Below are 280,766 nucleotides of genomic sequence, written 5' to 3'. Positions count from 1 at the left end.
CAGGGGTAACCTTTGCAATCAGAGGGCCACTGTCTGTGGATGGTGAAGCAGATGGACAAATACAGCACTAAGGAAAAAATAAAGGAGATGGGCAGGATTGGCAAACTAAGCTTTGATTCACCCTTGTGTTCTGTTACATGCTATAAAATTGGTATGAGCATGAAAATAACCCTAGAAATTATGTTGTCTTTTTTGCTTTTACAATTCACCAGAATCTGGCAATACTCTCTACTAACGATATTTCAGGTACAATTCTTCTGAGGCTAAGAACACACATTTAAGGAGTGGATTTTGGGTGTGTTGATGCTGTGGCTCCATCTAACAGCATGTATTAGAAGAATATTTGCCATAAATATCTCATGTTTTTTACTCATTTGGAGATCAAACTGAAGGGCAGGATTTCACCTCTGGTTTCTGTCATGGCATCTACTGAAGTATGTGCTCCGATCTTTAGGTTTCTTCTCACTATGAGGATATAAATGTTTACATTTGTATGTATTTTTAACTTAAAATCAAACATGTAGCACCTTATTTTCTCCCAGTGTTTTCATCTTGAGCTGTGACAAGGGGGTAGTTCCACCAGCAAAGTTTCCTGTAATATTTTATCAGTAAGGGAAGTTTTAGGGCCATAAACAGTTGGGTAGTCATTCAATACAATAATGTTTTTTTAAAGGATTAAATAGAAAGAAGTTGTTAAGCCCTATTTAATCTTTGGTCAGAAATTATAAAAACTTTATCAGTTCAGTTTTTGGGTTTTGTTTGGTTAGGTTTTGGTTGGTTTTTGGGGTTTTTTTTTTGGTTTTTTTTTTTTTTAAGTGACAGTAGTATTCCCAATTCTAAAAGATATATTCAGAATAAGCAAGAGTCCAAAGAGGCTCCAGAATCTCTGCTGACTCCCCCTTGGATGCTATTTTCTGATGCTCATTAAGATACAGACATTAAGATACAGAATGACTAGGTTGGAAGAGACCTTCAAGATCATCAAGTCCAACCAATGCCCTAAACACCTCAACTAAACCATGTCACCCAAGTGCCATATCCAGTCTTTTTTTAAACACATCCAGGGATGGTGACTGCACTACCATTCAGTACTTTATTTTTTTCCTAATACCCAACCTGTATTTCCCTTGGTGCAGCTTAAGACTGTGTCCTCTAGTTCTGTCAGCTGCTGCCTGGTGAAAGAGACCAACCCCCAGCTGACTACAGCCACCTTTCAGGGCGTTGTAGCCTAAGTGTTTCATGCCAAGGAAGCAAACTATATTCCTCTAAAACGAGCTGGTTGATAACATATAGTCCTTCAGAAAGGAGTTTCTGCAGGTGATTCTGAACAACTGCAAATTACCTGATCTTTGCCACCCTGAGCTTTTCCTGCAGTAAATGTCCTCTTTCTGTTGGTACCTCTTGTTCCCTCCAGTAGCAGCAATAATTGCAGTGTACTTATGGCTTTCAGCACTGGCTTTCGTGCTTTGGTACCAAGATCTATGGCAACTGAAAGCCCATCTCCTTTAAAGCTCAGCCCACTTCTCCCACTATAAATACCAGCTGGGTATTATTTCCTTTTCAGATTTTTCCACATGTATTTTTGTACTTTGTTTTGTTGGTTTTTATCTTTCAGTAATTATCCAAATACCTTTCTATGTCCAAAATCTATTACACCTTTTTTTTCATAACAGTTTATAAAAGGAAATATGATTTTTAGATCAGTTTTCTGCATACTGATCTGCATTGGAAGAGACATCAGGCAAAAAGTTGTTTATAAAGTAACTGCTATTTTATGACATAGATGCCATCAAAGATTAGTTCCATAAGAGAAAATGCAATTTATTGACTAATGAAATAATTTGTATCTCTTGAAAGAATTTTCTTAGTAATATTGTATTTTATCTAAAACAGATACTGTTTTTTATGCACTCCTTTCAAAAACAACCTTAACCTTTTTTCTCTTTAACTCTTGTTTTATTAGACTGCAGTATCTTCACTGAATTCTAGAAAGTTAAGCTTTTTGGTGTCTAGAGAGACATTTATGGCAGTTTTTCTTCATAAAATGTGAGCTAGAAATATCTAGTCTAGTATAAATGCTGTAAGTAGTCTGGTTGTAGCAGTAGATGGTATAGACCTCTACACAGGCCTATAAATGATAGTGAAAAGATTGTTTTGGGTTTTGTTTTTGTTTTTTTTTTTTTTAAGATAAAGCCTTTTAAAGCAGGCTATGGTATAAATTTTTCCAAGGAAAAATTTTTCCTTTTGCTGATAGCTCTTGATTCTCCTAATAATGTTTCAAATTTATGCTAATTGTATAAACTTGTCTTTGTATTTAACTGCTGACATTCAGGTATCGTGGTTCACTACATATTTTTTCAAACCTGTTTCCTCTATCTCTTCATTTTATCATGAAAATTTTGTTTTAAGTATTTTAAGTCATTTTTATTTAATATAAATGTTTGACTTATTGAACAAAAATCTGGAATACCTTTCCTGTCTTTTTGGCAAAATGAGATTTTTAGTAATGAAATGTTTGTTCCTTTTGAAAAACATCTGATGTCTAGTTTTTTCTTTCACTTTGTTTCAAGAAGAAAATAATTAAATTTTAAGATTATAACTTAATGCAGGTTTTGTATGTTGTCTCTCCTGATACTAAGTTCTGTTTGTCTCTGCTCTTCAGAGAGGAAGGAAAGAGAAAACTGACTGAAGGTGTTCTTAAACAGGTAAATGTCACATTCAGTTTATACTGTTTAATTGAGCATCCTTCCAAGTCTAAGTGAATGTGATTTTGGCACTCCTGACATATATTATAGGTCTTTTATTTGATAAAACAGGAGCATGTGAGTATATGTTTTAGTTGTTCAAGTACTGCTGCTATTTGCCAAATTGTCTAAACATTTCCTTTTTAAGGCTTTTTGTTCCCATTTGCATTTTCTCCTCAAAGGAAAAATAGCTCATTGTCATAAACTGTTATATTCACAAGAAGTAAAACAGGGTTGGAATGCCTTCATATTCAGTAACAGAGCAATGTTTATGGTATTCCCAGTACTGACATTGTCTAGACAGTAAAAAAAGTTCCCTTATTCTTGGAAATCTTCCTTTCAAGCTCAAGTCTGCGTGTCTCATTGTTTCAGAATCAAGTTGCCTAAAACATCTTTCCAGCAAGAATGGAAGGAAGCAGTCATACATGTCACTGCATGGGATGCAGCTCTGTGCAACCAGGGCTTGTTAGGGCTTTCTTTCCTGCATGGCCTCTGATCCATGCAGCAAAAGCCTCCTGCAGTGGGCCACAAGGCCACCTGTTCCAGGGACATGAGCTGCATCAGTGGCCTTTGAGGGGCTTTTAGTTTGATACCAACTGCATGAACTCTAAGATGACCAGGGTTTAGGAATTTCCAATGTGATAATCCCAGGTTATGTGCTGTGCTGATGGCTCGGGTTAAAAGAAAACCTGATTTAGAACAAGGAAATAAACTAAAGTTTAATGAATGCTAATTATTCTTCTATGGTTTGTTGTCGTCTGTATGTCCAATCTCCACCTCTGTTATATAGGATGAGTTATGTGACTGCTCAGTTTCGTAAACACGGTGAGGGTGTAGCTGGATTCTTGAAAGAGGCCAGCAGATCTGACAAACATGGCAAGAATTTAGCAGCCATCTGTGAAGGCATTTTATTCATAATGACTTTTGTATATGCACGCAAGATGCATCACATCAGGGCAAAATCTTTTGAGCTCCACTGATAAAACAAAACCATCTCTGTATTCCTTGCTTAGATCTCCTTCATTAAGATGCTGTGGCAAATGCTGTTGGCAACTTCAGCCATCTACAGTCTGACAGGAATAAACTATTTTAGTCCTGTGTTGCAGCTGCTCCAGTATGTTATGAAGTGTACTGTTGTTGCCCTTAGCCTTAAAGGGGCTACGGGAAAGAAGGGGAGGAACTCTTTGTCAGGGAGTGTAGTGAGAGGACAAGGGGTAGTCTGGGAGAACCCGATGTAGCAGAAGGTGTCCCTGACCATGGCAAGAGGTTAAAACTGGATGATCTTTAAGATTCCATCCCATCTAAACCATTTTGTGATTAAAGCTTTTAAATTTATGCTGCAAGCCCTAGTACAGCTTGAAAGAAAATGGTCTTTGTCAGAGCGTAGCCTGGCATGGACTAAGAGACCAAAAGAAACTCAAGCCATGTATGTGTTGGGAAAGATGCTCAATTTGGTGCCTGTTCATGAAGACAGGAAGACACTGATCTAGAAAAAACATAGTTGTAAACATGAATGCAAAATCATGGCTGTGAGAAACTTGCAGTGCTTTAAATATGGGAATACCCAGAATATATCTGTTGTCACGCACAAGAGAACTAAACACATTGCTAGTCATGGATGGTCTGAGGAACAAATGAATCCAAACAGCCAAATCTCCCCTCAGTGGGGTTGGTGTTTGAAAAGATGTCTAGGAAACCATAGTTCTTATTTCCCTTTGAAAACTTTAACATTCTTCTTTAAAAAATAGTTTTCAGCATTGCACTGTATTTCCTGCTTTAGGATCTTTCTTGTGGTTTATCACTTCATCTCTTTAGGAGCGCAAGACACTCTATATCTTTGTGCTCCATGATACTGATGAGCCAGCTCACGAGGTTCCCTCCCCAGCCCAGAAAGCTTTTTTTGAGATCATGACACAGAAATACATGGCTGTTCTTGTGCATTTCATTGGTGAAAAGAAGTTGGTTTCCTGAGTTTGGCTCCCAGAGGTGGGCTGTTATTATCATTTCCCTTGCAGTGTGTACTACAGTGGTGGAAAGAACAGTGTAATGATAGGGAAGTCTAGATATTTCTCTGGGTGGAGAAAACAGAGAGTTGAGGAGTTGCTGATTTTGATATTGTGGTCCAGCTGAAAAGAAAACAAAAACAGTTAAAATTATTGCATGATTCAACTTGCAAGGAGTGATAATTTGTTTCACAGATTAATCAGTTGATTCATATTTGGACTTTCTTTCTAAAAATTTTTTAAACTAGTGATTTAAATTTTGTTGAAGGTCAAGAGTAAAACTGCAGGTTGGGAGTTTTCTCCATACTACAGATGAAAATAGTTTTTCCTCCTATTCTCTACTAATTATTTGCTTCCTTTTCACTTCTGCCTTTCTCCCTTTGCATGCAAAATAAAAGCATATATAACAGAAAGGCACTTAGTATGACTAAATAATTCAAGTTCTCTTTTATTTTTTCCCTTAAAGGATATCTTATGAATAAAAATATACATATTTATATGTGGTTTTGTTGCTAATGCTGGGATCTGGGGAGGCAGATTTGCACTTTAAATCTTATCAAGAACATTCACAACTGTATTTTTATAATATTTTCCTCTTATTATCAAAAGTAAAAAAGAAAGTGCAGCTTTCTAAAGTAAAATGATAATGTTCTTGATTGTCTAAATTTTACTACATTGCAAAATAAAAAAAAAAAACAACCAAAACCAAACAATAAATACAAGGCAAAATGGCAAACCGGTATGTAAGTGAAATACAAACCACACAGCTAGAACGCCCCCTTTTCCTGCCTGTGTAATTTAAGAAAAGCCATTCAGTCAAACAATACAGCATTTTCCATTTGAACTCATAAAATTTGAGTTCATAAAACAAGCTAGCATAACTCTTCCTGCCTTGGGAACACTAGCTGTGAATAACTTCTCCACAGAATGTAGGAAATGTGGAAAGCAAGCGTCACTTGAGAAAAATAGCTCATGCATTTGTCATTCCCACATCCATTTTTGTGACTCATTTATTTTAATGCTGCTGTTTTCCTAAGTGCCTGGAGTGCTATCAGAAAGCTTAAACAAATGACAGCAAATCATCTTGCCTTTTTTTTTCAGGAGTGGAGTGGGGAATTGGAGTGACGTCTTATTTGTCCTTATAGAGCGGGATTTTCACTTATGGGGCTTGTTATTGCCAGGTTTAAAAATCTCAGTTATTATTCTTTGCTATTCTTATCATTGCTTTGCCTTATTTTCCCCAGATGCTGTTTCATTTTGTTGCCTTGTCTCCTTCTTCTGCATCTGGGTAATAGGAAAAGTCAATTAAACTTGCCCTTACTGTCAGCAGAAAGCACTAGACAGGAGCCAGCAAAGGAATTCACCACAGCTTTAATGTTAAGCATCCCCAGCCATGTCTGGTGCTATGAAGTCAGAAAGGAGAACATGTTGAGAGAGAGAGATTAACTGCAGACCCTTCCCCTGCAGCCTTCTAATGTAAAATCTGCTTGCCAAGATTTAAAAGAAGCTAAAACTACATAGTGATATCAGATGTTGAGTAGGGATCAAAAGCACAAATGTGTATTGATGAGTTCTTGCATTGCTACTGACTACGTTGCATCTCATTTGTTGCCAAACCCTAATGACTGGGATGCTTTGTTATGCTTCAGCCTGCTCTCTGTTAAGTGCAGTGACAGACTTCAGTACTTCAAAACCAGATAAGAAAGTGGAACACATCAGTTGATTATATCTTATATCTCAGAAGGGCAGTAATGTTTATAGATCTGCAAAGGGCATTTCTACCTTAATTCTATATTTTATTAAAGGTGGTCCCCAGTTCTAGTTAGCATTTGCTGATATCTGTACTAGGGAGAATCTTTTTAAAGGTAAAAAATACTACAGAAGTCTGTAATTACTTTCTTCCTGCTTATTAGTAAGAACTAATTGTGTGTTCACATCTGTGCTTTGTGTGCCAGATATATATATATATTACCCTTCCCTCCATATGCATCCTGTTAGCATGGGTTCCTATAGGAGACTACCATGTAATGGCACACTGGGGACAGCTGTAGCCTGTGGTTTAGATGAACATTGCAGAAAGGTGCCCTTAGCCTCTTTCTGTGAATATTCTGTGATGCAATGTGATTATGGGGAATTAATTTTCTTTTTATAATTAAAGTAGCCCAATCCTACAGACTTCCACTGATATATTAGGGTACAGAATGTACAAAGTTATTTTTGGTTTGTATAAAGGTTCAAAGAGGACTTTCCATATTTTGAGCAAAGGCAGTAATTGTTTAATGATGCAAATAGGGAGGTTACAAACTGAGATTTCTATTCCTGATTTGTGATCTTGAAACACCAGAATCTCCGCTTCTAATTTCTTTTCATATCTCTACATGTGGACTGATACCCTTAAAACTTCCAAAATTTAGCTCAGATTTTTTTAACAAGATAAAATGTGCCTGGTGCTGTCCTTGGATACAGCTAATGCAGATTCATTGGATGACTTGAACAAACCACAGGTAGCGTAAACATAGTTTATGTCTTCCTAGATACAGAACCAGGAAGGATATGTTTCAGGCTGCACAGCTGAAATTAGCACAACTGAAAAACTGACCAAAGCTTTATTGCAACATTTTTGCAGAGGCTGTGTGAGAAGGAGCATGCAGCACACTGAGCCTCAGCTGTGTTACGTTCTGGTTCTGGGAGGACTTGGCATCACAAAACCGATACCGCCAGAAAAAGCAGATGTTTACAGTCTTTGATATAGCAGCAACAACCCATTGATTTCCAGAGGCTTAACTTAGTACAAAGGTCTCCTCCCTGCTCTGCCAGCCATTTTCTACATTACCTTCCCAGCCCACTTTCTGAAGACAGCACTGAGACAGAGGTAGAAGAATCTCTTCTTTACTGTCTTATGCACAGCTGAGAATATTTTGAAACACCTTCAGGTTTCACAGCATTTTTCTCTGCTGCATTACCTCTACTCATTGGCCTTAGTGTTCACATCTTAAGACTGGCTAATGAGAAGGAAAATCAGGATTTGCTTGTTTGTCTTAGAGTAGTGAATTTTCTGCTTCAAAAGTAATGCTGGGCAGGAGAGGATGCATTAAGAGGGTGAAGCAATGGACAAACATGCATCTGACCCTACAAATTCTGTTCTCACCCAGCCCTTTTGCAGTGAACTTTTTAAACTCAACACAATGGGATTTCAGAAAAACATCAGCTCAGCACATCGGTTTTGGCAACAGTTGAATGTCAAGTTTATGCTGTTCTTGCACATGCCTGTTAGCCTTTATTTACAAATAATAATTTATACAACTTTAAATTTTTATACTACTCTTTAAGTTTTCTGTGAATTTACAAGTATGTTTAATTACCAGTGTAATTTACAGTATAATATATATTGTCTTCTGCTCTGTGCTCAGTATGTCTTCAGTGAAGCATTTGTACAGTGATATAAAGGATTTTAAAGCATAAAAGATGAGGTTGATACATGCAACTAATTTGCTATATAAACAAAATATAATATTGTTTAACTAGATTAAGTTTACATCGCTTAAGTTTTTACATCCTCTTTCAAGTGTTCTAGTCTACCATATGGGAAGGTGAAAATCAACACTTGATCACTTGATCAAGTTCTCAGGCATCTGGCTTGCAGACCCTTCATTATTTCAACAATATTAATTTTGTGTGGAGCTATTTTAGAGCTCAGAAACATTCCTTAGTAGAGAATGGAAGAGTGGAAGAAAATAATTAACTATACATCCTCAGAAGTATGCTCTTTCAGAAGCTTAAGTTGGACTTTTTTCTTTTTGCTGAGATGAGGATGCAGTTTTATGTTGCCATGAGTGCTTTACTGATTGTGTTTTTGAGCTTGTTTTCAAGAAGAAAATATCATTCATTTATGCTGCCATCCTCAAACACTGTTTGGGGAATGTTTGAGAAATGCCCACTCTTGCTGGAAAAGTTAAGAGGAGTAGCCATGAACTGATATCTGATCTCCTCCAAACTGTGCGGGAAAGGTTGCTGTTCTTTTTCCATGGAAAGGTGCTTTCTCCAAACAAAAACCCACCATAACTTATTTCCCAAACACAATCACTGTATTGGTGATCCAACAAGGCAACATTGATGTTCGATGCTAGATTGAGTTACTTTCTTTGTTAGATGCAATTGCCTACACCTTTTGTTAAAATAACCAAACCAAAGCAACCAATGACCTTCTCAGTTATTTCCATTTCTTACCAAGTGTGGGCAAAGAGGAACTGGGAGTTCCAGCAGGCACAATGGATGAGCAATAGGAGCTATAGGAAGCACAACTCCATAGTTCACATTAAGGGATTTCCTGCCTGAGAGTTTTCGGCTAATTTCAGCTGCAGAAGTATGTGGTAAAGGAAGGTGGTGGTTTGGGTAGGGCACATGCACTCTGCCAGAGAGAACTTACACGCAATTTGAAATTTTATACAAAGCACATTCTCCACCCTCAGATAGAGGAAGCAGTCAGCAAAGCATACAGAACAAAGATGCTTATGACTCATGAAACAGATGAATGGGGTTTTACTGGCATGCCTAGTTTGAGTTGAATATGAAGGATAAAAAAATGCCTCAGACCATCCCTGATGAATTAAGCAAATACTGGATTCAGCTGTGATTATGCTTGCTGCTCATATTTGGAAGTTGATTTCTGTTGGAATTTGTCATATCTGTTGTTTTTCTTCATAAAATCTTCTTTTGTGTAGTCAGTAACAGTGGGTCAAAAAGAAGGCATGCACACACACAAAAGCTGTGGGTTGTATTTTAATAGGGATCCCTACTGCTTATCATTGCTGGTTTATGTAATTGTCTGGAAAAGGTCAGCATAGTTTGTGCTGTGAGCAACTGAAGCTGAAAATCTCTGTGCTTCTTTTTTTTTTTTTTTTTTTCCTGCACTGGACTTGTAATATTTTGACTAAATGCAGTATGAAAAAGGAACTGCAGGGGAAAATTACTGAATTTGAGCCTCAGGGTATTGCACCTTTTTTCTTAAATTGTTGTGAATCTTACTAGCAAAGCTGGTCCCAAATAACAGTTGGTCACAAAATATTTAGTTTAAAGACCAAATATTTTCAGATCTTTAGCTCAAAGGCAACTCCCACAGTGCTTGGCTAGATTATTTCTGTATCTCTCTTATAAATTCTGCGCTAGAATATCTATAATTTTGATTTTGTTTTCTCTGGTGCATACTCAAACAGTCATATTCATTGTGATTTTTTATATTTGTTATCCTTTACTAATTATTTCTATAAGCTTTGCATATAATTTAAAATATTTTCTTTGCTTTTAACATTGTGTTGCTCAAAGCAGCTGACTGGTTGCTCGAATACATTTCAGATGAGGATAGGGCTGAGTGAGTGTTTCTGCTCTTGGCTGAATGAAGGTAGCCTCTGCTGTCTAGGGGAAAATCAGGATGAAGAATTCAACCTCCGCTTTTACTTGGATTTCAGACCTCTACAAGAAGGCTCAGAGAGATTTGGGCTTGGTGCTTGGTCCTCAAGGTTCTGGGAAAGGAAACAGAACCTTGTGTTGTATTGAGAAGAAAAGCTGTCATGTCACCTGCAAAGCCAAGACCTTTTGTTCTTCTTCAGAAATGGGGAACCTGAAGAGATCACTGGCAGTGGTGCTGTGTTATGGAGCTGCAATCTGAGAAAACTTAGAGCAAAGACAACAGGATGAAAAGGAAAATAGTCCAGGGAAGACACTGGCAGAGAAAATTAGGGTTCTTCAGCATTTTTTTTCCCTTACTATTAAATATGTAATGGATGGAGTCCAAAAGGTTTTATTCCAGTGTTCCTAAAAAAGCAGTACTAATTTCTTCAAACTACAAGGCTATATGTTGTTATTCTTGCTGTCTGTCTTTGGGAAAGCAGGCAGATAGAGAGATATGCACAACAGAAAGATAGCTAAATTGTCTTGGAAACATGCACTTTCTTTTCAAATGGATGGGAAAATTCCATCAACAGTTGCACAAGCTGCATTTCTACCAGGGGAACCTGGGAGTGATTCCCACCCTTTGGCTTCAGATGTACCTCTCTGCACCCTTTCTGTATTGAGTAAGGTGAAGACCTGGATATACATATCTCCTGAAAAGTTAAGCATGGGATATAGTTGCAGGATTTTTCAGGAGATCCCATAATCAGGGTGACTGGGAAGCACAATATGTTATGGTCCTGCTGTGGAGTATGTCTGTCCTTTGAGGTAAATATAGTACAGATGCTCAGAAATAAACAGGCATGTTTATTACATAAGGAGTTCATCTACCCAAATAAAGAGAAAATAGTATCTAGGAGACTTGCTTTGTAATTGCAGAAGCAGTCATAAGGAGTGCCTTTTGACACACCTGATGTCACTTTCATAAAATATTTACAGAAACATGTGAGTAATGAGCTGTAACCAAAATAAGTTTTACTTCTGAAAGCAGTAGTCTGTGAGTGAAGAAATCTGCCAGATTTACTCAGAGCAACAGAAGCTGCAAGACAGCTGTCTCATCAGAATTAAAATAGAAGTGAAGTCTTTTTTCAGTAAGGTCTATGTGCTTGTTTGTCTTTTGTTTCCTCTTTGTAGCCTTGTTTTGCCCCAAATTGGACACAATAAAGTAAGTTAATTATTCATATTTGAATTTTGTTTCATAATGAGTATGGTTTCTGGGAATAGAACACCTGTGTGTGCATTAATTTCATTTAGAGAATAAATAAACCTAAAATAGGGCAGGCAATCATACTTTCCCTTTACCTCATCTTAGATTTTTCTTACCAGTATTAGGCATTTGCATGTATGAGGCTACAGAGGTGCAAAGGCCAGATAAAATTATGTAACAACTCCTGCTACACTTGTGAAGAGGAATATTCTTCAGCAGATGTTAGTCAGGAGTGCTGTAGTTGACAGAACTGCAGAGACACTCACACACCTGACATAGGTGTCGCTTCTCCTACCAAAGTCAGGAAACACAGAAAGTTAAAATCTCAATGTGAGCAGGAGAGTGCAACCTAGAGTTTGATCTAGCAGGACACTTTTCTTGGGAAAGGGTAAGAAAAAAAAGGCATTGACCTAGAGTGCAGTTATAGGAAGAAGGTTGGCTCCTGTAGTCCCACAGTGCCAGGGACAGTCATGCACTGAAATGCAAAGGAGTCCTGCAGGGTGGGTAGCCAGTGCTGTTGGTGATGTCTTTCTATTGCCTCATGAGCTTGTCTGAATAAGTTTGTGTCCCAGCGGAGAAGCCAGAAGGAGATGTAGGCATAGAATTTAATTTTCTGTGCGTGAGGGAACAAGGCTGGAATCTGCATAAGAAACAGGGAGGATCTGAAATTAGTCATGACACAAAAAGGCTTTTATGTGATATAACCAGCTCCTCTGTGACTGCTTAGACAGCAGTTCAGCTGTCCAAAAACTGCCTGCTGGGGACCAAATGCTGACTTTTGTCAAAAGATCAAATGCTAAATAACAAAAATTAATGTCAGATACGTTACCCTCTGGAAGTGACTGAGAATATGGCAAGACAAAATATCAGAAAAGGGCAGTCTTGTCTAAGTCAAGCTGGAAGTAATGCAAGGGTGTGAGTGGCAAGTATTAGTCATCGGTATTTTCTGAGCTCCTACACTGGCAGATCCCAGCTGCCTGCTTAGGCCAGATACAGCTGTGCAGGGCAGGGTACAGCCCCAGCTGCATCTGTGGAGGGGTCTAAACTTTCTGCCTGAACAAAGATTGAACTTTCTTCCCTTCCTCCAGAGAGCTTCACTCAGCAGTAGAGCAACTGTGGAGTATATGTTCTGCTGACAAGGTGGAGGATCTGACTTCTCACAGGAGTTCCGCATACTCTGGATTTGGTAAAATACAGAGCAAACCCTCAAAACCTCAGTCAAGACTGACTGTTTTCTGAGTCCTAGCTGGTACTGACTAAATGTCTGCTGAATGGCACTATACCAAGCATAACAGTTTATCTTATCATCCCCTCAGAAGGAGATTTGCTCCATTGTGAAACAAAGAGACTTTAAATTTCTATCAGTTAAGTCTTTGAGAGCCTTTTAATCAGCAGAGACCTGGAGTACTACGCTGGTTGACTGGATTCTGACTTATCAACAGTGAGAAAACACTGCTAATCTTTTCATAGTTTGTGGTTTATTTATTCATAGAGGCTAAAAAAAGAGATAACAGGAATTCATGGGCTGTCCATTTAAGACTGCATACTCAACAAACTCCAAATAAATAAGCCTACACCAGAAAGTTTGCCAAGGTGCAGGTACTGTTTCTTTCTCTTCTGCAGTATTTATGTAGAACTGCTCTAACTGCTACAGCACATGTGGTTTGTGAAGAATCTTTACTATTTAAATCTCTAGCCCTGCTGCCATAGATGGTCTCTGAAGAGAGCTGAAGATCAGCACAGCTGCAGTCCAGAGGCTTCCTATTTTCATTGTTCCCAAACATCATCCAGATAACAAAATGAATTTATTACCACCAGATAGCATGGAAAAATCATAGGTAGTTTGGCTTTGTTGTTTGTTTGGGTTTTTTTTCATCTTAGGTATTGGGTTTAGAAGAAAATTAAAATGTATGGGTCTAGGTGTGGACTTGCAAAAAAGAGGAAGGGGATCTGTTGCCCAGTGGACTTTTTATTGCATGTTCCAGCCTTTGTTCCCTTAAACTGGAGCTAAGCTAGTTTTGTGTTTCTGGGAGGAGCATGCAGCACCCTGAGCAAAATACAAAAATACTGCTCTTAGATAATAGGATATTAGGTAACAGCCTAGGTTCTTGGAAGCATTTGCAAGCCAAAAACTTGGTGCTTGGGGCTGGGCTATGCAGTAGCAACCCATTTCCACTGCAGTTGAACTGGTCAGATCCTTTCAGCTCATGGAAAATCATAACATTTAAATCTTATTCCTGGGCCTCCAGCTCTTCTATGCATGCATGGCTTTCTGGTGTGTTGATACTGTTGAGGCTAGTGAAACACATTACTAAAAATATATCTTAAAGCTACAGTGACAGACAGGGGTTTTAGCAGATTTTTAGTACAAACAGCACTGAGTCCAAGCTTTTCTAGTCCTCTTTTTAATGTAATGTTTTGTAAATGTAAATCATAGAAATGGAGTACTAAACATGGGCCTATTTAAATCTCTGGCTTTATCTGGTCCTAGCCTCTGGAATCCTGAAATATTTGTCTGTTATAGTTGTACAAATCAGGCAAAGCCAAGTCAAACATCCTAGAACCTGTTATTCTTTTCACCTCATGTAAATGTAATTAAGGAAAAAGCTAAAAGAATAGTTACACTGAATTATAAAAAAGTTCTGCTGAGTAAGCATGCCCATCTGTCTTCTGTTTGCATGCTATGCCTCACAGATGACTGGAAATCATCCCGCTTCCTGCCTGCCCTGAAAAAGAAGTTTTTACAATTAGAGTGTAACTACCTTCTTTTAGAGTTAATTTTGATTTCTGTGCAGAAAATTTATTCTAGAGAAAATAAAATGGATGTAATTTGCTAACTAGCTAAAGAAGGAAGCAAAGTCAAAAAGTATACTTACTTTCTTATCTTTTATCTTTTTCTGTACGTCGCCTCTGTGATGCTTTCAAAATCATTCTGGAGTAGTAAGACATGATATATCTGCTGTTCCTCATTGTCTGTGTGGTCACCACCAGGATACAGGTGAGGGAGCTGGTGAAAGAGCTCACGGAGCCACTTTCCATCATTTACCAGCAGTGCTGACACACTAGGGAGGTCCCAGTTGACTGGACCTTAGCCAGTGTGGCCCCCATCTACATAAGAAGGGTCAGAAGGATAATTCAGGAAGCTACAGACCTATCAGCCAGACCTTGATGCTGGGAAAGATCATGGAGCAGATCATTTTGAGTGCCATTGTGAGCACACAGGACAACCAGGGATCAGGCCCAGCCAGAATGGCTTTAGGAAAGGCATGTCCTGTTTGACCAACCTGATCCCCTTCTATGACAGAGTGACTCCTTTAGTGGATGAAGGAAACGCTGTAGATGTTGTCTGTCTGGAATTTAGCAAAACTTTTCACATAATTTCCCACATGATTCTCCTGGAGAAACTAGTAGTCCATGGCTTGGACATGTGCATTGTTCACTCCATAAAAACTGGCTGGAAGGCTGGGCCCAGACAGTGGTGGTGACTGGAGTTACATCCAGCAGGCAGATGGTCACCAGTGGTGCTCCCCAGGGCTCAGTGTTGGGGCCAGTCTTGTTTCATGTCTTTATCAGTGATCTGAATGAGGGGATCGAGTGTGCCCTCAGCCAGTTTGCAGATGACACCAAGCTGGGCTGGAGTGTTGAATCTGCAGGAGTGTATGAAGGCTCTGCAGAGGCATCTGGGTTGATGGGTGGTGTGAAGTTCAACAAGGCAGCACTGGGTGCTTCACCTGGGTCACAACCAGCACAGGCAGAGCTACAGGCTGGGGGCAGAGTGGCTGGAAAGCTGTCCAGCAGAAAAGGAGCTGTGTGTTTGTGTTGACCACTGGCTGGACATGAGCCAGCAGTGTGCCTAGATGACTAAGAAGACCAGTGACATCCTTTCTGGCTTCTATCAGCAATTAAAATGTGTTCCCAAAATACAAAAGAAAGCATTTTGTAAATATTTACTACAAGTGCATTGTTAGCACTTGATTAATATGACAGAACAAGAGACAAACGTTCTGTTTAATGTTTTGGTCCTTGTTTGCCTTTGTTTTCTGAAGGCAAAAGGACACACAAAAAGAGTTTAAGCACTTTAGAGAACAAGGTTATCCTTGCAGCTAGAATAACTGCGCTGTTTTTCAGTAAAATGATAATGCATGAACATTCCCACTAGATGAGTGGAAAATAAGGAAGATGTCATTGTGCAAAACTTTCCATACAGATAGATTGAATGTGTCAAGAAAAACAACCTACTGTTTGATAGACAATGGTTTTCAAAGAGATCATTGCATTCACCTTGCTGGATTTGTATTGAAAGAGCCAGATGAAGTTGATGCTGTTCCACATGCCGAATATGAAAATTTTATTGGAAGGCTCAGAGAAGTAGCATTTCCAGCCACAGACTTGCTACTGAGGTACAGCTAAGTCAGTTTTGTATACTCTCCATGTTGAAGCTCAGCAATGCACAGGGTAATACATGAAGGAAATGTTAGTCTTGATGTCCCAGATCTACATTCATTTGCAAACAGTCCATAAGCTAAGGGCAGTTTTGTTTAGCCATAGATACAAGGTTTTTGTGGCCCACTTCAATAAGCATTTAAACTAACACAGCAAGGACATAAGTAATTATTAGTGTAAGCAGTTGTGTGAAACAGTTTGGGCAGCTTTTCAGATAAAGAGAACTGCTAGTGAGAATGCTGATAGATACTGACATTTGTTCTCAGCTTGTGACCTTTCCTTCTGTGATGTTATTTAGTTGAGCTTGAGAATTATAACATCCTTCATTTTGAATGAGAGAAGGGGTAAAATACATCCATTAAAGATGATCAGCAAGTGCAAAATAATCGTCACAGCTTTGTGAATACTGCTTCCCCCTCCCTGCAAGCCATCCATTCCTGAGGTTTGTGGTTCTGATGCTTTTAATAAATACCTACTTTATTCCTTTAACTGTGTCTAGTCTCTGTTCCAGATCAGCCTCTCTTGGCATCAGTTCTGGCAGAGTGATGATTCATTGGTGTGCCCTTGACACTCAGTTGTTTTACAAATAGGACTAGTTTTGTAATAGCCTAGGATTTCCATAAAAAAGAGGGTGGAAGCAACTTCAATTAATGTATTCTATTCTCTCACAGTATTGTGTAGAAACTTGAGTTTTGGTATGATACCTATGGATCCTGAACTCCAAGTCTTTGGGAATTGGATTTATTGTTCTCTCTCCTGCAGGATTTCTTTGCTGTGCAGTCAGTATATTGAACACATTGTAACAGCTTTTAATGAAGAAAAACATAAAAAAAACAAAAGTCTATTAATAATATTTCTTTCCACTGTCCTCCAAAAGTACATTATAGTCTCAAGTGTCCTTCGTAGAGGGGTTTGCATTCAAAACAATTCTCCGTGCTTTTATCTTAAAAAAAATATTTTGAGTCTTCTTGGTTAAATACATGAAATCTGACTAATAAAAGGCGAGTAGACTACTCTCCTTAGTCCTTGTCATGGTTTGACACTGGCACAATGCCAGTGCCCCCATGAAGATACCCTCTCCCTGGTTTCTGCTGTGAGGTGTGACCAGGAATAAGCAAAGCAGGCTCCCTCTTAGAAAGAAAAGAAAACAAAACTTTATTAACTACACTACAACTATAGATAAAAAGGAACACACACAGAGAAAATGAAAACCTTACAAATACATTTCCTCCTCCCCGCACCAAATTTCCAATACAATACATCTATTCCCCAAATCACCAACTCTCGGTCCAGCACCACCCTTCAGACAATCAATCCCCAGTTCATCAAGAGGAGAGGAGTCCTTCTTGTACCATGGGCTTCCCCTGGAAACACAGCTGAAGCCTCGTGTGTTTCCGTGTCACTCGTGGCACTGCCCGGAGTACATCTGCCGTCGTGACCTCTTCCTTTTCATGTCCAGTGCTCCCACCACTGAACACGGACCAGAACTGCTTCTAGGGTTGTCTTTTAAGGATGCTCTGTCCCGATCCAAAAAGGGCACAGTCTCTCCTTTGGGACACCTGTCCCCACAATCTCTCCTTTGGGACACCTGTCCCCCCCATATTTTTTCACCCCCTGGGGCCGAGGGGCACCAACACTGAACCCTCTTGGTCCTGAGGCATTGCCTCCCCCTGGATGCAGTCTCTGTGTCACAAGGAACAGGGTTCTGTCCATGGCTGTACAAAAAGAGTCCAGCAAAAGCCACTCCATCATCTCTTCCCACTAGGATTCTTCTCTGTTCTTCCACTATTTCTCACTTGCCCAGACCTCTCTCACACTTGCCCATTTCCTTCCTCATCTTCCACTCTATCTCTCTTCTAGGAAAGGTCGATGTTCTGTAAAGTTTTCATTGTCCAAAAAGGGTTAAAAACTCAGACTCTGCCTTCGCAGGAACTCCCACAGCAGCCGGACACCTTCTCGCTGCATCCTCCCTCCCCCCCCACCCCCACCCCCCTTCGCTTCTCCTTCTCAGCCGTGCTGCCGGCCCGTGTTATCAAGTTCCAAGGTAGCACAGTCCCAGGCACAGGCTGTACTCTCTCTCTCTCCTGGGGGGGGGGGGGGCTGCCCGATGCCTCCTGGTGCTTCTCCCACCCTTCCATCCTCGGGGGCCTCTTCACCTCCCCTCTCGGTCCAGGCCTTGGCCTACCTCACCCGGCCGCATGGCTCCCCTGCCCCGCCCAGCAGCAGCTGCTGGACAGGGGAGAGACCCGAACTCTCTCCTCACCGGAACCCCAGAGAGCCTCCCAGGGGAGAGCTCTGCTTTTAGCCCCATGTTCTCAGAGGCGGGTCCATGTCCTAATGGCCAGGTTAGATGCCAATATTAAAGTCTGAACATCCATTGGCCTGACCACAGCATCCCAGAAAACACATTTCCTGTCAAACCACCACAATCCTGCGTGCTCAGAGCAGAAAGTAAATGCTGGAAAGAGCTGCTCTAAAATTAGTGGTACATGTTGGACTATTGTTTACAGTTTCACTATAGCTCTGGAAGCCACTGGCTTCAGCAACTTAAGAGACCTTGAAAGATATCTTTTGAAAAAAATGGCAAAGTGTGATTGCTTGTCTCAATGCAAGTAATAGTCTATGATTTTTCTTTTCCATAGAATGAAAGTGCAATTGATTCTACTGATCTCTTACTGTGTTTCAGGTTTACAATGCTCAGGCTCTGTAGGTGATAAGGCATGTTGACACATGGCTGCTTAGGAATGGTTCCAGCATCCTAAGAGTCCTCTGAAATACCACGACTCTCACACATCCACACACTGGCATGGTCACAGTGGGAGATGGTGGGCTGCATATGAAGGCTTATTTCTCAGATCTCCCTACCTCCTTGGTGGAGATGTGACATATCAGATGTGCACTCTTTAGAGAGAATTATGAGATGGGTACCTTCATACTTTTCACCTTTGTCCCTGACTTAAAACAATTAATGAAATATCATCTTCATATTGGATCAAATTATCATTCTGACACAGGTATTTAAAAGAAATTCCATTCTACTTTTTATCATACCCTAGTCATTATTCATACAGAGTAGATAAGAGCAAGGACTGTCAGTTTTTGTGTTTGTATGTGAGGGTATTGTATTCATACACTCACTATTACAGGGAGAAACATTTGGGAAATGACTGGCACAAAGCAATAGAAAACAATAGGACTTTTTTGCTATTTATAAGATGAACCCTTTTACAATCATAATGAAGAGTCTGACATTGCAAACACAGAATCACAGAATCATTGAAGTCAGAAGGCATCTCTTGAAATCATCTAGTCAACACCCCATCTGAAGCAAGGTCAGCCAGAGCAAGCTGCTCAGGACAAACCTCATACTGATCATCAAATGATGATGGATTGTTAAAAAACTACAGTAGTTTATTAAAATCATGTACTTTGTCTTACCAGATTCTGTACTTAGCATTCATGGTTCCTGTTTGTAACTATTCCTCTGAAATCATGACAGTGAAGAGTTGTAATTGAGAAAACAAAAAGGTCTGTTCTTAATCACATTATTCCAAGAGCTGAAATTTTAGGACAATAAAAATAACAGAGATTTTTTAATTATGCAGACAGCATGTCACCACTATTCTAGACTTTACACAAAGCTGTATAGAATCTAGATCTAACATCCAGCCCTTGAGCAGAGCAGTGGATATGAATTAAGTCCCTGTACTGTGAAAATAATGTATTTTATAATCAAGAACTTCCTCAGGCTTTGCTCATCTCAGGGGTGAAAACTAGAAACTTTTTCAGCAAACCACAGCTGATCTCAGCTTCCATCATGACTTTTTAACGAAATGGGCCACTCCACTTGTTCTGGCAAGGACTGATTGCTTCAAAAACAGAAGAGGAGAGGGAAATGTTGACAAATTACTTTGAAATCTGCAAATAGTTATAAGCATTCTTTGCTTTCTTCTTCTGGAAGCTTCAAATTCTTTCTTATGTCATTTGCATTTCCATCACATGACTTTCAGTGATTCATCCCCATCTCCTGTTTGTCATAACTCTCACCCTCTTTGTTTACATCTACCCCACACTGAGGTTGTTAGTTTGTTTTTAAAATAACATGTGTTTTTACTCATTTAAGTACTCCATAAAGGTCCTGGAGACAGGAGATTTTTTCCTACTCATGTGAGTAATGTCACAAGCATGATGTATCAAGGATTTTCAAAGGATCCAAACAGGTTGGTTTATTAAAATTAATGAACAGGTAGAGCCAGAAGATTCTTTGGCTGGTTGGTGGTTGGTTTTTTTCAAAGATCCTCTGATGGTCTTGGTTTGGCTGCAGGGGTCAGTAGGGGTAATTTATTTTTTTTGCTCCTCTAACTTTTCTACAAGCATACTATGTCATTTCTGAGAAAGCTGACACTGTTTTAAAACTTCCCATGGGTACTATGAATTCCTTCATCTCACATCATATTGCCAGCTACCAGTAGGCATCAATCAAGGGTTCTATTCAACAAGATGCCATTGACCTTGAAAATGGCTTTTTATGTCTTATTGAAGTAAACCTGATCTGACTTTACAAGATGACCAAGAGGAGTTTTTTTACCAAAAATGGGTCTACTTCTGGTAGGTTATTTTCTATTCCTTTATTTCAGATATGGGGCATCTTATCTCGGGCTTTGTTTAGGGAAATGTATCTTCTAAAAGCTGCTTCTTTTAAAATCTGATTTTCTGTGTTTTTTCTTCTGATTTCAGTTTTTTCGAATGGAACCCCTGCAGATGAACACTGCTCTAATGCATAACTCCCCGGTACTGAAAGGAAAGAGTTGTGAGTGATCTGCTAATATTCTTATTTTCTCTATAGCTCTGTTACAGAACTACTGCACTGCTGAGTGTTGTCTTTGCAGTGGTACTGCAACCCTCCCATCCATAACTGAACTGTAGAGCTACTTAACTTCAAGAGGCTTCTAGGCTGAGCAAAAGCACAAGGGGCAGGGGGGCAGAGTCCAGATGAAAATAAGAATAATGGCCACCAAGTAATTAATGGTGATCAGGATTGCTGAGGTTAATTTGGATTTTGTTTTGGAGTGTTTAGTTTTGTATTAAAAATATTTGTTGAAATGTTTGCATTCTTTTTTTTTTCCCTTGAAAATAGCCATTTAGAAGCCAATCGATAAAATCTGAACTTTGCAAGTAGAAGTTGATTAGCTACCAGAAAGTGGATATTGACCAAAACACACAGCTGTGTCAGAGTTGAATGAACAGGAGAAAATTAGAAATTATAATCAATAAACACTTACTAAAAAAATAAAGAAATCATCAATTTTAATAGACAAATTTTATAATAAATTTTGTGATCTGCCAACTGAAATTAAAAGACAACCTCTCAGTATTTCTGAAGGAGTCATGATACTTCAAATCACAAGAGTGGACATCCTGGGTTTGGCTGGGACACAATTAATTTAAATTACAGTGCTGTGTTTTGGATTTTTGTTGCTCAGTAGTGCTTAGACTAAGTGAAGGACTTTTCAGGCTCCCATCCTCTCTGCCAGTGTGCAGGTACAGAAGCAGCAAAAAGGGAGCATGACAAGAACAACTGATCCAAACTGGCCAAAGGGACATTCCATACCATAGAATATCAATATATAAACTGGGGGAGTTGGTCAAGAGGGGCTGATCACTTCTTGGGGATGGGCTGGGCATCAGTCAGAAAGTGCTGACAATTGTATTGTGTATAATTTGTCTTTCTTTGGTTTTATTCCTCCCTCTCTCTCTCTCTCTCTCTCTTCTCTGCATTACAACTACGGTGATGATTATTATTAATTATATTTTAATGAAATTATTAAACTGTTCTTATTTAAACTGATGGGTTTCATCTTTTTCTGATCCTTCTCCCCATCCCACTGGGGGTGGAGACAGAGCCAGTGGCTGTGTGGTACTTTGTTAGTGACTGTGGTTACACCATGACTGCAGTGCAGTAGAAAATACAGACTGGGCTTCCTGGCTTTAAGGAAGAAAACACATCTATGTGTTGACTGATAGTTTCACTCAGATCCTTTTCCATTATTTATTGCCAGGAAGCTGGAATGTATGACCTAATTCCTGGAGTAGGTCCTTCAATTTTCCTGTTAAGAATAGCTTGTCCAATAGATGTGAATCTTGAGGAAGGTTCTTTAAACCTCTCAGAAAAGAAAAAGAAAGCTAAGCAAAGTTCCTTTACTTCATCTCCCTGTTTTAGGGGTGCTTCCATCTTTTTTCCTCTGGGCAGTGCTCCTGCACTGCTTCTCTTTTCAATACCACTTGAGTCTTCCAAAATTTCATCTTGTTTCCATCTGACTGGAAGGAATATAATGGATGTTAGAAGCCTGAGAGAAGGATTAGTGAGCCGCTTGTGTCCTTTTCTCTCATCAGACAGCTTGCAGTTGGATATAGTTGGTGGATTGAACCCATCTTGTCCTTTCCAAACCTGAAAACTGTGACAGATCTTTGATATTTGAAAACAGAAAAATCCATGCTTGCAAATTGCAGCTGTTCAGGAGCTGACCCACCAGCACTCCAGGTCTCTGCTGTAGCAATGGGAATCACTTGGCTATGGCACAACACCCTGTCCCAAGCAAAGTAACCTTCACGTGAGAGCCAGCTGCATACAAACCACTCACTGATCTCCCTTTTAAATGAATACACACCTCCTGGGCCTCAGGGGAGGAAGGAAGGGGCCTCTGGTCACTGTAGAGGCTGGCAGTTGTGCAGCCATGAGATGTGTCTGAGCTAGAGGTGTAGATGCAGATGGTGATTTTTGACATGGTGGTGGGACATGGCAAGCCACTGGCAGGAGGGATGGCTTCAGTTTCCTTCCCAGCACACCATTTCTCAGACAGCAGGCAGTGGAGGGGCAGAGTAGGAGACTGCTTCTCACTCTTTCTCTTCTACATCTCCTCAAGGGATGTCTTGAAGAGCCCCTACCTTTGTGGTCACACTATCTGAACTATGGCTACCTCAGAACTATAACTAGAAGAGATCACTACTAGCATATTTTAAAAAATAGTATATTAATTTATATTAATACATATGTGTATATATATTAATAAAAGGTGCTGCCAAAAGAAGTACAGACATGAATTTTATTAGTAAGCTGTGGACATGTAAAACGTGCATGTGACCTGTTCAGTGACCCCAGAGCATGCTGAGGTTATCAGGAAGATACAGCTGGCAATGTTAGATATCTAATCAGAAAACACTCTTAAGAATGTTGAAGATAACAATCTGTCCGGGAAAAAAGCAAGCAGCCATGGTACAGAGGTCACATAGCCCAACCATTCACAGAGCAGTTTGTAACAACCTGGACAGGCAGAGACTGAGTATTTAGAATCCTGATGAAAACCACTAGTTCTGCACACACTTTTGCTTCAGCACTGGGTATGCAGAAATGTTCACTTGTTACTTTGTATTACTTATGTATAAGTGTTAGAACATCATGAGGGGGAGCAAATAACCTATGTTTATATGCTTCCCAAGGCTCTGTTGTACTTCAGCTACAATTGCCTGTCTTATGTATAAAATGAAAAATCCCTCTATTTCCAGCCAGGTAATTTTTCCTAGAGATAAAGAGGTAAATGGGCCTCAAAATTAGGTGATGACTTTGTTGTCTTTGCATTTGTCATCACTGGTGATTGTAGGGCCTACATGATAAACACTGATGGCTCATATGATGAGTGAGGATGCATTGAAAAATAATCATGATTAATTTCCTTTTCTCTTACAGAAAGTTATTTCACACAACAGCCACGAGGGGAAAGTCACAGGAAGGGAACAGCTGTTAACAAGCCTTTAACAAATCACTTTAATGGCCTTTTAGGTGAGACTTAAGAAGAGTGATGGAGGGAGGAAACTAGTCAGATTTTTAACAGCAAAATCTTATTACGAGAGAACTCCAGGACAAGATAATTTGTTCTTTCTTTTATAAATAGAAAAATTATGACTTTACTAGCATGCATCGCAAGGCCAGTGCTTAATAAGACATGCAGTCTCATCTCAGATGCAGAGCAGAACCTGTAATAAAGAACTAGCTGCTGAGCTAGCTGGGATGTCATGTTAACACTAATCCCAGCTCCTTGGAGAGCAAGTAAAGAGCAAAAGGGCACACAGTCAGAGTACTATGCAACCACTGTAATGAATGCATATTCCCAAGGAAATAATTGCTGGATTTTTTATAGGATCTTCTTTTTTTTTTTTTTTTTTTTTTATTATGCAGTGGTAGAAGAGATGTAGCAAGACTGAGCTTAGGAGAGGTGAATGCCTATGTTGGTTGAAGAAACATAAGATCTACTCTAGTAACATTTGTTTTGGATGAGCTCAACTTACAATTATACAAATTCTTCTGTATTCAGCCTTTGAATCTGGCATTTTCATCTAATTGGCTTTATAAGCAAAACTTGGCTCTAGGTAGCAGTTGATAGTCAACAACTTCACTAATTTTTTTTGATAACTAGACTGTAAGAAAATCACAGAAGCAACTGATGTTGCTAACAGGAAGGACTGATAAAAATATATCTTTGGAGAAGTGAAGTTAAAAGGAATAGATTATAAAGAATGAAGAATAGCAAATATCTTCTGCTCATAACATTTCCCTTTCTCCTTTTTCCCCTACCCCAGTTTTTCAAGCAGTAGTAGCATTAGCTTCTAGTTATCATGCTGTTGAATCTTCCTCTTCATTAATTCCTGGCTCATCTTCTTCCAAATCATGCCAGAATTTAACCCAGTGTGAAATTTTATGATGAGGTTGCAAAGTAGAAACTTAGCAGGGGAAGCTGATGTCAACATCCAAAGGAGTATATACAGTTCTGTTTATCTTTTAAGGAAGATTTTTGACTGGTAGCTGCTCTGATCCAGCTCTATGCATTGGAGATTAAATTAAAAACAAACAAATAAAAACAAACAAAAAAAGCCCCAAACACCAGCCAAAACCAGCAGAAAAACCACTTCTTCCATAATTCAGCCTCTGCTTTCCAAACTGTAACTGGCTTCTGTTACAAAGAGTCAGAGCTGTTTCTTCCAGAATTAATTTTTCCAGTGTCATAAACTCCACCTGCTTCCAATAGGAATACTGGTGAATTTTGAAGAATTATTTTAGTTACAGCAGAAAGAAGAAACTATACCTAAGCCAGTGCAAACAATATAACTTAATACTCTAAGTGTCATATCAGCAGTGCTTTCTTTCTCCATCCCTTCTTTGTCATTGTTAAGAATACACTATGATGCCTCTCTCCCTGGCCTCACAGTTTATATTGCATGTAAATAAAATCTCCCTTTTCCTGAGTATGCCTTTGGGCTACCAATAAGTTGTACAAACTGACAAGTTTTTTTTAATAATGATTTAAAATAAATTTTCCAGAAATACAACCCTGCCAGCTCTCCACACTTCCTGTATCCTCACTTTTCAGCTAATGATATCTCAAGACAGTGTTTACATGGAGAAGCTGAGGCATGATAAATCTGCAGATGTTTGATGAAATCAGACACAGATCCAGCAACTGAAGTAGAAGAGCTGTTCTGTCCTTTCAGCCTATGCCAGGAAAGCAGAGAAAGTATGGGCCAAACAAAAAGGAAAAGGAAAAAAAAAAACAACGCTTTCTACCAGAAATAGAGCATTTGTCATATGCTGAAAACCTAAAAAACACAAAAAACCCCACTAGCTATTAGTTCCTTCTCTAACTTTACATATGAGTGAGTCTAAAGAAGACCAAAGGAAGCTGAACCAACATTTAAAACCTGCATTGCAAAACTCTCATCAGTATGCAGGAGGCTATCCTTCCATAGTAACCCTCTCATTGCCATATTTTAAATGTTGGTGTGGTTTTTACCTCATATGAAATGATTAAAGTTCCTTGTCTTCAGAAAAGAGAGCATGCCTCCTACAGGTGCAGTGTGCAGCCTTCTGCATTACTCTACCTCTGATTCTTCACTTTATCCAGTGAAATTTTAAATAAACTTTAGCAAAAGAGCTTTAGAGAACCTTACAGGAGCATATCTCACAGGCCATGAGGTACTCCTGGGACATGAGTGCTGTGAGGAGAACATTTGGACTTGGGCTGTCTCTATATCAAGTGATTGATACAGAAGACATGAAGAAGAGGGGTCACCTTATAGTCACCCTTCTTTGAAAAACGACTAAGGCCTTTCTAGCTAAAGCAAAAAAATATCTGAAGATTCCACACAGACTTAGGAAGTTGCCTGCATCTCCCTGTAGACAAAGCTCATTTTGTGTTTGTACTTGGAACACTGGCATCTGTGGCACCACAAAGTGCCTTATTCTCTCTGAAGCTTGTTGGGACTTGTTGGGAGAGCAGCACAGGCAGCACTGAGCATTATGCTAAGTTCTCCATGGGAATGTTTCCCTCCCTACTGTTCAATAGAGCCATTTGTAAGAATATCAAAGCAGAATACTTCTTTGCATACTATTAGTCAGCAAAAGCAATAAGGAAATTATGTGCTTCTGAGTCCTTTGTCAATGAAAATGTGATGAAGGTGTTCAGGATCTCTAATGTCAGAATTACCAGGACAGAGCTGTATATAACACACATCTCCTGTTGCAGTGACACCCAGAGTTTAGGTTGTTTTATCCTTTGTGAAATGTAATTCCCATTGGTCCTTGCTACAAGACAGAAAAGGGACCCTTAGTTACTCACTGTGGGAAGCACATGATAAAGGTCGGGAGCTGGTTAAATAAATTTTCAAAGTGTTTGTCAAATTTTCCTACAGAAGTAGTCCAAGTCTTCATAACCTTATATTAATACTGATAGAGCAGCTCATAGTGCTCAGCTTTTCCAGCGCAAAGCAGTGAGCATCTTTCCAACAGGGGAAAATGCACAGTTTTGGACTTGCAGGGTAAGCACAGCTGAGAAGTTCATTTTAGTCAGGGTGATCTTTGTAGAAGACTCCAGCTTTTACTCTTTCAAGGCTGTGTGAACAGAGGTGTTCAGAGACATTAATCAAATTTTTAATGGTACTTTGGCAAAATTACAAAGTCAGTCTCCAAAGTTAAGATATACCGGGGGGTAACACATTTTGCAGCTGCTAAATGCTGTATTGCACCATTTGGGAATCTTTAGTGTGATGTAAGTCTTAAAAAGATTGGGGTTTTTCCCACTGGTCCTGGTATATCGCTCTGTGCCCAGGGGGGAGGGAATCATTTCCTGAGCAGCTATTTCCTTTGTCAGCATGCTGTTCTGTGGGAAGTCTCTTGCCTTGTTCACTGGTCATTATTTCAGCCCAGCTTGTGTGGTGCATCTGTTTTCCATGACTCTTTCTATGTTCCACGATATCGGTGCTTCAAGAAACTGAATGAATTCACCATCACATTGTTCCCGTGGGAGAGGGAGATTGTACCCTTCACATTTAAGCAAGAAGCAACTGAGATGCAGGGCAACCCAGGGAAAATCTTGAAAATCTTCCCACTGTTTTGGAAAGTCCCGCCTCAATTCTCTGCAGCCTGTTTTTTTGAGAGCACCTTGTATTAGCACATGGTTTTAAGCTGCAGTTTGCAAGAAGAAGGGTGCTAATACTCACTTACAAATTTTGATGATAACATAATTAGTGACATACACAATTTAAGATTCTGTGAGAATATTTCTTTAAAAAAGCACTGTAACAGTGTGCTGATACTTCAGTGACTCAGTTGGCTCCACTAGAGCATAAAACAGGTATTATATGAAGAACAAATTGCACCCTTTCTACCACATATTTATAGAAATTTGTTCTTATGCTAGCACAGATAAAACAAGATTCCAAACTAGCAATCAGACTGCCATCATGAGGCTCATGACTCCTACATGCCACTCTATCACTCTGATGATAGCTATTTATCTTAGATCACAGCTCTTCTAGACACAGTCTAAATGATTTGCCTCTCAAGAGACAGCAGTCAGGCTTTCTGCAAGTGATAAAGAGGAAAAATGTGCTGATCAAGTGCAACGCACAAGCTGCTTTTAAACACATCACTGCACTAGGCTTTGTTTTCAGTGGCTTGATGCTGAGAGCCTGTTTACTGACTCAAACAGCTGAGGGCAAACCTTTCTATCTGGGAGGGATTATAGAATGACAGCATTATCCATGTTGGGTTGGTTTTTTTTTTCATTTCTTTGACTTCAAGGGCCTTGCTTGTGTAACTATGTGTCCCTCAAACCCTATTGTCTTTTGTTGTATTCCTTCCTCATTTTGGCAAAAGCTTTTGATGATTCCTAGTGATTCTAAGTGTCAGGAGCTGCAAGTGGAAAAGTTTTTAAAAGATATTCAGTAATTCCTTGAGAAATTAGAAAGACTTGCCCTTTTTGTATACAAACAACTATGAAAAATCCATTCCAGAATAGCCCAGGATAGCTAACAGTCCCCTGGACAATGAAAAGTTCTGGTCAGAGGACCAGGAGTCAGCCATCATGAACCCAGTCTCAGACATGTGTCAGCTTCTGGACTCCTAGAGATTCTGCTCAGGCCTTGAGGCAGCAATTTTTTTTCTTGTTTTGGTGAAATTGTTGACAGTGACTTAAAAATTCAAACTGTATTACACCATTCATTCTTTCATAATGGGATTCTCCTTCTAGCACCTTTATTTTCAAGATTATAGAAAATAATTGTTGCTGATACAAACTCACATTTTTACCAAGAGTGCAGCCAGCAGGACTAAGAAAGGGATCATCTCCCTATTCTAGCACTGGTGAAGCCACACCTGAAATACAGCATTCAGTTCTGGGCCCCTCACTGTAAAAAAGGACGTTGAGGTGACGGAGCGTGTCTAGCAAAGAGCAACAAGGCTCACGACAGGACGAGAGAATGTGTCTGCTCTACTGAGCCTGCAGTGAGAGGAGCAGGGGAAATGGCACTGGCCTGAGACAGGCAATGGGCTGCCCAGGCACGTGGTGCAGTCACCATGCCTGGACGTGTTTAAGAGGTGCCTGGGGCTGGTTTAGTGGTTTAGGGGCTGCAGTGCTAGGGCCAGGTTGATAGTTAGGCTTGATGATCCTAAAGGTCTCTTCCAGCACTGATGATTTTGTGACTGTATATTGTTTCTTTCTCTTCTGTTGTGTTTCTTTCTAGTACACAGCATGTCATTGGGTGAAAGTTATTTGCAAATTAGGATTTGTTTAGATTTTTCCCAGAAATGGTAGCTCTGTTTCCTTCCTTATCTCATCGATTGGTGTGTTGTATTTTGAATAAAAGACAAAGCAGCCACAGGGCATAACCATTCAATTCTGTTTTCACAGAACATGCTAATGAAAGTAAACCTAGAAATTTATGTGCTGTGTGGCTACAAACCTTTAATCATAAGCAAGCTGTATTTTATAAGCTATTAAAGGATTTTGAAGACTACACTTTATGAGCAAGGGTTTTGAGGGCAGCACTTCATCCTGCAGCCCACCTGTCACCCAATAGCCAGCATATTCAGGGCACATACTCAGGCACCAAGAGGTACAGCCAAGTGGACATCCAAGAGGATGCATCTGTAGTCCCACACATATTCCTCTAGGTTATGTGTCACCATGATATTTTATGAAAAATCCCTTTGCCAGGATTTTTCTCCTGAGAAGCTGAGGAGCCTCAGAAAAGACATGTAAACAAAGATTATCTGATTGCTTGGAATGTGGTCTAGAGATTGTTTACCAACAGGTGCATCTTTGATTGGTTCCATGGAAATTGTTTTTACTTAATGACCAGTCCGAGTCCAGCTGTGTCAGACTCTCTGCTCAGTTTTTATTATCTCTCATGGGTTTTTATTACCATTCCTTTCTAGCCTTCTGTCTATAACCTTTCTCTTTCTTTAGTTTTAGTTTTAGTATATAATTTTCTTTTAATACAATATAATATTATAATATAATAAATCAGCCTTCTGAGAACTTGGAGTCAATTCTATCTCTCACCTTGTCCTGGGGACCCTCACATCAACACCACAACAGGTTATGCTCAAAATTCAGGCTGAAGACAAAAATCCACTTTCTCTTTTAATCCCTTCGGCTGGAAGTATGCTGCTCTGGCATGCCACTTGCAAGCTAGGCACTCAGAGGATGGTAGAAAAATGAAGAAGAGGGGATTTTTAGAAATCTAGCACCTTCACCATGATGAAAAAATCCCTCCTGGAGCTGGTGAAGTGTCAGAAACAAGAAATCAAGCATCCTTCTCTGTTAATATTATCATTCCACACGAAGACACATGAAAGTGGCTTCAAGTGGCATGAAATTTCTGTTAGTGAGTTGTTTTTTTTCCAGCTTGTGAGCTGCAAAAAACCAGAGTCATACACGTTGTAGGTACGCCACTGGCAAGATATTATATAGAAGGGATCACCTGTAAATAAACAAAGATAAAAAAAACCATAAAAGAATAATGAGTGATTATGTGATTATGATCTTAGAAGCAGAACTTTCCAACCCCATTTGCTGTGCAAAGCACTGTGAATATTACTTTTCCCCCGTTGGCTTTATCTCTTATTGCTTCTGAAGATGGAAATTGAATTTTCACCCTCACTTTACAATGACTTTGGAGTAATTGGTTAACAAAATACATAAAGCTGAGGTGGAGAAAGATTTACTGCAGCAGTTTTAGTTGTATCCATACAGAGTGCCATCTAGGGGAGCTCAGTAAAACCTCATCCAAGATTGATAACCTCATATGTCCTTAAAAATCGAACTGGAAAATTCTTCATCTGTAGGATAATGCTCCATGCTACAGCTACTGAGCACACTGCTTAAAGTACATTGGGTGACACTAAAATTATAGGAAAATAAATTGGCAAGAGATTATGGCAGGATTCAAACTAACTAGGTCCATAAAATCAACAATTGCTTGTTCATCTTGTGAGAAAAATTATGAGCTTTAAAATCCTAACATGTAAATGCAGTGATTAAATCAATGAAGAAAATTAATTTTCTTTTTTTCTCTGATAGGACAGAAAAGAAATCTTTAACTGTTACAAACATGTAAGGAAATTAGCAAATTTTTGTTTAATTTTGTTGACCTGGTTTGATTTCCTGTTCTAACTTTATATATTTTTAATCAATATATATTTGGAGTAATATGATCAGGTCCATAATTGCACTTCTGCCTAACATTTCCTTTACTTAGGATTGCTTGAGTCAGCCTAGAGAAGTCTGTTTTTTCTCCTATCTTTCTGGAAATTGTGATAGGCATCAAATAAATCCTGAAGGTCTCAAGGCAGCTAATTATGCTGAGCTGCTTTGATGACGCTTGAATTTCTACCATTATTTAATTTCCCAAGATAAACTTGCTAAAGAAAATGTGCTTTATTTTTATTCTTTTAGAAAGACTCCTAAAATTCTTTTAAGAAGCACTCAGAATGGCCTGTGCATTTCAGAACAGCTCTTCAGTCTTCAGGCATGGTGCCATATGCAGACTAGGTTCCTTTCTCAGCATCTGTTCCTTACACCATCCCTATCTTCTCAGACTTGCATGTTCCTTTGTCATCTCTTTTTGGCCTCACATGGTCAAAAAACTGTATTTTACACATACCAGTCTCACAAGGCATTGCTTAAAAAGTCTATTTGAGTCCAACAGCCTTGCTGTATCTCCTCTGCCATATACATTTCCTAAACTCTTTGGGTTAGGAACAATCTTCAAACTCTATTCAGCTCCTAAGTCACAGTTCAGTCTATGGCCTGGCTCCTCAGTGCTGTTAAAGATACATACCTGGAAGACTTCATTCTGTTTACATCTCTTATGCATCATGATATGACATTCTCTTCCTGGGAAGAGCTGCCATAGACTGGTTCTATGTTAAATTAGACAATGATAGAAGTTGCTCTCATTTTTCCTTGAGCAGCAGTGGTTTTTCTCTACAATATTAACTTAACAATTTATACATATTTGCTATTTACAAGTACCAATGGAAGTAAAAACTGAGTTTGCAAACATATCAATGTCATTCTGTCATATCGTTGTCCCTTTCACGAATTCCTAGCACCCATTTTAGCAGCAATCTCCACTCACATAACTTCAAAATGAAGATAACAGTTAAGTTACTTTATTTTTTGTGAGCATGATTTACAGAAGGGGTGATGAAAATAAATTATAATTATGGCTAACACACTAAAAAAATCTACTTGAGCTGTCATAGTAGGAAGCAAATTAATGGTAGAAATTGTATAAATGGTTAATAGGTATGTAATCTGTTCCTGCTCTAACATTTTTTACATTACTAACCTGGAAAACTCAAAGAGTTGATGGTACCAGTGGGCAAAATTCCTCCCACTTTCATCCACTTCCAAGTCAGTGTCAGTATGCATTGATTTCTGTAGGTCTCAGTGGGACATAACACATACCTGAGTGCACCTAATACTTAAGTAGGTATGCATATTTCTGAAGCCAGGGGATGATGAAGGATCTTACTTTTATTTCACACTGAGTAACAGTGGGTGAAGTTGTGCTGTGATTTTTTTTCCCCCTTAGAAGTCAGCCCTCAAATGCAAGCTCTCCTTCCTCCCATTTCCTGCTTTTATGAGAGAGGTGCTGTTATTTAGCACGTGGCTTTGTCTGCTCTACTTCATGATAAAATGACAAATGTAGAAGAATAGTGAAAAAAGCAAAAAAATTGCAATGATAACACAGTCATTTTTTCCTTTTTAGAGGACAATGTATGAATAAATCATCCATAAGAGCATATGATTATCTTTTACAGTATCTACATTACAAGAAGCATAAAAGCACAATAAGCTTCAGAAAGGTAAAAATGAGTTTTGCAGTGCTTTTTATTTTGTTGTTCAAGGTATACTACACTATATGGAATGGAATTAATACCTAATAAATGTATAAAATAAAGAAGGGAAGCTTAATTCTCCATACTGGATATAACTGATAACATTGTTTAATTTTGTTGACCAACAAGTTTTTGCTTTGTGTTTTGCTTTTCTTAGAAGTATTCAAGCTTTGACATGCCTATATACAATTGCAGGACAATTCTCATTCACCTGGCACTAAATTGCAGTAAATCAGAGTTTTAAATGGAATAATCTGTCACAGGAGAATACGACATGTGGTTAAGCCCTTGTCCCTTTGAAGTGTTCTATGTTAAAATGCCAAGATGGGAATTGTATTAGCCAAACACCTCTCTGTCTGCCAGTAGCTGCTTTGAGTGGAAATCAAGTGATATGAAGAACCTGAACTGGGGCAAATCCCTTCCTGAGTGAGGGACTGGTACACAGACATCCCTGTCCCTTTCTAATTAGCTCCAGCAGTCACTGTGCCCATGATTCAATTAGCACTTTGTAATTGTAATTTCATTCTAACCCTATTTCTGATTTTATATAATGCCTCAAGCAGGCTAAAGTTCTTTTCCTTCTGTCAGGAGGGAGTTACTAGCAGGGAGCTGGAACGGCCCTGACAGACCTCCCCTGGCAGACACTGTGCCTGCTATGTGAAAATGTACATTTCACCCTTCAGCTAGATCTAATTTAGAAATCTTTGAGCTCTTAATGATTTCCTATAGTTTGGCCTAATTGAATCTAAGTGCTTTTGCATTAAAACTAGAATGCCCAGCTGGGCTGAAGCTGAAAATCTGTGACCCTGAAACACAGTCCCAGGAACACAGAAACCCTCCTCTGTGTTGGCAATTGCCATCCACAGCAGCAAAGCCACAGCCATCTTCCATTTAGACCCAGTGCATAGATTGCAAAAATAGTTTGGTTAAGACCAGAGTCTTCTGCAGAACTGGATTACCACCAACAGATGCAGCAGCTGCTCTATGCAGTGATGCTGGGGCAGCCAGAGGGGCTCTACTGCAGGGGCTGCTCTGACCAAAGTGTCCCCTGGGACAGAAAGGGGCCCTGTTTCTGCTGGGAAATGTGCCACCCAGGTCAGCATCACAGTGGGGAGCTGCACTCTGGAGCTCCACCTTCTCTGTCTGACTTGAGATGCTCTTCATGATTGACCAGCACCTCAAAAGTTCTACCTCCAGCAGGTGATGGGAGCAGGGGGACACATGATGGCAGACTCAGATGGAGCTGCCTGGGCTCCCCTCTCTGTGTCTTTCACCAGGGTTTGCTGGTGGCTTTTCTCTAAAGCTATTAAAGCCACTACAGAAATCTCACAAGTTTCTCTATGAAATTCTCTTATTGAAGGCTTTCACAGTAGAGGACCACATACCATGCAGGGTTGATCCATTATCAGTGTTTTGTTGGGTTTTTTTTCCCCAAATTCTGCTGTTCACTTTAATGTTCAGGCAGGAACAGTAAATTATTTGTACCATGTCTAATCTGAAGCCTCTTCTAAGAACACCACACCACAAGTGCATAGTACAGAATTTCTTATTGGTCTATTAATAAACAGAAAATAGTAACAAATAACTTTCAAGCACAAATACAGAATATGAACTCATAATCTTATCCTCAAGCTAAGAATGATTCAAATGATGGTATGAATAGTATCTAATAATTGTCTTGCTACTCAAATAGTATCCCTACAAATCTAGACAGACTTGTTTTTTTTTAATTTAAAGACTAAGTTTAAGTAAAAGCACTGCTGGTGTGTCCAGGGGGTTGGAAGAACTTAGCCAATTGCTGTAATATATCCAAACTAAATCACTGTTAGGCTCTAATATTTACATTTCACAATTTCTGGCCTACTAAATTATACTTCCAAAGTAAATATCATTGCAGTATAGCTAATTATTTACAAAAGATGAGCTAAGGAAAGCAACTGCATCATTTCTGTTTTCATTGAGGTGAAAAATGCAATCATTTTACTTAATCCTATGCTCCATTAGCAGGAAATTTTCCATTGAAGTCAGCACAGATCTTGGTTTCAGAGGAAAATTTTGTATTCTGTAGCAACAGCCCACTTGCTATCAGTAAAGTCAGTGGAAGACATGCTTCTGAAGGTGATGGCAGTAAAGTGGGATCTTCAGTGGTGCTTCCTAATGTGCTACACTGGCAGGAAAAGAAACATTGATTTCATGGAATCATAGAGGTTTATCTCGAAGAACAGATTTGCTTCTGGTTAAGAGCTACATGGGAGTGGGTCTGAAATTTAAGAAACTTCAAAGCAACCTGCAATGCAGCATAGAAAGAATGTTAGGCCTTATGAATTTTAATAATCCCCACAATGAAAAATTAACTCATTCATTCAATGACTTTTGTGCTCCAGGTAATGTCAAGTTGCATGCAATATAGCACCTTAAATTGATGATTTTGAAGTTTACTTCTGGTTTTAATCAAAACCCCTTTGTTTCTCCCAGAAATGTCACAGAAACAAATGAAACATTTTCTTCTAAATGAAAGATGTTTCATTTGACCAGACAAAAGTATTTTTTTTCAACTTTTAATTTGGCAGGAAGCAGGAGAATCCTCAGTTTTATCCATATTTATTTGGTTTTGACTGTGGTTTGTTTACATTTTCCTTCTTTGAGCTCTTTCACAGATGACCTTCTGAAATGCATTGTAAGTCCAATTTGAGAGTTAGAGACAGCATATAGCTCCAAAATCACTTATTCAGTCCTCATGGGACAGTATGTAGCACTATCCTCTCCCTGTTTTCACATGAAAAAACCTTTGGACCTCTCCATAGAGATGTTCACAGTGTGCAGTTAAAGAGGGGTGGTGCATAGATCTTGCCAATTTGCCTGCATATTTCAAACAGAACAATATTGTCTCTGGATTTTAGCCAGGGAAATAATTTAACTTCTCACAGCAGACAATTTTTGTCTTTGGCACAGTTGATACTCCCTAAAGAAATAAAAAGATCAGCCTATGAGCTATTGACTTAGAAAAAAGAAATTATCTTAACAAAGTGTTTTGCAGTAGTGTTACTTTTAATGAGTTTAATCACAAAATTTTTCCAGTTCTAAGTTTATGCAAAAAATACTCATCAGGGCAGATTTATAATACCAAATATAGTTCCATATTTATGGAATACATATTTCCATAAATAATTAGCAGAACAATCTACCAATTGTTCATAGTTTGTTGCAGATATTCCCATATCTTTATAAATTTTATTACTTTAATAGATTTTTAAGATTAAAGATTTTATAAAATTGATCACTACAAAATAAATGTTCACAATTTGTTCTTCAGTTCGAGGTGTCACTTGTTTATAAAGTTTCAACCTTCATAAATTTTGAATTCATGATAACTAATGAGCTGAATACCTAGATTAAAATAGTAGTAATAACAGTCACTTTCAGGATTCAGCATAATTTATACACAGTTTTATTTTCCCTGTGACTGCTTATTAAAGGGGTGGACCAGCACCCCTTTACCACCTGACCCTGCAGTACAGCACTCGGGTGACAGTCACACTAGGTTGGACATTGAGGCCATGTGCAGGCTGTTCACACCAAACACACCTTGGAAATGTGTTGTTAAACTTAAAAAATGTTTCAGGTCATGGTTTTAGCCTGACCAGATGCCCAGGGAATTTTCAGGCATGGCTCAGGGGTCAGCATGGGCCATTGACAGTTCCAAACACACTGTGTGCAAGTAACCATGCTGCTGTCCGTGTCTGCAAGCTCAAAAGGTGCAGGTTTCTGGGGTCAGCTGGCCCCTGCCAGAGAACAATCCTCTGCATATTTAACTTACTAGCATAGCTGAAGCTTTAGAGGCAGCTCAACTAATTTTCATGTCCATCAACAGTGGAGGAACAATTTTCACAAAGATGAAAGAATGAGCCTGATCTTTACAACTCAGCTGACTTTACACTTGTATTAATTTCCTCTTTCTTAAGTAATGGTTGCAGCATTTACTGATTTTAGATCCTTAGCAGAATAAAAGCAGGTAAAAAGATCAGTACATCTTCTACAATTTTTTTGTTTGAGATCCATAAAACTGTATCTTTGCCCTGCTGCTGATTCTCATTTTTCAGATACAGTCTCTCTATTGCAGCACTACCCCAAAAGACACAGCCACCCCATAAATGATGCATAGGCCAGGTAGTGATACAGTACAGTGAAGAAAAGCAGATGAAGCAAGGAGGAGTTGGGGCAGGGAAAAGGAAGGAAGCAGGAAATGCATGAAAAGCATGGCACACAACATAGCAGAAATCAGCTACTTTGAAGTATTAGCTATGACAGGAATCACATTAAATGAGTTCTGCATCATCTGCCAATTTTAACATATGTCCTATGGGACTTCAGCTGGAGCACTGAATCAGCATCATTCATACTGCAGTAAAACTCTTTCCCACAAAGACTTCCCTCCACATTTCACTTGAGGGGAAACCCCAGAGAGATGACAGGATAAAAGCTTCACAGCATCTTGGGGAACTTGTAGGCCAGAGCAAAAGGAGCAGCCTGACTCTGGTGCCTCATGGAGCAGCTGTTGTTGACAGTAGAAGTCATGGGATTGGGGGGTGGAACAACTGAGAAGTAAATCTCAGCAAATTTTATTCACCATCCCTTCTTTCCAGACTTGTCACTGTTTTTTTCCTCCTAAGCAGAGGCTGCTTTAACCCATGGCTTCTCAGTAATACCCAGCTGAAAGTCAGGCACCTGGAACAGGCATGCTGTTCTTCCAAATGTATATGGCAGTCTATTGTAGGCATCAGGAGCATGATTCATCAGACCAAGGCTGGACACATATATCTGAATTAGCTATCTAGACTCTATTTATCATATAATATTTCTGTTTCTACAAAGTGACACGCCTTGTGCTAAACTTGCTTTCTGAAGTGAATGGTACACTAGAAAGTGCTTGCTTCCCTCCATTGATAGCAAAGGGAGTTCAGATGTGCTTCAGATGGTCACAAGACTGTAGACACATAAAGTTAATAAGGTGAAGCTCAGGGGTTTTTTTTGCTATGTACAAAGAATAAAATAATCCAGAAATTAGACTATCACAGTCCAAGATGCCTTGTAGCTGAATTAATAAAATCAAAGTTTCATTTAAAAAAAATTCCATTTTTCACAGCATGTTTCAGTTTCTATTTAATATAGAAAACACTGTTGAATGAAATATTATTATTTGTAGTATTGCTCTTGAGTGTCCACTCGACAAATCAGGATGTACCACAACCAGAACATAAGACGTTATGGAGACTTTAGGCACAGGATTACTTCAAATTTGTCTGTTGCTAGAAGTAGGTTGCTCGTTTCTAGGAATCAGCTACTCCTCCTTGCCAAGAAGAAAGCTTATAGTACCTGTAGCCTTTTGCTTCCTCACAGCTTTTTGGGAGCAGCCTTTCCTAGCTCCAGCCTGAGGCGAGAAGCAGTCATGAGCAGTGGTGTTCTGGGAGACTCACACCATCATGTTTTTTCTTCACCATGTTAAAAGTGTAAGCATGGCCATATGTGTAACTTCTGAGTTTCCCAGAGCAGAACAAATTTACAGTGACATGTAAGGAAGGCCTTCAGAACAAAGCCTTATTTCTGCACTTATCCACAGGTACAAACCACAAGATTTGAGAGGGATGTAGAAATACCCATCTGGATCACCCCAGTGGTCTCTGGAACCATTATTCTGACTTCAGCAGTGGCAGCATGATATATTCTGTGGGGCAAGTATCTGAATACTTGCACACAAAAGGGGGGTTCCCTTGAACCATTTATATTTGTTTGGTCTGTGGGTGCCCCAGGAAATCTGAGACCCTCGTGCCTACCCAGTGTGCCAATGTCCTCTTACAGGGACTCCACTGATCAGTGTGCTGTCTTGGAGGGCAGTTTGGCTGACTTGCTCAGGGACTTGTGCTGACAATCTGTCAGAGCTGAATACTTAACAAAAGTTTAGGAATAGGAACCTCCTCCTGGATCTCCCCACTGTTATCAAGTATGACTGCTAGCACCCTTGAAGGATACACACTAAATAGTTTATGGAATAACACACTATCAATAAGCAGTCTGATAATAGAAAATTGTGGAAAGCTAAGTTTAGAAGATTCCAGTAGATAGCAAAAAACAAATTTAAAGCAATAAACAGACAAGCTAATCACCAATGAAATCTATTTTGAGATAATGGTCCAGCACACATAGAGTAAGTTTCTTCTCATCCAATAGGCATTCCTGTGGAGGAGAAGACAGGCTCAGCCTTGTCAGCTGATCTCAAAAGTTATGATGGAGTCTTCCATAACTTCTTCCCATTCTTAACTCTCACACTATTTCTTTAAATTTTGGGTGGACCTTAAGTGACTCCAGTCATTCATACTTTTGTTACTGATAGCTGTAAAATTCTCATGCTTTGCTCTTAAATCCCAGAACTACAGAATATTCTGAGTTGGAAGTTACCCAGACAAATCATCAAGGCCAGCTCTTACACACACAGAGCTCAAACCCACAGCCTTGGTGTTATTAGCACTATGCTCTATGGTCAGGAAAATATTCAGCACGTGCCCATGAGGGGTGGCTGTACCTTGGAGGCAGGCACACCTGGGAGGTGTGTGTTAATATTACAATTAGGTTATAATGAACCAAGTTCACCCAAGGGGAGGGATTTTGCCACAGTGGCTGGTTCAGCAGCAGCACATCTGCTCCCATCTCCCCTGGCTGGCAGGCTGTGCACTTCATTGGCTACATGATACCATCGAGTTCCCCTCCCTGCAAGGATTTCAACAGAGCCTGGCTGAGATGTCTCCACCATGCTCTACCCTCCATTTCATCCCTCTCAACGTGTGCTTAAGGTTGCAGGTTGAATATGTGGGGAGTCACTGTGGAATAGGTTTCATGCATGCCAAACCACATTCCATCCAGGAAGCAGCAATTGCATTTCACCCTATAACTTCAGGACTGTTACAACCTTCATTAGAATTCAAATACAACTTCCCAGTTTTCTCTAATTTCAGCCCAGTCCTCTTCCTACAGTGAGTTTACCATTTCCCACACTCTATTCCCTCTGTACATCCTCAGAATCCAGTAATTTCATTCATAAGTTGAAATTTGCAATAGTGTGACCTCCTTACCTTTTCCACCAACTCACGCAGGGATTTTATTTGAGTTCTTTCCTTTTTGAATTGAGGCAGTTTACCATGGCTTATAATACAATATTTGTAACAATATCAACACAATAATAACACTACTGTATGAGTCCTGGCATACTGATATGGTACTTAAAGCATCACAATTGTCTGGATATATTTCCCTTTACCTGACCTCCAGCCATTCATTGCAACCTTGAATACAGAGCATCTGACTCAGCTGCTCTCTTTCTACCCCAGTAGAAACTGCCTGTCTGCTGATGGCCTTTTCTCTCTATTTCCTTAGACACCTGTCAGCACCTACAGCCCTCTTCCTAATGTAGCATCCATTGGTTTATAATTAGACTTTGAAGAGTAAAATGGTTTTAGTCTGACAGGTACCAGGAAACAAACAGCATCCTTATTGCATTTTCAAGGATTCATATTGCTTTGCTTTTCTTGCTGGCCTGGTTACATCTTCTGTTGGGTTTAACACTCTGTGCTGAAGCAAAATAACACCTTGTCAGTAATAAGGTTAAGCTATTAAAATATTACACACAATTGTCTTGGTTTTTATAGGCTGCAGGTTTAATGATGTTCTACATCATGTCCCTCATGTCTTGGATACTAAAGGATCTTGCTTACTATGAGGATCTCAAATTTCACTGCAGAAAGGGGAAATATCTACCCCTCCCTATTGCAAAGAAAACCTTGAAAACTTTATTGCTGCAATGATAAAAAAATTAAAAATCTGGAATAAATGCAATATAAAAGGTAGGTTCATGATTTTTATACATGACTGTGGTGAGGGCAGAGGGAAGGGACAGTCATTCATTATTTCTGAATGCTTGCAGGGGTAATACTGATAGTGGAAATTTCATCTTTGCCACCAAAGACTTTAGAGCAGTAACAATAGCATTGTCTCCTGAGTTTGTGTAAATAAGAGTAGTCCTATGGTCTCATTTATTCTCTCTGCAGATTGGGACCTTGATCTTGAAAGCTACCCCTGGAAAGTGCTGCAGTGATATGCAGTAGTGGTGTGCACAGGTAAGAGGCCCTGACTGTGCAAGATGAGAGATCTTGCAGCTAAGAAAAATGAGTGCAAAAATTCAGACATTTAGTTTATCTATATCAAATTTGCCTTTACAGAAACTGCAGTAAGTTCAAATCCTGCGCTACTAAAAAAGGAGATTTCATAATACAAAATTCCTGTTCTCTAATTGTCCTTTACTCCAGAAGTCAAAAGATGCACCTCCTCCCACACTCCACCCTGGCGACACGCAAACACCAGCATGAGTTAAAGAGAAGGATTTTAGCGGAAAATCTGAAAGGTTGATACCTTCCTTTTGAATCCATTAGGTGGAGCTCTCAGACAAGAAGAAATGAACGAAAAAAAACAACACAGCAGAGGCACCCTTAGGAATTATTAGTACTTGTACTATGCGGGTATTTTTCCCGGCTGAGAGCTCTCTTTTCTTGATAGAATTAATTTTTATCCAACTAGAACTCTTATTACATCCTTTCAAAACTGCTATTATTTAGCAACCTGCCTCTACAACTAGGTTTTAATTAGCTCAAGATATTACTGAGATCAAGTTGCAAACTTTGATCTGTAGCTGCAGGTCTCAAATAAACAGACTGACAAAGAAATATCTATGGAACAGGGAAAAAGAGAAGATACATAAATTAAGAGCAATTTATAAAAATCAGAACATTCTAGCAAGTTATTGACCATTAATACAAGTTCACTGACATTAATGGTGCAGGATTCAGCTGAAAATGTTGCCATGCAAATGCAAGGGCATAAATCAACTAAAAATGGCAAAGTGTTTGCTACATTATTTTCTGCTACTTTCCCATTCTAGTCTCTACTTTTGTTTTGATCTCATACTTAACATATACATTTTTGAAAAGTTTTGGAAAAGTTCTACTAATTCCTACACAAGGGGAAGAATGAAAATAATCCTGTTTAAAGCACTGCATGAGCAAGGACAGAATGCTGGATGCATATTTTCAATACCACTGTCTCTTATACTACTTGCTTGTTATGTGAGGTAAGTTAGAAATGTCAATACTTTTGCCAAATAAATTCCTGCTTTTGACAAAATTAGAAAAAAGTAAACATTATTATAAAGAATATTATCTGAATTAACAGAAATTAGCAGAGATTGTCCAGAGATATACGGAAGGAAACTGTTTCCTATTAGATTCTACACCTTAGTTAAGAGAAATGATTAACTTAATTTAATCAATTTAGCTGTAATCTAATCTTGCTAGTTTTATCTTTTATGGAGGCAAACAGGACACATTTGTAACCAACAATTTCAGTAAAGCTTAGCCTATCTCCTAAATTAATCCTTGTTACAAAAATACAATCTTTTATTGACTTCTGAGGTATGATGCTGGAAGGTGGTTTGTATTTTGTGTTTGAATATCATGTCTGGTTCCAGATTTTGCAGCAAAATATTTTGGACACTTGAACAGTCTGCAAGTCTAGTTCATTTTCAGACTTTTTAAAACCTGTACTCTATTGTACCAAAACCACCTTTTAGCACATTGTGCTAAAATAAAAAATATACAATGCCCATGAGACATGAGAATTTGCAATTTCGTTTCTGTGTTGAAATCAGTTGGCCTCAATATTTGGCAGGCTTTACTTTTGCACATTACTCTAGATTTTTTTCACTCACATAAAAAGAAATCTTTTAGTATTACTGTCTGCTGCAATATAGGAAGGGTGTCTTTCCCCAGCACTGAAGCTTTATCCCTCACTTCCATATTCTGCTCTGCACAATTCCTCAGAGGAATGTTTTTTAACAAGGAGTATCTTTTAAGCTGTTTTAAGCTGTTAATTTTTCCCATGGGCACCTGCCACTGACATTAGAAAGGGGTCACAGGTCAGATCTGACCTTTCCCTCTTGGCACAGACGACATGGAGCAGGATTGTTCTGGTCATACTGGGCAAAGAACACTGCTTCTGGTGCCTTGTAGCTTCCACAACTTGTTTCAAATGCAGGAGGCACAAAAAGCCAAAGCATCAGGAGCACATCTAATTTTGCCCTTGCCTGCCTTCAGGATGGCTTTAATGACTACAGCATGGGTAGGCAGTTTTCAAGCTCTTCTGTCTGAATCTGTTCCCCTTTCTGATGACAATACATATCTGTGCTTTGATATGCTCCATTTTTGGTCATATATGGCTACTCATAGCCTCTACCGTACTTATCCTGAGACCCTTACCTCTAATGGAAGGAATTATTATTATCCCTATTTTATGCCTTCAGGCTACTTGATTTCTTTAGCATTTTCTGTGGAGCCCAGGGCAGAGTAGGAAACTGAACCCAATTCTGATGCATTCCAGCTCTGCCCATTGAACTACACTGCCAGATAAGGTGATGTTGCACAAAGAGGTGAGTGTAGGTCTGATTTTAAGTGAGGGAATGTAGGTTATGTCAGTCTTATCCCACTTGCCTAGATTCCAGAGAGAAGTAAGCAGGAGAAGGGCCAAAATGGTGCAGAACTGAACTGTTTTGGTGCCTCACAGTGAGCCTCTGATAAAGTCCTGTAGGCAGAGAGCATAGATGGTAAGATTTATCAGGCTAGGAATGGCAGAACCAACATGCCCATTTTCCCCATGTAAACCAAAATGCTCTTTCCAAATCTGAAATTTTTCAGCCAAGTGCCTGTTTTTAGGAGATGAATATTTTTCCTTGGAAATTTTTCCAGCAGAAAATTCTCAACAATCCACTATATACCCTCTTAATTCTCCTCCTGCTTTACAGTGTCCATGTCCTTGAAGGGGAGAGAATGTTTGCTTTTCCATGATTCAGTATTTCCCTAAAGTACAGCATGCCTGTTAAAAGGTTAAAAGACAGACAGGCAAACTTAACTGCCAGGATTTCCATAAAGCTCAATTAAAAGTGCCAAGCTATTGTGACTAGCTTTGTCAAAATCTGGGTGATAAGTTCTGCTGTGCAGGAAATCATGCTTCTTTCACAAAACACTGGTGAGGAATAGCAGGTTGTTACATCACAGGAGGCTGCAGGCACACGAACCTTGTGGATGGATCTCCTCAGCTTGCATCTGACCCATGCACCCAAAGCTGAGCTGCCCCTTTGAAAAGGAGAGTCTGAGAAGACAGCCAGTGCACGTGCTCTGGGCTCAGAAGGGAGACAGTGTGATCCTGATAGGAAAATAACATTTACACAGCCAAAATCCTCATCTGTTACTGATCATGCTGCACTGTTCTTTCTTTTCTTCACCTGATAATCAGGCATGATGCTTTGAAGCGAGCATAAATCCACTTTTCATGACTTCTTTGCCTATCTTTTTGGAAAAGTGTTCAGTGCTTGTACTGTGTATTCCAATATGGTTTCTTTTTGAATATCTGTTTCAGAAAACACACCCTTACTGCAGCACAGTGCAGCCTATAGCAATGAAGGGAAAAATAATAAAATTCTTAAAGACAAATGTGGCATTCTGAGTGCTATACTTGGGTCAAACTTGAATCTGAAAGGCTTCTTTGGACCACCCAAAAATATTTTCTCCCAGTATCACAATAGGTTATTGGAATTTTAGAAATTTCTGCTAGTGTGAATAAGTTGAATTAGCTGAACTCATTATATTTCTTAAACCAAGTTTTTATTTGCTCTGAATAAATTCAGTCTCCTATTTAGTAGCAGTCTCCTCCTCCTAAACTTCATTAGAGCCTCATCCTGTCAGTGGTTGGGCATCTGCTAGTAAACACAGGTGCTTTGAGAGGCTCCTGAGATCCGTGATAAACAAAGCTTCCCAGCTGAGTTACATGTTTCACTAAGGACTGATCTGTTCAAAACCTGGTAATCCTGCATATTTGTTTAAACAAGTGGTTTTGTCATGACCAGCCCTGACCTACTTTTCCCAATGCCTTATTTGCTGCACACACATTTCGCCTTTCCACTGACTATACTCCAAAAACAGGCTGCCTTTTGCTATCCCTTAGAAAAATTGCTCAAGGCAAAGTGGGCCCTGATGAGGAGACACCAACCCCACTCTGCTACACAGAGAAGAAAGTACAACATATTGCCAGCACCCATCAAGCTAGGGGTATTAACCTGCTCCTCAAGCAAGCTTGGGATTCATTTCTCTCAGCTGGCCAGTTTGACTTATGGCACGGAAACAGAGGAGCAAGTTGAACAATAACATGCGACTCCTGCAAAAGAAAAATCTATAGAAGAAAATACAAATGCCATTAAAGGATAACAGCATTTAACAGTGACCATGTCTAACCTCTCTTTACTACTATCAAGAGACAGATAGAAGACAAAACCAGTTCACTCCCTGCAGAGCACATTGTTCCTCATCTTTCAAACAGACCCAGGATGGAGCCTTTTGTTAGTTATATCGATCTCTTTCACACTGCACATGGGCTATCATTTTTTTTCAGGACATCTTTCTGCTCTTTAAATGACAGCTTGATTGTTGGAGCCAATCTCCATCACAGCAAAACTGTGTATCTAGTGGTTGGGTGAATGGAACTATTAGTCCCAAAGTACAGTTCTGTGGTCACTGGCTAGAGAAAATGATTTAAAGTTGAAAGGATTCTGTTTTGATGTCCAATATCCAAATCTTTATTTCATTTAACTCATTAGGGATTCTCTAAAGGGGCATGCAAAAACAAATGAAAGCTTCTCCATCAGCTCTTCTTCCACTGAACTCAATATGATGTCAGGCAATTCCTAGATGTTTTCTAAATTGTTCACCTTGGGCTTGGTTTTCAGTAGATATTTTTCATTCCAAATGTATGATATTAAAGGACAGATTTTATTTAAGAGCAAATAAATCTATAACCTAAGGTATTTGTAAAATGTTTGTGTAGGAGTGTGCAGGATGAGCTAAGGGGAAGGGAAGGGAAGGGAAGGGAAGGGAAGGGAAGGGAAGGGAAGGGTCTAATTAATTTATATACTTCCCTCTCCCTGCACTAACTTAAAAAAAGACTAGATTAGCATATTTAAAGAGTGAAACAAAACAAAAAAAAAAATAGACTTCTCCACCATTGTACCAGGTAGGAAGGAGAAGGCATTAAAATTTCATCAGATTTCTCTTTTGAAATTTGCTGGAAACACAGCTGAGCCATATTAGCAATCTGTTAGCATGAACATGTGCCTAACATAAGCTCTCTTCTGCCCTCTAATCCAAAAGACATGTATCAAAAGTGTTCATAGACAATTAGGTCAGAGATAACTCCTTTGAACCTCCTTTTTCTTAACTTGCTTGCTGAGTTTATTCCAGGTTTTCAAATTCCTGTTGATAAAATTGAAGAACAAAAGTGCATCTGGGGTTTTTGCAAGTGGCAATTTTAGGAGTACCTTCATTCTCTAAACAGCTTGACTCTTCTTGTCAGGGAAGTGTATCTGTCAAATCACATGTTCCTCTCCCTAAGACCCAGTAACAGTTGGCTGATATCTGAAAAAGGATGATATTCAAGAACGTGCAGTATTTCACAGTTACATTCAAAGCAATACAGCAATGCAATCACATCCACTTTCTACTCCTCCTGGACAGGAGAATTAAGTAAAACACCCAAACCTGGTTAGTGAAGCATTGCCACAGGCAGGAGTATGACTGAGCTTTCCCAAGTCTCAACTCCACTGTAAAACCAAGGGACATATAACTTGCTCTTGTGGTATCTTAGGAACCCCAAGTCACTCTAGCAGACAATGATATCAAGAATAAATCCAACTGGCATCAAACACAGCCTCAGCTAGGTACAGGATGAAATTCAACCTGGGGAATACAGTGAATATGGTCCCTATGGCCAGGCCATACCAGTTCCTGCATTATTACACAAACCATCTTCCCTCTTTTTCTTGGATGAAGTGTCAGGTTTGGATCAGGAGCAGCACAAGGACAGGCCCAGCAGTGTGTGAGGCAATAGCACAAAGACTACCCCAAATGTAATTGCCTGTGCCATAAGCCAGATGAGTAGAGAGAGGCTGAGAGGGCCTCTAAGTAAGCCCAAAGGCAAACAGATCTGTCCATCCTCTGCTGTAATCTCCCCTGAAAACATAGGAGGGCTTATATCTGTAGCATCAGGGGAGTCTGGGAAAGTAGACATACCTGATTTTCTGCCCCAATTTGAAGCTTTGATTTGATAAAGATTCAATTCTTACAGCCTTGAGTAATTTTAGTTACTTTTTCTTGCCTTTCTTTTCCCAAACACTCTAACCTGTAAGTGGAACTCCAGTACCCTAGGAGGGTATTACTGATGTGATGCAGCCTGACAATATGTAACTCCTGTCTCCATCCTGCATTTCTACTCTCAAGTATTCTATAAAGAACATTTTTTTCCAAGCTGCATTGTGCCTAAAACTCAGTTAATCTGTTCTTTGCTCTGGCCAATAGGAGCTTTTTCTTCTCCCCTTAAATGACCATTATGTTATACCTCTTCTTGCTGTGAATTTCACCAAAATGTAAACTCTTACACCCTCTTACATTAAACTGCATCTTCTGAATATTGCATATGGATTATGAACTCCTATGGTTTTTCTCATTACTTTGGTTCATCCAAATAGCTTCCCAAAGGGAGGTCCACCAAATAGCGTATCTGATAACTCAGATCTTGTTTTCTGGCTCACTCTGTTGAGAGGGAGATATGTTCTGTTTGTTTGATTGCTCTTCATGCTGCGTGTTCATGTCTACCCAGGCTTTTATGTTGTGTCCATCATCATGAAATGTGAGATGGTTGATAATTCTCTTCTGATTTACAGAACAAATACTGTCTCAGCAACAGTGCATTTTGGCCCAAAAAGCGGTACCTGAAGCCTGACAAATCTGTGGATTTGTCCAATCTAATTACTGCCACTTCCCATCAGTGTTTTTGTGATATAGACATGCATAGACTCAGAAAAATCACTAAAACTACAGAGGTAGCTGCCAGGCAGTCATTCCATCACTTCTGGCTTGGAAATTATTTGAAAGATGCTGGAGAGTTGGAGGGCTCTGATAAGCAACATCAGTCCCTTAAAAAAATGTGTTTTCCATTGTTTCTGCTCACATCAAGTATTATTTTAGTAGATTAGACTCAACTTTTCACTAATTAACTGTACTTTCTTGTAATTAAGTAAAATACTGGTTTTGTTGAAGTCAGTGAGTAATAAAACTTCTACAGCAAAAAACTACTAACTGTATCAATTTTTAAGATAATAGACTGAGAGTTGGGGTAAATTAACATGCATTGTTAATTTACTGTGCAGCAATCCCAGACAAACTGCTGCACTCGAGCTTGTTTGTTCACGATTGCCTTTAGTGTTTCTAACATGTGTGACCCTCTTCAATGCAGATACATTCCAGGAACAGGTGGCCATGTGCACTCACTGGGCATCTAAGACATGTTTCTGACACTCATTCTCCAAGGAGTTGTTCTGTAAATCTGAAAATCATTCTAATAAACCAGAAAATGTCTTCTTGTATTTTTCTTGGATTTAAAACTCCCATGAAGCCATTAGAAACTGGGCATGCAATGAGAGAACATATTTAGAAATGATCAGTCTGTGTTTGACTATCTGCACCAGAATTGCCTCTAGCTAACACCAGTGTAAACCACAAGCCTTTCACTGACACCCCTGAAATTATATGCAAAAGCAACTGGCCTATAAAAATAAAGGTATTAGGCTGGTTAGATGTTTTCATTGATAAAGGAATTAAAAAATGTGATTTATTTCAACCTCAACTGATCAGTGTCCTGCCCAGTTTGCTGCTGTCCTTACTGAAAGAGGGAAACACATTGGTTTTGCATTGCTGCCAATTTTGGGGTTATGGTGAGAGAATATGAACAGTTAAACTTCTCTGAGCAGCAATCTCTGTCTGTACAAGCCTTATCCACCAGCACACACCACTGGCTGTTTCCTTGTCAAACCCAGCAGCCAAGTCCCAGGGATCCAATGGTTTCGGATCTCCTCCCAAGCCAGGGACGCACCATGAGTCCTCAGGATTTGCTCCCATTAGTGGAATCCAGGATGACATAGACTGTCCAAGCCTGGGGAATTTAAAACTGACCCTGTCTTTCCAATAGATTTGAGCAGGTCTGAATAAACATCCTGGCAGGAGGACTGGAAAGCCAACTGGAGCAAGGATAACTTCATTTTGGCTAAGATTGCTGGTGAAATTAGCGAGAAACAGCCTGGGCTCCTTGCACCATCTATGTCGCACAAACATCCCTCACATTAGCATGGGATTTAATTTGGGCATTTAAAGCTGCCTGCATTATCTTGTGACTCTGGGTCTTTTTACCCGTCTTTTCTGCATGCTCCTCCTTGCAAATGTATATTAGATGCAGCACATTTTCAAAGGGAATCAAGAAAGAGAAAACTAAAAGCTACATGTATTAGTATTCCTGTTTAATTTAATATCAGCTTACTAGGTGGAAATTAAAATGATTTTTCTGTCACTGTTATCTCTCTTCACTTGGCAAAGATTGATTTCCTTCTTCCCTGCTGCTTACTAATAAGACATCTGAAAACTAAGATGGTTTTTATGTTTACTTCCTTGTTTAAATCAGCTTTCTTAACTAAGGACAGCTTTGGCAATATATCTGTTGCTTAACTTGTGATTTTTGTGTTGGCGCAGGCTCCACCAGTGACAGAACATCAAACTCAGACTATATATTTTTAATTACTCAGGAATGCCCTCATGCATAAGTACATGCAAATTAAACAAACGGATTTCAAAACCGGTTCAGAACAGATTGTACATTACACAATCACATTTTAGTCTCAGAAATGATGGTGCATTATTTTGCTTCTCCTGCTGACAATACGGTGGTTATCAGCCATGCCTTGCCATTCCCACTGCTGTGCCTGGCACTGCCAGGTTTGGTACCACTTTATCGAGAGCAGCCAAACCAAGGAAGGCTGATGGCAATGCACAAGCCATTGAGTGTGAGCTGAACAACTATTCTATGTGGAATGACACCTTCCTCCAAAGGAAATACTAATGTCCAGCAAGTGGATTAGAAAACATTTGTCTCAAAGAACAGGACATGAGCACCCAGCCATCTGCCTCCAGAACCTAGCACTTCTTTGAATTAGAAATTATAAACTAATGAGCAGAGTTGCTGTTTGGAGTCCAAACTGCGTTGTATGAACGTGGTACTTGCACCCCGGCAGCAAGACAGCTCTAAACAAGATGCAATCATTTCAAAGGACAAGAAAGGTTCAGTGAAAATTTTGCAGGGCAAGGTGGTCATACCAAAGGAAAAAGGTGGAAAAATGGCCATCTGCATACTGCAGATGAGGAACTAAAGCACTAGAGACAGGGGTGGTGTGCTGCTAACCATCCCTTCTGCACAAAAAAAGCTGAGCTTTTTTGAAAAGCTGTGTAATGTGTCCTGCAACACATTCTCTTGAGATATTATCTCTTACCCTTTAGACATTTCACTGCATTGGAGGCCTTCTTATTTAAGGGCCTAATATTTGTCTTTCCTAATATTTCCTAATATTTTTCTTTCCACTCCATCTTAAACTCCCATGCTTGGCATTAATAACAAGAGTATTTTCCCTCCAGAGTATTTTGCCTGGAATACTTATATAGCAGTATCTTACCTTCTTCCCCTCAAATTTGATTATCCTTCATTTATCCACTTTTTGTATATTGAAGTTTAAGTCTTTCTTTCTCCCTGTTGATAAAGTTGTTCTTGTCCTTATTGGGGATGATGTCTTAAGGTTTCTTTCAGCCCTTTCTTACACGGTTCAATGCTGTTCTTCTGCATTTCGGTATTTTTGATACAACTGCATTCAGAACTGAAATCCAGCAAGAATCTTCTGTGAAGATGCACCTGGTCAGTGCCCACTGGAGATCAAAGGTGGCAACTCCTTGCATAGTACCAGAAGCAGCTCACACCACAGGAGCAGCCTGTGTCCCACCCAGGGTGCCCTCAGCAACCCCCTGCTTGGGTGACCTGAGGGAAGGGTGCCTGCATCTCTGGTTGCCTCACAGTGCAGGGCTGGTCTTGGGGCACCTGGCTCCTCACAGGGAAGCCTGGTCCTGATCAGCTGTGCTGGGCAGGCAGGCAGGTGTCTGGACACACTTCAGGTGTTGAGTGCCAAGGTTGGTGTGCACGTGATGTGCCACTACATGGGCACTTTTGGCGCTGCAGAATTCGGGGGTGAGTTGAAAGCTAAACCAGACCTGCTGCTGGGGGTGAATATGCAAGCAATGCTCTTTTGTACAATTTCCATCTTCCTGTCCTATTTTCATGCTATCTGTCCTGGTGCACCTTTGGTGCATATGCCAAAGGCCACAGAACCGCAGAGGGAAGCTTGGCAGGCTGTGACCCATGCCGACCTGCATGAATTAAAAAAAAAACAACCTTTATTTTTTTCGGAGTGACCTTTCTGCTTAGAAAACGGAGACAAGCCTCAGCCGTCCTCCCCGCCGCCGGCCCCCGCTCCAGGTCGGTCTCTGATGGGGAATGAAGGTGCCAAATGCAGGCGGAGGGGATGGACAGGGAAGGAAATCCCGTTTCCTCGCACCCCGTTACAGTTGGAACCACAGCACAGACCCGGCCGGCGGGGCTCCCCCGCGACGCGGCAGCGGCGGGAGGCGGGGGGACCGCAGGAGGCGGCGGAGGAGGAGAAGGAGGAGGAGGAGGGAGGAGGGGGCGAGCGGCGGGGAGGGGAGGGAACACCTCGGCTGGGCGGAACACGCCGGCCGGCGCGGTCCCAGGCTGCCGCGGCCGGGCTGCCCGCGCTGCCCGCGGCTCCCTCTGCCCCCTCACGCTCCCTCTGGGGCCGGGGGCGGCGGCGCCCGCCGCGTCCCGCCCGCAACTTTCCCTCCCCCGTGGATGGCTTTCGTCGGAGACCTGCAGGGCAACCGGGCGCTTGACACCTGTCCCCCATGGGCCGCCCCCGCGCCTAAGTTTGCCGGCGCCCGGCCGCACTCCGCCGCCGCCGCCGCAGGGCGGGCTTGAAGCCGCGGCGGGGCCGCGGTGCCCATGGCCGGGCGCCCCGCCGCGCCGAGCTGTCCGTGCGCGCCGCCCCGTCCCGCCCGCCCGGGAGCCGCCGCGCCCGCCCGAGCGCCGCAGCGGGGGCGCTGAGCGAGGCAGCCCCCGGCACTCCGCCACCGGCTCGGCGCCAGCCGCCGGTGCCCGCCGGGTCGCTGGCGGCGGCGGCGGCGGGGGCGGCGGCGGGGCCGCGGGATCCGTCCGCGCTCGCTGCCCCCGTGTAGTTCTCGAGTCGTCTGTCCTCGGCGGCGGTCCGCGGGTGACATGCAGTCCCTCATCTCTCCGGTGACCAAGGCTATCCTGGTGGCTTTGTTCATCTTCGCCATCCTGCTGATCCTCTACGTGATTCTGTGGTACATCTGCCGCGATGTGGATTGCGACCATGGGATCTGAGCGGCGCCGCGGGGCCAGGGCTTAGGAGCCGGGATTCACCCCGCGGGGCCGGGAGCGGCAGCGGGAGCCCCTCCGGGCGGCAGCCGCCGCCACCGCGGCCGAGCAGGGGAAGAGAAGGGGAAGGAGAGAAAAGAAGAAAAAAAGAAAAAAAAAAAAAGAGAAAGAAAGCGAGCGAAGGACCGAGCCGAAAGAGCCCGGAGGACAACTGCGATCAAGAAACCAACCTGAGCTTGACCTTCAGAGACCAGGGTGACCCGGTGAGTCTCCGCTCTCCGCGGTGCGGGGGATGCGCGGGTGCCGCGGGGCTGCCTCCCTCTCTCCCTCCCGCTCCGCTCCCGCTCTGCTCCCCTCCCCTCACACACACAGACACACTGGCACACGCACGCACATGGATGTGGCACAGGCGCCCCATACACACGCCGCTTACACACACACCCGTGGATGTGCGTGCCTGAGCGCCTGCTGCACTCAGGCATGCGTGTCCCTTGGGGACAAGCAGGACCCGTCCTGCTGGCCGGGATAAATTGTGCCTGCCCCAGTGTCCGTGTCCCCCCGCTTTAAATTTTTCGTGGTGCCAACGCGCCAAAGGCAGCGCGCCCAAGGGAGCGGCGGGGCGCGGGTGCGGGTGCCGGAGGGCGGCCGCCGCGCTGCCTTTGCGGCCCCACATTGGTATGCAGGCGGTGGCTGCGCCGCCAGGCAGACCTAAAAGGTGAGCCCAGGGGATGGGGGAAAGTCAATGCTTCATCAGTCCAGGGACAAATCGGGAAGTTACAGAAAATGAAGGGAAGATGTCAGGTACCCGGCAGTGCCAGCAGGCAGACTTCGGGGAGGCAATGTGAAGCAGGATGAGTTTCTCCTTTCTAGGGCCAGGTTGATGGAAAGAAGTGGGGGAGATGACAGAAAAATGTGCATGGGAAGTTCTGGATGTAGCGCTCCGTGTCTGGTGTCACTGACACTGCATTTCCTACGTGCTACTCTGTAAAAGGGTTAACACTCAACGGCTTACCACAAGCTGGGCAATTTCAGAAAATGTTGATCAAAAGTACACAATTGGTGAACATGTACATGCTGACTTGTTGGGACACAAGAGGGGATGTATCCTGCCCAGCCGTTTTCCCACCTGAGAGAATTTGTTGTTGGCGATTTCTGCTCTTACTGTTTGGTTGTATTGAATACCCTGTGCTGAAGCAGATAGACAGCAACACATTGTGTTTGAAGTGGAAAAGACCTGCTGAAAGAAAAATGGTCCCAAACACTTGGGCTGTAAGTGCTTCTGTCCTTGACAGACAAGCTGTCAGGAATAGGAGCAAACTCCAGCTGCGTGCGTTATCCCTGGCGGGATGTGTTCGGGTGCCGCAGGGTGTGGGTGCGTGTACACCGTGGGGAACAGGAGAAACATCAAATTCACGTTTCAAGCGGGGGAACAGGAACCAGCCAACTGTAAAGTGTAATCGTGCGATTCGGGGTGATTTGACATTGAGTATTGGTGACTGAAAGCTCACCTTTGCAACAGGGGTCTGTACACAGGGGAAACTGTTCGGAAGGCGATTCTCTTGCCATTTTGGTTTGTGCTTCTGTTCAGACTATATTTTGAAGGGCTTTTGACCTGACTAGTTGATCAAACATGACATTACCATTAACACACGCTACTAATTTGATTATAACAGCAGTGACATCAATGTTTCCTTGCCCTGCAACTACAGTAGCGATGCATTTGTTTACTTCCCCCATGCACGCTCTGAAATGTCTGTTACTCAACAGCTCTGAACAGCAAGGGAAGAGGGAGGAGGAGGGGAAACTTACAGACATTTAAAAATGGCTATAGCTCTGTTTCCCTTATCCATGTAATGATGTGGAAATAAAACAACCTCCAAGTCCTCTTCATCTTTTTTTTTTTTCCTTCCTCTAGTCAGTACACTTTTTTTTTACCAAAGTGGCAAAAATCTCTTCACACTCTGACATGTCAGGTTGTGTCATATGTTCCCTTCCGAATTAACAGCAGTGCACACCTTCTGCCCCTCTCCCAGCTGGCAGGAGCTAGTGGGTGAGACAGTTATAAAGGCTTTGCCATTTAGTGTTAATTATTTCACAGTAAACCAAACTGTTATTTATAGAACTGGATGAAGTGTGGCAAATTAATGTGGTTTTCAGAAATCTTTAAATATCAAGAGATATGTGTGCGGATGATTAAATATCTGAAGTACATATTTTGTACTACCCATCATAACTGACATTAATCAACTTAATAATTGTAGAAACCATGAAACAGTCCCTTCAGTTATTGTCTGATCATTAGCATTCCCAGCTGGCTCATTATTCTTTTAAGCATATTGTTTTTAGGAGACAAGATGTAGAATTTTTTTTAATGCCTGATTTTATTCTAAATAAGGTGAATATATATGCATTTATATATAAATATGCGTATAAGGTTTGCATACAATCAAATGGGTATTTTTCAGCCTGACATAACTGAAAAATAAGCAGAGCAATGATTAGCAGTATTGAATTTGATTTGTAGTTGTAGTCACAGATGTGTTGGCTTTAGTTCAATACTCTGTGTGTTCATTATTGTGTACTAGCAAATGTAAAACCCTAAAGATCTGAAACACACCTTTTCCTACTGCTGCAATGCCTCATAGAAGGGAATGATATCCTGGCCTTGCTCAGCTGTGTGTGGAATTTTGCAGTTGGTTTTGACAGAGTCAGAAATATATTGTCAGATTAGCATGTGAATTTGTAACAGCATGATGTTACTAAAGTTGAGAGAGATATTAAAACAGTAAAAAGGGTAGAATTGATTACCGTGGAATATGTAGAGACCTTATTTTTGTAATTATTTACTTGTTTGCTCAGAAGTTTGGTGATGATTTTATTTCTCTTTCGGGTTTGTGCTCGTGCCTCAACTCAACAATTTTCACCATCTTGCTCTCATTTAATGTATCAGAGTGTTCCAAAGATGAACACTGAAATCCCTGTGACTGAGAAGCAGTGCATCAGGTAGATATAGATCACCTTTAATTGTTTTTTGCAGTAAGATAGGTTGTAACATCATGAGTAGCACTTTTGTTTAAAGCAAAGACAACTTGTTATTGTGTTTCTACTTAAGCCAAGAGAAATTTTTTACCCTGTTACAAAAATTAGTAATTTCATGGTCTGAAAGTATGTTTTTAGTCCTTTTAATAGGCTGTTCAAAAACTGTGTTAAATGATATTTCAAATCTTTGCCTTTTTTTTTTTTTGTGTGGAAAAAGACTGTGAAGCTACCACTGCTTCATCAGCAGAAGTGTAATGAATTTTATGGATTAATTCCTTCTGCAAGGTAGCATGCTATGTCATGGTCCTAGGAGTCTTGTCACATCAGACTTAAACACGCAGTATGTTTCTGGGTAAGTCATTCTTTACTCAATTCCTAGTCAGGCAAATTCCCTGCAGATTTATTAAATATTTTCTGTACGTGGCATTTAAGAAGAGTAACCAGGCAATAAAAATCACAGATCTGCTTATTTTCTATTTTCTTCCCTATAAGATGGGTTAATAAGAACCAGTGTCTTCATGGTGTGCCCTCTGTGCATCTTACACCATTTCCCTAAAACAGGCTTAAAATGAGCATTGAAGATGATTCCAGCACAGGAGGGTCTCTGCAGAGATGAAAGGTTAGCTGAGGTCCAGGGATGGACTGTGCTGCATCCTCGAGATGTCCTTGTGTCAAACGAGTGCTCAGCTGTATTTTTTCCCCTCCAGGTGAGTGTAAAGCAGAGAGCCTTCAAGCTGCTGTAAGGCAGAACATGTAGATCTGCCCTATGCAGCTCCAGCCCTATTTGTTGGAGGGCCCAGCCTAGGACAGATTTTCTACTGTCTGTTCTATGCAAGGTGATGATTTTGTAGTTGTTCCTCGCAGTCTTAAAATCTGTGAGCCTTAGATTATTGGTAATGTGACAAGAACTTGGCCCAGTTTGTTTATAAACAGCTCGGAGGTGGGATGGTTGGGATTAATTGTACAATTGATGCCATGATTCTAACACTTGAAACTGGCAGGGCCCTTTAAATGACAAATTTAGGGGCAGTATTAGGGAATACAGTGTCACTGTAACAAGTGTATTAAACCTGCAGCGTGAGCAGGCCATATCTTGCTTCTTGCTTGGCTAGAATAACAGTCTTGCATTGGTGATGTTCATACAAACTCTTTGTGTAAGGAGTTATGGAAAAGGTGGTCTAAAGGAGTCATGAAAAGCAGGCATGTTTGCTCCTCACCTAAAGATCCATCTCTGCTCTGGGTACGATGAGCCTGGCTGCTCCCTCCCTGCTGCATGGCACGTCAGGGCTGCAATTGGGCATTCAGACACACGAGAAAGTTCCACTGCTGTTTCTCAATGGATGACTTTTCCCCCAGTTTTTCTTTGAGGCATGAGTGTTTTCTCCTTTCCCTTCTAAGCATTAATCCTCAGAGCTGTGACTTTGTGCGTAATGCGGTTTGTAGACAAACTGCACGGATTGATTTTCCTGAAGTGGGCTGACCAAATGATGAGTGTATTGGAAAGCAGCACACACTTGCTTATTTGTTGTTCTACATTAAGCTAGTTTTTTTGTTGAAATCTCCTAATATCCATTAAAATAGCTTTTAAAAATATTACTGTTTACTTTTAATATGCATTGCTGGTATGGTACATGTAGTTGCATAGCAGCATCTGCTCTTCTTAGAGGCATTCTGATAACTTTTAAAATTTTACCCAAGTGAAAAAATGTGAGCTTTAGCTTGGAGAGGCTCATAACACTCTCTGCTGTTGAGAATTGCATTCTTATTTTGAATGTTTTGATATATTACTTTGGAATAATAAAGATATTTACTGGTATTTTCACAAGTCATTAAATCATACCTAAAGGATACCAATAAGGTGACATTCATACATTCTGTGTTTCACTGTAGAAATTGTAGAATTGTAGAATTTAGGATTACAGTTGCAAAAAAGATGTGGAAAAAATTGCTTGTTACTGATGAAGAAAGACAAAGGTTTGGGAAAAGAAAGAAGAGTGTTATATCAACACAGTAGAAGAGAGACTCCAGTGTGTTTAAATTTTAAGAAATGGTGCTAATGGAAAGGAAAATGAGAAGCTTAGAGCACAAAAATTGCCACTTTCCTGTACAGAAACTGTATGTACATATAAATATACATGCATACATATGCCTGTATATATGTATATACATTTGCACAATCTGTGTGATGAATTTAGAAATTTGCAACTCTAGAGCAAGCTGAGAATCTTCACATGAATTTTTTTTTCCTTTTTCCTTGAAACTTGGCTCTATTAATGCCCAGTTGGAATTTACTTGAAAACCAGATAGTGTTGCAGATGCTTTCTTGAGGACTCAATGATCAAAGATGAGTGATGTTGAATATTGGGGTTATAAATGAATCATTTTATAAAGAAAATGCTACTGCTCTATTCACTTTGGAAAAAAAATCACGGTTATGTGGGCTGGAAGAAATACATTAATAACAAATAGATTTTATGTTTTGTGTTTTCCATTGACCTCAAAGAGACAAAGTCGCTACTTAACAGGGAAAAATCCTATTAGGTAATTAACCTATTATGACCAAGAAATGTATGTAAGAAAAGAACATCTCAGAGAAAAGATAGCATAACTCTAATATTTTGGCTCAAACCAGTAATAGCCAATATCTTCTTGCAAAAGTACAAATGTACAACTCTTTGATGTAATAAAACTTCTGTATTTAAGTGCAAACAATGAAAGAATCCTCCTGAAGTTATGAGTGTTAAAACTTATTCACAGTGAAACCTGATGCAGGATTATGATGCTTTTTTGGGTATTATGATATTTCATGTAACACCCGAGTAAGAAAATGTTTTGGTTTGCATGAAATGCAGCAATGTATTACCAAGGGCTAGGGGAAAAAAAGTGCTTTTTGTATGAATAGCTTCTTCTGTATTTATTGTGTATTGGGGTAAAGCTGAACTCATGGAGAAAATTTTATTTGCTATTCAGTATCCATTTCAGTGGTGAGTTGTGACTGCTTGAACCCTATTAAATGGATACTCAGCAAAGTCATCGTGCTACCTACAGCAAAAATCAACAAGGTCTCTTCATTAAGTTGTGCTCTTCATGGACACTATATGTGACATAGTTAGGTAACCTGCAGTGCAGGTTTCTTATATAGGTCTTATGATTAATGCACTCCTGAACATACTATCATCACCTCCCTTGTGAGATATGTGTATATAAATGGGCTTAAAAATGAGTTTGCCACTAATCTCCATTCTAAAGACTTGTTTTTATTTTCTACTGCAACACCATTCTGGCATGGTTAAGAGGTACGATAACTGAGTGGGAGTTTAATGAAGCCTTGGTATCAGTGAAGATAAAAGGGAGACACTGAGCACACAGAAGGACATCAGTGTGTGTTTCTAGTGACTGATACAGCATAATTCAGCTTGGCTGCAGGGACCATGAAACAGTGAAGTTTAAGATCCTTAGGTCAGTGAGGAGGGAGCATGGCAAGCTCTCTACCCTACTTGTCAGGACACCTGACCTTGGCCTCCTCAGGGATCTGCTGCGTAGAGTCCTGTGGGATAAAGCCCTGGGGGGAAGAGGAGCCCAATACAACTGGTTGATACTCAAGGATTGCCTCTTCCAAGGCCAAGAACAATGTATCCCAAAGAAGTCAGGCAAAAATGCTACGTGGCCTATGTGGATGAACAAGGAGCCCCTGGACAAACTCAGACACAAAAAGGAAGCCTACAGAGGATGGAAGCAAGGATAGATATCTTGAGAGGAATAGAGTGAGATTGCCCAAGCAGCTGGGGATAGGGTTAGGTAAGGTAAAATCCTGCCAGAATTAAATCTGGATGGGGACAGCAAGGGCAACAAAAAACCCTTCTATAGGTACATACCTACATACCTGAGTTATAAAAGGAAGACTAAGGAAAGTATGGTTCCTCTCCAGAAGAGTTTCCCAGGACATGGGAAAACTGAGGAACACTGTAACTTTTTGTTAGGTACATGAGTTGGCAATGTGCTCATGTCCTTGCTTCCTCTGGGGGCTCCCTTTTTGTTTTTGAGTTTGTTCAGAAGCTCCTTCCACTAGACCAGATTACACAAAACCCCATCCAGTCTTGCCTTGAATACTTCAAGGAATGGGGTATCCACAGTTTCTCTGGGTAAGCAGTTGCAGTCTTTTCACCATCTTCACAGTAAATAATTTATTCCTAAAATCTAATCTAAACCTTTCTAAACCTAAACCTCTTTCAGTTTGAAGCCATCTCCCCTTTTCCTATCCCTGCATGCCCTTGTAAAAAGTCCCTCTCCAGCTTTCTTGTAGCCCCCTTTAGGTACTGGAAAACTGCTATAAACTTTTCCCGGAACCTTCTCTTCTCCAGGCTGAAAAGCCCATCTCTCAGTCTTATAGCAGAGGTGCTATGTTCCCCATTCCCCTGGTCATTCCTGTGTCCCCTCCTCTGGACCTGCTCCACCAGGTCCATGTCTTTTCTGCATTGAAGTCTCCAGAGCTGGAGTTCAGTAGTGTTCGTCCTTGGGGGTTTTTAAGACCTCTTGAGCAACATGGTCTGACCTCAAAGCTGGCACTACTTTCTGAGACCTTCTGAGGTACCTTCTAACTTGAACTATCCTAGGATTATATGATCCTATCAAGCATGTATTCTTGAGAGTCTTCTGTGGGAATGAGCACTGGCTGGCTTGTTGTTATGCACTCTTTCCTTAACTCTTAATATGTGCTAGACAGGACAACCAAAAGGATTGAGACACAGAAATGGGACTGGAACTGAGTGTGAATCTGTACCCAGTAATCCTAATCATCCTTACATTTTACATCTACAATTCCTATCCTGTACAATACTCGTGGATATGGTGAGGTGTGGAGCTGAAGTGGAACCTGGCAGTGCACCACTGTGCTCATATGTGGAGGATGAAGCCTTCAGATATCACAGTGGCCTGAAGGTTGAAGACAAAAATTGCAGTATACTTATAGCCTGCTTAATTCTCACACCTCTGTGGGGACTCCAGCACATTTCTAGGAGCTAGAAATTAATTCAGTTATATCGCTCTGACTATAGTATAATCATGCTGGTCATACCCTTGTGTAGTGTAATTTTTTTCTGTAATCTGGTCCAGTTTTCATCTTTATATTTATCTTCAGCTGTACAAAACCTGTCACATTAGCTGTCATGGCTATACAGGTAGTTGTATCTGTAGGATTTTCAGATACTGCCTGGCTAAAATGTAAACTGTGGCTTTGAAGAAAAAAGCAATCTCATGGGAATGGCATGCTTCAACACCAAACCTGTCATCTCATACCTAGGCTACTCACAGCTTATCTTTAGGTGGAAAGCAGATTGCTAACTAGAGAAAAAGACACTTAATGCAAAAGGCCATTGTACCTTTTCTTCCCAGGTAGAAAAAGCCTTTTCCTCAGTGCTTGGAGCTGTGCTGCAGTAACTGCCTGCCTGTCTGGATGGTGGACAGACTCAGGGAAGCTGCACAAGGTGATAGTGGGTCCTCTTTATTCTGACATTTCATCATACACCTAAGTGTACTCCAAATTTACAAGATGGAGCTATCAAGAGTAATTCTTTTCAGTGCAAATCCAAGATAAATGAGAGCTGCAGTGCATCTGTTGTCAGGGATTTAAACAGTGATTCTCCTGTTAGTGTACAGGCTCACTGCTATCCCCCACCTTATTAAACACATGAAAAGCCACATTTCTATACCTCAGTTGTTATTTTTTTGCTTGGAGATGTATCAAAAAATGATGAAAACATTTTGAGCCTAGGAAAAAAACTTACATATTTGAATGCATAAACTGCTATTTTTGAGAATTCTGAAGTGACGTTAATTTTTTCTCTCATGTGGGCTTACAAGCCTGGAGAGATTTTAAATTGAAAGTGGAAGAGAAAACTTGCTTTTTACTTGAGTTCACGAAAGCTCTCTTAGTTCTAAAACGAAATTATGTATGAAGCAGTAAGGTTCTGTATTGTATATTAAATTCACATGACAATTCCCTTTTTAAAATTTTATACAGTATTCAGGTGAATAGATAGTATATGTAATCTATTTATTCCAGACTTCTATGAACCTGCTGCTGACTTTAGTAATTAAATGTTTTGACTGTTCCTGTCCCAGGAACAAGATATTGACACCAAATTCCTTTAGTTTGAGTCTGCATGTTGGAAGTGCTGTGAATTCCAAGGATAAACATGTAATGGTATTATGGAATAGTATTATCTTTATTATCAGCCAAGGGTTTCTTCTCTTACTTTTGGCCACACAAACAAGGTCAGCTGGAAGGAGGGTAAAGCACAACAGAAGTGGGGACTGGCTTGGAAGACACTGCAGCCACTATTGTGAGTCATTCTTTTTTAATCACCAAGGCAAAATCCTATGGGCATGTGGGATGATACATAAAGGAAAGCAGAATTTTGCTTGCTGTGGAGGAGCTGTTCATTTGTTACAAACATTCAGCTGACTTCAGTGGAGTGGTGCCAATTTCTGTTAGCACAGGCGTTGGTTCTGAGGATACATATAGGCATTAATAAACAATTGGAGTCCTTCTTCAGGCTGCAGAAAGTAGCAACCAAGTAAGGGATGCAGCTAGGATGACATACAGCCACCTTTGTCACTCTTCAGCCTGTGTAGCCAGGTACCTTTTTTGAGCTGATTTGGCAATGATTGATATAATACACAGGACTTAAAACTAGTAACATCTATTAATGTGTAATGTGTCTTCTATACAAAATGCTGCTAAATTAAAAGGCAAACTGTTATCTCATGAAATATAAATGTTTGTGATGATTGGTTGGAAAATATAGCTATGTAATGTGTGCCTTTGGTTCAGCAGATTTCATTGAAGAAAGTGAAAGAATCAGCACTCCTGAGAACCTCTGTATGAACCAAAATGGAGTCACTCTTGGATAAGCTTTTGGATATTCTGCTACTATTTTATGAATGTCAGCTGGGCAATCTAGACTTCTTATACACACTGTGGTCATCTGGATGACTAGAGAAATTAAATGTTATCTTTTACAGTTATCTTGTGATAACTGTAAAAAATAACTTAAAGCCTCCTGAAATTCAGCATGGAGAGGGTTCACTGAAAGGCAGCATCCTGGATGGGATGTACCAGTGGTAGCTGTGCTGTGTCAAGTGGGAAAAGTTCTGCAAAATACCTTGCTGGAAGAAAAGATTAATATAGTTGAAAAAGATTAATATAAATGGATGGATGGAAGATGGATGGATGGATGGATGGATGGATGGATGGATGGATGGATGGATGGATGGATGGATGGATGGATGGATGTCAGGCAAATCCTCTGGGGAGTAGCATTTCCCAGGTGCATTTCTTGTATGGAGAGGCACTTTGAAGACAGAAGAGTTGACCCTGACAGAGGCTCTCCAGCATCTGGCGAGGAGTGGGGCTGCAGAGCTGTGACTTCGGGACAGGCAGTATTGTGGCAGTCACTCTTTGCTGCAGTCTGGAAAACAAGCTCAGATACACAATACAACGTTTAGAGTGATGTGCCTTATTAAACAACATGGTGTTGTGACCCAGCATGGGCATGTAGCTATCTGTTTATTGGATATTCAATTAAATAACATTTTGGTCTGTGTAGTAAAATGCATTTCTTTATTTGCCATTTTTAAGATAGCTGTTGTTTGAATTAAGCTTGTGAGTAACCTTTCTTTTATCGTCCTGTGATTTCTGCACTAGAACTGTAACTTCATTTCTTTTTGACCTACATTTGTATGAGTAGAGCAATTGCTTAGACTGTGAAACACATTTATTTTTCTCTTACCATTTCAGTTAGTAGGTAGTTGCAAAGCACTTTTGTTGTAAGAGTGTAATGTTGCTTTCATAACTGGCTGGATGGTGTCTACTGCTTGATTTCAGTTCCAACACAATTTCCTCATGCTTTTTTATCCTAACATGCAGCCCTATTGCCACCTTTCAGCCTCATCCTCCTCCCACCAGAGCTGTTCTGCTAGAAACCTGTGCTGGATTTCCTTGCTCCTGTGTAGGCAGCAGGTTTTGTGCCCTGATAGGGGACAGACTGAAAAATGCAAAATTATCATCACCTCTGAGTGTCACAAGAGAGGAGAATAAGCACTTTCAAAGCAGAAAGTGACTACATTTTTCTTTCCCTTGCTGTAATAGGAGCAGATGGTACTTGTGGACCAGAATAATTTGTCCTTTGAATAATGGTCCTTGCTAAGGAAAGCTTAATTTTGTTTTTTCTGATGCGTAAAAAATCAATTTTTTAAAAATTTAAACCCACACGTAAATCCTTCTACTTACCTGCATTTTGCTGGTTTCTTTTTTACCAATTATAATGGTTCTGGTGTTCAAAGCATTCTGTGGAATATCTGTTACATTAAGGTTTGCACCAAGAGGATTTATTATCAGGAATTAAAAGAGATGTCATACAAACCCACATATGTGCACACATTTATTAGCAGTGATGCTTGAATTGCAAGTGGTCACTTCATTTGCCTGTTGCCACCAAACTCATTTTGATTTCCCCGTTTTGCTTAACTTTAGGTCACAGTTTATTACAATTTGTTATGCAGTTTATGAGCTGGGTCAGTGCCCCAGAAATGAAGGGTGAAACCACTTGGTTTGGCTTGCAAAAGCAGCTCCTGGAACTCCTGACAGTGTGAGGTTTCTCTGGCCTTGCATTACACTTATACCAACAGGAGTGAGAATGGAAATAAACCCCTTTGCAAATTAAAGGCACTTCTGAATTAACTTTCTGGGTGGGCTTTATCTCTGGTCAAGATGGTGGTCCACCAAGGCCTGTCTCCTTTTCTACTCAGCTCCTTGGGTAAAGGATTCTCTCTTTCAACGGATTCCTCAGCTTTCATGTGTCACTTGATTTCATCTGACTTGAACTTGTTCAGCTCTTAGTTTTTTGAATATGTGTATATCTATCTACAATCTATCTATCTATCTATCTATCTATCTACCTACCTACCTACCTATCATTTATCTATCTTTATATAAATTTTATAATTTGATATAAAATGCAAATGATAAAATCTTAATCTATAGTTTTTATATTAAAAAGAAATCTAAGGACACCTGTGTACAGAAACCTATATCAGGAAATCGGGAGTAATTAAGGAGAGGAGAAAAGAAGAGTTAGTTTTAAATTGTTTGTTTGGTACATCTCTGAAATACAATATTACTTTATTTCTTAGTTAAGGACAAAATGAATAAATAAAATAAAGACTCAACAATATTTCTTTCTTTAAGAAAGGTTTTCTGCTCAGGGAGTTAACCAAAGCATAAAAGTATTTCTGTAAACATCTCACAAAAAATATTTTATTTTTTCACAGTTAGCACTATTGCAAGTTTTTTGCTGTTTATATTTGAGGGTGGTTTCTGCCTTTTTAACTGTGCAAGACCTACTGGAAAAAGCCTAGTCAGTCGTAGAGAAAATTATTGATTTTTCTGTACGTTTAAGTGCACTGGTGTGGAAAGGATGGTCTCACACTTCTGAAATATTTTTCAAATGTAAACAGCAGTCGACTTTGACCAGCCTGCATTTGAGTTTGCTCAAGACCCAGCACCCTGGAGGCAGAAAACTGTAGCAGTAGGAATAATACAATATCCCTGTAAAAATAGAACAAAAACTGTAATAACAGAAATAATATATGGCCTCTATACTGTAAATACAAAAACTGCATACACCATGATGTCCAAACACTTTACAGAAAAGATGGGTGTTGGTCCCCCTGCTAAAGGAGAGGAAACTGAGGCTGAGGAGGGTGGGGGCACTTCCTTGAATTTGCTACTTGGACCAGTAGCAAATCCCAGTCCAGTGAGCTGCCCTTGAAACTGCTCTGAAACAAGATAATGATGTTGGTGATTACTGTGTTTTGATCTGAGAATGTAGTGGTAATGGATTGCATATCATACACTATAATTTTATGTAATTTTCCAAATATTTATAAATAATTCAAACTTCAGGTTGGATGTGGCGCATCCAAGTTTATCTTGCCATATCCCCTTTTTGCATCAAAGGAACATTGGAGACAGTGCTGACATGTTATAGACATTAAATAAAAAGTGAGATTTTGTTATGAATGACATTTGAGTACCATAATTTGGCTTATAATGGTAAGAGCTTTGCTAATAAATCTGGTTAGAACACTGCCATCCCAAGGAGTATATTGACACTGTAAACCTTTGTCATTTTAAAGGAAGACTAAAGGCTGTTTTTGACAAGATGAAAGAGGGTTGTTTGGTAGAGAGGGCAGGGTTCTTTACTCTGACCATTCCCTTAAATAATATGTCATTATTTTTAACAACATATAGTATATGTCAACTTACACTGAAGTGGGAACTTCCACTTTCAACAAAAGGAAGCATCATCCTAGACTCCAACAGAAGAACCAAAGCAACCCCAAACTGCAGATTTGGTTATATTACAGTGTAAAACTAGAAATGTTTGAAGATACCTTTGACCTTCAAGTTCTTTTGTTAAATATGGCAACAGCAAATGATGTTGCTAAATGTTTAAAGTTGCATGAACAATCACATTTTGAAGTGGATTGCTAAATGTTTAAAGTTGCATGAACAAACACATTTTGAAATGGATGTGGTACACACAAAGTCTAGAAACATTTAGGAAGGATTCAGAAGGTAGAACTGCCTAATAAATGAAGAAAGAACCCAGCATAAGCAATGACTGTCCATGGTACATTGGCTAAAACCAACATGGTGTCTTGTTAGGGACACGGAAATAGAAACCAAACCCATTTCATGAGATGACACTTAAACTACTGTTGGCTGTTTTAAACTTGGAGAGATGTGTTACAGGCAAACTTCCCTGGAGAATATGTGAAAGAGATAATGCAAAAGAAACCAACCTGGAGAATCCTGTTAGTGGGTGAAAATGCAATACCTCCTGTGACTGGAGATTTGGAAGTAATGAAATTTCAGTCAATCGATTATAAGGCTCGCTGGGAGGGAAATGCCATTTTCAGTGAAAGCAAAAGAGATGCTCTGTTTAAACTGTCTGGATGTTATTAATACAACATGATTGCTTTTCTAGGTATTGTAATAATTTTTGCAGCAAAGAAATGTAGAGAAAATACCTGCAGGGATCATTAGTTTAATGTGTTGAAATGTACAGTGCTCCACTGCCCTCTTTTGCCATGCACCTGGAAGAGCAGCAGCAGCTGCAGTAACAGGTGCCACCACCTGCTACTGGAGCAATGGGTGCCTTTTTCTTCTGGGGCATGTGCCTTTTGAAAGGGCTTGCAGACCAGTGAAAGCACACAAGTGATCTTTTGGGAATCTTCTCTTTCTTTTTACAAAAGGAAAAACACTTTGAACATGACCTCTTCATTTCCATGCGTAAGGACCAAATATTCATTCTTCAGTCCTGTAGGCTTTCCAGTGAAGTCTTAATTGATGCTTAGAGTTTGATCCCAAGCAAATTTCTTCAGAAGGTACTGCTATACAGAACATGTAACAGGGATGCTGAAGAAATGGAGTTAAAAACTGCCATCAGGTCTTACCCTCCACGTGCATTCTCCTGAGAACCAAATCAATCTGCTTAATATCTCTTTTGTAAAAGTATTTTGCAAAGGAAGAAACCACCATAATCATTTATTCTCTATCTGTCTTGCTTAGCACGTTTTAAAAATTCTCTGCTAGCCCTTCAAAATCTCCCTGTTAGTTCAGAGGGTGCACTTGAATAATTATGTTTATAGTTGTCTTTCTGTTTTTCACAGTTGACAGTACCCTCTAGCAGCTTGAAAATTATTTTGGTTTTCCTACCATTTTCACACTGAAATCTGTGTAGAAAAGGAATAGCCTTGGGCTATTGGTGCCTTGCTGTAATGACAATACATATTTTTTTTTTTTATTTTGCACAAGCATCGCTGACAGTGAAAATACAGATCTTGGACCAGTTTTTATCTGTCAGGCTTTCTGCAAAGCTTGTAAAGAATAATAATGAACAAATTTATCCATCCTAAACTAGAGTTATCTCCTGGATAAGCTTGTTTGTCTGCATTTTTACAGCAAGCACTTTAATTTTTGTATTTTGTGGGGAAATGAGCCTCTTATGCATTCATTATTTGTATAGAAATATAGGTGGAAACATATAGAAGCATATGACATAGAAAGTCTTCATGCTTGTATGTTGTGTGTACATTCTCTAACAGCAGTTTTTTGGAGATTAATGACTCTGAATTGCAAAATCTGGCTTATAGCATCTAACCAAGGTTTGCTTTTCATGTGAAGAGGTAATAAATATTCTGAGGATTTTTAACCTTTATTTCTGTACTTTTCAATGACAACTCATTTGTTGCTGTTGAAAATAACCACTCAAATATTTTTAATTGATATTTCCACCAGTGAAAAAGTGATGCAGTAGGGTACTCACTGCTGTATTGAAGTCTGGGAGCAGGGGAGATGCATGGAAGAAACGGAGAAGACTGTTGGGAAGCAAAAGAACATTGCACAGAGAGAGCTGCTTCAAGGAAGCAGCAAATCTAGAGATTCAGAGCGCACCTTAAGAGCATGCAGGAGTGCTAGGATACAGTGGATATTTTTGCCCCTGATGAAGGAGGAATGATGAGGAGGACTCCATCTTATCAGAAGGTTAATTAATTACTTTGTTATACTATATTATTCTATACATCTAAAACTGAATCTGCCAAGCACTCAACTGCACTCCACTGCACAGCATCTCGTGACTGTCAGCTGACCCTCCCAACACACACACACAGCTGGCCCTGATAGGCCAAAGAAACAAAACACCATCGCTTTGGGTAAACAGTCTCCATATTGCATTCTACTTTTGCACAAACACAGGCACAGCAAATGAGATAAGAATTGTTTTGATCATTCTCTGAGGTTCAGAGAATGTGAATCCCAGAAATATTCTTGGGAAGATTGCTTTGTTTTTCTCTGTGAGGAGAAATGGGGCAACAATGGGACATAAGGAAATGGACACTCCTGAGCCCCTTTCTCTTCCTGATCAGATCTACATTTGGCCCCAGTGAATTAGGAGATTATATGGCTTTATCAACATGCCTGCCTTCCTCCTCTAAGGAGACTGAAGTAGGAGCTCTGGCTGCAGCCCAGCTGAGTCCTGGACACGAGCAGGCAGGGCTTGTAACACAGCTGCTTGACAGATCTGTGAAAGTTATCTTGCACTTGGCAGCTTTGTGATACCAAACATGTTGAGATAACAAACCTCACAGAATTCACAACAATCTATTATATGCTTTCTCTGGCCTTGCCTTGCCTTGCTTTGCCTTCCATTTCTTGGCTTGGCTTAGCTTGGCTTGGCTGGTTTTGGCTTCCTTTCTCTTGCCTTCCCCTTCTCTGTTCATCTACAGGTGGCAATTCCTTACTGACACAGTCTTTCTCAAGGTCTTTTAAATGCTTGAGTTCAGTTGCAAAGGTTCCTGCTTTGCTTATTTTAGGAAAAACCTTCTTTCAAACCAAAAGCCCAGAAAGCTAAATTGTGCTTTCAAGGTACTCACCTGACCCACTGTGAAGCAGCATTTTTTCTAAGTCTTAATTTTATTTTATTTACTGAAGATAAAATGTGTCAAGAGCCAGCACCATGACACAGCAACAGCATTGCAAACTTGTCATGGAAGGACTTAACTACCAGTGCATGGGATTAATGGAAAGCATCTACATTAGTGTTTTGATTTGGATCAAGAGCATGTGTTTAAAATAAGACTGCTGGTTATTGCCATTTTGCAGACCTTGGATCATATCACACACAGATCTCCCAGTGAGTGTGAGAGGTCTTTGAGCAGCACAGAGTGCAGTCTAGAAGCTCTCCTGATGTGCTCCAGCTGTTGTTTAGTAGTGATACTGGTCACACACAGCTGCCAGAAAAATATGAATGTCTTTTGAAAGCTGCAGAACTTTCCAGAAGCTCCAAATTTAAGTGCTTCAGCCTCTGTCTACCTCTGAGCTTACTCCACAATGTTGGTTAGGACTGAATCCACAAAAGTTATTTTTCCCATGTTTTGTAGGATTTTCACCTGTATGAAGCAATCAGTGGTGGAGTCCAGAAACTGCACCTGTAAACTCAGTCTCATGACATTTGGGCAGCTTGTGTACCAGCAACTGAAGCTCTCCATCGTGGGTATTTTGTATTTGATGATTCTTCTTTATCTAGCAACATCCAGATAATATTTTTTAGAAACAACTTGATAATATTTTTAAGTTCTAGAAGTGTATAGCAATAGCTGTAAAATCTAATTTAATTATGGCTAGTATCAGGAAAATACTAAACCATTCAAATTTAGTGGTTTTATAATTTGAGAATTTGTGTCATTTTAGATATAGATAATTCTACAGTTCTCTTCTTTATGAGTTCATAACTCTGATCATTACGCAATTAATTATACGCTTGGCCCTCTGGGTTGCTGTGTGATTATTTTTATATTATAAAATAATATAAAAAGAAAGGTGATTATATTATAAATGCACAGTATTTTGTGGGTGCAACTGTGAAAAGATGCAAAAGACAGTAGGTGTTTATATCCTGTTGAGCTTCAAAGGAAGCTGATTCCAAAAAATGTCAGGATTTTTAGGCATTCCAATAAAATGGACAGTAAAAGGATAGCAACATACACCAAATTATTGAGAATTCAAATGGGATGTTTACAGAGGCTGTCAAAAAGAAGTGGGATAATCGTGTACCAACAGAACTGCATACAAATTCTATCAATTATTAAAAATATATGTAAAAAGACCGACACATGATCCTTGGGTCAGAATAATGGTCTGATCCTCTGTAAAGAATTTTGGATATTTGTAACCAGTTGAGAAACAGCTGAAGAAAAACGTCTGTGTAGCTAGCTAAAGAGACAATAAATCTGTAAATAGACAATAAATGTGTAGGGGACGAAGGATGCAATTCTTTAATATATTGAAGCAAGGAATCCCACCATTGCCATTCATTAAGTTGCCTGTTTAGCTATGGTTAATTACTGATACAAATGGTAGAAAAGGATATCTTTGAATTTCTGAAGTGTGAGCAAATGAGGAGCAGCGCACATGAATTTAAAAGTATAAAATCAAAGCAGATAATGCCACATCTCTCTGAGGAGAGAAAAAAATTACTAGACACTGTAAAATGTCTAGAGAGCAATAAAACATTCTAGATTGTGTCTCTCAAAGCACTGTGTTGAAAAAGAGAAGACTGATTTTGGTACAGTAAACACTTGTACTAACATTGACAAACAGCTTACTGGAGGACTGCGTTAAAGGTGGCAGGTGTTAGGAGTTAGGACCATTTGCAGTGAGATATGTGAAAAAAAATTGCAAGGCGTAGTTTATTTCACATCTCATGAATGGTCTGCCTTCACTACAGATTCCTTTGGCCAGAAGCACCCTTGGTCCTGTGTTTCCCTGATAGACTTCCCTCGGGTTGCAGGGTGGTAAAAATAATTGATTAAAAAATCAAGGATGTGCTCTGCAAATTTCACTTTCTCCATTTGCAAGACAAATTTTGCTGTGCAGGATTTAGTTCAGGTTCATTTCCTATAATGTATAGGGGTCTATTCCACTGGACCTATTTTGTGGGATTCATAAATAATTATTTTTAGGATGGCCACTCTTCCTTGGATTTTCTATCTTGAGTGGCAGCAAGAGAAGTCTCCATCATCTAATTTAATTACCTTGGATCACCATCTCTGCAAAGGTCTGTCATTCTCCATCAGCTGAACACCATGAATTAAAACTTATTTTTTTTTACTCTCCCTTCTCCCTAGAGGAACACCAATGAACGCCAACTTTTCTTCTTAGATCCATAAAGATCCACTGCCTTAGTGAGGTCTTAATATCTACCCTTTGATGAGAGAATTTGATCTTAAGATGTGTCCAATTACAGAAGTATCCAAATAAAGATTCACTTCATAAAGGAGCTTTTCTGGGAGTTACTGGTGAGCCACTGTGCTTTTTTTTATCCAATCACTACTTCATTACTTCTGAAGCCCAGTGGTTTTGCTGAATGTGTGACATTCATTAGAAAGCAATGTGCTAATCAGAGCACTCCTGTTTTATGTTAGATGTTCCTTTTTTATTACAGCGCTACCTGACATTTTGCTTGACATTTTAGAAGCTGGATAGAAATTTTTCATTTTCAGTCTTTATCATGCTGAATGTATGTGAGGGTTCTGTCTTTTCCATCAAAAAAAAAAAATCAGGCAGCATGTTGCTGTCCCTCTGATGAGGGAGATCCTGGGGCTCTGTAGAGGTTTACTAGAGTCACTGGATCTCTCTGAAAACTCTGGTTCCATATTTTCAATTTTCCTAGGATCATCTTTGAGTTTTTGAAGGTTGTGATAATCTAAATGTAGCTTCAGAACAGTATGAGAAACCTCAGTATGTATGGATCCCATCAAAGATCCAATAAACAAGAAATCCAAACAAGTAAAAAATGAGACAGCAATACAAAAATATAATTAAAATGACTTGAATGACTAACCTCTGTGTTGGTGAAAACACATGGATAATTTAACAGAAAAATTGTGGTAAATACCATGACAGTGATGACAACTGTCATGTTTGTGTTTGATTAGATTCTGTTCTTAGAATCATCAACTTTGACTTTCTAATTTCATCTGATCCCATTAGCCTCCCCATACTTTTAGGAAAAGCGTGTGTCTAATGATCAGGATTGGAGAAAAAAGTAGCATTTTACCATCCTGAAAGGTTCCCAGACTCAATAACAGATTAGAAAAACAATTCCTGAAATGCTGATTTTACAGAATGCTCTTTTAGTCTGAAGATACTATTTTGAGCCAGACATCTGTTAAAATGCACCAAGAGAAGTCGGGTTCACCCAGGCCTCACATTCAGGTGGTGCTTTGGGTTGGGCTCTCCTGCCCAGCTGGGGCTGCTGATGGGAGCAGGATCTGGGGAGAGCCTCCAGAGGGAGATGCTGCCCAGCAAACCTGCCACCAGGGCATAGAGAGAGCCTGCTCCATGCCTCTGCCTTGGCTTCCCTGGGCTCCTGGGGCTTGGGTGCAAGCCAAGCACTGCTTGAACTCACAGCCCTGAGCACTTGGGTCTGGAAGTCCTGGTTTGCCAGCATAGGTCGCCAGAGAATTTCATCTCCCATGCTTGTTCTTGCTACTCCGAGTGCTGCTTGCAAGGAAGTTGACAATTTAATGAGATACTTGGCATTAAAAAGGTCTCTGTGCTGTATCCAAGTGCTTACTTTTGTGAAAACCCATGTTTAGCTGGCACTTTGAAGTCTCTGAGTGTCTGGATCGAACTGTAAGGGCCATGCTAGGGCCTCCCAGAGGAAGGGCACCTCTGGAGCACCTGAGCAGAGCAGGAGCAGGAGATGCCCCAGCACCAGTGGAGGCTCACTGAGGAGCACCTTACACTTTTGGGGGTTGTGTGGTTAGGCACTTTTGCAATTTGTCCTATACCTGTTACTTTTCAGGGCTTGCTCAGGCACAGGCTGAGTGCTGAACTTTGTCTGGAAGTCGGCAATATCATTGTACTACTCAGCAGTTTGGCAACACACTGAAAATCCCACCATTAGCTTTCCAGTGTGAGCATGTCCCTGCTCACTACATGGGCTCAGATAAGCTTGTTAAGTGATGGAGACTGACATTGGCTCCTGGAGAGAGAGGCCTTTATTTGGAAAAGTTATCAGATATTAGAATGATTCATCTGCTACTTGAGGCTAACTGTTTAGCTTTCCTTCAAGTCAAATTAAACAGTTGCTGTTGGCATGAAAAACAGGGAAGGCAGGCAGAGTAAGAGAAAGGACAACTTATAATTAAAATCAGGCTTGATCTTATACCACACTTCATTATACCACTGAAGAAAATGGCTGGTTTTACTTCCAAATATTTAGACACTCCAAGCAATATTCATCCATAGCAACGCAGCTTTAGACTAAGCAAGAGCTAGTATTACAGTAGGAAGATTAGCTAAGTACTTTTAAATGCTCTTAAATGGCAACATAATCTTTGAAAAAAATATAGTGTGGGCCTTAAAAAAATTGACATTGGCATAGTTATTAAGTGATAGCTGACCTGCAAGTGTGGTGTTGCTTAGCAATACTTCACCATCAGGGAAATTGGGAAAGTGGGCTAGAATGATTTACACCAGGGAAGAGATAAATGCTAATTTTCTCTAGAAGATTCAGGCTACTTTGCTTATTAGGAAAGATATTAGATCATAAACACCTCTCCAGCTCTTCTTCATTTTTGTTTTTTAAGGTGTTGAAAAGTACTTCTATGAAGACAGGATGAGAATGTTTGGGTTGTTCAGCCTGTAGAAGAGAAAGTTCTGGGGAAACCTTATAGCACCTTCCAATACCTAAAGAAGGCCTACAAAAGAGCTGGGAAGGGACTTTCTACAAGGGCTTGTAGTGATAGGACAAGGAGGGGTGGCTTTACTCTGAAAGAGGGCTGGTTTAGATTAGATATCCAGAATAAATTCTTTGCTATAAGGATAGCAAGGCACTGAAACAGGTTGCCTAGTGGAGTTGTGAATATCTCATCCCTGGAAGTGTCCAAGGCCACATAGGATGGTGGCCCCGAACAACCTGGTACAGTGGAAGGTCTCCCTGGCCACTTCCACCCCCCAGGAGGGTTGGAACTAGATGATCTTTAAGGTCCTTCCAATTCAAACCATTCTAAGATTGTGACTCTATGATTTTTAGAAAGATCATCAATTAAAAACACCAGTCTGTGAGAATTTAAATGCATTTGCTTCCAGAACAGTAATTTCAGAAATGGTTGATACTAACAATACATTTGGAGGGAAAGAATAATTAATAATACAAATATAATTTTATTTTAACGCTTCTGTAAACATTTTCTTAGCCATTTAGATTTCTGGATCAGTTGCCAGGGTCCTGACCCTGCCAGAGTCCCTGCAGGTGGGATCTGAACCTGCCTGAACTTCAGCTGCTGCCAGAGGCTGTGCCAACCCAGCTGAGCTCACTGCAGGACCCAGAGATGAGTTAGCTGGTGGTTAGATGAGGCAGAAAAAAAAGTATTTTGAATTTGGAAACTTGGTGGCAAAGTTTGAGAGTTTAATAAAGATAAGAAGCTTCATTATCTCTCGTCATGTTTTCATGTGCAATCCATGTTTCATGCATCCATAGCAGTAGGTAAGGAAAGGGAAAGCATTTTGCTTCACTTTGGTTGCCTAGTCCAGACAGATCTCTTATTTGGTATGAGAGTAAAGTGAAAGCTTTGTCTGTTAGACTTTCTTCTTATACCCTAGCAGACACAGGATGCAGTGATGCCTTCTAGTGTACTGTGTGTGGCTGACAGGACAGCTTTGCACAATATGTGACAGAGGTGCTCTTCTTTCTCTTGTTTTACCTAGAAATTTTTCCTGTGTCTTAAAAACCATAAGAAAGATAGCTGAGGTTCCATCTACACCCACCCATCCCCCTCTTAAATCTGCTGGCTTTACTGCTGGTGGCAGACAGGCAGTTTAATTTCACTTCCAGACCATAGGAGCTATAGGTGTGCCCAATCTGTTTGTATAAAACACATAGATTCTCTTTATACCCTCCCACTATGATCTGCACAAAGCTTAAACCTAGACTGAGCTCTCACTTCCAAAGTTTTCTGTATGAAATTGATGTTGCCCTCTAATTGAGCTTGTAGCACCCCAGAAATACACCCACCCAACTGAGAGGTGCAGCATGTTTGCACCATGTCACATGTGAGCTGCTCCGTACAAAGATCTCAAAAAAATGAAGCATAGTATAGGTTAGACTAGATGGTATATTCTGAACTGTAATATGTATTTTGTGATGGATTTCCATGAAAAGTATTACCACAGTATTATGTGGTAGCTGCCCATAGAAAATAAACACAATAGCTTTTCATTTGCTGGCTCCTTTAGTATGTGGTCAAAGAGAGAAAAGGATTTCATACAGCTATTGCTTAAGCTGGAACTCTGACATTTCTATAGCAGATGAAAAATTATTTTCTAGGCACATTTCTGAGTTCATCTAAACTGAGAGAGGTAGCTCTTATCTTTCTGTAATATCAGAATGTTTGTTTGAGAAATAGTTATTCCTCTCCTTAAAGTATGTGAGAGCAGGATGCAGAGGGTCAAATACAGACTCTTTTGTGCAATAAATAACTCCCAAGTCATAATTCATCTCTTTATATAAGTATCCAGAAAGTTTTCAGCACATTTTTGTCTTGACCTTTTAGTATAAAAAATAGCACTTCTGCTTGCTAGGCAACTGATTTTTGCCCATCACTTGAGAGGTTCAAATGAAATAGCAGTGATTTTTTACCACTGTTTCAGAGGACTGCAGAAAGAAGAGGTATTTAATGGAATGGATAGCTTCAGGGAATTATTAACTGCAACTATAAAAATAACAGAAAATATTTCAGAATCCCCAACCATGACAAATGTTTTTTTGCCAGTCTACCATTTTAATGATAATTTCAAGAGGAGACAATCAGAACTGCAATCCAGAGAGCAGTTTCAGGCAAGAAGCAGTGGGAGAGTTTCACAGTTCCTTTCAGATAAGAAATGTAACCAACATACACATGTGGAAAATAAATTAAAATGCACCATTAGAACTCCTCTCCTAAATAAGGTAGTGAAGAAAATCCTCCCCAAAATGTATCTAAAACTTGCTGTGGATGTGTATTTTCCTACTGTCATCACTGCAGCTTCCTGTGACTATGACAATACAAACGAGAACCAGACACTATTAATGATTTTAGTAACACTGAGTGAGGTGACTGTGTATGTTTTATGAATATTTACATTTTTTCTTTATTAATACAGGTTTTGCTAAGCTGACAAAGGACTGATTTCAGTAGGGAACGTAGGCTTCTGTTTGACCCCCAAATAATTGAGAGAAAATTAACCTCCTTACAGATCAGTAATAATAAAACGCTTTAATTCAAAGTTAATACAAACTCTAGTCATATTCCCATCTTCATACAGACTTTGCTTTTGCAGGGTACTGTGCAACTTCACTTTCTTGGATGAGCTGTGCAAAACAACATCAGTGTGTCTGCCTAACAAATGCTCCTGAAGAACGTGAAGAACCCGAACGTGTTTGCAAGGGCGCCCCGTTAGCTTGCACACACCATCTGTGCTCTCAGTGCCCAATTCATGGCCATAACCTCCTGCTCCCTCCTGCTCTCAGCTTGAGCACTGGGCAGGCTGGGTGAGGCTGCAGAAGCGGCTGTCCCACTCTGGGGGTCTGTGCCACAGTGTCCCTTCGTCAAGACATCGGCCACCACTCACGAGCGGTAACTGCTTGCCCTTCTCCAGCCTGGAAGAGGCGCCTGTGGAGCAAGACTGAACTTGAACTGAAGTGAGAAGATGGACGACAAAGTGTAATGTTCCTGAGTTTGCCAAAAATATTTTACTTGCCAAACAACACAGCTTTCATGGGCTGAGAGACCTTTAGCAGAGAGGAACTGTGCAGCAGGAAATCTGGGCTCATTTCGCTGTGCATATCAGGCTGTGGCCAAAACCAAAGTAGCTGTGCTAACATGTGAAAAGTCATCTGATGAAAGGCCACTGCCAAACAGGCCCAACTCAGAGGAGGAATAGCCTTAATACATTTTTTTTCTTGGTTTTGGTTCCAGAAGATGTCTGTGTCTCATGACTGTAATAATACTCAATCATCATGCTATAATGAAGGGCTTTTCATGTAATCATCTGTAGAACTGATTACTTTGGTCTATACCCTTATCATGCTGAGCTTCCTGGCAAAATTCCCACTGACATCAGTAAGAGAAGGATTGGAACTTTCCTCAGCAGTTTACCGCTTCTGTTTGACAATACCATGCTTTTCAGACACTTCACAGTGGAGATTAAGCATTTAGACTCTTAATTCCTGAAATATTAAAAAGGCACTGTAGAGATAACACACTTATTCTCAGAAGTCTAAGTTTGTTCTGGTCATTATTGCTTCTAAGAGTACAGAACCAAAGCAAGGCATGAACAGGTATGGAAAAGCTTTTATCCAAGATGCTGAAAATGGTAGACTCTCAAGGTGTCATGTCAAAAATAGGAAGGAAGATAGATGATTTTATATTGTGGATGATATAGAAATATTTGCTTGTTTTTTCTTACCATAAAAAACCCCAATTAATCAATCCAAACCACTAAAGGTTCAAAAGATAATGCACCCACAGATTTACTCATTATTTTTAAAAAATACACTTCTTCCTTTTCAGCCAAGTTTTGCCATTAACTCTGAAGGGACTAGGATGCCCAGGAGATTAGTAGGATCCGAAAAAAGGTTTGGACATTTATAGGGATAGCCAGAGCACACATGATATGAACTCTATAAGCTCGTTTGTAGAGGTTAAGAGCTTGTTTTTCAAAATATTGAATGTATGAAATTCATTTTGTCTTGAGTGGGAGTTCAGGGCATGCAGCAATGCCAGAGAAGAGACCTTAATTTCCTGTCACAAGGGACAAGTGTCTCTATATTTGGATATTCTTGCTTTTCATAATTTGCACTGCAGCAGCAATTAAGGGTTAACATTACAGGCAACGATCCCATTGTACTAGAAATAACAGTTGTTCATTACTCCAGAGGCCTTCAGCTCTAAAGCCAAGGCAATTATCAGAGACAGTTTATTGAGAAGAAAAGTGAAGAGCAAATCCCTGCAGTGCCCATTTTTAGGCACCACGTGCAGGTGCCTGGGTGTGGAGGCTGCTCTGTGCAAACCCTTTGCTTGTCCCACACCCAGGCAGGCCACTTGAAGCAGTGGCAGAGGTGTCCCAGAGCTGCACAAGGAGGCACTGTAGCATTCCCTCTGGGGACCGTGCAGGTCAGGCTGGGGAGCCCAGCCCGGGCAGGGTAGGGCAGGAACAGGATGAGCTGGGCTGTGGAACTGGAACTGCTGTGGGGTGAGACACACGTCATTGCCAAGCATTATTTTCCCCTACTTCCAGCAAAGCTTTTGATGCAGTTGCCTGTCAGAGGGAGAGCAGCAGGTTATTGTGGGCTGCAGCTTGGGTTTTCAATGAACTAGGCATTTGTGAGTGTGGTCAGGAGAGCTGGTCCCCTCCCAGTGCAGCTGACACATCTACTGTGAGAGTGTCACAGGAGCCATCCTGCCTGATCACCCGGTTTCCAGACATGGAGAAGCAGACTAAGGGGCTGCAGACAGAGGTCAGGGAGTGCAGGAGAATTTCTCCACCTTCCAGTAAGCATCACCTTCATGTGTAGGCAACACAGGTGCCCCTGTGCTGTGGTTTGCTGTAAGACCTATATGTTTCCATAGCATCTTTACCACGTTTCTTAAGGATCATGCTTCACAAATACTTTCAAAAGGTCCAATCACAACTAAGGAGTTGCAGGAATATTCTAAATTTGGTGGATGGTATGTGGAATTTTATGGCTACATCTGCACTAGCTCAGCAGAAGCAGACTGGAGGAAAAGGGATCTGATGCTCCAGGGGTTTTTACTTTGGATCAAGTCCATGGCATGGCCTGAACACCTGCACACCCAGGAGTGTCTCATGAAGGGCCCCTCCTTCTGTAGCCCAGATGCCTTCAGGCTGCAAGCCAGGCAGGCTGCTGGGAGAGGCAGGAGCTGCCTCAAGAAGAGCGTGCCTTGATCTGAACTAACAGACTCCTGCAGGTGTACCTGCACTCCCACGGGCATCAATTTTGTGGTCAGAAATAGACATAAAAGTTGAGGTTATGCACAGCACTTTAGCTGGCCAATCTCTTCTGTGAAAGGATGCACTGAGCTGTTTTTCCAGAAGCATGACATTCTGAAGCCCAGTCTGAAAGCCAGGGCTATGCTGCTTCTAATCCTAGCTCTCCTCTGAAATGCACATCTCTCTTTGTCCATCATTTTATCTGCTTATTTTCCTTGCCTGGGCTTTCTGAGGATTCAATTTTGCACATTAGTCCTAAGATGTGCAGGCTTCCATATAGGCATTGAAAGAAAAATAAATTGAAAAAAAATTCACATATACTGCTAAAATTGCTTTATCATTATCATATTTATTGTTTTATCACCATATAAAGAAAAAAAAAAGGAAAGAAAGGAAAGAAACAAGAAGGAAAGACAGACTTCATAATCAGGATATTGTCAAAGAGAAGTGGAGCTGGAAGGTGACCAAACTTAGCTAGTATGCAGACATTTCCACAGTGCTTAGAATCTCCTCCACAACATCCTTGTTCAACATCAAATACTCTGTTTTGTGAGTTGAAAGAGTTAAATGTTCCTATTCCTTTCATGTTGACTTTGTAAATGTATTGGAATAATGGATTAAATGCTATGTTTCTACTAAATGCTGCAGATATTACATAGGGCAGTGTTTTGACATTATCTATATGGAATACCTAAACCCCATAATTTTTAAGAATTTTCCTCTGAGAAGAATTTGATTTTTTTTTAAGATTTTTTTTTCTGATTCAGCATGTTGAAATGTTGAAATATTAATGTTTCCCCTAGCGTGGAAATTCTTACTGGTTGTAATTAAAATTATCCTAAATACTTTTGTTTCTTAAGCCAAATAGAGCAATAGCAGCTAGAATATGCTGGCCTACATGTTGTAATCTATTGAAATTCACGTCTTAGGCTTTTTATTTGAGCAATTGTCCTTAATTTTTATTTTCTTACTGTGTATGCAACTTATGCAAGACACATTTATTCTAAAATAGCTGTTACTCATTTAAATCTTTTGCTCTATTGTTTCTAACATCAGACACTTCAGCAATGGCCTATTAGCAAAGCATAAAATGTCTTTGACTTTTTATGACAACATTTGTTTGATCTGTTCCCTTCTTGCTTACGTTATGAAATTAGAGAAGAATAGCTATTGATAACCAAAGAAAAATATGTATGGAAAGTTTAAGATTTTTCCAGCAAACCACTCAAGTATGAGCTCAATTTTTTATTTATTTATTTTTTATACTAGACTTCTTTTCTTAGGTATTGCCTCCTTTTTATGACTATGTCTAGAGATACTCATATCCCCAGGTGAGATCTGAGAGGATTTAAGGGGAAGAACACACCATCTGGAACATTTTTCACTTTATATATTTACAACATGATTTAGCTGTACCCATCAGCTCTGCAGCTTGGCTTGGTCTGTGCAAGTTGACTGGTGTTTTTCTAACTGCTGTCCCATAGGATTTATGGTTCTGCAGTCCAAATCCACCTTTCAGATCCCTGCAATCTCACTGACAATTCATGATGTTGTATGAGGTTAGTTGAGGATATCATTTGCAGTTATGTGGAATCATGATGCCTTTATTTCCCTTTTTTTTTTTTTTTTTTTTTTTTAACCTAGGGTCACCTTCTGGAGCAAAATCATGGCTTAATTACAGGGGCCTTATGATCAGTAAATAAAATTGAGACTCAAAGGCAGTGTTGCAGTGACTAGTGATAAAGCAGAAGAGTCACAGTTTGGATAATAGATTTTCTACAGCATTTACATTTCAGTTATCACTGTTTTTTTTCCACTCTTGGGAAACCAACCCAAAAGCAGACTGGCCACTTTTAAGGCTGAAAAAGCCTCCATGGATTTAGAAGATGAAGGATTGGTTCTTGGCTTGCTCAAAGAGACTACTGGAGGCCTACTACAAGGCCTTTCTGTTAGGATTGATGGAGGGAAACATTTTGTGTTGGAAGGTCGTTCTGGCTGCTGCTTTATTTTCTGTTTGTCATCTGTTTTTACAGACCTGAAAAAGGGCTGGGTATTTCCAGCCAGCCCTCCCTCCCTATCCTCCTTTCTACAGTATTCTTGAATATTCTCTGCAGCTCTGCCCTTTCATTTTGCAGCTGGGTGTCCTGTCCAAAGAGAATCAAAGCCTACTGAGATCCAATCCATGGACTTGCTGGGGTTTGATTCTTGCCCTTCATGCATTATCAGAGAAAATTCTCAGGCTAAGGAATTTATATAACTGTTGAAAAGATACAAACAGCTGCAAATTGGCTTTGCCTGGCCATAGAAACATAGAATCACATTGAACAATTCCAAGGATCACAATTAGTACTAGTCCTGGAGATAGCTGGCAATATGAACCATAAAACCAGGCAGCCTCTCTCTCCTTCCTTGAGCTGGATTGTATCCACTGGGATTTTGTCATTCTGTGCCAGAGAAAGTGACAGGTGAAGTTGAAACTTTATTTTAAACCTTTAACTTCCCATGTCACTTGACTATACCCTTGAAGGAAAGTGATTTATGATACTGGCTTTGCCTTCCTTGCTCTACTAGGAGATGAAGTGATGCCTGACAGGGATATCCATCTTCATTGCTGATATTTTGATTGGAATTGGTGGGTGCTAAAGATGCAAGAGACAGTGACTGTGCCTTTCAAAATATTAGGAGGTGAAGAAATATGCTTGAGGAGCTGGCAGATTATCAGAGGGGGAAAAAAATCCAAAAAAAGAAATCTCTGTTAGAAAACCAGTGTTAGTTTGCCGACTCTACTAATTAGTCCATAGGGGTTTTGTCATGTAATTGTTACTGATCTTAACAGATATATTTCTTTCTAGACACACATCAGGTCTTATTTCTCAGTTTGAATATTTTCAATTGGTTTATTCCATAATTAAATATAAAAGGACACTGAAAAATAGGCAAAGCCTAAGATTTTGAAAATCCACTAAGTATCACAAAATACAGGAGGATTTCTTCTGCTTCCAGGACTGCTGGAGCTGGGTGGCAATTGGGAGTGCTTGGTATTCTGGTAGTGACCCTCCTCCTTCAACAGCCAGATCCTCAGAAGAGTCACAGCATTGAGACATGAGAGTGTGGGTTTGGGTTTCTCTGTAGAAAGGTCAGAGGCAGCAGCCTCAAGCTGCAAGTGCAGGTACAAGGCAACAAAGAAAAATAAACAGAAGCTTTGCAGAGAATGGACTGAAGCAAGAAAACAATACAATAAATAAATGTAACATACTTTTTTCTCATTTCCAAACTCTGCCTAGGAGGACTGGTAAATAAAACTGGTCAATCTGTGGAGTGATTCCTAGACAAGAAAATGAGTTACTGTGCAGCAGAGTGTAGAGCTGGTGGGCACCATCTCTACCTGCTCATTTGTTTTCCCCTGACACAAATATTTCCAATCATCACCAATGATAATTTCTGGAGACACTGCACAGAGGTGATAAAATCACTCCACACTTCAGATGCGTGTGGTTTTTAGTCACCAATAACTTATGTTCGTTTTTACTGGTGGCTACAAGTTATCAAGAAATGTATCTTCTGGGTAGTGAAACCTACTCTCCTCTCCTAAATGCAGAACAAACCTGAGAGAGAACAAACCTGAGTAGTGTGCCACTGATGCATAGTAAATGCAACTGAAGGTAATATGATTTCTATTTGCAGGCACAATGCTAATACTGAAAGAAGAGCAAAGTTCTCCTTTGTGCAGGGCACCAAAAATCACCTCCTGAGCACTCAAAATTATGTACTTCTTGTCTTTCTCTAAAGGTGTGAATGAATTTCAGTCCAAGGACACAAAGCAACTACATAAAACCACATTCAGTCATTTTTATTTTCTACTGGAATCATTGCAGTTTGTATAAATGTAAACTGGTTACTCTGGGAGCAGAAAACACCCAACCAACAACCAAGCTTAATTAAGTATGTCTACTAAGTGGGCCCATCATCCAGTGCAATGATCAGAAAAATGGCTTGAAGTTATTAAGGAAAATCTTTGAAGCTATCAGTCTAGTGCATAGTAAAAAGCCCAAAGATAGTAGATTGCAGTAGATTGGTCTGTGTAAGCAAGAAAATAGCAGGGAACACATCAGATTCTTGATATATGGAAAATCACTTTTTTTTTTTTTCTGGGAAAAAACCTGAAGCATACATACATACACTCAACAAGTGTGTTTATTTTCACGTATTATATAGTTAGCATCTTGTGTATCAATGTGTACATCAAGTGCTTGCTTTTAGAAAATTATATTGATTGGGGTTTTTTGTCTTTTTAGAAAACCCATTGCAATACATACTGTGAACATAGGGAATGACACAGCAAAAACAAGAGAGAAGCAATCAGCATGGTTTCCCCCCCCCCAGCAGGAATAAATCATTATAACTATAAATCACACAAGTTATTACAGGGCTCAAACAGCCCTGAAAATTCCAAGTAGCAGAAGCAGATAATTAAAGAGGAAAAGTTGAGACCAAGCCTTCAATTTAAACTGTTTCAAGAACTCATTGCAAATCCCTTTCTTTTCTTTCTTTTCTCACTCTCTCTTTAAGTGGAAAACAAATGTAATTGGAAAAACAAAGTGCACCAAAAATATTACTTACAAATTGTCCTTAGCAGCATAATGGCCTAATTGGTGAAGGGGTGATGCAGTCCCAGAGTATGGAGAATGGCACAGATGGAGAGCAGTTGTGTGTGCTGATGAGAGGGCAGATGCTCTCAAAGGCATTTTGCAGCATTAGATATCCTGGCTCATCTCCATCGGCAGCACCGATCTCATCACTCCCAGCATGTGAAGAGATTTCACCCTCTAATGCCAGGGCTGCATGGCTGTAATGAGGTGCACCAGTGCTGGAGACAGCGTGAGAGCCCAGGAGCAGAATTTTAGGAAAACATCCAGAGCAGTTGTCACCTGTATTTTCATATGACCTTGCAGTTCAAAATAGGGTAGACAGCAGCCTGGCATGACTAGCTGATTCTGTGCAGGCCTTAACAAGAACATCCCTTGTTGGTGGTTCACTTATTACTCATCTCTTAGTCTCTGCCTAGTTTACACTTGCAGTTTTGCTCTATAAATATATGAAGTACTCTTTATATCAACACCTCTTTTTGTGTTGAAGTCTCAGTTGCAGTATACACTCCATTGTACAGTTTGAACAGGGGATGTCTAAATAAAAGTTGACAGATTGTGTTGAATTGCGAATTCCCTCTGAAGAGACATAGAAGACCTTTTACAGTAAACAGGAAATGAGTAAGACAAAAAAGCAGTTTATGAAATAAATTTTTAAAGATAGACTGAGAATTTTTCTTTTCTGCCTTGTAATAAAGTAAAGGGCTATGCAAAGAAATCAGAAGGTGGTAAATTATAAAATATTAAAATATTTTGTGACATGATAATCATATAAGTAAAATTCAGCAGACATAGAAGAGACAATAAAATTAAAAAATATTTTTGAGTATCACTTACATATCAAATACATATAAAGAGAAAATTAATGGCAATAGGATGAAAAAAAAGGATATAAAATCTTCAGAATCTTAGCATAACAACCGTAACTAAACAGCAGTATAATAGGTAGAGAAGGAAAGTAGAGATTACCATGTAGGAGGTTGTTTGCTGAGAAGATTTTAAACTTCCTCTGAGATACCTGATCCTGGCTGCTGTAACAGATATATACAAATCTGTGCTGATTTTCCATCTCATCTAGTGTGTCTCTTCAGTGCCTGATCCTGTCCTTGAACTACAGATCATGCATTCTTCCATATGCATTTCTGAAGCTCAGTAATTTTTTTTTTCATAATATCATGATTTAAACTAACTTTTTTGATTAGCAGCAGGAACAGTTAATAATTAAATAGAGGAAAAAAAAATCAACCTGCAGGTAAAAAAGAGGCTATTTCTTTGAGTCTGATTATGGGCAAATTTGTGCACTTTTCTGTAAACAAACTGTATTTTGATGAAGCACTAAAGTTCTCTTTCACTTCATACTCTCCCTATTAACTTAACAACAAGAAAGACAAAACCAGATCCTTGATTGCTATTAATGACATATTGTAAGCAGTTGCTTGCAAGACAATGCAAAACAAGGGCATAATTGATATCGTGACAAACAAAAACCAAGGAAGCCAGATATGAAATCTTGGATTCTCCTTGAGAAAAAAATCAAAAACAACCTAATAAACCAACTAAAACACAGTGAATTGGCTGTTAATAATCTCATAATTAAGAAGCAAAACCCCAATAAAAGGCAGGCTAGCCAGAAGTGAAATGGGTGCAAGACCCAACATGCAAGTTGCAGGAAACCCCCTTGGTTTTGCAATTAGAAACCCAGCTAGTGAAACTATGAGCATAAAGCCACTCATCCTGTACATAACGTATGGTTCTTGTTGCTTATTCTGCTTTCATCTGAAACAGTAGTAAAGGCTTCTGGAGTTACACTTTTGATGGATAAAAACTAGTTTGCTTGGGCTTGCAACTCCACTATATGGTTATCAGGAGAATTTGGACTCCATCACTAATTTTTTTGTAGCTAGTCAAGAGTTATAACCAATATAACTCCTTTATTCAAAGTAGTAACAATGCTGTAATGTGATTTATACACAAAAATCCCTACTCTTTTCAGTAAAGAAGTTACAGCATAAACCAATACCTTTAAACACTTCTCTATTCACTCCTGGGTGCAGAAAATGCTATTCGCCTTCCACAGGCTTAATACAATTTGAAAATGTTATTTTACTGTCTGTACACATAAATATGCACATACATTTACAATGTATATACTTTTTTATTACTAAAGTAGTCTAAACTCACTTTAGTAATCTAGACTTTAGATAAATCCGCTTTGAAGTGAAGTCAGGGGGTAGGAAAACATCTTCTAGCTGGGATTATGGAATAAAATGTTCTGCATTGCTAAAGCAGCTTATCCTATACTTATCAATTAACAGTTAGAGTGACAGTTCTGACTGGGTGATGGTATTTTTGCAAGTTTTTAGAAAACAAATAGGCTAGTTTTAAGAAGTAGGTTTAAAGATTGCAAGTCATCTCTTTAATTGTTGGTTGGTTTGGATTAAGGCCTTTTCCTTGATGAAAAAATACTTGTTATAAAACTGTTTTAAAAGCTTCTTATGCATGTAAAATACCTATGTCATTTTATAATATAATGCTGGTACTTAAACACATGCTCTTAGACATACAAACACACACAAAAAATCTCCAAACTCAGACACTAAGAATTTAACATATATACAAGCAGCAGTAGCTGAGTCCTTTAGGTTAGGCTTATTGTCATTAAATACTGAATGTAAATGGCTGATAATACTGAAACAGCAGCAGCAGATTTGAAAGTAATATGAAGCCAAGACTAATCCAGAATCTGAAATGCATCATTTCTAACCACTGCACCTCATGGGAATCTGAATTTCATCTATCAGGCTTGAGCAATTTCATCTCTCAGAGAAGCCAGAGGACTAAGAATTACCCACTTTGTTACATATTTGAGAATATCTAGTGAGAGATTTTAAAAAATGGCCCATGTTTCATTCTGTACTGTCTCAGAAGACTGGGATGTGATGATGATGTTGAATTAAACTGCCATCTTAATAGACTTTCAAATTAAATTATCATAAGTAATGGATTACATATAATCAAAATAGTTTATGACCTCTAAAAAGTATGAAGACTAATATCATATATAAAATTGGAATCAGATATAGAATCATAGAATATTTCAAGTTGGAAGGGCCTGAAACTATTATTGATTGCAGGTCCCTGCTCCTTGAAGGACTGCCCAAAAATAAACCATGTGACTAAGAGCATTGTCCAGATGCTCCCTGAACTCTGGCAGGCTTGGTGCCATGACTACTTCCCTGGGGAGCATGTTCCAGTGATCAATCAAAACTGAAAGTGTGTTCTTAACAGCTGTCAGGATGAGCCTTTGGCTTTTTCCATCCTTTAAATTATTTTTATAAGCAGAATGAATTTTCTTTGATAATTTCTAGGGCATACATTCTAGGGGGTCAAACTACAATTCTGGAACATTTGGCACTTCCTCACACACAAATATTGGAGAAAGTGCAAGGTGTGAACCCTGCTGAATCTTCTCTGCAGTTGTTCTTAAGACAATTCGGCATTGATCACACTTTGATTTGCTTTTATGCTGAGAAAAATGAGATGAAGAATGAAAAATAAAGCTCAGTGTTTAGTGAGACTTGCAAAAGTCTCAAGGACAAGGAATGAGAAATGTCTCCTCAGCCATCAGATGTCTCCTCTTTCCTTGTCTATGCCATATGTGAATTTGTCCTCAAGAACAGCAGGAGTTACTTACTCTTTTGTTTAATTTTTCCCTTCAATTTTAAAATGTTGAGTCTGTTAATTTCTTGGCCATGTGAGCTTTTCACACAGCTCCTTTGTGTTTGGTGAATTAATGTAATGCTATAGAATAGCTGAAGTCCAAACCAGCAGTGCACAAGCCAAACATAAACAAGTTATATAACACTGCAATCATTCATTTATTAAAGTGGAAAATTCAAGGCATACGTAATCTTTTTGGACAACTGACAGGCAGGTGTGATCAAGAGAACAGAGAATCCAGTGATTGTAGGCAGATAGAGAGACAGGTTTGTCTGGTGATTAGAAAGTAAAGTGAGATGGAATTGGGAAAAATGGGAGAGAGCATTGGCTGTCCCAGGACAAGAAGTAACAGTGCAGAGATTGCTGAAAAAGTTAGAGGAACAAGCTGCAGCAGTAATAAGTGTCTAGGGAGATTAGGGAGACAGGACCTATTGACAAAGAGTAGTGCAAAGCATCTGTTCCAGAGGGAAGGGATAAAAATAAGGGTAAAGTAGATTCAAAGAACTGCCAGACCATTTCCTACTCTCAATAATCCCCCAGTGTATTTGATATAGAAGGGAGAAAGAGAACATAGGGCCCTGCACATGTCCCAGCTCAGGTCACTGCTGCATCCCACCTGTTTGTGAGTTCACCCCTCAGCACATCCCTGCCTGGGGTCAGGGAGGGGCAGCTGCCCCTCGCCCCAGCACTGCCACAAGATAGGTGATTTTACTGCACCAGGCTTTTCAGCTCCACTTGCTTTCAAACATCCTCACCCTACAGACCAGAAGGTTGCCCACCTTCATCCTTCGCACTGCATGACATGATCTAGGTTAGCAGTGAGCTGGAACATTTTTTAGCAAAGTTAAACCAACGTGGACCAACCTCTAGGCTTTCTCACAGTTCCTATCTTCTGTCACATGCATGTCTTCCTTTGCATCATGTTTGGCCTGATCTTCCCTCCAGCTTGTTTTACACATCTCTTTATCCATCATTGCATTTGCTCTCTCATATGCCACAGTCTCAGAGACAGGCAGCTGGAAACACCCAGTCAGTCTTTAGAAACATCAACAGAAATAAGAGATGCTCTTCCCATCCTTGGGAGAGCACTGAGGTCAGAACTGCCCCCAGGGAGCCAAGTGCAAAAGCAGTGTGGGTCCTAAAGACAACATGTAAGAATCCAATCTAACAAGTAAATTGTCAATTGTTGAAGTCAATTGTTGAAACAGGAATACATGTGGAAAAGTATCTTCATACTGATGTGAGGCACACACAGACAGTCTGGGGTCACTTCAAGCTGTATGAAAAGCTCACAAGAGGTAAGAAAAAACACCTGCTTTTCTGGCAGCAGAAGGTGCCTCCACTGACTGTCTAAAACATCAGTCACAGTCCCAAACTCACATGCATGTGCATGGGGCACTAGTCGTTGCCATTTTGGCCAATTCTGTCCATCGCTGAAGATCTTGATTCAAACTCCATCTCTCAGCTTCCCTGACCTGGTCACCCATCTACTATCAGTGTGAGGACACCTTGCTTGTGGCATGGAGTCACCTGCTTGTCTATAGCTGATATGACCAAAACCAAGACTCTCATGTCCTCAAGGATTCAATCCAACTGCTTCCTGAAGCTGACTGGCCAGCTGCAACAGCAGTGAGTGCAATATTCAGGAAGTGCCCAGAAACAGCACAGATGAGACCAGTGCACCCTGCTTTCAAACCTTCAATACCAAAAGTAGCAGTGCTGTCATAGTCCCATTTGGACTATGGGATTACATGCACCTGAAAGCTGGTCTGCTGCGTTCTCCCCACAAACCTTGCCTTGAGCAGTATTATTTTATGTAGCACTCAAGTATTCTTGCAAGCAAATGCAACAAAAATACATGTGCAGATCAACTCACAATGCCCAGTTTTTGAGGGGTGATTCTGCTTTATTATTTCCTTCATATTAGAATGGTGCTAGCCACACTGATGAAAGATGTGTTTGTCTTACAGTATTGCTAAGGAAGAGATCAAAGACACATGGTGGACCTGGGTGTCATGGAGCACTCTTGCTTTGGATCATAATAATCTTTCTGTCCATTTACTGAAACCCAACAAAATACTCTTAGCTACAGGTTGGGCAGTGTTGCATAGGGAATGCCACAGGTGCTTGCAGACATCCCTATACAAACACTGAAATAACCACATGGCAGTTGTTGACACTAGATATCTTTTAACACAAATGAACTGTCAACAAAGCCATTTCTATAGCTGGCATAATTAATCTTTTTTTTATTTAATAGCATTATTTTCTTGGTGTTGGAATATTGCCAGTACACCCTGCTTGTTTAAATGTCTGAAATTCCTCTGCTCCTCTCCTGTCCTGACTAGCAGAAACACCATGCCATTATAATGCAATAGCTTTTCCCTTACTCCATCTGAGGCATTAAGGAATGTATTAGCCAGAGTTGGCTGTTCAATGGAACCTTGACACCCTGTTCTTCTTTTGCTGTGATTTTCTGATGAAAATCAATTCCTTTGTTTGACTCTCTGTGGGGTTTTGTTTCTATTCTTCTGTTTCACATATATGCTGGTTCTTATCCCCTGAGTGCTTATCATCCCTTGTGCACAGGATTTTGTCAAAGTGCTTTTGAAACTTCATGTATGTTAATCAATCAGTTAATCTACTTACAGACATTTTCCAATAAATCCAGGAATTACATAAGAACTGATTTCCACTGCTGAAATAATGCTGGTTACATCTAGAATTTCCATATAACTTGTTCTTCTTTCAGCCAAGTCAAGTTGCCATGTACAGTGTGAAGCCTATTAATACCCCTGTTCAATTCTAAATATATGTAGTATTTTAAAGCATTTTATGATAGAAGTTTTTAACAAAAGCTTGTGTATTTTTGTTAGCACCTCACCTGCCTTATGTCTCCATGCAAGTTTTGTGGGTAGACATGTTTGGAGATTTCACAAAAAAATTGTATTTTTGTAATTGCTTTTTTTCTGCGTACCTTCTTCTAACTCTTTGGTCTCTGAGTCTTGACTGAGAGGCAGGGGGGATGCTCAGAACTTACCTGATATGGAGAAGGCATATGAGGGAAGGGGAATGCCAACCAGACCAAACTACTCATGCTTCAGGCTTTTCAGACCAGATAGATCCTGAAAGTGTGACATACACTGAATACTTAGATGTACAAATACAACAGTTGCTGCAGACATGACTGATTAAAAAAAAAAACAAAACAAAACAACTCAGCAGGAACAATAAGCATACTATGCTTCTTGCATAGTAGCTGAGTGGTTGGAGCATTTTGTGGATGAGAGAAGTTGTCCCTATTCCAAGACATTAGTCCATATTTCGTCCTGTTCTTCTCTAGTCTAAAAAGTGTAGATTCTTCAGGGAATATGGATTTGAACACTGTTGCCTCTTTACCATGAACTTAAATGCTAGGCTAAAAAACCCTCAGATTTCTTTTCTTTACTGTGTTCCTGGGTGTCACCTCCTTATAGCCACACTGGCAAAGGTAATTCTTTTCCCAATGAGACCATTTTCTTGAAAAGTGAAATACCTGAAAAAGGCTGATAGGGACCAAAAGCCATCCCCATTCATGGGGAAATGCTGTAGGATGGTTCTGTTACACAGAAGGTTGATCTTAGAGTTGATCTTAGAACAATCTACTGTCTATCTTCCCCATTGTAACTGAAGAACAGTATGTCCCTTCAGATTGCCCACAGCAGAGGAGCTCTCAGTCCCCAGGACTGTGTAGCTTGCAGACACCTCTCCCTTTGGCAAAGTTTCTTTCCAAGTAACTACTACATAGGCTGCCTAAGAGCTTACTGCTCTGTACAGGCCTGCTATGCTCAAGTGCCCAATATTATGCAAGATGATGTCTAGTTTGAGGGAACCTAAAATTACTCTTCTTGCATAGAGGAAGGAAAAAAAAGGCATATGCCAAAAAAAAAAAAAAAAACCAAACCAAACCAAAACAAAAAAGGCAGCCTGCCAAAATTGTCCGCAGGTGAAAAAACCCCTACCATGAATTCCAGATGTAATCCCAAGTGACTGTTTCCCAGCACTGCCTATTACTGTGAGCAACTCCCTACTGAACCTGAAAGCTCCTCAGGCATTTAACTATATTCACCCACACATGTTAAGGAGATCCTGTTCTGGGGAGATAGGCACTTATCTCTTGCCTCAAGTCCCAGTACAATCCAGCTTAGGAAGACAGGCATTTAGATCCCTTTTAGAAGCCTGAAAAATTAGCAGCAGTCAGAATTATGTCTGGCTTTTTCGGTCATGGGCCATCAGCTCCCACATAGGTGCAAAAGGCTGAGGGCATGACTTGAGCTAAGCACAGGAGTGCAAGTGTGCATTTTACCATTAGAGAGGGACTGATGTGTCACTGACATCTTACAAGACTACCCCAACCATTACACCATGCTTGGGCAGAAAGCATCAACCTCTGCTACTGTGTGTGGATGCAAGGAGTTGTTGGCTCCAGTTCTCATCTCAAGAGAAGAAAAAACAAGGGCAGCAAACTTCCATGTGGAAAAGATGTGTCATACAACAGACAAGAAAAGCAAAGCATAACCTTGTAACTCTCCACCCTGTGCCAGAGAGCATCTGGGCTGCTAGGCCAACCTTGGGTTTGCTTGTGTCCTCTCTGATGTGGCCCTGTGCCTCATGTGTTCCAGGCTGCACAGGTGCTCAGCTGCAACACCCACCATCCACACTATCCCATGGTTGCTGGTTTTAACATTCTGCTGGGAAGTTGGAGCTCAGGGCTTAATTAGAGTCTAAAAACATCACCCACTTCCTTTCTTACAAGTTTTTGCATCTTTATGCAAAATGTGGGTGGAAGCACTGTGATCTCATTAACGTCAGTCCTGCAGTAGGGATAGAGAGGCTGGATCCTGTGTTGATGGAGTGTTAGGAGTGTTTCAGATGAGTTTCCAAGAGGACATCAGGGCTCTAGCTGCAGGCTGGCTTTGCCCACTGGCACTGGGAGTTCAGTTCCAGTCAGTGGAAGGAAGGAGGCACTCTAAGTGCCTCAAAGAAAGATGTCATTTTCTGCAGGTCTTCAGAAGTGCCTCTCTTTGTGTCCTCTGCCCATACAGCAGAGCTGAGGAATTAGATTGCTCCTCTTGTCCCTTCCAGGGCTAAGACACCTAAAATTTCATTGAGGTAATAATGTCTCAGTGAGGTATCTGAAGTAGATGGATGAGATTCCAGCCTGAATACTTGGGGCTTTGGAGTAAATGACTGCAAGAAAAACCAAAGTGTCAATAATAAGATGCAAGTTGTTGAAAACCAAAGAAAAGAAAGTATTCATTAAAATAAGGATGTATTAGAGGACTATTTGAAAAGATTTAAAGACTACAGCCTTTTGTAATTATTTTCATTCTTCCTCCATGTCCCATTAGACTTTAGAAAAAAATAATTTAATATATTGTTGGAAAAAATTTTCTCATCTTTTCTGTGACACTGTACTCATGAACCATGGAGGGTTTAAAATCATTTGTAACACGCTGAGAAAAAGTAGTGAGTCCAGTAAGACTGTAATGTTAATCCATCAGTTTTCCCTCCAGTTAGTCTAATTCCTTGGATAGCATTGCCTGAAAAAAGACAGAGTATTTATTGCAGTAGCTTGAATATGCATCAATTGATTTTATTATACTAGAAAACCTGAGAAAGTATGGTTTATTTATATACAGATTGTGTAAATACACTGTAGGCAAGTTTCACAGTTTAATGTTGAAAGGGCTTTCATTAATGTTGTAGTTCTGAGAAAAGGATGTAAAGCAACATAAAAGAGTCGGGATTTGATTTTTACTGAGATAACTTGAAAGAATAATTCACCTTTAGTAAATGTGTTTCTTCTTTCATGTTGTTTTATGTGTTGCTCTTTCTAGTACTCCATGCATGGTTGCAAAAAATATACATTAAGAATGAATCTCTCATTGATGTGACTTAATGATGTCTATAATTTATGTTTGCCTAATTCTCTGTGTTAATAAAAAAAATCACCAGAGATCTATAAAATTAAATGGTTGGTTTTGTCCTGGAGCAACTACACACTATGCTTTTACTCTAGGTGTATTTCTGACAGAAGACATGAAGTCAGTTCTGCTGAGCAATGTAATCTGATACTGAAAAAGTATCTTGTTAATTGTATTGTTTTTTAGAAAGTATGGAGTGGGGTTTTTTTTAAAGGCTAGGAGACTGCATTTCAAGTACACTTCCAGAACTTTGTATGGCTTCCCATCCTTCTCAGAGACAAAAAGTTACCTAAAGATTTGAAACTGAATATATAGGCCAACGTCTCCTATTGTGCAATGACTGATTTTGGTTTGTATCGATACTGAGGCTCATCTGCATTTTTGAAAACCCACCGGTTCTGTGAATGAAAGCTACGGCATCAGGACTAGGCGCTCTGTTTCCTGTAGCCGAAATCAGTCACCTACCGCAAGAGCTGGCAGACAGGACCCGCTTCTCTGTCCCGAGTACTCAGATTGAGCATTGAAAACTGACAACACGATAGAGCATGCGATATACCAGTTATCACTGTAAAGAAGGTATTCGTCAGACAGGTGTAAAATTCCGCCTCCTGAGGTAGGAAAGCTGCGTACAGCGAGCTACATTTGGAGAAATCGGTACCTGCAACTGAGACCTCGAGAGGAGTGAGCCTGAGGGATGCCCGAGGTGAGAGGGGCCGTGCCCAGACCCAGTGACGCCGTGGGAGTCCGCAGCAGCCCCTCATTTGTGCCAGACTGAAGGGAAATGGTGAGACAACCCCGATGAGCGCTTTCAGCCACGGGATCCTGAAGCAACGCCGTGCGCCTCACTCCGCCTAGGCACTGACTGTCTTGTAGCTGTCACAGATGGGGCAGCAGGAGTCCCTGCGCCCCAGCCCCGGCGGCCTCACCGGGCGGGCTGTCACGCCGCCACCGCCTCCCCCGCGGCTGCAGCTCCGCGCACGCCGCCCCGCTCCGTCTCCCCCTGCCCAGCCACTCGGGCGTCCCGGCGGGGGCTGAGCCGCCGCCTTGTCGCTGCTGCCGCCGCCGAGGCCGGTCCGCCCGCCGCCGCCCCTTCCCTTCCCTTCCCCCGCCACCGCACATGCCCAGAAGGGCGGGAGCCGCGGCGAGCCCGGGCGCTGCTGTGACAGCGGCGGCGCTTTCCCTTCCGTGGGTGGGTGGGGGCCGCGCCGCGCCCCCCGGCCCGGCCCGGCCCGGCGGAAACACTGCGCCGGCCGCCTGCTAGTCCAGTGCCTTCCCCGCCGCGCCCCGAGCCCGCTGCCGCCGCGGGGCGGGAGGCGGCCATGTCGCTATTGTCTGCGCTGGTGCCCTTGCTCCGGGTGTACTGCATCGGCCTCCGCGTCATCCTGCACCAGCTGCGCCGCCGCTTCCAGCCGCGGTGCGCCCCGGCCTCAGGTGAGCACCGCAGCCGGCGCCGCGGGGCGGGGCGGCTCCGGGCCGGGGGGCGGCAGCCCCCGCCGCGGAGAGGGGAAAGTTTGCCGCGCCTCCCCCCACCCACCACGGGCAGGCGGCAGTTCGGGGCCCTGGGGCCGAGACCGCGCGGCCCAGCCGGGAGCGGCCGGACAGGGAAGGGAAGGAGAGAACAGGGCAGGGCAGCCGCGATCTTGGCTATAGCGAGGGGTGCTCGGGCCGTGCCGCATCCCCCGAAGCGGGGCAGGGGCTGAGGCACCGCGGCGGCCCCGGTACGGGCGCCGCCGCCGGACTCCTCCCCTGCTCCCCTTCGCCGGCCGAGCGGGACCCGCCGAGCTGCCCGAGGGCAGCGGCCCCGGGGGGGCTACGACTGGCGGGGCGCCCTCCCCGCCCCGCCCCCGCCGCACCCCGCCCTCGCTGCCGGCGCCAGGCCCCGGCCCCACCGCCCTGTCCGGCCCCCAGGCCGCGGCCGCCCCGGACGCGGGGCGGGGCGGGGGGCCGGGCCCGGGACGGGCGCCTGGCTGCACGCCGGCCTGACTTGTGGCCTCGGGAGGCGGTGTGGGGGTTCCGTGGTCCGGGGGTCCCCGCTTCTCTTCTTCCTCTCTTTGGCTCTCTGACAGTGTCTCCCGAGACCTCGGCTCAGAGCCGCGCGGGCGCTCCCTCCCTCAGCCCAGGTAGGTGCTTGGAAGGCGGGTAGCGGCGAGCAGCCTCCCCCGCCCCGGGCGCTCCTGCTGCCCGCTGTGCCCCCACTCCACCGGGGCGGCCGGGACCACCGCTTTCGGCTTCCCTGTCCCGGCTGCTCCAGGAGGGGAACGTACCCGTGCTCCAAAAGCTTAGCATTTGATAGCGGCTGACACTCGCTGACAGCCTTTAAGCTGACGAGTGGGTGACACTTGCAGTTTTTTCTAAGGGACTTCAGATTAGTCGTTAGTTTAGGAAGTTAGGGTTTTGCACTTTTCTGATTTGGATCAACCGTGTGTTAAATGCTGACTTATGGGAAACTTTTTCAGAAAAAGACAACGATCTGCTTGCATTACTCTTGAAGACTAAAATGTTTCTGAGTTTATAAACTTAGAGCAAACTATGAGTTCAGGCAGATGTGTGGGTTATCATCAGAGCTGACCATACTGCTGCATTGAAGACCATATCTTTAGCTTTCTCTCCTTATCTGCAAGTGAGCCTTTGTGGCCCTCTTGATAGTTTTTACTAGAGGAACAGTAAAAAAAGTAATATTGAGAGGGCCTAGTGTTTCAGTAAGGAATTCAGGCAGATGAAGATATTGGTATGGACAATATCTGAAGTACTGGGAAGGGGATGGAACAAGTACACCACACAATAGGAGCTTATTTGTTCATCTTATCACACGTCGCATCCTTGGGTAGTGTTTTGTGTGCTTTTTATTCATTCCTGATTCTTCTGCTGGGGTTCCCTTCCTCATTCTCAGAAGGCAGCAATGAAACCCTCAAACAAATGAGAGGACCCCGGTGACAAAAAGGGCAGATGTGCATATGGTTTGAAGTCATCTGAGCATTTTTTTAGCATTAGCGTTTCTTGGCAGAGGAAATTTGGGTATTTTGCCTAGGGTGTGTAACACTTTCCAAATCTTTTTTTGAACCACAAAGAAACAGCATGACGAAAATGTGACCCAGTGTTTTGTTGCACTCTGCTCTTTGCTGCTAGTGAAAAAAAAAGCATTGAATTTGGAAGTGCCAGAGGAAGACAGTGAAGATCCAACCCAGGAAATGTCACTTACCTAAGTGGGACCAAGGCAGATTTGACAGATGTGAAAAGTTTTCTTTAAGCCCTAACTTGTGATCTTTTTTTTCCAAGGACAAGTGGTTTCCTCCTCAACTAGTTGTTTGCACGCAGTTCCCTCTTGGCAGTTACCTGCTGCCTTGCTTTCACTCGCTGTGTCCAGCCATTGCTTAAAGAACTGCTTCACCTTAACAACTGCAACCTTTTTACCCAGATGAACCTTGTTTCTATAATAACTTCAAAATAGTGATGTCAGTGTAACAAAAAGAAAAGTGTTGTTAGAACAAGCTTGGATCAGTAAACTACAGTTTCTGTAAGAAAACCCTGACTACCTTTTTCAGGCCGTAATCTAGAAAGGTGTATATGTTTAAAATTTTCAGTATCTTTTCTAAGGGGTGTCCGTAACTCTCACAAGTACAGGCATTTTATTGTCAGGGTCCTTTCCTTGGGAGTGCTTGAATGGCAAAGGGAAGCTGGGAAGGACAGGACGCGGAGGCAGAGATAGCCATTCCTCTGATCCTCTCTTCCTTGGCCCCAGTTTCCATATCAGAGTTCCCACTCTCTGTGCAGCAGCACTGCAGATCTCGCTTGGAAGATTTAAAAGAGAGAGATGTCTGCTGGCTTGTCCTTTAGCTCTGTTGATGAGTGAAAGGTTCTGGTCTCAGTGTAGCCCTTCTGCCTCTGAATTTTCCAAGAAATTGCTTTCTAATTCTTGTTGTGAAGAAGGGCTCAAGATTTTAATCCAAGTAAACAGAACTAGTTTCACTTTTATTTTTCCTTACCCTAACTTAAGAGTTGTGTGCTCTTGGCACATGTGCTTTTAAAACTGACCCATGTGTTCTTTCACATCCTACTGGAGTTCATCTGATTTTTATAAATGGAATTCGAGACATTTTTTTTGGGAAAGAGTTTCAGCTCTGAAATCTAGGTTCAGTGCAAAAACCTGGTAATTGTTTTGAGTTGCAAACTGAAAAAATAATAACATTCTCTATTCAGGTGAATGTCCCCCACCTCAACACAGAGTAGGAAAGTTAACCTGCAACTCTGATCTTGAAGCTCAGGGAAGGAAAATACAGAGCTGAGACTACAAACAGCGTAGTTTGTAGTCAGCGATTGCTTTGCTTACTAAAATCAGCATAGAGGAAAGTGCAGAAATAAAGGGGAACTTAAGTTAAACTTAAAAATACTTCTCCAAGTACTAATTGCATAAACAGTATAACTGCTAATACCTAGTTTTCGTGTTCAGTGGTTTAAACTATTAATAGTTTTCTTAGAAATTACTGTTTGGACTTCTTTACAGTGCTTAATCTTAGTTAATTAGAGGGAGAAAAAAAGCCCTGCATGACTAAAGTTCCTGATTAAAACAGCTTTTTAAAAACACAAATCTAATCAGTGGATTGATAAAAGATAAACCAATATTAATTGTGACACTAGGATATTACCAGTGGAAATGTGATCACCAAAAGTCATCCTACTGATAAGAAAAATGGTTCATATAATTAAAAGCTTCTCAAGGAATTTATTTGGCATCTTTCTCCTGCATTTTTTCTTCTCCTGTACATATTTAATTGAAATTTAGTAGGGGAAACCTAAATCCTGAGTGTTACATAGTAGTTTTGAAGTCTTTGCAGTTAAATTTGGAACCGGTAATGTGTAGAAAAGGAAAACCTATCTGAAGAAGGTGGTTATGTGGAACAAGTTAAGGAGATCTTAAATGTGACTCCTGCTCTTCTTAAAAGTTGTTGAAATTTCATACAGTTTTTTTAATTTCCTCAGTTTTTAGTTACTCAGTATCCACATTGGTACCAAGATCCTTTACAGTTAATTGTGAAATGTTGATTTAGGATCATGCATCTCTTAATTTTGATTCATATTTTGAGGTCTCTTACTTTATATGACTAAAGCATAGTGGGAGCCCGAGCACTTCCTGCTCAAAGCTGTGTGAGCTCCGGGTAGTAAATCATCCAGAGGTGGGTAAGGAAATGACCAGGTAGACAGGATTGATGGCAGGCAAAAATGCAGTTACATCAAGCAGTTAAACCCTCTCTCCACGCATGCCCCTAAAAGAGTCATTAAGTTATTTTCAGAATGAGGAATCACTTGCTTTATGGTTGCCCCTCTGGTGACTGAGGCAAAGGTTGTGGGACAGGGATACCCACAGGGTGCCATTGCTGTGCATGCACAGGGAGGCAGAGCTAAGGTTGCAGGGTGTCTGCACACCCTTCGTTTCCTCACATCCCCATGCTTGGTTTCACAGTCCAAGTGACTGTCGTGTGCGTTTTGAACCAATTTTCTTTGCCAGTGGGGAAACTGAGCCCTACCTGCAAGGGTAGCACAGCTGCCTTCCAGGACACAAGCCACCACTAGCATTGATATTTTGGCCCAAGGCCTGCTCTGGAGAGAGAGAGAGGTCTTGTGTTTGTGTTAGGAGAATGAGACAGGGAGTCTGAGAGGTGTGAGGAGACAGCACAACCTGCCCCAAACAGCAGGGATGAGGTGCTAGGGCCAGAAAGTCTGGACTCTTCCTCCTCCTGCAGCAGCAGAGTTTGCTGCAAAGCCAGCAGAGGATCCTCTCTGCAGGCTCTTAGAAGCCTCTGTCCTGGTACTGGCTGGTGGTGTTGGACAGCTGTATGGAGGAGGCAAGGGAAGGAAACAGCAGCCTCTCCAAAGGTGCTCTCCTCCGGTGGGAATTCAGGGTTGCTGTTGTTTTTGCCAGGAGTAGACCATGAACACTTTTTCTGAAAGTGAAGTTTACCTCCTTCTGGAGTAAAAGGAGAGGTCTGGGGTTTGGGTTTGTGTTCCTAATGCTAGTTATGCTGTATAACACTCGATGAGAGGCAGGCATGATGAGCAGTTTATATTTGAGCTGTTACTAAAGGCAGTATTATAGTGGCATATCCTTAGCTGTGGCAGTGCTACTCTGGGCCACTATTGCCAAGTGCCTGATACATCACAAAATGAAGGCAAAGCTGTGACATACATAAGAATGAAGAGTGGGGTGAGTCTGTAACACTCCCATACTCTGAAATAACTTCTACTTTGTCAGTTGGTGATGAACTTTTTATGATCCAAGGTGTGTCATACTAATTTTGAACATTAAAGATGCATCAACTCTTTTATTTCAGTGCATTCCTCCTTACTTTCAGGAATTGCCAGGTAAACTGCAGGGCAAACTGTAAGATTTAGTGAAATGCCATGAGCCTCTGTGCTTCCTCAAGACAGCATGTCATGGATTGAAATGGAGGAGTCTAAAAGCTATGATAATACGTATCAATATGTCAGTGTACTATCTGATGGCATGGCAGGGTTTCCTCATTACACATTACACCACTTGGTCTTTCAAAATCATCCGTTTTTGTGGGATTGCATACCTTGGTGCTGTTGATATGCACATGTTTGGAATTAGGCAGCATTACCATGTTGAATCAATAGTTTATCCTGGCAACTTAAAGGCACTGAATGAATCACAGTAGAAGGCATGCTAGTAGGCAGAACTTTGCCCCTCCCTCAGGAAAAAATGCAAAGTGTCTACACCCAGAAGTAAATCTTCAGAACAAATCCAATAAAATGCTTGCCCTGCATCTCTCATTCTGCTTCTAAACAAACAGCTGTATTTAGATAAGTATGTTTAGTATCAGTTAACCTGTCTTTGGTTTTCCATTCAAGGCATTCAGAAAATGTTGCAAAATACTAGCTGTAGTTCAGAGAGAAAACTGTCTTTTCTTGTGAATGTTCTCCAACAGCAGAAAGCACCCCAGAGAAGCTTGCACACGTTTGTTTTTTTTTTTTTTTAATATTCCCTCACAGTAATATGAAAAAGTTAGATTGTTTCTTCCTGCCCTAACCAGCCAGTCTTACCACCTGAGGATTTCTGGGCTTGGGCACAGGTGCAGCTCCCAAGCAGCAGAGAAGTAGCAGTGCTGTTCTTTTCAGTCTGATGCTCCTTATGTTCCTCTCCTGTTCTCTTTCTCTGGATTTTTGTGTGAAGGAAGCTGCATCTGGTTCTAAAACTAATGTCTTCCTTCTCCTTCCCAATGCTGGCCAAAGCCCTGAAAAAGGGCTTGTTGCTGTCACAGTGGAGTGGAAGAAATAGAGAAGTGCCAGTCCAATTGTGCTGTGCTGTGACTTGGCTTTTTGGTGTAGTGAGATCAGCTCGGGTGGGTGCCAGCTGTCAGCACTGTTCACAGAGGCACTGTAGGCCTCAAGTAGCACTTGCATGTGACTGCTCAAGAAGTGTTTTCCTGTGCAGGTATCAAGGTACAGATTGCCAAGTCTTGCCTTATCACCGCACTCATCTCTAGTGTCATCTCCTCCCAACTTCTGTAGCCTTTTGAAGAAAATGCTGCAAAATTATTTTCCAGCTGATGTGGATAATAACATTTATTAGTGCTTTTCTGTCTGCTTTTCCTGTAATTATTATGTACTGTTATTCCAGGAACCACAAATGTGAGCTAGTACTTCAGGAGATGACTTTGATTTTAGAAAGAGAAGGACAGGAAAGGTGTCAGACATGTATTGTTGATCTGCATGTAGGTTCAAGCTCCTTTTCCTTTTATTTCAGTCAGAAAACATCTTTGCATTTGAGAGGAGCAGATTTTTGACATAATTTGCATCACAGATTTTTTATTACAATTTTTTTAAAGTGAAAGCTGGAACAGTTAGATCAAGCTTACAAAACTTCTTTCAAAATAAACAAAGAAGAAAACCTTTGCTCCTTCAGTATCAGGTTTCAGTTGAAATAAATGTTAACAACAAAGTTTAGTAATTCTTTGGCAAGAGGATGTTGGTCTAGTTCTAACTTAAGAGGCAGGAAAACGCTATAGCAGATGACCAATTCTTGTGACAGTAATTTATCAAGTCTGTGGTGATACTTAGGCTTTCTCTACCCAGAATTATGAAATTCAAAAAACAACATTTACTTGGGTCTTCTAGCTCAGTTTCACAGCAGAATGGGATCTATTAAAACCCTTTTTAATTTTTGACAATCCAGTGGGCTTCTTATAGGTCACACTTGCTGCAAATTTCGTCTTTAAATTTGCAAATGTAATTAGTGAGTAGGTTTCTTGATACATTCACAGAAACGCTGATTTCACATAGTTGAGTGTGGTCAAACTTGTGCTTTCTCATTGTATCTTTATCTTACTGCCTTTATCAGGTACTCATTAATGAGTGAAGGATCAAAAGGTGGGACGGTGGCCAAGAAGCAATGGAGAATAAAAGTTTAGAAGGTTCCCCATCAGACCTAAAGTTAGTGGCTCACCCGAGAGCAAAGAGTAAAGTGTGGAAGTACTTTGGGTTTGATACCAATGCAGAAGGATGCATATTACAGTGGAAGAAGATCTACTGCCGTATTTGCATGGCACAGATTGCCTATTCAGGAAACACGTCCAACCTTTCCTACCACCTTGAAAAGAATCACCCTGATGAATTCTGTGAGTTTGTGAAAAGCAACACTGAGCAAATGAGGGAAGCCTTTGCCACAGCATTTTCAAAAATCAAGCCGGAGTCATCACAGCAGGTTGTTCAAGATAGCCTCATCATGAAGACCTACCAGAACTACGAAAACAAAAAACATCAGGAACTGACATCTGCAGTCATCAGCTTAATTTGTGAGGGCATGTATCCAGCCTCCATCGTCGATGAACCTACCTTCAAGGCCCTCTTGAGAACAGCAGACCCCAGGTATGAACTTCCGAGCCGGAAGTACTTCTGTACAAAAGCAATTCCTGAAAAGTACAGTGCTATTAGAGAAATTGTGCTGAAAGAGCTCACTGAGGTTCTCTGGTGTGGTATATCCACGGACATGTGGAGGAGTGAAAACCAGAACAGGTCATATGTAACTGTGGCAGTTCACTTTCTCAGCAGCAGTCCTGCCAACTGCCTGGCTGTGAACTCACGGTGTTTGAAAACGTTCGAAGTACCGGAGGATAACACTGCAGAGACCATTACACGAGTCCTTTATGAAACATTCATTGAGTGGGGGATCAATACAAAAGTCTTTGGTGCTACGACAGATTACAGTAAAGACATTGTAAAAGCTTGCTCTCTCTTAGATATTCCCGTACAGATGCCTTGTTTGGGGCACACTTTTAACGCAGGAATACAACAAGCTTTTCAGCTCCCCAAACTCTGCAACCTTCTTGCCAGGTGCCGAAAGCTGGTGGAGTATTTTCAGCAGTCTACGGTCGCAATGTACATGCTGAGCGAAAAGCAGAAGCAGCAGAATATTCTCCACTGCATGCTGGTAAGCGACCGTGTTTCCTGGTGGGGAAGCACGCTCGCTATGCTGCAGCGCCTCAAGGAGCAGCAGTTTGTCATTGCGGCTGTTCTCGTGGAGGACAGCAACAACCACCACCTCATGCTGGAATCCAGTGAGTGGAATACAATCGAAGGGCTGGTGGAGCTGCTCCAGCCTTTCAAGCAGGTTGCAGAGATGATGTCTGCTTCAAAGTACCCGACGATAAGTATGGTAAAGCCCCTTCTCCACATGCTTCTGAATACCACTCTGAACATCAAAGAGAACGATTTGAAAGAAATCAGCATGGCAAAGGAGGTGATTGCTAAAGAGTTGTCAACCACCTACCAGCACACACCTGAGATAGACATGTTTCTCAATGTTGCAACTTTCTTGGATCCCCGCTACAAGAAACTGCCTTTTCTTTCAGCTTTTGAGAGGCAGCAGGTGGAAAACAGAGTGGTGGAAGAAGCAAAAAGCCTGCTGGAGAAAGTAAAAGAAAATAGTTTTAGAACTGAGGAGAAATTCTTCACTGTTTCAGAAGAGCCCCCTATGAAAAAAATCATAATCTCCTCTACTCCTCCTCCTACCAGTGTCATCAACAATATGCTTGCAGAGATCTTTTGCCAGACAGGAGGCGTGGAAGACCAGGAGGAATGGCATGCTCAAATCGTTGAGGAGTTGAGCAACTTCAAGTCACAAAAGGTCCTCGGTTTGAATGAAGACCCGTTGAAGTGGTGGTCTGACAGACTAGCACTGTTTCCAGTTTTACCAAAGGTTCTTCAAAAATACTGGTGTATTCTGGCCACAAGGGTCTTCCCTGAACGCCTTTTTGGCTCTTCTGCTAATGTTGTGAGTGCAAAGAGAAACCGGTTAGCCCCGGCTCATGTGGATGAGCAGATCTTTTTGTATGAAAATAGTCGCAATGGGTCTGAGGCAGAGCCAGAGGATGAAGATGAAGGAGAGTGGGGTTTGGAACAGGAACAGATTTTTAATTTAAATGACTCAGTAAACATGAACAACAGTTTCTTTAATATTCGAGACAGTGGGTTTGTTTGACAGGACTGCTGCGGTACATTTAATGACAAAGAAAAGAGGTATTTGTCTTAAGTTACCAAAAATTCTTCTGTTGTATGCTATGAATGCTGTAAATATTGAACAGTTGTAACAAACTTGATTTAGCTTCCATTGTCTGTGTTTTTCCCACTGTCTTAAAACATGAATGACTTGTGATCAAACAGCACTGAAATGAATGAGGAAATAAATTCTACAAAGACCGTGATTTCTGACTGTGGCCCAGATTTCAGAAAGCACTTATCCATGTGCTTCCTTTCCACTTGTTTCAGTGGAAGACAAACACATGCTTATGTGCTTTCTATCATAAAATTATTTTCCTGAGTTAGGACCTTGAGGAAGTTTTTTAAAATTTATGCCTCCATTTGTAAATCCTGTGTGACTCAGGATGCTAGCTTTAAATTTTGGATTTTAAAATGTTTTTAAAATCCATAGATCTGAGCAGTGAATATTTTTAGACTATATTGTTGCTATGGAATGAAAAAAGATCTTGAGCCTGATTTTTCACTACCTCATGTCTTAGGTCTGGTCTATGCTAGTAAAGTTCAGCTGGTATAATTATGTTGGTTAGAGGGCTGATGTGTTATTATTTTAACTGATACTGTGCTGGCATAGGCTGTGGTGTGGATGCATTTATACCAGGATAATTTATTTTCCTTTCCAGTGCAGTGTAAATGGTTTGAACACTTAAACTGGTGTTAATGTGTCCGCATTAGTCCAGTTTTACCATTTAACTGCAGCTAAATGGCAAAATTGGTTTTTTTGTTTGTTTTGCTTTGTGTCTAAGCAAGTCCTGATTGTAGTCTCTTGTGCTTTTGCAAAGTGGGAACCAAGTGTGGGGTCGAGGCAGTGTTGTGTTCCCTTTGCCTTGTGCCGATGCCATGGCTGATACCACGTGGTGTGTAGCAGGCAAGGCATCAGCTCTTTGGTAAGGGAGGGAGGGGGAGAGGGCAGGGAGACGTCTACAAGCTACTGGTCTAATGGTTTGTCTGTGTTATAAAATCCTTAACCTCTTCATTTAACGGGGACTTTGCCCAGGGTAGCTTGAAAATTTTGTTGGCAAGAAAAGCAAAATAAAAAGCTTTAATATTATGTAAATATATTTAAAAGAAGGGGACCCCTGAATTTCCTCACATGTATTTAGTGAATCTTTAAAATTGTTTTTTGTTATGTTAGCACTTAAAAACTTTTTCACCTGTCTCTTTTTAATTCAGTTTGTAGAGTGGACTTCAGTCCTGTCCAGTCTAATGTTTGAGTACTGTTTCTGATTAGTTGTGTATTGTAACTACTCCCTTTGTGTCTCTGAGCATAAGTGTTTTAAGCCCCTTTGAGAACTTGACAAAAAAGAAAAAAGAAACCAACCTGAGACCCCCCCCCCCCCCAAATCTCTTACGAAATGCAGGTCATAAACAGAATCAGAGTTCATGCTAGACACAAAATAGGATGCACCAGCTTTTTTTTCTGAGATGCAGTGGAGAACTCTTGGCATTTTCCTGTTACAATCAAGGTTTTCTTGGGGTTTTATTTCTGTTACTGGTGTCTCACCCCCCCACCTCAGTGTTAGTCTACAACTATGTTGAGCAATATCTGTGGGTTACTGTTCTGGAGGAAGAAAGTTGGGTTTTTTTCATCACAATGACACCTGTGGACATTGACTTGTAAAAAGAGCACAGACAGCAGGAACATACAAAAATGGGAATGGCGATGGAATTGAATCTATTGCCAAATGGTTTGTTTATGGTTTGGTTTAATAATTTTTTGAAGTTTGAGGCCTCTGTGTTCTTTGTAGGTGGTGGGAAGGGATGGGTGAGTGAGGGGAAAGGACAGAGGTTAGGCTGAAAGACCACTGAAGTAAGTACTTGCAACTACATAAAGAAAAATGTTTGAGCCTGGGAAAAATGCAGTTAGCAAGTGGTGTGGCCTGTGTTTGGCTGTTAGTAAACCTGGGGTTTCACTTTCCAGCCCCCTGAAAACTGATTTGCACTTATACAAAGTACATGCACTGTGCATCCTGTTGAATGTTGCTACTCTCCACGTCCACTGTAGAAGTGTATATGTCTGCCCAAGGCACAAAACGCAGGCTTGGCCTGAAATTCCATAAGTAAGTCTGCTATCTGTGAGGGCAACAAAATCAAATTATGGAAGGGAGTGAGATACCTGAGCTCCTGTGACACCCCAGCAGTCTCCCAGGAAGAGCTCTTGGTTTTTGCAGTCATCACTTGCAGGAGCTGTTACCACCCCTGCAAGCCCTCCCTCCAGGACCTGCACAAATGCTGGTGTGAAGTGTGTGGATCTTGTCTTACATGAGCAGAATTTAAAGCTTTGCCCTCACAATCAAGGCAAAGCCCAGAGCACTCTTGGTCTGCACTTGGCCTTCCCCTGTTGGCAGCATTGTATCCATCTTCATCCTCCTAGGGCTGAACATAAACAGTGATGCTTACAAGGAGTTTTACTGAGATCAGTGCAATGCACTACTCTCTTCCTTCCAGCTTCTTTTTATTTTTTTGGTATCCAAAATAAAATTGTAGTTGGTTCAATTGATGTGTCTCAGCATTCTTTGAAAAAAAGGAGAAGAAAAAGAAAAAAAAAGCAAAACCATTGTTAGTCTTACCCATTGTCTGTGAGATTTTTTATTTAATGTTCTAAACCTGGAATATTGTTAAATAAACCAGAAAAATAAGTTAGTTACTAGATTATTTGTCTGATGTGTGGTCATATCTACAGCACTTTATGACTTTGAACTCTTCCACAATAGGGGGAGGTTGTATTCTGAGGATTTAAAGCTATGCATTTATTTTCCTTTTGATCCTGTAAGTTATTTTTTAAAAATGCTGTACAAATCTTTTGGATTAAAAAAAATGAGGATGAAAAATACTGGAAGTTTAGATGGTTTCTCTCGCTTAAATATGTGTGGTGTTTTTCATTTGTTGACAAGATTTTCTGTTGTTTAGTTGGGTGGAGAAGGAAAGTTTCACAGCTGTTTTAAATATTGCTACAAATTGAGTTAACCCCCATGTTGCTGCTAAGGGTGGGCCCAGAACAATTTCCTAATAATGCTATTAAGTCAACTTTATCTTTGTGTTTCTTGACAGCTTCTTTGAATCCACAGCCTAACGTTTCCTTTTCTCTTCAGTACAGCTGAGACACCTTTTTGGAGGGAGGACAATAGAGGAACAAACTTCAGCTTTTGAGTACTTTCATGCTGAAAAAGTGAATTTTTGAACAGGGTCTCAAAGTACCTTCTCTGTGTCAAAAGAAGAATTGCCCTGTCACCAACTAGGTATTGCCAGTTCAGGATTAAAACTCAGTGGGCTAGGTGAGGTTTCTTGGGATAACAATATAAAAACTAAAGGGAGTTTGGAGTTTCTGACCAACTCTTGCACGAATTTCACCTCCCTCTGCCATCAGAGATTATGAGAAGACAAAGAAAAAATCCTGAACCATACTGAAGTTGAAAAGGTGAATTTTTCCAGCAAACAATGTCTGAAGTGCTTTGGTTTAAAGAAGGGCAGTAAAGTTCTGTATTATTTATGGAAAGGATGTATGGTTTTAAGTTTCTATTGCAGCAGTCTGTTAGATTAATTTCAAGCATTTTCTTTAACCAATGTCATGGTGTCCAATTAGCTTTACAGGGGCATTTGTAAGCAGGCAGGAATATTAAAAGCAAAAGAAACACCAGTTGGTTATTTGTAATATTTTTTAGGACTTCTGAAAACTTCTGAGAACTCAGTAGTTCTTGATTTTTGTCCAGCTTAAAAAGAAGGGGCTGCCTGAGGACATAATTTCTGAAGGAGGGGAAATGCATGTATATGAACACGGAAGTAGTGTATTTTACATACTCCATGACAACTGGGAAAGGAAACTTCATGCTGGAAAAATTACATTTTAGTGTCTGCACACCATCCTCCTTTTGATAGTCTCCATTTCTGAGTGTTCTTCTGAAGATCTGGTGATCCTGGTTCTGGTGCTGTTGTCTAGTCTAGACTGTCATTTTAGCTCTGCTGAAAGGACTCTCATGGTCTCTTAAGTTTTGTGGCTATTTTTTTTTCCCTTTGGACCAGTCTATGTGGTCTGTCTTGCCTTATCTCCTCCAAATTAATGTTCTGCTAAATTCAAAACATTTTTAGGGAACATAGGGAAATTACAGAAATTGCTTTTGCTTTTTTGGTAACATTTGGTGCTGTAGAGAGAGGTTGAAGATACAGCTTCATTTTATGTCTACCTTAAGAGCACATCAGTAAAGCATGTCTTAATGATACCATTTAAACTGTAATTTCAAAACATCTCTGCAGTTGCAGTTTATAATGCTGTTGTTTTTAAATACAAAAGAATTTCCTTTAGATTGAATAATAAAAATCGAATAATAAAAATCAAATATATATTTACTGTTGTTGCAGTGCCCCTTCAGTGACCCTGCCGTTGGGTTAAAATGCCACAGAGAAACTGAGTTTAGCATTAAAAAAACGGAAAAAAAAATAAAAACTAACCACTGTTTATGAGCTTACCATGTGTTTTAAAAACACAGTTGGATTTATATGTTTTTAAAAATTCAAAGGCTGTTGCAGCAAATATTTTCAAAGAAGAGTCCCTCAGAACTTGGAATTGTTAAAATATTAAGATTTTTGAGCATTTCTGCTGACATTTCCACACTGAGTGGTATTGATTTCTCTTGCTGCTAGAAGATCACAGAAGTGATGCTGCCATCTGCAGTGCTTTGAAATGATGATCAGATGTAACTTTTCTTCAGAGGTTTTGAAAAGACTATTACCTGCTGCACACGTGTGCTGGTTTCCTTGCATCACAATTACTTACTTCCAGTGACTTGAGTTTGCCAAATCCTCCGTCCCTCTCCCTGGCCCTGCCTGGGCAGAATGCTGGGTGGAACCAGTAGGGAGGCAAACTCCAGCTTCTTGTCTTACAGAGAGACTTCTTTGAGAGCAGATAAATTTCTCTTCAAAAAGAGTTTAAACTAGGTTCTTAGTGCAGTCCATGGTGGGGTACAGCACCTTTGCTATGATGTGAAAAGGCAGAGCTGGTGCTTCCTCTCCCCGCAGTGTTGTACACTGGGACACATGGCTCAATTGGACCAAAATTGCCTGTGTAAGGGGAATATGCTGGGGAATTGAGCTCAGCGCAGCTAGGAAACTACACTCAGAGCCAAAGGCATAATAAGCATGTCAGGGTAGAAATAATATCTGTGCTGCTTGCCTTAGATAGGGGTTTAAGGTAAATACTGTAATAAGATACTGGTTTGTGCTCTGGACTGAAGCTCTGCCTGGGAAATTTTTTTGATTATTCAAATAGCTATGTGTTTAATACTGACATAGAAAAGAGTGTTCTGTGACATTTACATAAATATTTTATATAGACAGTAAAGCTTCCATTCCTATTTGATAGATATTTTGGGGGTAACATTTACAGTGGTTTTCCTGGAATAAATGCCATGGTCAGAAGTACACCAAGATTCAGCTATCAGAAGCAGTAGGGCAGTCCTGTAGCCCCCAGAGACAGGAGGGGCTACTTTGATTTGAAATAAATGGGAAATGTTGTCTTTTTTAACACTCTTAGGAAGGAGATAATTAAAATGCATCTGTAAAGGTTTTTGATAGCCTCATAATTTACATATATCTGTAGAGAATTAATCCCTTTGTTTTGCTTAGTTCACTGAAAATATGGCTGTATTTGTCCATAGCTGCATGTGCATGATATCATGTTCAACAGTGCTTCCCCAAACAATGCAGAATAAGGTTACTTTTAAAAAGGCAGTTTCTTTGCTTACATACAATATTCTGTCTGTTCATTGTCCCCAAATACTTGCAGTTAGGAATGAAAAACTCACTCATTTTTTATTTCTCCAGTGGATACTGCTTTGCTTTTAAATTTGAGACATTTTGTGTATCACTGTGTCTACAGACACTGCAATTGAAAGGGTTTCATTCTCCCTTTCTTTCTTTTTGCTTTTTTTGTTTGCTTTTTTCCTCATGAGTCATTAGTTAGGTTTACAGTGATAGGAATTTGCAGTCATAACAAGGAAGATGTCAAGTCAGCATCAGTAGAGCTCATGCCAGAAACATCCTGTCCCATATTGTGAATGCAGTGCTCCATGGGAACCTTCATCTTCTCAAAAACAACCTTCTGATGTGTGTGTGTGAGAGAAAAGTGAAGTGCTTTTGCAAACCATGCACAGTTCTGTGTTAGGGGTGTTGGTGCAGTTTGGTGTAAGTTTGTGCTCTGGGATGCACTCAGTGGTTTGGCACCAAATAAAAGTTTCTTGAGCACACAGCAGAATTTATATGAACAGAAGGAATTTATTAACAAATGTGAAAAAAAAAAAGTAAAGCAATTGCTTTACTTATGGAAACAGATAGGAAGTGGGTCCATCTATGGAAAACACTGAAATTTTAATTGGAGTCTCCAGTTCCTGTACAAAAATCCTGATAGCATTTTAAAATGCTGAATGGCTAACCTTCCTGTAGTCTGACATTTAAGAATGCTGTAAAACAATTGTTTTACACACTTCTTGGTGTTCACATGCTGCTGGCAATGAGCTCTGTTAACTTCAAAAAGCTCCTGCACTCCCAAATGGCCAGGGAGGAGTTCTCATTAGTGAGGTATTGGAGAAGAAGGGAGATTCAAGCTCTTACTGTGACCTGGCCTCCAGCCTGTGGGAGTGTGGGCTGAAGGGACTGTTTCTGGATGATATTTTGACACATTGATCTACATAGATAAACATTCACATGCAGTCCAAGAACTTGCTACTGATCATAAATCTGTCAGGTCCCAAGGGAGTGAGTGCTGTGGTGAGAAAGCCGGTCTTGTGGATGAGTGGAGCATGTATCCCTTTTGTCCCTCATTCTAAGCCCTACTTTATTTCCTGTGCAGGCAGCCAGTATGTTGGTGCTGCTCATTGCTGTGTTGTTTGCTGTGTGCCTCTTGTATTCCAAGTGAAAGAATAGGAGAATGTGACCTGCATGTTTTCAAGCCTTGGTGAATGCAGGCAGAAGTTCACCTGCACTGTTCATGATTTGCTGCCCGGTTTGAATGAGCAGTGGGTTGAGGATAATACAGCGTTTACCCCGTGGTCTTGGGAACATGAGACTGGCGTTGCTGCTCAGAGATTCCTGTGTACCTGCTCAGAGAAGTGAAGTGAGAAAAGCACAACCTTGTGTGTGTTGTATCTGAAGGTATGACTCAATGCCCAAGTGGGCTTAAAGTGCTCACATGAACAAGTTCTGCTGTAGTCTTGTATACAAACGTTCTTGCGCATGCTCTGCCTACACCATCCCACCTCCCCTTCATGAGTTTTCATGAAGATTTCACAGTTCTTTTTAGAGAGATAAATTCAGAGATAATACATGAAACTATTTGCTAGTTGTTAAGACCATTGCAATATGCTTTTTGTGCCTTTTTTGGCAATGCATGCTAGAGCTGATGGAAGATAACATTCTTATTTTATCCCAGAGACAGCTCTTCCCTGCAGTGAGGGGAGCAGCTCAGTCTGCAAAGTTGATCTGTTGGCTGCACTTCTGCCTTTTCTCTAGGCTGTTTAGGAAAGTTGCTGTGCTCCGCAGAAGGAAAAACAGATTCCTCCAGAGTGTTTTCCCTGTGTTTTTGTGTTGCTGGGGCTGCTTTCTCATCTGCACATGCCTGAAGGAAAGGGATGGGCCATGGCCTTTGCCGTGGTTCTGCTTCTAGTCTGAGCTGACTGGCCACCCCTAGAAGAAGATTGTGCAGAAGGTGACACTGTCAGGTGATAAGTTTGCAAACACCAGGACTACAAAAGGATTTGTTCATTTTATATTTATATTTAGGCTAAGATTAAAATGATACAAAATGTGGCCTTAAAAGGAGTCTGCAGAGTCTACACACTAACTCCTTGACCTCTTAGGTGTCTAAATACAGATTTAGGGACCTTATCTCCAAAAGCAATCCATTTTGTATGCTCTGCCTTTCAGACCCCTTAAAAGTGCCAGCATCACAAGTGTGTCTCTTTTAATATCTTTCAAATAATGATATTTTGAGGTGGACTGTGTGGACCGTGTATGAAATACAAACAACAATTTTTTATTTTACATGTGTCCATTTTGTCTTCCATTGTGCTTCCAAGGTTAGTATCCATAGAATTATTCTGTCTAAAAAAGCTATCTGAACTCTTCAGGTCCCAAATATGGGTGAACTTCAGAAGAGAAATATTCTCCCTCACAATTCATAAGCTGGAAGGCTTAATTATTCTGTTGTTGAAAGAGGCAATTGTAACTACATTTTGCCCAAATATGGGAGAATGTGAAGTGTAAATATTTACATTTTTAAGTAAAATTCTGAGTAAAAGGCTTAAATGTAAGCGCCTCATTTCGTGCCCTTACCTGCGTCATAGCAATACAGAACCAGACCCATGGTATTTCAGTGAGAGTACAAGTGAAAGAACAACACTCTTTTACTTAGTCATTATTCTGCTTGTGAGATGTTTCAGTTTCAATGATTTAGTCATTACAAGCATAAAATCAATCCTTCCAGCAGATGTGAATGAGCATTTCTATTGCGTGGATCTTCCTTCCTCAGTAAACAGGAACTTGGGCTCCTTTGCTAATGTAGAACAAAGGAAAGGAGGCAAATGGGGCTACACTGTTATAGGTGGAAGGTTGGGTGTTTGCTTTTTGCTCATGCAGCTGAAGCAGTGATGGGTTTCAGAGCCAAGTGATGGATTCCATCTGTGCATTTGATTCTGACGATGGGCAGATGGTATCTTTGCAAAGGATATATGGTCTTTGTCTTCAAATCAGCACTCTGCCAAGCAATGTCTGGTTGTGCAAATTCAAGCTTCTGCAGTCTTTTAGTCTCTGCAGTTTTGGGGGCTATTTGGCCTAAGATCTTGTTTAGGTGATAGAGCAAACTCTGTTAGCTTTAGCATCTCTGGTGCTAATGATGAGATGCTACAACTCAAGAAAATGAGCTAGAAAATGTAATTGTTCCTCTACATCATAAAAAGAGTTGTTTAACCGAATTCCACTCAGCCATGCTTCAGCTGAAGGCACTGGAGCTTGTAGAAGCTCAGCTGAGGAATGTGAGAGCTTTACCAGCAGGGCAGTTGGGTGAATGAAGGTCTTGAGTCATTCAGGACCTTGGGTGGACTCCACTGTGAGTCTGCCTGTGTAGGATGAGTTGCACAACCTTATGCAACAGCCTTGTCTTGTTTGGTTTAGATGTGAGTGCTGAAGCAGCCTCCAAACATTTTGCATGGCTGGAAGGCAGGTGGAAGTAGTGGACCCCATGATGTTATTTTTAGAGGTATTTTTGTAGTAGCTAAGTAGTAAGTCACTTTTCTTAGGCCATGTAGGTGCTGTCCCACCAGGAATGCTTTACTTGGAACTCCCTTGCACAGTGCTGGAGTATGTGACTGTGGTCACAAGGGTTTTCAGGATGAAGAAGAGACGAGAATGTTGACTCTATGATCAGAAGGTTTGATTTATTATTTTATGATATATGTTACATTAAGACTATACTAAAAAGCAATAGAAAGGAAAAGTTTCTTCAGCAGCTAGCTAAGTTAAGAATAGAAAAGAATGAATAACAAAGATTTGTGTTTCAGACAGAGCAAGAGCTAGCTCTGCCATGAGTGGTCAAGAAATCTAAACACTCACAGGAGACTAATCACCTGTTGCATTCTACAGCAGCAGATAACCATTGTTTACTTTGGTTGCTGAACTGCAGCTTGTCACAAGGAAAAATCCTAAGAAAGGATTTTTCATGAAAGATGTCTGCGACAGGAGTAGTGTTGAAGTTCCATGGGCACTGATTTGTGTGATTATTGATACAATTCAGTCATGGTAAAACTTTTAATGCATTCAATAAATGCATTCTTAGGAAATACTTCGATACCCATGTCACTAAGATTCTGTGTGCCTTGCCTTACAGACCGGGCAAGGATCAAGATTTGTGCAGTTAAGAGTAAAGAATGATATATACCCACACACACAGTCCTTTCTTGGTATTTGCAGTAAGTGTTGCCTGCCAGTTTCAAGCTTTCTATCCTCAAAGTTTCTAAATTACAGATGTCATTACAGACAGTGATTTTCAGTTTGTGGCTTTGTCATACTATATGAATTACTGCATTAAAGCTGCAGATGTGTTGGAATAAAGCAAGATTCAAATGGGCATTTTGCCAGCAACAAAAGAATATATTGGAGATCTGTGGTTCCCAAAGCAGATAACCAAAAAAGCAGGGAAATTTTGCTTCACATCAGGATTGCTTTTTTAGGAAAAAGAAAGTGACATTTTGTAATAAAATAATGACATTTGTTTTCATTTCATCATATTTGTGCTCTGCTAGGAGAGCTTTGATACTTCACAGAAAATTAATGGGGCACGAAAATTACATCCCTCATCCTACCCAGAACTTCCTCTGAGTTGTGTAAAGCTGAGTTGGAGTGCTTGGCTCTGATGCACTTCTGCTTTTTGTTGTGTGCCTGTTTTCTGCCAGAGTATGCTTTCTGGGTTATGGACATTTTGCTGTCTGAGGGAATGCCTAACCATGATTACTAACATTGCTCAATATTTTAAATTAGTCCTGGAGACGTAAAGAAAAAAAAAGGAAAGTTGGACCAAAAAAATGCACTGAACTTGTTTCTGAAGGAGGAGTTTGAGGGAACTGTTAAAACCTTTCTTCTTCCTCTTGTTGACACACTGGTAACACTGGTAACATGGTTGATATAACTAAACACCTGGTAAACTCTGCACCGGGTTACCCTCTGACCTGAACTTCACTGGCATGAGGAAACAAAGTCACACCAAATCAAAGCAAAGCTCTGCCACCTCCTGACCTCGCACCTCATACTGGTGCTTCTCTTGTGTACAAACCAGGGGCTGAAGTTAATGAACTTTATGAGTGTTCAATGAATTTGGGATTAAGCTTTTAATCTGCTATGCTGTGGGCAAGAGGTTTGATTGCCAGCTCTGGCTGCTCGGGTGCGATGTGCTGCAGCAGGAGGCAGGTGATGCTCCATGTTAGCAATTTGTACCAAAACTGCTGATTATGGCCCCAAAGCCATGTTCTTTACAAAGCCAACCCACAAGATGTACTCTGTTTTAATAAGGTTATTTTAAAAACATAAACAGATAGTTCTGAATAACCATATTTTTTAATAAGCCTGTCTACCAGTCCCAACTAAGGAAATTAGAGGAGTTGGAGTCAGACCTCATTCTTTAAAAAAAGTTCAGTGGTACAACTGCAAGTGGCTTATGAAATCTGCAACAGTCTAAGAATTGCACAGAATGAAATGACTTTGTAAACAAAACCTTACTGGCACTATACTTTCTGCAAACCAGGACTGACTCAGTGATGAAGCTTGTAATTTTTTTACTGAATGTATCCCAGTGAAGAGAGTGCCTGCAGGGCAGTAACTTGCCTTTCTGGCAATTGGATATAACCTAGAACTAACTAGATAACTAACTGGTAACTAGAAATGGGACATTTGTGCTATGAAACACTTCTTATAGCTGAGGTACACGGACTTTTCTTGGACATATTTTTCCAAAATAACATCTTGTTAATGAATAAAGTCATCCAGGTGAATGCAGATATCACCTAGTCTGCCAGCTGGAGTGTTTTCATGTTAATTAACACTGCTACCTATATATTGCAGTCTTAGTTGTGCATTCCTAGCTGGAATCACCACATTTCACAGTGTATAATTTTTAACATTAAATAGTCTGCTGAAAATTAGTAGGAAAAAGGTCAAGAAATGCAAAATCCATGTTCACTTGATGATGCTGTACTTCCTAATTATATGATACAGATATTTGAAGAGCAACTAATTTGAGTCAGAAGCAAGTACCAAGAGCTGCAAACGCTGCCATTAGTAGTGCTTAGTAGGTGCTAGCAGAGTTCTTTGCACTTGGTTGTAGGCATGTATTCTTCCTGTGGTCCTCATGGGTTCCTTTTCAGAGTCAGTCTATTGAAGACATTATGTGTAGCCATCCAGCACTCCAAGGTGGAAAGGGATATTTGAAGATACAAGAAAGGATGTAAAACAACAAAATAGGTGGGCAATGGTGAAGCCTGGACTTCAGCTTAAGCATGGCTCTGTTAAGGTTGCACTACAGTGGCATATGGATTTACTAGTTTATGCTCTAATATAATGACCTTTAATGGGATTTTTGCTATTAACTATCTTCTATCCATCTCTTCTACATCAATTTTCAGAGTGATTTATTTTTTCTCAATATTTACTCATTAATGCTAGTCATAAAGTATTCTAGTGAGGTACCAGTAAAAACCATGATATTTTTTCCCAGTATTCTAATCCAATTATCAAAGTATTTGTTTTCTTCTCTAAAGAAGAAAAACCATATACATACCCACGTATGTATACAGAAAATGATTGCAATTTAGCAATGAAGCCCAGTTTTTTCAGTCCAGATTCTTCCAAGCTGCCACTCTTTTCTGTAAAGAACAAAGTCATCTTTGCAAGTTTGGTCTGGCTGATGGCTAGCACGTGGTTTTGCTGAGGGCTGTGGGGACAGGCACTGAGGCTGGGTGGCTCTCTGGGCAGCATGTGTGTGGCTGTTCTGCCAGCTGCCTCTCTGCAGGCATGATCTATTCCTTGCAAAGGCATCAGGGTCTGTGTCAAAGTGGCTTTGCAGTGAGCTCCTCTGGCTTGGCACATGGCAGCTTGGAGGGGGAGATGTTGAGACCTCTTCCTGCCCAGTCTCTGACACTTGCAACTACAAAAAGGGCTGAGTAAGCAAAGGGCTGCCAAAGTGCCTGTGCTCCCTAGAGAAATGTCACTGCTGTCACAGGAGTGTAGGTGATGCCATCCTGGTGAGTAGCCCTGGATGTCCCTCTTTGTTCTGACAGTGCTCCCCTGTGCCTCACATTTGACTGCAACTACTGGTTTTCAACTTGAATGCTTCTCTCCTCCAGGATAAACCTGCGTGGGGCTGGCTGTGCTGGTGTACTCCATGCTGGGCAAAGCACTGCCCTGTAAAGTTACCACAAAGATTAGCAGGACAGCACTTGCAGAACAGATTCTTCAGTCACATAATGTTTTCTGTTTTCCCAAGCAAAACCAGGGAATGCTGGTAACTGCCTGAAGCAGAGTTTGGGCTTTGCTGGGACAGCAGCAGCACTGGTCACACACTGCATGTGGACACAGACATGTTAGCTAGATGTCTTAGCATGCCTTGGGAGGGAGGTGGTACTAAGGCCAAAATGAAGGTGGATGGATTTTCTGTGTGGATAGTTGCAAAGCTTCAAGTGCAGTAACAAAAGGAATGCTGATGTAAGGGCTACAGAAGCTGCTGGTGCAGCTTGCAGAGTTGGCAGAGGCTCACTTTTCTCTTCTTGCAAGGAACTGTTCACCTTTTACCATCTGTATCACCAGGATTTTTTCTGGGAGGGGTGCTAACTGGTGGCAAAGCCCCGCCAGAGAACTGAATGTGAGTGGGCTGGCTGTTTACACCGTGTGTTACAGGGGGCTGATGGAGATGTAAGGCTGGAGTCTGGAATAGAAATTGCATTTTAGGGTCATATCCTTCAAATCACCAAGAAGTCAGTGCACAGTGTAACACATGCATTTCAAATGCCTTCTGTATTAATGGAAAAAGACCTAGAGAGAAAAGTGTTGGAAACAGCAGAGAGCTGCTAAACAAGCCAGTGCAAGCTCTTGGGCTATTATTCCTCAAGTTCTTTTTTTTTCCTCCCCTTAATATGTTTACATTGCTAAATTCCTTTACGCTTCTTAAAAAGAATGCTTCATTCAAATTTTTTAAATTATTTAGCACCCCACAGAAATTAAACACAGCTATAACTTTTTGCTGTTGAGTGTGAGGTGGAATGAAAGTGCTCTCTATTGGCTTAAAATCATAGGATCATTTAGGTTGGAAGAGACCTACAAGATCATCAAGTCCAAACATAAACCCAGCACCACCATGTTCACCAGCAAACCATCTCTCTAAGTGCCACATCCCCATGTTTTTTGAACAATTCTCTGGGCATCCTGTTCCAATGCTTTCGCCATTTCAGTGAAGAAACTGTTCCTAATATGTAATCTAAGCCTGCCCTGGCAAAATGTCAGGCCATTTGATTTGGTCCTGTCACTGTTACCTGGCTAGACCTACATTTGAAAGATAGCTCCAGGCATCAGCTTGGAAACTGATGATCAGCTTGGCATTATGAAAATAACTATAAGATCTGTTATAGTAAAGAAAGTGTTTTGGGTTTTTTTATTCTCAGGAAAGAGAAAGGAATCATGCCTTGAAAATATTGCACACCAAATGGGCTGTTGCAGAGCTGTAACATTTGAGCTAAATCCTCTGGTCAGGTGGAAAAAATAAGCAGGCATGAAGCCTATTTATGCTACCAGTGATGCCTGAAAAGTGCTGGCAGTTCTGATGTCCTGAGAAGGACTGACAGGGTGCACTATGATGTATCAGCCTGTTTGACCACCTGGTTGAAGAGGGAGGTTGTAAAGAGGCTCTGCAGAAGGGCCAATTTAATTCCTGTAGCTGTCACCTCCCTTTCTAGAAGCAGAATGGTTGGAAGGTGTTCGTCAACACAAATGCATATTTCTATATGAAAGGAGCTAATCCCTTAAAATTTTGGCAAGTTATTTATAGAAGGTAATTAAATGTAGGAACAAAAATAGGATGTTTGTGTCATACTCCTGGAGCATTATCAATAATGGGACTTGTTTTGTGAGTAGTTCCACATTTCTTCAAAGGAGCATGTGATGCTCTCTAATTGAAATATTAATAGCAGATAATGACACTGTGGAATGATGGCCTCTTAAATGGAGACATACTTTAACAGCTTTTAATCTGTGTGGTAACTGCATATTAAAAATCTTTGACAATTTTGATGAAGAGCAATTATAGAGCATGCACAGTAGCTGTTCCTCTAAGTTAACTAATTCCCTAAGTCTCATGAATCTGCTCTAGATTGATGGGCTATACAATTTCATTCAAAATTAAGTTTTTCACTGAAGAATAAAAACATCTAATTAAAAAGAATTCAAAACAATTAGCTGTCTTTATTGCAAAGTAGTTGTTTTCCTGTGAAAACTTCAGTGTATATTTTATGAGAAACAAGAAAGATGAAAATTGAAAGAAAATCCATGACTGTGAGATCACTCCAGCATGTGTTGAGAAAGAGGATTTTGAAAATAAATCAGATTTTTCCTAGTAAAGGACTGTTAAGAGACAGTTAGGAAGTTTCATATGTAGTATAGTTTGGACCTTTCTGTACTTGCACATTCATACTCCATTTGAAACCCCTGACCTTCTTGTGTTATCGAAGAAGAGACAAATGAATGAAATTCCATATTTGGAACATAAATGTTGTAGCTGTCTTGAAGACAAAATATGTGCATGCTCTTTCTCATTCCAAGTTAGAGTCTCATTCCACGTGTACTTTCTCATTCCAAGTTAGAACTGATTTTCAAGTAGTTTTGAGTACGAAATTGAGCTCCATCCAGAGGCTCAGGGGCTTCAGTAAAACTGTCTTTAAAAAATAATATAAAAAATAAAATATAAAAAATATAAAAAATAAAAATATCTTTTAAAAGACATAAAAACTCTCTTTAAAAAAATAAAAAAGCCCTCAAAGTTCTGTTCCATCAGGGATTTTCCTGCTGGAAAATAGGAAATGAAAAGAGGACTATAAGATGGCCCTGGGAGGGTGGCAGCAGAGGCTGGGCACCCTGGTGCAGCTGGGGCATCAAGCTGGGGCACTGCCCTGCAAAGGCAGCACCGCTGGGGCTGTGCAGCTGTGAGTGTCCCCCTCACTGGCTTGCTCTGCTTCCACACAGCCCACGTGAGCCCTGCTTTCCTTGGGGCCACTGCTTTGGGCTGTTCACACCTCTAGGAGTGACCATCCACAGACAGCTTCTGCCCCTGCCTGACTCTTCACCAGGTGTCAGCCAGACAAAGGCATAAATGTGCTGGCCAGGAGTGGCTTTGAAGGATGTGGAAGCAGGGCAGAGAGGGAGAGGAAAGGATGTTGAGACTGTTTTCCATGGTTTTATTAAGTCAGTAGTATCTGAGGTTAATCTCACATTAATGTCAATGCTGTAATGGCTTCTGATTTGCTTCAAAAATTTTTAATAATATGGAAATGTGCTTTTTAGCATTTTGTATTTTAATAAATTGCAGGTATCTCAGGGAAATTTTTCATACTGATTGGTTTATGTGCTATGTTTCCTGTTAACTAGATTTTTCCCAATATTCTCTAATCACCTTGTACCTCTCTTCCTGATTCTAATTACTAGAGCTTTGTATATGATCACAAGCACTTCAGTTCGGAAGTGATTGCAGTGTTCTGAAGTGAACTACTCCAGAAACTTTCAATTACCTTTTAAATTCTGTATACCAACTCGTGACTTCTGCTTACTTATTTGATGGAAATACTGTCACATGAAGCCGTGGGAAGCAGAGGAGACTGTTTGAGTGGCAGCAGAGCATTTTTGTCAGCTGGAAGAGGCAGATCAGAGTGTGACCTTCAGCTGGATGCTCTTAAGCTTGATTGGGATATGGAAATCACATTCTCTGTCTCTGGGAAGAGAGGAGATGCAGTTTAAACTACTCTTAATGATCTTTCCAATGTTTTTTTTTTCTTCACACACACACACACACACACACCCCCCCTCACATTCTCAGAATATAATATAATATAATATAATATAATATAATATAATATAATATAATATAATATAATATAATATAATATAATATAATATAATATAATATAATATAATATAATATAATATAATATAATATAATATAATATAATATAATATAGTATGGGAATATTTAAAGAATCGACTTTCCCAATGCATTGGTTGCCCAACTGTATCTGTCCATCTGTGCACTGAGCAAGATGGAATGATTAATTCAATCTTTTAATAGCATGTGGTCAGAATAAGAGATGTTGGAATTCACAAGCAGTAAAAGTAGAAGCTGTAAAGTTGATATTGTGGACTGTGATACAATATATCCTGTTCTATCTAGGAATATGATGATACAGTCAATACTGTCTCGAAAATGAAAATTAAAATGTTTTGTCTTTTGAAAGGTATAGATCATAGTGCAAAGTATAAATTGTTTTCTGTTTTCTTTTTAATTCTTCTGGTGAGATGCTAAAATGCAGGTGGCAATATTTTGCTTTTGGTTTGGATTTATATATATATATATATATATATTTCTTTTGGTTTGGCCATAAGTAGATCAGTCTTTCCAGTTTGACTGTAAGTAACGAGATCACTCTTTGCTTCAGTTTCTGCCTATGAAAGTGCTGATGAATCATAGAATCATTGAATCATTTAGGTTGGAAAATTCCAGCAGTTAACCCACGCTGCCAAGTCCATGACCAAACCATGTCCCTAAGTGCCACATCTACATGTCATTTAAATACCTCCAGGGGTGGTGACACAGCCACCTCCCTGGACAGCCTGTTCAAATGTTTGATAACCCTTTCAGGGAAGAAATTTTTTCCTAGTATCCGATCTAAACCTCCTCTGGAGCAGGTTTCAGTTATTTCCTCTTGTCTTGTTCACTTATTACATGGGAGAAAAGACCTACCCTCTCCTTGCTAAAATGCCTTTCAGGGAGTTATACAAAGCAATAAGGTCACCCCTGTGCCTCCTTTTCTCCAGGCTAAGCACCCCCAGCCCCCTCAGCTGCTCTGCATCCGACTTGTGCTCCAGACTCTTCATCAGTTCCATTGCCCTTACCTGGACGTGCTCCAGCCCCTCAATGTCTTTCTTGTCACGAGGGGCTCAGGACCAAGCACAGGATTCCAGGTGTGGCCTCATGAGTGCTGAGCACTGGGGGACAATGGTCCTGCTGGCCACACTATTGCTAGGATATTGATACAGGCCAGGATGCTCACTGGCATTCTTGGCCAGCTGGCACACACTGGCTCATGTTCAGATGCTGTCAACCAGGACCCCCAGGTCCTTTTCTGCTGGGCAGCTTTCCAGCCACTCTGCCCCCAGCTTGTAGCACTGCAGGGGCTTGTTGTGACCCAGACTCAGGACCTAGAAGCTGGTCTCTTTGAATCTCATACCCTTTGCCTTGGTCCATCAATCCAGCTGGTCAAGCTCTCCCTATGTAGAGCCTTTCTACCCTCCATCAGTTTGACACTCCTGCCCAACTTGGTGTCATCTGAAAACTGGCTGAAGGTGCACTCGATGTGCGCCTGTTGAACAGGACTGATGCCAATCCTCAGCCCTGGGGAGCCTCACTTGTTACTGGCTACCAGCTGGATGTAGCTCCATTCACCACCACACTCTGGCCATGGCCATCCAGCCAGGATTTTACACAGCAAGCAGTATATTTGTCCAAGCAGCCACTTTCTCCAGAAGAGTGCTGAGTTTCAGCATTCTGAGTTTCAGCAGAAGCTGAATATCTGACCTTCCACATTTTCTGAGCTTTGGGAACTTAAAATCTTCTCCAGACTTGTGGGTTTATGATGGAATCTTTCTTCCATGCAAGGTGTGGGGACTTGCCTGCTTAATTTCTACAGTATTTGGGATCAAATCAAGAATATCAGCTGTTCTTTTCTTCTTCTTCTCTTTCTTCTCTTTCTTCTTTTTCTTCTCTTTCTTCTCTTTCTTCTTTTTATTCTCTTTCTTCTCTTTCTCCTTCTCTTTCTTCTCTTTCTTCTCTTTCTTCTCTTCTTCTCCTTCTCCTTCTCTTCTCCTCCTTCTCCTTCTCCTTTCTTTTTTTTTTCCTTTTTCCTTTTCTTAAGTCTCTTTGTTGTGAAATAACCATCATTTACAGTTTTCTGAAATTAGGTTTCTGCTCTGCAGTCGGTTATGACATTTACTCGGTCTGTAATGGAGCGACAGCAGCATCATGCTCTGCTGATTCATATTTTCTCCAGCATTTCAAACTCACTGCCATTACCCTGGTTTTTGGTCAAAACTGTAACCCAAATGCTAATTTTTCATCGTTAGACATGAAATTTTAAAACCTTAAGAATTCTGTGGCACATTTCATGCAGATAACTGTTAAGATTTTTTAGGTATAGAGGATGTGGTCTTTCCAAGAGAAGACCTTTTCTGAGATTATTCACATTTCATTTTGGTTGTTATTTATGGCTTCTTCACTGGATTTATGAACATGATTTGGTAAGCTCTACATTTATTTGGGACTTTATTGAGTGGGAAAAGTGTCTTTAAATGTCAAATGTTTGGTTAAAATGAAACTTTCTCTGTAGGGAAGTAGCACTTGGAAATAAGGAATTGCACTTGGGAAGGCTTTTGTATGCTTGGGGGTATGTCTGAGAGCAAGGACTTGAAATGGTTTCTTACATCCTGAGGGAGGTAAAGTATTGTCAGATGCAGCTGCATCTACTCATTAGCTGTTCGGGAAATCTTGGAGCCTAGACAATCTTTGGTTCCTGGTAGAGAATGAAAAAATAATTCTAATGTCTCGAACTTCTGCAGGATGGGAAAATGCATTCTGCAGCTACTAGACTATGCAGAGCTATTTCCATTGCCCCTATTTAAATATCCTGGGATAAGCTTCTCTTTTTCATCTCTCATTTCACAACAGGAAAAAAGTATAATTACATGGTGACATGACTTGAAGAGCATTGGGAAGTTTTACATAAAATGACATTGCCCAAGGTATTGCAGAATTACATTTGCCCAGAGGGAGGGAGTATGGGAATAAGCATCACTAAATCTGTTCAAAAGATAATCAGATGCTTTTTCTTGATTTAAAGATACACCTGAATATAACTTCCTTATCTTTAGTATGACTGGAGTGAAAGAGAAGAAAGCCAAAGAGTAAGACTTAATAGGTAAATATATAAAAGGAATGAAAGATAAGCAGAACAGAGCATACAAATGGAAAAATCTCCTTCTCTATTCTTGTGATAGTATTTTCCCATGTAAAAAAATGATATGGGTAAATGGAGCCTTTAAATATATGCATATGTAGGGAAGATTAATTTATTCTTGGAGCTAGCATCGTGTTTCTTCTCACGATATTTTTAACAAATCCAGTAATCTTTCATATGCAGGCTGTGTCTGTTCAGTATAGTGTAAGGAATTAGTGGGATTTCTTCATATTATTGCAACAACCGTTCTGCACTTATTTCACAAAACCCAATGTTATGTTTTTGTGAATTGCCTTTTATGACTGAGGCTGGGACTGCTCACATATGGATCGCTGTTGCTGAGCTGAGTTAGTGCTGTGCCTTGCCAGTGACAGTGCTGTCCCCCACACCTCTCCAGTCCAGCCTCATGGCAGCAGAGCCCCCCTTTCCAGGCAAAGGCAATGCTTCACGGCCTCATCCAAGTCCCCAGCTGGCATCTGTCCCAGCACAAAATGATTGCACAGTGAAGCAAAACATGCCATGTGTGGTGTAATGCCAGTGGGTAGTCAGGTGCCAGATATTTTTGCACAAGTTTGTCAAATGTACTATCAGCCTTTGTCTGAAATAATCCTTAAGACTAGTGTTTCTCCAGAAAAACAAACAAACAAACAAACAAACACTGGCTTAAGCCAGGAATAGCAAGAATATGTAAGACAAGGACTAGTGTGTGATGGCAGAAGTTGCTTGATGTCTGTTGAGAACTTGCAGAGCCATAATTTCAGTAATATAATTTGTACTTGTTGATGTAAGACAACTTTTCCATCTCCTGATTCTTTCTCTATCACCCCATGCCCTTGCAGGGATCAAGTGCTCTCCTTTTCTACACATTCAGTTGGGAACTTTCCTCGCAAGAGCAGATTGTAGGCAAACTTGGATTCCTGATTAAATGTTAGCAGATTTTAATGCCGCACTGTGGTATTTTCCATCTGACTGATATGTATAATTGTGTTCAATCTATCTATTTGGCACTCATAAAAAAAATTAAATTCAAATATCTTATCTTCAGATGAATTTTGGCAAAAGGAACAAAGTACTCAGGAACTCTGGCAAACATGGCCAAAAGTGAGATTCAGGACTTGGGAACCTTACCCTCTCATCTACTTTTGCTTTCTTTTACCTTAGGGCAACTTCATATTTGTTGGGATCAAATTTCCTAATATCTCTGTCAAAATCAGCCTGAACTTGTATTGTAAAAAGCTCACATATATGCTTCACCAAACCGTTTTTCAATGCAGCCTTATTTCCCATTGTCTGAGAGAAAGGCAATTCTGAAATGTCACAACAAATTCCCAAATTAAAAGTCCTCTTTTGTTTTCTCCATTCTCACCCTCCTCTTTCTTGGGGGAGAGGTGGCAACATCCAGCTTTTTTGCTGTGGATGATCACTGACCCTGATGCAGAAGGTCTGCATAGGGTTTCCTGGAGGAGGAGGTTCCTCATGGACAGAGTGAAGGCAGCATAAATCAGTTTGGAAAATTATCGTCTGTATAATTTTTGAAAACTCCAACTATCATTTTCTCCTTGCAGCCCTTCTGCCAAGTCCAGCAGCATCACAGAGTCCAAGACTAACATTACTGAGCATCCTATTAGACAAATAAAGCAAAAGCACTCAGGCTCCAGTGGAAAGATGTATGAAAATGCATCTTCCCTTGGCTCTTGTAACGAGACAGGACTTCTTCACTTGCAAACACACCAATCATATGCTCTGAAAAACAGGGCACTGAAAATACATGTGCAAGTGGAGAGGAAATATATTTTTGATTACTTTGGTAATAGCTGTAGCTGACTTTTCTAGCAGCCTGTGGATCAGTGCCTTGATTTACCCCACCAAACCATGGTTGATTTGCATCTAGAGTAGCAGTGCCAATGTCCTCACTGGGGTCCTTTTTAGGCTTTGAGGACAATATCACCATGCAGAGATTTATGATTCAGGTGTATTAAATTGCTTAGAGCTGTATCTCTTTCACCTGAATACCTGGAGGTGAGGTGAAGGTGAAGAGAGGGGAAAGGGGAATGAAGCACTTGAAAATGACCTCATCTTGACCAAAAATCTTTTTCCTGTGACTTATGTGAAAGTCTAACACTTCCTTCTGCTTCCCCTTCCACACCCTGCTTTCCACACACGCTTCTCCCTTTATCTGCATTTATGCTGTCTTTCCAAGAATCACTAGAAGAAATACAGATAGGTGTGTCATGCAAATGAAAGTTTTGGCGTAGCTTTCCACTCCCCTTCCCACTGTTAGAGAGATGTCTTTCCACAGGTCTTGTATTTTTGAGCGCCAAAAACTCTTGCTCTGAACAGCTACCTTATTTAGGGTATTGTTATTTTTCTTTAGTAAAAAATATTTCTTTCAGGACTGTAATGCTGGCATCATAACTTTCGTCTTGCTATTGCACCAGTTTATCTTACATCTTTTCTAATATGTGGGGGCTTTTTTTTAACTATAGTTAGGTCTTGCAGTGGATACTCATGCTCCAAACTTGTGATATTGGACTCTAACAATACCTCTTTAATACCCCCCAAGGCTGCACAGTCTGTTCATGAGTTGAAAAAACAAGAGGAAAGTGATCTGTTCTGCTCGTTTGTAGTATGACTTCTGCATGCGTTAAATGAGGTATCTAGGAACAAGTCCTGTAATGGATTTTGGGAGCTTGTATCTCAGCCTTCTGTGAAGGGCTTGTCATCTTGCCTGCAAATGTTATCACTTCATCCCTGTAAGCAAGCTGTCAGGCTTATCAAAAAGCTAAACAAATATTATAAATTTAGAGCAGCCTTAAGTTTGGTTGGGGTTTTTTTAAGTTGTTTTCATTGGCAATTTAAAAAAAAAATCATTAGTCTGGCTCAGCAGATGTTTGCTGCTAACTCTGAAGAAGTGTCACTTGTTCCTGTGTTGACAGTGTCAGGAAGGGATGAGTAAACATGTTATCTCCTTAGCTGGCTGAGCACTCTGCTTCTCTAGTTGGTGTATCTGCCAGCTGCTCTCCTTTTGTGTCATTTGCTGCCTTGCTGCACTTTGGCCATTTGTCCAAGCATCCTGGATATATGGTGCCTTGGCTGGAGTTACAGCACTGGTTGGCAGCCCAGACAAATTGCTGCTGCAGTGTGGGAGCTGTGCTGTGTTGTGGAAATGTCCACTTCATGGGGCAAAGGCTGAGTGTGCCTTCCCCTGAAATACAGGGATGGAACTTCTGTGAGTCTCCAGAATTGATAAGTGTGAGTTGTTGTTTGTTGTTTCACTGGCATGCAGCATTTCAGGCTCTGTGTGTCTTGTGCATTTGTTAAACAAGAAACTTATGTGTGCCAGGGGTTTTGCTGTGGTTTTGTGAGCAGTTGTTACCAGTCCTATTCCCTGACAGTGGCTGCGTGGGAGCCTTGTTAAATTAGGTCTTTCCCTGACTGCTGAAATTCTTAGAGCCATCTGACTGCTGCTGTTCCATTAATAGCACCTTGAGATACCTATGAGTTTGTAGGGCAAGGGACACATTTCCATGATTTGGTTTCTCCTGCTGTTCTGGTTCTTCAACACCTTTCTCTTCCCATGAGTGACTCCAGGGCCAGCCTCTCCGATACCTCCATTTCCTCATGATTCTTAACAAAAGCTTGGAGGCTTGTCTCCTCTCTGATGCAGAACTCCAGCTGTGTTTGGAAACAGATGCTGTCCCTGGACAGATAAGTCTCTCTTTCACAATGCATCCAGCCATCTGAGGTGTGTTGGAGCTGTTGGCTGTGTGCCTGTGGACCTGCATGTGTGCATGGCAGTTGCTCATCAGCACTGAGCCCCATGGCCCCAACTGCTGAAACCAGCAGGATGCCTTCTCACAGAAGGACTCGTCAGGCTGGTTGCCACCTACCTGGTTTCCAGCCTTAAAGGCCTTCAATCTTGATTGCATATTGATGTTCATTAGGAAAGCGATTGGAAGCAGAAAAGACTTTGTGTGCAAATTTGGGAGGACAATTTGCGTTTGGAAAAATCCTCTGCACAGGCTTAGGACAGGCTTGAGGCACACGCAGTTTGTCTGGCTTATCTGTCAGGATTTGAGTACCTAAATTGTCTTCTGTTAGGATAGTCCTGGAATGACATTTGAATCCAGATCCTGTTGGCCTGGTTTCTGCCAAACCAGAATTTTATGGAGATGTTTCTGTAAGGCACACAAAAAAGTCTGTTGCTAAAAGCTGCATGGGCTCCCCAGCAGTTTACTGATTGCCTCTCAAAGTAGAAAATGAATTCTTTTTCTACATCTGCTTAATGGCTATAATCTCAACATTGCCACAGTATAAATCAGAGGAAAAGAGTCAGACTATTTTGCAATAAGAAAAACTACTCAATAATTCTGTGGTACATTGAGCTATATGATTTCTTTAATCCATCTAGAAGAACTTGATTGTGCCTTGTCCTGTGGTGTTAGATGAGGACTGGAAATTACAGTTTGCCTTCTTTTCTCACTCAGTGTTGCTATACAGGAATCGCTCCAAACTTGGATCTTGTTATTCAGTCATGAAACTAAATATTCATTGTTAGTTCTTTTCTTTTTTTTTTTTTTTCCATCTGTGCTTCTGCCAGTTACCTTCAGGCCTAATATTTGCATAATTATTCAGTTATAGGAGGAATGAAAAAAACCAAAAAACTGTTGAGATTTGTCTGTAGGGATCTCTCCAACACAAATAGCACCAAAGTTCCTGCACTATGTGGCTAGTTCAGGAGGTGCAGGCAGGTCCCAGCATGGCACCTCACAGGTGGACACTGACCAACTTTTTGGGTGCCTTCAGCTATGCTCAGGTCTTGCCTGATAAATACAGGTGACAGATTCAGACAATCTAAATTCTACCCTTGGCCTTCAATGTCTTAAAAGGAAGGTTAATGAGGAAATTAATAGAAAGAAATTCTATTGCAATGGGTCCACATGACCCATGATGTGCCACAAGGCAGATGCTGGATTAGTAAGGTAGGAGATGGAACTTTGTAAAAATTTGATGCAATTTGCTTTAAATAAACTTCTAATACTTTTTTCTTCTTTTTTCCCTTGGTCTCAAGCACCATGTGCTATAAAGGTTTCAGAATACCAAAGCTAGCTACTCTCAAGGGAAGCTCTTCTTCTGAGGCTTGCATTGTCCGTGTTCACATGGTGTATTTCTGAAAAAAAAGAGAAAGATTGCTGCTTTTGTTTTGATTTGGCTACTGCAATGACCCTCATCCCTGCTTCAGAGCTGAGATTTTGCTGGCAGGAAATGGCCATTGATATGGGTCTGCAGACTGTCTTATTTCCGTGTGGTTTTGGCAGTTGTTGGGGCACCCTGACAGCCCTGTTTTAGAGTCTCTTGAAAATTAGTATTTTTTAAAATTACAGAATTGTCTTACATTTTTTGTAGTATTGAATTTGTGTGGGGATGTCTATGTACATGCAATTTAATTCTGATTAAGGACAAGTATATTTAAAAGGAAAATAATTCTTTTTAAATAGCCTCTTATCAGGACATAATAAATCTGGCTTTTTTTCCTGTTTTAGGGTCATCCACTTGCAAAGTAAACAGGCTTATGTTGTCCAAATAGGTTGGAATGCAGGCAGAACCTGCAGCTTGAGAGAAGCTTCTCTCAGCCACTGGTGTGATAAAGGAGCACCTAAGGACTGCAGGCTGGTTTCTTTGAACACGAGGGAAATTACCAGCTCCTGCTTGGTCAGGGGATTTCATTAGCACAGGGCTGCACTGTTCTCATGTCCCACAGAGATATCACTGGCATTATTCCTCTGAACTTGAGATCAGTATCTACCTCCTTACCAGGAGCAGAGGGAGAGAGAGATCTGGGGTGGTTTAAACGAGATGCAAGGAGTGCCAGAGGGGACCTCTCTGGGCATTGCAAAGCTGGTGGGTCTCCACTGCCTCCTGCCTGGGGGGCTGTGAGGCTCCAGCTGCACTGAGCTCAACCTCTCACACAAAATAAACCAGTACCTGCTGAAAACCAGGCTGAGCTGAGGTCTGCTTTCATGCTGAGTTTCATCATGGAAGTGGTGTTTCAACACTGAAAGTTGGGTGTACTGCAAACTCCATATGAAGCTGGAGTCCTAGAGGGAACAGGGCACTAATAAACTGCCTTTCACTGGAGTTGTCCCTGGATACACACAGAACCTATATTTGGTCTTGACCACTTTTGTTGAAATAAATGCTAACTATGTCTTATTTAAATGGAGATTCATTTTACACTAAGACATCTGACTTGGTGGAAATTGTACATATTTTCAAAATTAATAACAATTAAGAATTAATTGAGGAGTTTCATTTCTTCCTGCCCTGCTTCCCTCCCCGATGTATTTCAGTTTTTCTATTTGCATTTCCCATTTTGACTGAAGTGAGTGGATAGACTGAGTTGTGCCATGCACTGTTGTGTCTATACAAAACCATGTTATGTGGAAGGTGTATCTCTTGGAAATAAAACAGATAATGACCACTTATCTGTGTGTCTGCAGCCCTCATTTCTCCCTCCGTGTCTGCTTTCTTACGTCCTTGGGGCTACCTGCTACAAGCAGGTCTGTTTTAAACTTCTCTGTAATATAGGATTACACAGAATGCATATTAACAGTGGAGTCTTTAAGTGGCCACTAGGACCAAAAAATTGTCCTTTTCTTTGCAGTCACCATGGAGAGGATAGGACTGGACATCTTCTTTCATCTGCTAAATCAGGGTCCTCTGCTAAGAACCACTTTATCACAGTGATACCTGTTATTGCTTTCCTCTTCTAACTTTCCATTTTCACTTCACATCATTGCCCCTTCCCCAGTCCTGACTTCTTTTTCTCCTTTTCTTTCACTAATTTTCTTCTAAGTGAATTTCACATTAAAATGTCACTTATTCAAGAGGTGGTGCAGTAATGGAAATGAGTGACAGCACCTGTAGGCAGCATGTGAAATCCAAATGTCAGGTAGCAATGTGGTGAGAGGCCAGGAAGCAAGGGAGGCGTGGGGAGGCAGAAGAGGAAGAGAAGGTACTCTGTAGCCCCACATTTCACCTCACAGAGAAAAGCAAGGCACAATTCTTCCCAAGAGTATTTCTGGGTTTCACATTCTCTGAACATCAGAGAAAGAAAACACTGTTCTTATCTTATTTGCTGTGCCTGTGTTTGTGCAAATGTGGAATGCAGCGTGGAGATTGTTTACCCAAAGTGATGGTGTTTTGTTTCCTTGGCCTATCAGGGCCAAGTGTGTGTGTGTGTGTTGGGACTGTCGGGGGACAGTCACGAGACTCAGTTCAGGGTGTGCAGAGTGAGTGCTTGGCAGATTCAGTTTAGATGCAATGTAACATAGTGTTATATAATATAGAATAATATAATATAATAAAGTCATTAATTAGCCTTCTGAGAGGATGGAGTCAGACACATCATATCTCTCCCCTTGTCGGGGTTCCCTGCAAACACTATAGTACTCAGGCCCAAAAGAGTGCATTTTCTCTTGACTGGATTTGAACCTGTAGGCATTTTGTTTAGAGTTTATGATTAGAAGTTTTTTTGGTGGAAATTGCAGGGCTGCATATAGCTAAATTGAAGCACCTTAAGAGGGCTCCTGGAGAAGTCTTACTTAGCTTGAATTATATATGTCAGGACACCTATGTGCATACATATCACTGTAACTGGAGTTAACCTTCAAAGAACTGCAAACAATTTCTCTTCTTCATGGATGGGAAGAACCGAGTTGTTACCTGAAGAGAAGAGAAATTCATGTTGAATCATGATGGAAAGAACTATGTGTTTCAAAAAAGGTGAAATGTGGATCCTTTTTGAAGTTGCTGTGAAGAAAGAAGCTTGTATCAGTGCTAGTCCTGTGTTTCATAACTATGTAAAATATGAGTTGGTGCTGTACAACAAAGCAATCCCCTAAAAACCTGGAAATCATAATAGAAAGTCCTTTGATAGATGAAACTTGGCATCTTTTTAACATTTTTTATCTATAGCATTGCCTACAGACACTGCACCACAGCAAAATGAAGTATTTAATGCTATTTTTCCTGTGCACATACCTCACGGCTTTGACTCCAAAGCAAATTAGAAATTCACCTTGGTCACCTAAAGACCACACGGTGCTTCACATGAAACATTCTCCACCCAAAAAAAAAAAAAAGTTGATATTAGACCTAATTCATGCCTTTTCACACCCAAGCACTTGAATTATAATGCCTTTGCTCTGCTTTTGGCTGCAGAACTCCCTCCATGGTGGGGGAATGTGCTGTGCAACCTGCACCCAGTGTGAGAGCTTGTAGCTGGGACGGCAGCTGCTCTGCAAGGGCCATCCCCAATGCTTCTTGGCTCACTTGGCAGGCTAAGGGCTCCTGAGGCAGGAGACACAGGATGTGCCTGAGCCACCCCTATAGCAGAGGGAGTTTGGGAGCATTCCCCAGGCTGTGTGTGGGTCAAGGAGCACTTGGAGTGGAGGCAGAGTGAGGGTATCAGGGATGCTGGCTTCTGTGGGACAGGGCTGATGTAGGTGGAAAAAGCATATGGGGGCCTTCATGCAAGAAAATTGCTTCCTCCTTTCTTTGGGGCTCAGGGCCTCGTGATTTCAGAAGGGAAAGTGCTCAGTTATGCGGGGAAATTGGGTCAGCTGGTGTACTTTTGACAGCTCACCTTTGACTGAGATCTTTCCTCCATGTTACTGACAGAGGCTGGTCTTTTGTCATTCAGGAAATTTCCAGGGAATCATGCTGCCAATTGAATTTTTCCCCTGTACACATTGAGTAAGCCACCCCCGAGCTGACGTAACTGCCACCACCTTGCTCAGTAACAAAGTTATGGTGGAAATTGTAAAGGTCAGATGACTGCAGGATGATGAAATGAATGCAAATAGAAATGAGAAAATTTCTGAAGTGGTTGTTTGCTTTTCATGTCGCCAACCTCAGTCTTTTTGTGAACTGTTAATACTGGAAAATTATAGTGCAGTAAATAATGGTGGATATTCCAAAGTTTTTATTTCCATAAAGAGTTTGTTCCTGAGATTGTTTATCGGCCTGGCTTGAGCGGTCTGTTAAGCGTACACTCTTTAAAATACATCTTAACTTCTTAATTTGTTACTATTGTGAACTAACCTTGTGTTATTTCTTTTTTCTCATATAGTTTTCCCTACACAAAATGGAAAGGTTGCTATAGTGACTGGAGGCACTAAAGGAATTGGTTACCAAACTGTGAAGCATTTGGCAAGACTTGGCATGCATGTGATAATAGGTAAAGTCATTATTTTCTTAATATACTTTTTGTCTCATAAGTCTTTTTTTTTTTCCTTTTAAGGTGTATTTTCTTTCTTTCTTTCTCCTACATTCCCCTGACATATCCATAAGTAAGGATATGTCAGGGGAATGTAGGAGAATATTTTGCCAGTATTTACCACGAATAAAGATTGATTTTGCTTTGCAAGATCTTAAAACAAAATAGTGGATGCGATTTTTTCTGTTGGACTTGGAAGAGCTGTACTACCTTAGATAAGAAGTGAACAATAAAAAAACCTTTAAAAGATGAGCATTACAAAAGTATTTATTTTATTTAGTTCCTTGTTATTGGGGATGGGTCATGCATCAGCATTGGGGTGTACATGTTCATTAAGAGGAAAACAAATTAAAGAGTTGAAGGAGTATTACAGTGTTTAGTGGGGGATGACCTGTTATAAGGACAGAGGAAGCCCTTATAACTTTATCCATGTAAAAATTGCACATTTACTTCTCAGTTTGTCACTGTAAGAGACCTCTGTAGGCAAGACAAGAAAATAAATACCTGGAGATTCAATCGTGTCAGTCTGAGACGGATTGGGCAATTCACCTTCTGGAGGTGCCTGTTCCTCTCCATTGATAATAAAGAGTTGATTTACTCTTTAGAGTCACTCAGGTGACTGAGTTAGAGTGTGACATTTCAAGTTAGGTGAATTTCTCTATGAACTCAAAACTGTCCTGTGTGCACCATTTCTTCTTTCTACCACAGACACTATTTAGGAGACTTCCTATTTTTTAAAACTTCCTTTATTACAAATATGTATTTGTAGTAGAGGAATATGTTTACTGATATGTCTACTAAATGAGAATGTAGTATAATGAATACTTTTATGTTTAAACTGCTACATTTTCTCACTTCATCTTTCCTTAACTAGATTTTTACCTAAACCACTGTAATTTTTATTCCAGAGAGTCACTGAAGATTGTTGTTTCATTGTACACTATCAAGCTGGTAATGCCATTTTGTTCAACTTTTATACAGGATTTGCTCTCTAAGGTTCTGTACACATATCAGACCCACTCCAAACAATGGATGAGAGCACAGTAGCCATGTACTTTCAGTGTGGTGCAGTCAGTAACATTAATGGAATTGTCTTGGAATCATACAGGTGTAATGTGGAACACCACTTACTCATACGTGTTTTAATAGAGGTGTCAAACCCAAGCGTCTGCAAAGTGCAAGTAGATGCTTCTTTATGTAGCTAAATGCCAGATGTTACTAATGTAGCTAGACGTAGCTAATGATGTCAGCATTAATATTTCACTAAAATTGCTTTTCGTCTTTAAGGTGGACTGCAAAAATGTACTCTGGGAAAACAAAAAGGGTAATTTTCTTCTCTTTGCGTAGGGTCACAAAAGCATAGAACATTCTTTTTTTTCAAGATTTATTTTGTATCACTTAAACTTTAGGGTATACCATGTAACAAAATTCAGTGTGAGGTTTTTGGGAATGGGAAGGTGAGGTTTAGAATCTCTAAATAAGCTGAATTTTTTTCAACTCACGGAATCTCTAAATAAGCTGATTTTTTTTTCAACTCACAGTCACTCTGTCATAAATCTCATTCACTCACCCTCACACCCATAGTCTCATAAGCACCAAGATGTGTGAGTTCGTGTGATCTTGTGAGCATCACCTGAGTATGGGAAAAGGTCATGCCAGCTGACAGTCCTTATCCTGTGGTCCTGTGGTTCTTGATCAGAAATGACAGGCTATTTTATGGTCAGATCTGCCATAGAAGTTGTGCATTCTCCTTCTCTGGAGGTATTAACAATTCATCTGGATGTGCCCTGTGTTACAGGGAGATTGGACAGAGCTCCCTTCCAACCACTACTATTCAGTGATCTTTTATATTGCTCAGCAGCTCTCAGTACATTTTTCCTGGTCTGCAATATTTAGACTCTGTCTATAACCTATTTTTAGGCTGGGCTAACAGGAAAAATAATGGTATGGGTATTATGCTGTAACCTGGAGATGTTATCCTCCTGATGGCAGAGTTCATGGTCATCTGCTGCCAGTCTTCTGTGCTTGTGTCTTCTGTGGCCTTGACGTGCACAGCACAGGAACAGTGTCTTCTAAACATGTCTTTTGATTGTCAATAAAGGGTATCCTTTTAACACTTTGCTCTTTCTTTTGGTGCCTACAAACACAGACACTTCCATTGACTCCACAATTGTATCAATCTTACTATTTTCATTACGAATCCCTACAAATGTGAATTAATGAAATTAATTATAGGAAGCATTTGATGAGTAAGTCCTCCAGCTGATTCATTTCTTCCGAGCAAACTCTGACCTGAACACTGAGCCCTATGAGTCACAGCCATCTTCTTTGCCTGTGAAACTCTTCAGACCAAAGCAGCCCTGTCAGAAGAATGGATAGACCCAGGCACTTTTCCAGCTGCAAGATCATAAGAGTCTCAAAAGCACATTAAATGCAATGACCTTTCATTCTTGCTCATAACTGTTGGACCCAAACCTCCAACGTGTGTTTGAAATATCTGCTGGCACATTGGCATGCATTAGCACATTCTGCTTCAGGCCACGCAAGGCTCAAATAAGAGAGCAAGTGTGCTCAAGCTTTCTCCTCTAGAATTGTTTTCATCCTATGTTTGTATATAAACATGAACTTCTGTGAAAAAGGTGTGGATGGTGTGGATGTTAAGTGAATTTCGGCTTGCAAAAGAGACTTACATGTAGCTTGCAGTCAATCATGCTCAATCACTGAACGCTTGTTTCTCATTATAGGAACTGTAGCAATAAAGGATGGTATCCCTGCAGCAGGCAAATGAGTCAAGCCTGAATGTCTGATGTGAAAAATGATTCACCATTTGTGATGGATGTGATTTTGATTCTGTTTGACATTTTAGAGGAGTAAATATTTGAAACAACCTACTTTTAAATCAAATCCACCAATGGAATGAGGAAAGCAAATAAGTAGGAAGCATGTTACCTTGTGGAGCGTGAGTAGGCACTGTATGAAAAGGCTGTTTCTTCACTCAGAGCCTTTACAGCAAGTGGTTTAATCGTTCTTTTAAACCTCCTTCCTTTCCAGTCCCAGCACTGTTGCGCAAGACTCCATCCCCCACTGATGGTTTCCCTCTGCTCACCCTGCCCTCAGCCTCTCCCTGAGAAAGAGGTTTTGATGAATGCTGAAATGATGAAAGTAATTTTCTGTATATTTGTATGTTTGTTTGATAGATTTCATTGAGGCTTTCTGCCAGGCTGCTTTTCTCAGTAGCTTCACTCGCAGTCAGCAGGGCTCTTACTTCAGGAAAATCTCATGGCAAACACCAAACCCCTGCTAGGGAAAACTGATAGCTGTGATGAATCTTCACAATCCAGCATACAGGGAGTTCCGGCTCCCTCCTATGCAATTTACTTGTTGATAAATAAACTTGCAATTTCATTTTCAGAGAGAGAAAGTAAATGGCACACTGTATTCAGTAGTGACTGATATTGAAGGTAATGTTTTGTATGCACTTACAAATAAATATGCTCTTCACAATGAGGACATTGGAAATCAGCATATCCTGGAAATTTCTATGACCTCCCCCAGCCCAGGACACAAAACCCAGTATGTTCAGCTCTGGTTCAAGGTGTTTGCCACAGTTTTGTGAGTCTCAATTTAGAGTGATAAAAAAGCATAAACTATTCATATTCCTTCCATCCCTGTTCACAGCTGTTTAATTTTATGAGGATTCTGTGTGTGCATGTTAAAATTGTTGAGTCAAAAAAGGAAAGCATCAATTTGATTTTTTTCTTTATATTTTGCCCTCAGTACATTAATAAAAGAAGGCTGAGATAATGTGTTATAATATCTAATGTAGAAGTTTTGATAATTCTATCTGAAAACAGTGAATGAAAATCAAAATATTTGCATCTTTACAATGTTACACTTTTGCTTGGTATAAAACGCCAGGTTCAGGGCAGTGTAATCAATCTTTAATGTTTGAGTATATCAGTGTCACAGGTTTCTAAGACAGGCTCACACTTTGAAGGAAGCAATCTCATTATATTTATATATATGTATATATATTCAGGTGACTTATTGGAGCTATGCAATTTTGGCTTGAGCCCTGCAATTTTGGCATAAATAAATGTACTTCCATCGCCAGATTCAGCACTTCTGTGTGACCTCGGTAAGCTCTGCAGGACACGAAGCAAGAGATATTTCTGTCACCTCTTTCATTCCCATTAGTTTCCAATTTTCAAGCTGGATTCTCTGCACCATGAATCAGACAATTCTTTTATTGTATAATACTACAAAGTGACTTTCGAGGGATAATTAAATCCTATCAAGATGGTGCAATAGTTCATTTTCAAAGACAGTTTGATTTAATTTCAATTACTGGAAAATTTTATGGGTTACTTTAATAGTCTTTTTTTAATATACATGGATCTATGAGATGCTTGGGTTATATATATATATATTTTTAAGTATTTATCTTCCTAATTTCAGCCAGGTTTTTTAGGCCTGAATGAGTTCTAGAGTTAGTCAGGAAGTGTCAAAATTTTACCAACCTATTAAGAGTGGGTGATAATTTCATTTTTCTGCATGAGCATAACGGAAATGCATGCAGATTTCTTTATAATTGTAATTCAGTTCAGGTTTTATCATATCAGTGCACTGTAGTCAGGGTTATGAAATTCTCTGCTTACTGTTAATTATGCACCATACATGTGCACACAGCCACACACAGTCTTCCAAATATGTTTGAATCTTGTCAAACACTTTAGTCCCTAACTTCTGTTGGAAGACTGTCACGTCTGTGCTTGTTTTAACATATGGTGCTTTCAACAAATAATTTTATAGGAAGAACACATAATGAAGTGACAAGTGCTTCAAATTGTATCAAAATTTTCACAGTGATAAAGACTGGGGATGTGTGAAGAATTGCAGGAAGACCATAAGAAGCTGAGTGTTAAAAGGCGCATACAACTCAATGTAGATCAATATGGAGTGATGGACATGAGGAAAAATTTTAATGCCAAAAGAAGATGTGATGGATTCTGTGTTGACCATCATCACTTTGGATGTAGATCTCAGGATCAAAATAGATCATTCTGTGAAATTCAGTTGTGCTCCATAGGGTGCAAAAACCAAAACAAATATTAGAAATGGTTAGAAAATTAACAAACTAAACAGACAATATGAGTTGATTCAACTGTATGAATCCTTCGTGGGCCAGAACCATAAATACTATGTTGTGTTCTGGTCTGCCTATTTCAAAATGGTCTTAAAGGGTTTAGAGGAAAACAAGTTTTATCAGGGGGGTGGAAAAGCAAGCTTATGAGGAGCAACCAAATGGGCTTGAAGTCTTCAATCTGTTCACTGTCTCTGAAGTATATAAAATGAGTAGCTAAAAAGATACAGAGCTTAAAATAGCATGGAGATTGTTACAAACCCAGTATAAACACAGTATTAGACATCAAAAAGAAATTAAAGCAATCTAAAACAGGCCACTGTGATTGAAACCAAAATCCATCAGAAGTGTAAAAGTATTTCTGGACTAGTATGTGTGGCATAAAACCTTAAATCAACTTTGGTAAAGAAGAAGTGAAAGGTGACAAATACAGTGCTGGGCAGTTTTGGGAAAATGTTGTGCATAGGCCAGTAAGTGTGTTTTTTATATTGAAAAATAAGTCAGGCATTTTAAAAAATGTAGAGTTAAATATGTGTTATTGGAACTTTGGAAGAGTTAGTGCAGTTTCTCTAGGTGCTTGTTTAATTTATTCATTAAGCATTTATGCCTAATGCTTTGAAATATTCAACAACTGTGTGAATTAATTTAATCCTGGTTTTCAAATGTTTTTGTTAAGATTCATGCCAAAAGATTTAAAGTGGCTGGCTTGTCCTGAGATAAGAGAAAAATTTCTTGTAGTTTAGTAATAGATTAGCAGACAGAAAACAATATTGAGAAATAATTTATCAGCTTTGAGTTGGAGCAAAGATGCTTGTGGTCCCACAGACAGATGTTCAGTTCATTTATCAAAGATAGATACAGAATACAGGGTGAAGAGTGAGATGATGCATTTTGTTTAAATGTGTTTAGGATATTCAAAATTGTTTGACTATTGATGATTAAAGAATTTGAGTTTCTGACATGTAAGGAGAGGCTGAGAGAGATGTATTCAGCCTGAAAAGGACAGAAGGGTTGGAAGGATCTTTTCCAGTGCATAAGTACCTAATGGGAAAAAAAAAACACTCTTTTTTTTTCCCTTTTTTTTTTTTTTTTTACATTGTGGCTGTTCAAACACTGGCACAGGCTGCCAAGAGAAGTTGAGGAGTCTCCATCCCTGCAAACACCTGAGATCTGACTGGACATGGTCCTGGGCTACCAATTGTAGCAGAGGGTGGGACTGGGAGGTGTCCAGAGATGCCTTGTGAAATCTTAACTACTATGAAGAATAGGAAATAATCTCCCAATAGTGGATGACTGTGCTATGAAGGGATGGATAAATACAGAGTGTTAGTAAATGCAAGTACAGAATATGAGAAAAAACAGCCACACCTATGTATTTACAAGAATAGGACCTAAATTAACTGCTAGTCAAAGAGTTAAATAAATATTGTGATTTACTGCTGAAAGCTCTATGTACAACATCATCGATATTTCATGCCAGTCATAAAGGCAAATAAAATTATATTACTGAGCAGGAAAGGAGATGAAAACAGGACAGAAAGCGTCCCTCTTCCTTTATAGAAACCATTGGATCATCCTGTTGTGCATACTCAAAAGGAGTCTGGTTGAACTGGAAAAAACTTAAGAGTGATGGTTAGGAGTAGAGGATGGCTTTGTACAAGGTGGGGCATAGAACAAACATCCTTCTGCTTCCAAACAGATGACTGAGGTGTGATCATACAGTTATGAATGGTGTAGGAAGTGAAGGAGAAGTGGCCATTCCCTGTATTATTGTACACAAAGTGGAGAACATCTAATAAAATAAAAAATACAAAAACAAACAAGCTACTGAAGAATAACCTTTTAAACATAATTAGGCGTGTCATTAAATCACGGAGCCTGCTGTCCCAGGACTCTTGGGCGGTCAAGTTCTTGAATGAACTGAAAGTGCAATTAGGTGTAGTAGTGCAGGCCATGTTCATTGGGAGGATTCAGGAAATCTCTGAAACTTCCTGCTTCTGGGAGGGTGTATTGGAGAAAATCACTCCTAAACTTATTGCTGTCATGTCTTTTCCTTAAGTATCTGCTGCAGGTTATAGTTGGAAAGAGGGCACTTGTCTAGATGTATCTTGAGTTTGATAAACAGGGTCGTTCTTAACCTCTTGTTGGAACAGATGGGTAGCTGAAACCTAAGGCAATAATGAGGATTTCTTTTCTTTTTGCAAATTGACATTCTCTCCCTTGCTCATTTTTTGCTTCTTTTCTCAAAGGAATACTTACAGCAATATTTCCACCTTTCATGTAAGAAAGGCATGTATTTAATTGTGACTGTTGTGTGATGAACTCAATGACAAAAGATGTGTGGTATCTTTGGACACAAGGAAGTTTGTATCATGTTCGCAATTTATTTTTTATAGCTGGTCACATCCTTACACCTATTATTGAAATCCATGCCTTAAATGTTTTATATATGAGATGTAAGATCAGTATTCTTTTTATTGAAGATTTTACAAATTCCTTTAAAAGAAACCTTATAAATTCCTTAAAAAACCTGCTCATATTGTATTGAGTTCAAATTTCTCATCTTTGGAGATTTTGGGGGTAGTTATTCCTCTCTTTTTGGCATGTTCTATTTTTTGTGTACACTCCTAAAATCATAATCTTCCTAACACCAGCTGATAGGATTTTGTTTTCCTCTTGAGGCATTGGGTGCCCTCATAAGCCCTGTCTTCAGGCTGGTGCTTCAAATAAATCAGTTCCCCTTCGATCATAATGAGGATTATTCTACTCTGAGGAGGCATCTTGATTCAAATTTCCATTTGGAAACTTTTATATTCTGTTTCACAAAGGCATCTAACCATTATCCTTTGCAATTCCTTAATCAGATGGTATACACTTATACAGAATTGATTACTGTACCCCCAGCTTTTCCTGGTAGACACGTAAGAGTTTATGGGCACCACTTCTGAATTAGGTGGTTTGAAGTCAGCAGTGGGGAGAAGGAAGGCCCATGGGGCATGCTGCACACCCTGGAAAGCGATCCATTGTTTCAGGGAGAAACTGATCTGTAATTATGGCTCCACAGGTCAAGGGATGAGCTTTATCTCAGGTTCCCCAGGCACTGGTGACTGAGGGGGTCACCCCTGCCAGTGTCTGGGGCGTGTGGGGAGAGCTGGGAGGTGATGTGCCTGCCCTGCCACTGGGCAGCTCTGGCTCCTGCCTTCCCCCCTGGGGTTCCCTTCTCTGGGTTTATCGCGGGCTGAGGGGTGCCTTGTGCACAAGGTGGCTCTCAGGCTCCAAGCTGGAGGGGTCAGGTCTTTCTCTGGGCACCACGTGCTGGTTGCTTTGAATCTTCTTGGTGTTCATCTCCAGAAGTTTTTATTTGTCTTCATTTTGTGCTATCTTACTGAAAGCAAGGAAATTTTCTCCTTGACAGACCTAAGTAAGCAAGGGCTTTTTGGATTTGTGGGTTTATTCTCTCCAGGCAACCTTAAGCTTTACAGGCTCTATTGTTGATCAAAGACTATTTTAAATTTTTTATAATGCCCTGGAGTACATTTCCTTGAAACATCAAGATTGCAAATTCTTAGTTTTGCAAAACACCGTTTGGAAAAGCTCTTATTTCTTTATCAGGATCAGTCTTGTACATAAATTCAGTGTGTGAGTGGCAATTACTTTTTTGAAGAGATAGTCACATTCAAAGAAATTAAAAATATTGTATGAAAAATGCATATAGATGTATCAGAACCCCTTAATTAGCAATAATGTGTTTTTAGCCTATGAAGGATTTCTAAGGGCCATGCTTTTTTCAGCCTTGTTGAGACTGAGAAATCTCTGTGACAATTCTGTTGAAATCCCTGAAATAACTTTCAGAGTTAGGACCTACTTAAGTGACTGAGATGACAGAGTCTGACATTTAGGATCAGATCCAGAGCCTATTGGTGCTCATAAGAATTTTAGTATGTACTTCTCTGGTGGCTTCATATCAGCTTGCTTTGACTTGTGATGTTTGTGGAAGTAAATGTGGAGGAGATGAGTGCATTTCTTTGACTAAAAGTTGTTATTAAATATGTTTTCCGTTTTTTCAGTATTTTATTAGGAATTATATTTTTTATGCCATTGAAATGATATCTCATTTTATACAGGTACATCTGTTTAGAATGAATTTATTTTTATATTTTAAGGGGTTTTTTTCAGAATTTATTTTAGTCAGCGTTGTTATTGAATAAGTCTCACCCAAATTCTTCACTATTTGTGGACTAAGTGGAAAAAAAACCCATCAGGTAAGGCACTGAACTGCTTGCATAAACAGTTCTTGAGAAAACTATATCTATTTTGAGTTCCCAGTAGACATTTTAAATTAGCATGAAAAGCAAGATTATTATGGTTTTGGGTACTTTGATGATGTAAGCTCCCAAGACAATGAATCCCTTGTTCTCAAAGCTTTTTCTAAGATTCCCTCACTGCATGAAATACATGATCATCTCTCTTCCCTTTCTTACCCTTCCCTTCAAACCATTTGAATTCAGAGTAGGCAGATCTTATGCTACAGATGCTATAACACTTAAAATGGATAAATTCTTGTATATGGAACATATGGAAATTATGGTGAATCATTGAAAAAATGTCCAGCCAGAGGATTAGATTGTGTATCAAAAAATTTTTTAAAGAATCATGGCAAATATGATACTGAGGATTTAAACCATCTGACAGCAGTAAGAATTTGACCCTCATCTAGTAAACCATCCTGAACTTAGGGTGCTGTACATCTGTTCAATGCACTTGAGGGCTGTGCCCTTTAGTGACCCAACTTCATCAAGAAGATGCAGATTAGTTTTGATTTTTCCCAACCCAAAGCTGACTGTTAGCTTGATGACTTAAAAAGCTTTTTTTAAAAAAATTTTGAATAGTAATTTAGCACTTAAAAGGAGGTTGATCTTTTTGATGCTTACCACTCACTTTGCTTAGAAGATCCCAGAAGGATGTACTAGAAAGGAAGCAGTGCAAAAGGGCAATGTCCCTTTCCTCTCCCCCCTTGACAAAGGGGTGCTGATCTCCTTAACCTAACTCAGAAGCCTAGATTAGCCTCCCAGTTTCATGGTATACATCCTTCTGATCTAAGTACCTTTGAACTTTTTGTAAGGATTTTGGTCATTTGTTCAATGTCTTTATTCTTTCTTGCAGGATTTTCTTTGAAAGAAGGATTTTAGAAAACCTCTATTATTGTGGCAGTTTTCGCTGAAGCTATTTCAATTTTGCAATACTCCAACCTTCAGCATCTGGTTTTCAAACTCTGTTGGATCAGGCTGGAAACAGACATCTGAAGTGACTGTTTAGCAAAATAATAATTTTTTTTCCAGTGGTCCAGAGTGAAAAATATGTAAATATAAATAAAATGAGCTCGTTTGGAAGGCACTGAGCTTTAATGAATAACCATTTATATAAGAGCAAAATAAAGCAAATTAAAATTTCTTGTGAACACAAGCTCTTTTAAAAGAACAAATTAAATGAACATACTGAGAGTTATATCATGACACTGGAGGCTTTAATAAGCCAGATCTCTGCACGAGAGGTGCTGAATAAAAGAGGAATCAAATAAGATGTTCACAGAATTGGCACACAAGTATTCTTATTTCTAGCATAACACTATCAAGCCTAATAAATAACAACACTCTGAGTTTGAAATCCTACTCTAGTACATTACTTGAGATGAAACGGTGAGGAAAATTAATCTGTTGCCCATAAACCCTGTGCACAAATTTCCCCAGAAATGGCAGGGTTTCATTGGAGGGTTTGTTTGTTGATGCTGCATCTATATCTGGAAATTAGCATCAAACTGAATGTTTTTCTTCTCTACAAGGCTGGATGGTTTTAAAGGGGGAAGAACACCAAGAAGAAAATATTGCAAATATCTGCTTTGTTGTTTTGGGTCTTCCCTTCCTTCCTTCCTTCCTTCCTTCCTTCCTTCCTTCCTTCCTTCCTTCCTTCCTTCCTTCCTTCCTTCCTTCCTTCCTTCCTTCCTTCCTTCCTTCCTTCCTTCCTTCCTTCCTTCCTTCCTTCCTTCCTTCCTTCCTTCCTTCCTTCCTTCCTTCCATCAGTCTGAGCAATATAAGTCCATAGTTAATGGAATTTATGGACAGCAGTTGGACACCTGTATGAATCTAGATTTTATGTGAGAATTATTTTCTCTCCAGTATCTGGAATGCTAAGTGTATTAATTTTGGCTAAATTTATGTAAATGTTAGGTTTTCTTGCATATCATGAAAACAAAGATGTGTTTCAAGTCCTTTTTCACAAGTAAATACAAGCATGTACCAGCTAATGTGAACAAGGGGCTGAACCAGACACCTCCTGAAGTCTCTTCCAACTTCATTTTATTTTGTGGTGCTGTGAAAGCCAGAACAGGATACTTGCAGGCTGGCACAAAAAAAAAAAATCTTTACAGAAACTTTGGCAGAATTTTATATAATGAGGAAAATAGGCAGCTTCGTGAAATTCATAAGAGATATCAGGATTGTTATCCAATTTAGATAATAAGCAATAGGTATTTTGATGTTCCATGCTATGGAAAATATTTTGATGGATAAATTGAATATTAATTTAAAAAATTCAACTTGTGTTAATTCCTATATCTCTCATGCTTATGTTTTTTCCTTTGACATGTTATAAAAAAATTGGCAAACAAATGTCAGACAATTAGTAACCACCCACCTAAGCTGAATGGTACAAAAGACATTTATGTGATGCTTAATCATATTTTATGTTAGCACTAATAAATCCTCTCATGAGCATTTGAGACAGGGTAGTCAGGACTTTCCTCCAACTGTGGAAGTCTTCATTTTGGAAAAAGAGCAAGGGAAAATCTGCTCTAACCTGCAGTGAAGTTTTTGCACAATCTGGATGTGAAAAAATTCACTTGTTCACGGACTCAAATCTCAAGTCTGCTGGTCCAGTAGATAGTTCTATTTTATATGAATAAATGAGATAAACTGGCAGAACTTGTGGAAATCACAGTGCATTTGTATAGCCCTCTTTGAAAGCCTCTGCAGCGCACCTTTCCACCTAAAACTTCACACTGGTTCTACACTGTGGTTGTCACTTCATACGGGCCAGTCCTTAAATTGATTGCATTGCTAATTTTTCATTTTCTGTCCTTTAACAGCTGGAAACAGTGAAAGTGATGGCCAAGAAGCGGTGAGGAAAATAAAAGAAGAAACTTTGTCTGGAAAAGGTACCATATTATACAATTTCCTTTAAGGAACCATTTTCCCTCTCTTTTTGCTGTCATCCATCTCCTTTTATATGAGGACCCCTTGTGTAATGCTATTTTTTTTTTTTTTAAATTTGGGGCACTGGAACAGGTTTCCCAGAGCAGTTGTAGATGGCTCTTCCCTGGCAGTGTTCAAGGCCAGATTGGATGGAGCTCTGAGCAAACTGTGGAAGGTGGAGTGGAAGGTGTCCCTGCCCATGGCAGGAGGTTTGGAACTAGATGCTCTTTAAGGTCCTTTTTTCCCCCAAATGGTTCTGTGATTCTGTGAACTGAATTCTAGAAATAAATCTGACTCAGGGGTAAAATGCATAGGATATTTCTTAAAAAATGTTTTCAGCCTGGTTTGACTTTACTGTTTGTCATTGAAAAAGGGTTGCCTGCAAGTTATAGTCTGCCTGCATATGTGTATGTGCATGATTTAATAGATGGGAAAAAATTCAGAATACCAGTAATTTTTGCTAAGGGGAGGGTGACAGCAGGTAAGAGTGTGTGCTCTTTTACTTTGCTTGTTTTAGGAAGTAACAGGTTTTTGAAAGATCAAGGCTACTTAATTGGGTCATTTGACACATGTTAAGAGCTTATAATACTTCACAAAGTAAAACCATGCTCTTAAATATAAATAGACCTTTCATATCAAGCCTAAATTCCTACCTTTCTGTGGTTCTTCTCTTATTTCCTTTACCTGATGGTCTATCATGTTTGTAGAGGTATAAGGACAGCACAGCTTGATAACTCAGAGAAAAGGCACATTCCACACTACCTGCTCTGTGATTGCCATTTGCAGCTCATGGTGGAGGTTAGTGCAGCTCACATTTTTGTCCCTGGGTGTCACTGGGTGTAGTTCCTAATGGTGCATGATGATTCATTCCTGCCACTTTGACACATAATTTCTTGGCAAAATAATAGAGCAGCGTTGCTAGTCCAACCTATTTGGGATCTTCATGGCTTCTTCTGAGATCTGATTCTGTTTTTGTACCTCTAATAATTACTGTTATGATGATCAAAATACATGTTAATTATTGTGTTAAAAACCCTTTCATTATGATTTATCTTTTGACTTAAAAAAATGTGCATCCATTATAGCCCTAGGATACACGTATGCTAGTTAAAAGCATCATACATTAAGGCATAGTTAGAAGGATCATGAAAGGAAAAAGGTAATTATTGCATCATTAAAGTCTTTTGCTGGAAGTTTCTGTGCAGAGACCAAAACCAGTTGGAATTAACAATGTCATGTGACTTGGATGAATCTGAGTAAACCAGGGTCTGTGTTATTTTCTCCCCTTGTGTGATCACAGGCTTTTCTAGCACTCCAGGCCTTATTGCTTTTTCTAGGTTAAGTCAGTTATAGCCCTCAGGTATAAACTGTTAAGACACAGATGTCAGTTTGAGGAACCTGAAAGAGTACTTAAAGTCAACTGAAGTTGTTCCTCACTGTAATTATTTTAACTGAGGTTTAAGTAATCTCAGGCCCCGATAGGTTTGGCCTAAAATTAAATTGGAAGAGTATAGTCTTTTCGAAATTTCTCACTGATTGAGGAAAATTTGTATTTACAAATGCAATGTCCTGTGCAAAAGACTTGTTCAGAACTGAGAGCCACTCCTGTGTTACTGTTTATCAATGAATCTGCCTTTGCTTTTAATAAGATATGTGTGTAGATAGTGTGACTGTGTCCTTGGTTGGCTAGATGGTGCTTGTATTCAAACCAAAACACTGAGACAGGGCTGTGCAAGAGTATTACCCTTTCAAAAGCTACAGTTCAAGATCTGTTTAGTCACTGCATAAAAACATTATTGGCTGTCTTGACCCTTTCCCCCTGCTTTTTCTTTGAGCATTTTTCATGGCCCATATGAAAATACTGCTTTACAGAAACTGCTCCCATCAGGAACATCAGACTCTTGAAGGAGAACTATTCAAAATAGTATTTTTGGGCAGCCAGTGTGGTCAAGGATTGGGACAATATAGTTATTATGGACAAACAACATGAGATGCCATCAGTTTGTTATCTAGATCTCAGATTCCTTAGAACAAAGAAAATCTCCTTGCTTTTTATCAGGTTAGACAGCAAAAGGGAGGAAAAGACCTTGTCCTCTCCTTGTTGCCTGGCTGAGCCATACATAGCACAAACATCCCCAGAGACAGCTCTGGGAAAATGCCAGGCTTATTGAATGCAAGTAATTACAATGTTTTTAAGGCACTGTCATCCTTCTCTGTCTTGGCCTTGTCTGTCTGGGGCTCTGTCTGATATCTAAGGGTAAGTAGTTTTACTTGACATAATCTGTACTTACTTCTGGGACAAGTGAGATTCAATGCATGTACATAAGTAATTCCTATGAAGCAGCTGAGGAGCAATAATGTGCCAACAGTTGCAGAGGAGGATAAAGGATAGTAATAAAAAGGCTATGCATGCAGGTGATGGGTTTTGGTTGTTTTTTTATTGTTTTGTTTTTTTGTAAAAGCATAGCAAGACATGAAAGGATGGACAAAACTTCTGAATACAGGGAGGCAGGGAGCCTGGTTTCCCACCCTGAGGGCATGGAAAGCAGAGCCAATGCCAAAAGAGAGTACAGAACTAGAGAGGAAAGCAGTTGCAGCCATTTGCTACAAAGCAGTGATGCTAAAGAAAATCTAAACAACGTAGCACTTCATCTCCTCTTCCACCCACCCTCTTTCCTGGAGCTGCATCAGAAACCTTCTTGGTTCCTCTCCCTGCTGATTCCAGACTGTTTAAGTGTCTTCCTTGGTTTTGGGTCTCTGTTGTGGGTAATCTATTGCAAAGTGTAAGGAGGGAGGATGTACATGGGCAGTTGAGAGCAAGTAAATAAGCTACAAGTCCTTGGGGCATGATAGACCCAGTCAGCTTAACCATCAGAACCTCCTCCATGATAAAGAAATCCCAGGCCTCAGATATCCAAAACAGGCCAGAAGTAGTGCTGCATTGTCATTAAAATTCTCACACCGGGTGCTATTTCCAAAAGACCAAGGGCAACACATTGCTACAGCATGAATCATAAAGCTGGGAGAAGCCAGGATGGTGTGGACCTTTATCTTGCTTCCATTTGTTAAATTGGGAACTTGTGTTGTTAATAGTGGCAATTATATGGCTGGGAAAATCCTTGATGGCTCGGGATTGCCACAGAGATATTCTAATTGGATAAATCTCTGTAATTTGCACATAGGGTGTGTCTCTGTTAGTGTGTTCATTAGTTAGATCATTTGGGTGCTTTTCAGGCAACCCTCAGCTCTTGGCTGCTTGCTGAGCAGAGGTTCCTATCAGGAGGGGCACTGCAGGTCCTGTCCTGGATTCCCTTTGGATTGGACTAGGCTGGGAGGTGAGTTGCAGCAGTAACACAGCAGTACTGCATGGGAGCAAACTTCAGAGTTTATCTGAGCCTTACACAGACCTGCAGCAAGTGCCTATGTCAGGTGCCCAGCACAAAATGAGCTCCAGAAATGGACTTATATTGATCCAAACAGCTTGGTAGTGCAGCCATAACCACAGTTACCAGTGGTGAACAAACATCATTGAGCTGTGGAAATGGGAGGTTTCTGTGATAAAGTCAACTCTCAATGGTACTGAAAAAGAATCTCTCAATTTACATAACAGAGTTATATCTCCTGACTCAGTTACCCTCAGTTTATGTCTCTGCAAATGAAAGCTGGTTTTAGCCTGATGATTACAAACATACAAATGTTGGAAACTCATATATAAACATGAATGAAAGCTTCATTCATTCCAGCAAAGGTTTATGAATGCCGATGGAATCAGCAATTAGCAAAACTTTATGCATAAATATCACATAGCACAGTACCAGGGGAAGGCTCTCACATCCAGAGTTTAGGAGCTGGAGTTGCAACTAGAGTCAAAGGAGAAAAGAATTATCATTGAGTGAGAAAAGAGGGTGTAAAAGTCATATTAAGCATAGACCTCTTCAAAAGGAGAAGCCTGCATTTAATCTCACCCAACATTTTTGCGGCAATTTAAATAAAACCACAATTATAAAACTACCAGCTAAATTCACAGCCTTCATGAAACTTCCATTTGAAGTCAGGTGAGAAACGAAGAAGAGACTTTCTCCCTCAGAGCCAGAGGAATGCAGAGGTTAGCACAGTGGCAGCCAAATTGTGTCATTTACAGTCTGACCCACATAAAGACAGCGTGGGCCAAATAGTAGAATGAATTGTCTTAAAAAAATTCACGTGCATTTAAGAAGCCTGGCTTTTTCCCAGAGCTTTCTCTAGAGATGTTTTTGCTACATGTGGCTCAGCCAGGGAATAAGGACATGACAAGATTTCTTGCTCCGTTTTGTAGTATAACTTGCTAATAAATAAGGAATTTTTCTTTTTTGTTAGAGATCTGAGATTGAAGAATTGATGTGAAAGAAGATGGGTTAATATAGCTGATTTGTACCACGTGTAATTACAGAATAACTCATGGGTGGTTTCTCCACCAACGCTTGCTGTGTCAGGCACCTTTCTAACAGAGCAGTCCAGCTTTTTCTGCTCTGTACCAGAGAGTTTGTTGTTAGCTTTCCCTGCAGGCTAGAGGAAGTAATCTGCTGAGTTCCCAAATTCACAAACTTTTAAACTTGGTGGTGGTATTCCCATGATATAAGCTGGAGTTGTCTTCAGCGAAGAGTTCAGTTCAGCAAGGACTGATGCCTTGTGGTGCAAAAATGTCTACCAGGACTTTTTCTTTTGGATGGCATGCCAAAGACATCATTATGGAAGTGGTCATCCAACCAGTCAAAAATAGTGGAAAATATTTGTGTTTAAGACATGTCTTTTACAAGTGTGCCTAAGCATGTGTGAGTTTATGTTTGCTTGTGTCACTTTTTTTTTTGGTGGTGTTTTGAGTTGTAAAAACGTCACATCCTGGGCTTGTGGCTGGACCTAATGTGGTTACTTTGTCTCTTCTACCACATCCTATTGAAATATCCTTTCTCTACCACTGCTGATGCTGAAAGACCTGTAGGATTGGTTTAAAGAGCTTCCTGACAATGACAGTGCAGTTTCCACCTGCCTGGTTTGTTTTCTCGGGCTGGTGCATCATCTCCAGTACTTGGCTTTGGCAGGTGAATGACTGCCCTCAGTTGGAGTTGTACAGCTGAACACCACGCTTATGAAGACACCCTGAAAGCCAAGGTGGTGATATGAATGGGAGTAGAGAAGTCTCAGTCTGACAGTGTTCCACTTTGCAGGACTCTGTGTGGAACTGCAGAATTTTTCTGCTTTGTCACTTGATGACAGGTCTAAGAACCTTAGACATTAACCTAAACATTAAGATTTATTTTCCTTCCATCTGAGGTTATGTTAGGTATATTCAAGCCATATGAACATATCTGAATATTGAAAAACATTGGATGTGTTAAACTTATTCTAAATTTGTGACTGGATCCTCCCCATGCACATGGATGGAAGACTTTTTTCTGGAGACCAAGAAAGTAATGCCTGGGCTAATACTTTTTCTCTGTGCTCATAGCACTTATGTCCCTTATCCAGTAAAGCTGGTGACATTTTGCTTCATATTAAGCAGGAAAGATTTTAATCCACAGAAAGATGTCTCCAGAGCCCTTTGATAAAATCACTTAGGTTAAAACTTTTCAAATCAATTGTCCTGCTTTTCTGTTTGTTTTACATAATGCTTTGATGCAAAACCATGGTTAAATTTGTTAAGCCTGTTTGTTTATGTCTTTTCTTGCTCTCCTTTTGACTTCCAGTGTAACATGATAGAAGATTTCCCCTCTCAGTTCTTATAGGTACTTAAAACAATAGAGAAATCCCTATTTGTGACTGTGGTCACAGGGGTTCTTGGATGAGGGAAGAGATGAGAATGTTGACTCTATGTTCAGAAGGCTTGATTTATTATTTTATGGTATCTATATATTACATTATAACTATACTAAAAAGAAAAAGAAGGACAGGTTTTTCAGAATTTAGCTAAGCTAAGAATAGAAAAGAATGATAACAAAGGCAGCTCTCTAGGACTCTGTCCAAGATAGCTCTGTCTTGATTGGCCATTAATTATAAATATTCAAGAGGGGCCAATCACAGGTGGACTTGTTACATTCCACAGCAGCAGATAATAATTGTTTACATTTGTTGCTGAAACTTCTCAGCCTCAGCAAGAAAATCCTAAAGAAAAAAATTTCACAAAAAGATGTCTGCGACACCTTTTTTTTGGGTTTCTTAAAACACTTTGGAAATCGTATGGTCATGTTAACAGTGTGGCAAATCAGAAATAAGAGCAATATGAATATGGTTCACATAGCTGAAGATGAGTTGCATATCTGGATACTGAGATGGAGATAAAGTCTTTCAAATGTGAAATGTATTCATAATGAAGGCACAAGCTCTGCCTGTTGGTTTCCTGAATTCCCATTTCCATTGGAAATGTGAAACACATTTCATTAACAGGCTCTGCCACTAGGAAATGTGATTTTCTCTTATTTAAATTACCTCTAATTGAAACTTAGAGACAAAGAAGTGCACAGGTGTAGCTGTAGGCAGAATAACAAAGTCCCGTCAGATGTCTTGAAATGATTTTCTGACTGTAAATCACCAAAGCTTTGTGTGACTAATGGCACCAAAGCTCTGAGGTTAGGATTTTGCTGATTGTGCTGCCCTACTGAAGGCAATTTGGAGAAAGGGAGTTTCAAATGAAAATTGCCTCTTCAAGGCTGGAGAAAGCTCCCATTTCAGACTTTCACAGGATTTTGATCCTCTTGTATGCACTTGTAGAGTCATGATGTTGTGCAGTGACTGAATAAGGTGCTCCTGGATTTGTCACAACCTTAATATTCCATTATTTTTTCCATCTCGATCAGTAGTTGCAGGCAAGTTGTGTGAGCCATTTCTAGACCTTGTCTGTTTTCAAGAAAATTGCCAGCATATATGAAAGACAAAGCCAAGAAAAAAGCAATTTGTGTTCTCTCTGGAATGCTTTCGTATTTCTCTTCCAAGAACTACATTACATAGACCTATCTTCTGTGAGTTACATGTAGGGCTTAGAAGTTAATTTGCTTATAACAAGTAGAATATTTTCTGAGGAAATGCCATTGGCTTCTGTACTGGATGTTCAGCTGCCAAGAGCATGGAGAACTTGTGGGCTGAAATAAATGTGGAATAAGCAGAGCGTGTATGCTGTGTGAGCAACCTGCCAGGTATGAGCTGCACATCAAACAACAGATGTTGGTCAGCCTGAGTGTGCAGGCAGTGCCAGTATTTCCTTGTCAGCTCCATCCTTGCAGCAATATGGCAAAGCTCTAGAGGAAGAACTGCTAGAGAGGAGCCTCTGCACCTCCCAAGGACCAATGCCACTGTGCCCATGCTTAATTTGTTCTTCAAGGACTGTTTTTCAGTGGCACAGAATTGAAGCTCTGAATAGATATCCCAGTACTTAAATAAATTATGAGCCAGGCTCTCCTCAGCAGTGCTCAATGACAGGACTAGAGGCACTGGGCACAACCTAAAATGCAAGAAATTCCACTTAAAATTAGAAAAACGATATATTTTTTATAATTTTTTAGCATAAGAGATTTTGGGTATCAGCACAGGTTGCCCAGAGAGTTTGTAGATTCTCTGTCTTGAGAGATACTCAAAGGCCATCTGAACACTGTCCTGGACAACCACCTCCAGGTGGCCCAGCATGAGAAGGGACAATCTCCTTCCAGCCCCAGCCACCCTGTAGCTCTGTAAATCTAGCACATTTTAGCTGCCAAACCCACATGAAACCCTGTCTGCTTTGTGTGTCCAGACCTGAATACAGGTACTGTAACTTACACAGGACTTCAGGGCCTTCCAGAAACTGTATCAGCGTTCATGCAGCGCCAATATTAAGACTTAATTGCATATAGTGATAGGAATAGCAATAATTTGACCATTATGCAGTCTTGGGAAGCAGATATTTGAAAAGAACTTCATAGCAGTGTAAAAAATCACATCTATTCAAGTAAAAAAAAACATTCTGTGGAAGCAAAGGGAAGAAATGTAGAAATGTTGATGTTTAGAGTAAGAATGACTCTGAAGCAGCTTCCATTCTTGTGTGTTTTGGATTTTGGTTTGTTTTATTGTTGTTGATGTTGTTTTTGTTACTGTTGTTTGGGTGGGTTTTGCTTGTTTGGGGGGGTTCTTTGGTTGGTTTTTATTTTGTTCTTGATTTTTGGTTGGTTGGTTTTTTTCATTTTTTTGTGCAGGGCATAGAATAATTTTTTTTTAGTTAAGACTTAGGTTTTAAAATATATTTTTCAAATTTAACGTGTTCAAGATTACATGATGTGTGTCATCTCTGCCACATTTTCATCATCTGACTGTAAATGATCATGCTCACGTACACTTGGAAATCCTTATTATCCTAAAGTCTTGCAGAAAGTGTCTAATGCCAGCATTTTTAATAGTCTTTTCTGATACCTGGTGATAGAAACCCTTGCTTGTAAGAAGAAAAATAAATATTCCTAGAGATATTTATAGACTCTTCAATTTAGCCAAACATCTAACATGATAATCATTACAAGCCTAATAATCGTGTCTCAGTTTAGATTTCTCTTCATATATTGAGGCACTGTTTCTGCACAAGGTGATGTGAACTGTTTCCACCACCCGCTTAGTTTCCCCAAGATAATGCTCGGCTGTGTTTCATTCCTTATTTGATTTTAACATTATCTTTGCCACTGACTTCTCTTACCAAGATTACTGTTGACTTCAGGCTGCTTGGCAGGATGGCTCTTCACAACTGATGTGACTTGAGGAGACAAAATAAATCAAATCATCTTTCCAACATTTACTTTGACCTAGTTGAAAAATAATCCTTGCCAATGTTTTAGCTCCCAAGCATGAAAAACGTGGGCCTGTGGTTGGAGAGAGATCTCCATGGCTCTGGGCAAGATTTGCTGTTGTTCTGCATTTCCTCTCATTTTACTCCAATCTCACTTATGCTCACTTGTGCTTTTTTAAGAAGTAATTTACAACAACTAAGCTTCCTGGAACATGGATCTCATTTAAATGATACACTGTCTGTACTTCTGTCTCTTTAAGAATTTGATGGCATATCAGAGGGAAAATAAAATGAAGGAAAAATAGTGTAAGGCAAAAAGCAATTTCTTCTTTTCAAAACTTTGTCATGGCAGTTGGGGGCTTCTGAACTGGAGGTTTGTAACAATCTAAAATATTGCAGGTTTTCTCCCAGCTTACACTCAACACTTGAAAGTCAGTCCATGCAAAAAATTCCATGATCCTAGTTGGAACAATTTTTTGTGAAGACAGAATTTTTCCAAGAGATATGTCTGTTTGAATGGGAGCATTTATTGGTAAAAGAGAGAAAGGAACACTTTTACACTCATATCTACAAAATAACACAGACAAAGTGCTGTAGAAGGGATTAACTCGAAAAGTGTCAGTTTGTGTTCAGCCCGATCCAGATCAAAGGCTTTTCATCCCAACTGTGTTTCTTATGTCCCAGACTGCTGTACTATAAAAGACAATCTCTGTTTTAGAATGTAGACCTTTAAATCTTATTGAATTAATAAACTTCAACTTATCAATGCTTTGTGTTGATTTGAAAATGCACACTATAAATGATTTAGGTTTTTTAACAAGAAAATTTTGCAAAAGTTTGTTTGAAAAAAGATTTTGTTTAAAAATTGCCACAAAGTGAAGATATCCTATGGAAAGCACTTCTTTTGTGTGAGTCTGAACCCTCTTTCCATCAGTCTATTTGGTTTTTTTGGATTTTATTTTTGTTTTTTCTTTGAGCTGATGCAAAAATTAATTGTTCTGTCCCTGCCTAAGTGAAGTCTTCAAATAGGATTTCCTTCAAGATTTTGTTTCTGAAAGTAGAAGACAAAGCATGTCTCCAGTGCCATAAGGACCTATACCTTGAAGCACTAGCTATAGATAATAGATGGAGATGTCAAAAAATGTGCTTATTTATGACAGAACAAGGCTGATATACTGAGCAGTTCTCCTGAGAAGATTAGGCTCTTCCTCCAGTGAAGGTAATCTCAAGTGGCTGGAAGAAGACTGCTATATTAGAAGATACATGAAACAACTTTTTAGTCTGGAATTATAATACTGTAGTTACCTTGACTACCAATGGTATATAACTATATTGTGTTTGCCTCTCCAGATGCCCTTTCAGTCAGCCCTACAGACAGAAGAGACAGAATATTGTTTGTCTGTTTGTTTGTTTTTAATTTCCTTGAGTCATACCTCTAGAAACATGCTAGTCAGAAGGCAGTACCCATTTCTGTGTTTCACCCAGCAGGAGAAAATAAAATGTTTGCCTTTGCTTGCAAAAGAGGACAATTTGTTGCAGTGTTCCCACATCCAATTAACCTTTTCTTCATCTCAGTGCAATCAGAATTAGAGCATTTAGGGCCGTGTTTGCATTGATTGGTGGGCACTGGGCCCCACGGTGTGTGTGCCCGTGAGATGGGCAGGACATGTGGCTGCAGCAGCTCTGGGGAGCTGACAAGCGGAGCTGAGAGGTCCCTCACCCGCTCTGGGGTCTGCCTCTGTCTCCCTGTGGGCAGCCTGTCCAGGCAGAGCCCTCCCCTCTCAGCCTTGTGCAGTGGGTGCACAGTCTTTAGGGGAGTCTGAGATAGACGTCTTGGTAGTTTATTTTTTTTGTTCGTTTAGATGACTAAAAGCTCATCAGGTAATGTAAATTGCTGGTGGCAAAGGTAATTTTTCAAGAGTAGTCCAGAAATACCATTCTTAGGCCGTGTGAAAATTTAGCATCTATATCCTTAGTTTCTTATGTATAATTTTACCTTATTTTCTAAAGATAATGTTTTGAAATAAAGCCATTCTTTTGTGCTTTCAAAGTGTTTCCATGGGGGTTATTTCTCAGGAGCTGGATGCAAAATGGCTAATACTTCATTTTAGCTGGAAAAGTGCTACCTGCCAGCCCCAGTTTTAGGGATTTGTAAGGCAGTAAAATGAGGACAAAACAGGGGATTCATTAATTTATTTCAGCCTACAGTAAGAAGATCATGCTCTGGGGAGTTTGGGTCTGTCATGGGGGACAGGTGTGTAAGGAGTGGGTGGGGGCTGAAAGGAAACTGTGGCTGTGGGTCCCAGCCTTGGTCTGTTCTCTGCAGCTTGAGGAGGAAAGGACTTAGGTGGTGCTTTCCCTGCTGTCTGACTTCATGGACCCTTTCCACAAGCTGCCATTGCAGCAACTTTTTAAAACACACCATTTTCTGGTGCTAAAAATTAGTGATGTTTTTCCTTCAGTTCCTTTTTAGCACCAGGTGAGATTGTATGTCACTGATGATATAAGGAGTATTCTGTCTCAGAGGGATGATATAAATTTATGCTACCGGCACTAAATTATTCTTTTACTTGAAAAATAGATTTTTTTACTGACCTTTTTATTTTTAAAATATTTTTAAAAGAATTTCTCTTTTTTTGCAGGCTAATTTCAGATTTTGCAGATTCATATCAGTTAATATTTTTAATATAGTCTAGCCTTTGAGTGAAATAAAAATTAGCCTTCTACTGCAATGGATGCTATAAAAAGGAATATGTACTAATGTGTTCAAAGAGCAACTGAATCAGACACATAAAATGGGAGAAAATTGGTGAAGAAAGGAAAACAGATAAGAGAAAGATAGGAGAAAAAAAACCCTACAATATGAATTCCACATTTCATGTTCCATTTTCTTTTTGAATGGTCATATTTTTAAATTTAGTTTTAAATTTAGTCCAAAATAGACAGTTAAGACACTAATGTGTATATTAATAAGCAAAACAAAATAGAGAGATACTAAAGGCTGAGCGGAAAGGGAGATTAAAGAGAAAACCAACACAAGTAGTAGGTAAGGATGAAGAAGCATTTGAAAACAGAGAGAAAGAAGAACCTGGAAAGAGGTTGCTGCCACATGAGCTTGAAGGAGTATAAGATCATATCCAGAAAATATTATGTGCAAGGCTTGACTGTTTATTTAGTGTTAATGCAAAGCAGACTTTTGAGTCGATGGTCCCTGAATAAAGAACTGGAGTCACTCCATAGTTCAGGATTTTTTTGTTGGACGTTGCATTTACTACACTAAGATATTAGAGAAACTACACAAAGATGTTAGAGTCATGTCCTGGTCAGCAGTGACAGAGCTTTCACAGCTGTGCCTGCTTACAGGGATGAGCTGGGTTGGCACAGCACACACAAGGCTTGTTTAACTCTCCAGGCAGGATGTGTGAGGCTACAGGCTTTATTCTAGCCCTCAGCCTGCATATTCCCCCCTAATGCTCCATCAAGGAAAATTGTGTGCCTTCCTTTCCATTCTGTATACTTAACTTTCCTTGTCTTCTCTGAAGATTTTCCAAAGTGTTCAGCATTCCTGGCACATTTGTATTTCCATCTCTGTCTCTGTCACTCTTTTCCCTTTTTCTCTTCTTCACTCTTTCTGTCCTTTCCTTACTCTATCTCTCTTTTTCCATATTTCTTAAAAAAATACAGAGTGGAAAATACAGCTTTGTAACACATATCTGCCTGCTTCATATTATGTTTAAGATAGTACTCATGCACTCATAGGAGTTGCTTTGCTTTCTGTGCTTTGCATACTGCAAGCCAGCATTACATGTCAATGGGAACAACCTGTAGTTTTATTGTGCTTTTTAATTTTCAATTTTAAAAATTATCCCAGATTAATGGTGCTTGTACAGTCAGAAAAATTGCACATTTTACATGGAACAATGTGATTTGCTATTCTCCACATTTTGTCCACTATGCTAAGATTTTAGTTTCTCTTTAGCTGACTTCTGAGATGGAGACATCCTGCTGCCCAACCAGGAAAAACAAGGTTCTTCATTGATTTTATATAGGTTTGGAAGAGTACACATGAATGAAATGGATTGCATGATATCTTTTCTCTGGCAACTATTCTGTTAAATTAGTTTCAAAGCTGTCAAATTTAAAAAACATGGAGTAAGAGTGACATGTTAAGTCCAGTGGCTGTTTTTGTCCTAGGAAGAGGTATCATGCTAGCCTTGGGAAAAGCCTGAAAGACAACTTCCATTATTATTCAACTGAAAAGCAGAAAAGAGTGACTGAATCATTAAGCTAATTTTCTCTGAAGGGGATGAAATAGCTATTGATGGGTTTTCCTCTCTTCTTGTGTTCCTGCCCTCTTCATCTCAGTGGCTCCCTGGCATCTCCATTCCCACTGAACCATCCCTCTGTCCTTTTCCCAAACCTACCTTCTCAAGTCCTATATGTGTTTCTAAATATCTCTGGCTTCCTTTTTTTATATCTTGGAACTACAGATTCTGAGTTTGGCTGCCAAAGGCAAGGCAGAAATAGGTATCAGTGGGCAGACGCAGAAATTTAAAGGCAGGAACTTAACCTCTACTTATCCATCGATGTACTTTCATCATTGCCCCCAACCAGTTCCTTGGCAGTGTGCCTCTCTTTTGCCTTTGACATGGGAGCTTTTTAGTCATTCCTTGCACAGATAAATTCAAACATTTCCTCCTTCTCTAGGTTAGCAAGGAAAGCCCCTGAGTTATGCTGTGAGGAAGGACATCCAAAGCCTCCATCCCTGGCATGGGGGCACAGAGCTTCCCCCTGCTGTCTAGGGACTGGAGACTCACACTGCTCCATGTGTCTTGTACAATAGAGGCCAAAAGGGCTTTACAGATCACCACCGCTGAGGTTAGAAGCTCTGTCCATTCTTCCCCCTCTCTTTTGTGGCAGGTGCATTTGAAGTGCTTCTATCAGCATATATTGACCCACTTCTCAAGCATTATTAAAATCTGGGGAGCTATTTTAGTGGTTTTATGTTCATTCTGGACATGGACAGCAAGCAGGTAGAAACCTGTGAAACAACACTGGAGCTTTAGGAAGATAGAAGAAACAAACCCAAAACAATTAATGTTACTTTTCTTTTATTGACTCTTTTTTTTTTTTGTTTTTCCTTTTAAGTTGACCTGTATCCTTCCCACCTAGGGGCCAAGTAACTCCTTAACTCCTTAAAAAGTGAACATTAAAGGAAAATAGATATAATATTATGGTCATAAAAGAGCTTGTCATTTGTGCAAGATTAAGAAGAACTGTCAAACATTCTGTACCTAACAGTTTGTATGATTACATTCAATAAACATGACTCACAAAGCTACTTGATTGTTGCATTCACATATTTCTAGCCCTTGTGGGGGGAGTATTATAGCCTTCTAAATAATGGGGTTTAGGGCTGCAATTCCATGTCTTCTTGAAAACTTACAATTGACTTTAACCTAATCAGGAATTCTACCTCCTCATTTCAAACGTACTGCCTTAATTAGAAACTTGCCTCAGATTTAATGGGGAAGTGACAATTCCAACAATTCATCTGGACAGTTACTCAGAGAAACTGAAGGTACTGAGGCCAGAATTTTGATCCTAGTTGGCCATGAATTTGTTCTGGGAGGTGAGTCCCGTGGCTCTTCAGATCTGAATCATAAGTGTGCAGGCAGCTGTTATTCCCACCCATGTACGCACTTGCTACTAAAAGACCCACAAACTGAATTTCTCCATTTCTTCAGTCAGTATGAACTGTAATTCAGCTACATATTTTAAAATGCATGCCTTGTAATATTTTTGTTTCCAATGAATTTACAGTTAATTGCAAGGATTATTTTGAAGGCTTCTAAACCCTTATTTAGCCTGTACAGTGCTGAATAGTGGTGTGATTTCTGTATATGCCAGAGTTCATATATGCTAATCAGTCTGACTGCTTAGAAAACACTGCATAGCATTGGGCTAATTTGCAGGGAGAGTAGCCTGTAAAAGTTGGCTATTAGCTAGTTTCAGTCACCTTTTGTCTACACATTGCCTGACAAGCAGCTGGATTCTTGTGCATTCCCAACAGCCTGCAGTTCCAGTGCAATGAGGCTGAACCAGGCTTTTCTTTATTAAGGAAGAAATCAAGCCAAAAATAGTCTCTGCTGGTTTATTCATGGTAATTACAGGCAACAAATCAAAGATCTTAGTTGCTTTACATCCTTGCCCACCATACACACACTCTTGCAGGCTTTTTGCAGTCCTTCCTTTAATGAGCTGCTTATTCTGAAGAGGTCACACTCTTCCAGAACATTGCTTGTTTTCTCTACTAGGGAGCAACACGTTGCATGAATCTGCAATCATTCCCCTGTTAAGTGTTGTCTAATTGCCCACTTTTGCTCCATCTTTCAGGAAGTTCCTAATGATCCTCCCAAGCCTCTGTTAAGCTAAATATTTCTGTGTTGTCAGCAACTTTCACCACCTGTCTATTCAGCCTGCTCTACAGAAAATTCCTAACACCTGGCACCCAGCACTTGTTTGGGTATGAAGCAAATGAACCACGACGTTTCTCTAGGGGGTGCTCAGAGCTGGCAGCGGGTAGAGGCATGACTGCTCCTGGTGAACAGGACCATCAGCCAGCCTTAGAGTCAGGTGCACAGGGAAAGGTTCTCCTTGGGGTCCAAACAAACCTGACGCTGAAAACCTGGGCTGGGTTTTTTTGGTTGGTTGGTTGGTTCTTTTTCCAGTGATGTGTGTACAGAACAGCAAATGCTCAAATAAAACAAACAAGCATGACTTGGAAATAGTCAGTGCCTTTGTCTCAAATCAGCCCCATCTGATAATTACAGTTGTACTAAGATCTGTGGAACTGAAGAGTGAAGCTTGCAGGTTGCAAAAGCAGGAGCTTAAGGCACCAAGAAGGTAGCACACTAGGATGCATATCAGCAAGCTGCTGCTGTGTAGCATCTTTGGAAAGAGGATATTTTATTCAGGAGCTGTCCTGTAAATTACCTACCTCAGTGTGTGGGTGTCAAGTCTACTGAGAAGATGGAAGAGCAAGCAGTCAGACACAGAGCAATGGGGAATGCTGTGTCAACTGATCAGAAACTTTGTCTAGAAAGTGAAGCTAGTTTTAAGTGAATGCAGCAAGGAAATATGTAGGAAAAAGTTGGATAAATTTGGAGGCTTTTTTTCCCTTTGTTGGAGTGAGAGAAGGAGTCAGGGAAACATGAGCAGCAAGAACATCAGAAGGCTTTGTAAAGTTTTTTTGTGAGCACTGCGACGTGTGCCTTTAACCTAGATATATTGAACTGAAAGGGATGCAGGTACTAGCATGAAGATAGAAGACTGGATAAGTGTAAGATATTTTGAGTTGCTCTTTCATGGCATAGAGGATTTTTATCTCACAAGGCAGAGGTTCAAGAAACAGATTCAAGCCTAGGGATGCAATAGTAATGGTGGAAGAGTTAGCGATAGCTGAGGGATGACTGTGAAGTCAGCTGCAACTGGAGAGCTGCTGGCTATATTGGACACATTAACTGTATACACACAGATCCTTCAGGTTTTTAACACAATAAATGAGCAGCAGTTTGTATTGAATCTCCATATTCAGTTTCAAGAGTGATATAAATTGCTGACTAAATGGTCATTTCAGTATCCTGGTTCATTTTGTGAAAGTCTCAGAAAGCAGAGCAGTGTGGGTGAGATACAGGAATGGTTTCTAAAGATGAGCAAATGTTGCACTTTTTAATTACAGTCAGCCTCTGAATTCATGAGTATGCTTTGTTCTTTGGACTTTCTTTTTTTAATGTGCTATTTATCACTACAGTGAAGATCTAAAGCTTCATTTCACTATGTGAGTATAGGGAAAATTATAAATTGAGACTTATTTTGGCTAGATATTAATCTTTTCTTATGTAAGCCAAAAGTGAATACTCATAAAGGAAGTAATATTTTGTTTCTTCTGTAACATGTCAATAACAGCTTGTCTTTGGGAATTTCAGCCTTTCCAAATTCAATTTTAGCACTTATGTGTTTACGTTACCTGTTTTAATTAAGAATTGGCAGGAATAAAAGAAAAAATACTCTATTTTATGAGCTGATATGATCTTAATTGAGAATTCCTGGCTCTCATTGTCATTGATCACTTATTTTTGTGAGTTATATCAAGGTGCACATGAGTCATATGTAATACTCCTCCACGGCAATATCTAGCAGAAGGAGCTGAGAGAGCCCAGGTGTTTTAACAAAGTGGTTGAAAAAGCTCCAGAAATAGTATGTGATTTTGGAATCCTTGGAGGAGGCAGGGGACAGCCTTCCAAACACCTGGACTCCTTGATTCACCTGTAGGAAAAGCTTTCCTGCCTAAGATGTTGCAGCATATTAATCATCTTTGCCATGTTTGAACAATTCTTTGTGGTAGAGCTCCAGAAGAAAGGTGCAATGTTTTTATGGAGATCCCATAGAAACATTGCCCCATAAAAAGTATTCTTCCCTGCCTTTTTTCCTTCAGACTCGCAGAAAGACTTTGATGGTCAGGGCTCTGGAGGAAATGGGAGATAAGAGGCCTTAGAATGCTTTAGAACTTCTATGTCCTTATGTATTGTCCCTCTAGTTACAGAGGGAAAAGTACAAATGCTTACCTAAATAACGATTTAGTTTTTAGCTCAAATGCAGTTTCTGAGTAAAGTCTTTCAAAGTGTGCAGTAGTGATAGATCACACAGAAGCTGGGAGATGTTAAAATAGACAGAAGTGGGGGTTTATCTATTTTTGCTGTGCAGGAGGGAAAACGTGGGTAACAGCAAAACATGAGAAAAATGCAGTTGTGTCAGTGAAATAGTTTCATAATAAATACATGATTTGAAATGTTAATTTCAATTTTCATGGATGCTATAAGCAAACTATTAAGTTTCAATGTTGTTTAAGAAAGAAAACCAACATGCAATATACTGAAAAAGCTGAATCCAGTGAGATGTAAGATAAGATGGTCAGCAGACCTTTTCTTAGATCTTCATGGGAAGAAAAAGAGGTCCCAAGACTACATCAGATGCAACTTAGGAAGAATATATCACGTGCAGTGTGAAGTGCTTATTAGTTACCGTTATTTTAAAAATTGCCTGCTGTTGCCAGGCCTAACTAGCTTTTTGAAGTGTCTAACTTATATTTTTGAGTCATGTTGTTCTTTCATCTCCCAGATCAAAGAGCCTTGGACCTGTTTAAGAATGTTGAGACTGTAATAGGCTCAGTTAAAATGCCTGTTATATAGCACCTACCCATGTCATGATTTTGGGTGATATGGCCACATGGCTTTCTGAGGCTGAGAAATATAATCTGGTCCCAATTGCTCCTCAAGAGCTATGTGCAAACTAAATGACCACAAAGGTGCTTCTGACTAGTGACATCTGCATTCCATATCAGGGTAAGACAGTGGCACATATCAGTGCTGAGTGTCACCTTTGTTTTTCCAGAGAGGAAATTTGGAAACTATGGAAATCTACTTAGTTCTGGATAACCAGGATACAGCACAACATGCTCTCACAAAATTACTTGACTTGGAAGTGGCCATTGAGTCAAAACCATTAGGGATATTGGTGGGGTTTTTTTGAATATTACACAGAGGGTGGGATAGAATATGGTGAATGTATCTTGTATGAAACACTGAGATTCTTGAGTTTCTGATCAAAGTGATTGAGGGATAAAATCATATTTCAGTATTATAAGAGTTGGAAATTTAAGAGCTAACAATGTGGGTTTAGAGGGAGATATATATCCTAGAGGTTTGTATGAGACATCTCATCCACCCTGCTGAATCAAAACCTCAGTTTCATCCAATGTAAAGACCTCATCTGGTACAATCAAGTTCTTCCAGATACAGCTTTTAGGTATATTTTTCTGAAGATGTCAGGAGACAGCAAGCATGTATCTTTTTCCTCATTCATGTAGCAACAGATACCTTTGCAAGATAAGATGGAAGGAACTCAGGAGAAGTGAGGAAGGAACTCAGGAGTACTTCATGCATTTTTTATTCCATGAAAGAAGCAAGGCCTTCATTACTCAGCATGATATCCTCTTTAGAAACAGTCCTTCAGCATAGCTGATGCTGGGCATGCTCTGGTCAGTCTGTCTAACCTCATCTATGCTGTTGCTTAAACTCAGTGTCTGAGAAAGCCTTTGTGGACTGTCTTGAGTAACTTGTGGTCTTCTCACTTGCTGAAGTGTCTCTGAGGCATAGCTTGGGCAGTACGTGTGTCTAAACCACCAGTGCCTGGGAGCTGATGGGAAGTGCTGTGGGAAGGGCTGGACAAGCCCTCCTCCTGCTCCCTTTCAGCAACACCACTGTGTAAGGAGCAGCTCCGCGGTGTCGCTGTGGCTTGCGCACATTTGCTGCTGCTGATTGTAGGACAAAACTCACCTGGACTGGTTCTGGGGAGCTGGAGTGCCCTTTGGCAGGCCATGAAGCAATAAAGAGACCAACAATTGGTACTGCTGGTGAGGATGACTTTGGGAACTTCAACTCGGTCCCTCGTGGTCCTGCGCTGTGTTCTCTGGCCCTATGGACTCCTCACCAGCCTCAGCCATTTGAGAACTTGAACACCTTCACTACTAACAGGAGAGAGACTGGCACACCTAAAAGGTGATTTCCTGCACATTCGACAACTCTTTTAAGGACAGCAGCCTAAGTGGCTAGATGGAGCTGGACAGCTGACATCTAGGCAACTCTAGCTAACTGATCGCCTCCTTTCTTTCTGAACCCTTGCTGCCATGCCAATTCAATCCTTTATAGGGAGGAAAAGGGTTTGTTGGAATTAGTGAAAGAACCGAATAAAGGCTCCCAGGTAGTTATATATATATAAGTATTTCAATCTGCTACAAAACAGTTTGTGTATCTTCATAGGAAAATTTATGTATACTGGTTTTTTTTCATATGAGATAAGGAAGAGTAATTTAACAAATAATACACTTACCATTTCCAGACAAACTCAAAGGAGATGTATGCTGGGGTAGCTGGCCTCAGTCCAGCAAAGCCATTAGACATGGGTAACCCTTGACAAAAGAAAATCTGCTTAGCTCGTTCTCCTTATTCTTTGAAGGCATGAAGGCATTGATCTAGTGTGATCCATTTAGCCTATTGAGCTGGAGTGTTTGAGGACCCACAAAGGAAAGGCCAGAACCTGGTCCAAGGTTATGTTTACCAGCCACCCTCTGCCCTCACCCAAAACCAACTTAGCATATTTTTTTTGCACCTCTGAACCCACAGTTTTCCTTTTCTACAGTTTCTGTGTTTTGCACGTCTCTCCCAGTCCCTTATCCTTCAACCTGGATGCAATTTGTATGGACTCAATATGTGTCAGCCAGGATTTGAGCCCAACCTAAACACAGCCGGAGCATGACCATTATTGATCACAGGCACAGAAGGGAAGGCTTAGCCTTTGCAATGCTAAGAGTTTGTTCTCTCTCTAGTTTTAGTTTTACTTTGGGGGCCAGGGGGAACTTGGATCACTGAATGAAACAGTAAAGGGCATGAAATAATTTGTGTAATTTATGGAGTAAATAGTTTAGATAAGGACACATTGGAATTTTTCAATAGCCTAGCCAGTTATAAATCTTTGTAACAGGAATACATCACCTGTGTTCAGAGATTTTAGTTCCTGAATATCCTGGAATTACACAGTGCATTTTTGTATACTTCTCTGTGTTTCTGGTGAACAGTTCTAGGTCCCCATGGGTCTTCTGAATTGAACCAGTGGTGAAACTTTTCTTTATGATGTTGGTTAGTGTAAATGTGCCAGGGTACATGATCTGTGAGTTAAAATCTGCATTGGGGCTTCAAAATTTTATTTGATGGTTGTGCCTTAAGGCCAAGCATAAGCAACTGATATTTTTCCCTATTTCAGTTCCTCTGTCTGGGTCTTGTTGTTTAAGCCAGAGACACAGTAAAATCTCTAGGCATCCAAACTGCCTTCTAGTTGTGTCATGCGGCATTTACATTCTCTGAAAAAATCCCTTCGCCCAGGATTTTTCTCCTGGGAAGCTGAGAGGCCTCAAAGAAAAGGAAAACAATTCTTATCTCATTTGCTTCTCCTGTGTTGTGCTTGTCTGGAATGTGTTTGGAGATTGTTTACCCACATGTGATTGCCTCATTGGACTCCGGTGTGAGTTGTTTTGACTCATGGGTCAATTTGGGGCCAAGCTATGTTGGGACTCTGGAAAGAGTCACAAGTTTTCATTATTATTATCTTTTCAGCATTTAATAAGTGTCCTTTCTGTATTCTTTAGTATAATATAGTATGGTATTCTTTAATATAATATAGTGTAATAAAGTAATAAATTATCCTTCTGAGAACATGGTGTCAGATGCATCATTCCTGCCTTCGTCAGGGCATTCCCTTGTTTACAATAGTGTCAAATAGTAGCTATTCATCAATGAGATACTTTGCTATGTAAGATTTAAGAGAAATGTAGGTATGCTGAAAGGAAAATACAAAAATATTCAGTGTTACTTTTGTTGTTGATCTATTCATCTATCTGTTATCTATGAATATGCCTAGTCATACCTTATGCATGTTTGTATATTTGCTTTGTGCAGTGGGATTTTCCTTACTGCCTCAGGAAGAAGCTCTGATCTCTGTGAAAGACTGCTGGAGTGATGGCCACAGCTCCAGCATCCAAGCTCATAGAGAAGCACACTTCTAGTACATGTACTCAGTATCAACATCTATACATGCTGGATACAGCTGTCAGTTCCATAGCTTCCATAATTGTAATTTCCAGGCTAGCACAATGCTGTAAGTTGTCTGATGCCAAGAGCAAAGGCCAAGTGTTCAGTGTCTGAAATGTTTTGTGTGTTCTGCAGAGATTTGCATAGAGCTGTGTCCGTACTTGCTGGTGAGGTGCCTGTGAGTAGCATCAGTGTAATGCAGATGTGCCTTACCTTTCTCATTCCCTATTTCATGCAGATGCTCCAAGCTCAAAGCAGTGTCATCTGCCTCTTCCATGAGCAGAGGACCCTTGGCAGATATGTTCCTTCCCACATAAAGGTCACAGGCTGCCATCACCACGAATGCTACGAATAGTTCAGCTGAAGCCATCTTTAAGCCAGACAGAAAAATAAACCTCTCACAGTGGAAAGAGCTCTTCAACATGATCTGGACTGCCTCAGTATATTCCCTTGGGACTATTTGTTCAGTGGGATACTCTTCACTGTGAATAAGAGTGACAAAATTTGGCCCAGAGTTAGTTCCCTAAGGATGTAAATATAGAAACTGCCACAGAAACACGTGCAGGGGCACAGAAGTATTTTTTTTCCACCCGTGATCTCTGCTAGTGAGGTCTCTCTCAGAGAGTCACTGCAGCAGTTCAAAGCTTCACTAGCACTGGGAGTTGGCAGGGGGAAACATTGCTGATCCAGCTCAGAGAAGCAGGCAATTTGCTTCTGTAAAATTACACTTAGTAAAGCTTTCGGGATTTCATATGGGCATATCTGAATCACGTGTATATCAAGTGCTCTCAGTCATGAGTGGAAGAGGGGGGTCATATGAGGATGAGAAGCTCTTCAGACAGAGAGAGTAACCTTTGATGAAATGCTCAGGCCACAGGCAGGGAAGCTCTCTGCAGCTTGTGCAGTAATCTGGAAGTACTGATTGACGGTTTTGTTGTCTTTCATAGAGATTTGCAAAACACTGAAACCCAGAGCACACACATCTGCAGTACCCCATGGATGCTGCACACCTGGTCCCTGGTGTGGTAGGGGGATCCAGGCTTTTGTGCAAGGGGCATTTCTTTGGCAGGATGTTTTTTTTCTTCCCCAGCTCTGCTGATTCTCAGGGAATTCACTTCACTGACTGAAGCTTCTCTCTATGCCCAGTAAGCACTGTTAAGCAGGCAGGGGAAATCAGGCTGAGGTTTTCTCTGTGTGGAGAATTGGATACCCTTGGTATAATGCTTGAGACCACTGAGTCAGCCTTAACCAGGAACTCTCAGCCCCACGGCATGAATTAGCAGTGGTAATCTTTGCAAGTGGAGCTGTAAGTAACAAATTTGCTGGTCAGATATGGGCACACAGTGCTGCTCTGAGCAGTCTGAGTGTGTTTTTCTAAAGTTTCATTGTGATACTCATTTCACTCATTTGCCAGGCATCGTTTGACCTTTCAGTTGTGCACTGTATGCATGCAGTGCACGGAGGCTCCATCTGCAGCAACAAAATTTACTTATTTCTTTAGAAAATCCTTTAGTGCTGGAAGAGATAGGGAATTTTGTTTTTGTTGTTGTTAACCTCACATAACTCTTCAGTTTTTTCCCCCCCCTTTATTTTTACTTTTTTTTTCTTTTTCTTTTTGCTTTTCAATGCCAGTTACAGATCCCAGATGTCAAATAGCAGCAGCAGCTGGCTGTGTGACAGATCCCTTAGGCTGCAGCTGGGTGAACACTACTGGACTTATTCTAGCTGTGTCATATAGATGGTATGCAGATGATTTCTCTGAGCTGTCATGCTTTTCAAATGCCTCTAGCTTCTTTTTTTTCCCCCTTCTTTTATTCTGTTAATACACAGAGCCTGCAAAATTCAGCCTTGGAGAAATCTTGCATGTACTGTGTACAAGGTCTGTGGATCCAAAGGTTGGCCTATCTGTGCATTATTCCTTTTACATAACTAAATTATTCAACTAACGAATATGCAATATTCCTAATACTCTATTAGATTAGGGTTGACTATGTCCTTCAATACTCTGCATTTATGACAATAGCACTCTTGTATGAAGATGAAAGGAGAAACATTAATTCAGGAAGTCTGATCTCTCTTAAAAATGACCTACTGTCAAGTGACCATATTGGTTGAATAGTACTTTTGGTCCTTTTTTCTTCATTAAGTCAATGTGAGTATATTGATTTAATGCTAATGACAGATGAGAGAAGCAGGAGCAAATTTTTAGTAGAAGTATAAATACACAATATGCTGTATTGTCTACAAAGAAGAGTTACCTCACTATATATTTTTAAGATCATCTGTGCTGGTGAATTTTCTTTAGTAGTTTTGCTGTACATTACTTTTAACTAAATCCTTTTCGTAATGTGATGTAACTCTGCCTAACATTATTGCAATCATACCAAATGTACGGTTATCCTTTATACTACAGTGTATGTTTTGTGAAAGTAGTATAGTTTGAAAGAGAAGTACAATTCTGATTAAGCTTTAGTATCCTTACTCTGAGTCAATAATACCTAGAGAGCTGAATTATTTCATCTCAGATTATTGGAACATATGCTTAAAACTTCAAGGTAATGTTTCAAGTATAATTTTCTAATAATTTCCCTCTCCAGTGCTGTCAAGGATATTAATAAACTCAAAACAGTTTGTTCTAGAAACATCATCGCCATTGTTTTTTTCCTTTTGGGCAAAATCCAGAAAATAGATTTCATCAAGTGGAGCAAATGCACTTTCTCTAGATGATCTAATCACTTCTGTGTTTTTTCTTCTAAACATTTCCTGCAGCTAAAATGAAGGTGGTTGTTATAGATACAGAGAACCCTTCCCATTGCTCTTTTCAGAAATTATTGATTTTCCTTGCAGACACAATGCAGAACCCAGCTCAGAGCTCTGGGAAAATGCAGACATGCCATGCAAAAGTAGCTATGAGCCAATAGAATTTTCAGCACCAATGGAGGTGATTCCATTGTCATTTATCGTAAATCTAAAGATAGTTTATGTGTTTCTTCTTTATAGTCACTGATCTCTGTCTTGTGTATTACTTTTGAGTGGGGTATCATACAGCCTACACCTATGTGGCTTCTCATGGCTACTTCTGCATAAATCTAGCTCATCTTGATGCTTTCTAGTCAGAACTTTTCTCTTCCTAGAGAGCCCTCATATTTACAGCTCTCCAAAGGACATTGCAAGCAGAGTGTCAACATATATAATTCTCACTGAAGTTATTAATGCTTTTCCCGTAGCTCAAAGATACTTTTATTCTCCCTTCCTAAAGGAAATTCTATGAATTGGTCAGTGTTGAAGCTCCCTTTTGATGAAACTATGCACAGTCGACCTGTCCTGGGACACCCTAATGGGAGATTAGTCTGAGTGCATTCTTGTTTTCTGTCCTTTCTAGTCCAGAATAGAATCCTTCTGTTTTTCCTCTGGTCTCTTTTTCCCCAGCAGTACTCCTTCTACAGTTGCAATTCTGAAGCAGACACTCAATGCAATTGTTCATCTCCTTTAATCTTCTGTTTTTGTCAGTAAACTTCCTGCTGGTCCTTTGTTGTGCTTCCAGTTGGTTAGATTGCTCATTGTCAGCCTCACAGACTGACTGACATGATGAGTGGCAAAGTATCCTGACTTCTCTGAAACAGACTATTGTAAACCTGCAGAAACATTATCTGCTAAGTGTTTTTCTATGTTCTGTTTCATGTCTTCCAGCAGGAGGCTTTATTGCAGAAGCTCTTTCAAATTATCTCTTTTTTTCTGACTTTTATATTTTTTTGATTTTTGTATCAGATTGTTTCTGATTTGGCTACACTCAGTTATGTCTAAAAAATTTACAAGTATTGTAGAAGCTTCATATAACACCTAAGGGAGTAAGAAGTATTCTGCTTAGAAAAAGGGTAACACAGAAAGTTCTGGTGTTTTTTTTTCCTGGTGTTTTTTTTTCCACTGCTCAAGATATCAATAATTTCATCTCCAAGTCTTAGGCCTTATCTTGCCTCAGGCTAATCTAAATTGCTGACCATCACCATGATGTTTTTTTTTCCAAGTTACTGGTCATATATGCCTCTATTTTCACCTTTTGTGATGTACATTCTTCTGATAATTCCCTTCAATTATCTGTTCTTCCATCTGCCTGCTTGATCTCCTCCTCCTATAAGCCCCAGTTTCTTACACCATGGTGTATTACCTAGCCTTAGTCTGGGCCAATATGCACAACTTCCCCTAGGACTTCAACGGTCTTGATCATTATCCTCCCTTTTTTCAGTTTGTTTCTCTAAAGCCTCCCACTGATGTAAATGTATCTGACTTCAGCACAAAGAATATCAGGCTCCACATGCATCACTGCAGGACTGCTGGAACAGTTTGAGATTTGCTTTGTAAATACTTGTGATCAAGCAGGCTACTTCTCTCCTCAGCTTATTCATGGATACTCAGTACAAAGAGGGTAGATCACCTGAAGTCACTGAAAATTTATAAAAGAATGAAAATTTATAATGCAGAGCTTTTCAGTTAGGGCTTTTGTTTGGTTTTTTCCCCACCAAAAAGCATCATCGTAACACCATAAATTTTCAGTGAGAGCTTGAATTATATGTCATGGAAGAAATTCTAGTATGCCAGAGATGTTGGATTTGCATTTCAGGTATCATACATTAACTGTAGGATATTGAAATAATTATTCTGAAAGAACCCACTACAGATAAGTTTGTAGAGGAGATTCCACCTTGGAAACACCTAAGACAGACTGCAATATTGCAGCTTTCATGTTTTCACAGGAGGGAAGATGATGTTTTGCATGAAATATCTGGAAACAGATGGATTCCTCTGGTCTATGAACATGTATTTCTTTAATGGTCCTGCTATGCACAGAATCATAAAGGCAATTATAGAATTCCCTGTCTGAAGAAGAAATGTAAGTGAAGATAGGAAAAAAATCCAGCCAAGAGAAACATGTCAAGATGGCATTGAGCTTATCCATGTGTACTTCTGTCAGTGAGGAAAAAGCTATTTTTTGTTCAAATCTCAAAGTTGGAGGTCTAGAGGAAAAGGTGTATCAAGGAAAAACAAGGCTCTTCTTGTCAAGTGTTAACAGCTGTGATTAAATGCTGTATTGAAATTCTTGAATTGTAAGTTTTGTGGTGCCATGGTGTGACATGTCTCTGTTTCAATAAAACAGGTTGAACCTGGGTTTGTGCCTTAGCTAATATATGGCATTTCTGCAGCTTGTTGCAGAATTCAATCCTTGTGTATGGAAATTTCACTTTTCAGGCCCTATGCATGTATTATATGTAGTAGATAATGAGGAAATAATGCTCTAACCACAGAACGACAAATATCTGCAGCTCATGAGAGTATCTTCTGACTGACAAGGGGAGAAGAAACCAAAAGAAAGTATTAAAAATAAATATTTTTATTATGACATATTCATGTGGCATATACGACATTATTTATTCAATGTATATTTTGATTGCTTGGTGGGGTTTAGGACTTCTGTGAGTAATAGTACCTGAGCAGCAACTGAGTGTTCCATTATAATTCTGCATTACTATAAAGCCACAAAGCAAGGAAAAGCCAGGAGTTAATTTGAATAAAAGATAGAGAAAGGCATGTGCTCTGAGCTGCATTCTGTGACAGAGTATTAATGTTGTAGAAGAATGCTAATTTTATCTGCTCAGTAATGTTTGTGACTTTCTAATGCCATTCAATACCACTTATATTAGCATTTTATCGATTTGAATTCTCTTCAGAAGCAACCATGTATTTTCAGGTTGTTTGGTCAGAGAGGTTATGCAACCAGAGAGAGAATAGAAATGACTGCAAGATGTACTGTGCTAAGTAAATGATGATGTCAGATAGACAGTTTTAAAAATATGATAAACAGGAAAACCTCCAAGCAAACTGGATTTTCTATTTGAAATTCTGAATTAATTCTGCATGAAGTCACAGTGTTGTATAGTAATTATTTTCATTTTCCTACATTTTCCTTTTAAAATTTTTTATTAAATGATTAATCTATTTACCAATTCTGTATTGAATAATTTTCATAGAGATCAAAATCCCTTGGAATATGAAGCACTCCTTAGCATGTATTTTGTAATTAGATGTAAAAATTTACATAATGAAATAAGCAGTTAATTTCTGAATGTGATTTGTGTCTGTGTATGTGAACCACAGACCCATGCCCAGTGCCTCTGATAAGAGATTCTCAGCTAATCAATTCCTGTTCTGGAGCTTTTCAGCCCTCCAGTCCTTTTCATTCTAGTCACTCATCTGGACAAATTCACCATGGCTAAGGAGTTGCTAAGTGCTATAAATAAAAATAATAACCTTTTTTCACACTTCTATTGCCTATGCTGTCCATACTTACAGCTGCTGGGACAAAATAGAAGGAAAATCAGACCAACTATGTCTTCTCAAGATATAATTTGTAATACTCTGGCTACCTTCCTACCCAAGTATACTATAATCTAAGGAGAGTAGAGTTTCTTGGTTTGGAGCTGATGCCTCCAAATCTGTGTGTCTGAGTACCTTTTAAAAAAATGTTTGTAGCGTGGCATTCATCACTCACAGCCCTAGTATGGCAATGGCTGCCTCACAGACAGATTGGAGCCATTACAGTGGTGTCCTATTAGGACATGTCAGTGGAAAAAGCTTGTAGCACCTGAGGTGTCACAATCCAAGGATGACACAGTTGTTGACCAACTTATATTGGCAATTTCTTCAAGTTTTACTAGGGATGGAATAAAATATGTGAAAGGGAGAGTTTTCGTTATAGGAAATGATGCTGGTAGTTTCCACTGACTAAGAATATTACTCTAAATATTTCTTTAGAGCCAGTATTTGTTTACAACTTACAAGTTTCTGAAGTCCTTGGGGATTTTCTAGAAGGAGAAGTGGAAGAAGCTGTCCTGTCATTTGAAAAGGCCAGCTGAATAAGAAGTCACTTTAGCCATGACTCCTGCTGTCCTGCAAAGGTGATGTGCCCAGTCAGGAGTCATCAGCTAATCAAAACAGCTCTGCTAGGCAGCAAAGTAGGACAACAAGCAATGGACAAAGGAGTGAAAAGTCCACAGTAAATTTATTTCATAATGGATTTTCTTCTCTGAGCACTAAGACAACCTGAAACTGGGGCTATGCCCTGCCCTGCCTGGATAGGACAACCAAGGCCTTATTTCTCTCATTTGATGGGTGTTCTTAATGTTTACTCTTCTTAATAAGCTGTGTGAATCTATTAGGTAGGGAGGCTTTACTTGAATTGATTTGCTTTGTTTAAACATGCTCTAGCTTTTGCTCATGTATATAGCTCATAAAAAGAAACCTGTTTGAGTTTAGCCTAGTATTCCATGATGATTACTTAGATGTGCTGTCATAGCCAAGAGCTTGAGTCTAGGATTTTGCTGGCAACCGTGCAGCTGCAGTAATTACAATGATATGGAAAACTGAACCACAATTTAAAAACCAAAAAGACTATTGCAACTCTTACAGCTCAGAGACTGCTGAGTAATGTCCATTCAATATATGTAGGTAAAATTCATGATGCTTTATTATTTTTAGTAATTAATGTGGATCAAATCTGTTTCAGAGGCTCTAGTTTAAGCATGCAGGTAGGGTTGTTTGGCTGTTTTGTTTAACCAACCACTTAAGAGTCAAGTAGAAATTTTAGTGAAATTAATTTTCATTAGTTAATACTTACAAAAGTCTTTGAAGATATTTATTGCCATATATTTGCTAGATTTTTGTCTCATAAGCAACTTCACCTGTGAAAAGTATTTCAACAAGTTTTTGTACCTGTCAGCAGTAATTTTTTCCCTTGATCAGAGCCTGAAAAGGCTTGGATTTTCAATAGCTTCTGCCAGGGCAAGACACTGAATCATTCTGAATGCTCTGTGCCATGAATTCTGATCCTTCATGTTGACTAAAGCTGTCACACATAACAATAACGAAAACCAGTGTGGATTTTGAATGCACAGCTGTGGCCTTGATTCAGTTAGTGAGGATCAGAAACAGTTTTTGAGATGACTTTGACTAGAACACAGGGAGTTGTATTCAGCACCTTCTCCGAAGCTGAATTCAGATTTCTTACTGGGATTTCTTTCAATGAAAAAACAGTTAGTTTGCTTAATTAAAATACCTTCAGTTGAATTATTTGCCTAGTTTTGAATAGTTCTTCTTATTCTTCTGATGATGACAACCAGAGGTCGAATATACCAGCCTTTCACTAAAAAATCTGCTTGTGAATACACCAAACTTGTTTTCATTTCTGCAGTTCATACTATAAATATTTGTTTAATACTTGGTTTGGACAAGGTCGACTTTAAGAGAATGATGTGGAAGTCTAGGACAGATGGATATAATTTGAAATCTGGATCCTTTGGTTATAAGGACTGATCCACTTTGATTGTAACCAAAGAAAACTGATGTGCTGTGGGGAAGTGGTCTGTAGCCTTATGAAAGAAGCAGCTGAAAAGTAAAATGAGTGCATCTTTTTGGAAAAAAAAACATAGGTGATGTGACTGGTATGTTTTCCCTCAAGACACAGCTGTATGTCTAATTGAGGAATAAAGAAAATTGTGTAATTGAGGAATAAAGAAAAATGAAATTTCTGAATAATTTCTGGTAATTCATTTAAACAGAGACAGACTTACGGAGGTGCACACTATTTTGAACAGCCAGTAATTGTGTAAGCTACACCTCACAGACAAACTTTGTCTTCTATGTAACAGCAGGTTTACCATCCTGTCTAACCAGGTTGTTTGGTAATGTTGAAGAGCTGATCTGCTTTTGAGAGATTGTTTGAAAGCTGTGGATATGATTTTTATGTGTTTGGGCAATCAATCAATTTTATTGCTTGGCTGCTTTCCCAGCTTCTGGTTGCTTCTACTACCTAATTTTGCTATGAACGAGCAAATGAATGTTCTAATTGTATATAAAGAGAACTGTTCTGATTGTCATGTCTTGAATTCTTAACAACAGCTTAAAGTATTAGAGCTATTAGCCTATCAGCATATCATGGCAAGTCTTGTGAATTCCAGTAATGAGTATGAGGCAAATGATACTGAAACCCTGCAGTACAGCTCTGACATATTTTTTGTAGCTGTTTCCATGTATTTTTCATCTAATGAGGATTTTTTTTTTCCTAGAAGATGAGTTTCTTTCACTGTTTCATCACAGCACAGTGTTTCCAAAATGAGTTGGGTTTGAATTGCACTGCAGTCTCCATCAGTCTTCCATGTTTTGGGTGTCTTAAGGGGAAAGGAGACTGTTGACATGTTTGGTAGCTGCTGACACAAGGAGCATGGGGTTCTTTGCAGCAGCAGGAGGGTGCTTGCCCCACGGGCACCACGGGGTCCAGCCCCAGTGGGCAGCACAGTGAGGAGCAGAGCTGGGGGTGCTCGAGCCCCAGCGTGCCGCTGCCATCCTTGGTATGGGTGCGGGAACTGCCACGGGGAGAAAACATAATAGAGGGGTAGTTGGCAACCTCAGGAGGCCAGGTGTGAAGGAGGCATCATCCAGGCACTCCAGAATGAAATTTGCTGCAGATCTCTGAGACACCTGCCCACAGCAGCTACTGCTGCTTCATTTGCCATTGAATGTCTGTTACATCGTCTCCTTTTCAGTTGCTTCATATCTTCTTTGTGCTTGATCCCATGCTGAGGTCCATTACTTGGAAAAGCTCAATTAAAATCTGGCCAGCTGCTTCTCAGCTGCATGAGCAGTGTTGATGCAAAATGCTAGCTAGAAAATATTCTCTGCTGCTGTTTCATTGGAAGTGGTTGGTTTCTGGGGGCAGAGTGAGGTGGCTCCAATGCCCAGAATTACAGTTTGGCTGGGAAAAGAAAGAATAAAATCCCACCCCTCAAATGATATACCTGTTAAATTACTTGCTTTGCATTAGAGTAATTGCACTGTTAACCTTAATAAATTGGGATAACCCATAGGCCACACAAAAGTAGGCAAGTCAAGAATTTGCCTTAAATAATTTTCTGTGTGCTCCTAGTAATTGTATGCATCAATCTCTTTTTTCCTAAACCAACAGTGGACCAAAAATATAAGACCCTAAAATTAGGGATGTCAAGAATGCTTACTCTGTGAAGTGCTGTGCAAAATCAAAGGAAGGAGAAGCACTTTAAGTCCCTGAAATCATACTTCAAAAACCAGACTTGCTGCAACAAAATATGTATGTGTGTACATACATACATGTATGCATACACACACATAAGGAAATTACTGAAGAACTGTAGAAAGTGCCTTAAAGGGAAAATTAGGTGTTGGATCCAAGTATTGGCCAAGTGTATTTGCTTATGCACAACTCTACATCAAATTCCAGACCAGAGCCAGCTTGCATCCTGCCAGTTTACACCCCAGGCAAAAAATCTGTGTTGAGTTTCTGCCTGACCGTGTAGATTTTCCTTGGAATAGCAAAGTCCCTTGTCATAAATTTTAAGAGAAAATATGCAAAAGGTACTAAAGCTAAAGGGCTGTTAGCAGCAGTGGGAAAAATAAAAGGCACAACGAAAGCAACTAAGAATATGTTAGGATAGCTGAAGAACAGCTAGTTGTAATACAACATTTTGGATGGTTATAGCAGTGATTGTGTAATGTGTGGTCTCCTGTGAAGACTAGAATTAGATTGAAGAATTTGAACAGGGAGGGTATCATTGGATGCATGTCCCTCAGTTAAAGGAAAATAAGGTCAAATGAGAAATCGAGTTTAATAACAAGGATGATAAAACAAAATAAATGAAATAAAAAAAATTCCAGGAGAGATGAATTTTTCATCTTATCTAGTCTTAGATCAAAATAGCTTTCCTTTAAATTAATGAGATCACCAACTCTCTGAGAAAACTGTTATGAGGTGAATAAGAAAATAGTTACGTGGGTCAATGGATTCTTAGCAAAAGAACAAAAGCTGGAATAGATAAGCAGGTAAATCAGTTTCACTTTTCAGCATCACTGTAGAAGTAGAATGCACAAAGAATGCAGTCTCTCATGGATGATTATTATATTTGGACATAGACTTTTGCAGCAAACAGGAATATCACAAAAACATCCTCAGCTACCACTCTTTGAGATAATTTTGACAAATGTAACAGTACTGGGGAAGTAATTTACTTTCTTAGAACTCATATCCTATATAACTGCTAAAAATTATCATCTGAGAAAGTGGAAATATAAACATTTTTGTTTTCTTGTCATAGTTGTTTATTCTAACCCTCTAGGCAGAGAGTCACATTCCTGAATCCCTTTGACTTTCTACCCATTAATAAGCCAATTAAATTATGCTTTTATCCAACTGTTAGAGGGACTAAAAGCATTTTTGGTTGTTTTTATCATTAAATTTCTAATGATAAACATGTTAAGTACTGTATCAGGTCATTGCATACAAGACTTGCAGTTAATGTATAATTAAATCTAATTTTAAAACAATTTCTGCTTGTTTCCTGCATGCATTTCATTAAAATTCTTTCCGACATAATGGAATTTCATTAAGAGAAAAATAGAAAACAAAGATCACATGCAACCTATTTGCCATTCATGTGCCTAAACATGCCATGCATTTTCTAATCCCTAAGCATGGGGCCAGAGTAAGAATATGTTCACAAGTGGCAGCACTGGTGTGTAGTGAATCCTGTGAGATTTCAAGGTTGGATTCACAAGCTTTGACGGGGTAGGGTTAAAGTAAGTTTTTCTGTCCTGGCCCCAATCACAGGTCTGGTGGAACAAAGATGAACTCTTTAATGCGCCACTGATTGCTGTGGGATCCCCCAGGTCTGGTCTGTGCTGGAGAAGGATTGGACAGCAAGGTGTATGTTTAAATAACAGGACAGAGACTTGGGCCAAAAGAGGGAAATCTGACCCTGCAGGGAGCTGCAGGAAGCAGGAGACAAGATAGCGAGTTGCTGGTTTGGATGTAGCGATCCCTTGTGAGCAGATGAATTTCAATTACCCACCACAGCTTGCACAGACCACAAGTGCAAAAGCTATCTCCACACTGGGAAAAAACAATTCTTTCTGTGGCAGGTGCAAAATATGAAGGAATAATGAAAAGGAGCTTTGAATCACCGATTCCTTCTCCCGTTATAACTAAGAACGTGGTAAAGAGAGATGTGATTTAATACTAGGAAAAAAAAGTCATGAATCAAAAGAGATATGATGGAAATTGTGATAGGACATTCACATTGGTAGGACAATGTACAATGACAAAGGGAGTACAAAAAATATGTAAAAAATCAATATTGTGTTAATATAATTTATCAAATAGGAGTGAGGGAATAATCAAAAATATTAAAGAAGTTTGCTGTCAAGAAAGTTAAGTTTATTCTTATGGCTATGTAGTTCCAGAACTGGAGTTTGCTTGCCAGGAACTCACCCAAGCCAGAGCAGCTGTAGGTCTGCTGATTGTGATTGGGACAGAGTGTCTAGAGGACTTTGATTCCTCTGATTAGAATGCCAGTCAAAAATGGAGACTCAGCCCTCCAAGAGCTAAGTACTGTTGATAAAACTGGAAAAAAGTTTTAAAATAAATTATTACCATTTAAAAAATAGAAGAAAAACCGACAAACAAACATATACCTCCTCAAAACACCCAACCAAAACAACAACAATAACAACAAAACCAAAAACATCCAAGAAAGAAACCTCATTGCCACAAGTCCAGCCAAAAAAAATAATACCCCACACTCCAACCATCTTCATGCTTATCTTTTCTAACAATCCTCATGGTCACCAGACATGTTTGAGAAAAAAAGTACTTCAAAACTTTGCTGTTTAATTTATCTCCTTCCAACAAAAATTTCAAGCCAAAGTAACTCCTGTGGTTTTATTATTCACATTACTACAGATTATTATACATTGTGGAAACAGTCTTCATTTTTGTTTGCATTCTTGACATGTTTTATCTGGTATTTTTCCATTCAATGAGATCAGAAACCTTTACCTCGAAGCACTGTCCTTTCTTCTGCTCTCCCATTTTTCTTCCCATACACCCCCAAAGATTGAGCAAAGAAGGTGTAGTGTGTTAAAAAGTTGTGGTATTCGGTGCAGACTTTTTCTATGTGCCCTGTATGGGTATAAGGAGCATTATTTAAATGTGAACTTTCCTGAGCCTGTCATAGTTGATTTTTCCATGGATTGGTGTAATGAAACTTAAACGAATTTTAATGGCAGATTTTCCAGCATAGCTTAGTTGAACGTCTTGATATTAAATTTTAATCATCTCAAATGAAGCTCTGTGTGGTGCAATGAAATTCAGCAGAAGTATGCTGTGCTAATAAGCTGCAAAATATTAATACTGAGATGATTTTTTGTCTGTCTGGTATCAAAAGTCTTCCCTGAGCTGTAACATAAAATAAGATTTTAGCTATAAACTCAAAGCTCATTTGCTAAAAATAGCTGAGGAAAAGGAGGACATCTGTGTGTTCAATGTTACAAGGATGACTAAAGGTGACAAAGAGAAGCCATGTCTGTAGCAATTTAGACTTTCATATAGACCTCTGGAGAAGACAAATGATCCTAAAATGTATTTGGTGGTGTGCACCTAAAGGAAATTAGTAAATGTTCAACTTCCATTGCATTCCATCTAAAATACAAAGCGCTGTCCTGCTCTTCAAGTTCAGTAAAATGAACTCAAACTGAAATGGAGCAGACTTTCTGAGGTAAACAGAGTCTGCAGTAACAAAAGAGGACTAAGTGAACTTGGCTGGTTTTGTCCAAAAATAATTAAATGTGAGAGAAGATGCTCTTGCTGCCCATGGATATGTCACTAGGACAAATAATGAAACCAGTAGAGGCACATTCATAGCAAAAGGCAATTTACGAAACCAATGAGGTGTAAACTAGCCATGAAGGTTAGAAGGTTAGAAGTTATTTTCCCATCAGCTGGATAAGTGAAAGTATGACTTAGGCTTCCCATAATACTGCAAGAAAATATGTATTTCAAGTAGAAGTTGATGAGTTTTTGATGGGATATGACACAGGACATGTGGATATGCCCACGATTAGAAAAGGTCTGCTTACTCCATGCTCCCTACCTTTAAATTAAAATAGGTGGTTTACACAACACTTATTAAAGTAAGATAAAAATAATAATAATGCTGTATCTTCCACAAACAAACACAAACCCATAAGGATTAGATAATATCTTGCATTGTTTATTATTACAGTGATTTCTATAACTCAACCAAGATTGAGGCTCCCATGTGTAAATAGAAGGTGATTAAAGAAACTTGCAATAAACAATTTATCACTAATTAAAGTAAGTCAACTGTTAAATTAATTTAGAAAATCACCATTGTATTTTCATTCTTAAAAGTTCTTAATAATTATTTTTCTTAGATCAATTTTTGCATTTCAATAGTGAAATAATTAACTACAAGTGTATATAATTATTTTCCTATATTTTACCCTCCCTGATAAACACTGTCACTTTTGCTTACAAAGCTGCTTGAAATCTTGGGTTCAAGGAGCTCTCAAACATTCAGATAACAGGGAATATCTTCTCTAGCTAATGCTACATTTTAACAGATCCGTCCCACAGACTGCTGGAATAAATGCGGTAAGTGGCCAGGAAACGGCTCATAGGTTAGGGAGATGTCTTTTCCATGGTCTGATGAATTTTTAACACTTTTTCAGAATTCATAACAGTTTTTCCCACTGCATTCTTTTCAGATAGATTGGATAATGTGATATATACGCTGAATTAGTAATTTTTCAGTTCCACACTTTGTTGTGACTCTGATAATTGTACCATTTGTTATCATCACGGACGAGCACTTGTATCTGTTGGGCCATCCCTGTGCACATTGGTATGCTCTCCACACTGCCCTGCAGAAATGCAGAGCTGTGAACAGATAAGGGAAAGCCATAGCTTTTGCCACACCAATGTGTCATTATTTGACTGCTTTGATGTTCTCACACAGGATAGCTTATCCTCTGGCTTCAAAGGGATCCCACTAAACTGTAACTGCAGCAAGGGCCTACAGGATTCTCTCTGTCTGTAGAAAGCAATCTCACCTTTTTCTATTGTTCTTCTAATCTTGTGATGTTTCAAGTATATAAACCATCTTGCACATTAATCTTTGCTAGCTCACCCAAATACTTAGGTCAAGGTTTTCTATGACTAGTGGCTTTCCTAGAGCTGTGTCTTTCAAGGCTCTGCAGTCTGTGCTTCACTTTCTGAGTGTTTGGAAGTCTTCTTAAAATGCAAATGTGAAAAGTTTGGACAATATTGGTGCTTTACCTGCTGCTTATGTAAGTAGAGTGATATTGAGTAAAGTACCTTTTTAAAACATTTTTCTTCTTAATTTCTTAATTTTTAAAAAATCTTTGCTGAGGTACAAATTGCTTTCACAGGTTTTTTGATTCGTTTTTGTAAACAGTCTTACATTAAAGTAGTATAAAATCATTGCTTTGAGTCACATCTTATGCAGAGGCAATGCTACTTCTGCTTATGTTAATAAAATAGATATTAAAATATCAAAAACATCTTGACTAGAGCTAAAGAATGTAATAACTTGGAACAATGCAAGTCAAGCATCTTAAAGAGTTTGTTTTCTGTTAGAAATTTAGATCTCTTAAAAAGCATTGCCAAGCTGTAACAAGTCTTTTATTCCACAAAAACAAAATTATGTGGAAAGTGAATATTACCCTCCAGCAGAATTTAATTCCACATTCCCCAAATGTCTTTAAGTTGCTCTCTGTTCTCTCTGGCTCAGGCTTCCCTTTCTTTTTCATTAACTTTGCTGAGGTAACAACAAAGACATCTTTAGAGAATAGCAACGGAGTTTTTATTTTAAATAGGAAATACTTATGATAGATTTACCTTTTCTGTCATGACTTTGAGAAGTTTATCAGAGGAGGGGTATTAGAGAGCCTGACATCTTTCCACTTCATCTATTCTCTTTGGGAAGGTAGCCCTAAAACAGAACTGAAGGCTGAGTATGGTGGGCAGTCACCCACACAGGCTGTTTGCATGTGTATTATAGATAGCTGTGCCTATCAACAAGGAGCAAATGAAATTTTCACATTCTCACTGTGGAGTCCAGAAAGTTTAAAGATACATTATCAGACAGATGCTGAAGCATTTGGACAGAGACAGCTGAAACACTGCCTGGATAAAATCAGGTGGATCTCTGCTTAGGAGATGCCAGTTTGTACATAGAAATATTTTTCCAAGGAGATATAAAAAGAACCAATGGAATTCTCCAGTGATGTCATGAGCAACTCTCCACCCTGCTGGTTATCATGCAGGACAACCACTGTAGTCCCCCTTTCTCATCAGAGGACAGGAAGATGTAACCATGTTCTACATCTCAGGACAACCATCTCATGGAGAAGTAGCAGCATCCTTGTTTCTTGCTAGTAGCTCATCAAGCTGTGCCATAGCTCATTGAGAAATTATAGGTTTGCCTCAGGATTAAGTGGGTGAGGGGTCAGGCCCTGTGTCACACAGGAGGGCAGAAAGGTGGACCACACTGGTGCTGATCTGGGCATTCCTGAATTATCTTCCCACCTCAGAGCAGGGGATGTCCTTTTGAGCTTTTTAGAAAGATTTTGACATAATTTATGCCTATAATATAATTATCCAATTTTAATTCAGGCCAAAGCTAGTATCATTTTCAGGTTTGCTGGACAGGGGACGATGACAATGTCTACCTGCTTTTAAGTGCAGCAGCACCTTGTGGCACTATTCTGTGCCTGCCACCTGTGGAGAGCTGCTGCCAGCAGCTGGGAGCAAGATATATTTCTCAGAAAAGCAGCAGCTGATGATTTGTTGTAAGCTCAAATCTCCCAAAAGACGATTTTTTTTTCTGGAGAGCACAGAGATTGGGAGGAGAGGATCAGTGAAGATGTGGGAAGTGAAGTGAGTGTGTATGAAGGATGACTGGATGGGGATTAGTTCCTCCTTTGATGGTTTTGGAGGCCGAGCAAAAGAAAATACTTAGTTTTCCTCATCCATGAAAGCTGTTGGGACAAGCAAAACGCGAAAGTGGGGTACAGAGGGGAGTGATCCCTTGGGAGAGTACCCTAATGTTTTTGAGGGGCTCATATTTGGATTTAGATAATATTTCTAATCCAAACAGTCATTTGTATATTAAAGCTATTTCAGAGCCCAAGTGGCATCTGGACACTTGCCTCCCTGCATCCACTAGCTACCACCACTGTTGCAGTGCAGATGGCAGTATGTCTGCCTTGGGGTGTAACTTATAATAGGGAGTGAAGGGCTGCAGTTGCCAGAAATTGAATTACCAACAGCCAAAGGTCTGAAAAAGTGGAAAAATTAAATAGAGATAAATCACAGAGAGCTGATGGCCGCCATCCAAGTTGTCTGAAAGAACCAAACAACAAAGCAGCCAAGCTGCTAACCCAAATATATAATTTACCATTAAATTAGCACTCTACCTACCTATTAGAAATGTGCTGTTCCAGAGCTTTATACATGGCTAACCAGATTTGCTTTGGCCCCCCAAAATAATAGCTGAGAGAGTCTGTGTCACTCCTATGAAGTAACCAGAGGAAGCACAAGTGATGCCAGGGCTGGGTCCGAGTCTCACAGCAGCCCCACTCCCCTTTTTTCTCAGGCAGAGCTGACATATTTTCCCAGGTGGGCATCAGCTCATCTGCTCTGCCCTTTTCTGGTTAGGAGAGGGAGGGCAGGAAGGAGACCCACCACTCTTCCTAGCACCAGGGTGGGTTGTACGATGATTTCTGTGGCATTGGAGGCCAAATTCAGCCTTTTACAGACGTAGAGCTGAACCATAAACACAGGCTTATGGAGACACTTTGGTGGTGAGAATCTGCTAAATGCAGGCAGTGTGGGTTTTATGCTATGACTTGCAACACTAAAATTTTGCATCACAGACTTTTGATCTTGCAGCACTATTAATCTGGAGCTCTGCAGCAATTCAAAATGCATTCAAACAGTACCGTTCAGATCCAGACCTGCTGTCAAAGGTTGTCTGCTAGAATCTCACGCTCAAATTAATAAAAGTTATTACCTGATTTTTTCCCAATATGTGTGTGGGGGGTAATCTTCCCCCAAAATGCAAGTTTATCAATATGCAGAAATCCAAAACCTTCAGGTTCCCACATCCAGTATCCTGCCAGGTGCAGATCTCTAATTCCCTTCTTCATAGTGTCAGGATTACAGTTTTCACTGAATTAGGAATAGTGGTCTATGGTGAGGAGAATTTCTAGCTTTTTCATTAAGTAAATGCCAATAATATATCGGAAAGCGTAGGAAGAATAATTTCATACATTATTAATTCCCTGTAGAGAATGCAAAATTTAAAAGAGGTTTGTTTTTCTGCATTTATTTTTCTTAGTTTAGAGAATGGGAAAAAAATCCATTTTAACTGTATTGAGTTATACTTGGGACTAAGCAGACTAATGAGAATCCATTTTCTCCCTAACCTCTCTTAAAGGTTTTCCCTGAAGGGTGTGCACCAAAGGGAAATAACAGTGCTGTGACTTTGCCTTTTAAAAGACAGACCATTCAGATGCTGATCTCCTCCCCACTAAGGAGAGAGCAGGTGTGCATAGAAATAGATTCATGACCTTCTTATGTGTCTAACTGTGCTATACGTCTCTTTTCTCCAATTCAGCAAGCTTGGCTGCCTTCACTGTGGTACAACTGACACGTTGATCCATACCTTGTGTCCCTCCCGAAGGTGAGAAATTCAGACCAGGAGAACTATCTCACCAACATCTTTTAAAAATTAGTTTAGCTAATGAAGTATCTCCATAGAGTCCAGAGACTGAATGGGAATGCCAAGACTTACCTCTACAGGTAGTTCTTTCCCTAAAGCTGGTGTAAAGGGCAGTGGAAAAACACTGTAATTAACAAGTTGGATTTTTGAATAGGAGAAAGACTTCAGTATCCTGGTTTTGTTCACCTGGTATCTCCCCCAAGATGCACCTTTAGAAAAAATATTTTGGTTTTTTGTTTGGTTTTTTTCTTTAAGAAAGGGGGTTATAGGCAGTTAAAAGTATCTGTTTCTTTCCTAAATAGTTCCCAAAAGAGTATACCTTTTCCAGACAGACATGGCCTTCCCAGGGTTATTTTTTCTAACAAAAGGAAGAATTTTCACAACATGTCTAATGAAAGTTCTTATCAGCATAAGCCAATACTGAACAATACACAGGATGCATATTTCTAAAGGAAAGAAATATACTGATGTCCAAAAGTGAGTTTGCCTTCAAGAAGAATGAAAATGCCAGAAGCACTGAGCATTGAGATGGGGGAGAAGAACCCTGTGGCTCCTTGCTCAGCACCTCTGGCTGGCATTGCCTGAAATTCCAGGTCAGCATTAGCAGTGAAGTGCTATGAAAGATAATTGCTTTAAAGCCCCATTACTGAGTAGGGACTGCACATTAGAGTGATCATGTTAAAAGTCCTGGAGGACCAGCAAGGGAAGTGAGATGAAAAGAATAACAAAGCAACAATGCCGAATGGGGTGAGGGGTGAGATCTAGAGATCTAGTTTCCTAAAGATTAATCCATCTCAAAGAAAAAAAAACCCCAAAAATGAAAGCCTTTTTTATATTAATACATTCATAAAAATATAAGAAGTACCTATTTGTATAGAAGTAAAAAGAAAAAGGAGGTGGGATCCAGTGTACAGGGCAGCTTGTGAAGCGGCAATCAAGAGACTGGTTCTATTCTTAGCATTTTATTCTTCTGCACTTCTTTTTCCTGTCACTTTGCTAGCCTGAAAGATCTCTGCAGCAGATTAGTAGCTGTGAGAGGTGTGTGATTTATAGAGTAGCAGCAAAGCTGCCTGTTCCCACCTGGGATGCATAGCTATAGTGTCATTATTGTAAAAATTATGATGTCTTGCAGTTTGCTTAAGCTCAGTCCCAGTTACATGCATGTGCATACACAATTTCACCAAAACCAGCCACTACAATTATCTTTGCTGTCTTTGACTCTTGGGATGTGTTTGTGAATAAGAGTGTGCAACAGTATTTCAAATTTTCTGTTGTGAAGTCACAGTTATTTCAGAGGCATTCACAATAAGGGAGGAATTTAAACACACCCTGCAATACTTCTTATCTTTTTCCAGCATGAATTTTCTTTGTGTTACAGCTATCTATGAGCCTTTGGCAAGATTCTTCTCGAAGCTCTCACTCTTGTTTTTTCTTTTTTCCCCAAAGCTCAAGTATGGTGAATAACACTGAGTCATCTGCACACATTCCCTGCTCTCTGATTTTTTCACCTTCTTTCTGTTTGTTCATTAGCAGTTGAGACTGAACACTAGGATTGCAATCAACTAACTTTTGAGGTTTGTAATGCAGAGGTTTTAATCTGAGTCAGTGTCCCCAAGCTTCTTTTGCAGCCTGTGGAGAGGAATAAACAGTTGTAAGACATGATTCATCTCATCTTAAACTGGATTTGTGAAACAGGTCAGATGAATCATATCTTAGAAGCCCTCTACAGACCTAAGCTTGCTTAAGCATGAAAGAGAAATAGTCTCATGTCAGATCAGAAGAAAAAGAAAAAATAAGCCTATGTATCTTGATTTTTGGAGGAGTGGGAAAGGATGACAGCATTGCCCTGCAAGGTTATTGATATTCCCTTACCGTATCCCAGGTAACGTCCCAGGCATAGGTTGGCATGAACCAGGAGAAGCAGCTGCACCAGCACACCTGTGTGGGTGGGATGAAGTGGGGCAAGGGTGTGAGGGGAGAGCAGACACCCCACTGGGTGAAACCAGGTGAGCTGTGATCAACCTGGCCTAAATCTGAAGGGGTAGCCCTGGCTTTTTGCAGTTCCCTCACCCCTGCTACCTGCTCCTGTTTTCCCCTCTCTGCCACATTTGCTACCTCTGCTGCCAGAGGGGAACAGTGACTTGATTATCCATGCAAAGAGTATCTCCAAATAAAGAGAAAAAAAAGGAAAAGAAAATGGATTGAAGCTGGATCTGAGAGCCCCTCAAGCTTGCCTCATGGGCACTAGGACTGACATGAGAGGGAAAAGCAGAAAACCTCTGGGAAAAGGGAAGGTAGTCTTTGTCAAAGTATGTTTAACGGATAATTCTCATGTCTAGATGTTGTATTTCTGACAACTCCAAGTTGTTCTTGCCTGGAGCTTGGAAATATTATTCCCTTCTTTTTTATTTTCTTGGACCCTGCAAGGTTTCTATCCTTGAAGTACTACAAAGCAGAGACATTATCAGCCTCTCTGTGGTACCTCAGAGGGTGTGAAGCAGAATATCTGCTGCGGTGTTTTTGCGGTAATACCGAAGCTTATTACAAACATGCTTTTTCACACCAGAGCTTTTTATTTTCGTGGTTTTGGAAAGGTAAGCAAATATTCTCAAAAAAATATATGTTCTTTTCACGAAATGTAGCCAATGGGAGGTCTGTTTTGCCATCACAGAATGATTCTCTGGTATTAAAGTCTGGCCAGGAATCAAAATTTGATGTTATCTATGAAATATCTAGACAGACTAACAAATGTCCTACTAGAAGTGATTTATGTCAGATCTCCAAGTATATACGTACTATTGGCTTATGGAAAGAAGCTCCTGCATGACAGAATAGGACATGCTGGTTGCATTCTGAATTTTGACTGAAACATTTGATACTTAAATCTAGAATGGCAGGTAAAATTTATGGGATGAAGGTTACGAGTCAGTTCACATCTCTTGACAATTACATCCATGACAGAAGCCAGACCTGCACCAACCATGACCAAGTGGGCCAGCTCAGTCCTACTGTGGGAACTGGGGTATCATCAGAACTAAGCCATTGCAGTCCAAAATCAGTCTTATTGGATTTGGAGGTTTGTTATTGTAGCAACTAAAACAAAAAGTCAGTTCTACAAATGTTATGGCTCTATGAGTGTCTGTAATTAAGGCCCTGTTTTAGCAAACCCCTCACTTTCTGAACAGCCTGTTTTTCATAGAAGCTCATGTTGATTCTCCCTCACACTGGTAATGTGAGGGCTTCTTTCACACTAAAAGTTAAATAAATTAGGGAGGTTGAGAAAAGCAAGATTTAGGGTGTACAGATATGAGCAAGGTATCTAATTTGAAGCTGGATTGAATTTGGTAGGATTTGGCTAGCTTGGAGAAAACGTTTTGAATAAATAAATAAATTTAAATTTCTTGTGAAAAGTAAGCTGTTCATGTAGAAAAAAATTCTGCAAGTTGAGACAGAAACAGCTCAAGATGAATGCTGGTTCTTGCTTTAGTGAGGATACTCATCTAATAAAATATTCTGAAGTAGACTATCAGCAAAATGTCTCTGCCCCTTTATTTGCCATCTCTCTTTCATATGCTTGTACAGGTGAGTTGATATTTTAACTTTAAAGCTTTGCAACCCAAGATACATTGGGAATGTGCAAATCCAGAGCTGAGAAACTGGAAACAAATGACAGCTCTGTATACCTGGCAAAACTACACCAGTTTAAGTCAGTTGAGGACTCAGCATAATCTCTAGGAAGAATCATGCTCCTAGCTTTCGCTGAAGTACATTCTCTTTCTGTCATCTTGTACAAGCCTTGCTGACTTTTATCTTCATTAGCAGCTTGACTCTGTATTACATCCAAAAAGCTCTTCACTTGAGTTTCAGTCCCAACAAAGAGTGTCACTGGAGGACAATGTGTTGTGTGCATCACATATGTGCCGCGTATTTTTAGGCTTTAAATGAGATAGAAGTCACAGCGTAGAGTTAAGCCATTCCAAGAAGTAAGTGCCACCTGAGAAGGAAAAAAACTCCATATCTACAATTCACAGATTACAGCAAAAAAAATTTAATATAAAAATCTGTTCACCAGGGAGCAAGAGGAAAAATATGTCTAAAAGTATACAGAATCAGAGAATAGTTTGGTTTGGAAGGGACTCTTAAAGATCATCCAGACCAGTCCCCCAGCAATGAGGGCAATAAAAGTAAAGAAGGTATTCTAAACCATCTTCTTTTCTGTCCATATATGATGAATCTTCAGAACCTCACTGTGAGCTTTTCCGTCCCCATGAAGCAGAGAGATTTTACTCTGGCAATGTGCTTTGTGAGGCTTTTCAGGGGTCTCTCCTGTGATGAGCTGACATTTTAGCAGTAATGGGAGCTGCTGGTAGTGATGGAACTGGAACATTGTTCTTTCCCTTAAATTTTGTCCATTTTGATTAACCAGTCCACAAGAGCTACTGGGGTGTTTCTTGAATGTAACAAGTTAAAGGATCACTGTATTAGGCCACACACTTCTCTTGTGGAAGCTGGAAGTAGCTAAGGCTGACTGCTCAGTTTCTGAAAGCAAATTCCTTTCTTTATTTTACTTTTCCACCTCTGAGAAAGAAAACAGCTCCCAGATGAAAATTTTTTCTCCCATTTCTCTTAGTAGAAAGCTCTATGGTTAAGAAATCGCACCACAAAGTACCTTTATTTTATATTAGCTCTTTGAGCAGAAAAAGTTCAAACTTTCATGAAGAAGAAATAAAATTTATTTTCTAATTTTTGCCTAATGTTATTTCTCTTTATGCTGTAAGACTGATACAGAGCTCTTGTTTCCCTGAAGTGGCTGGAGGATGACACAGGGAGGCTGTTTACAGAGGCTGACATTAGGCACAGGAAGTTAATCTCTTTATACTGCCTTTAAAGTTAGAAGTGCTAGAATGGATGACTCAGAGAAGAAGCAGCTGAATTTGGGTGCTCTTGCTTGCCTGCTTAAAGGCTGTAGACAAACTAGGCTGCCTTAAATTGTGTGTATCTTTTAATATAAAAAGTACTCAAATGGTATATCTTTAAATATGCTCACTATTTTGATCTGTACCACTGCTCTCACACACTTTGACAGATGGATATCTTCCATTTGTCTTCTTCTTCAGTGGTATATCACAAGTGTCAGCTTGAGCAGTAAAGCTGATCTAGAGTTACCCATGCTTTATTATTTCTGTTAATAGTCCATGAAAGATCAGTGGTCTGATAAAGGGCCACAAAATTATTCAGGCTAATAAAATACAGAGAATAATACTGGTGAGAACTTATGAAATACCCAGCAGACATTGGTCCAAGGTCACGTGTTTATAATAATTTGAAGGACTAGGAGCCAAAATTCTGCAAATTGTCACCATAACCACAACTGGAATTAGGCATCAACCAGTGTCATGGGTAGGATTGCACCTACTAGGATTTTCTGTGTGCTAATCAATTTAATGTTTCACCCTTGTGAATCTTAGCTGCTAATACAGAATGGAGGAGATTATATGTTGCTTGTGGTGTAGAGGCCATGGAGGCCATCAAGTGCATGAAGGCAGGAGCATGGCATAATTAGGAGACATTGTGCTTGCTGCATTTATGTTGGCTGCCTCTCATTGTGCTCAGTGTGCAGTTGGTTGGTGCATGCCTTGCTTACCTGAAGGATTTTGTTTGGTTTTGTTTACTGAGAAGTCCTTTTACAGTAAGCATTTGATGGTCCTGAATAGCATGCAGTGTTCTGTCATCATGCATGTCTGGGCACAACTTGCATCACAGCCCTTGTGTGAGTCCCAGACAATGTAGGAAAGTTCTGTTAATGGGAGTTATGTTTTGTAGATGGGGACTGTGTGTGCTGCTGCTGCACACACCCAGCTGGCAGAATGATAAACCACAAGTTTGTGTTAGCAGTGTAGAACCACTTTTGCATTTTACCATCGCAGTAAAGACAGAGTGATGAAAAAAGGCAAGTAGACTCCAGTCAATACTGCTTTATGTCATCTTCTCCTCACAGCTCACACTCTTTCTTTCCTGAGGTTTGCTCCACTTCATTTTCACCTGCCACCTTGCTGACAGAGCTTCCCTAGCTCTGAAGTGCAGCAGGTAGCAGATGGAAGGTTTTTGACTCATCAAGGGTCTTTTTTGATAAACATCCCCATGGCACTGTCCAGACTCTCAAAATCATGTTGTTTCAGTTGTTGTTTCAGATTCTCAGTTGTTTATGAGCAGGTCAGCATTTATTTTTGCTGCTGTGCAGGTGCCAAAGTATAATTTCTCTGTGGAGAAACAGAAACCAGAATGTGATGTACCTGTGAGATGCTTTTTTTGAAGATGATTACCTAAATACTGAACACCATTTTTTATTATTTTGTCTAGGAAGCATTCCTTGTTCCTTGCTGAAGAAGTAACTCTTCTTTCTGCTATCTTCAGACACTGGATAGATGGGTGGCAAGTAGGAACAGGCAAAGCAATCCTTTCTGTAGGACTCAGCTCCCTGCAGTTCTGGAAAGACTTGCAGCTTTCCTTAGAATGTATCCCCTGCATGTTCTTTTAACATTGAAACATTAAGATATTGAAAGCATGATAGAAAACTGCTGTGGCATAAGTACTAAAACCAAGTAGACTATGACTTATTATTTCTGCTGAAGCAGAGCTGTAGCTGTCCATAAAAATTTTAACATGGTGAGTTAGAGCTGAATGCATAAAAAGTGGTAGTTGGTAGGTGGCCTTATCTCATCTTAATCGGATCTAAACCATGCCTAAGTGGTGTAGTCTTTGAAGGAATCATAACATTGCATTTTCCTCTGTTCAGCTGATCAGTAAACATCTCAGCAGTTACAGTCATTCACTGAAATACCTGTCCATTCTTATTTATTTCTGAATTTTCCTTCCACAGCAGACTGAAATTCCCATTTTATGCTTTTTATGCCCTGTGATACAGACACAGAGGAAATGTGCAGTTACAGTCAGCTGTGCTGGTGTGGAAAGCAAAGGAGGGAACTCTGGATGTGAAGAAAGGTGTGGTAATAGTGTGAAGAAGCAGGAAGATAGAAATGGGGAAGATGACCCTGAAGGCGAAACTCAGGGGAGTGTGAGCACTCAGGGGCTGTGTCAGGCTCTCCTGATGCCGGGCCTCCTCCTGGATTTCATGGAGTTCAGAGTGTCAAAAGCTCTCCAGGAGATGCCACTCATTCAGGCTCTCTCCTTTTAGTTACCATGACCAAGCAAGCAAGGGGAGTAAAATGCAGGAACAACACTGCACATGTGCTTTGCAGTGTCACACGTGGCAGCCAGCGTGGCTTTGTGGGGTCTCTATGGGCCTTGTGAGGTACAGACAGAAAACATTGTGCTGATTTCCCTGTGGCTGAAAAGTTGCTGCACCAGGCAGATACATGTTTGAAAGAAAGCAATTAAGGAAAGCAGCAATCATAGCACCATCATATATATATATCTATTCATATGTGGTTAAGAGCATAAGTAATTCTGGCTGTCTTTTTGGGAAATTTTGCTCCTTCTTTATTTCATTTTCTAATAACTTTCTGACAACTGAGTCATCAAATTACAATAAAAGAATAGAAAATATTTTTAAGAGTGAAAATTTTAGCCAGTGTCTGACAATTATGGATGTACTTACTTTCATTGGAAAAAATATTTAGGTAAGAACATGGGACACATCCACCGTATGTGAAGAAAGAAATATGGGCATGTCTGTCACTACAGAAGTACCTAAAAGCAAGTAATACAGGAAAAGGAGAGATAAAATGGGGTAGAGTTAGAAATTTGAGTATTTCAGTAGCATTAGCTGCAGATATTCTGTATGTAGCTTATTCTGTTTGTATCTTCCTCTCTATTTTTGTACTTAATAGCATACAGAAAATGAAAAGAACTAGGTAGTTTTAAAAACTTATTAGATTATTAAACTCTAAAGCAGAAAGGCCACTATTCTGGTAAAAGACAAGAATTCTGGCATGTTTCAGTTTTCTCACTGTTAATGCACATCTTCTTTTTGCTCATAATTATCCTACATGGAAAAACGTTGCCATTCTTGCTTCCCTGAAGTAGTTCTAGTTAAATTCCTAGTTCACAATCCAGTTTGGTCATTTGCTCACATTATTAAAACCCTGGTCTTCATTTACTAAGGCATCGAAAAAATTGTTGTTCTTAGTATATTTGCGCACACTTCACAACAGTCTAAAATCTACCATTGTTCTAAGCTTCTCAATTTGTAATTCTCCAGTACACTGATAGAAAAAAAATCACCATGGGACAGAGAAGAAACTCTTGAGTTTCTGCTCAAGGCCCTGCCTGTGAGTCAGCACACGGAGAAGAGCCACGTTTTGGCACAGTTTCTCGAGGGGAACGGCGCCTCGGTCCGCGCGGTGCCGCGCCAGCGGATCCACCTCCCTGGCAAAGAATCAGCACCAACAAGGACTCTGGCCCTGTGAGCAGAGAGAAGAGTTTGGGGGCTGGTTTGTTTTTTTGTTTGTTTGCCTTTCTGAAGCACGTTCTGATCTTTTGATGGCACGTGCTTTACAAATGCAGAATATGATGACGTGCTTCCCAAGGAAGCAAGTAAATAACTTTAGTAATGATAGCCTTGGCCTAGTGTGCCATTAGTCTGGGCATTGCACAGTCATAATGAAGGACAGCATTTGTTGTTCAGAACTGGAAAATTAAGGGAGAGGAGATCAGACAGCTGCAGCAAAAAGTTAATTATCAGGATGGATCAGACTGCATTGGTCAGGCTAAAAAGCACTCTCTTGGCACACATTGTCTAACCACCATTCTTGTTGGCAATGCAAGGCCAGATAAGGAAAGAGATTAAAATTTAGCTTAGCAGGACGTCCTCAGAGGTCTGCTTTTCTTGCATATGTAGTGGCAATAGAGTCAATAATGTTGTCAGAGTCCATATTGGTGATGGAGAAGTGGTTGGAGCCTGCACTGTGCCACAAAATACCACACCTAATGAAGGCCTAATGCCTCCTGTAGGATAAATATCTTTGTATTGAAAGGGACTCCTCCATTGGCAGTGTGACTGCCTCCTAAGAAGTTCATGCTTTCCTTGATGAGCTGCCTAATGAAGTAGAACAACAGCAGAGTCAGCATAAATCTTCATCTAGGTCTTCACTCCACTCATGTTGCACTAATTATTAATAATTTATTATGACCAGGTTTTGGATATCTGAGCAATTACAGTGCCATTCATGTGGTTTTGTACAGCAGCTAGGCCACAGCAGGAATGACCTGAGCAACACTGACGGAAGTTAATAACTTCTACATTTCCTTACCATCTCCAGGTGCAGGGCCTCAGTGAAATTAAAGAAAATTGCTGAGAGCCTAAAGGTCTGCTGAGAGATCAAGAAATTGTCCACTTCTATTCGTGGGACAGTGTTGTTGAAATGGTATTACTTTAGAGCCACTTTGAAAAAAAATGTATTTACACTATCTTATAAGTGGAATCTATGAATTCTTGCTTGTTTGTTTGTTTAGTGAAAATGGCCACTGAATAATTTATATACATTACTACAACAATTTCAGAGGACTAATACTGTCTAGGTTCCGAATAGATAAGGATTATTGGAGCTTCATATTAAGGGAACTAAAGAAACTGTTCTCCTGGAAAGAAATTAAATAACAGTTGTGAATATCTTTTTTTTATTTATCTCGTTGTTGTGCCTGCAGGCCTTCCTAATCTTTTAGTGCAGTGACATGCTGTAAAGAGGCATTATAGCTCAGAGCCTTGGTAGGGAGAGGATGAACATCCCTGATGGACCAGGGAAGAGAGTTAGAGGAAAGGTCTTGTACTACCGCCTGCACTGGAGTCTATTTATCCAATAATTTAATCCTCCTATCAGAAAGGCATTTTTGAAGAACTGTATCTCTTTAATTTCCCCTTCTTTCAAAGGCTGATACTTTCATAGGAGGAGGTGGGGGAACCCATGTGCAAGGAAGGGGGTGGCTGCTCCTTCCTGTGGAGCACAGAGCAGCAGCCCTGGGGCCAGGAAGAGGGAGGGCAGCAGGGAGGGGGAAAACATGGCGAGCCTCTGAAACCCCAGTCCTTTGATGTGGTGGCCAAAACCATCCTGCAGACAGCATCTGTGCAGAGGTTGCCACAGCTTGGGAAATCTGGGAGCTCTCTGAAACGAAACAGGACAGTAAGGGCTCCCCCCGCAAGGACACAGTGAACTAGGGGAGATGGTTTGTACAGCCTTTGCCTTTCTCTCTGATGGACCTAGCCACGGAAGGTTGCTCGGTATTGTTTGACTTTCCCAATTTGAAACACCTTTTGGTCTTCCTTGGAAAAGTCACTTTACGGAGGAGGTTCAAGCAAATCTGCCTCAGAGCCCCAGTGTCTTGGCAGGTGGAGTTGACAACAATTGGCTGACTTGGGCTTCCACTGTGACAAGTAGGAAACCAGAAGAGAGACTAATATCTGTGGCAGAGCATCATATTCTCTTCCTTAAAGCATAGCTAATGCTGAAACAAGCTAAAAGCCTGGCATGCAAAATATAATTTTTTTAAAGGCTAAAACAGTCAGACAAGGTCATAATTTTCTTTCTTTTTCCCTTTGCAGAGCTTCCAACGAATTTGCATTGCTTGTGTGGGGACAGCTACTGCTGTTGGCAGGGGGCAGTGCTTCTTTTCACTTCATAACTCTGGTCATGGCTTCATGCAAGCAAGGCAATCCATGAGGCAGTGCTGTGAGAGTCCAGTTGAAAGCTTAACAACTGCAGTAGGAGAAATTTAAGACCTGATGGGTTTAAAGCTGCTGGGGGATTTAAGTAATATTTTTTATTTTGACTAATTAATTTTCTAGCATTTTAGTGCAGGTTAATGGCTGAGTAACGCTTTGGACAAAAGGACGTATACCTGTTTGATGTGTGTTTTCTTAGCAATAAAGACATACTGGTACCAAATATATTTAGAGACTGACACCCTGCCCCTTGAGCAATCTTGGTGCAGCCCCCTGCCAGCCTGCCCTTGGACTGACATCAGCAGCATAGGCAGGATGCCCCCCACAATCTTTGTGTGAACTCTGTTCCTCTCAAATCACACTGCCATTGCTGAAGCCAAGGGCCAGCACGACTCTTACCCACATTTACATGGCATTTTCATGGCTGGTTTTTGCTCCCAGGTGACCTGGATACCAAATGTCCCTGGATGACCATCAGAGCCACAGCATTACTTGGGATGCTCTATTTGCTTTTAGCAATCAGTGGAGTTACTGTATTCAGGGTGTGCTGCTGCTCAACTCTCCTACTGGCAATAAAGTGTTTATAAACTATTCCAACCACAGGTAGTTAGCAGATAATCTTGGGGAAAAAACAAAGGGCAGCATATTTGCATCAGGAGCACAGGGAAACCTTGCAGTGTCTGATGTGCCTTATCCTCTCCCCATTTGATTTCCAGCTGCCATATCCTGATCATCTCAGTGCTGCAGCACTGTAGCTCCTCTTCTTAAATGGTAGCAGTAGTAAGAACAGTAGGGCTGGGGCATATTTCCTTCATTTGATGCCCTCCTTCACCTCCTGACAGCCACTTTTCTCATATTTGCACTGTGAAGAATCAGTAGTTTAAAAATAGAAATGAAGGGAAGAAGGAGAAAGAAAGAACCTGAGACCAGCTTCACCCAGGATTTTGAAAAGTCTGTTTTCTTTTTAAAACTTTTACTCTATTAGTGACATTATCACAGAAGTCCTTGTTGATGTCTATGTGTTTTTATAACATTGTAACTGACTTTCTTTTTTTCTCCTCTTCTCTCCCAGTGGAGTTTTTATACTGTGATTTGGCTTCCATGAAGTCTATACGGCAATTTGTGCAGCAGTTTAGAGCAAAGAATTGTCCACTCCATGTCCTGGTGAATAATGGTGAGTTCTGTTTTTTTCTTCACATACCTGTAGGGGAAGATGTGACAAATTGAGGTCCTATCTATCACTTCAGATTTCAGATAGATTATCTGAACCATACAGCAGGTTACCATAAGGCTATATTAACTGGTATGTCTTTCTAGAGTTAAATTGCATTTTTTGGAGAGATTGTTAGCTGAGGAGTCTGAACACTTCAATGCCACACCTGCTCATGTTGTTATTGCAAATCTGGTTCCTTTGCTGTCATTTTTTAGCTCTCCAGCATTAAAAAGAATGCAATTATAAAGGAATCTGAGCATCTCTAAGAAAAATAAGAAAGGAAATAGCAGCTCTACTTTATGCCAGTAGAAAATCTGTCTTTTCACCTTTATTTACTTTCTTTCCCCTTATGTTTTTCCCTGTATAAACACTTGTTTACTGTGGGTGACTGGTGAGCTGGGCTGGGGCTTTAATCCACCTGAAATATAATTTGGCAAATTATCCAGCAACCTCAGAGAAGTCACTGCATAGATCCAGGTGCTACTGGAAAGCTGTTCATAAAACTGCATCCTCAGTGGTCAGAGCACAAATTAAAAGGATAATATTTATCTTGCATTCATACAAGCATCAAATGAATCTAATTATTTTTAGGGATTTCAGCTTTTGTTATTCACATACTTGCTATCTAATTTTGTATTATAGCCACGGTATTTTTGGAAGCCAGCCTGTACAATAATTTTCTTCCAGAAACCATGGATGCTCTGCATGCACTGTCCTAAAGGGGAATTTTCACCTGTCTATTTAAATAGGGGAAAAACCCACCAGCAACAATTTAGGTTTCTTTTAGAAGTTTGCTGCTGTGATATGCTGCTGTTCTTGTTTTCCCAACTATTTACATATTTTTTTATTAAGACATCCCAGAGAACATTTTCTGTTTCCCTGTGCACACTTCCATCCTAGTGAGAGCAAATATGCTGTAAATAAATGTGTTTGTTATATTCATTGGTGCCTTAAAGAGCTCTCAGTAACACAAGTAAATACTGTAATGAAAATTCAAGTGTTTTTTATTTGCTGATTGATATGAAACATTTTTGAAATGTTCAGTTGAACATTCATTTCTCTTTGATTAGTCAAAAAAGCCTACCATTATTATTTTAATCATGCAATAATTAGAGGTGGATATATAAGCCTAGTTAGAGTTAATTAGTAAGTATTTAAGCCTAGTTACAAAGTCTTTCCAGATTTACTTTTAAACATACAGAATAAAAACTGTTACACAGATGGGAACAACACTATTTGAAGAAACAGCATTTTATGGGAAAAGGGGTTTTTAATTCTATGTACCCATCAGGCATCCCCTACCCTGCACTAGTTTTCAGCATGAGCAAAGCCAGCATTGTCAGCATTTCAGGGGCTTGGAGGCCAGCTGGGGGAAAAATTATGAGGCTGAAGCAACCGGGAAGCCCTCTGGAATATAGGATTTTTTTCTGCCCTAGCTGCTGCTGAATTGGGTTGGATGCAAATTAAATGTGTCTTCTTATCCAAGAAACAAAGTTGTATGAAAATGGATCTACTAATGTTCTTAATATGTTACAAGACCAAAGAGTGTAAGCCCAAAACTTCTTTTAAGAAAGGAGTTTGAGACTAAAATTTATTCTGCTTCAGTCTATGTATTTGTAACTTGCAAGAAAGCCATTTGATTTCACTTAAGCTTTTTGCCAAATACAGTTGGCAAGAGAAATCTGTTGTTCGATAAAATCCTTTCAGAATCTACAATGAAATGAATGGTTCAAGTAATTTTTTTTGCCTTAACAGAATCACATCCAAAGCACAGGTAAAGAATTCCAGAGAATTAGGTTAGTCTCTGGCCATTGCCTGGCAATGACTCCACTTCTGAATGGTCTTTCCCACATTTTTTTTAAGGTCCTTTTTTAAGGTGCACTTTCACCAGTAACTTTTGTTTCATAGTGAAAGCCCAAATGTTTCCTTGCTACATAAGAGGAAAATGGACAAACCCAATAGAGGAGAAGTGGCCTGATGCAAAAACCACCAGTACTGAGCTCAATCAAGTCAAGTGCTGACCTTTGGGCTATCTGGTTGGCTTTTCTCTTTCCCTTTCCCTTCCTCTTTCCTCCTTTATTATCTTTTTACTTCTTTTTTTTGTTTCTATGCACTAAGGAGGATGATTCAGTCTACCATGGTTGCTGCAGAGCTGGAAGCATTGCTCTCTCAGAAGCCTCATCTCAGTTGCCTGTTCCACTGCCTTTCCCATAGGTTTTGAAAATCAGACTTTGTATGCATCCCATGACTTCTGAATCAAACTATCAGCAAGCTAGTAAAATTTTTTATTTCTCTCTTCATGAGAATAAGCCTTTTATTATCAGGGCTGCAGTCTTCTGTTACATTTAGCGTAAAAATGCAAGAATTGTTACACTGAGATTGTTGCACTACACACTAGTATTATTTAATTGCTTAAATCAAAATCTTTTAAATTGATTGATATAATCATGTGCCCATGTTAGTGAACTTTCCACCTATTATCTCCATGGATATGTATCCTGTATCTATGTGAATGTGTATTATATTCATTGAGGACTTGTGCAAACCTGTCAAAAAGCCAAACATTTGCAGATGACTTGATAAAAGTTCCAACATTTTGCAAGAATGCAAGCTATGAAATTAACATTAAAATATTATTGAGGACAAGGGATTTCATGTGAATTACTATGAATTCATGTGAATTTCATGTGTAAATTACACATTTACATGTGAATTACCAAATAAATAATCAAGACTACATGTCTGGCCTAAGATTGTTGTGAAATTCAGCAGCTTTTAAGGTCATTGGTGATTTTTAAAAAAAATATCTCTTCATCACTGGCTCTCTATCCCTTACCTAACTCAAGGATTCAGTTGGAAATTAAATTAATACTAAAATCCTGAGTTTCTAAGTATTCTTCTAGAGCTAAACATTCAGGTCCCACAATAATCATTTGAAGTTCAGGTATCCAACTAAATGGAGATAAGTGCACTAATCACCTCCTCTTTTTGTTTTAGCTTATTTTAGCATGTACATTTAATTTTCTAATTTCTAATTTAAAAGGAAAAATTTGGTTGAATGCACGCCTTATTTCAGCTGTCAAATAAGGGCTTGTTTTTCCATTACTATGCTTTCTGCATCAGTAATGTGCAGAATCAGCTCTTGGTTTTTAAAATAAACAAAACATATTAAAAATGCAAATAGAGTATTATATAAACTTTTTTAAAATACAATGTGCTTGTGCTAGAAAGAGAAAAATGCTATGACATAGAAAACAAATTCATTTTCTGCAGAAAACAAGAAGTAAGCTAAATGGTTGAACTGTAAGCCACAGAAAGAGGGATGCAGCAGAAGCAGTGAAGAAAGTTTTATCTGACAGAAGGTCAGAAGAATGTGTCTTCTAGTCTGCTAATTAGCATTTGGGTGCTAATTTTTAGTTTTGTTTTAGAAAGAACTCTGTACAGCTGAAAAGCATTTAGCAAATTACAGCATGTACACTAGTGTTAATTATTTAATATATTCCTAAAAATGGCATTGCTGTTAAAATGCATTAGAAAGTCTGCTGTCTTCTTGTGGTTGAAAAAGGGACAGATACTAAAACACTTTGTAAAATTCCATGACCAGCAGTCACTGTTTCATGCCAGAGATGTTTTTTCCTAGCGTTGAAGGCAGTAATTTTCTCTGTGTGCTAGAACTGTTTCTTAGCACATTGTAGTTAATGTGTTTGCTTGTATGTTGTTTACAGTACCTAATGATCTTAAAACCAACAGAGCCAACACAGAAATCACTAGATATTTAGGGACACCAGGATACTTCTGGATGCCAAACATGCACTGTCTAGCTCATTAACAATGAAATGCCAACTTAGAGATTTCAGGCCTATTACTAGCCTATTGCAGGCAGATTACAGTTAATGTATTTCAGGTTGAAGCCTATCTAGGCCAATTTAAAATCAATATCCCTGAACTGCTAGCTAATTCAGATGATCATATTTGGTACTTTGTGGATCATCTGAGAAATTATCAGTCTCTTGATAGAATGAATAAGACTGTATAAGCTTACCTCTTCAGTTCCTAGAGCACATTAAAAGCTGTATCAGTAGCTGAGTATGTGAAATATATATATTTCCTTGTTTTACCTACACATAATCCAGCCATGTGCAGGTCAGCTAGGAGTCCTTTGAATAGTCCCATAGATGCTGTCATGGTTGATCACATACTAAATTATTCTTGCATTTGAGTATTTGCAGGATCAGATCTTCAGAAGAAAAGTGAAGTTCAAGGGCTGGGAACAAGGGAATGTATCAAATGCAAACAATTCTATACATACTTACCTACTCATGGGTCATATTTATAAGTTGAATTTACTAATAGTTAAATTGTTTGAAATTATCACAGTGAGATCCATGAAAAGATCTTGTCCCACTGGATTAGGTAAAAGCCAGCTTCCTTGCCTGTAGCAGCTGCAGGCTACACTGGCTGTTCTGATGAAAAGGAAAGAAATCTCAGAGATGTGGAAATTCACTGGAGAAGGCCTTGAGGGAAAGTTAGTGAGGAGGGGTTGCTGTTACTCCAGTGAAACTTGGATTTCATTGAATTAATGCTTCTCTTCCAGGCACACAGGAAAGCTGTGGTGAATTCAGGATATGATATCTCATTAAAGTTCTTCCAGTGTCTTGCTTACAACATCATGTTTCATCTTTATCCTTCCTTGAAGACAAATTAGAGCAATACCCAAGCAAAGCTGTGATGGAAAAGGTTCAGAGGGATAGGGCAAAGACAGAAGGGATGAGCAGAAGAGTAAATAGCCTTTACCTGTGTGTAATGGATGATAAGTACTAGACATCATGGGAGAGCTGGGCCTTTGGGACTCGTTTTACCTGGAAAAGCTAATTTGAGGTGGAGGTGGAGAGGTTGGCTTACATTGGCTCTTCCATGTATGGTGGGAAAAACTGGAAGATTCATAAGGACCTTCACATAGCGTATTAACACGTTCTAAAATGAGAAGAAACTACCAGAGCCATATTTGTTTATGAAGTTCAGTGCATGACAGATGCCATCTTCTCAGGTTTTTTGGAAGAGCTCTCTTTTCAGAGAGCTGGCTGTGGGGAGGCTGGCTGGCTGCTCACACACTGCTCTTCCCAGCTATTAGATGCCTTGGGTATTGTGAGTAACTTGTCTGGGCACATGTGTCAGAGCACCATGACACTGCTGGCAGTATCCAGCCTGGCTCATTCACAGCAAGTGAGGGTTGTGCAATGCCCACGTTTATCTGCCGTATGGACTTTTAGCAGCAGTCATCAGCTAGAGATTTTATTATACTTGGATAGCACTTTTGGTCTGCCAGAATTATATGTATCTTATAAGAAGATGTCAGATTTCCTCTAAAAGGTTTATTATTTATTGGAAGAACTAATAAGTTAGAGGGGTAACCTTAGACTCTTCTGGCTTTCAAAGAGTAAGGATTTCATTCATGAAAATCCTGACTTTTGTTTGATATTATCTTTCTCTTTCTGATTATTTCCAAAGCTTTTTTTTTCTGTCTGTGATATCAAAGACTTTTTGAAAGGGGAAATATCTGAGGCTCCACATGCTGCAGGTTTTTGACCCATTTGCTTTTATGTTTTGAATGTGAACATTTTATCGGTGGAAGACAGATACAAAATTCAGCTATTGATGGATTAGGAAACCCAACCAGTTCTACTTAAGTGTGTGGAACATTTGCCATTGGCTTTTCTGAAAGGCAGGAGTGAGCCATGTTTTATTTTTACTTAATCCTTTCATAGATTTTAGGTAAAAATATTTTTTATACAAAATGCAAACTGAAATATTTTACTTCTGAGAGAATATCCTATTGAATTAGAAAGCTGTGACTGACTTTCCTATTTTATGATTGTGAGTGGGCTAACTCACCATTGTGCCAGCTCAAATAACCAAACAGTTACTGAGCATATTTTTAGGAAACACAGGGTTATTTGAACCAGACCTAATTAGGAATGCTCTGATTTATTTTAGTCCAAAATCGAAATCTTGGTTATGGAACGTATTTACTTTTTTTAACTGACACATTTTCCAAGGAACTAGCTTGTGCTGTGTTCACGTGTAGCAGTGTGACCTTGATTCTGAATGTGGATCTGTTCTTATGGAGGTATTACAGCTGGTTTGCCCATGTTCTGAATCTACAAAGATTTGGTTGCTGTTCTCACAGTCCGTGAATGTGGATTGTCGGCATTTTTTCCTTTTCTTTTCTTTAACCTAGTGGGAAACTAAGAATTTTTTTTTCTGGAAAGACATGTTGCTTTATCTTTGGCACAGCCAATACAGTGCACATCTCCCTTGTGAGCATTATAGGTGGGTCTTGGAGCACCAGCAGCAGACATTACTCAGTTTTCAATTCCTCACTACTTTGCCAAACTTTTAGTGTTTGGGCTAAGAGTTTCCATGCCAATTATTTGCCTTCGGCTGACTTTTTTTTTTTTTCTTTGTTTTATTTTGTAATGCCAGATAAAAAAGTTTATCTGTTTCCAGGAATGATAAGACAAACAACTTAGGAGTTTTTTTTAATGTCAGAAATGACGGCAAGGCTTTTCATAAAGGCTGTGGTGGTATCACACAGTGTGGAATTGAATGCCGACAAGATCTTGCCTTTGTGTCAGTGCTGGCTGCATCTTTTGTTACTTATGGAATATTCCCCTGATGGGTCAAGGCAGAAGCCTGCTAAGCACTGCACTTTGTGAGCCACCTTTTATGTGTTCCTCTCTGAATATTTTGCCTGTACCAAGCATGTCCCAAGTCGATCCTGAGCAGGTCTTTCTGACCAAATCACAGCCCTGAGCCATAGTGGGAGGTGCTGCGTGCAGGCAAATGCACCAGCACTGAGATTGGGCACCAGCATCCCATCTGCTCTTCCTGCCTGCCTCTGAGCTTGGTGGAGATGGGCACTGGGTCTCATTTCAGGCTCCTCCAGTCTCTCCACTCTCAAGATTGGTGGCCTCAGTCTTCCATGAGCTCTGAGACAAGTTTCTGTCTTGTGAAAAATAGACTGTGAAGAGTTGATGGGTGGGAGGAACAAACAGGACAGCTGGGAACCATCAGGATGGCAGAAACCTTGATTGCAAAACATTTGAATTTTCTGATTAAAAGACTTTTATAGAGAATTAAACTAAGAACATAGCATATACTTTCATTAAATATCAGAAAATCAATAAGAGAGCAAGTACTGAGGTAGAGCTGGGGTGGGTAGTGAGGATGAAGAGAGCCATTAGGCATGTGTGAGCTGTAGGAGATGTCTCAGTCAGAGGTTGGAAATGCTTAGACACCATATAATTCACAAGGATCAAGTCCTTAACCTTGAGGACTGGAGTCTGTATTGGGTACTAAATGATTGAATCTTTTCTCTATGAAGGCATTCTTGACTGATCTCTTACTTGCAAGTTTACTGATGTTTAACAGAGATGAGAATTATTGCTCCTGGAAGAGAAGGAATTGGAGCCTCTCTCCTGCTTGATCATCCAATTCAATAGGGTGGACACTTGTGACTTGGTCACATCTGGTTGATTCTGAAGCAGGGATGGAGAAGCTGGGAGGAGGCTCAGAGCCACAGATCATGGCTCCAGCAGGAAACAAGCCTCAGCAGTGAGGGTAGGGTGAGCCAGGTGTGTGACAGGCAGATGCTTGCAGGGTGCAGGGTGATGTGGGATTGAGACACAAAGGAACTACAGTGGCTGGGTAAGAGAACTCACCATTTGCAGGAAAGCAGAGGGGTAGATGGAGCTGATCTACATGTCTGGAGCTGAGCCTCTCCCCTCCTTCCTGAGCACGTGCAGTTCCTTGATAAGATCAGCATGGGATCACTGGATTGTGGTGGGAGGGGAGGAGGGAAGGCTGGGAAGCAGAACATTGTCCTTGGTTCATCATGGCCATGCATTTTGCCCAGCACAGGGAACTGGGGAAGCTGTCAGGAAAGGTAATCAGAAAAGGCAATGGGTGGTGCAGAGCATCTTGGGAGTAGGGAACAGGAGGTGAGAGCTCATGGGAACTTGTTCAGTGCTGGAGCAGAGGCTCAGGCAAACTCCTGTGGGGAAGTTGTCCTGGGATGAGGCAGGAGAGACCTAATCTTCTGGAGATGGTTCTTCTCCACAACCCCAGGCTCGGTCCCTTTCCTTTATCAAACCTGTTTTCACAGGGGCAGGTCCCTTCCAGGAAAGGTCCATGCACAGGACACTGTTCCATCACTGATGCCAAATAGACTACCAGGTGTCTTTGCATCTCCCCAGTGGTAAAATGCATTGGTGTGGTATCTATGTGTCATCCAGTGTCATTGTTATGCCATGGGGTAAAAGTTCTTACTTTGCTTCATTTTCCTCACATTTGGCTTTTGAAAATTGTATACACACATATAAAACTCCAAAAGACACCAGGAAATGCAAGAGTCTAAGCTCCCTCTGTGGAGACAGGGAGTAAGACAGTAACGCTGGAAAGCTGCACCAAGTCTGTGGTTTTGTGTTTTTCTTCTAAACTGTTGGGATTTTTATCTTTTCAGTTCTCATGCACTGTTAATCTGGCTTCTGTGTGTGGTCCCATTGAGACTCAGAACATTCCTGGGGTACCAAGAGGCGTGTGGCCTACCTGTAGCACTGGACTCTGGGTTAGGGATGTGGCTTAAGCAGCCATGTCACAGCTTTTAGAATTTACAGCGCTGTAAATTCACTGCTCTTCAGCCCAGACGAGGCAGGAAGAAGCAGTGCCTGTAAGAAGCAGTCATGTGGGCACAGCTGTGCCTTCAGTAAGCACTTCTGGGGGCAATTCTTACACTAAGGCATTTCATGTTCTTGTTGCTCCCTAGCCAGGAGACCCACAGGGCAGGCATACTCTGGGATTGCACAGCCCAATGGAACAAGATGGAACAAGCAATCTGCTACAGGCAGCCTAGCCAGGGCATGCTGCTGTATGGTTGTCCTGCTCAGGTGAGAGGTGGCCCATGCTATTTTACATGTAGGTACACCCAGAGGTGTTTTGTGGCATGGGTGTGCAGAACAGAGCAGTTTTGACATTCTGTGAAGTAGGGGTGGGTTTCCCTGTCTGGCTGCACTCGTGGGATTGGAAATGCTGCTACAGGCATCAGCTAAGACAGTGCAAAGCCAGTATGGAAAAAGGGCTTTGTGCTTTTACTGGAAGTAGCTGTTTCCTAATTTTTCCCCTTGGGAACATTTTTGGTACAGTATGTATCTCTTCCTTGTAAATGGCAAGAATTGGATGACTGTGATTATAAAGGTTCCCCTCCTGCTGGGAAGGTTTTATGTGTGTTTGTGGCTGACGTACCGCTTTATCTGCCCAGCCTTTGGCTGTCTGGAGATAAAAGAACTTGTGTGAGGGGGATCTGCCTCCAAACCCTCTTCTGTGAGCCTGGCTGGGAAGGCAGACATTTTTTTTCTGTATGTGAAAAAGAGATTTTAAATTTTTCTTTTGTAGTGAGTTTGAGAGAGCTGACTTAAAAAACCTCCAAGCAGCTCACTGCAAATAAATCCAGATGAGTGAAATACTTGTATTTTTACAGCTCTTAAAACACATTTTATAATGGAGATGGAGGACATCTTTGCAGTGGGAGGTATGGGAGTTAGAGCAATGTTTGTCATCATCTGCAGTACGAGCAGGCATAGTGCAAATTTTCCTGTATAATTCAATAAAAATGGGGTTTGTCTGGCCTATAATATTTATAACGATCATGACATTTTTTGCTATGCTGCATGCAGTGTCAGATCCATTTTGTTCTTTAAATTACATAAGATGGATCAGAAACCAAGAGTTTCATTACAAACTTATATAGAAAATCATCATAAATTCCTGCTTACAAAGACAGCTCTCTTGAAGTGTATTCATTCTTTGAGTGAGAAATATGGTTATTGATTGCCTAGTCATAGAATTAAAAAAGAATATATTTTTTGTTATTCATTAAAGCAAAATAAAAATGTGTATAATTCAAACATATTGCAATAAATGCAGAACTGCAGCACACTGGAATGTATTGCTATATATATAAGAACAGTTGTTCAGCATAGTTTTACGAAAAATATTTTCCTTATTCTAATTTATTACTACCTCTTCAAAATCACACATCCATGTTTTGTTTAGTCAGTTTTTTAATCCCATACTATCAGACTTTTGCTGGAATATTTCAGCAACTGCTAATCAATTACAAAGTAGAAGCTTATGTTCAGTTTACCTATTAATTCATTTTCTTATGCCATGATGTTATCAGTGATATTTTAAAACTGAATCTTCTGGAGACAATGCAGTTAAATCAAGGGGAAAAACATATAAGAAGGTTACATCAGAACCGAGGTGTTTGGCATTAATGGTTTGTGTGCTGCCACTTCAAATTTCACGTACAGTCTGAAAAAATTATAAGGCTGACTCTTGATAATTAAAATCAGAAAGATACTGAGTTGTTTGGGTTCCATATTGGAAGAAAAAGCAAAGCACAGTCATTCTTAGTTTACAATGAAAAGACAAGGCATTTATTAACATTTCAAGTAGTATTTGATTAATTAAAAGAATTAAAATAGAACCAGCTTTCATTTTTGAGTTAACATTTGGGACCCTTAGGTAAAGCTGATGATGTTTCAGGACAAGAGAAAATCAATAGCATGCCACTTTTAGTATCTCCTGAATGTTAGGTAGTTAATAATTTAAGAAAGAGAGCTTGCTGCTACACTTACAAGGTTTTCCCTTTTGTTAAGGAAGGAGACAGGTTCAGTTGCCTGTTGGGTATTCCTTTGTATGCTCACTTTTAGTAAATTAAAATGGCTTTTCCTCAAATAAGAGAAACTGCCCTCAGATTACAGGACAAGATTTTTTGAGAGCCTTGATATGAACTACCTGAAAGATGGGAGCCTTTAAAAAACAGAAAAAGTCTTTCAAAGGTGTTTTGGCTTAACATTATTTGAGCAGCTCTTGAAGACACAAAGGGAATTGTGATAGAATCAGATTGAGGCAGAGGTGATTGTGCCTGCTCAAGGACTTGACCAGAATTTCTACTCAGGGGATGCTCTTGAAGAATGAGCAAAAGAATATTGGGGAGTGTGTATCTTTACAGTTGTGCATTGCGTAAATGAAAATTTTTTCTGTCTCCTGACCTGAGCTCAGATCTGTTTTTTTTTGCTTCTAGGATGCACAGCACAGATGGTGGAGACTAATTGGGGTGGAGGGCAAAGCCTCTCTGTGTTCTTGAAATCCTGTGCCTCTCTGGAGGTCGAGGGTGAGGTTGCAGTGGCACAGGCATCCTTGGGGCTAATGTGAGCGATGGCAGCCTCCCTGGGCTTGCCTGCTGCTCATGATGCCAAGCTGAACGGCTGCAGCAGCTGTCTAACACACTTCTGTCTAACACACAGGACAAATTTCTCCATCCCTCCGTCTGACCCAACCAACAGAAGTGGGTCTGTGCATGGAGGGGTCCTGTATTGAGCCCTGCAGCAATCCCAGCAGATGCAGAAGCAGCATTTGCCGTGCAGATCAGCCTTGCTGTGCTGAGGCTCTTTTATATCAACTGCCTTTCTTGGGCTTGTATTTTACTTGTGTTGCTGCAAAGAAAACTCTGGCAAATTGCTGCCTTTCACCTTTTCCAAGTGTCAGGGCTTTGGAGGGCAGGATGGCCTCAGAGATATGCAAATCATTTCCTTGTGCTAGGCCTGGTGCTCAGAGATGCAGCAATGTTTCCATGTGCCCTCCTACAGCTCATGCTGTCTGTGCTGAAACTTGCACTGTAGCAGGCTGAGACTTAGTCTGGGAGCCTGGGGTTTGTTTCATCCCCAAGCCATTCCCATCCTTTCCTTCTTCCCAGAAAACAAGAAAAAGTCACAGCTGGGCCTGTCTCTCATTTGCATCTGTCCATAACCTTCATGGCAGTTCTCAGTACCAGCCAGTGTTACAGATGTGATTATACACAGTTTACAGGAGTAAATGACATTGTAGCAGCAGTAAATGGCTCAAAGCTTTTGAGGAGCCTCATAATGTAATTTGTGTTGTGTTTCTTTCACTGTGCCACCAGTCAGCATTGCTCATGTTCATTCTTAAGTTCTCCATTTGCAGGTATGCTGTGCTCCACCCAAACATTTTGTTTTCTCTGTGGCCTTCTTGAGTTTCTTCCCCTCCCACTTCTTCTCCAGTTGCTCCATTAAATGGCAGGAAGCCACAGGTGAATCCCTATGGCTGTTTGCCATACTAAAAAAGATCCCAAAAATATCTCTCTTTCAGCCCAAGAGACAGCAATAAAGCAGGACTGTCAGGTGGCAGAACCCCCCAAAACAAGTGATGTAGATGCACAGCACATGCAATTTAAAATGGTAATTTAATATGTGATCATCAGGACAGGCTCACATCAGGAAATGGGATGTTGAAGTCTTTTCAATGGGCACATGAAGTAGCATGAGGATTAGGCTGATACTCTGTCATGTCTTGTGTGCAGGAGTGGTCTTTCTGCTGTATGATATTTATGGTTGTTAGAGAGAAGCATCCTATAACAGGATTCTCCATGAGTTATGTCCATCTCCATTTAAATGACAAAGGTCATATCCACTTGTACAGTAATTAAATTTTAACAAAATAAGAAAAATTTATAGCATTCAAGTTAATGCTACAACTGAGCAGGGTAACTATCCCTCACGCAGCCTCAGTACATGATATAATTTATGCATGAGCTCAGAATTCTCTGCAAGATGCTGAAATCAACATCTCATGATGGAGATGTGGATACTTATTTTAGACACTGAGTTTGAAAATTGTGGTTTGTGGAAATTTATGCAAAAATATTGCCAAAATAAGCATTGAAAACCTAATTTCAATATGCAGCTGCTTGTAAGCATGGTAATTAAGATATATTGGGTAAATTTACTACATCTGTTCTCACCCACACCAGTGGGAGAGAAGTTGCAGATTTCAGATGTAGACTCACCAGAGCTTTCAACTCCAGCCAGGCCCCAGGAGAAGGCTGTCTGGGAGAGCAGGTCTGCTGCCTAGCCTGGTCTTGTCTCCACTGCTCAGAGCTTTGATGGGGGGAATGTTGTTGGGATCGCCCAGCTTCCACCTCTTGAAAACACTTTTCACAAATGGAGTCACAGTCCTGCAGGGAGGGAGAGAGAGAGTCAATCAGCACATTTTCTGGATAAAGAAACCAAAGTGAGGGTTTAGACATTTTTCTTGTCAGGAATCAATCAGTGTCGACTTTACATGCCATCACCAGTCACTCACTGCTCTGAATGCTGTGTTTACCCTCTGCAGCAGGAGAGCCGTACTCCCTCTAGATTGCTGCTCCTCTGAAATAAATCAACAGGTTTTACCTCTACTTTTTTCCTCCAGCTGGGGTGATGCTGGTCCCTGAAAGGAAGACAGAGGATGGGTTTGAGGAGCACTTCGGCTTGAACTACTTGGGACACTTCCTGTTGACTAACCTCCTCTTGGATACGCTGAAGCAATCAGGAACGCACAGTCACAACGCTAGGATCATCACTGTCTCATCAGCCACCCATTATGTAGGCAAATTGCACCTAAACGACTTACAAAGCAGGTACCGATCCCTTTTTGGTATTCACTGATCTGTAGTAATCCTGTCTGGATTAAAATACAAGAGAATTGTTACTGACTATGAAGAATTGTTACTGACTATGAGATGGGGTTTTGTTGCCTTTTTTTTTTTAAACAAAATTTATGGTGCTTCTCAAGCACTTGCTTAATATATTTAACATTTGATCAAAGCTTGCAGCCTTGAGCCAAATGTACAAACAATTTATAAATTCTGAATGGTGTCTTTTATTCTGGACTTCGAAAACCTCACTTTGCTTTCTGATGCTTATTCTGCGGTGATGCTCGTGGTGCGTGCGGCGCCTGGACTTGCCACTACCTAACCAGGGAGAGATGCTCCGTAGCCGGGATGTTTTGAAATGGCTTGGGTGGATGCTACTAGAGCTCATCCCCGAGAGGATGAGTGCACAGAGCCCTCAGATAAGCTCAGACAGCTGCCTGTGGCTGCATCGAGCAGGGATGCTGGCGGGGCTCCGGGGGCAGCTTGCCTTTGCTGCCCAGCTGCCTCGCACAGCTGCAGTGCCAGCCCTCTGCTGCTCCTGCCCTGCCTGCAGCTCCCTCTGCCTCCAGCCCTCTCCTTGTCCTGCTCTGCTCTGACATCCCAGTCTCGCCCGTGGCTCCCCTCACAGCCCTTCTCCATCATCCCTCAGCCACCCCCGGCCCCAGGCTGTGTCACCCTGCCTGTCCTATCCCAGCCCTGTGGTCCCTGCCCTGTCACACATCAGCCTGGCCATCCACTGCTGCACCCTGGCTCGTGTTGGTGTGCTTCCCCAAGAGCTCATGGAGACCCAAACCTTAACCCAAACCCACCCTGGGTTTTTAATACAGTAAAATGGGTTTAAATGCATGCATGACTTCTGACCTCCTGCTTTCATTTAGGAAAACTGTGGATGAATGTCTGTGGGGTATTTCTAGCATTAGGAAGACATCAAATAGTGTGGTAAATGCCTCTGATGTCATACAGGAACCACATGGAGTGGTTTAGTTAGCAGAGAAACAGGCAGGATAACTGAGATAAATTTGAAAATGTCCCCATGCAGTCATGCATGGCAATGATGTGCTTACTAACAGGCTCAAGCAGAGCCTGCCTTCTCCTGGGCTCCAGAGAGCTTCCGCCTGCCTGCATGGAGCCAGTCTGACTTCTGTGTCATTTCCATGGAAATCTGTCTCCGTCCTTTGATAGGGACTTCAGCAGGTGATCAGAGGTACCTGGCCCAAGGTTTCTTTTCCAAACAAAGACTGAAATTATACGGCTGGGCTGTTTCCGCTGCAGACATTTTACATATGAATGCTGCATTAGGCATGTCAAACTTCTGATTACATATTATGGCATCAGTTTTATTACAAGCCATTGTTTAAACCTCTGCAGGGTAGTCACAATTTAATCTCTTGCTTGTAAAATAACCACAGGAAATTACCCTTACTTTTCACTTGATGTGTGTAGTCATTGTTTCTGATGGCCATGTGCTGGATGGAACCATGCAAGGGGGCTAAGTGGATTAGTATTTCTTTGGGCTAAAGTGTGGAATGCAGAATTAAATATGACTGTTCTGTGTCTCTAGATAACAGTAATTTCCTTTATTATAGCAAGGCATTGTACTGTGCCTCTTTAATTTAGGATCATCCCTATCTTTGATGTGTCATTATTAACTCATATTTTAAAGAAACCAGAAATGTTTTTATTTGGAAAGTTATGGTTGAGCAAGAACATGACCAGTCTGACATAAAGAAAATTAATATACCAGTGAGATTTACCTGCAGCTTTTGTGTCCTTTACCTTTCAACATTATTGATGTAAGGAGGGCCATAAAAGCTGACAGACTATTGACTGGTTTTGCCTGCTCATTCCCACACAGATGCTCTGAATCATTCAGAGGTAGCAGTGGTGCCTGCACATATGCACACTGGTGAAACCTGGAGTGGGCTGTAAATTCAGGTCCAAACCTTTCCTTGGTTCAGGTGTAAAAAGATGCTCCTGGGTTGTTGTTTTTTTCAGCCTAACTGCCAATAAGCCCCCACTCAGGCAAATAGTTTGACATCACCATAATGAGTGCTGCAAAAACCAGTGAGATCACTGTTTGAGTGTGTCCCTGCAGTGTGAGCAGGGGGCTTAGAAGGAGCACTTCTGGGGGGTATCAGAGCCAGGCATTGCCTACTCCATGGGGCCCTGGAGATGCCTTGTGATTCAGAGCAACATTCAGGAGATTTAATGGATGTGGTAAAGACACCCATGGTGAACAGTTTCCTGGTGATGCCATATCTCATTTTTGCTGCTTGTGTGAATGGGAAATCATTCTAAAAATTCTCTACTCTTTTTTTTTTTTCCTTATTTATTTTGAGTTGTGCCAGTTGGCCATAATTCATTTTACAACTTGGGTGTACGTTCCCAGGTTGGCTGGTAGTCCTAACCTAGCAGGAAAGCAACAAAAACCATCTGGAGTCATTATTGGTGAAAAGGGAATGTACTGTGTGCTGGGGAAATGACTGCTGGCAGCAGGCTGAATAGTTTACCATCCTCTTGTCCCATTATTCCTAGATGCCAGTAGGGCTAGTTTCCTGACTAGAGGTGAGTGACAGTACTGGAGCAGGGATTCATCCATCAAGCATGGCAGAGAAGGAAGGGCAGAAGACTAGTCTTGCCTTAAAGGAGACTTAAACTGAGGCTCAGTTCTCTGCTTTACCACAGACTTTTCTGTGGAATCCTTCTCCCACCCATTTCTCCTCATTGCTTGTACTTGCTGCTGAGAGATCTGATCTGAAACCAGCCATCATCCATATCAGAGACCACAGGGCAACTGCATAACAAATAATTGTTGGAAGGCCTGTCCCATGATCAGTGTTAAATGAAGCTGGTGTTACTGTCCTCCATGTTTCCTCTTTAGTTTGTTTCCTGCCGTTTCACCAACCTGATTTATCCCATGTTGCTCTGGTTAGCTCTTTTCAGTGGGATGGATAATTTAATTTTGTCTTTTTGCATTTTGCATTATTTTCTTCCTTCGTTGTCTCTTTCTTCATGCTTGCCTGCTTCTTCATCTGTGTCTTTTGAGCATTTTTTGTTTAAATTGCCTTTCCCTCCCTATTTATTTTTTTTTCTTTGAGGCTGTCTTATTTCTACCCACCAATTTATCTCCTCCTCTCCATTTATCTTCTTCTCATCTTTTCCCCTAGCCCCTCTCCTATCTCTTCCCTATGAATGCCATTTCTCCCCCTTCCTGCCCTTCCTTTTCACACACACACACACAGAGCAATGGAAGAGACATGGCATGGGCACATCAAGGCAGGATAGAGCTTGTTCCAAGCAGGCAGGGCACAGCTTGTTTCATGTGTGTTATTGAAAATGCAAACACACACGCACAAGAGCACTGACTGTTCTCCCAGTTCTTTTGCTGAAGGTTATATATGAGGAACATCAAACGCCTTTGTGGTCTTTTAGATCCAGACCATTTTCAACAGCAATCCCATGAGCCGACAAGGGGATCCCTGAGGCAAATCATTCCCCTTCATCCCTACTTTGAACACGACTGTTTTCAGGGAGGTGAAAGTTTAAGAGAAACACAACCTATCTGCAAGCATTTCCACATGGGTGATTTCAGCAATACCATGCAGAGGAATTGTACACTCTGTGCTCCAGCAGCACAGCCAGCATGGCCTTCTTTCCTCTTTTGCCTGCCTTTAATAATACTTTCTAAACTGAGAGGAGAAAAGAAGCATGGTCATGAGAGAATATGGCTGTCTGGTTTTAGCAAAAGCTTGAAGAATAGTGTACTATCCACTTCCCTCTGCATTGGATTGAGGTAGGCTTGAGTTCATGGTGCTTTCAAGGCTGAGGTGTAGGACACTCCTTTGAGTGCTCTACCTACCAAAACAAGAAGGTATTTTTGGGAAAATAAAGAAAAAAAGACCGTATTCTCTTTCCCAGGCTGTGGATCACACTTGAATATGCTCCTTTCCCAGGGGTTAGCATCTTCGTGTGTTCTGTCTAGCTTTTTCTCCATGACTAACTATTCCTTTCATCATCCTCTCTTTTTGCATACCAAATGGGCCCTGTAATGCTGTGATTCACAGATCTATGAACTCCCCAGCCACAGTAACACAGCTCCTTTTCTGGTTCACATCTCTTGTATATTCAAGAACAGTTAGTCACACTTTCCTGCTCCCTTTCCTCTGCTCTCCAACTGCAGAAGGAGCTGATTTTTTTTGAAACTCTCTAAGCTGAATATAATATATTAGATAAAATTTCTGTCTTTTTCCCTGTAGCCCTAATGCATGAATCATGTCAGAGACAATAGAAGTTAAATGAAAAGAATTCCAAAATTCCCAGCTGCCACATATGTGTCCTAGCTGGTGTAAAATAGGATAAACAACTCTGCCTTAGACCTAGGAAGATTGTGGAGAGACCAGGCAGCTCCAGTTAATCTCCTCTGTTAGGCAGGGAACAAGTAAGAGGAAGAACTGTAAGAGGAAGTGTTAGGTACTGATGGGAAAATCTGCTTAGCAAACTGTCTGGAGATCTCCTGTTCTTGGATGAGGGATGTCCTTCTTCCTATCTTCTTCCATTTATGTGGTGTTTGTTGGTTAAAAATTTAGTATTAAGTTTGGGTAGAAAGTTAAGGATTTTTTTCTATCAGCATTACTGAAATTTTGGAAAATATTTTCCATGAACAGCAAGTAAAAGTTAAGATATTGAATTACTTTTGGAAAATATTTATCCATTTTTGAAACCAAAACATTTGATTTCAGTGTTCTGAAATAATTTTTAAAAATTATTCCTAATTATCCCTATGAGTACTTTGGTATTCAGATTTTGAAGTGTGACAATAAAACTGAAACTCCCAATCTTTAATTTCTAAACCATCCTTTTCAAGTATTTCCATCAGTTTCAAATTACTTTTTCTTTTTCTCTCTTTTTTGTTGTTTTTTTTTTTAAGCTGGACATTTGTGTAAAATAGATTGTTTTTTTACTAAGAATGGTTTGATGAGTCAACATTTTTTTCCAATTAAAGGCTTCTATTTTTTTAACACCCAATTAGTTCCTTCAGTGGCTTTTCATCATTGATCTGTCACTTAAAGTTTCTTAATTCTCTCTGATTGGAAGAACTGGAATTATACCATTTTAAATTCAAGCAAAAACAAACATGAAGCTGTTGTAGCAGCTTCAGAGTAGTAGCATAGCACTGTTGGGTATATTTCTATTTTTTTATATAATAAAGGAAAATTTGTAAAAGGAAGTAGGAGAGATTTTCATTATTACCCCTTTTTTGTAAATCCAATTTAGCCAGTACAGAAGTCTTTCATAATAACATCTAAAGAGCTATGTCACTGGACTGTTGTTCAATAAAATGCTGGGAAAAATACAGAAATAGTAATCAAAAAAGATTGTTCTAGAACTTTAGATAGATACATATTATCATAGGTTTTATTTAACTCATGGAATATATGTTTCTATTTGAGTTCAGCTGTTTAAGCAGCTTCTGCATGATGTCTTCAGTTGCATATTCTGGTTCTATTTGCAAGATAAATCATGTTGCCTTCACAGGATCAAATGCCAACTGCAGTACACTGCTTTATGCATTTAGACATGTCCTTCCTCCAGCAGGTTATCAAGTTTTCCTGTATAGAGTTAGATGATAAGTATTTAAATGCTTATTCCATGCACATAAGTCCTTCTTTGCCAAATACTATCTGTATAAGTGCAAAAGGATTTGCTGCTTTGCAAAATGATCCCTTGTGTTTGCAGCAATTAGCATTAATTGCAAAAATTGACTGGCCTGGAAAATGAGTGTTCTGGGGAAGGCACAGATCTCAAATTCTATAAGTTAATTTAAAAAATAAATGGGCTACTGTATCAGCAGACCAATTCATCAATTCAAAGACAGAGTTCTAGCTCAAATGCATCAAGTGTTTTATCCATTCTTATCTGTTTCTGCAACCAGTGAAAAAGAAATATTTAAGTCAGGATGCCAACTTCAGAAAGCTTTCATTTTACATTCATCAATGTATTTTCATTCTGTCTAATCGAAATGCTTTTAGGGTTGATTGACGTCTGGAGAACAATAACAGACTGTAACACTTATACCATAAAGGTAATGTCAGACTTACATGTATTTGGGGATATTAAGTGTAGCTACTTTGTTGTCACAATGTTAAGTTCCTTTTTGTCTAAAAGAGTTATTGTTCTTCACAAAGGATTGTTAATAATGGTTATTGGTTTAACAGGACATGATGTTTCTGAACTAGTTCAAAGTAGCAGCATGCTGGGAAGTATGTGAGATATGGGTGCTCCTGCTGCCCAGCCTCTCCCCTGCACCACGGGTTGGGTGAGAGGAGCCAGCTCTGTGTGGCACTCAGGACAGTGACTGTCACAAATGTGCTGTTCTCCAGAGAGGCAAGATGGCTCTATGGTGATTTAATGTATTGCATTCATGTGATAGAGATGGCAAAAGGGATTGGAGAACTGGGAGCAGAGAGAGAGCTTGTTGTCTTTGAGAGGGGAAGGTTAGTTTAACACCTTTCTGTCAGCAAAAAGACTCATTAAGGCTGAATGAACCTTAGGAGTTTTGGTCCTGGGTGATTATTCCAATGTTTTAAGCATTTCTCTCAAGCCTTAGCTACCACCATCCTCCTTGTATCTTGTCAGTGGAGTTGCCCTTTGGGCTGCTTAGCAGCAGGAAGGCTGGCACACATGCCTGTAAATCCCTGGAATAATGTGTTAAGAGAAATGGTCAAAATTACCAGCTCACCTTTCAGAAACCCCCTCTAGGTTCAGCCCTGCTTTGTTCCTGGTTCTTCATAGCCATACATTCCATGTCTTGCCACAAGCATTAAGGATTATGAGGTACTGTGCAGGGAGCTGAAGGCAGATTTCTGCCTCTGTGATTTGTTAACTCTTAACCTTTTCTCTATTGCTCATCCTAAACCTCTTTGCTTAGAGAAGGGGAACTTGGTCAACTGCTTGGTCTGTTCAAAAGCAGACCAAGCAGTTGAAATCCACACATGCGAAGAAAAATTGGTCTTTTGATTAAATCAAGCTCTTGATAAAAATGTGTTGTGAAAACTATGCTTTCTAAGTAAAATGAATCTCTGTAAACATAAAATATTTTAGCCCCCAGGAATTTTAGTACTGCCAGAATGTCTGATACAGTTGTAGCTTTGTTGCTGCATTTCTTCTGTTCTTATTATGTGTTGGGTGCTGTGGTAGGCCAGCCTTTATTGCCATGAGAGGTGGAGAGGGGCTGTACACAGCAAAATCTCAGCTTCCCAAGAGGGACAGAGACTGAGGAGCACTGAGGCTCACAGTAACTTCAGGGGAAGCTCAAGAGCTTTTAACAGTGATGGTAAAGGAGCAGTGAGCATGTTCAGTGCCTGAATTGCCACAAAAAAATCAATCAATCAATCAATCAATCAATCTGTCAAGGCAGCAGTTTCTTTACATTCTTTTTTCAGTTAGGGCTGGGGCAGGGCAGCTCTGTGACTGTGTTTGTTTTTCAGGACATGAAACTTCTTGTCATTTCCTGGAAAGCTAAACCTGCCAGATTTCACTAGGTTCTGGCATGTCTGCAAGTGTAAGAGGTCTTAAGCATTCTGATCCCAGGCCATGCCATGCCCCTTCTTATGAAATGCTTGGTTTTCTATTACAGATCCCTGTTTACAGTATTCCAGGGTGACACAGTGTTGAGAAATTTATAAAGAGAACCCCAAAACTCAGCTCTAAGGCCAAATGGTGGAGAAAGTGGTTGCTGACACTGTCCTTTACAGTGCTTAGAAATAACCACTTTGCAATGCTGGCTGAAGACTGCTTTGTATCTTACTCCTTTCTTGGTTTTTGTGTTTTGCTCAAGTTGACATTTTTATCTTCCTCAGATAAGACCCTCCCTCTTCACAGGCCCCTTTCATATTTAAAGCTTATTTAAATCCCACCTGATTTCTGACAGTGGATGAGTGATGCTGTTGATGTACATGCTCAAAGAGCAAAAACCTTTTATGCTGTGTCTGGACTGTCAGTCATTTTGTGGATGCAGAATACTTCCACATTTTAATTCCTCTGGTACCTGCTGGCATTCAGCTGTATCTCTTCTTTAACCTAGGAAGGTCTTCCAGCTGAAGAGAAGGCTTCTTGTGATGGCTTTTAACAAATAACTGACTTTTTTATGAGTTTATTCCTTGTCTTAACTCATAATTTAACTGGGGAATTAGTCACTTCTATCACTCAGATTGAAGCTGTGATGTTCCTATTCTCACTACATAAGAAAACTTCTAAAAAGCAGAAGTTGTTAAATTGTTTCAACAAGCAGAAACTGATTTTCAAAAGTATGTTGTGCCAGACTTGCTAATTTTTTGTTATTTCTGTAAACAAAGATTGATGGCATAGCATTTTCTGCACAGTAGTTACAGATATCTCAAAGGAAAAATTATTTTGCAGGCACATTTCCTCTGGTAAGACAGACCAGTCCTTCAGTGTGGTTAATATTTGCTCTTGCAGAGCACATTCAGCTCCTCCTTAAATCCAAGGCTGTGCAGTGGGTTGAGCCCACCACAATTAAACCTTAAATTATCTTTGCAAATACACCAAGTTATTCTACTGTAAATCTGACAGCCACAGTAGGTGTGCTGTGCTGGATCTGAAATGGCAGAACCTCATTATGCTTATTCAGACCCTACAGTTCCTTTTGAGTCCCAGAATGAAAAGCTCAGAACTTGCAACTCATCTGCAAAAGTCTACACCAGTTTCAAGATACTTTTAAAGAATATCTTGGATTGTTCAAGTTATTGCTGGGGATTTTGTGGTCCTATGTCCATTCTGGTGGAAGCAAAGAAATCTTAAAATCCCCCATTACTTCCTTCAACTCAAAAGCTCTGTTGCAGGAGAGGTAGGAAGCTCTCCACAAGTGGATGGAGAGTACCTCCCCCCATTTATAATCCTATAGATAATCGTACAAGATGTGTCACAATCTTCAATAACCTGAGATCCAGATTACCCAGAGCTAATATGAAAAGAAATGTGTTTTTGTTGTTTCCCCATCCCTCAAAAGGGTCATGAAGACCCAGAATGTAGGTCTTGAAGCTGTGATCTTTTTCTTAGGTAAAGCAATGCAAACCCTTTCTTCCTTTTGTATATTTACTTATTCATTTGTTTAATGGAGATTTTTAATTGAATGAAGGGATACTATTATGATTAAATGATACTTCAGCTGTTAGCACATACTTAACACTGCATCAAATGCACTGACTGTAGAAAAGTGGCAATTTATATTATTCTAAATAAAGTCATATATTTCCTAGAAGAATAGAGTTACAGTAATTATAACTTGAATTTGACATTGATATTTAAAATAATCCAAAACGTCAGAAATTAACACCAACTGTATACAAACAGAAAAATTTTACTTTTTGAAGGTACTGATTCTGGTGACAGTTTGAGAAGACCAGCCTTTGAGTTCGTGTTATATACATTTGAGAGCTATGCTGAGCACACAGCTACTGAGCTGCACACAGCCAATCTCAGTAGATCAGAATAGCTCTCAGCATCTCACCTCCTGCCATTAGGACTAGGGATCAGCCAAATGAAAAATGATGCTCTGATTCCATCTGGATGACAGTAACACCCTGGATGACAAGCCCTGGCTTATTTTGGCTTTCATAAATGATTTTAAAATAAAGACATTCTACGTCTCTTTACTAAATGTAGTCCTCAAGAGACAGTAAGTTAATTTTTGTTCCCTCTGCATTTCCTAAAGGCTATTAGAAGGGGCTAGTCACAGAATGCTATGTATTTATACAGTGAAGTGCTGGAAGCTGGGAAGCATGGCTTAAAGAAAGGAACAAAAACCAAAACACCACCCAGCTTCCACCTTGTGGCTTCTACTGCATTGAGGGTTAAGCACAAGGCAGGAGTCACTGATCTGCTGAGATATCAGTTACTGAGACCATCACCCACATTTTACCTGTTAGAGAGAGAGAGCATTTCCCAGCTCTGGGCTTTTATCCTTATATTCTAACTCTAGGAAGAAAAATGTTATTTTCCTACAGTTGAAAGATGCCAGCCAAAGACTGGCTTTGTCCAGAGCTGTGTGTGAGCAACACATGGAACTGAAGAGCTCACTGCTGGAAGAGGAATGAAAGGCAAGATGCCTTTCTGCCACTGGCCTATGACTCCTTAAGTAACCCCCATGCCACAAATTAAGACATGAAAGATTTCCTTTTTACCTCGTGTAGTACCACTAATTTCATCTATTGTTCTGGTGGCCTTCCTTTTGAACAAATTCATCACAGGGTCATGAGGGCTCCTCAGGAGTCCCTAACACTGCATTCCTTATGCACTCAAGGTGTGTGCTTCAGCCACCTTAACTGTTATATACTGTCAAAATTGATTTTTTTAAGGTTATACATCACATATATTGAAGAAATGTACATGAAGAAGTACATCAAGAAGTACATGAGGAGTTGCTCAGGAGCACACAAAATGTCCAGTCATACATGATTGACTGTGAAATAGCCTATAGTAGTAGTTGGTAACAGGACAGCTGCTGTTCAAAACATAACTGCGGCAACATCTCAAAAGTAGATAAGTTAATACCTTAGATTTGAGATTTCTGTTTGGTGGGGGGGGGGGTTTGTTTTGTTTTTTGGTGGGTTTTTTTGTGTGTGTGGTTTTTTGTTTGTTTATTTGGTTGGTTGGTTTTTATTGAGAGAAAAATCACAATTAATGAGACTCAGAAAACGTGTTCACAGGATAAATATATGTAGTACTGCCAGGAAGCCTGCTTTAATCTAATAAACAATATTTAGGACTCAAGCTTTTTCATAAGAGAAGAGAAAGAAACTGTTTATGATAACAGTAAAGATGTTTATTTTCCAATATATTTTCCTAGCTGCTTCAAAATAAGCTGCAAAATCTGTCAAAACTTGAAAAATCTTGTGCTGCATTCCCTGAAGAAAGAAAATTTAAGACTGTGAAAGCCTCATGAGTGTTTAATAATAGACTTTTATAGTCTTGACTAAGCAATGGTGATGATGTATTGCAAGATTAATACATAAATCATTAGGAAGCTTTAGTCATTTTAATACAGCAAGCCTATGTTTTGCTTAATTCCCTGATTCATCCTAAGGCATATATTGAAATTTTGTGTGGCCTTTCATTAAAAAGCCCAGCATGTCAGCCACGTTTTGCATCACTTGTCTTTTAATGGAGCACATAGCAGCTGGGCTCTCTGCAGTTTGATCCTGGTGCACTCTGCCCTGCAGGTAAATTAACACCCTGGGAATTGGGGAGCGGTGATGGGTGAAAGGAGAATGATGTGCAAGACAATTGTGAAAGGTTCACATCAGGAAAGCTCCAGGGCTAGCACTGGCTGGCTTAAACTGATCTGTGTGCCAGCCAGGATGGTCACAGGTCCTCTGAGCCTTTTGCTGAAGCAAGCTGTGGTGGGGCACAGAGTGCTGTCCGTGAGTCCATGATGTCTGTTAGGTGTGTGCACAATGCGAAAGGGGCCCTCAGTGAGGGTGGCAAAGCTGAGAGCAGCAAGAGAGCCCCGTGCACAGGAGGGTGAAGGAAGTGATCTGTGCTGGGCATCACAGCTTCCCCTGTTGCTCAGTGGGTTCTCTGACCTCACTTAATGCTCTTTACTAAACATGGGATCATCCGATTTAAGCAGGAGACCACTGTAGAAAACTGAAGCCAGCCTGAGGAGAAACAAGCAATATTGCCAAGAGATGTGCTAAACATTATTTCAGTTTTCAAACTGGGATAGCAGCTGAGTCCATATTTAAACACCTAATTAGCCACTGCAGGCTTCAGTTTGAAATTTGGCTTCTCATTACTTTTTGAAAATACATTCCATAGGGAGGCTGCTGCTGGAGACGGCACCATAGAGATAAGCAGCAAAATCAGCTAATCAGCTTCTGGTGGGAAAAAAAAAAAGAAAAAAAGACAAAAAGAAAAAAAAAGAAGAAAAAAAAATACTCAGTAAACCTCAAGGCACTCAGTCTAGAATGGAATACCTACTTATTTTCTTCTTGCAAAAATTCAAAACAATCCCTTTCTTTTCTCCTGAATTTTTATAGTAGTTAGTCAAACCTGTAGCTTATATTGCACAATATCTTAAGCCAGAAGTAAGAATTTTGCTAAAAAAAACCATTTGGACATAAAATGCAGAACCTGCTTTAACCTGACCCTTTATTCATCAGGATAAAATCCATAAAGCATTATTTTTAAAGGAAGAAGAAGGTTTTGTGTATTGGTGCTCTCTTGGAGAGATTTCAAAGCAGAAAATTAAATTCTGCCTGCCTTAACTCCTCCTGTACTTTTCATTCAGTGAGTTGTGTATTGCCCTGTTTTATCAGCATTGACTCAGCAAAATAATGCTATGGAGGAGCATCCTCTGGGGCATGCCACTGTTTTCTGTGGTAGGAAGAGTGGTCCACAGCGAGGCCCACTGAAACAAGGGAGTGAGCATGACCTTCTCCAAGCTTCTGATGCCAGACATGCTCTGCTTCCCCATTCAACTTTTTCCCACCAAGTCCTTGCTCCACTTTTCCTAGCTGCTGACTGTGTACAGGCTTGCCATACCTCAGCACATGCTGTCTGGCATCACCCAGGCTGGGTGGGCAGTATTTATTAGGATTTATCCCTGGGCATTGAACACCAGTGCCTCCTTATCTCCCTAGCTGGCTGACCAGCACCCACATGTACCACTGGGAGCTGGGAGCTACCAGTCTTTTGCCTGGCTGGTTGCCTGGTTAGGAGGCAGAGCTTCTCTGCTTAAGATTCTGCCTGCCTGGCTGTAAAGCATTGATGCCCTGTGTCCTCAAAGCAGCAAAAGTCCAACTATCACAGGCACCTCGTGTGCTCTGCTCTGCTAGCACAGTTTGCTGGTAAGCTGTGTTCTGCTAGAATGGTTTGCCTCTTGTATGCACTTTTGGATTTTGGAAAGATTTTAGAACCTTCAGAAAATGTGGAAATGCATAACATCAATATTGTTTTACTTAGTATGCAATTATACTTTTATTCATTGTAAAAAATGTGCATAGAGAACATAAAGTGCCAAGAGAGGCTAGATTTAGATGCATAGGCTTTAAAGCCAGATAATTCAATGTGTAAGAGGAATAAATTTAATGGTTTTAAACTAAAAGAGGGTAGATTTAGATTGGACAAAAGAAAGAAATTTTTATGATGGGGATGTTGAGACACAGAAATGGGCTGTCCAGAGACAGTGTGGATGCCCCATCCATTCAAAGCCAGGCTGAATGGAACTTTGAGAAATCTTGTCAAGTGGAAAGTTGTCTCTTCTTATGGTAGGTTAGAGGAATTAGGTGATCTTTAAACTTCCAACCCAAACCCTTCTGTGATTCTACATGTGTGTATTTAGGAGACCGAATTGTGGTGTAAGTTCAGGTGCCTATTTTTCTGATACATGAAGTCAACACTGGATGTAATGAAGTCAAATAACCAGTGTTGATTTATTTTTTCAATGTGGCATTTAAACAACGTGATTCTAATAAAATGGGGTCTGACAAAAAACAGTTGTTCAACAGAAATCCTCATCAGTTCTGTGTCGTGTTATTCCTCTGTCTTATGTAGTCCTTTGATGTCAGATTCCTGGAAAGCAAAAAACACACACACAGAAATCAGGAAGGGAAAAGCTAATCATTTTAGGGCCTCTGCCAAAAGTTTTTGCTCTGTGTATCTAATTTTATAGTCTTCATATCTATATTATTTTATTGAAGTCTGATTCCTGGCTGCCTTGCAGATCATTTGCATCTCTGCACTGTGATATAAAAGGCTTCCTCATTGATTGGGTAGCTTTTATATCTTCTCAGCACTCATGTTTCTCTGACATACATACCTATGCAAAATATAAGTCTTTGGAGGATCCAGCCCTTGTAGTTCATGCTTCATTTCCACAAGGTAAGTCAAAACAGCGCTCACACAAAATATGGGAATGGGGAGTCATGGAGAGCCTTCAGCATCCTCCTGCCTGGCATCTGAAGATTACTGAAGGCCTGACTAGACCCAGGCAGAACAAGTCAGAGTAGTCCCCAGCTCTGCTTCCCTGTGAGCCACTTGCCAGACAAGATGACTCTGGTTCAGCTCGGGAGCCCGTCCCGTGCCCCAGCTTGTGTTCAGTGGGGAATGGTTGCGCTGATGGAGCAGTGCCAGGGGGAGCTGCCAGCTGGCTGCCGGAGGCGGCTCGGGATGAATGCTGCTTCCCATGGGTAGTGTGAGCTCTGCCCCACGTGGCTGTGCACAGGAGAAGCTTGGAGCAGCTGAGGATCTGGTCCTTCAAGTTAAAGGGGTTGGAATATGCATGAAGCATAAGGTGACATTTTGAGCATCTCAGATCAGAGCATGGATATTACTGAATTTAAAATGTAACTGCAATTTCCTGACTAATACCAAGTCACTTTTATATTCATGCAGTGATTGTTCTTTACTCTTTAAATAGCCCATTTTGCCCAAAGGTGCAGGTGATATCCTTATGATAATGAAGGTATGTTATCCAGCACGGTATAGCTGAGGCTGTTGGTGCAAGGGCCACCTATGATCAGCTGTCCTTTTTGGTCCTCAATTCATATCATGGTTTTGTAGACTACTTCTGATTTGCTTGTACAAAAAAAGAGACAGGAAAAAAAAAAAAAAAGATGCACTGGAGGTTCAGTGTTGTTGTCTGTTGTTGTCTTTTACTTCCTGTGGCTAAGCTGTATTTTTTACTGTGGTGTCTCCGAGTCCTTGCAGGTAACATGGACAGTTAAATTGCTACAGTAGCCTTATACCTCTGTAGAGTGTCAGCCTGATTCTTAACATCCAGGGCTTTCTGTGATGAAGTGCACAGGATATTATAAATAAGATATTCAACAAGAATGAGGTAACAAAATGAATTCATATGTTTACTATTCATTCAAAATAAAAAACTTGCACATAGTAACAGCCAGGGAAATCACAGGCAGGCTTTCCTGCAGAGCAAGGGCATCCCTAGTCTGGACATTTCTTGCACTTAGGGTGAAGGTATAGAGGATGGAGCTGTAGCTGCAGCCACCACAGAGACAGGACAATATCTAGGGGAAGGAAGGAACGAAGAAAGAGAGTTCTGTTCCTGGGTGGGTGCCTCTCTATCACCAACAGTTTAAGGTTCTGCTGCTGCATGGACCCTAACCCCTGATTCCACATGGGGAGCAGCTGCAGCATCACTTCCCCAGGTTTAGCAGAGGCAAAGTGCATGGGGTGGAGTGGTTCCACTGCTCCCAGGAGCCTGCTGCTTTAGGCTCCTGCCTGCTTTGCCTCTGAGCTGTCTGTAATGCCACCATTTCCCTTTGGTTCTGCTTAGCACAAAAAAGGTTAGATGAGAGACTGGGGTAATTACAGGACTGAATTGTTATGGCATAGGAATTTATGGAAGTGGTGCTGAGGCCTCAGTCAGGAAGAGCATTTTAAGTGACATACCTGCTAATTTGCCTGAAAATAGCCGGCTTATTAAAAAAAGAAAAGTACTGCTGCGTGCATGCAATGAAACTCAACTGAGCAGTTCCTAGAAAGCTTGACTTGAAAGAAAGGCACATTTGACATCCAGATGAGAGAGGTGCACAGGAGTCTCAACTGGTAATGTTTTGCTGTAACTCCTGGAATTTGTGTGCCTTTGTCATACCTCTTTGGCACGGACCCTGGCAGCCATCTCTGCTTCAAAGGCTGTAAACTGTGGTTACACTTGCAGCTGCTCTCCTTGCTCTATCTTTTTATCCATCTCTTAGCTTTGCACAATCTGGTGTGTGACCAGGGCAGCTGCAATGAGTACCTTACTCATCTGTACTGCTCCCAACACAGGAGCCTTCAACTAGAAGTTCTGATGAAGTAAAAATAATAATAGCAAGAAGAAGTAGTATCATCAGTCATGGATTTAACAGGGAATGGGGTGTGTATGTTTGGAAAGAGCAGAGTGAAAGAGGGGAGAGAAGTTTAAGGGCCTCCAGGTGATGATAGCCTAGAGATTGATGCCTCAGCATTTCTGGTTTAAAGAGTTTGACAGAGAGATTCTGGCAGGTATTGTGTAATTTTATTTTAATATTTTTCCCTGCTATAAATAAGACTTTGTGTCTGATGGAATAATCACCAGGACTTGAGTAAACAACACACCTGACAGTGATAAGCTGTTTCTTCTGACGACTCAGTGTATATCTGAATATTGCAAAATGTGGTACATTTGATGTTTGTGCAATTCTGTTCTCCTTCTGGTTATTTTTACATGCATCTCCCTCTCTGTTTCTCTCCTGTGTACAGATGTTCGTATTCACCCCATGGAGCCTATGCCCAAAGCAAACTTGCCCTCGTGTTATTTACCTATCGACTACAGCATCTTCTGACTGCAAATGGAAGCCATGTGACTGCTAATGTAGTAGACCCCGGAGTAGTGAATACTGAGCTCTACAAGCATGTCTTTTGGGTTGTGAAAGTGGTCAAATGGATGACAGCCTGGCTATTTTTCAAGGTATTCCATTTTTAAAATCATTTTGTCCCTGCACTGTGAAATCCGCAGTTGGCCTAGAGCTGAAGGTGTTTCAGAGTTTATAATAGTGTATGGGATTTATTGCATTTCTCTGTGCTGATGAGATGTACAAAATCAATAAAGACAGGCTTTCCAGCAAACAAACATTTATTTTAGATGGAGGGAGCAAGCTGCCACAGTAGGGAAAGGGAATGCCTTTCACAGTCCTTGCCTGTGCACTGGTAATCTCTGCCCTGATCTACCCACGTGCTTCTGTGCGTGCATGGGGGCAGGACATCACCCTAACATGGAGCCAGAATATGCAAAGTGTTTCTCAGAAATTACTTGTTCATTCTCTTAAAGAGAAACAGACAGGATCTGGCATGGTCTACATGTACACAACATGTTACAGAGAGGAGGACAAAGGGAAGAAGAAAGTTGTACAAAAGTGGCAGTGGGAGGTGGCTGTGCTCCAGGATGTGAGGTCCAGACACTTGTGATCAGTGAGGTGGGACAATTTTTAATTAGATTTTTCATTCTAACACATACTTGTAATGTATGGTACTTGATTTTTTATTATCCTGTCCTGATCTGCTCTAGGAAACAAAAAGTTGTTTAATAAAAGTGATCCAGAAGTGGGGCAGACTCAGTTATGGGCAATGTTTTGTAGGGGTGGAAGCAGATTAAGCTGAAATCAGTTTAGCTGTGTAGGTGAAATCTCCTCATGCACACAGGCCTTTGAAGGGCTTGTGCTGAGAGAATGTACTGCTTATAGCTCTTTCAGAAAGTAGTTTTGGATTAAGTAAATGGAACCTGGTTCCATTAGAGAAAATTAAATGTCCTAATTAAAATGAAGTATTTTACATCAAGGAGCATGTCCCACAACGCAAATTAATTTTAAACTTTGATATGGAAATATCAGTTGCTTTCATTTTAGAAATGAACTGGAGGCTGGAAGAGTGACTAAAATAAGATGCAAACAAATAAACCCATATTTAAAAAAAATAGATTCTTCTGAGTGCACCTTGAATATTGCAATAAAATTGTAATAAGAATGCTCATAATCTGTAGTGCATTCTTAAAGAAGCAGACTGCAGCTTTGCCAAACCATGTCCATTAAACCTGTTTTCCGTCTTGTGATTGCCATTTTAAATGTCAGTCTTGAGTGGCAGTGTTTTTTCATTGGACTTACTTCACCCTCCTAATATAAAAGTTTCATGTAGATTTTTAGGTTGTGCTTAGAATTTCCTTTGGAGAGACAAAATTCTTGCATTGAGAGTGAGTTTCAAGTCTCTTGTTTTTTGCAGTTCTCAGTCCCTCCCAGTTTTATTGATGTGCCCAGGAGACACTTTTGTATTATACTGGTGATGTTTAGACACTGAATTGGATGTTATTGAACATTTAAAATGATTTATTACAAGAGGGATTCCCATTCTTACAACTCTAACAGCCCTGCCACTGACAGTTCTATCATTTCTTTCTTCTTTGGATGTGATACTGCTCAAAAGAAATTCTGCCTTGAAATAGGTGACAGACAGACATACTGATCTGTATGGAAGAGCAATGCCCTTACTGCCTGAAAAGCAAATGTATCAATTGCTTTCTGAGTTAGAATAACCTCAGCTCTGGATATCTGAATGCTTCAGTTATTGAGGTTGAGATTTTCACATTTTTGTCTAACACTCAATGTGTTTTTCCCAAAAGCCAGAGGAGAGGGAAATTCTTATTTTCTCTCTTCCCATCCTCCCTTAGACCTCTGAGCTACAGCTCCAACTCCTACTCTTTGCTTATTGCTTAGGATACATCTGTGTGTTTGGGAGCACTTTAGCCCAGAGGAGTGCCCTGATTGGCATCACAAGGAGATGTTTAGCTCCACAGCAAGCTCACATTGAAATTCTGCCTGGCATTTTTAATAGTGCTCTACTGAGGGCTGTAGTATTCAACATTCAAGCCTGTGTGAGTCTTGTGTTGGTCTCGTGCATTAGGGTAAATTTCCCCTGAGAAAAGTAAGAAAGAAAATACAAGAAAATTCAGTTGTCTGGTAATATTAGCTGATTGTTGGTAGTATGGATTTTTTTCTCCCCTGGAATTTTGTTCCTGAGCACTTATATGAATCTTCCTTCTAGGATTATGGAAGTAATGCAGTGAAAATGAGGTGATAGCTCTTTAATCATATTGACTTAACTAACTATTGTCACCCTGAAGTATTCCAGTGTGGGTTCTAAATGTGGGCTGGAAATTGCTTCACTCACTGAAACATGGCACTCTTGAGAGCCAGCACAGCCCAGAGAGCTTCGGTGAGGAAATGCATCACATTGCACTCCCGCAGGAGAGAGTCAACATCTTGTTTGATTTAATTCCAAACAAACTGGCAGAGCCCCCACTACTTTTCAATGCATTTCTGCCAGCACTGGTGCCAGTCATGTTCAAGTCAAATACCTCTTAGGGATTGCAGCCTGGCCCCCACCTTCCCTGGGCTGCTCATGTTTGAGGCAGCTCAAAAGTGTGGCAGACAAGGCTGTCGGCTCAACATCCGCCTTGGAGCCACCTCAAGATATTTAGGTACTTAAATGAATAGACTTGCAGTCTTGTAAATAGGTCATGATACATATGCATAAGTTACTCAAAGTATTAACAGCTTGATTTTCTTAAAATTGCAAAGCATTATCTTCTAGACTTTATATATGGCTCAGAAGAGTCTTGGCCAAATCAGTTTGGTGTTTTTGCCCCCACAAGTTGCAGTGAGAGGCATTTCTGTAGAAATAAGATAGACCAAACTAAAGGTTCTGGTGACAGTCATAAAGTTTGTGAAATTGGTGTCTGCCCTTTAGAAGTAACATTTTCATTCTTTCTCAGCTCAATTCCTTCTCAGAAAAGTTATTGTCTGCTGTGGTACTCTAAATTTGCACTTTTCAAATGTTTTCTCTGTATTTTTCATAAACATGGACTGCACCTGTCACACAAGAGACAAATTATGTTTATTACTCAAAAAAATATATTTCTATCCCTATGACTTTTTGGTAAATAAAGCCTGATGATATGACACAGTCTTCTGCAGGATGCAATGAAGCATGTCATCCTTTAGTAATTTTTAACATAAATTCATCTTCTTTTTGAAGAGATAAAGTCCAAACTAAGAAACACTAACTAATTAATGAGATAGTAATAACTTGAAAAGTCATTCATTGAGCAGCAAACTGCAGTTTAGCTAGGTGTGCAACACACCAGCTTCAGCATTGGATACCGTGCAGGCTGGAAACCAGGAAGTACCATTTCCTTCCCAAGTATTTCAGCATCTGCAGCAGATACTGAATATTCATTCTTAAACCAGATGGTCTCTGCTTGTGATACAATTAAAATGCCTACAGCAAAACAAAAAAGTTGACTCTCATTAATGTCCAATAACAGGGACTGTTCTGCTTTGTATGATTTCATTATGGCATCAAAGTAGAGACATTTGACAGATAGCAGTGTTGTAAAATCCCCCAAAACCTTGTTTATGACAAGCTTGGTGAACATGTCATTACCAGATATAGGGTATTTGGTCCTTTCAGATTGCTATTTAGGAAGGCATTGTGGAAGGAAGGCTTTGCATCAGATCCTGTCTCAGCTGTCATTTCCAAAGACATAGTGCCAGATAAATGATTATTGACTGACAAACTGAAAATGAGTAGGACTAGTGACCCTGCCAGCCTGTAAAAAAGAAGGGAAAGGCTTCAGGAACACGGGCTAGATAGATATCAGTCAATATAAACTAATTCTTTTCCTTCACCTTGTCAAAATAGGTTTAACATTAGTGTAATTTTCCTATAACATTTTTTAAAAAAATGCTTCCAGTCAGTAAGCAAGTCTAGAAAACAAGATCTAAAGGACCTGGATTCATCATTCATGCCAGAGGACATAGTCATGCAGGTCTTATTGCAGCATTTCTTATTCAAACTGTCCCTTTGGCACTGTGAATATAGTAAATTTATTTCATCCTGCCCCCCAGGTGTCAGAAGACAAACACATCACCACACAATAACACCAGCTGTAAGAGAATGAGAGTAATTAAATCCCACAGCTGAAAGCAGCAATTCATCAGCATCAACATTTTCTGTGCATGAGAGTGTGTGGTCCTCACATAAAGCTAATCTGGGCCTTTCTCACAAAAATGAAAACTTGCAGAAACGTATAATTTGCAGTTAATTTTTACAAAAGGTTTTTCTGGTCAAAAACATAGAGAAGAAAACAGTCTGCTTGAATCCAGTAACACTGGTCTTTCAGCAGATACCATTTTTACACATTGGTACAGGGATTTAAGCTTTCAGAGCCATAGGTATCTTTTTTCTATTAAGTATTTTATTATTTGTACGGCCATAGAGTGATTCTAGAGGGAAAGATGAGGAAACCAGCCTGAGAAGGCTAGTAAATAATCTACTGTTTAATTCCCAAATCCTGATGATCTGGGTTTTTTTCTTGTATGTGAACTCCTGGACTTGGTTAAGTGTCCAGGTCCTGCCTGTTATGGGGTATGTGGATGGAGCTTGGCTGCTTTATTTATTGTAACTGCTGAGCACAGAGCCCTCTGAACACAGAGCCCTGTGTGCCTGCTCCAAGTCAGATCAGACCCTCTAAGGCAGGCTGGCCCTCAGTGCACACATAAATAGCATTGGACCCTGGTCGCCCCTGAACCTGTGACCCCCCTACATCCCAAGATATCACTGTTTTTCTGCATGTTTTCTAATCTCTAAGTGGTTAAAATATTTATTTGAAGGGACACGTTTAGAGTTGTGACAGGGTGTTTTGATGGCAGGAAAATGAAGGATTTGTGTTGCTTGCCTCAGTGTATGGCACACAAAGGAGTGTATAGTTGCTGTAGAGGACAGCACAAAATGGGTGGGATTATGTCACACTGCATCACAGGGAGTCAAGGATGTTGAAGTTCTTGTTTATAACTTATGTGGAGCAGCTGCTGCTGTGATTTATCCCCCAAACCACACCCAAGCTTCCTCTTGAAGGGTGCCAGTTGGAACAGGCTGAAACACAGACATGGAGCAAGAAAAAAATGAAGTAGTGTGCACAGAGATTCATCTCACATCCTGTCCTGCAGTTTTAGTTGTTTAATTAAAATAAGCATCCCTTTTTTCTTTTTTTTTTCCCTTCTCACAGTGTGAAAGGGGAAGATTGTCTTCCCTCTTTTGAAATTGTTCACAGGACAGGAAAACTGTCTCTATGTCTAATATTGCCTACAGGATTCACCCTTTTTAGCCTAGGAAATGGTCTAAAGGAAAACAGGTTAAAACTACACTGTGCATTATGTGAAAACCCATGCTTGCACTGTGTGAAATTGTTTTGGACATTTCAGTAAGCAACTGAAATGTCAGACACTGTGTCTTACTGTGTAAGAGAGGGTTTATCCTTAACTCTGGTGTGTCAGAGGATTGCTGATTTAACCTGACAGCCCAGGAAGATTATTTATGTGAAAGCATTTAAATTTGTATCCAAAAGAGTGGGAAAAATAGTCCCTCCATTGCTTTACTGGGGTGAGAATAAGTAAACAGTTAAGAAATTGTGAAAATATATGAGCCTAACCACTGTTAGCACATCAGAACCTATCATCCTGTAATCTGTAACTGGTTTCATATTCAGAAACCGCAGAGTTAGTTAGGAAAGACATTTTCCATCCATCAATCTATTCCTTGCACTACTTTCCTAAGTATTTGATTAATACTTTTGTGTGGTAATCTATTCCCAGTTAGACTTGTTGAAAATGGAAAAAACACAAAAAAGGAGGATAATTTTGCTGTGGATCAAACACATATCAGGGACTCTGGACCGATTCCTCTCAGTTTAAAAGAAAGCCTCCTTAATGTCCCTAAAGTAAAGGTCTCAAAAAAGAACCTGAAAGACTGGGAAATTAGAGAATCTTGAAATTTCCACTGGAACATTGACACAATCTTTTAAATTATGGGTTATAGCATCACACTACTGTAATTCTTCCTCATGCATCAGAGAAGTACTAAGTCAATCACTATGTGCTTAAAATTCTGTTTTCTTCTGGTCATGGAGTATAACACTACTTGGAAAGTTGAACACATTGGCAGCAGGATACAGAGCAGCCACTACTCTTTCTCATCAGTATATCTCTCAGAGAAAGAACAAAAGAGAGGAAACAATCCCGCCCCAATGAAATGACCCATTCAGCAAGGGTAGGAACAGGAGTTGCAGGCAGTTTCTGTCTTCCATGTGAATGTGTTGGAAAACAGAGTTAAGGAAAAAGATCACTGGTTTCCCTTGAAAACCCTCCCAATTAGCTTATGAGTGAGCAGCAGTTTGGAATTAAAATAAAAACATGCAGAAGAGTAAGTTGTAGGGAGTGCATATTCATGTATATTTTTTATATATATATTCATATATTTGCATAATCATATATATGTATATGGTCTATCTAAATTCCTCATTGCTTTGCTATTTGTGAGTTATGTGTCCCTAAAAAAAAAAAAAAATTGTATTGGAGAGCCCCATTACCTAAAGACCCTATCCACTACAGTGAAATATAATTTTAGGAGATTTTGGACATATACAGGCTCTCCTTCCCCCTCTCTGAATATGACAGTCTATAAGTTACTAGTCATTGAAGGAGACTGAAAAACCTTTCAGTGTGAAGTAAGGAAATTCTTCCATGAACAAAACAGATAAAATTTTTGGTGGTTTCTCTGAGTTTTCAAAGGTTGACATAAAATGTCAGGTTCTACCAAGAAGCAGAAACATCCCCTTTTCTAGAGGTCTATGGCATTTATGCCTGGAAGTGACCTCTGACAGGTCTCCTGGTTCATAAATCTCTGCAATATAAATGCCAGCATCAGAGGCGTGGTTTCCTCATGGTCACTTCTATAGGACCTGTCTTATCCTAAGATAAATATCTACAGCTGGACAGCTGAATTAAGTCCTTCAAGTGGCAGTTTATCCCTGGGAATGACAAGGGGTCCTCTGGTGACTAGTTCAGCTGTAGATGTCTATGCTGTATAAAGCTAGTTAAGATGAATCCTTTCCAAAGGTGCACAATGTTAATTTTCTAGGTTTATTTTTTTAATGAACTGAAGGTGGTAGGATTTTGGATGTGAGGATATGAACAGGTGAGAATAGGAACTGTGAAGGTTTGTTCTTGGATCTGGGGCACAAGTAATCTGCTATCAATCTGGTTTTGCAAATGGCAGCTCTCAGCTGTTAGACCATTTCCCATATAAGTGGGAAATGTGCTCGTGGGCAGCTAGAGATGAGGAAATCCCAGTTACTTATGAAATGTATTTCTCATATATGTTTATAATCTATTGTGTGCCTTCACTACAGCAGCCCTGGGTGAGGAAATCCCAGTTACTTATGAAATGCATTTCTCATAAGTGTTTACAATTCATGGTGTGCCTCCACAGTTTATCACACAGATATCGCCATGCATTTACATGGGTAGTTACGTGCAATGCAATACAACAGCTAGGTCTACTCCCTGTGAGATTTATAATAGCCTAATGTTTGTAACAAGGGAGAGCCATGGGAAGCAAGCACCATCTCCTCTTTGAGGATGAACTGCAAACAGAAAACACACTTTTTTAAATAAAATAGGATCATCTGCCACCCAATTTTTAAGCTATGAAAACTTTTAGTTCAGAAGTCACAGGAGTAGCTCTGGCTTTGGTAATGACTATAATGATTATGATTGCAAGCCACAAACGTCTGTGTTGCATTGTAGAAAGACTACTGAGGTACTACGTGATGTAGAAGTTATTTTTGTTCTCATTATGTTCTGAGCTAAATACTTGGGATTTTGTGGATTTTAATAGGGAAACCCAAGAAGGCACTTTGGTTTAGTGCCTCTAGTCCCCATTTTTTCTAGAAGGAGCCTGATCCTAGATGTGGCACAAATGTATCATTAATTCAATCTCTCAAGAGCTAATGGTTTGTGGACACTATTACATATTTAAACATTCTGTTTAAATTGTGTCTGTGAGTCTCTTCAGGGCAAATTGACTACATCTGTGTGGTGCCATCTCAGTGCTGGGGAAAAGGGAAGTAACCACAGAGGTTACATTGCCACAGACCAGGCACTCTGCAGGAAATACAGAACATATGCAGAAGAGGATTTGGATGAAACCAGAGCAATGTGCAATAAAACAAGATCAAACTTGGACAGCTTATCAGAGATGGGATTTATAGTGGTATTTATTTGGCCCATTGTGCTGACCTACTTTTCTGTCACTGAAATAGGAAGGAGGTGCTGCTGCTGGTCCTAGGCTCAGGCAGGGTCTGAAAAATTGAGTTGCTCCCCATGTCTCCTAGTTGGTCATCAAAGTCTTGGAGCTAGCCATCAGCAACTTACAAGCTTAACTTAATTACAATATTTTACTCAATTTAGTATATCTGTTACCTTTTGAATTAATAGCAGGGGGTAGAGTTGGTGCTGTGTGCCTGGCAGGCCTGTTTTCCCAGGGCTTTGCTGCAAGGGGCACTGTGAGTCCCAGCCCAGCCATGTCACATCCTTGCAGCCAGCAGTAGTTTGCTGAGGCTGGCTGTGTCTCAGGAAGAGACTTACTCAGTATTCTTGCCTGCCAAGCTTAAGATGCAAAATTCAGTCTTCTACAGTCTGTAACTTGTCATATACTATCCTAAGATGGTTAAAAATGTAGAAAGAGAAAAGCTGTCTTGTTGTTTTTGGAGCTCAACTTTTGGAGCTCAGTTGAAAATAAGCTTATACAGACTGTGAGTATATTTGGGTTCCTCCCACCTGGAATGCTGCATCCAGCTCTGGGCTCCCCAGCACAGGAAGTGCATCGAGCTGTTGGAGCAAGTTCAGAGGAGGGACACCAGCAAGATTAAATGGATTGAGCATGTCTCCTACAAGGAAAGGCAAAGACAATTAGGATAGCTCAGCCTGGAAAAAAAAATCTTTGTGGTGACCTAACTCTGGCGTTCCGGTATCAGAGGTGAGCTTACAAGAAAGACAGACAGAGAGCTTTTTTGTCTACAAGGACATATAGTGACAGGACAAGGGGAAATGCCTTCAAGCTGAAAGAGTACATCTAGATCAGATGTTTGGAAAAAATTGTTTGCTGTGAGGGTGGTGATGTGCTGGAACAGGTTGCCCAGAGAGGCTGTGGATGCCCCATTCCTGGAAGTGTCCAAGGCTAGGCTGAATGGTGCTCTGAGCAGCTTGGAATAGTGGAAGGTGTCCTGGCCCATGGAAGTTGTGTTGGAAGTAGGTGATCTTTAAGATCCCTTCCAACCCAAACTATTTTTTGATTCTAAAAATTATGTAGGAAGGACACTGTGGAGCAGTAGACTTGTTTTTTTTTCTGTCAGGGCTGTATGTTGTCCAGTTACAAAGGCTATTTTTATGACTGCCCAAGCTGTGAATGTAGCCTGGTAGTTTTTTCAGAGAGGAGTTCAGTTATCACACCTCTCATGCATCACAACCAGTAACAAGAGCTTAGGTCCCCATTTTCCTTTGCACATGAAATTATGACATCCATCACCATGAAGTTTGTGGCGCATCATCAGTGGCTTTATACAAGTGTAGCTGATCAGAACCTGCTAAAGAAGTAAATAAGATCTGAACACAAAAGCATCCAAGTCTGAATCTTACTGCATATTCTTCTGCCAAGGATTATCTGATTTGATTTCATATCCTCTGTGTGGAGTACTGTTCTTTTGTAAAGCATGTAAGACATGTCTGATCCTGCTCCTTAGAGGTTCTCCTTGATCTGGGGCTGGCCTTTTATTTTTCTTGCCTGGTTTAGATTTGTGGCACATGTGTCCTATTTTATATGCCTGTTATCTCAAGAAGTGGATTAAGGCTGGCACAGATACACTGAACCCTAATCTCTTTAGAGGGCCTGCAAATCTCCAGAGGTAGTAAGTACTTCAAATGTTTATATTACTATGTTCAGCTGACGTTGCTTGAAATCCATTCAAGAAGATCTGGAAGAAAAGAAGCAGGGCATTTTGCAATTGTTTTTTGTTTGTTTTTTGGTTTTTTTTAATTACCCCGTTGATATTATTTTATATACACTTAATTCTCAGTTTTCATTATAGTGGGGTTTTTTCTCCCTATTGTAAGGAAAGCCTCAAGCACTATTTTCACTGCAAAATATATCTAAAACCTAATATCTTGGCTGTACAACTTCTCCCATGAGAGCTTTGACCCATTTGTTATAGTTCTAGGTTAAAGGCAGATTGCTGGTGTCATTATTTCCAGCTTTTTGAAAAAGTGATAAAATATGAAATGTGTTTGTACTCAGTTACCTGGATTTGTCATCTCCAGGTCACTACACAGTGGTTTATGCAGAGGAGCCAAGGGAATTATAAAGTACCTCCAGTGCTCAGAAGCAGCTCTTGTACACTTAATGTACAATCTGTCACACGCTCTCCTGGTTGGAAAGAAAGAATTTGCAGTCATTAGGCTTTATAGATGTGAGCAGGTACCATCCTGCTCAAGGTTGGCACCAGGGCTGTCACTCTTACCATAAAGACAACCCACCTTTGGTGAGCTGGTTTTGGTTTGACTCTGTTGAAGCTCTTGGAAATTTTTTTTCCTTCTTTGTATTGTCAATTTACATCATGATATCTAGTAATAGTCTCTAATCAAACAGGAGTAAGAATGCTTCTAGGGAATCAATTTACTCAAAACAAGAATGAATGAAAGTGAAGTGACTGGATATGTATTTACTTTGAGAAACTGAGAAAGAAATAAGGAAAAAGAAGAAACTTGTTTCTGATCTTTGGAATGATACTCTGGGAATGGCTTCCACAGTGTGGCAACTATAAGAAGAGTGTTGTTTTTATGATGGAGTATAAATAGGTTTTGGAGAAGAAGATCAGCTGTTAGGTTATCTGCAAAATTAGATCAGAGATGTCCCAAGCTGGATTGTTGCTTCTGAATCCTTTTTGTATTTAGAATCCTGGGGTTTTTTTGCCCCAGGTTTACCTGGTTTGCTCCCATGCTGAGAAGAAAAAATGAATAAAGTATAAGAGTATAAAAGTGAAGATTTTCCAAGAAATGTCCATTTTGATTTTGAACTTATTGAGTACCTAGCAAATTCATCTTTAGGAAAACCTTTGGTGAATATGTGCCATTTCTTGCACTCACCTCCACCCTTGCCTTTCTTGACAGTAGTTCTTCCAGTTTGCTCATGAGCTGTGTTGAACTGTCCAACAGTCTAGTCCTTGCTTTTGGTTAGAGAAGAAAAAGGGAAGATGACAGCTATGGATCAGCCTGAAGAGCCTTCAGTTAAAATGAGATCTTTGATTGTCCTGGTCAAAATATCTGTGCCTGCTCTTAAAAAAATAAAGTAGCCAAGATAAATTGCAAATGGAGCTGTAGAGATAACTGACATAGCCAAACTACAAGTTTTAAAAATAATAAAAAAAAGAAATCCTTTTTCAAAATTTGTTTTCTGATTTTGTGTCCCCTTTAATTTAAACCATGATGTGATATTATAGGGAGGTCAAAACTGAGTGCTTGATCTTTCTTGAGTGGGTCTTTCAAATCAGAGCAATAGACTTGCTGCAGACTACTGGCCATGGATCTGTTGTGAGAGCTAAAATGTGTCAGTGCTCCAAAAGACTGAGTAAAAGTTTGCCCCCTGATATAAATTACTGTCTAGATTTCAAAATAAATCCTTTGGATTATCCAGAAAATTTGAACTGTCAAGAAATAAATGGTGTGGTGAACTGAAACATAGGTCTCAAGATACCTGCAATTTAGCTGTATTTCAGTAATCTCTCATTCACCTTTCATTGCTGTCAGCGGCCTGGAGGGTTTCTGTTATATTTATGATGGAAATATCTGTCAATGAATCATGTCACTGAGATGCATGTGGTTTTTCCACTTCAAGGATTAAGCACTCCATAGTTTCTGTGGTAAACACCACATTCCTGGGTCATTTGTACTACCAGGCATTTCTTTATGTAAGTATCTTTCTTGAATAAAAAATTCTTTATTTTATGTGTGGTAGGTGGAAGGTAGTTTTGTTAAGCAAGTGCATATAATTTTATTTCATGTTATTAAATGTTTTCAATATCAGCTATTATTTCTGTAAAACTTTGGATGACAATAGGTATTTATTAACTGAATTTTGCAAGTATTGATACAGTTTCTTAGTGCCTTTATCACAGAAAAATAGATGTACCTAAAGTTCAGGAGACTGAGTACCTCTCATGTTTTGGAGTCCCTTTGCTTAAATTTGTGGATATTAGATAATTTTCATATTAAAATATTACTTACTTTCAAGTATAGAACTTTTTAATATACAAAATTATGTTAATAAAATTTAATTTCCTTTTTAATCATATACTAACCAAAAATGTAACCCACTGTAGGTTTACAAGTTAAACAGATATTACTAAGTAGTTTTCAATAGTATTCTTCACTCTTAACCTTACTTACAGAAAAGTAAGGTTAAGAGTGAAAAATATTATTGAAGAATTTTTAGGGACGATAGGTAGAAGAATATTATTGAAGAATTTTTAGGGACGATAGGTAATAACTCTAACAAAATGCAAAGTGCTGAATATTTTGGGAGACTGGAAGATCAGCTGTTTGTTATTGTCATTGTAGGTTATGGATGAGAACATCTGCAATTGTCCTCCACTTAATATACCTTTGGATTAGAATAAAGGGCAGAGCTACAGAGCAGCTGGGAAGTGCTCAGTTAGCCTCCATTGCAAATGCTTAAAACACCTCTTCAGTGGGGCTTCTTAATGATGAAATACGTGGGGCTGGCTCTTCTGACAACTCGTGGAATGAGATTGATGATTGTAACCTTTTCTCTAAATTAAACTGGAAAACCAGGAGCCAGCAGGGCTGTATGCTCAGAGCTTTGGAAGAGCAGCTCCTTTCCTGCTCATCACCCCATAAATACATATTTAATGTTTATTTTTAAATTATGTGAATATATTCTGGGCTATGCTCTCATCTCCATTTCATTGAGCCTACTTCGTCATTTCTAGTTTTGATATAGTTATATTTGCACTTATTGAATGTAGCAGCAGTTAGCTCCAACCCCAGTACTGTCTAGATTTTATTTCCTTTTCAACACAAAAGTAAGCTTTACGAGATTGAGCAGCTGTCTACTACTTGCAAATGAGGTATATGCTGAGACAATTTTCAATCTTATTTTATGATTTCTCATACTTGCTTAAATAAAAGGAAAAAAATACCCTGGTTGAGCTCTTTGGAAATGAGTTTATATTTTCAGAGAAGGAGTTAAAGAACAGACTTGGCTCAGGAATCTATTTTCCCTTAGAGAAATATGTTATGTAAAGATGTGTACTTAGCACTATTTTCTCTCTGGATTTCTCTTTTTGGTTATGTTTGTTGTTTGAGTGCTTTTTTTCTGCCGTGGTCATCTGAAAATATTTGTAAATTCTTCTTAATATTAATTTAGACTAGGAGAGGAATCTCCCTGATTTTTCAAGAGCCAAAGTGCTTTTCCTCATTTTATTATGTTAGTAATTAAAAATGATTGCTGTTTTCTTATGCAGAACTGTAGCAAACACCCAGATATGCTTCTAGTCACAGCTGGGCATTTGTTCTTTTGAAAATCTGTCCCTCCTATCAGGTGCTGCTGGTAACTGTTGTCAGATGTTTGAGTAGCTGCTCTGATGGCAGGCATGATGCTGTTTCAATTCATTTCCTAAGCAGGGACCAGATGTTTGTTCTGGGCTAAGCAGAATTCATTTGCAGGTAAAACCTCAAGTAAAGATGTATCATATCAGGCTGTAAACCAGCCATGTCTCAAGCCACATGTGAATCAAAAAGAAAAATGTGAAAGCCAGTGGTAATCATCTTCTTCACTGCCCTGTACATCTCGGATATTTGATTATGCAAGTGAAGAACAGATGTGTTGTTCTCTCCCCTGTGCTAACAAATGAGAATTCAGATTTGTACTTTGGACTGTTTCGTGATTTTCCCTTGCTCTACACAGAGATAACAATAAAAACAAGGCAAATGGCTATAATTAGAGAATTAGGCCAATAGGAATTCATTGGTTCCCTGTGAGAGCCAGTGATAAATCTCCTTGGGACACTTCAATAAGCCTGAGACACATTATCTCCAGCTCTGGCCACCTCATGTCCTTCCACTTGCCCTCAGCAGTAAACCATTGCAGGGAGAAAAATCAACAGGGAAGACTTAAAAAAGATTGAATTCCAGGAGAGTTATACTGGACCTTTAAGAGTTGAGGTCTTGATCATTCTGTGACAAAAAATGTCTTCTGCAAGAAAGAGCTGTGCATGGAATCCCATGGCTACAGTGCTCTGGTAACAGTCACGCCACTGCTAATAGTTGGATTTATCCATCAGGAGTCTAGCTTTTACATTTTATTCTAGTTGTCATCAATATATTCACACTAACCTTTAATATATTCACAGTATAACAGGCAGGAAAAATTACACTGGGACTAAGGAACAAAGACAAATATTGCTGAAGAAATTTTAAATAACGTGCAGATCTCTAGTGGGCATTGATTCATGTGCTTCATGGTGTCAATAATTGTTTGTGAATTGCAGTAATTTTTTTCCTCTGAACAGAGCATTACTTGTGAAATACAGTCATTACCTATTGATTAGCTCTGTAGTTATTTTCATGCATCAGTGGTGCCAGTAAAAAAATGAGTAACATTTACTTTACACCAATGTGTAAGATCTCTACATTGTTCATCAACAAGTGAAATGAGTCTTTAAAATGTACCTTTTTTCTTATTGTAGAGACCACATCAGGATTTTCAGTAGTCCTAAGTCTCAGGATAAATGGGAAAAGTCTAAAGGGCTGATTTGGGTTTTTAAGGGCTTTTTTTTTATCAGGGCATTGCAAATGTTCTGCTGTATCAGGACAAGAGTGCAATAAGAAGGACATATTTGCCACTGGTTAGTGCTAATGTAATTTCCTATTTTCCCTACTGTATGTCTTTCCATTTAATCTCAATTGTTGGTAATGTGCTACTTTTTGATTAAATGATGAGAGCTGAAATTCACCAAGGAGAAAATAATTAAAACTATTTGTTTCACAGACTGTCAGCAGCTATTAGGGAAATTAAACGTATTTTTCCCTGAACCGTGTTACAGACTTTGCAAAGTTCACAATCAGTTCACAATCAATCAATCTTTTATTGACCGCAGATTTAAAAGCAAAGGTCAGTTATGTTTTGGACACTAAGGAGTTGATGCAATTGATAAAACCCAGCCATTTAGATTATTTTTATATAAAAATTTCTCTGCTTGGAAATCCTTGCTTTTTGACTGTGGCACCCTTATAGCCACATCAGCTCAGCAGATTTGCAGAGTGAAAGAGAGCTTTGCAGCTTTTCCCCCAGCTGCAGCAGTGTCCCATGCCCTGGCAAGGGCCAAGCAGCACAAGGGACTGTGGCCGATGCTGGTGGCCAGGCAGTGGCCTCACTCGTGATCCTTAACTGCATCCACACACGTCCAGCAGGGTAACATCCTGTCACACCACTCTTGCTTTAGAGAGGAGCCTTGTTGTCTGATCTGCTCTAGGGCTTTGGCCCTGCTTGTGGACCCACCCATTTCTCCTGAATTGTCAGATTTGGCTGAGTCAATGTATTGACAAGGTTTCACCTACTATTTTCCTCTCCTTTTTCTAGTGCAGTAAGGCTTGGGCTTGCTCCTTTGTTTGCACCACAGATTGTAAATACCATCTACCCCAGGACCTCATGCTTTGAAGTCTGCTTTTTACCCCTTTTTGGTTTCTGAAGGGGCTCAGTGACATGGATGGGTGATGTAAGGATGGCAAATGTTGGTGCTGCACCAGGAAACCCTCCTACCTTGTGCCCCTTCCTCCTCCACATGGCATATGAGCTGCAGGAAGGGATCTGAGCAAGTGGGGCAAGTGGCACACTGATGTAGCAGCCACAGTTAGTGAGCTTGGAGTGAAGGCCTGGCAAGAGGCATTTAGGAATTCATGAAGAAAGGGGAATGAAAAAGCACGGGGACTGTCAGTGTGATTGTTGTGGGGCACAATGAAAAGGCAGGTGGAGAAATGGATAAAAGTTTTGTCTGCAGACATGCTTTGCATACCACATAGAGAAACAGAACCTAATCTTGATTGGAACAATTCAATTCCACTGTGAAGTACATGTTAAATAACAATAGGCGGCTGCAGAGCTGTGCAGACTTGCAGGTGAAGAGCAGAATTTTAAACAAGTGGCTGTACAGGCAGGAGAGGCAGAGGGGAGGGCTGGGATAGCACCCAGCACTGGTGCTTGAGCTCTGCTCAGACCTCAGCCTGTGCTTTTATGAGTTAAAAGCAGTTGCTTAAACCTTAGCACAGTTCTGCATTAATTCAGCTGGAATTTTTCCTGGGAAGCAAAAGTTTATTCATCGGGAGCTTTGCTGCTTGCAGAGTATCACCTCAAGTGAGAGAGTGAGTGGGGGTCGGGGGGCTCATTGATTGAACTATCAGGGCCAAAGGATGTGTGTAGCAAAGTGACACTACCAAAGAGCACAGTTCAATACTGAGCTTCCTAAATAAAGTGAATTATTTCAGCACCAGATGAATCAGTAAAATGTATTCATCAAGCCACAAAACCTCACAGTATTTGTTTCCCATTCTAAACATCTTCTCTAAACTTTATGTCAAAAAGCCCTATGAATTCCAGTGCAACAGGAGCTCTCCTGGGGAGCTTAATGAAAAGAATGTTAATTCTTGCTATTTTGTGTATCAACAGTTCTGCAAGAGCAAGCCTCTGGCCCATGGCTATGTAAGCCCTGAATTACTCCAGTATCAAAACCCCAGTCAGAAACTCTCAGAAATTCGTCTTCAGGACCTACCTGAAGACAACATAAAAGGAATAAGAAAACTTTCAGAAATATTGTTGGGATTTTTAACATTCATGCCTCACAACCCCTTTTTTGTTAGGTTTTTTTCTTCTTCTTTTTTTAATAGCTTATTGCGGAAATATGTTTGGTGTGAAAGGGATTAAATGGTTTTTCTCCTTTCCAGTTCTTCATTGTTCTGTTTCAGTTAAGGAGATTTGATCATTCATTACAGATCTCATTTTTGGAATTTGAACCAATTCTTTCTCCAACAAAAGCTGGGACAATCAGTGTAGTCATTCACACAGGAATGGGGCATGCCACCTCACCTGTGCAGCCATTTGACACCTCTGCTGTGACTTCTGTCATCTGGAAAAGGAAACAAGAACATGGCAATGACTACATCTGTGACCAAATTTAATCCTGACTTTTGCAATGGAGACACAATTTTTTTTTTACTCCATCTGCTACCTTAATGAAGATTTACAAAAAACCTTTAGAAATAAGCCTAGGAATTAAACTTGACACCTTCAGTGTATAGTAGATCTGTGTTTTCCTACTTACCAGTAGTTAACAATTACATGTAACAAGTACATGCCATTTCATGCTTTCCTTTATCTGTTCCACTGGCAAGAACTGACACTATTTTTTTCCTTCAGAGCCTCTACAAATGAATAGCTGTACCACCTCTCCATAGGCTTATAGTCCCCTCTGCATTATGAGTACCAGCCTGCCCTTCTTTCAGACCATTTAGCTGATTAAAGGTGATGAGCTTAAACTCTTGAGTAATTGTTTTCAAGATGAAAGTTTTTTGCTTCAGTTCCAAACCTTGGGAATCATTGGTGTGGCTGAGGGTCTGCATGTTTTCTCTCTGTCTAATGAGCTCTACAGTTAAAGATATGATGCCTCAAATCTTGCCTGACATAGAGACTAATCTCATTGAAATCAATGGCACTCTTTGCCTGTCTAAAATTATACATGTTCTTTGGGTCTCTTCTGAATTAAAGCCATCAATAGATTCCTTTGCAGATAGTAAGGAGCCCTGGGGTTGATTGACTTAAACAAAAGGATTTAAGTTACAGAGCTTAAATTCACTTTCTGTCTACACAACAAAAACTTGATTTGAATAATCAGATTCAGTCATCCTTTACATTTGCATTTTTAGTTGTTTTGTTAAAAACAAGTTTATTCTGTTGGGTTAATAAGCATTCAGATATGTCAATTTGCAATTGAATGTTGCCTTTTCTTCTAAACTTAGAACTTCTCTTGGGTAACAAAGGATAAGCTATATAGACAGCTCCATAATGGTATGGTTTCTGAATCTATCCATCATTTCACGGCTTTAGCAATCTGATAACATTGTGATGAAAAATGGGAAGTGGTAGTTCTGGTTACAAGATTACATTTTGTTTTAAATTATTTATTTTTACAAACTGCTTCCTGATAAAAGAGAGTTTAATTATAATGAAGAGAACTGTAATTTTTCAAGGGTTTTATTGCTTAAATAGAAAAGCCCTGAGCTTATTGGGCAAAATTGAAGATGTAAAATCTGAAATTACTTATTTGAACTATCTTTTAAAAATGTATGTTTAGAAAATCTGAGCCACTCTAGGAGTTCCACCTAATTCTAGTCTTCCACTAAAATAACTATAGAATATAAGTCTGGTCTTCTTGTTTTCCATCTTTTGCTATGTTACTAGGGACAGATGTAAATTAACCCTCTTGTTTATATATTTTTGGTTTATCATTCAAGATTAAAGGATGAAATTGCCAGCAATGGGAATTATGTGAAACAAATTTCCAGAATAAGATTCCTTCCCTCACCACCACTTTTATCTGTCTTCCAGTTTGGACTTTCTCTTCTCAGTCTGGGGAATACTGTGAAACTATAATTTAAGCACAATAACGCTACAAAAACCAGAAACACAGACCAGCTGGGACATGGACATCGCTAAATGGTTGTTCTGGTTTGGGTTGAGATAGAATTAATTTTCTTCTTAGCAGCTGGTACAGTTTTGGATTCAGTATGAGAATAAGGTTCATAACACACTGATGTTGTAGCTGTCCCTAAGTGTGCTTACCCTAAGCCAAGGCCTTCTCAGTTTGCTGTGCTCTGCCAGCTGAGAAGATGCACAAGAAGCTGTGAGGTAGCATGGCCAGGACAGCTGACCCAGCCTGGCCTAAGAGATATTCCATAGCAGAGAGCATCAGGCTCAGTGTTTAAATTGAGGAGAGTTGGCCAGGAGCCATGGATTGCTGCTCAGGGGGCTTCAGTCAGTTTGTAGTGAGCAATCATAGATTTATTCTTTTCCTGACTCTCTCCCCCACCCCACTGGGGGATGGGAGGGGAGTAAGTGGTTTAATTGCCAGCTGGAATTGAACTGCAAGAATGGTATTTGGTGACTTGCTTTAAACTCCTTTTTTCCCCCGGCAGCTCAGGGACAAAGAGACAAAGGCTGAGACCCAAGGTGAGGACAAGCAGTACAAGGTGAAGGTCTTTTTCCATGCAGCAGCTTTGTGTGGAGCAGAACCATCAGCAGGACACATTACAGCCCAGCTAGCATGCCACTGCAATGTACAGCTAATACATTTGGAGGAAAGTGTACTTTTGCTTTCATCTCTCCCATCTTCCCAGACACATTTTCATCTTGCTTGCTATTAATGCGTAGATGTAGCACCCTGTAGTCATTTTGAGTTAGTTTGTGCACCTCACTAGTTCTGGTCCTCATCTTTGGCAGTGCAGGCATATGGCCTGCCTGAGTCCCAGGGAAGGAGTGTTCTCTGCTGAGCTTACCTGGTGATCCAGGAAAGGATTTGCACTTTCACATCTCCATTGTCTGCTTTCAGGAGCTGCTTCCAGTGGGAAAGGTAGAAAAGTGAGGCTGGCAGCCACCCTCTCCCAGCCCTCCTCCACCTGGCTGAGACCACAGCTGGAAATAGTCCTGCTGCTGTTTGGGGTGCAAAATGGGGGTTGGAGCAATTTAAAACAGAAGAGGCTGTGAAATAGCTGCTGGCTTATGTAATTTTGGGTTATTTCATTTTGTCTGTGTTCTGTACAGTCTTTTGCTTTTTGATCTCATCATAGTTCTTAAAGGCTTTCTATATTGTGGTTTTCTTTTAAATATTTAGGAGTTCCATGCCCATCCTGAGTTTTTATAATAATTTAAAAATAAATAACAGCCATTATGAGAAAGTTGAGAAGTGGGAGATGTTTCAGTTTCCATTTCCTAACAAGGGAAAAAAAGATATGTGACTTGTCAAATATTAAACAGTAAGTAAACAAGTAGAGGTGATGGTAGGGGGCTACAAGCCAGAAGTTACCATATATATTATTCCTGAAGTCTTATGTTTTCACCAAAAGCCAGCAAAGATATTTTACTTTGCATGAGCAGACAGTGATAAATTGTTCAGAGGTAAATTCACTCAGGAGCATCATCTTCAGTACCTTGAGCCTTGTTGTGTCTCCTATTCTCTGGGGCTGCTAAAAAGGTAGCTACCACTTCAGACACAAATATTTCTTTGTATGCTTTGCTGTGTTGTTTTGTTTGCCAAGATCTATCTCCTTTAAATGAATTCAAGAATCTAAGGCTGGCCTATGTACTTGTGTAAGATAAGGCATTGAAAATTTAAGCTGGAAGTAAATAAATAAATGATTTATTTTCCTGTACAAACACATGAGTTACAGCCTAGTGCACGAGACATCAGGATTAGGATTTCAGAGACTCATTCTTTCCTCATCTCCTCTAACCTGCACATTTGATTCAATAAATACCTTGTGGGTCTCTGAATGGAAGTGCTGCAGAAAATTCCAGATTATGCGAGGATCCAGGACAGTTCTCAGTGATTTAACTCAGGCATCCTCAGCAGTAGGTAGCTGCAGGACATCACCTGTTTTCCAGAGAGCTCATTAACCAGGCAGAGTCTTATTCTCACAGAAGAGGCTTCAGTATTTTGTGAAGTACACATACTTTTTCATCTCTCCCTACCTATTATTGCCTGCCTTATTGCCTAGAGACTGGATGTTCCAGCAAGTGAATGTCTCTGGTTGGATGTTTATGCAATGTCTGGGGCAGCAGGCTCCTATCTGTCAAATTTTGCATACTGCTACTGAGCTGAGGTAACAAGTGTGAAGTGATTTCAGTGGCTGCAGTGATATCTCAGGTCTGACTTTGAAGACATTGCTGTCTGCTGCAGAGCAAGCTTAGGGATCAGCCTGCAGGCAAGTAATATTCCTCAATGCACTTGACAAAATGAATAAAGGACTCAGTCATGATTAATGACTTTGACCCAAAGTTTCAAGTCCCTGCTCAAATTCAGTCATGTAAAGTTGGCTTCTTGTTTCTATTCAAAATTGCTTAAAAGTGAACATTGTTCATTTAGTGCTCTATTCAATATCTTAGAAAATGCAAATTATGAATCCAGAAACAATCCTGATCACATAACCAACATTATATTGCATTTCTAACCTGAGAGACATTCAGTTTGAAATTAAGATACAAATATAATTTTATTATTTTTATATATATTTTATTTATAATATTTATTATTATTTATAATACCTACAAGTGAGTTCACTGTTGGAGCTGCCCCTTGAAATTGATGGAGATTTCCTCAGTGTAGCCCAGAAAGCTGGCCATCCAAGAGGATCTTCACTCAGCTGCCTGAGAACACAAGTATCTCATGCTATTTGACATGACCCATGATGCCCTGTTGTTGTGATTTAACACCAGCCAGCAACCAAGCCCCATCCAGCAGCTCACTCATCCTAACCAGTGGGATTGAGGAGAGAATAGAAGGGGTAAGAGACCCCTTAATAACTTGTGGGTTGAGATAAAGACAATTTAAAAGGGAAAACAAAAACTGTGCACATAGGCAAAGGAAAACAAGGAACTGATTCTGTTTCCCATGGCCATCTCCAGGAAAGCAGAGCCCCATCACATGTCATGGTGACTTGGGAAGATAAACGCTATCACTCCAACTATCCCCCCATCATTTCCCCCCACTTTTTATCCTGAACATGATGTCATATTGTTTGGAATACCTCTATGGTCACTTGGGATCACCTGTCCCACCTGTGACTCCTCCCAGCCACACACCCCCAAGTTCCTTGCCAGCATGGCAATAAAAAGCATAAAAGGCCTTGGCTCTTTGTAAGCCCTGCTCAGCAATAACAGAAATATCTCTGTATTATCAACTCTCTGTTCAGCACAAATCCAAAGCACAGTCCTATACCAGCCACTGTGAAGAACATTAACTCTCTCCCAGCCCAAAGCAGCACACCTGCTTAGCCTGAAGTAGCTGCTGTAGAAGAAGAGGGCTCAGAGTCATGGCAGTGAAACTTTGTTCATGTTCTGAATCTGCAACAAGACTCATCCCCTGGCTTCAGAGTAGAGCTATTTGGCCATTTTTCAACAAAACAGATTTCTGAGAAGGCATATCTCTGACACAAAACCAATTAAAACCTTCCACTGCCAACTCCATCAAAAGAGTCATGGGAAATGAGGCATTTGGATCTGGGCACGTGCCTGCTCCTTGGGTTCCCTGAGCAACAGGCTGACCCTGACAGGCTTTTCAGGACAGTTCCTTTCTTCCATAGCTTGCCTTATCTACATGCATCCCAGCCACCCATGCACGGGCTGATCTGAAGATAAGATGGGGCTTCCCAGTCTCTCCATGTACCTGAATTTTTTTAAGGTCTTTCCAGAGAATTTGCTTTCAAGAGAAAAGGAGATTTGGGATTTGATATTCTCTGTGTCTGTTTGCCAGCTGCCTCTGCTTCTGTTCTTTCAGTATGTTTGTGCTCAGGGAAAACTTCTCTTTTTCCCCGAATTGTCATGAATTATTCAGATTATAAAAGCTCCTTTCCTTCCAAATTTTGATTCAATTTTTAGTGTGAAAATTGCTTTGTGTTCCTAATTCATCAGAGTTTCATCTTTTATTATATATTTATAACTTGATTGAGAAATTATTTCTCTGTCGCCACAACATTTTCAGGAAAAAGGCTTCACACTTTAACTGAACCATTTCTGCTATTTCTTTCAAAGACAAAATCTGAAGAATTTTATTATGGAGTGAATTTGTTAAAGAATTCTCATTGTCACAAGTTGGAGATTGAAGAGAAATTAATTTGGTTGTGCTGACTGGGTATCTAGGGAGAACTATATTCAATAAAATATCTCTTTCTAGTCTATTATGAAGGCAGAAATTGGCTAGAAATAGCATAATAGCAAGCTACATATAAAGAATGGAAGGAAAGAGAGAACACAGATGGAAACCAGGGCTTTTGAGTGAAGGCAGAGATTGCTGAAGAGCTGTGCTGCCACACTTGTCTGGCAGCTTTGTCTTCCTAGGGACCTGACAGTTGGTCCTGGCCACTGGTGCCACCAGGACATAAAGCCAGCTGCTGCAGCCTGATTGATCAAAGGTGGCTGAACACGTCCACACACCTGCGTCATGGTTTCCTTTCTAGCCTTTGTTTTCATACTCAGGATTTCAGTGGATTACTTTTTGTCTGGAATTTTCAAAACAACAATCACATTAGGAGGCCTAGACAGTGCAAGTTACACAATGCACTGAAAATACACTGAACACACACAGCCCCTGTGTTCACCTGGAGGCTGTGGCTCTACAGCAGCTGTTGTTATTTCACCTTGGACTCTTGCACCAGAAAGTAACCTGGTGTCTTCCCAAGACACCTGGCTTTGAAATGATTCAGTGGTTCACAGACCATAGTAGTCAGTGAACCCTAGAACGCAGGTAATTTGCTTCCCACAAGCTTGTTTGCTTTAATATTCATGGGAACACAATCCCAGCTCCTCTGTTTCTGAAATTTTTCACACTATTCCATGTTTTGTGTTTGCCTTTGTTGTTGAGAGTCAAGCAGTGCATTGAGGGTGACTGGGTGTCACCCCTCCACTAGCTGCCACCAAGTAGATGAAAGACTTTGCTGTACCAAGTAAGAGCAATTTCATGTTCTCATTGTTGTTGCTAATCCCTACAGTGTATATGCATAGTGTTGCTCAGGTATCACAGATGATCATTGTCTTTCCTCAAGGAAGACAGAAAAACAAGGAAACTCTGCATATGCAGATTTTTTCAGTACAGAAGTCAGTAATATGCCATCATTTAAAAAATATATACCAGAATAATGATCATTGAGAAAGGTGAAGGAACACAGGCAAAAGTGTCCATGTACTGATGCCCAGAAGATGTCCTGTTCAGTGCTTTCTGAGTTTTCCCAGCTGGAACCAGGAAATTTGTTACCCACTCCAGGAAAGGCCTGATGGAACTCACTCTTTTAAAAAAGTGAAGCCGCAGAGCAAACACCATGAACACCTGTGGCAAAAAGAAAACCAAATCAAAAAACATCTGCAAGCTCATTTAACTCATCAGCTTATGAGTAGATTTCTCACATGAACTGAAAAGTGCATGATTTAATGAATGGTACATGAGCTAGGACCAGTGTTATAAGCCCACTTTTGATGAAAGTTCCTACAGCAGTCTACCTAATGTTGCTGATTAGGGTTATTCCATCAATACTTGATGTATTCTGCAGCACAAATTATAGGGATAAAAGTTTTTTAACAGTTTTTTTTCTCAGCATTTAGTGATCTTCCAGCTTACCAGGAAGTCCTGTGTGCACATCTCTCTGACCCCTTGTTCAAGTCTCTCAAAACTCAGCTGTGATGTCAGTGAGTAATTCTGTCAGCATCTCTGTCCTCTTCACCCAACCTTCTCTCCTATAATCTCTTGAGATGGCAGAATCCTGAATTCATGAAATACAAATCAAGTACAATTTTCAGATCGAGTGGGATGAGGAGAAGCTATCCCAAAGTCATAAGTCCCCTGATACCATGGCTTGTATCGCTGCTGCTCTTTCAATCATACAGCCAACTCTGTTAGCCAGTACAAAAACAAGAATATGCAGGCTGTCCATTCAAGCCATTTGTCACAGTGTTTAAGACACATAGAACAGTTGTCACTGTTTGCTGGTAGCTGCTGTAAGTGGTACTGAGAAAAATGAAGGGATTACAGAGGAGGAATTATAGGAGTTTATTAAACTTTTTCCTGTCCAGTTTTCTGTGGTTTCTGATGAGCATAACACACTGGCTACCCAGGACTCTGAGCTATGAATTCAGGTGAAGGTGGAAGTGAATAAATACATGGACTATCATTGAAAGCACAAAACCATCACTCAAAACTGATGCAGACACATGATTTCTAAAGAGTTAAGCTGTTGTTCCCTCTCTTAGACAAATGGAAAGGATGTAACATTTCATGGTGACATGGCTGTAGGAACTGACTGTTGTCAGCTAGCACATTTTGCAAGAATTAGCACTTAGTATTGACAAAGTTATATGTCCCTTAAAATTGGATTAATCAAAGTGCATGAACTAGCAAGTCCTAAAAAAGCAAAACTAAAATACAAACCCTCTTAGCACTTGTCCCACTTTTCCTAGAACAGAATATTCCATTTCATACTGAGGTACAATTATTCTTTGTCGATGAGTTATAATTGATTAATATTTCAGAAAAAAAAGAAATATCAGAGCTTCTGTAAAAAGAAAAAGGCTTTTTCTTTGGGAATAGATAGTGCCAAAATAATGTCATTTTATGTATGTAGGCTACATTTTGCTTAAATAAGCCGGTCACAGGCTATTTTTTCTCTCCTTCCACAATTTATACATCTGACGAGGAAAGATGTACCTTCAATCAGACCTTTATTTTCTATGAAGACAAACATAAAGGTAATTGAAAAAGAAAGTAAAAATTGTGATCAATACTACAACAAGCAAAGGGAAATACAGGTTCAGAATTTCATTAGGAAGAAGTTAAGCAGAAATCAGTTTTACTTGTATATTACAAAGGCATTAATTACAGTTTCTTGGATACTAATAATATAACAGTTTGTAAACAAAAATCCAATTAAAAAAAATCAACACCAGTAGGTTGGCAACTGAAGAGTGAAGAATCATTGTGCAATTTATAGGCATACCCTTTCTCTTAGGACAAGTCCAGTCAATTAATGAACAAGATGTTACTGATTCTGTATATATGAATATTATTCTTTTATTGTTTTTTAAGACTTTTTCACACTGGCAATGTGTAGAGAATTCTCCCCTGTGATTAGAATTATACTTGCTGTTACTTCCTGTCTACTCTTGGTATAATAATTCATGGAAGACTCCATCTAGTTCCAACCCCCCTACCATGGAAAGAGACATCTTCCAGTAGACCAGGTTGCTCAGAGCTTCATCCAACCTGGCCTTGAACAGTTCAAGTGATGGTTAATTCCTTAATGTGGTGTAGTTAGGTTTATTTCATTGTATGTTTGTATAGAGCATCATGACAAACATCCTGGGTTTTTATAGGTCAAGATATTTGTCCATTGGCTGATGATTTCTCTGGTCCTTTATCATCATATCTTATCTTTTGTCTGGGCTCTCCTTCCTAGAGAGCCACTGGCATCAAAGGGTGGGTCAGATGTGTTGCTTTGGCAGTAGTCTCCTGTTTGTGGCGTTTTCTTTTCCAAGGACTTTGTGGTTTCTCCTCATCTTTTGATGGCCTATCATGTGGTAAAAGAAAAGCTATGGAAAAGCTCTTCAAAGGTAAATTGGCAACCAGGAGTGAGTCTGCTGCTGCTGGAACAATTCATCCTGATCCTTGTTCAGATACCCATTAATTGCTCCAGTGTTTGCAGCCTGCTGCCAGCTTCATCCTTCCCAAGAGGTCCTCAGGCACTGGGGCACAGACAGGATGTCTGCATGTGTCTGTGTGTCTTTGTTGCAGTTGATTTTTGGGTGTGTAGCAGACCCAACACTTTCCCAGAAAGAGACTCAGCTCTGTGTGGGGATGTGCAGTTGCTGCCATAGTAGGCATGGGCAAGATCCAGAGAAGGAATCACAGCGTGTGCTTTACTTCAGCCTCTCAAAACAAAAAGGTCAAACTCCCAGCAGGAAACGCAGGGCACTCCTGGTGCAGGGTTTCATTTTTATTTTCACTAAAACAGAAAACATGCCAAAATAATGAAGAGATTATAGAGAAAGGGAAAATAAATCTTTCATCGTTAATTAAGCACTCAGAAGATAGAATAAGACAATTCATTAGTCACACACCAGCATCTCACGCTCTGTTGTACTGAAAAACTTGTTTTCCTTATTATATTTCCATAATGTCTAGAATCCTAGAATCATAGAATGGCGTGGGTTGGAAGGCACTTTAAAGTCCAACTAGTTCCAACCCTCCTGCCATAGGAAGAGAGGTCTTCCATTAGACCAGGTTGCTCAGAGCTGCATCCTACCTGGCCTTGAGTGCTTCAAATGATGGCTAATTCCTTAATATAGGGTAGTTGGGTTTTTTCTTTGTATGTTTAGATAATTGCTTCTAGCATCAGCTGGTAGAAGCTAAATAGGAATTTAGCACAGACCTTTCAATTCAGCATATTGCATATGGTGGATGAGAGGAGCAAAATAAATCATATGAAAAGTTACACAAGCTGACTTTAATGGATGGTCACTGTTGCTGTGCTTATAAGTCACAGTGTGGGCATGTAAGCACTTTCAACCAGTGCATAACCTTTATTAAAATATTTGATATCATTTTGAATAGAAGAGAATAGAATAGAGTATTTCAGTTGAAAGGGACCTACAACAGCAGTGACCAGTTCATGACTGACCAAATGATAAAGCATGTTCTTAAAGGCATTGTTTAAATGCCCATTCAAATGCCACTGACAGGCTTGGGGTACACCACCCACCTCTCCAGGAAGCCAGCTCCAGTGTTTGACCACCCTCTTGGTACAGATCTCCTCTGGTTGGGAACTTTACTGGCATATCATCAAAAGTAAAAATCTTGAAAAATTCTGCATATCCCGGGAGAACCTTACCATTGAATCAGCAGGGGCAGCCTGGTATTTTTGATGCTGTAACAGTATCCATGCAGACCAGTCTCTGAGGTGGTAGAGAGCCCTGCTCATAAGAACATAATCACACAAATTCCACCCACAGAATTTTTCTAAAGCGTTTTAGTGTTGAGCTGTTGTCATTAAGATTTGGGAGTCATGATATTGACATTTATGCCTGTTTGTGCTGGAGAGCTGTTAAATGCAGGAACATAAAGTCCGGTGAAACATCACATGAAGTAATGGTTTATCTGTGTCACTACTTTTTTTAAGTAGAGCACAAGAGTACGTAAAAAACCTTTAGGTTATTCTCTGTCATCCAGAAAAAGTTATATAAAAATAGGAATGCTCATATTCATTGTTGTTCTGCTACTTTACAATATCAAGATATTTTATACTGCTGTTCATAGTTGATCATTATATTAGCCACTCTATGAGCAAAGAATTGTGCAGGCCCTTTATGTTATTTACATAATGTAGTGAGTAAAAAAAATAAGCACTATTTTCCATAGGATAAAGAAGGGTGAAATAGCAGAAAAGTACTAAACCAAGGTAAATGAGCATTTTTAAGTGATTTTAGACAGAATATCATAGTACAATGATTTTCTTAAAAATCCAAACATAACAAAAAGCTTCCAATTACTTAAATTTATTAGTTTTTATAAGGCAATGAGTAACCTATTCACTACTGTCTCATTCATCAAGTGAGTTCTTCAGGAAAAGGCATCCTGTCAGGTGCTGCAGACAAAGCTCTGAGCAGCATCAGTATTGTTAATGCCTCAGATAATGACTGCAAGTATTGCAAAATGATACACTATTATCTAGCAGGCATTGATCATAATTATATCACTGATAAAGGAAAAGCATATCAAATGTTATATTTTAAGTATTTCCTTTAATTAGAATAAAAATGCCACAGAAATAATTTCAGTGGTAGCTGTGTTATTCTTCTGAATGCAGAATGTAAAATTTTTGCATATACTCAGGATGAAAGGAGTTATCACTCTAAACCATTCACTTATTAATTTTCATTTAATACTCATGGTATATCAGACATTATAGATCGTTCACCATTTTGCTTTACGACAGAGCAGAACTCTGATAACTATGCTGTGCCTAAAATGTAGTTCCCTCATTTACCTGCCTGCTTGGACTGAACTGCAGAATCTTAATTTGCTGTCATGGTTTCCATGATCCTTTGCTCATGTCACAATTGTTGTTACAATGAACACATTGCATGTACAGCATAGCCTTCATCTTCTTAAGGCAAAGCACAGACCCTTTCATCCTTGCAAAATGAATACTTAAACTAGGATTTTAATATTTGTGCTTGCTTTTGGGTTTATTAGCTCTAACTGTGAAAGCTAAATCAATTATTTTGTATGCTCCATCTGACTAACTCTTGAAAAAATAGATTGGAGTTTTCAATATGTCTGTTCAGGCTTTAAGCTATTTTAAAATAGCTCTATTGAAGAAATGGACTCTGCCAATTGAATAAGTGACTTTCTTATTATTACAAGCCTCGGGTTTGCATAAGGACCAGAAGTGTAAAGCAAAATTAGGGAAGATGTTTGTCACTGATAAGGTCCTATGGTGGTAATATAATTCTTTTGCTGTACCTGCCTCACTTGGATTTGGGTATTTTCATTTCTGCAGACCCCAGAGGAAGGAGCCTCTACAACCATCTATGCAGCAGTATCACCCGAGATGGAAGGAGCTGGTGGCTGCTACCTCTACAATGAGGAAAGGACAAAATCAGCTGACGTAGCATACGATGAGGAGCTGCAGAGAAGGCTCTGGACAGAAAGCTGCAAGATGGTTGGGATTTCTGATGAAGCCAGCAGGCTTCCTTAGAAGAAGCCACTTTCAGCTGGGTAAATGAAATGCATTGAAAAGCATCTTAGGTGAATTCTTGCAGCATCAGTCATCATCCTGGAAATCACTGTTCAGTCCCAAAGGCAAACGTGAACAGCTCTGTTCTTCACTTGAATCCCTAAGCTGATAGGGTGTGGGGGGAATATTCCCACAGAAAGGTGTAGTGGTTGGTTTTAAATCTAACCATCAGTTTTGTAAATCATTCTGTTTCAGTCGTGATTAAAATACAATCTTTAAACATGTGCAGAGATGAGTTTTCATTGTTTTGTTCGACAAAATAATGCTTGAGCATGCTGTGCTGGGAGGTTTTTGAACTTAAACCACCTTTGTACATATAAGTTACTCTTTTAAATCAGTTTTTAAAGTTGCAGCTTCATTTCCTTAAGCTTTATTAATTTTTAAGACACTTTCACCAGCTTGTTCTAATGCAGAAATTTGGCATTCATGATCATGATATTGTTTCTGCCTTTTTCTGCCTTAAAGTCAGTTTTATATGTCAGCTTTTATCCAAAGGTATTAACTGAAGGTCAGAACAATGACAAAAAGTAATAAATAAGGTCTTCTTCAAACAGGATACTGAATTAACTTGTTTCCAGTTTAAGTTCATCTTTCCTACAAAGGTAAGGAAGGGATCAAACATCATAATCGCAACACTGGCTTTGGCAGAGGATGCAGCCAGCCTATTGTCTTGTCAGTGGGCTAAGATTTACTTGTCCCCATTTCTCCTGAACCCCTCTAATGCTGCATCTGAAGTTTCATTCATTTTCTTTGACAAGGAGAGTCACTCATGTACTGTTGCATGAAGAATCACCTCCTTTTGTTGGTTTTGATCCTAGTTCATATTAGTTTCAGAACTAGAGTTCATGGTTTGAAAGAGACAGTAATTCATGCCAGCCCACTTTTTCCTGTCTCTGGAGATGTACAATGCATCCTCCCTAAACTGTGTCTTTGCCATTTTTAAGAATAGCCCCTGCCTACTCATCCAGCTTTCATAGGAGCAAGAGGGTATTTTCCCTTTAGTTGTGTATGTCTTTCCTGAAATTTCCTAGCAGCTGTTTTATTTTAAATTTTATTTGACTGTTTCTGAGTGTGGAGCTGATGTATTTTATGAAGCTAGTTTTAGCAAACACTTGGGTTTCCCCCCTCAGTGGGATAGCAGTTGGTTCAGATGCTATCAATTCTGAACACACTTCAGTTGTGTACAGTTCAGGGAACTCCACCTATGTCTCCACCATAGAGAATCTTTAAGAATGATCACATTTATGGAGTAAAAAACTAAACAGACATTGGGCAGTACAAAGATAGCTTGAATTTATACAAGCTCAAATAACTGGAAGAAAAAAACTAGACTGAAGATAAAAATATTTTAATGGGAATTGTTTGGCAAACCATGAGAATAATTTGCAGAGAAACTTCCCTGGACAGTTTCAGTCAAGATTTTAAGTCTTACAAAAACATCTGGAAGTGTCTGGGCAGACCTTACAGCAGCCTTAGGGTACTTATAGGGGCATATGGGGGCATATAGGGGCATATAGGGGAGGATGGGCTTGGTCAGTGTAGAGATAGAATGAGGGGTAACAGTTCTAAACTGAAAGAGAGAATATTTAGGTTAGACATTAGGAAGAAATACTTTACTGTCAGGGTGTTGAAGCACTGAAACAGGTTTCCCACACTAACTGTGGGTGTCCCATCCATGGAAGTTTTCAAGATCAGGTTGGATGGGGCTTTGTCTAGTGAAAGATGGTCCTGCCCATGGCAGGGGAGTTGGAAACAGATGATCTTTAAGGTCCATTCTGATCCAAACCATTCTGTGATTCTTTGATGTCTTCTCAGTGAGTCTTTCCAAGCATGGGATCTTTGTCTAGGGAGCTTGAGGTCTCACTGTCAATGGAGTAAAGTCTACCCTACACCCATCTTGTTGATTTTAGGTGCCATCTAAAAGAGCTGCATAATCCTATAAATGTCCTTCCATTTCCTTTTTTTCAGGATACACAAGGAAAGAGACTAATAGGTGGGCATAAATCTTATATTCATTTTGAGGGGCTGGAGATCAGTACATGACAAAACCAAGTGCAAACACAGTGTTGTGCTCTTATTTGCAGCAGACTAAAACAGTAGGAACATGTTCCTGTGCACTGAACCCTGGACTAATATCCCTTTTGGGCTTTATAGCTCAAACTTCATTCAAGTGACCTTATCTGCAGCCTTTGGTTCAGAGGAAGATCACGTCTAAGAGAAAGTAAGCGTGCTTATCTGTCCAGAGTCTAGGAAGAAGATGCACTGATGAAAAAAAGAAAAATAGTATGAACAAAGAGCATCTGGGAACAAAAACAATAAACAAATTGAGGGAGAGCATATTTCCTGTCTGAATTAAGCCATGGATGATCTATTTTTAGCTTCTTAGAGTTGGTACATACAAGGGTTAGCAGCAGGAGATTTATCACTCAGTCACTATAGCACTTTCTCTGTATGACTGGCTGACTTTTTTTTGGTAAGTGAATGTAGTGCTTGTGAAATGTGCCAGACTGACACTCCAGGAACTAAATTCCTCTGTTTATTCATGGATCATGCACAGGATGCAGTAAGCCTGCTAGACAGCCAACATTTTGATGTTGCCATAGCATTCCCATGGAACATCATTGCTGCTAACAGCATGTCCAGGATTATTCAAACTAGATGGGATGAGATTATCATCAGTTTTAACTCTCTTGAAGCTCCACAATATTTGCCCAACCAGTTTCAAGTGGCATAGGGATTAGTGAATTAACAAAAAGAGTAAAGAGTCATACTTTCAGTGTAATCTGAACCAATTTATTAACTGCCTCAGTGCAATGAAATCTGTTTAAACACTGAAAACATGGTTCATGAGAACCGAGAACACAGATTTGGCTGAGTGAGGGGGAAAAAAAGCATCCTAAGGCCAGGGATTTCTAGAGCATTGCAGTTCATGAAAATACAGTTGAGCTAGTTGCAAAACTGTTATCTCAGGAACTAAAAGCAGAAAACTGTGTCAGCTTTGCAATGTCACACAAGCGCACGTGAGCTTATCTGGGGCAAAACCCAGTGTTGTTATAAAAGTACTCCCAGTGTGAATGAGAATAATCACTCGTGATACTGCTGCAAAAGTCCAAAATAGTTCTTAACATATCTATCTAGGGAAAAAATACATAAAACATGTAAAAAGATGACAATGATTTTACTTTTGCAGAGATAAATGGTTAGAGCTGATTTAATTTCACATTTTAAGGTCATGGGATTTCCAGAGATCTGGACAAGGCTGTATTTCACCACTGAATATGTGGCTGACTAGTACATACATATGTATAGGAAAAACACCTGAGAGCTCTTTAACCTTGCAAAGAAAGGCCAAACAAGCCCCAGAAACTGGTAAATTGAAAGTAAACAAATTAACCTTCCAGCATGAAAGCAGATCCTCTCTGAGAGCGATTTCATATCGGAACATGTAGATCTGATAACTGAAGATAATTAAAAGATGCCTCTGAAAGGACACCTGGCAAATAGGCCAGGTAGGCTCCTAAAAATGTAGGTCAGTCACAGAGAAGCCATACTTAGATTTTGCCTCACGTCCACAATGACAGCACTTATTTTGATTAGTTTGAGAGTGACCCATTGCTCACAATTTCTACAATGGATATTTCCTTGTCAATATTCCTCCCAGGCTAATATTTAGTTCAGAACTCGAAGTCCCTCTATCTTGGCATGAAAAAGCATGCAAAATCCATTGTCCAGTTTAAGTCTTAGATAAACAAAAGCATCCACTAAGTATGAAGGTGATCTGAGCCTACTGCCTTTGGTAGCAGAGTGAAACAATGTCAAACCAATTTTTTTTCTCTTAAAAAAGGATTATAAATTTAAAAGTAAAAAAAAAATCTCTAAAGAAGGACCAAAAAAGATGACTCCTGTTGTGAAGAATAGTTCAAATAAATAGATCTTACAGGAATGAATGGATCTTATGAGAATGAATACAGTTGTCTAGGAACTAGATAAGGCAATGTTATTTAAACAATGAACTCGTACAGCAAATAAATAACTTGCTGAAAGAAGTGCTCTAAGGTCCTTAGAAAAAAATTATCATTCCCTCAATAATTAACTACTTTGTCAGCTGTGGGGAAATTGTTTATAAACTGACAAGGTAAGTGCTATAATTTGTGTGTTATTTGCACACAATAAAGTAGCTACATTCTTGCTTCCAGTTCAGTACTGACTTTAGGAGCTAGATATGGAGCCAGCAGCCACACACCTGAAATGATATTTTATAAATATTTAGACTTCATAGTTGACTCTTTACACAACTATCAGTTACTTTAGTACACAGTGAGAATTGATATTGTAGAAACAAAGGATGTTGATATTTAGCATCAGGTTTGCTGCTGCCTCTTCCAAATGCACAGTAGGGGTTAACTTTAAATATAACACATGGCAGATATTTAAATGTTCATCATAAATAAATTTCTTACATACGGGCTCTTGTTCAGTTCTGATGTTAGTTGCCCTTGCTTGTTCTATGACGTGGTCTCCACTTCAGCTGCTGCCATGGAAAGACAAAAATCAGATTCCAGTGAAGTTAACATGAAATCTGCCACAGATAAGACAGAGCTCCCAGGATTTTAAGAGGGTGAGGCTGAGTATACTGACCCATCTGCAATAACTGAGGAAGTTAGTGCAAAACATATATTGTACAACATCAGGCCAGGCAAGATGGCAAAGCCACAAACAATTCTTTGAAGGTAATTGTATTCCTTTTTAAAACAAATGTACTGTGCTTTGGCAATCTACTGTGGCAACACTGGAGGAAGGTAACAGGAAGAAAACAGACCAGTGGCCAAGAGTGCTGTTTCCAAATACACATAGTTATTGGTTTCCATACTGTACCAATTCCTGTTGGCCTCTCTCCCTTTGGAAATAGACCATAGCCAAGAATTCCTTTCACACAGGCAATCAAGAAGAGTCAAAATGTAGCACTGACTCATTTATTTAGACAAAGCGTCTAGATTTAAACTAATCAAGTTTACAGTACAAGATTCCCTAATTTTGTGAAGGAAAAAGTAAAAAATAAAAAGAGCCAAAAACCAGGCTATGGCACTTTTTGAGTGGTATTAAACCTGGACACCTCTCAGAGTCAGAATGCAAGACACATGAAGATGATAAGCTGTCTTATGTCCTTTCCAAAAAATAGAGATCAACAAACATTTCCTTCCCCTCTATCTTGGCATTGCCTGAACCCTCAAAATTAGCTCAAGTAACATCACTGTTTGCAAATAAGCAGATCAATTTAATTTATCACTTCCGTGTTTTGAAAGTAGAAACAAAATTTATTTCAGCTTGCTCACATTTATGGAACTGATTATTTAGTCCACATTGATCTGCATATATTGAAGACGTGTGGTGTGTCTCAGGCTTTTTTAGCAATACTGAAGGAAAATAATAAATTCCTTCTAAGATGCACAGGATAGCTAGGGGCCAAATCCTCCTGCTTTTTTTTCCTCAGGGAAAGCTTTCATTGAAGACAATGTCAGTTCTTTACAAGGAAAGTAAGACCATGCTCAGGAAAGTTAATGTAAAACATTTGCACAGAACCTTTCTCTTAACTACATTGCACAGCTCTGCTGAAGTTAATGAAACATCCCAGAATCACTGTACAAAGAAGCGTAACTTAATAGCACAAGAAGCTATAAAAACCTTGCATCATTTAAATTTGATAATGCCTCAGAACATTATCTCTGGAGTGAAGGATAATTCATGTTTCTACTATATTATTTTAATATATTAAAACCCTCTCTTTGTCTTAAAGAAATTAGTCTAAAAAAAGCGCAACCTAAAAATTCCACTGATATGGTGTATTGAGAAGAGAGAGTAGCATTTATCTCACTTAAAGTCATCTAAGAGCAGGATAGATGGTCTAAGCCTATGAGTTAGGCTCCATCTGTGGTCAGTGAGTACAATACTCCTATGGGACAACTCCTCTGGCTGCTGTTGGAGTGGGAAATGAGCCATGATGCCATATCCCTGGCTGTCCAGAGAGGGAAAACAGACTTGTAGCCTAAGGTAAATGTCCAGTACCTGTACATTGTAGAATCACAGAATCACAGAATCAATTAGGTTGGAAAAGACCTTTGAGATCATCAAATCCAACACCACCCTGTCAAACAGACCATGGCACGGAGTGCCACGACCAATCTTTTCTTTAACACCTCCAGGGACAGTGACTGCACCTCCTCCCTGGGCAGCTCATTCCAACATCTAATCACCCTTTCTGTGAAGAACTTGTTCCCAGTGTCCAACCTAACCCTCCCCTGGCACAGCCAAGGACTGTGTCTTCTTCTCCTGTCACTGCTTGCCTGGGAGAAGAGACCAGCCCTCACCTGGCTACAGCCTCCTTTAAGGTGGTTGTAGGGAGTGATAAAGCCACCCCTGAGCCTCCTTTTCTCCAGGTTAAACAACTCCAGCTCCCTCAGCCACCCTTCAAAGGACTCGTGTGAGCTCTTGTTGACTCAGCCAGCTCTCCATGCACTAAAACTACCTGGAAATAAAGCTGTTTATTTGTTTGTTTTCTTCTTTTTCCTTTTTTTTTTTTTTTTTGGTCTTTCTTCATCTTCCTCCTCCCACAGTTTCTTAGCTCAAAATTAATCATAGCTAATTTACAGTTATTAAATTATCTCTGCACAACAAAGATCATCTAACCCTGATTTGAACTGGCTGGATCATCTCTTCTAGATATTTTTCAGCCCAAGTTTAAAATTTTCCAGTGAAACAGATCATCTTTAACATATTCTTTCCAGCCACAAAATTTTTTCAGCTTAAAAAAATGAGCTTTATTTCACTTTTGAATCAGAGTAGCTTTTCAGCTCCCAGCTATTTGATGTAGTTACACTTTTATCTGCTGGGTTGAAGAACCCATGTTCTGATCCTGGTGCAGATGGACAGGCAGTGAAGAAGGCATCTCTTGGCATAGTTTTGATAAACTAGCTTGGTCTTTGAATCTTTTATTGGAAGTCATGTTTTACATCTTGCAACCATCTTCTTATCTCTTCATGAATCTTATCTGATTTTTCAACTTTCCTCCTGCTTTTGAGATTTTAGCAGCTCATTTTGATATACACTGGTAATATAGTCTCACTAGTCAGCTTATTTTTGATGTTCCTATGCCCCAAAACCTTATGGACCTCCTTCCCTGAAGCATCATAGAGGAACTCGGATTTGGAGATTCTGTAAGCCTTTTTTCAGACACATAAAGCCTTATCCTGTAAATACAGCCCACTTGATTTGTTTCAAGATGCATGATCTAATAGAACTCTAAATGCTTCTTTTATTGTGATTTATTTCCCCAATTAAAGCCCTAAATCTGCACTAAAGAGTGCTTGAGAAAATTCTGGAGCTGTTGAGTCAGGAGATGCAACAGGGACTGAGAGAGAGCACTGACATCATGAAACCGTGCCCTAGTTCAGCAGCTGAAGTCATAGATAAAATAGTGCACAGTGACTTGCTTCATCTGGAACATAACAAATTTCAGTAATTTCCTTTGTTTTAGAAATTATTTCTGTTATTTATCACTCTGACAGAATCTCCCAGAAGATGTTTCCCTCTCATCCCAGACAGAACTAGCAGGATAAATGCATATTGCACTGCCCCTCTGAAGCAAAGAGATCCCCCAGCAATTACACAGTACTTCAGCACAGTGCTGGAACTTCAGCAACTTGGCTACAAACATTGGCTCTAACAGTGATTTAGAAAAGCAGATTAGGCTTTCAGAGATTTTTCTCTTTTTTTCTCTAACCTCTTTCTTTTTTTTCCTAACCTCTATTTTCCTCTCATATGTGATTTCTCTTTATGGCCCTCTCTAAAGGTGTGGGGCTTCTCCCAAAGCTGATGGAAACAAGTTTTGTTCTACACAGTCACTTGGCAGAGCAGTTGTGATTGCAGTATTGTAACTACCTCTTGCCCTGCTGGGTCTTATTCCTGGACACTGAATTCAAGCTGCAAATTCACAGCTTCTCTGCTTATTATGAGAAGAAGCATTACCATCTGCTTTATGGAACTCTAAACCACATTTCATACCACATTTACTTGATCCACAATTGCTGCTGCATTTATTACCCATCCTCTTGCAGAGCAGAAACCATTTTACCACCAGCTCATTGTCTGAAATACTGAAAAGTACAATTCTCATCCCGTGTCTGAACAAAAATCCAAGATGCAGGTATTTCATGAAGTTAACATTGAAAAGACCATGGTATTATTAAAATCTCAAAATACTCAATCTTCCGAATTTTACTCAAGTTTGAAGTGACCTAGATCAATATGACTGTGTTCCTCATATGTTGTTTAGATAGTGCAGCATTTTGCAATGTAGTTGTTTCTTAAAAAAGCTCAGGAAAAAGGCCTTTAGTGAAAGGCATGTCTTTCATTCTACTCCGAAAATTAAATTCTGTATTTTTAGCAATTGTACTTAGAAGAGATTTTCCTTTTGACAATGATTACTTGATGACTTGAACTATAGGAGAGGATTCAAATTTTTCTTCCACATCACAGTGCTGGGGTCCATGAAGATCCAGAACGGAGGGCACAAAATATAGGCTTGATTTTTCATCTTCTCTTCCTTCAGTTGTTTCATGTCTGAAGGCTGCATGAAAACAGAAGGAAATTAGTAGCAATTTACTTCCACTGGAGAAGAGCAAAAATAAAAGAGCAGTTATCCAAATCTTAATCAGACTAAGTACTTCATGTAATGATGTGCTCACTGGGATTTTTCCAGGTTGGATATCAGAAAAAAAAATCTTTGTGGAAAGAATTGTCAAACATTGAAACATTCTGCCCAGGCTGTGTCCTCATTCCTGGAGATATTTAAAAGACTTGTAGATGTGGCACACAGGAACATGGTTTAGTGGTAGACTTGGCAGTGTTAGGTTTGTGGTTGGACAAACTTGGAGGTCTTATCCAAACTAAGTGGTTCTGTGATTCTATATCTCAGGTTTGATTATGTTCTTGAAGAGTAGCTCTCAGGGTCAGAAGAATTAGAAAATTTGGTCCCATCTGTTAAGGGTATGACTTACCTTCTCTTAAAATGAGTCTTAGCTTCTGTGCTTCTTCACCTTTGTTTCACCATAGTTGGTAGTATGAAGTGGCTGTTTTCACTACAGCTGAAAAGGTCAAATGCTGGGTGTTGCTCTTTTTTGAAATAGTGACCTGTTAATTCAGTGACAAATTCATGCAGAATCACTCAATTTTTTTTCAAAAGCTTTGAGGTCTGGAGACAGCAACACAGTTATCTAAACAGCTTTTCAACTTGAATATCTGCAAAATAGTTTGATCAATGTTTTGATCCTACAAATACCTTTCCATCCTTCTTTCTTGTGAAGCCAATGGAAAGATCTGGGGAATAGGTTAGACTGAATTTGTAATTTTTTCCTTTCATGAGGTTCCATAAACCTACATGACTTAATTGCCCTGGGAGTAGATGTTTTGGGACATTGTACTTATAAAGCACATTAGTATAAAAGCATGTGCTTGAGCATATTCTAATAAGTATTAAATTCCATTTAAGCATATGCTCAAATTTCTGCATGTGCATTATTGACTTGGTGCTACAGTATGTTGAGCTACAAATGTGAGACAGGTGACAAAAAGGGTTTGAAATCACACCTCAGTAGGTAGAAGGCACAGCACAAGTTAGAGGGCTAATTTTTCTCTGAAATAAAGAGCAAGACAAATCATCTCCATGTTTGAAAGGCTTTTTATAAACAACAATGTTAAACAAAAGATAAGTTTAAACTTTAAGCCCTTTAGTTCAATCTGTTTCAATCAGAAAATCATTGTCTGCATAATCTCCAGAGAAAAATAATACAGACATTAAAATACATTTTAAAAATAGAAAACCAAAACTAGTGCTCTATTGCTGAACAAATAGTCATACACCATAAGCTCAAACCATACATCAAAGCTTGCTAAAGACAAGAGGCACATTATTTTTATGTACAGTACTACAAAAGAACTCAAACCCCTGCACTTCTTTACAGGGACTTAAACTGAAGTGGTAACCGTATTATGCCAGCGTGAAATGGTTTATTTCATGAATGGAAAATAAATTCAGAACCACTTGGTTTTCCTATGTTCAAAGCAGTTGATTTGCTGAATACAGATGAACAGTTGTACTTCTTCCTATTTTTCTTGGGTCCTCTTCATTTTTAATAAGTCTTTTGTTAGTCAGATGTGATAAAAAGCTTTAGATCAAATCTCATGAGGTAAAATCCAAAACTCTGGGGAAAACTAAGAAAGATTGATTTGTTTGGTTTCTAAAAACATAACCACATTGCCAAGAGCCTCCAGCTGGCAGGATAGAAAAATGTCTCTCCCGATTGCAAATCGCCAATTCTAAAATGGCACAGCAGCAGCTTTCCACCCTGACTACCTGCAGCTGGCCTGCTTTCCACCTGCTCTCTGCCAGGCAAAATAATAGCTGCCTCTAGCCATCTCTTCCATCCACCTCCCCAAGAATGCACATGAAACACAGTTAAAAATTGTGTCTTTGAGATGAGCCTGTACTGTAGCTGTCAGGATCACAAACAGGAGTGAGATGAAGCACATATCGTTCTCCAGACCAGCTGGTATGGCTGTGGGGAGAAACAATCAGGCTTGCAGCTCATAAAGCTTCCTATGGGTCTAAAAAAAATACAATTACCAATCTTGGGACTAATTGCTCTTAGTTTAACCTGGTTATGTTAATCAATCAAAAAGCTTTAGTGACAGCTATGGGCCTGAAGAAATCTTCTTGGCAAAAGGAAACAAGAGCTTTCAATCCTGGGGAATGGAGATAGTTGTTCAGAGGTAACCAAGAAGCAGGACTTGTTTTTATGGGATTTAAGTGTCCTGAATGTTGCTGGAGGTAAAAAAAAAAATTAAGAAAAGTGCTCTGTAGATGTTAGAAAAAATTGGTGACTCTGGTGGGGTGAGATGTGAGTGAAGTAGTGTGCGAATTCTCTTAGTAACAATGAAAGTAAACACAAGCTTAAAATAAATGCTGGCCAAGATGATTCTCCAGCCAACAGGAAACAGCAGAGCTGAACCTCCTTGCTGCTGGTGAATGCATGTTCAGGAGGCTGCAGAGCTTCAGACTTACTGTGTTGCTTTTCACCTGTTTTTGTGTTGTTCTGCAGCCTGGCAAGACTTCAGCACTGGCTGTGAAAGAGGAGCCCACCTGCCCAGAGCACCTAATCCTTTGCTGTTTGTGCTCTGCTCCTGGAAAGAGGGAGATTAATTGGAAGAGCAAGGAAAGAGGGAGAGCTCGCTCCCCTAGCACTGAGGAGGTGTTGAGCTTGATAATTTATGAGCAAAACAGTCCCAGTGCTTGATGCTGTGGGCATCCAAGAGAAACGTGAAAGAGCTCAGAATATAGCTCAGAACAGTAGACAATTTAAGCATGGATTAGCTTAGTTCATAAAGAGTTCATATAGGAGCATCAACTATCAAGATGGAGAAGGTCCTTGTCATGCACATGAGCAGATTTCTGGGTGCCTGAGGGAATCCCAGGTGAGACAGAGCTAGACTGCTCCTAAATTTAGGCAAGCCCTGAGCAGGAATTTTTTCAGTGGAATATTTTGATATTATGGTGTTCATCCCTGTCTTATTTTAGAGGTTTTGGTTGTTTGGTTGGTTGGTTTGTTTTCACTGGAGCATAGCAGCCAGATAATTTTGCTTGCTGTGGGGAAAGTAGTGCAGGGCTGGTAGGGGGCTGAAGGGTATCTGCCTGCCCTGGGCGTCCAAAATCCTGTTCAGACCATGAAAAGGAACTGTACAGGAGACACAAGGAGCAATCAAACCCAAAAGCAACATCCCTGGCAAAAAAATATTAAATTAATACAAAAGCCAAACTGTTGCAAGGGATGGCCATTACACTCTTTCTCTGTGTGTTCTCCCTCTCTCTTTCCTCCAAAAGAATACAGGTCATTACAAACAGCATCTGTGTCAGGTGGGACCTGAATGGTAGGTGTCTAAACACATCCCAGCTGCACTGAGTACAGGAGTGTCCCTTTGGAACAGCCCAGTGCCTGTTTCTCTGCAGAGAAACTCTAGCTCTCATCTATAAACAGCGTGGGGAAAAGGCATATTTAAGTTAAAAGACAGGGATGTTGGCACAAAGAGCAATAATTCAGTGATAGATAAATAAGGCTGATCAGCAGTAGAAATTTTCTTATGATCTGGAGTTTCTTTCCAGGAATAGTTTTAACAGGATTAGGGGAACTAAAGAAGTTTAAGTGTTTTTAAACCTGGAGTCCCATTAGAGCAGAGGTGGCTAAATACACTGCAGTGGACCTGAGCATGAGTGGCTTCTTGCAAACCTAAATTCTTTGACATATTTAACATCACACTTTCTGGAGTGCAGTTCACATTCTGGTGAATACTGGTTACTTGTGAAAACTGTTGAAGGATTTTTAGGAATGACAGCCCTGGGCAAGCCTTCCACTAGCAAAGATTTCTTGCATTGACTAAATTGCAACATAAAGGAGAGATTAACAAAGCTCCTATTAGAAATGTAATTCAGAAAGCAATAAAGAATCTGGCTTTAAACCACATTAGAGGCTTGTGCTGTAGCTCAGCATCCGAGAACAGTGAGGGAACAGAAGAATCCTCTATTTTTACTTTGGAGATTACTCTCTTTCCAAGGGAACTTGGTCTCTAGCACATTACAAGGGTGCTCTTGACCAGAGTGTCTAGTCTTTCTCTGTGGTGATTTTTCAGTCCTCATACCTGTAAACAACCCATAAACAGTTAAGTTGTAAGTGTCTGAATTAGCCTTCTCAGGGCAGGGGGAGACTGAGGGAATGGGGGTGGGAGTAGGGTCTGATAAAATTGGGTTTAGCTGCTCTTGAATTCACATCCTGATTTGAGTGCTTTAAATCCACGCCTACATAATACAGGTTTTGACACATACTGATCACCTTGTAGGTAATTCTTTTGGGACTAGAAGGTCCTCAGAAGCCCTATGGGATGTTGTGAAAGCCTGGTGCTCTCTATTCCAAGAAATTGGGAAACCTCCTGTGGTTAAACTCGTTCAGCTTTCCTACTGACTTCAGTCATACAGTTCTGCGAATTTTTGTTGGCTAATTTTAAATAGAAATGCCTCTTCCCCTCTCACGCTTCCCAAGTAGGTTATTGTCTTGGTATTATGTTCTCAGATATGACTGATGAGGTGCAGATAGCACTGAGCACACTGTGCTGCCAGCAGGGACTCTGGGAAGCTGGGGCTGGCAGGGTGCTCCAGTGTCCCTGCTCATCTTCTGCAGGTGTGCAAGGATGAGGGTAGTGAGTGATGGCTGTTTGTCAGCATAGATCATATGAGTTCAGCTGAGATTATAATTTTTTGGTACAGCCTTTGCTTTTTAAACTTTTGCTATGAGTGGAAGTAGGACAAAAAGACATTCTGTGGGCATAAAGGGCAGAGATTTGCAGCTCAAAAATGGACTAACACATGGGAGTTTGGGTCATTCTTAACAGTAGGCAAAATAGATGGTGTTTGAGAGAAGGAAAAATAGAGCAACATTTTTACTTAAAGGCTTCACTTATGTATTAGAATTATATGTGAATGCAGAAAGACCAGGAGATGCTCTTACTGCATCCAAGTTACTTTTCCAGTGTGAGAACTGTAGCAGAGTTCAGAGGCTTTGCTCTCCTGTGGTGCCCCAGTATTGCTGCAGGGCCAGAGATGAAGCTCTGAAAGAGAAATGCTTCAAAGAAAGAAGGTTTTATGTTCAAATGTGAGGTGTTCAAACCAATCCAAGTTTGAGAAGGGCTTTGCTGTCCGTGCAGGCAGTTTTTAAAGGGATGTAGGAACTGTTGGAGAAAAAAAATCTGGAGAAAGCCGGAGGATACAAGTGAAAAATAGTAGAATGAAGGGATTAAACTTCAAAAAGTCTGTACGACAAGAAATATTAGTTCCCTTCATCCAGCTTGCTTCTAAATTCCAGGGTCTTAGTGAAACCAGCCTCTGAACTCCAGTAACTCCATTGCTCACCACAGAGCCAGTGGAGACTGAGAGGAGTCTGCAGTTCCCCAGAGGGAGTTCTTGTCTGGCTCTGTTAGGTAACTGGAGCTCATCAAGGGCAAATTGCAATAGGAAAGTGGGAAAAGGCAGAGCAGAAAACAAAAGCAAAACATAAGTATGCTGGCTGAGGAACAAAACAAGAGGTTGGACAGCAATTTCTAAGAAAGGATGAGATAAAGAAATATGAATAATGCAATCTATGAAGGAAAAGGTAAACTGCCAGGGATAAAAGAGACTGTGGAGAAGGCAGCTGAAGAAGAAAAGAGAATATAATCCCAGCTAAGCACTTTGAAGAAAACAGAGTAAACAAATAGAAACTTTCTGTTTGTCTTGAAAGGTTGCTTCAGACATTGTTGCCTGGAGAGCAACACCTTTTGCTTATCACTATTTTATTGCAAGAGAATGAGAAGCTCTAACTATTCTTGATGTCTGTTTTGGAAGAAAATCTTCACATATTCTGTTTTCTTTATGTACTTTTAAATTACTGCCCCGATCTTAGCATAAAATCAGAAACAGGGAACTGAAACAAACATTCTCTCAATCTGTGCTTCTGAAACTGAAAGAAAAAGTGAAGCTTCAGTTACTAACAGACATTTAACTAAAAATAGTGAAACAAACTACAGCTCAGTGCTGGGTTAGTTAGGTCTTTTTCCCAAATTTCAGTTCTAGTTCAAAATGGTAATCCTGAGATCCTCTCCTCCAATTTGCTACCACATTACTTCACCAAAATAGCTTAAAAGTTCCTCAGCTAGCTTTAATTATGTCTCTGCCCACATTGTGCTCTCAAGCCAGCTTGGTGTTTTCTTCTCGTTTGGCTTAGGTTGAAACCCCCAAGCCTGGGAAAGGAGCTTTTCTCTGAGGAGTTAAATAGGCTGCAAGCTCTATAATAAGAGGAGAAAAGTGGCACACAATTCACTTTTAAAAGCACCTATTTCTTTGTGGCAGACTGAAGCCTTCTGAGGTCCAGGTCAGATACCTAGCTTTTAGGCTGGATGAATCTCCCTCTGGGTGTTCCTGCCAAGGAGACAGGCTCAGAGCAGAACTGGGGTAACTCAACAGGATTGTATTTGGGCTGTCCCCAGATGAAGGAAGGAATGATGAATCTGACTCCATGTTCTCAGAAGGCTAATTTATTATTTTATGATACTATATTATATTAAAGAATGCTATACTAAACTATGCTAAAGAATACAGAAAGGATACAGACAGAAGGCCAAAAAGATACTAAATAAAAACTCGTGACTCTCTCTCCAGAGTCCCGACACAGCTTGGCACTGATTGGCCCATAAGCCAAAACAATTCACATGAAACCAATGAAACAACCACCTGTTGGTAAACGACAGTCCAAACACATTCCAAAGGAGCAAAACACAGGAGAAGCAAATGAGATAATTATTGTTTTCCTCTTCCTCTGAGGCTTCTCAGCTTCCCAGGAGAAAAATCCTGGGTGAAAGGACTTTTCAAAAAGTATGACTGGAAGTGTGGGGTTTTCTGAGAGGTACCAGACTGCTCAGAGTGGCTTGGAGGTACCTTAGCCTGGGACTGACTAAGCCAAACATGGTTTCCTTGAGCCAGAATTGCTCTGCTTTGAGCAGAGAGCTGGATCAGGTGGCTTGTAGAGATCCTTTCCCCTTGGACGGGGTCACCAACACTTATGAGGTCTGCATGTCTCTGCAGAGCACCTTGATTTTCCTCCAGGGAGGGGAGGAGTTCTGTGGGTCAGGAAAAACATGGCTTGGGGTCCAGTCATCTTCAATTGGCCATTAAGTCTGGAGCAAGGAGGGGAAAAGTATGCTAAAACCAATTAAAATATAGTCCATGGCTCTTAAACTTAATCACATGACAGGAGACCTGTCCTGATAACCCGTAGTCTAGGTGAGACAGTAGTGTCCAGGATCTAAAAAAAAAAAAGAAAGATTAGCCTTGCCTTGCACTTCAACCACCACAGAAATCTAGCAGTGTGCCTTTTTCATCCTTTCTATGTGAAGGTTAACAGCATTTAACATTTATGGCAGTCTTCTCAGCTGCACATCTGTAGTAGAGTCATCCCAATGCAGAGCTGAATAAGGTACCTGGAAAATGAGGCCCAAAGTTTCATTAATGCAAACTATTAGACAGCTCCTGACTCAAAAAACCCCTCCCTTTTAATTCCCTTTGTAAGGGAACAAATTTTGACCATAACAGAGACTTATTCAGAGGCCTGGGTTCAGCTTTGGAGGACCAAGAGCCTCAAAATTGACGATGAGACACCAGGGTCTTTGATCAGACTGGGACCTGGGAGTCTGACTTCCATGTTTTCCATCCAAAACCAGAGCTCTATGTAAGAGATTTCTGTTAATTTTTTCCTCATGGAAGGTTCTTCAGTGCTAGTTGATCCAATCCTGTTCCTTTCTTCCCTCTGGGACCTTTCCATAATATTGCAATTCAATCCATAGGATGTGTGTGTCTGACCATAAGTTCACATTTGAGTCTTGTGCTGCAGGATGGAAAAATTGTAAGAAAAAGGAAAATAAATTAATGACATAGAGTCTTATTAATTTTATGAGCAGAATCAGATCCTTCCTCTTCTGCAACAAGGGGAAAACCCTATTTCTTCAGAAAGAATCTCTGATGATTAAAAGGATGTTGGCAATAGAGCCACAGAGGCTAATTATGAATTCTCTCTTGCAGTTCACTGCTGTCTCAGATAGTTGGCTGGCATCATGGAAAAACTGTTTCATTCTAAATGAGGAAGTGGAAAAAAAAGGGTTTAAGGCTAGAATCAGACCTGTCTTATCAATTTATAACAGTAAATCCTATCATGGAAGTAGATGGAAGTGGTATACCAGTTCATAATCTGTTACTGTGATACTATTTTATGTTTTTATGGTATGTAAAAGATGGGGAAGATACATACAAAACAACACAAAACACGTAATTGTTCTTTAATAGTAAATGTCTGTGATTGCCCTACAGGAGCTTCTAGATATCTGCACACTTATCCTTTTATTCCCTTCTCAAAGCCATGAAAAGTGTTTGTATATGTAAATAACATAAAGATATTCAGTTATCTTCCCTATAGACATACTGATTTTGGAGGAAGATAACTATGGCACGTTCCAGGCTATGTGTTAGCTATTCTTTGCATAAAGACAATGGTTCCTTCTTTCCCCACAGAAAGATCAATGCTCAAAAAGGCTTTTTGTTCTATTTCAGCCATGTGTGGCAGTAATGCATTCTATTCTGAAGCACTTTAAAAAGGTGTGCTGCTATATTGCCTCTCAATTATGAGCTCATAGCACAGACATAAGGGATGAGGAGACTGGATAAAATACGTGTCCACAATGAGAGCATTCTGGCATAGCAACAATAGGTTTCTGAAAGAGCTGAGCTGCCTTAAAGGTCTGATCTCATGAGAATAACAACTTTCAGCCTTTGAGAAACAGTGGTCTATTCAGGGTTTCTTTTCTAAACTTTTTTCCCTCTTGATGCATGTTCCCAAACACACTGATTTTGCCTCGAAAATAAAATGCATGGAGGGCACAGGGGGTTCTTTCATTGTTGGAAAAAAAGCTGAACACCTATCTCTGTGTGGATGCCAAACAAGGACAGCCATGTTTGTATTCCAGTCATATTTCTTATTGTTTGTGCTGTCCTGCCCATTACCAGAGAACAGGAAACTGCTTAGGGGGATGTAATTCTGTTTAAAAGTCTGTCACTATGAATTACCAAGGGGAAAAGGCAAATCACAGGGTAGCATAGCAGTACTTTGGTGCCAAAAAAAATCCTAGACCTTTGCAGTGTCAGGAAATAATTTGCAGTGAATACCCAAGTTCCCCTTTAAAATTTTCTTGAGGCTAGAAATATGCTAAAATATTCTATTTAGAGAATACTGCATATTAAAGGCAGATTTGAGGAGAGAAGACAGCACTTCCAATTTCTACCACTGCCAAATTTTAGTCCTTACAACATGCATGTAAATAAGTACCTGGCATTTGACATGATCAGGTCTACCTGTACTGTGTAAGGTTTCCTCCAGTGACACAAGAGCTGTATTTGCAGTTTGTTTGCCTCAACCTTTTTTTTTCATCTTTGTTCAAAAGTTGCATAACTACATTGTCTTCAAGAAACAGGATGTTTATAATATAAAAGCAGATGAGCCTGGGGTACTTTGGAATACTGTAGGTCACATTTAAAATAGCTTTCATATAAAATTATTCAGCAGAAAATGGTAGCCTGGAGTTAGTCTGTGGTTCAGATATGCTCTAGTGCAGCTAAGCAACCTAAAAGAATTTATTATTGGTCTTTTTAGAATTGTCATTAATCCCTGAAATTAAACCAATCTGCTTGTATTTTCAAAAGTTTTATTCAGGAAGGTTGTCCCTACGGGAAAGATCAGCAGAAAGCCAATGCATCAATGAAATTTTATGCTAATCCTCAGAAGAGGGTAGAGAGAGATAGAGGTCAAGAATACAAAGCAAGGAATATACCTTATGATGGTCTATGCACAACAGCAGATTTAATTTCTACAGAAGCCTCAGCAGGGGAAAAAGACCCAAACAACCTCCCTCTTTCATTTACTGAATAATGATTAGAACTAAAATTCAATTCAATTCCAGCCAGTAGGCAGAATGTCCAGAAAACCCAATGTCAACATTCTATTCAGACAAACAAACTTGGCTCAGAACCACATGTTCTTTATGGCCATTAGATTCCTTAATTTTTTTAAATAATAAGATGCAAACTCATTATAGAGAATTTTGGGGGTTTTGGGGTTTTTTTAGATGAGGCCAGTAATGGTGATGGAGCCATCACCCATCTGCAAGTGTCACAATGTGACTTAAAACCAGAATCTCCCATTTCAAGCAAACTGATGCAGCATCATGTGAATTAATTTTTAGAAACAGACAGGATGGACAATCATTTACTTCTTGTTTTTAAGTGTAAATGTTTAATATGAAGGCATTTCTTTGCCTAGAAGTGACTGCTTGCTCTTAATATTCAACAGGACCTAAATTGGATTGATGTTAAATGATTAGATCTGCCAGTGAAAGGATTACCCTTGAACTGCCTACCAGGAGTCTGTCAAAAGACTCATGTTTTGTCCTTCTTATGTCATTTCTGTCCAATCTGAAAAAAAACAACTTATTAACTGTCAGATTTACAAATTAAACAGCTTTGTCCCAATGAATGCAGGGCCTGACTGAATAGGGCTCTGATTAGCTGGCCAGGGCTTACCATTACAGCACAAAGAAATGAAACTTGTTTAAAAAAATCTGCTTCTTTCAATATTTGAATAGGAAAAGAGAAAAAGAAAAGTAAAAAATGGTCTTCCTAAGAATTGTGAAAAATAAAATTTAAATCCCTGAAATGAACATTTTTAGCTGCCTTAATTCCTATTTAAACCATTTCATTTTTCCATCCAAAAGGTGATGGTTTTTTCTCCATGCTTAGTTTAGTGAAAGAAGGTGGGTGATTTGGTGTGTGATAGCCTTTTTTTAATAGTTTTGTTAATTACCCTTCTTGTGATTTTCCCTGCTTTTACATGTTTCAGACTTTAAATTTTGCATTCTTGAAGAATCATAGCATATCCTGAGCTGAAGAATCCACAAGCATCATCAGAGTCCAACTCCTATTCTCTTCAAAGAGAGTAAAGAACAAATGAAGAAAAAAGGGAAAACTTGAAGACAAATATGTTTTAAAATTTGAGTTTTTAAAACCAGAAAGAAATTACTTTTTTTTAAAGGATCTTTTTAAAATTACCTGTGTTTCAAATGCACTTACAGGAGAGAAATTTCCTTTGGCAATCCCTCTGAATTAACATTTTCTATACCTGACATGATCTGGGGAATGTTCTTCCACTCTTCAGGTGTTTACAGCAATCACTTGATTCCATAACTATGACTTTTCAATGTAAATTCAGTTTCCCATTTTAGTTGCTCTACTAATTCAATATAAATCAGCAACTTCACAGTTTGCAGTGAAATCAATACTATGCACAACAGCTAAACATGTCTATCAGCTCTTTGATGGGCACTTCTAATAGTGTTTTATGTTTTAATATGCTTTAATATATCCAATATCCAAAATACTTTTGCAGGGCTCGTTCAAACTAAGAAGCTTTATAAATTGCTTTATAAGACCATTGCATAAAATTGAAAAACATTAGGCACAAGAAAGGCTAAAAGAGAAAATTATTTTGATTTGTGTCTTGAAAAATAATTTCAGGCCTCTGAAAGCAGAAATTATTAAGCATCTCAGAAACAGGCTGCAGCACTTGGAGAAAAGCACAAGATTGCAGTCTAATTATAAAGTACTGTTGTACTATTTTCTGCATTTATTGCTATCAAAATCATTAAGATAATTTAGCATCAATCAAGGGGATAAGCTAGATAATTAAGTAAATTGCTCCCATACCTCAGAGATGTTGTTATGGTATTTCATGTGAAGCAGAAGTCTCTGGCTGACCAGTGAGAGACTGCAGTGTTCTGGGTGGCTGCAAACTGCAGAGAGCCCTTTGCCTTCTAGGATCTATTCCATGGGGCAAGGATGTGTTTCTGCTCTGTACTGCATCACACTGTCAGGGACAGAAAGTGCCTCTGTCCAGGTGTGCAAGGAAGGTCATCCCTCGTGGATCTGCTGCTGGACATCCCTTTGGGTTTGGTTTGGTGCTCTCAGCAGAGCAGGGAGGACAGCACAGTAGCTGTATTCCAGTGGGGAAGGTGTTGCTGTACACTCCCTGTGAGCCATGAAAGCAAGCTGAAATGTCCAACAGGAACACAGGGGAAAGCATGTAACAGGGGCTGATGGAAACTGAGGCAATGGAATATTTCACTTCTGCACCTTTCTCCCATCTCTTAAGTACTATCCCAAGGCTGCCCAAAAATATGGAAAAGCGGCTGCCTTGGCCCTCTGGGATATCTTCCACATTGGGGATATGGGAAGCTGGAGAGCAGTGTGTCCTGGGCAGACACTGCCATTGCTGGGCTCCCAAGTGAGAGGCAGCCATTGCCACTGTCCCTGTCCAGCCTTCCTGAGAGTCAGCTAGATGTCAGCCAGTGCCCCTTCTTCTCTCTAGACCCTTCTCCCATACCCCCAGTATTCCAAGAGACTGATGAGCAGTAGAGGTCACAAACACACAGTTCCTCAAAAATGCCCACCTCAGCATGGCAGGGAAGCACCAATGTCCAGGAGGGAATCCTGTCCCTTCCCTCTGCTCCTGGTGAGCAATTACAAATCTGTTTCTTCAGACCCTGTTGGAAGCTGTGATATTATCATGGGCAGGCAAGAGCTTCTAGACCTCCTTCCTGGCCTAGCAGAAGAGGCATTTATTTCTTGTTTCCCTGCTGGGCACAGAAATGTTAAATCACCTTTTCTATTTACGCCATTCCCCTGGTCTGATGCTCAGTTGCCTGTGCAATCCTGGGTTGCCTGCCCAAACTTCCTTCAGTTGTCTACACAACCAGTTACAACCTCAGTTAAGGAAGCAGCCTCGTTGCTCTGGAATTTTTACAAGACTAAATATGTCCACCGAGACAGACTCTTAAACTACAGTCATTTTACATTTACTCATCATGTTTAAATATCTTTAAGCCACCCATGTGCACAGATTTTTCATTACATTTTCAATGGGCTAATAACCACTCTGAGCCTGTGCCCTACTTGTGCACATTTTGCCAACCTAAAATGCCAACTGGCACTACTTGGTCATTTTCAAATGCAAAGGCAGATGTCTGCTCTTGTAGGCAACATGGCCTGGAAGGTTTTTTGTTGTTCTTGTCCTTTTTTTATTGTTATTTTTTTCATGACAGGGTTTGTAGGCATAATCATCCTTTTCACTGATACAGGAGCATTTTTCTGAAATGAAGTTCAGCTTCCTGGCTCTCATGAGCTCCCTTTCATAAGAGAGCAAAGGGGGATTCCTCATTAAAGAAACAAGCCTGTGCAGCTATAGAAGAAAGATGCTGGTATTTAATTTTCACTTTTTCCTTTGGTTTGCCAGAAAAAAAATACTTTTTGTTATTTTTTCAGTCAAAGGAGATTGTACTGAGTGCTCTGTGTGTGATCATTATTATATCATTTAATTGACTTTTTATTGGTAGATATAGAATATATTTATTCTCTCTGTCTGAAAGAGCCTCTAACAATTTCTCCAAGAGATCCTTTTCTGTAAAGTGCCTTGGCACAGCTGAGCTCAGCATCACCAGTTTGTTGCACTGCCAGCATTAGATGGCTCTGGGCTCTTGGGGACTGTGAGGAATGTAAGACCATTCCCCACAACAGCATGGAGGGGACCATCATTGGGGAATTCAGGTCAGCTGGCACAGCCCAGAGATCTTCCTCCAGCTAAATTCCATGGCAGAATGAGGCTTCCCTGCCCTGTGACACCAGCTCCTGGGATGCATTCCTGTTCCCACCTACCCCCTTCCTCCCCATCAATTCTGTGCTTTTTTTCCACTGGCTTTTTATTGCCACTCTTTCATGGCTTCTCCCCTGTGACTGTGAATCCTTTGCCCACAAACAGAGGGTGCATCTTCTCACAGCCTGAGTCAGGCCATAACTAGGATTTCATGCTATGCATACTTCATACAACATACAAACACAGATGGATGCTTATTTGTTATATTACCTTGACATATGCAAAATAAACCAAAGGGTCCATAGGGACCTTTTACTGTAGTCATTATTCTTTCACTTTACTTATCCCTCTCCCATCCATTAAATGCAAACATGAATTATAAATTCTTTGGGACAGAGTGTTTAATTTTATTTGCCTATTGGCAATAACAATCATCTGCATGAACAAAAAATAAATAATAATTGCATTTTTTAATATAAGAGCAAGCAATGGAGGGGTTTTATTTTTGTTCAGAATACAAAAAATCAGGTAAAAAACTCCATCCTTTGCTTTCTGTAATGGCTCTGGAGAACTCCTTGAGGGTTAATTTCAATTTCTGGGAACCTCTATTAGAGGGTGTTTTTCTTTACCACTTCAAGGTAAAAGATTATTGTCATAAAAGGATCACTCCTCCGCAATTAAAAAAGCATTTTAAAGAATAGACCTCTGTCTTTAAAAAATTGTGTTGTTAGTGAAATTGAAGATAAGTTAATTATCTTGTATTTTCTGTCTTTCCTGCCCTGTTCTAAGAACTTCATCTCCCTCTAGATTACTAACAAGACAAGAGTTAGACATGAGATAATTTACCACATCATTTATTTATACATTTTAATGAAGGAAAGATCATAGAAGCATAACAGGCCTGAAGTTTGCTGTCAGTTGGGTTGGGAAATGTATATAAATTCCAGGAACAACTTAGTCAGTACTGACACTATTTTAATTTTAAATGGAAATTATGCATCTAACAAGTCATATCCTGTGTTCTTGCTGCTGTTGATCTGCAAACCAAGAATCCTAGAGGGCATAATGGAGATCTCACAAAAAATACTTCTCAGACCTCAAATCAGATGTGTTACTCTCATTTAGTTTTAACTGCACTGCTGCACTAGTGCAAAAAAAATTAAACCCAGATATTTTAACATGCTTTTTGTTATAAATGATCAAATCGAAAACCAAATTTATAAGAAAATTTAGCAATGATTTATTAGATCGTTAACAAAATAGAACTTCGAGAAAAACCACCACAGCCAAGGCAGTGTCAGCCCCGTGTGGCGGTGCTGGGTGAACCTGGATCAGACCAACAAAGTGTCAGCGTCTCCCCGGTGGTTCACCCCGACTGCTTCATGCAGTGAGCTTATGTACAGTTTATTCTGCCTGAGGCAGAGATGACCGAATGTTCCTTTGTGTCCCTTCACATGTAGGGCTGGGGCCATACATGTGCAGGAATAGACAAAAGGGAGTCCAGGTGTCTAGATGGTTGTCTGAACACTTCGGAAGAGTTCGCATTCACATGTAGCAGAGTGACGGACGCCGGTGCTTGAGTGAGGTAGGTGCAATCTCCCAGGTGCAGGTCCCTCGTGAGTGGCCCTG

At 40.1% G+C, this 280,766-nt stretch overlaps 2 protein-coding genes across 6 annotated transcripts; both read left to right on the top strand.

Moving 5' to 3' along the window:
• The first annotated feature begins 51,842 nt into the window (after positions 1-51,842).
• ZBED1 (zinc finger BED-type containing 1) lies at positions 51,843-106,265 on the top strand. 5 transcript variants are annotated; one of them, XM_036398696.2, is made up of 5 exons: positions 51,843-52,328; positions 69,112-69,220; positions 70,858-71,028; positions 76,058-77,057; positions 101,419-106,265. In XM_036398696.2, the coding sequence occupies exon 5, from the start codon at positions 101,470-101,472 to the stop codon at positions 103,555-103,557; it is 2,088 nt and encodes a 695-aa protein (XP_036254589.1). In that variant the 5' UTR covers positions 51,843-52,328; positions 69,112-69,220; positions 70,858-71,028; positions 76,058-77,057; positions 101,419-101,469; the 3' UTR covers positions 103,558-106,265. The 5 variants fall into 5 exon arrangements, with proteins under 5 accessions (XP_036254589.1, XP_036254523.1, XP_036254675.1 ...); XM_036398630.2 differs by lacking the exons at positions 69,112-69,220; positions 70,858-71,028; XM_036398782.2 differs by lacking the exons at positions 69,112-69,220; positions 70,858-71,028; positions 76,058-77,057.
• DHRSX (dehydrogenase/reductase X-linked) lies at positions 94,239-256,989 on the top strand. Its single transcript, XM_036398972.1, has 7 exons — positions 94,239-94,493; positions 132,546-132,653; positions 144,977-145,045; positions 196,996-197,097; positions 210,469-210,676; positions 226,958-227,165; positions 256,525-256,989. Exons 1-7 carry the CDS (start codon positions 94,382-94,384, stop codon positions 256,720-256,722), a joined length of 1,005 nt encoding a protein of 334 aa, XP_036254865.1. The 5' UTR covers positions 94,239-94,381; the 3' UTR covers positions 256,723-256,989.
• Positions 256,990-280,766: the final 23,777 nt, after the last annotated feature.

Source organism: Molothrus ater, chromosome 2, assembly GCF_012460135.2.
Source record: "Molothrus ater isolate BHLD 08-10-18 breed brown headed cowbird chromosome 2, BPBGC_Mater_1.1, whole genome shotgun sequence".
NCBI lineage: Eukaryota > Metazoa > Chordata > Aves > Passeriformes > Icteridae > Molothrus > Molothrus ater.
The sequence above is the reverse complement of the archived record's forward strand: the minus strand, read 5'-3'. Positions and strand labels throughout refer to the sequence as shown.

Excerpts from the sequence above, each read along its gene's own strand:
- DHRSX (XM_036398972.1), top strand. The coding sequence starts at position 94,382 with ATGTCGCTATTGTCTGCGCTGGTGCCCTTGCTCCGGGTGTACTGCATC. Across the intron at positions 197,098-210,468 it reads CCATGTCCTGGTGAATAATG|CTGGGGTGATGCTGGTCCCT; the intron begins GTGAGTTCTGTT and ends TTTTTCCTCCAG. Across the intron at positions 227,166-256,524 it reads CAGCCTGGCTATTTTTCAAG|ACCCCAGAGGAAGGAGCCTC; the intron begins GTATTCCATTTT and ends TCATTTCTGCAG.
- ZBED1 (XM_036398782.2), top strand. The coding sequence starts at position 101,470 with ATGGAGAATAAAAGTTTAGAAGGTTCCCCATCAGACCTAAAGTTAGTG.